General features: G+C 33.9%; 1 protein-coding gene across 1 annotated transcript; it reads left to right on the top strand.

The window, feature by feature from the left end:
• The first annotated feature begins 67370 nt into the window (after positions 1 to 67370).
• LOC144249635 (tripartite motif-containing protein 60-like) lies at positions 67371 to 187201 on the top strand. The gene is made up of 4 exons (XM_077791744.1): positions 67371 to 67381; positions 132051 to 132846; positions 166462 to 166664; positions 187177 to 187201. Exons 1-4 carry the CDS (start codon positions 67371 to 67373, stop codon positions 187199 to 187201), a joined length of 1035 nt encoding a protein of 344 aa, XP_077647870.1.
• The last annotated feature ends 101157 nt before the right edge of the window (positions 187202 to 288358 follow it).

Here is a 288358-nt window from a genome sequence, read left to right as displayed (position 1 = left end):
AGTTTCCAAAACTTCAAGACATCTCTTCCCTGCTAGATGTTGCAGTGGTGAGGGAGTGGGTGGAGGGTTAATCTCAAGGGTACATCCTAATATTTCTAAACATCCTAATCTCCAAGAGTACATCCTAATATTTCTAAACATGTCACAATAGTTTGCTGAGAATCATCCAGGCCTAAATCAATGTAGTGACCTTGATGATGTAGACAAATTCCCAAACCATACGCTTCCTTCTGGACCATTCAAGTACATGTACTGATAAATTCTCTTTATATTTTATCTATTTTGAATTAGTTTTTAATGACAGGAAAGATCCTAACTTGAGATTACAAATTGGGTTTTTTATCTATGATACGATAATATTTCTGTTATTGAGTTCACTTGCTAAAATCAGCCTAATTGATGATTCAATCAATCATTTAACTGAATGAAAAATCAGAATGATTTTTATATTGAGTGTGATGGGCTATATATCAATATTTTATGCCATGGCATATTTGATATCTTCCTAGAGGCAGATCAAATGTTTAGAATAAAAATATCCTTGATATTATTCATATTTAGATATAAAGGTTCCAGAAATTGCTATAGTCCACTTCACCTTAACTATCCTTGCATCTAGAATATGCCTATCCTGCACTTCTACCTGTCAAACATAAAATTATTCCCAAAGGGCCAACTCATTCTTAATTTATCCATGAGACTTTTCCAGTTATAATGTATCTCTTCTCTTGACCTTCAATAGGATTGCACTCAGAACATTGCACTTGTTAGGCAAATGCACTGACACTGAAGTACATTCCCAACTCAATCATAGTTTTATTTTAAAATTTGCTTTTCATATGATTTTGAGTTACTACCACAGGTCATCTTTTATTACGTTGTAGTATCGATATCTATCTGTCTCTCCAATAATGCTTAATTTAATGCTTATTCCATAAAACAGGCTTAATCAAGCAAGTGGGATTCAGCTCATTGGAGCTCATGATTTAAGTGTATCAAGTGAGTTTTTGGCTGCCCATTACACCTAGCCCCTCTGTCACTTTATGGTCAATATATTCCTTTTCAAAAATAAGATATCACAAATAATTGTGGAGACATATTGACATGAATCAGAGATCTTACAAATAATTTACTTACAAGTTATGGTATATACATTTTATGATTTAGATATTAGGTGTCCTCCAAAAGCTCATGTGTGAGACAATGCAATAAATTTTAGATTAAATGGTTGGGTTATAAGAAGTTGAACTTAATCAATGGACTAATCCCCTAATAGATAGACATTAACTTGATGGTAGAGTGTGGCTGTAGGAGGTGGGTTTCTGCAAGTATGCCTTTATGCCTTTGGGGTTTATATTTTGCTACTGTTGAGCCAATTTTCTTTCCCCACCACTCTCTCAACCTCGATCTCTCTTACTTGGTGTGATATCTTGAGCTGCTTTTCCTCTACCATATTTTTCTGCCATGATGTCTTGCCTCACCTAGATTCCCCAGGAATGGAGCTGGCTAAGTACTGAGAACTTTGAAACCATGAGGCCCCAAATAAACTTTTCCTTCTCCAAAATTGTTCTTGTCAAGAACAAAATTGTTCTTGTTTTAGTCACAGCAGAAAAAAAATCTGACTAAAATAAATACTATTGAGGCATACGTGAATCAAGGAGATGTCTGGTACTGCTAATTAATCTCCCCACAGTCCTCTTTATGTGTGGAGAGGGCAGTTTAACATATGATGTCTTTAAGTCCTATCCGTAGCTACAACACTTGTGCAACAGAGAGCCGATTAGTTACAGAACACCTCCATTTCATATTTGGATTGATTGATAGCTTTATATTTTCTAAAGAGCATGCCCATAAGTCATAAGTGATTAGATTATTTACAGTAAATAATAACATACTACTCAATTACATCCTGTTAAAGATATTTTATAGACACAAAATTTCCTGTTAGATTAAAATATTAGCTTGTTTTCCAGAAAGCCTATCATTAATATGTTTAAAATGAGATTCAAACAAACTACCTTCATTATTGTCCTTTTGAGACATTTCCACAACCCTGATTCAGAAAGCATACATTACAGACCTGTTAATATACATTTCCCATCCCACAAAACAAGAATATGATACTTTATTCTCCATAATAACATATTTTCAGGCTGCTTTCTAAACTTTTATCCAGGGCATCAATCCATATTGGTGAAAATATGTGTAAAGGACACTGAACTTATGTTTTAAAATTATATTTTCATGATACTGCTAATTAAATTTTAATATTGATGAAGTATGGACCAATAGTTTTAGATATGCCTGATACCTGAAGCTTTAAAGAAAGTGATAATGAGCTTTTAAAGTGAATATTTAACATTTTGATTACTCAGACTCATGGGGATTCATCATTTAGACTCATGAATAACTGACAATTTGCTAGTTTCATTGTTTCTCCCTTCTTTCAAACTAGATATTTTCTTTCTCAGAATTCAAAACCATAGACTTTTGTTAGAGTTAAATATGCATACAACTAGTCCTTTATGTTTTTTTCAGTCACCTTATTGTTAATACATATTATTTTCTCCCTAAGACAGTTATAAGATAACATCCTTTGTATTTTAAGTCTTTGAGATCCTACTGCTTAACATCATATATGACTTTTGAGAGTTGTTAAAAATGAGAAGGATAAAGAAGTGGATTCAATAAATGTCAACAACAACACTTATCATGACATCCTTCCTTTTATTTGTTTGTTGGGCCTACAATTGAATCAATTCAAATTCCCAAATTCTGTCTCTTGAATCCATGATTATCATATTTTATTTCTTTTATCTGGCTAATGCATGAAAACTTGTCTTTTTATGAAATATGAATGGAAGAGTTAAATCTGAGACTTCAGGATCTTTTTTAAAAAAGTAAAATAAGGGGAACTGAAGAAAGGACAATTGAGTCTCTTAATTAAAAAAATCACCAATTAACATGTGTTGTGCAACTATGAAAGTCTAGAAAGATATATATATATGGAGATATGTAGCAATGTAACAGGGGACTATGGAGCCATTCCAATCTATTTGTTTAAAATGAGTTTATCAACAGTGAATGTGTTGAACCAGACTTTAAAGTTCTGAATTAAATGAAACTAAGAGGGACAACTTGTATGATAGATTGCTAAACCAAGATTTAAAATGAATCTGACAAACTGCAATACCAAAGTGAAATTAACAAGGCAAAATTTACAAAAATAAATGTAAGCATTTTAATTAAAATTCAACTTTAATTACAGTGTCATTGTATGAAGGAACCCAGGATGACTCTGGTGAAAAACATCAATGTTTGGATATTACTTCTAATAGAAAGCATGAATGGAAGGGGCGTATATCTGTGAACCCAAACAGAAGCAGCATTAATAAAAAATATAATTCCTTTATAACAGAAAGTAATTACACTGCATAGTAATCCAAAAATATTTCTAATTAAGTAATTTCCCATTTAAGGATGAAAGTGTTGTTTGTGCAGGTAAGGTTGATCATCATGGTGAAATGATGTAGAAATGTTTAAGTGAATATGAGATGTTGAGATAAATTCATTCATATTTGAAGAACTGCAGTTGTGAACAAGAAGAAAATTTGTTGAGTGCTTCTTCAAAAGGCTTCATAGAACCAGTAGTTGAAACCCATAAGAATTAAATTGCTTTCAAGAGAACATTTTCAAGTAATTATATCCATCATAGGTAGAAATGAGTTATTTCATGAAGAATTACTTTGAAAACTGCTGTTTTTCAGATATTTCCAAACATCCAAGATCCAATGTTCGTGACTCCCTTGATCATTTACATTTCACGAAAGGCAGGACCCTCATCTGCTTTCAAAGCTATGTCTGTTTTATTTGGTATGAACTGTTTTATCTTCAGTCTAATTATATTTTTTCCATCTCTTGTTTTTTACTATTAATTGATTTGTGTTAAATTTCTATGATTGATCCAAGTGGACTTATATTCTTAGCAAAGATTTATTTGTTGTAGATGTGGCAAAATAGTTTTGAAAGTGAAGAAACAAATGAAAAAACTGTACTTGGAGAACTGAGTATATGATATATGAAGATGTTCAGTAGCGCCTACATTTACAAAACTACAAAGCAGACACCAAGGCACAATTACAATGTTCTTTTGAAAGTTTTTTGAAAAGGAATTTTCCACTAGGGAGCCTCCCCAACCACCTACATCACTAAGGCTCCATGATCCAAGGTCACCTAAAGCAGATGCTTTTCCTCCTGACAGATCATCAGGTGGTCCTTACCAGCCTAATGCTGCATCCCAGAGTCTGCTCATTCACCTCCCTTGGCCTTACCATGTAGGCTTTACCTCATTCTGTCACCACAAGAAGGTGAGTATATTATAGTAAAGTATTTTCAGAAAGAGACCATACTCGCATAAGTTTATTAAAGTATGTCGTTAATACTGTTTCACCTTATCATTAATTATTGTTATTATAAATATCTTGCTGTACCTAATTTACAAAGTATATTATAGGTATGTATATGTATGTATAGAAAAACATGATATATATATATATATATATATATATATATATATATATATATATATATATCATTACAATCCAAGGTTTCAGACATCCTCTGGGAGTCTTGAAGCATATGCTTTGTAAATAATCAGAAACTGATATATATGTTCTAATGCAAATTTTTGTGGGATGGGATAAAAATAAAGGAATACATGAATTAACTTTCATATATTTAATTAACTTTTATAACTTTCAAATTTCATACCCAATTTGCTATTTTATCTTTTCAATGTTGTTTTAGTCAGCTTTTTTGCTGCTATGACTAAAGATCTGACCAGCACAACTATAGAGTTAAAAACCTTTATTGGAGGGCTCATGGTTTTAGAGGTCTTAGTCCACAGAAGGTGGGCTCAATTCCTCATAGATTGAGATGAGGCTGAACATCATGGTGGGAGAGTGTGGAAAAGGAAGCTGCTCACAGATAATAGTGATTAGAAAGCGGAGAGAGAGACTCTACTCGCCAAATACAAATATAAACCCAAAGCTAAGGCCTAGCTCCTTCCTCCTCCAGCCACACCCTACCACTTACTTCAGCTACCACTCAATCAATCCTTATCAGAGAATTAAGTCACTGACTGGGTTAAGGCTCTTACAACCTAATCATTTTTTTTTCTGAACCTTCTTGTATAGTCTCACACATGAACTTTTGGGGGACACCTCACATTCCAACCATAACAAATGTAAAGCAGTTCAATCAAATTCCCATATGCCCAAACATATAAAATACTGTTCCTCAGCATGTTTGAGTTCCAGAGAATATTAATACAAACAATATTTCAAAATAATTTACAGCAAAACATTTAGGAAATATGCAAAAAATATTACTTAAATTAATAAAGATATATGCATAGATCTTTTAAAAACAAAATAATTTTAGTGTTTTTGATTCTCAATAAACTATATGAGCAAGTAACAATCCTATGGTGCACATGTGCGCACACACACACACACACACACACACACACATATATATATATAGAGAGAGAGATGTGTGTGCATGTGTGTATGTGTGTGTATAGAGAGAAGGGTATTAGTTACATATATGCATAAAACTTCCTAGTTGTTTCTGTACATCACACTTTCTTTCTGTCCTATTTAATTTATACATTATATCATCTAATCACTCATAGCACTCAAAAGAAAAAAAATTCAGCTACATCAAGGTAAGTGTGTGCTTTTTTAAAAATTTCTTTCTTCTTATATTTTTATTAAACCCAAAACAGTACACAGAAACTAGTGAGTGCTAAATGAATATGTATCAGTTATTGATTTTTCAATTCTAGATGTAGAGTTTTCTAAACTCCAATGACTTGATTTTTTTCCCCTTAGCAAGTAGTTTCCTATAATACACCCTCAGAATGTAGTTTAAAGTAAATTTCTAGGTCACCAGTGAAGACAAAGCAGCCAGTTTAGAAGCAGAAGATCTGTTATTACTATTGAGTTGGATTCTGAAATGTTTTTGTTGAATATCCCAAATTGAATATCCCACACCTGCTAGGATCTCTGTGCCTCGGTATTGTTAGGTCATGGAAGGATTTCATCCTGGTAAACTGCAAATGTCCCATTTGTTTAGATGTCCTGTATTTGGCACATCTGTGTGTATGTGAGACATTATGAGGAGGGAGGCCAAAAGAAAATTGTCATAATGCACCTGTCCATTAGTGAGTCGTCATGCCCTGCAGAAACTTTCTGGCACCATCTGCTTATAATCTTATGCTCTGAAGCATGAGAATTGATGGACCTTTTAATTTTTATCTCAGCTAGTATAATTGCAGATGCTATTCTTATTCAAAATGGACCACATTTTGCCCACGGCCAAAAGCATCCAGCTCCCATTGACTTTAATGTGAGGACAGGCACAAGAAACTGACAAGAGAATTCAGCTTAATACTTCTAATTGCTTTATGAATCTTAATAAGCCTGTTTAACTTAATAATATTCAATTGTGGAGAGTTTTGCAGGTTATTTATTCATTTTCCATAGAAAGAATTTTTTGAACCCTTTCAGAAAAGGCTGTTTTCATTATAAAGCAGATTCTTTGCTTTCTCTAGCCAAAAAGCATGGCATGGCATCATGCATTTTTTGCCAACAAAAGGAGTCTGAAAAAGATTGAAAATATTAGTTCCAACATTCCAGCAGACACAGAAAGTGCATGCCCCAAAAGGATGAAGGCTTAGGAGAATTTATGCAGTGCCTTTTTCACACAAAGACAAGTGCAATTTGTACAGAATATAAAGAATCATAGCTAATGAGACTGGCTTTAATTGGGTTTGTGCTAAATCCAATGCTTTATAGAACCATCAGTGCTGAGGCGGGAAAAGAGAATCAATTTGTAAAATATACAGAGAAATTGACTACAGAGAAGTAAGGGCGATTAAAAAGGCTACTTGCCCAATATCAAATATCAGCATAAAGAAAGAATGAAGCACACATTTCTAAAAGGAGATACAGGGGAAATTTGTTTGCAACATTTAAAGTACCCCACATTCCTGTTTCTACATTTTATTTTTTTTTTATTTTATCTTATTTTTTTTAAATGTCACCACTATTTAATTCCAGAACATTTTCATTATCAAAAAGATATCCCATATCCATTAGCAGCCAGTGCCCCTTCTTATACTCACAAGCCCCTGATAACCTCTAATTTCTTTTTACGATTCTTTGGATTCACCTAAATTCTGGACATTTCATATGAATGGAATGGAATCATAAGATATATAGCCGTTGTATCTAGTTTGTATCATTTAGCATAATGTTCTTGAGTTTATTCACATTGTAACATGTATTAATGCTTCATTCCTTCTTATTACCATGTAATATTCCATTGTATGAGTCTATTACATTTTGTTTATTCATTCATACACTGATGGACATTTGGGTTGTATCTATTTTGTGGCTAATATGAACAATACTGCTGGGAACATTTATGTATAAATCTTTGTGTGGGCATGGTTTTCAAATATCTTGGATATGTATGTAGGAGTGGAATTGCTGAATCATATGATTACCCTACTTAACAGTTTGAGGAACTGACTATTTTCTGAAGTGGTTATACAACTTTACCATTGGCACCAGCAGTGTATGAGAGCTTCAATTCTTCAGCATCTTCAATAGCTATCTTTTTTGTTATAGCCGTCTCAGTGGACATGAGGTAATGTCTCACTGTGGTTTTGATTTGCATTTTACTAATAATTAATGATGATGGACAATTTTTCATGTGCTTTTGGCCACTTGTTTATCTTCTTTAGAGGTCTATATTCAGATCCTTTGACCACTTCTAATTAGCTTGTATTTTTATCATGGCATTGTATGCGTTCTTTTCATATTCTGGTTACTAGATCTTTTTTTTTTTTATTGTTGGTCGTTCAAAACATTACATAGTTCTTAATACATCATATTTCACAATTTGATTCAAGTGGGTTATGAACTCCCAATTTTACCCCGTATACAGATTGCTGTATCACATCAGTTACCCTTCCATTGATTGACAAATTGCCTTTCTAGTGTCTGATGTATTCTGCTGTCTGTCCTATTCTCTACTATCCCCCCTCCCCTCCCCTCCCCTCCCCTTTTCTCTCTCTACCCCTTCTACTGTAAATCATTTCTTCCATTTGTATTGTCTCGTCTTACCCCTCCTTTCCTCTTATATGACATTTTGTATAACCCTGAGGATCGCCTTCCATTTCCATGCGATTTCCCTTCTCACTCCCTTTCCCTCCCACCTCTCATCCCTGTTTAATGTAAATCTTCTTCTCAAGCTCTTCATCCCTACCCTGTCCTTGTTTACTCCCCTTATATCAAAGGGGTCATTTGGTATTTGTTTTTTTAAAGATTGACTAGCTTCACTTAGCATAATCTGCTCTAATGCCATCCATTTCCCTCCAAATTCTATGATTTTGTCATTTTTAATGCAGAGTAATACTCCATTGTGTATAAATGCCACATTTTTTTATCCATTCATCTATTGAAGGGCATCTAGGCTGATTCCACAATCTTGCTATCGTGAATTGTGCTGCTATGAACATCGATGTAGCAGTGTCCCTGTAGCATGCTCTTATTAGGTCGTTAGGGAATAGACCAAAAAGGGGAATAGCTGGGTCAAATGGTGGTTCCATTCCCAGCTTTCCGAGAAATCTCCATACTGCTTTCCAAATTGGCTGCACCAATTTGCAGTCCCACCAGCAATGAACAAGAGTGCCCTTTTCCCCACATCCTCTCCAGCACTTATTGTTGTTTGACTTCCTAATGGCTGCCAATCTTACTGGAGTGAGATGGTATCTTAGGGTGGTTTTGATTTGCATTTCTCTGACTGCTAGAGATGGTGAGCATTTTTTCATGTACTTATTGATTGATTGCATGTCCTCCTCTGAGAAGTGTCTGTTCATGTCCTTGGCCCATTTATTGATTCGGTTATTTGTAATCTTATTGTCTAATTTTTTGAGTTCTTTGTATATTCTGGTTATTAGGGCTCTATCTGAAGTGTGTGGAGTAAAGATTTGTTCCCAGGATGTAGGCTCCCTGTTTATCTCTCTTATTGTTTCTTTTGCTGAGAAAAAACTTTTTAGTTTAAGTAAGTCCCATTTGTTGATTCTAGTTGTTAACTCTTGTGCTGTGGGTGTCCTATTGAGGAATTTGGAGCCCGATCCCACAGTATGTAGATCATAACCAACTTTTTTTTCTATCAGATGCCGTGTCTCTGATTTAATATCAAGCTCCTTGATCCATTTTGAGTTAACTTTTGTGCATGGTGAGAGATAGGGATTCAGTTTCTTTTTGATGCAAATGGATTTCCAGTTTTCCCAACACCATTTGTTGAAGATGCTATCCTTCCTCCATTGCATGCTTTTAGACCCTTTATCAAATATAAGATAGTTGTAGTTTTGTGGATTGGTTACTGTGTCCTCTATTCTGTACCATTGGTCCACCCGCCTGTTTTGGTACCAGTACCATGCTGTTTTTGTAACTATTGCTCTGTAGTATAGTTTGAAGTCTGGTATCGATATACCGCCTGATTCACACTTCCTGCTTAGCATTGTTTTTGCTATTCTGGGTCTTTTATTATTCCATATGAATTTCATGATTCTTTTATCTATTTCTACAAGAAATGCTGTTGTGATTTTGATTGGCATTGCATTGAACTTATAGAGAACTTTTGGTAATATCGCCATTTTGATGATGTTGGTTCTGCCTATCCATGAGCAGGGTATATTTTTCCATCTTCTAAGGTCTTCTTCTATATCTTTCTTTAGTGTTCTGTAATTTTCATTGTATAAATCTTTCACCTCTTTTGTTAGGTTGATTCCCAAGTATTTTATTTTTTGGGGGGATATTGTGAATGGAGTAGTTTTCCTCATTTCCGTTTCAGAGGATTTGTTGCTGATATACAGGAATGCCTTTGATTTATGCGTGTTGATCTTATATCTGGCCACTTTGCTGAATTCATTTATTAGCTCTAATAGCTTCTTTGTAGACCCTTTTGGGTCTGCTAGGTATAGAATCATATCATCTGCAAATAGTGATAATTTAAGTTCTTCTTTTCCTATTTTTATGCCTTTAATTTCTTTCGTCTGTCTAATTGCTCTGGCCAGTGTTTCGAGGACTATGTTGAACAGAAGTGGTGAGAGAGGGCATCCCTGTCTTGTACCAGATCTTAGAGGGAATGCCTTCAATTTTTCTCCATTCAGAATGATGCTGGCCTGTGGCTTATCATAGATTGCTTTTACAATGTTGAGGTATGATCCTGTTATCCCTAATTTTTCTCGAGTTTTGAACATAAAGGGATGCTGTACTTTGTCGAATGCTTTTTCTGCATCTATCGAGATGATCATATGGTTTTTATTTTTAAGTCTATTGATGTGGTGAATAACATTTATTGATTTCCGTATATTGAACCAGCCTTGAATCCCAGGGATGAATCCTACTTGATCATGGTGTATAATTTTTTTGATATGTATTTGAATCCGATTCGCCAGAATTTTATTGAGGATTTTTGCGTCAAGGTTCATTAGAGATATTGGTCTGTAGTTTTCTTTCTTTGAAGTGTCTTTGTCTGGTTTCGGAATCAGGGTGATGTTGGCCTCGTAGAATGAATTTGGAAGTTCTCCCTCTTTTTCTATTTCCTGAAATAGCTTGAAAAGTATTGGTGTTAGTTCCTCTTTAAAGGTTTTGTAAAACTCTGCTGTATACCCATCTGGTCCTGGGCTTTTCTTAGTTGGTAGTCTTTTGATGGTTTCTTCTATTTCCTCTATTGTTATTGGTCTGTTTAGGTTGTCAATATCCTCCTGACTCAATCTGGGCAGATCATAAGACTTAAGGAATTTATCTATGCCTTCACTCTCTTCTATTTTATTGGAGTATAAGGATTCAAAATAATTTCTGATTATCTTCTGTATTTCTGAAGTGTCTGTTGTGATATTGCCTTTTTCATCCCGTATGCTAGTAATTTGGGTTCTCTCTCTTCTTCTCTTCGTTAGCATGGCTAAGGGTCTGTCAACTTTATTTATTTTTTCAAAGAACCAGCTTTTAGTTTTGTCAATTTTTTCAATTGTTTCTTTTGTTTCAATTTCATTAATTTCAGCTCTGATTTTAATTATTTCTTGCCTTCTACTTCTTTTGCTCTTGTTTTGCTCTTCTTTTTCTAGGATTTTGAGATGAAGTATGAGATCATTTATTTGTTGGTTTTTTCTTTTTTTGAGGAATGAACTCCAAGCAATGCATTTTCCTCTTAGAACTGCTTTCAATGTGTCCCATAGATTCCGATATGTTGTGTCTGTGTTTTCATTTAACTCTAGGAAGTTTTTAATTTCCTCCTTAATGTCTTCTAAAACCCATCGATCACTCAGCAACCTATTGTTCATTCTCCAAGTGATGTTTGATTTTTCCTTCCTTCTTTTATCTTTGATTTTCAGTTTCATTCCATTATGATCAGATAAGATGCATGGTATTATCTCTACCCCTTTATATTGTCTAAGAGTTCCCCTGTGACATAGTATATGGTCTATTTTTGAGAAGGTTCCATGTGCTGCTGAGAAAAAAGTGTAACTACTTGATGTTGGGTGGTATAGTCTATATATGTCAATTAAGTCTAGGTTGTTAATTGTGTTATTGAGTTCTATAGTTTCCTTATTTAACTTTTGTTTGGAAGATCTGTCCAGTGGTGAGAGAGGTGTGTTGAAGTCTCCCATGATTATTGTATGGTGGTCTATTAGACTCTTGAACTTGAGAAGAGTTTGCTTGATGAACACAGCTGCACCATTATTTGGGGCATATATATTTATGATTGTTATGTCTTGTTGGTGTATGGTTCCCTTGAGCAGTATGAAGTGTCCTTCTTTGTCCCTTTTGATTAACTTTGGCTTGAAATCTATTTTATTAGATATGAGTATGGACACTCCTCCTTGTTTCTGCAGTCCATATGAGTGGTATGATTTTTCCCAGCCTTTCACCTTCAGTCTATGAATATCTTTTCCTATCAGATGCGTCTCCTGTAGACAGCATATTGTTGGGTCTTGTTTTGTGATCCATTCTACTAGCCTGTGTCTCTTAATTGGTGTGTTTAAGCCATTAACATTTAGGGTTATTATTGAGATATGGTTTGTTCTTCTATCCATATTTGTTTATTGATGTTACTAACCCTGATTTGTTATCCTCTTTGACTACTTTCCCCCCTTTACTGTCCTATCTCCCATTGTTGGTTTTCAATGTTATTTTCCATTTCCTCTTCCTGTAATGTTTTGCCAAGGATTTTTTGAAGAGATGGTTTTCTAGCTGTGAATTCTTTTAACTTTTGTTTATCGTGGAAGGTTTTAATTTCATCTTCTAACCTGAAGCTTAATTTCGCCAGATACACGATTCTTGGTTGGAACCCATTTTCTTTCAGTGTTTGAAATATGTTATTCCAGGATCTTCTAGCTTTCAGAGTCTGTGTTGAGAGATCAGCTGTTATCCTGATTGGTTTACCCCTAAATGTAATCTGCTTTCTTTCTCTTGCAGCTTTTAAAATTCTCTCCTTATTCTGTATGTTGGACATTTTCATTATAATGTGTCTAGGTGTGGATCTCTTATGATTTTGCACATTCGGCGTCCTGTAGGCTTCTAGGATTTGGGATTCTGTCTCATTCTTCAAGTCTGGGAAGTTTTCTCGTATTATTTCACTGAATAGACTTTTTATTCCTTTGGTTTGGAGCTCTGTGCCTTCCTGTATCCCAATGACTCTTAAATTTGGTCTTTTGATATTGTCCCATAATTCTTGGATGTTCTGCTCATGGTTTCTTAGCAGACTTGCTGAGCTGTCTATGTTCTTTTCCAGTTGAAATACTTTGTCTTCATTGTCTGATGTTCTCTCTTCTAAGTGATCTACTCTGCTGGTAGTATTCTCAATTGAGTTTTTAAGTTGGTTTATTGTTTCCTGCATTTCTAGAATTTCTATTTGTTTGTTTTTTATTACCTCTATCTCCCTGTGAAATTGATCTTTTACTTCCTGGATTTGTTTGTCAATGTGATCTTTCATTGTCTGATTTTGCTGTCTCATGTCTTCCTTGAGACTCCAGATCATCTGAAGCATATAAATCCTGAACTCTTTATCTGACATTCCATCTGTTGCAGCTATTACCTCTTCTAAAGTTGAGTTGACCTGCATTGCTTGTGGTCCTTTCTTTCCTTGTCTTTTCATACTGCTCGCGTTTCTTTCTGCTTGGTGCAACTGTTGTGTTTTTGAAATTTACCCCCTATTTATTTATGTTGCTCTTGTATAGTTGGGAAGTCTCCCTTGCAGGGCGGGTATTGGCTGTGCTCCTCCTCTAATTATGGTGGTCTGTCTACCCCGCTGATCGGTTGCAGGTCTGCCCCCGCTGCGGGCATGGGTGGAGGCTTTGCTCTGCCCCCACTCCAGTTTTGGTAATGTAACTACCACGCCCTGGGGTCGTTGGTCCTGATCTGGATGTGGGTGGCGGCTCTGCTGGGCCCCCACTCCAATTGCTGTGACGAGTCTACCGCGCTGGCAGACCTCTAGGCCGGTGGGTCGCAGTTCTGCACAGCCCCCACTCCCAATTGGGGTACCTGACTACCTCTCCAACGGGTCGCTGAGCCCCCTCCAGACCCGGGCGGCGACCCTGCTCCACCCCCACTCCAACCAGTGTGACGCGACTGCCTCGGTGTTACGTGTCCACCACGCTGGCAAGCTACCTGGCCTGTCTTGCCAGTTGGCGGCAGGTCTGCCTGCCCTACTTGCTCAGATGGCAGCTCTGCACAGCCCCTACTCTAAATGAGGTTACTTGGCTACCGCGCCGCAGAATCGCTGGTCCTATTCTAGGCGTGGGCCGCTACTCTCTTCAGCCCCAGCTGCATTTGGGGTGTCATGGTACCACGCCGGCGGGTCACTTGGCCTGCTCTGGGCGCAGGTGAAAGCTCCACTCTGCCCCTACAGCACCCCGCAGGACCCTGATTGAGAAGCAGTCACCGCCGGTTCCCTAGCCTTGGGCCAAAGCAGCTTAGGTAGCCGGAACCCCGCCTCTCCGATCCCGATACACTCTGTGCTGGGAGCTGGCTCCAGCGAGCGACCCCCACGGGTTCCCCAGCCCCAGGCCAAAACTGTTCCGGGAGTCAGAATTTAGTTGCCCCAAGCTCAGCGCACGCTCCACTTGGAGCTGGCCTCCACCGGCAGTCTCCGCAGTTTCCTCAGACCTGGGCCAGGTTAGCCCCGGGAACCAGAATCCAGCTGCTCAGTGCCCAGCGCACGCCTTGCCCGGCACGCGCCTCTAGGAGTATTCTCCACAAGAACCCCAGTCCCAGTCCCGAGCCTGAGCAAGAAATCTGTCTGCTAGAAGCAGGCAAATACCAGCCTGAAATCACCTGTTCCGTAGTTGAATGGGCTGAGATCAGTAGAACACAGGGATGATTACATCATCTCTCTGAAATGGCGGCTGCTGTCCTCCTCTGTGGTCCGACCGGTGTCTGGAACCAAACTGGGCCACTTCTCTCCTCTTTTTCAAAGCCGGAACTCAGCACTAAGGGCTCCAATGTACCACTGGCGGGAGCCCCCCCGGATCCGTATCGCTGTTCCCCCGCTCCGGCACCCTGCCGCTCCCCGGCGCGCGCCACAGACTCCAGCCGCGGGGCGATCGCCTGTCAGGCTCCCTGTTTCTACATTTTAGAATTTAAAATTGTCCATATGTGTGGGGACAAGTGCATGGAGTACTGCATACATGGCATACATTAAGGGCATCTGAGTGGCAAACCACTCTCCCATGCTAGGCGTGTGAGTGGCAAACCGCCTACCCCATAGGCATAGCCCTGGGTGTGAGGCCATGTGTTGCAGTTCCTCTGCTTGCTCCATGGTCCACTCCTCGATTGGTCACTGCAAGGACAGTTAGCAATTATACTGGTGGCTGCTTGCAATATATATACTGCATGAATATATATACATGGTAATTGCACAATAAAATTAGATCTGCTTTCTGCTTGGTCTCCGGAGGTCCTGATAAGCGACTCACCCCACTCTCCTCTACCCTGTTCCGTGGATCTCCTTGCTGGAGGAGAGAGAGCCAACGCACATATGCCTGCAGACATGTCTACTTTCTGACACAAAAATAAAATACCTCCTTCAAGTATAAGATTTATGTCACCTTCACATATATGGGCCACTTCTATTGAGAGTAAAACCATGGCATGATGATAATAATGCTCAGTATTGGTATGAGTGGGTATGGACACCTGCCATATGTCATTCCTTCTGGATAGCAGAAATATGAATGATAAAAGAGAGTTGACATTAAAATGAGAACACACACACACATGCACACAAACATGTATCAGGGCTACCTATATCTAAAGTAATGGCAGACACATTTACCAGGCTTAGTTATCAGAATACATTACTTTTCTCTTTTGTGGGCAAACTGGACTTATCCTCCAGTATATTTTTGAGGCAAAAGATTTTCTTATTTCTTGTTTATACCATTCCTATCTGTGAGGAGCTGGAATTAAGCAGAATGTTACTGCAGATCTCTGCTCTAATTTAACTAATCCCACTTTTGCACTAATAAAGATCCATATCTTGATTGGAAGTTTTTAAAGGCTTTATTTCAAAGAGGAAAAAGAAAAAAGGACTGGACTCAAATTTTAAGTTTAAGTTTTGTTCTCCATTGTTTTAAAGAGTCACAGGGAAGTGTCTTACAATTTTTCAATATTTGAAAAAAAAAAACAGTGCTGTGTTTATCACCCTGTCCGTACAAAAATGTTTATATCCAATTAAATTTCATTTCTCGTGGTTCAAAACTGGTCTCTATTCATCCTAACTTAAAATGCCAGATGATATTTTGAATATTTTACTGAGTCATGTAGGTTAGAAGAAGGGGGGCTTCGGACACAATTATAGTAACGAAGAAAGTCTAGCTTCTAAAATTCATCAAATTATTAAAGACAAACATCAGAGTATCCTGGTTTTGTACATGAAGGAACTGAAGTCACCATACGATAGAAATACGTGTATGCACATATTTATCATGACACTATTCATGAGACAAGTTATGGGATCAGCCTAGATGCCCATCAAAGATGAATAGATGAAAAGTGGTAAGTTTCAATACAAAAATAAGAAATTAATATTTAAAATATTAGAACCACTGTAGTAAATGCTTTATGTATGTTAGTCATGTAATATCATGTAATACGTATGCACACACTATTAGATGCAGAATTTTACATGTGAAGAGAATATTTCTTAAATGAATTACACAGTGTTATATATGCTAATTCTGGAAATGCTAATGGTTGCAGAAAATTTCTGGAAATTTGATGATGAAAATGTCTACCATCTTATATATTGTGACAGTTTAATGAGTTTTTATATGTGCCAAAGTTTATTAAATTAATAGTATGTTAAATCTCTGCATTTCATTATATATCAAGGTTAGATTAATAAAGTTGATCTATGCACTGTTTGCAGACCAATGCCACATTGCTTTATCACAATTATTGCATTTTACTAAATTAGTACATTGATTTGTGGAGAATGATTATCTTTCCTATTCTTAGATTTATAATAAGAATAATATATTGTTGTATTTATTTAGATATTACTTCCCTAATATAGTAAAATTAAAAATTCATATAATACTCATAAACATATTAACATAGATATTCTACTCTATAACCCTTGCAAATATCATGTTAGATTTATCTTTAGCTATTACATGAAGATTATTTTCTGCTATTATAAATGCAATAATTTTGGAGCACAAAATTGATTAATTGATTATTCAGTGTGATAAAGATAAGAATCAGTGATGAAGAAGAAGACTTTTTAAATTAAAAAAGGCCTATCTGAACACAAGATTTCAGTGGACCTTCCTATAAGCTGCAGAAGTTCTCTCCTACTTTCTTATTCAATGCTCATTTTTCTGTTTAGGAACACTAACAACTTCACACCAAAGCCAGATGTACAATGTTATGAAGGGTCTGTGGCATATGCAGTTCTAACAATATATATTAATATTCTATGTGAATATATAATTTATAACTATATCTCCATTTATTTAAAAAGAAAGAAGAAAGAGATTGGTTTCCTTTTTCAAAATGATATTCTTTGGAGAAGTAGAAGAAAACTGTCCACATAAAAAATTGCATTTTGTTTCCCAGGAAATTGAGTGGAACCATGATTTCTCAACTGACTCAGAGTTTCTAAGGTTGAGTTTCTAAGGTTTGAGGACACACACATACTTGTTTCTAGATACAGTTTATAGGAAATTTTCCTCAATACTGACCCACAGAAGCTTCTGGAAAGGTTTCTCAGAGGCAAGAATTTCTAACTGGGGCTTTGTATTGTAGTGGGAACAGTAATGAGAGTCCATTGTCCACTCATGTGTATGTGGGAGGGGATGTGAATGGAGATGAATATTTGATGCTGCTCCAATAGTATTCTATTCGGGAGCCAGTAACTTATAAAAAGGCTATATGGCTTGTATTTGCCTCCAGCTATTTAATAAGAAGGCAAAACTAATCTCCTCTTTACATCCCAGTGTGCACTGTTGTTTGCCAACTTCACAATAAACTATGATTTATCTCAGGAGGTTATGAAATTGGTGTGAAGAGAAAAACTGCCATCTGAGACTTAACTTTGATAATTAGTCATTGAAACTGTCTCCTGGAATCACTTTTTGATTTATTTTCAAACTCTGCTCCATTATGCCTTGTCAATAGTTTTAGCATTAAAAAAAGGGGGAGCTAGTTTTTTTTTTTTTATCAACTCTCAGGCTAATCATTGGTATTCTTCTCCTTTCCACATTTCTTTGCTGCCTGCCTTTTAAGAATTAAGTTATCTCAAAGACTCCTTTTAGTAACTCCTTCTTCACTCCTGATAAAGCACTGTCTGGGAACAGGTAAAGCATTGTCTGTTACTGTTGAAGTGGATTCTCCCCTCTTCCTGAGTTTCAGGGAATCCTAGGAAGGGTGGCATTATAGCACTTCAACCCTCTTTGGAGGGAAAGTGTGAAATTCTACATGCAGTGTACATACAACTTCTTTATATTTATATTTCTTTGAAATATCCCCATGTGATCCTTCCAAACTATTCATTCCTTATCTATTAAAAAACAATCATAACAACACAGTGAAAAAATAAATATACACTAGCATTGTTTTAAGGTACAGATGAGAAAAGATATATTGATTGCCAATAGCAGCCTACAATGTGCTCATTAAATGTGCATTAATTTCTTCTTTGAATTATCCCACAAATCTGCAAATATCTATTGAGTTATTTTTTACTGTGTGGTATTCTGCAAGAAATGGGGAATCTCTATTCCCCATGAGCTTAGCTTCAAGCAGCTTCACTCCCATAGCCAGCCATTCCTGGTTCTCCTGGTCTAACTTGCAAATTGACACCTTTGTTCTTTCTGTCTTCATCTCCAATAGACACTCCATTTTCCACACAACATTGCACATAAGTTGCAGCAAAGCAATTGCACTTTAAAGACATATCTATTTGCTATTTGTAATTCCACTTTATTTTCAAATTAGTGCACATCTTTTTCTCTACAGTGTTTCAACCCTTCTTTACCGAATCAGCAATACCTGCATAAAGCTTTTTAAAATTTGTTACCAAAATGACATAAATTCATTGTTGGAACGTAATACAATGTTCTTTGTGAAAGAGTTGATTTGATTTCTCAGACACAAATGAATAAAAATAAGGCATAGGATTAGTTATTCTTTGAAGATTTTTCCACTTTGACAACATCTATTTTCATCTTTCTTCAATGTAGATGACATAAAAAATTTATCTTCATATACTTTACATTCATTATTGGTTTTACACTGGAAAACTTCCCAGAAAATCAAAAGAATAATAGTCTGGCAATTAATTGAAAAAGAACAAAAGGGATGGGTTTAATTTCATAATGGAATTACTTATTATTTATTTATAGGATGACTCTGAACCTGTAATGATCACTGTCTGTTTTATACAGGGAGAATAACAATGTATTCAAAATAAATATAATAATCAGAAATTGGTGGTACATAATGATATATTGAATTCAGTAAGACACACATTTTTCAGCATCTTTCTATAAGATCATGAGTTCATAACTGAGGGTCTCCTCTCTTTCTTTATCTGCTTTTTCCTAACACTAAAACTGAGGAAAAAAATGTTTGAAAACTCAAGTTTTCCCTAAGTTTTCACATGTTGGAAGAAATCTGTGACTCACTACTATATCTTCAAGACTGGATGATAGCAGTGAGGGTTTCTGGCCCAATTTATGAACTCTAATATTGTCTGTGAAATACTTTTCATTTGTACATTATTATTATCCTGAAACTGTCCCTACACAAATTCAAATTATACACATATGGACAGTAACCCTGTAGGGCAAAATCCAACATGGAAAGTATTATAGAAACTTACGATATAGATTTCTTCAAAAGTTAAATTCACAGGAAAAGAACAAAATAAGCAATGAATATACATCTTTTGATTTAACCAGCAGTGCTTTAGAGAATGGACCTAAAAAAAAAAAAGGAAAGGGAAAAGAATGAAGAAAATTAAAGTAGGAAGGAGCTGTCCCTGAGAAATCATGATCTCAAATGAAGTTGTCACACAGATGTGACCTTCCATATACATAGCCAGTGTTGGACAGCAGATGTGCAAGCTTGAAATGTGTTTCAGGGCATGCAGATGATATCTTCTGAAACATTATTTTACTAGGTCAGGGAGTATCAGTTACTAATGTTTATAGAAGGAAATCCAGTAACGATTTGGTATGAATTTTAGAGGGAGAATTTATTGCCAAACAATTATTTGGAGATAACAATGGCTGATTTGCAAGTAGAGTATTGATTAATGTCATTAAGTTGGAATTAATATTAAAATGCTACTTTTTAAAATGCTTTTTATTTTAACCTTTATCCAATTTTTTGAAACTTGTTCACTCATATTCTCCTAAGCTTAAGCTTACTTCAACTTTTAATAATAATTTATTTAGTTTTGTCTTTTCCCTCCTTGGAGTTTAAATTCAATAAAGGTGATACATTTGTTTATATGTCTTCATTGTACCAGGTTAAGTTCAGGTTAAGTTTAGGTTAAGTTCAGATCATCAGATAAGTATTATGTTTATATTTAAAAACACAATTTCCTCCTGGGTCTTACATACTTGCTCTGGGACTAAATCCAATGCAATGATCCTGTTAGTCTTGTGGAATAACCTCTTGTTACTTTATTAGATCCGTGATCTCTGGTACTATATGCTTGATTCCTAGATTCCTTTCTGATTCATAAATTCATTGAAAATTATTGCTCTTCTCCTACAGGCAATGCTTTATTCCAGGTACTGGGACTATAATTGTAACCAAAGTAAAAACCCCTCCCATGGATCATTAATCGAATGAAATATGACTGGTAATAAAAATGTAAGTACAAAAGCATGATGAATCCACAGAATTTTGAATTTCATGAAGAAAATAAGTAGTGTGGCATGGTGTCGGAGGCAGTGGTACCCTAAAAGGGAAATTCATTTGTGAAGTCCAAAGTACATGTTTAGTATATGTTAGAGAATAAGAACAGAGGCTTTCCTAGTATAATTTCCATAACATATAGTTACCACAATAGGCCAAGAAATATACCTCTCTTATAGGCAATATAAGAAGGAAATGTTTGTAGATTTATATTTATATATATATATGCAGATTAAAATAATATATGTATGTATATATGTATATATATAACCAATATGGAAAATCTCAAAATATATACTGATTCATAAAAATATCAAATATCTAATACTCAATATATCCTTTTTCTTTTCTTTTTTTCTCCATTTTTAATTGATTTTATTATTATTATTTTTAAATACACAACAACAGTGGAATGCATTATAATTCTTATTAAACATATAGATTACAGTTTTTTGTATTTCTGTATATAAAGTATTTTAAAGCCAAATTATGCCATTATACATGTTCTTGTTTTTTGAATTACAATTTTTAATACACAAGTCTTCATACATGTACTTTATATAATGATGACCATCACATTCTACCATTATTGCTTATCCCCTTTCCCTTCCCTTTCCCTCCCACCCTCTTCCCTGTATAGAATTAATCTAGTCCTCCCACGTTCTCCCTATCTACCCCACTGTGAGTCACCCCCCTTATATCAGAGAAAACACTTGTCATTTTTTTTTTGGATTGGCTAACTTCACTTAACTGGAAATCCATATGCAACAAAATGAATTGAACCCTTATCTCTTACCATGCAGAAAACTTAACCCAAAATGGATTAAGGACCTAGGATTAAACCAGAGATTCTGCATCTAATAGAAGAAAAAGTAGGCCCTAATCTTCATCATGTGGGATTAGGCCCCAACTTCTTTAATAACACTCCTATAGCACAAAAATTAAAACCAAGAATTAATAAATGGAATGGATTCAAACTAAAAAGTTTTTTTCTCAGCAAAAGAAACAATCTGTGAGGTGAACAGACAGCCTACATCCTGGGAGCCAAATTTTGCCCCTCACACACAGATACAGCACTAATCTCTAGGGTATATAAAGAACTCACAAAGTTAAACACCAAAAAAAAAAAAAAAAAAAACCCAATCAATAAATGGGCCAAGGACCTGAACAGAGGTTCTCAGAAGAGGATATACAATCACTCAACAAATATATGAAAAAATGCTCATCCTCTCTAGCAATCAGAGAAATGCAAATCAAAACTACTCTAAGATATCATCTCACTCCAGTCAGAATGGCAGATATTATGAAGACAAACAACAAGTGTTGTCGAGGATGTGGGGGAAAAGGTACACTAATACATTGCTGGTGGGACTGCAAATTGGTGGCAGCCAATAGGGAAAGCAGTATGAAAATTCCTCGGAAATCTGGAAATGGAACCACCATTTGACCCAGCTATTCCTCTTCTTGGACTATACCCAAAGGACTTAAAAACAGCATACTACAGGGACACAGCCACATCAATGTTTATAGCAGCATAATTCACAATAGCTAAACTGTGGAGCCAACCTAGATGTCCTTCAGTGGATGAATGGATAAAAAAAATGTGGCATGTATACACAATGGAATTTGACTCAGCAATAAAACAGAATAAAATCAAGGCACTTGCAGGTAAATGGATGGCATTGGAGAAGATAATGCTAAGTGAAGTTAGCCAATCCCTAAAAAATAATATATCCATTTTCTTATGTTAAAAAAGGCTTCAAATCTATTTGAGAACTTTACTGTCTGGCTAGGATCTTTTTGTTTTTGTGGTACCATGATTGAACTAAGGGCTGGAGCATGCTAGGCAAATGCTCTACCACTGAGATATATCCCCAGCCTTAGGAAACAAGACTTAAAAGATGAGAAGCTTGTTACCAATGTGGAGCAGTGAAGGTTCAGACTTATTATGCAGTTGGATGTGAACTAATTATGTGCCTTATTCCTGTAGTCTTTGTAGCCCTGGCATTTTTTAAATTTTTATTCAGTAGTAAATTCAATTTCTTATAATGTCAGGTTTGCTATACTTCAAAGAAATGAGAGTGAAATCCCTACACTTGTGATCCCTGTGATAAAAAGAGAAGGCACTATTATGTCACCTTTCAGTTAGATTATTTTGAGCACTAGGCTTCAATTTCTGAAAGGTATAATAGGCTTAGGATGATACTTCTTTCTTATTAATGTTGTCTTTTAGAAGAGAAGATTGCTAAGTGCATAATGCTTCAGAAATACTGGTTCAATTCTAGAACATCCAGGGCCATTGTTTTTCTTGTCTTCGCATTTTACTGCTAGGGGAGGAAGACAGTCAACTCCAGTCATTTATAGCTCTGATAATCCTTTGATAAAAAGTGAATCATTAATATAAGGGAAATTCATAAATATATACAAATCGTGACTTTAAAGTGATCTTTGAATTTGAAATAAACAGTGTTGTCCTTGTCTCCTGTTATAATGTGAAATGTAGTTGATTCATCTGAATAAAACCTTGATGATCTACCAGGGGAAATGAGGTTATTGTTGATGTAGAACATTGTAGGAAGTCGAAATGTATCAATAAAATATGTTTTTTTCATGTTGGAATGAAAATTTAGATGGCATTCTATGTATGCTGCTTGCCATAATTGTATTTGATATTAAAATGGTAGAAAAAAGCTTGTCTGTAATCCTTAGGTTTCTAATACACTTTCTCAATTCTGTTTGAATAGCGGACACCTATTTGAAAAGCAAATGTAATATGCCTTAAACCAAGCCATTTGCATTTCTAGAGTATGAAAATTGCAGCACGGTGCCAATATTTTTGACAGGAAACTTGAACACAGTAGAGTTAGCAGTGCCATTTATACAAAGACTTTAAAGCACTTTCTGTACTTTTTATGAAATAGATAAAAGAAGGCACTTGGAATAAAAGAAAAAAATAATTGAAGATGAGAAAATGATATTGGTAAGAATAAAATAAGCAGGGAATAAAATAAATGCATACATATTCACACAGATTTTTTTCTAAATTGCAGCAAAAGTAATAGTTGTCAGTGTGTGGGGGCCTTAGACTATCTAGACTTTCAAAAATATAATTAATTCCTCTCAGAAATGGAATAAATCAATGTATCCACCTAATCATTGTAAAATTTTGAGGGTTTAAAATTAGATCCTTCTCCTTAAAGAAAGTGCTGATTGACTCTAGGGCTCAGGAAAGAAATACACCACATGAGTCTGAAGAATTTTAAGGTGACAAAATGTAAAGAGATACAAAAAAAAAAAAAAAAGGCAGAGCATGTCAAAAGGACACACAGGCCCAAAAGAAAAAAGTTCCAATGATTAGAACTTGATAAATTTGAGCAAAACCCAAATAATATCCAAAAATATTGGATTATACCCCAAGACATAAAATAAATATCCATAAGTTACTGTGTGGTGAGCCGTTTCTGTGAACTGTGGCCGCCATTACAAGATGGCGCTGGTTTCCCCTGTAGTCTGTGACAAACAACTCCTTATCAGAATGAGTTGGCACGCTGTGACTTGGCACCCTATGAGAAAAGTCCACGTGGCAGTTGTGCATTGGGGCTTTATCTGCTTTATTAAGGCTGGGGCACACGGGAGTAGTAGTAGTGGCAGTAGTAGTAGTAGTAGGAGTAGTGGCAGTAGGAGTAGCAGTAGAAGTAGTAGTAGGAGTAGCAGTAGAAGCTAAAAGACATGTCAAAACAAAGGCCTGAATAAACAGCTGAAAGAAGAAAAAGTATCAAGGACCTGAATAAACTGCTGAAAGAAGATTCCTGGGTTGCGTCTTCCTTGCGGGCAAGGGGTCGCGACATTACTGAAATTCTCTCTTTATATGGATATGTATATACACCCACATACATACATATATATGTATGTGTCTGTGTGTTGTGTGTGTGTGTGTGTGTATGTGTGTAAAGGAGGACAGAAAACACTTGTGCAGAAATCCAAATAATTATACAAAGACTCTGCCCTCAAGGAAATGGAACAACACTATTGCTCTGTAAGTATGGTTTGCCCATGGAGCTTCATTATAAATATTACAGTACAGAAAGGAGAAGAGTAACTTTATAATACTAAAAATTTACAAGCTCTACTTTGGTCAAGTGACTGAATTTATTGACCATAATATGTCTGATGATAATGGGACCTTACTTCTGTGAGATTCCTTCCAAAATCACATATATACTATATAACCATTATTCATACAGTCACTATGATGTGATTTCCAGAACTGAAACTTGGTCACCTTTGTCCAATACATGCACATTCCAGATCTTTAGCAACCACGTTTCCATTCTCTGGTTCTGAGTTCAGCATCTTTAGATGTCATGCATACATCCTGCAGACATCGTGCAGTATTTTACTTTCTGTGCTTGGTCTATTTCACCTAGTACAATGTCCTACAAATCAGTCCATGTTCCATAGAACAGAAGACACAGAGATACACCTACGTAAATACAGTTATCTCATCCTAGACAAAGGTGCCTTAAATATACATTGGAGAAAAGATAGCCTCTTCAACAAATGGTGCTGGGAAAACTGGAAATCCACATGAAATATAATGAAATTGAACCCCCATACTTAACCTGCACAAAACTCAACTCTAAGTGGATCGAAAACCTAGCCATTAGTCCAGAGACCCTGTGCTTAACTAAAAGAAAAAGTAGGTCCAACTCTCTAACATGTTGACTTGGGAACCAAATTCCTCAACAACACTCCGAAAGCACAAGAAGTAAAATAAAGCATAAATAAATATCTAGCTGAAAAGCTTCTTCACAGCAAAGGAAACAAACAAAAATGTGTACAGAGATCCTACACACTGGGATAAAAATCTGCACCACCAGTACCTCAGATAAAACATTAACTTCCAGGATATACAAAAACCTAAAAAATCAACACTAGAAAAATAAATAACCCAATCAATAAGTGGGCAAAAGAACTGAACAAACACTTCACAGAAAAAGAAACATGAGTGGTCAAAAATATATGAAAAAATTGGGGCTAGGATTGTGGCTTAGTGATAGAATGCTCACCTAGCATGTGTGAGGCACTGTGTTGGATCCTCAGCACCACATAAAAATAAATAAATAAAGGTATTGTGTCCACTTACAACTAAAAAAAGTATATTAAATATATATATATATATATATATATACACATACATATATATGTATATGTATATATATATATATATATGCAACATTACTAAAAATTAGAGAAATGCAAATGAAAACAACACTGAGATTCCAATCCATCTCACTTAAGTCAGAATGGCAGTTATAAAGAACACAAGTAACAATAAATGTTGGCAAGAATGTGGGGAGAAAAGTACATTGTTGATGGGACTGCAAATTGGTAAAAACACTCTGGAAAGCAGAATGGAAATTACTTAGAAAACTTAGAATGGAACCATCTTTCACCCAGCTATTCCATTCCTCAGTCTCTACTCAAAGGACTTTAAAACAGCTTACTACAGTGATGCAGCCACATCCATATTTATATCATCTCAACTTGCAATAGCCAAGCTATGGAATCAACCTAGGTATCCTTCAACAGATGAATGGATAAAGAAAATGTGGTATATGTACACAATGGAATATTGTTCAGCCATAAAGAAGAATTACATATGTCATTTGCTGGTAAATGAATGGACTTGGAAAATATTATGCTAAGTGAAATAAGCCAATCCCCCCAAAAATGCATGTTCTTTCTGATATGTAGATGTTAATCCAAAACAAGGAGGTCAGTGAGGGGAATAATAGAAATAGCCACTAGACAAAGGAAAGCAAAAAGAAGAGAGGGGACAGTAGAATAAGAAAGAGTAGAATTAATTGGTCACAATTTTCCTAGTCTTGTATTTGTATTCATGACCAGGAGGAAAATATATATATATAAAAAATATATATATAAATATATATATATATAAAATGCTTGCATATATATAATTATATTAATTATATATAATATATAACATATGACATATAACATATAATATATAATATATAATAATAATGCTTGCATATATGTATATATATTGTGTATATATATATATATATATATATATATATATATATATTCACACACACACACATATCCTGAATTTTCTTTATCCATTTTGTATCCATGGACTCTTAGTTGATAATATATCTTGGCTCATGTGAAAACTGCTGCAATGAACATGGAAGTACAGATATATGTTTAAAATTCTGATGTCATTTCCTTTGGATATGGACCCAGAAACAGAATGGCTAATTGTGGTGAGCCGTTTCTGTGAACTGTGGCCGCCATTACAAGATGGCGCTGGTTTCCCCTGTAGTCTGTGACAAACAACTCCTTATCAGAATGAGTTGGCACGCTGTGACTTGGCACCCTATGAGAAAAGTCCACGTGGCAGTTGTGCATTGGGGCTTTATCTGCTTTATTAAGGCTGGGGCACACGGGAGTGGGGGTAGTGGCAGTAGCAGTAGAAGTAGTAGTAGGAGTAGCAGTAGAAGCTAAAAGACATGTCAATACAAAGGCCTGAATAAACTGCTGAAAGAAGATTCCTGAGTTGCGTCTTCCTTGCGGGCAAGGGGTCGCGACAAGTGGCGCAGAGACCCGGGAACCAGAACTTTCAGTCAGTCAGGGGTGGTGCACCGGTTAATCCCAGGTAAGTGGGATCTGCTATGAAAGCAGGGATAGTCCCAGTAAGTGGGATCCGCGTCCAAAGCGGGGTCAGCTCCTCTACAAAGAAAGAGAGAGCCTCATATTTATTGCAGCTGCACTGTGTACTTTCACTTTTGTTTTCTGTGTTTCTTTTGTTGTGTCATCTCGTTTTTGTTTTTTGTGGTATCTCTTGTTGTTTTTTGTGTGTCTTTTGTTGTTGTGTCATGGGTGTCGCATCTTCAAGTCCGCTCCTCCTGGCCCTAGATGACCTGTTACGTTCCAAGGGCCTGGAAGTGAAACGTAGTACTTTAGAGAGATTTTTACAGAAGACAGATATTGCTGCACCGTGGTTTGCATTCTCGGGCAGCCTTACTATACCTAGCTGGGATAAATTAGGCAAAGACCTTGACTTTGCTTCTGAGCAGGGCATATTAGAGGGTGGGGTGATACCCCTTTGGAAGATGGTCCGTAGTTGCCTCACAGATGGCAGATGTCAGGAAGCACTTACTAAAGGACAGGAAGTTTTAGAGCAATTACATGAGGAGAAGTCAGAGACGGCAGAAAGTGAGGTATCTCAGGAGGATGGGAGTGTGCGGAGCATGAAACAGGGGAGGAGGCGGCTGTCTCCGGCAAGAAGTGAGATATCTCAGAAGGATGGGAATGTACGAAATGTTAAACAGAGGAGAAGGCTCTATCCAGACTTGACTGAGTTAAAAACTCCCAAGGACACAAGTAGCTCGGACAGTTCTGAGGAATTAGATCCACCCTAGCCGCTCTCAACCCCGCCTTCTCATCTTCCCCCTCCCTATCAGGCCCACAGAAAAGTCTTATTTGACCTTCTCCAGAATATTCACCATGGCATATTTTAGGACTTTCAGCAAAAGAATCTCTACAAAAAGGTTTAATGTAGATAAACTTCCTATTTTCATGTTGCCCTGTTTTATTTGGCTACTGTCTGAAAAAATCAGCACTCCAGGTGCTGGACACTCCCTTACTAGTTTTTCACAAAAATATGTAACAAGGCCTCTGGCCTTGAGCTGGGCTTCACAGTGCTGACTACATTTCTAAGATAAGGGAGTTACTAACTGGGCTCCATGGTAACAGCTGGCAGGAGGAAGAATTGGAAAGGGAGATAGAGGAACTGGAGGGTCGATTGTAAAAGTCAAGATTTAAAGCACCTACAGCCCCGATCGCTGTCACGCTCCCTCCTTATAACCCCGATTGGGACAAGGACAACCCCAGAAGGCTGGGGGGTGTTCAGTGGCAGCCTAAGACGGCCCAAACTTCCCAGTAATTGAAAACTTGGATGCCGATGGACAGCCGGCCAGAGTACATGTTCCTTTAGCCTTTAAGGATATTAAACAACTAAAGGAGGCAGTTACTAATTACGGATCCCATGCCCCCTTTACATTGACTCTCTTCGAGTCTTTCTCTGCCAATCAGCTGACACCTAGTGACTGGCAACAGCTTTGCATGGCTGTGTTGTCCGGAGGGGATTTTTTGTTGTGGAAAAGTGAAAATCAAGAGAGGTGTCGCGAACTAGCCCGAGTCAATCAGGACACCGGCTTCCCACGGCATAACCTTGAAATGTTAACAGGCTTGGGATTATATGCTATCATAAATCAACAAATTAATTATAATCCTGGGGTCTATGCTCAGATAGCTACAGCAGCCATTTAGGCTTGGAAGGCTCTACCTATTTCAAATGCTAAAACAAAAATTTCAAAAATTGCTCAAGGACCCTCTGAGCCTTATTCTGACTTCCTTGCCTGATTGATACAGGTAGCAGAAAAAATATTCCCTAACTTGGAACAAGCCATGCCGGTCATTAAGCAATTGGCTCTTAAATATGCAAATTCCTATTGCCAAAATGCCATTAAATCTACCAGAGCAAAGAGTGTTGATGACATGATTCGAGCTTGTAAGGATATTGATGGAGCTCATATTACAGGACAGGTTCTGGCCGCTGCCCTCAAAACGGAAACAGGGGCCCGACCCGGGCCCCGGAAGCCTAGGTGTATGGGGCAATCCAGGGACGGAATGGTACCCTGGGGAGTGGGCGACTTCGTCACCTCCCACGGACCAACCCCTTTCTATCTGTAGACTCCCTAGGGGAATGCCAGGAAGTACAGGATGTACAACTGCAACCGCAGGTCGCAGAGACAGAACAAGCTGCTACCGCAGTAAGATCTTGGCCAGGCAGGGGAAAATGCAGACAAAATCAAACAAAATACAATCGGCTAAGAAAACTTGGAGAACTTTTGCCCCGAAAATGGGCAGCGGACTCCATGTTGTTTGCATCACCATGGTAACCATGGGGTGCCTGGCCGGAAGAGTAGCTTCCTGGTCCCACCTCCCACACTTTTGCGGGCTTCTGATTGGTTCTTCCACAGTCACTCAGACAGGACTTCTAGTCCCGCTTTCCAGCCACTAACCTGTACTGCTGTGTTTCAGGTTTCTACCGGAGCTGCTCAGAGCCTGTATTTTTTTAAAAAATGCCTACCTGTAAATGCTAACAAAAGATATCTTTTTCAGACGAAATTTAATTCCACAGGTTTCTATGTTACAGTCCTAAATTTAAGCTAATTCTAAGTTAAATAACCTGACTTTTTCTCTATAGTTGTGTTACTAAATAATGTTCTATTGATGAGAGATATCAAATATACTTCTTTATATTTTACTTTTAATTTTGAAGGTTATGAGGATGCATTTGCTCGCCACAGGAACAAGCCGGCAAAGTTCCTGTGATGACCAAAAAATCCTTATTTTCATTGCTAACTATAAAAATAAAAATGTATACTCAAGGATCTTATTTCAGTTACATCAAGTGACGTCACATAGAAGAGTGCACTCCTAGCTAAAAATAAATTTAAATGGATCCAAATATTTTAAGACCACGTGGTTACATAAAGTTAATACAATTATAAGTTATGTTCTTATTCTTTATATATATATTTTAGATATTTAGATAACCTATATTTGTTAATCTATAAATTAATTAGTACATGCCTAATTAATTAGTTAATATATATTTGCCTAATTGTTTTTCTTCAACAGAAAACCCATAATTTATGTTTTATATTTACATTTATCAGATACTCTGCCTTTTCAGTTACAGATATTTGAGATAAATGTGTTTACTATAAATTTGCTTTTCAGTAAAAATACAATCAAGTAATTTCTAAATCTCAAAGCAGAATTAATCAACACATTTTATCTGGGATTTTGGCTGCTAATCAAAGGATAGATCTGCTTCAAGCTCAAGTTGAGGAATTGTCTGACCTAGTACATTTGGGTTGTATTGATCAAGGAGCACATTTATGTATAACCTCTGTCAGATTTTATGATTCCAGAAATGCCTCATGCATCATTGGAGAGTATCTATCCGGAACCTGGTCCATGGAAGCAGAAAACTTGATCCAGTCTCAACTAACTCAGATTGCTGTTTTGAATAGCACCCATGTCGATCCAGTGACCTTGAGTCAATTCACCACTTGGATATTTTGGATATCTTCTGCCTTTTCCTTTTTTAAGGAGTGGGTGGGAGTAGACATTTTTGGTACTATGTGTTGCTTTGGTATGTTTCTCTACTTGTGGTTTCTCTGTCGCCTCAAGGCCCGCAGTGCTCACGATAGGGCTATGATCATACAAGCTCTTGCTGCTTTAGAAACTGGCAACTCGCCACAAGTCTGGCTTGTGCATCTTAAACAGTAAACCTTTGACATGGTCGTTGCACTGGGATCGACATGTCCTTCTTTTGTCACTCTTCTAGTGTTGGAACTTCTACCATATCTTTCCTTTGTGCATACCTCTCCTCCCTGCCTTTCTGCACTAGGATCTTTGCTAGCTAATCTTACAGTCCAACTACACCTGCCATTTGATGGTGATGGTCATGGGTCCTGTTTATGGAGGCGGTTACCATAACAATGTCCTGTTGGCCACAACACGCTGAGCTGATCTTGTAGTACCCAGTGACGGGCAACTTCCACGCTTGCACTGCAACCTAAGACAGGGGAATGGGGCCTCCCCAGAGACGGGTAAGCAGTGCAGGGGCGGTGGACGACCTAAGACAGGGGCTACTTGATTCCCTTTGACATGCAATAAACAAAAGAGGGGAACTTGCTGATAGCAGGCCTTCCCTGGCCCCCGGGGCCCAGCCCCCAATTCCTTGTTCTGCATGTCAAAGTGGCCAGTTCACAAGGCCATGACATATGTGCTCCACGGGAACGTCTTGACCTTTATCTAACAATGGCAGATGTCACAACCAAATTTCTCCCCCTCTCTATTGTCCGTGCCTTTCTCTTAGGGTGTTGCCAACTTAATTTTGTCTGCACTACAAAGACAGCCTCAGCTGTCCCCCTTCGTCCACCATCGTCACGATACAGGATACGAGGCAAGGCACTGCACTTGAGTGATCCTTGAAGTGGACCTCAAGGGGAGCATGTCCTATTGCATGCGGGTTGGACGTCCACGCCCCGCCCCACGAAAAAAGGCGTCGGCTGATATGGCCTCAGGTTTGGGGAAGGGCCCTCCTTAAGGCTGGGCCATACTATGCAGCCACTTCTGCACAGTGGGATAGGACCTCTACTCTCGCCTGTATTGTCGTAATAAAACAAAAAAGGGGGAACTGTGGTGAGCCGTTTCTGTGAACTGTGGCCGCCATTACAAGATGGCGCTGGTTTCCCCTGTAGTCTGTGACAAACAACTCCTTATCAGAATGAGTTGGCACGCTGTGACTTGGCACCCTATGAGAAAAGTCCACGTGGCAGTTGTGCATTGGGGCTTTATCTGCTTTATTAAGGCTGGGGCACACGGGAGTGGGGGTAGTGGCAGTAGCAGTAGAAGTAGTAGTAGGAGTAGCAGTAGAAGCTAAAAGACATGTCAATACAAAGGCCTGAATAAACTGCTGAAAGAAGATTCCTGAGTTGCGTCTTCCTTGCGGGCAAGGGGTCGCGACAGCTAATTCATAATATTGTTCTATTTTTAACACTTGAAGGACCCTCTGCAAGTTATTCAAAATGGCTATTCTAATTCACAATCCCACCCAGAGTGTTCAAGTATACTTTATTTAAATCTTTACACAAACTTGTTAACTGTTTTTCTTTGTGATAATAGTAATTCTAACACTTGTGAAGTGATATTCTTTGATGTCTTTAATTTGCATTCCCTGATTATTAATGATGTTGGGAATTGGCCATCTGTATTTCCTTTTTTTATTTATATATGACAGCAAAATGCATTGCAATTTTTATTACATGTATTAACTGTAACTGACTTTACAGTTCCTTCAACAACTTTGTCAATCAGGATATGTGTTTTTCTTTTATTGAGTTTTCTGAACTCTTTATATAGTTATTTATATTTTCTTCCTTTCTAATTTGGAAGACTTTGATTTCTTTCTTTTCCCTGAGTGTTCTAGCTAGGTTTTCCAGTACTATATGGAATAATTGTGGTAATAGTGAACATCCTCATCTTCTACAGATCTTATAGAAAAACTTTTAAGTTTTCAGCATTGAATATTATGTAGTTGTGACCTTTTCATGTATGGCCTTTACTACACTGAGACACATTCCTTATATACTTTATTCATTAAAAGTTGTTTCTAATCATGAATGCATAAAAATTATTCAAGTGCTTTTATGCATAAAATGAAGTAGTTCTACAGGGTTTTCCCTTTAATCTGTTGTGTCATATTAATTAATTTGCATATTTTGAGACATCCTTGCAACTCAGGGACAAATATCAATCATGTTTGAGATTTTATGTATAATCATTTTAATGTTGTTGCATGTGGTTTTACGGTATTTTGTCAGGAATATTGATCTGCAATTGTTTTTTTTTCTTATAGCATCCTTCTCTGACTTTGATATCAGAATAATGGTAGCTGTATAAAAATAATTTTGAAAGTATCATCCTCTCCTTTTTAATTATTGGGAAGAGTTTGTGAAGGAGTAACATTAATTCTTTCTTAAACATTTGTATAATTCACCAGTGAAGATATCAGTTTCTGATATTTTCTTTGTAAGGAAGTTTTTGATTCAATCTCTTTATCTCTTTCATAGTTTAGATTTATTCTTTCTTTTTCTTTACTTTTCTAGAGCAGTGACACTGATTGGGAGACCAGTATCTGATACTGACGTCCCTGATGACTTCATGGCTGAGGCATTCTTGATGACTGGGAAAGTTTCTATGCAAAGGTGTAGGATGCCTGGTTGCTATGGCAATGCTCTCCATGGGGAGACTCTGTTCTAGAGTCTTATCAGCTTTGACCTTATTCTCAGGCACACAGCTCCTGGGAATGAAGGCACTTTTTTGCTAAGATAACCACAATGTTTCACCAGTTCCACTGCTCCTGAATCTGCCTATGAATTAATAACCTTAAACAATGGACTTTCTTTTTTTTTTTTTTTAAAGAGAGAGTGAGAGAGGAGAGAGAGAGAGAATTTTTTTTAATATTTATTTTTTAGTTCTCAGCGGACACAACATCTTTGTTGGTATATGGTGCTGAGGATCGAACCCGGGCCGCACGCATGCCAGGCGAGCACGCTACCGCTTGAGCCACATCCCCAGCCCCAACAATGGACTTTCTTGAGAGCTGCCCAATGCTCCTAATATTGCACATTGCAATAGTAGAATGTATGAGGAAATAGCTGCATACTGTTGTTAACTCTGTGACATTCATTGATTACAAAGAATAATGCTTGCATAGTCTTTAATCTGATTAATGAGACATATATAATAAAGATTGCTGGTGTGATTCTTTAGACCTTCCTCTCTGTCAGAGAACAGAGGTCCACCAGACCCCAGCTTTATCTTCAAGATCTGCATGTGTGACTATTTTTTCTAATCTCCCATTGCTCTTCACAGGTACCAGCTAGTTTGGTCAGGTAGGGTCTAATTAAGTTGTTGAGGCTAGCCTTGAGCTTGGTATATTCCTGTAAGCAGAAAACACTGGGAATGTAGTTCAGTGGTAAAGCCATGGATTCAATTCCCAATGCAAATAAAAATGAAATAAAATAAAAAGTTCTAAAACATAAGTATCAGTATACTGTATTTCCATTTTTTTTTGTCTCAAAATACGCCTTGGTTTCTCTTTTAAACTCTTAGTTGTTCTGAAGGCTTTTTTAAAAAATTCTAATTTGTTTTAATTAGTTACACATGACAGTACAATGACCTTGACATATCATACATTTGAATCAGATGGGATATAATTTCTCATTTTTCTGGGTGTACAGGTTGCAGAATCACATTGTTCATGCAGTCACATATATACACAGAGAAATAAGCTTTTTTTAAAAAAAAATTTCCACTTATTTGTAATTTTTTGAATTTTTCTCTCATTATTGGTTTCTAGTTTTGTACCATTGTGGTAAAAATTGATACTTGATAAGTTCTAAATTTTCTTAAAATTTTAAAACTTATTTTATAAGCTAACATATGATATTTTCTGAAGAATGTCCTATGTAAAACTGAAGAAGCATGTGCATTATGCTTTTGCATGAATTTTTCTATAAGTCACCTAAGTTCATAAGGTATGTGGAGTTGTTGCTGTCTTCCATTTCCTCATGGATTTTTCAGCTCAGATGACATATCCAATAGTAAAAGTGGAATGTTAGAGTTCCCTTCTATTATTGCATTGCTCCTATTTCTCCTTACATTTCTTTTGGCTTTCTGCATAGATGCCTCCAATTTTGGGTGCACACATATTTATGTGTCAATGAATCACTCCCCTTACATTATATAACGACCTTCCTTGTCTCTTGGAATAGCTTTTGACTTAAGATCTCTTTTGACTACTTTAGGTATAGCCACTCCTGCTTTCATTGCGTTACCATTTGCATAGAATAACTTTTTCTATCCCTTCACTTTCAGGCTATGTGTGTCTTTAAATCTACAATTAACCTCTTATAGATAGCGTACTGCTGGAATTTTTGATTGTTTGTTTGCTTACCCATTTTGCCACTACCTGTTTTTGAGTTAAAAAATTAATCAATTTATATTTAAAGTAATTATTGATAGGAGAGAGATTACTACTGGTATTTTGTTTATTATTTTTTGTTTCATTCTTAATTTCTAGCTATCTTCCTTTTCAGATTTGATGATCTGCCATTGTTGTGCTATGGTTTCATTACTTTATCTTTATTTTTTGTCATATATATATATATATATTCTGTGGTAACAGTAAGGTTTACATAAGATATCTGTAATTATAATTAGGTAATTTCAGCTATTACAAAATATAATTTTGAGCTGTTTATGAAACTCTACATTTTAATTTCTTCTTTCCCAAACTCTACATCACTGATATCATTCACAGTTTATGCATAAGATATTTTGTGTCCATTAATCAATTATTGTATCTATAAGTATTTTAATATGATTAACTGTGTCTAAGTTTTTATATTAGCTAAAAGTTCATTCATGCTTTACTATGGGATTTATATTTTAAATTTGAGTATATTATGAACTTTATAAATGAGTTTTATACTTTTGTATATTATTAGTGTCCTTTCATTTCACCTTAAGAGCTACCTATAGTATTTCTTACAATTCAGATTTAGTGGTGATAAAATGCCATGACTTTGTTTTGTTTTTTTTCCGAGAAAGACTTTATGTGGCCATAATTTCTGAAGGATGTACTTGTCAGGTGTAGTATCGAATAGCATATTTCTTTTTTCTCTCAACACTTTGAATATGCCATCCTACTCAGTGTTGGTCTGAAATGTTGTTGTGGAGAAATCCACTGATATAGTCTTATAGAGATTCCTTTGTTGGTTAAATGTGCTTTCTCTTCATACCTTAAAAATTATTTGTCTTTAGTATTGAACAATCTTATTATGTCTTAGAGAAGATCTCTTTATGTTTATTTTCAATTCTTTGGAATTTCTGGATCAGAATCTTCATTTTCCTCTTCAGCTTTATGAATTTTTGTCATTCTATCTTTATATAGGCTTTCCACCCTTTTCTCTTTGATCCTTCTGGAAAACCTGGGATACCCACTTTCCTTAGCTCAATGATTGCTATGGTTTGAGTGGCTTTTTCAAAAAGCATGTGTTGGAAACAATCTTCCAGGCAACAATTTTAGGAGGTGTTGCCTTTGGGAGGTGTTTAAGTCATGGAAGCACCTCTCATTCATTTTTTATAACCTGATTATGCTATGGTTTCATTACTTTATCTTTATATTATGATATATATATATATATATACACACACACACACACACACACACACACACACACACATATATATATTGAATTGCTGCTCTCTCTCACCCTCTCTTGCCCTTTCATCTTCTGCCATGTAATGAGGCAGTAAGAAAGCTGTGACCAGATGATGACAGCTTGACCATGGACTTCCAATCCTCCAGAACTGTGAGAAAATTAATTTCTATTTATATAAATTATTTGGTTTATGCCAATCTGTTATAGTGTCATAAAATGGAATAAGGAAATGATGTCCCATCAGTGCCATATTTCACTCTTCTTTTGTCCTGTATGACTATGCAATGGCAAAGACAACGTCTTTTAACTCACTGAGTCTTCTGCTTAAGTCTGCTGTGGAGACTATCAAATTTTTCAGTTCAGTCATTATGGTCTTAAACACCAGAACTTAATTTTATTTTATTTTATTTTTTGTTGTTGTTGTTGTTCTTGAATTGTTACTTTGTTCATTTTCCCTCTATTTTATTTAGTTCTCTGTCTTTTCCTTTAGCACTCTGAGATTAAGACTATTATCTGGAGGTCTTTGTCAGTTAAAAAATTGAGATCTATGAACTAGATTTCAATTTTTTAAGATTTTTTACTAAGTTTTAGGGTTTTTTTCCTTTTTATTGTATCCTCTTTACCTGTCTGACTGTGATCTTCATGCTCTTGACTTGGTATCTTCACACATGTAAAAACAGGCCTGGTTCCAATTCTTACCTATTGGCTCAGGCAGGGAAATCCCTTTACTAATATATTGATATTGGTATTCCATCCAAATATCCCTGTGTGAGTCATCTGGTGGGACTGATGGACAATTACTAGTGTTCTGGGGCAAGGTGGCATGCTAACTGTATCAGAAAGTGTCCTGGCCCGACATGTGGTCCACTGGAACAACTCTGGTATTTCAATCTATAGGATCAAGTCTGTAGCTTGGCTCCACAGAGGCTGTCCTGGTAACAAGTTCTACTGAGATGATTCTGTGAGCCTTGTTCTTAGGTCCAAAGGGACCAATATTGCCCTGGGGCAGGCTTTACTTCTCACCTGAAATTATGATAGGCCTAATACTTGAGTCCGTGGGTATCAAACTGGAGCTTAAGTACATAAGAACCAAACTAGTACTGAGTCATACATAAACTTTTAGTCTTATGAGGCCAGATATAGGCCTGCAATACAGGGATGATCATGACCCTGAGTACCTATGACAGCTTGACCATGGACTTCTCGTCCTCCAGAACTGTGAGAAAATTATTCATATAATTTATTTGGTTTATGCCAATCTCAGGTCCACTAGAATGAGTCTGGACCTCAAGTTTATTGGAGTCTAAGTCTCTAGGGGTCATCCCAGAGTTTGAGTTCATGTCTGCTGGTCTGACATGAACCTCTGTGTATACCATGGGAGTTTTGAGAGATGACTTGGAAGCTATTTTCAGGGGGGTGGGCTGGAATTTATAGCACAGGAGCATCCTGGTGTTGTGGTGGGCCGGGCTCTGGCTTTCACTGGAGTGGACCCATTTTTTGGCCCACAGTGAAGGCATATGCTCACATTTCTCTTCTTTTTCTACATGAAGAAGAATGCTACTTCCATACAGTTCTTCCTAGGCTTGAGAGAGATAGCTTGAGTAATGTGAAACTCTTTATCTTCATTAATAATTTTTTTTCTTATTTCTGTGATAAAACTAGGTGTCACAATCTCTCACTCAAGTGAAGATATTTTCATGCACATATAGTTGTTCAAATTAAAACTTTTGTGGGAAAATAGCAACACAAAATGTGAATCTGCCATTTTGTTCCATGAATTCCACGTAGAACTCTGTTAAGCAGTGTTAAAGTCATTTTGGATGTTCTCTTTAATGAAAACATATGTATGTAGGAAATACACTAATAAAATTAAGGAAGTGATAGACCTAATACTAAAAATGAGTAAAACACACATTCCCTCAATAGAGAAGTCACAAGGTATAAGGATCCATATGGCAGAATACAACAGACACGAGTATGGCAATATGTAAATCAATGGAAGTGTAACTGATGTGATTCTGCAATCTGTATACGGGGTAAAAATGGGAGTTCATAACCCACTTGAATCAAAGTGTGAAATATGACATATCAAGAACTATGTAATGTTTTGAACAACCAACAATAAAAAAAATCAACACATGCATTAATAAATGTTTGGAGAAACAAGTGTAGAACAGGTTGGGATTCCCATGGGAGTTATCATCTTGAAAAATTTCTACAAAGTAGTCACCTAAGTAGTCTCTTGAAATCTGGATAGATATTAATCAAATGAAGTAGTAAATAAAATCATGAAACATAAAACCAAAACAGAAACCTTTCCTGGCAAGTAGACTCACATGAGCAAACACCAGGAATAGGACCAAGAAAAGAGAGAGTTTTTTTTCTAACAATCTACACATTGATAGAATGTGTAGATGTGAGAGGCATGTCTCAACTAGTGATGAATATGTTTTGAAAGCAGGTTTAGAGCATGAATATAAAACACCTCAGATGACACAATTAGAACTACAAGTGAAAAAACATGAACTACGTTTTAATTAGTCGAAATGAGTTCTACCCTAAATTCTTTGTAACCATTTTTTCATTCTGTTCTTTTGCTTATGACTACAAACTCTGTATGTATATGCATTCTGATATTGCTTCCTATCTATCTTTATATGAAAACTGGTATTGAAAGTTTAGTCTGGCAGTCAATATATAGCAAATTAACTAATATCATGTGCTGCTTTTAGAATTTCACTCCAGTGTATAAATGTTCATTTATAAATATTTTATAATGATCTTCTTATATCAAACTATCGTTTGCACTTAAAATTATTTTTCTAACACCAATAGGCAATGTTCTTTGATTCTTCTAAATCTGGAAGATATCATGTCTTTTTCGGATTGACTGGGCAAACAGATTTTAGAAATACAATAAGATTATTAATGTTATCATAAATGACTATCAAGCACATCAACCCCATAGAATACCTTATATTACTTAAAATGATATTAACCAGCATGTTAGCTCTTACAGATTTCTATCCTAATTGATATACTTAATGAGAAAAAAATAAAGTTCTTGTTTCTAATTAATTTTTAATTGAAAGAAGGAGAGAGACATAAAGTGAAAGATAAATTTCTGTGTGAATTTTCCAGTAGAGAGATTATGAAATGTTTGAAACCTAGTTAACCTATTCATCCACTCACATGCATTTACATTTTTTAAAGTCTTATTTAAATAAGTACTATCTCCTCTGGGAAATTTATTGAAAAATATGGTATTCAGCTGTTTTCTCTCCAACTCTGAAAAAAACTCGCTTAAGTGATTTTTAGGGGAACTTTACTTTTTCTGTGCTTCAATTCCTGAGTTTTTGGAAGTAAAGATGAGTTCTCTCACATATAACTATCACTACAGGAACTAATAAATGGAGATTTTATTGAACTGTTGCTTTCAAGAGTCCCAAATCTATTTACTTTCTTAGTTTTCTTAACTCTAAATATATTTTTTAGTTATTCTGACTTCCTAACTCCATGATAAATTCTTTAGTGACTTGTGTAAGGAGCATTTCACAAAGATTTTTGTGAAAAATAGAAAATTACATTAATTGATTCATTGTTATTTTTTTATGTTTTGAAAAATTTCCCACAAACTAACCATTTATATCCATGCATGTGCCTTTCTTAATGCTTACATACAGAGATAAAAATACTTATATACAGAGAGATAAAATTATTATTTAATTTATTCAATTTATTGACTCATTGTAAATATGATAAGTGTTATTCATAATACAGGAATTCCTAAGAACAAATATCATTTGTATCAGAATGTGTTAGAATGTGTAGATGTGGGAGGCATGTCTTAACTAATGGTGAATATGTTTTCCCAATTTTATTCCTCTTGCCATTCATTATTTGAGGGTTCATAGCTCCTGGAATAGTGATGTCTTATTAATTCATATTTAGATGAACCAATGGAGCTTTTTATAAACTGAATTTTGCAGCTCTGCCCAAGTGTCTGCTCAATTTAGTTCACTGGCCTATTGTCATTCTTCCCCCTACTAAAATACACAGATAAGGGTAGTAAAATTGAACACACCAAGTGAATTCACCATGTCAATAAAGAAATTACATGGAAATAATAGATTAAAGATCAACTATTTGCTTCAGTCATAGCTGAGCATTTCTATTACACAAGGATTCCCCAATTATTTACATGACTATTCTTCATATCAATATGTTGACCATAAGATTTTAACTTTTCCATTTTTTTAATAAAAAGGGATTAAAAATTAATAACATGGATATTTACACTTTAATGAGCCGTTAGGTTAAAAAATTAATCTATAAATAAATCAGTGGCTAAATAAGTAGAGGTCATCACTCAATTAAGCACAAACATGGAAGACAGTATCATGATTTTCCAGGTTTAAAACTGAGTCCAGATCCATTGTAAAACTAGAAGAAGACTGAGCTAAAGGCATCTAGATGAGAAAATACCCTAGCAATCTCAAGTATGTTGGACATTGTGAACTATCATAAACTGAATTTTTATAATATATAAGTACTCAATGCTTATCTTTTAAAAATAATGTTCTTGTTAAAAGTAAATTTTTCATATATAATTTTTGACTGAGTTATTCTTAACTTCAGTGTCTTGACCAGGCTGTTTTGACTTATGGGTAGCTATCTTCAAAATACATTTAGTCACATCAAGTATCAGTATCTCAGTTATAATCAGTTATACACGTAAGAATCCAACCATTTCAGACAAAGGAATTAAAGACAATTTTATGCATAACATTTAAAAAGTTCTAGATCAGCCTTTAAACTGGGACTCCAGGAATCACTGTTAAGAAAATAAGGGAATTAATTTGCATCTAACAGATTAAATGCTATGATTTGAATGTATATTGGAAATTATTTACAACATCTTATATAAATGACTTTGGGAAGTGAAACCTTTGTAAGGTCATTGAGTCATGATGAACAAACAGATGAATCCATTCATAGATTAAAAGATCCTCCATTGGTTGATTTTATTATGAAAGTGAGTTCTCAAGAAAGCTTGCTCTATCTTGCCATGAGATACCTGCAACACCTTAGGACTCTGCAGAGTCCTGTCCTTCTAGCCCCCAACAGGAACGTTCCCACTAGATGTAGCCTTCTGACTGAGGTACTACTAGTCCTACTATTTATACTCTTTTTTTTTAAAGTTGTTTGACTATATTAGATCAATTGTGTTTAAAAACGAATTTTAAAAATCAGTTGTTCAATTTTCACAATGTAAACCTATTGGGATTTTTATAGGAATTTTATTGCATCTATCTATAAATAGATTTTCTAAATTTGATATAATATATATGGAGCATTTTTATCTTAATAATTTTCTTAAGACTTTAAAAATTTCTTTCAACAGTGCTTTGTAATTTGGAGTGTACAAGACTTTTCCATTTTTTTGTCATATTTCTCCTCACCCATTTCATAATTTTAATGCTAAAATGGATTTGGCTCATGGTTTCATGAGCTCTGGGCCATGGCTCTGGGACAAAGGTAAAGCAGAATATCATGGCATCTGGGTGTAAAAGGAAAAAGCAGCTCAAGACATGGCAATCATGAAGCAGAGAGAGTTCTGCTCACCAGGGACAAAATATAAGTTCAAAAGGCAAACGTCTCATGACCTCTCTCCTACAGACACACCCTACCTGCCTACAGTTACTGCCCTATTAATCTATATGAGTTGATTCATTCACTGATTAGGTTAAGCATCTCATAACCCAAGCATTTCACCTCTGAAGACATTTTGTATTTTCTCAACATGAGCTTTTAGGGGACACCTTATATCTAAACCATAGCATGTATCTTCCACCCTCATAAACTCACTTATTAGTTTTATAATGTTTTATAGATATAAATAGATTTAATACATGTTACTTAAAAATAATAATCTTTCTTTTTACAATTTATATGCTTTTCATTTATCTTTCCTTATTTCACTGACTAGATCCCCCAGAGATAATCAGTCTTTCATACTTAATATAATAAGGGTTGTTATCTTTGTATGCCCTTATTAAGCTGAAATGTTTCTCTTATTCTTTTACCAATATTTTTATTAGAAACATATGGTATATTATATCAAATTTTGGGGGGACATATATACTAAGATGATCTTTTAAAATTTTTTATTTGTTAATATGGTGAATTATCTTGAATGATTTTTGAATATTACATCCATAAACTGGGATAAACCTCACTTGGTTGTAATTTATTGTCATTTTTATATATTTTATTGATTTGATATACTAAAATTTAATTCGTAAAGTTAGCCATGTTTTCTAGAAGTAATTTTTTTGTGTTTAATTTCTTAACATCTTTGGTGGATTTTACATTAGAGTAATCCTGACCTCAAGAGAATGAGTTAAGATATATCCCCTTGACAATTGGAACATGGCCGCCTGCGAAGAGGCAGCACATTCAATGCGTCCGTGGTAAGGGGATCAGAGAGACTCATTAATACACCCACAGGCGTCAGGCTGAGAAACTTCAAGCAAAATTCCACTGAAAGGAGACCTACCGGGAACTATGACTTCTTCCCATCCCTTCTAATACCTTTCCTCCCAAGCATCAAATAAATTTATAGGAGTAAACAGTAACTCAGCAGTCAAACAGAACAAGAAACAATATGAACAGCATGAAAAAGCAAGGAAGAAAAGGAGTGCAAACAATGCAGGGCAGCCTAAATATTCAGGAGGATATAGAGTCACCAGAAAAATGGTCATATAAAGAACTCATGGATCACCTGAGACAGATGGAACGGAACCTTAAAGAGGATACGAGACAGCAAATTCAAGCAGCGAAAGAACACATTGAGAAGGAATTACATAAACAGATAAAAGAAGAAGTTAAGCATCTTTATCAGAAGATAGAGACTATAAAAAAGAATCAAACAATGATCTTAGAAATGAGGGAAATTATAAACCAAATTAAAAACTCAAATGAGAGTATCATTAATAGAGTGGAGCAAATAGAAGCCAGAACGTCAGATAACGAAGACAAAATATATCATCTGGAAAAGAGTCTAGCCAACTCAGATAGGCTGGTTAAAAATCACGAGAGAAACCTACAAGAGATGTGTGATATTATAAAAAAAACAAATTTAAGAGTCATTGGGATAGAGGAAGGGATAGAGATTCAAACCAGGGGAATGAGTAATCTACTAGATGAAATAATTGCAGAAAACTTTCCAGAAATAAAAAAGGAAACAGATATACAAATTGTAGATGCATACAGGACACCGAGCATACAAAATCACAGTAGACCAACGCCAAGACACATTGTTATGAAGATATCCAATATACAGAACAAAGAGAAAATATTAAAAGCTGCAAGAGAAAAGAGAAAGATTACATTCAGGGGTAAACCAATAAGGTTAACAACGGACTTTTCAACTCAGACGCTGAAAGCGAGAAGATCCTGGAACAACGTATTTCAAACACTGAAAGACAACGGATGCCAACCAAGAATTCTGTACCCAGCAAAATTAAGCTTCAGATACGACAACGAAATAAAAATCTTTCACGATAAACAAAAACTAAAAGAATTTGCAGCCAGAAAACCAGCGTTGCAAAGCATCTTGAGCAAAACACTTCACGAGGAAGAAATGGAAAACAATAACCAAAGCCAACAGTGGGAAGTACCTCAGTAAAGACAGATGGAGCGGGGAAAGCTAATCATGGAGAAACAAACGAAATATTAAAAAAAAAAGAGATAAATAATCAAACATGGCTGGAAGTACAAACCATATATCAATAGTAACTCCAAACATTAATGGTTTAAACACTCCAATAAAGCGACATAGGCTGGTAACATGGATTAAAAAAACAAATCCAACAATATGCTGCCTCCAGGAGACACACCTGACTGGAAAAGACATACACAGGCTGAAGGTGAAAGGTTGGGAAAAAATATACCACGAACACGGTCCGCGCAAGCAAGCAGGTGTGGCCATCCTCATATCGAATAAAATCGACTTCAAGACTAAGTTAATCCAAAGGGATAAGGAAGGACATTATATACTGTTAAAAGGAACCATTAAACAACAAGATATAACAATTATCAATATTTATGCACCAAATAACGGTGCTGCGAAATACATAAAACAAATTCTCCTCAAGTTCAAGAATCAAATAGATCACAACACGATAATTATGGGTGACTTCAACACACCTCTCTCACCATTGGACAGAACCTCCAAGCAAAAGTTGAATAAAGAAACTATAGAACTCAATACCACAATCAATAACCTAGACTTAACTGACATATATAGAATATACCAACCATCATCGAATGGATATACTTTTTTCTCAGCAGCACATGGATCCTTCTCAAAAATAGACCATATATTATGCCATAGGGCAACCCTCAATAAATATAAAGGGGTGGTATAATAAATTATACCATGCATTTTATCTGATCATAACGGATTGAAACTGGAAATTAATGATAAAAGAAGGAAGGGAAAATCCAATATCACATGGAAAATGAACAATATGTTACTGAATGATCAAGGGGTTACAGAAGACATAAGGAGGAAATCAAAAAATTCTTAGAGATAAATGAAAATTCAGACACAACATATCGGAATCTATGGGACACAATGAAAGCAGTTTTAAGAGGGAAATTCATCTCCTGGAGGTCATTCCTCAAAAAAAGGAAAAACCAACAAATAAATGAGCTCACACTTCATCTCAAAGCCCTAGAAAAGGAAGAGCAAAACAATAGTAAATGCAGCAGAAAGCAAGAAATAATTAAAATCAGAGCGGAAATCAATGAAATTGAAACAAAAGAAACTATTGAAAAAATTAACAAAAGTAAAAGTTGGTTCTTTGAAAAAATAAACAAGATTGACAGACCCTTAGCCATGCTAACGAAGAGAAGAAGAGAGAGAACTCAAATTACTAACATAAGGGATGAAAAAGGCAATATCACTACAGACGCCACAGAAATACAGAAGATAATTAGAAATTATTTTGAAAACCTATATTCCAATAAAATAGAAGATAGTGAAGACATCGATAAATTTCTTAAGACATATGATTTGCCCAGACTGAGTCAGGAGGACACACACGATTTGAACAGACCAATATCAATGGATGAAATTGAAGAAGTAATCAAAAGACCACCAACCAAGAAAAGCCCAGGACCGGATGGGTATACAGCGGAGTTTTACAAAACCTTTAAAGAAGAATTAATACCAATACTTTTCAAGTTATTTCAGGAAATAGAAAAAGAGGGAGTTCTTCCAAATTCATTCTATGAGGCCAACATCACATTGATTCCGAAACCAGACAAAGACTCTTCAAAGAAAGAAAACTACAGACCAATATCTCTGATGAACCTAGATGCAAAAATCCTCAATAAAATTCTGGCGAATCGGATACAAAGACACATCAAAAAAATTGTGCACTATGATCAAGTAGGATTCATCCCTGGGATGCAGGGATGGTTCAATATACGGAAATCAATAAATGTTATTCACCACATCAATAGACTTAAAGATAAGAACCATATGATCATCTCGATAGACGCAGAAAAAGCATTCGACAAAGTACAGCATCCCTTTATGTTCAAAACATTAGAAAAACTAGGGATAACAGGAACTTACCTTGATATTGTGAAAGCTATCTACGCTAAGCCCCAGGCTAACATCATTCTGAACGGAGAAAAATTGGAGGCATTCCCTCTAAAATCTGGAACAAGACAGGGATGCCCTTTATCACCACTTCTATATAATATAGTTCTCGAAACACTGGCCAGAGCAATTAGACAAACGAAAGAAATTAAAGGCATAAAAATTGGAAAAGATGAACTTAAATTATCACTATTTGCAGATGACATGATTCTATACATAGAAGACCCAAAAGGTTCTACAAAAAAACTACTAGAACTAATAAATGAATTCGGTAAAGGGGCAGGATATAAAATCAACACGCACAAATCAAAGGCATTTCTGTATATCAGTGACAAAACTTCTGAAAGGGAAGTGAGGAAAAACACTCCATTCACTATATCCTCAAAAAAAATAAAATACTTGGGAATCAACCTAACAAAAGAGGTGAAAGATTTATACAATGAAAACTACAGAACCCTAAAAAGAGAAGTAGAAGAAGATCTTAGAAGATGGAAAGATATACCCTGTTCATGGATAGGCAGAACTAACATCATCAAAATGGCGATATTACCAAAAGTCCTCTATAGGTTTAATGCAATGCCAATCAAAATCCCAATGGCATTGCTTGTAGAAATAGATAAAGCAATCATGAAATTCATATGGAGAAATAAAAGACCCAGAATAGCAAAAGCAATTCTGAGCCGGAAGTGTGAATCAGGTGGTATAGCAATACCAGATTTCAAACTATACTACAGAGCAATAGTAGCAAAAACAGCATGGTACTGGTACCAAAACAGGCGGGTGGACCAATGGTACAGAATAGAGGATACAGAGACTAATCCACAAAGTTACAACTATCTTATATTTGATAAAGGGGCTAAAAGCATGCAATGGAGGAAGGATAGCATCTTCAACAAATGGTGGTGGGAAAACTGGAAATCCATATGCAACAAAATGAAACTGAATCCCATCCTCTCACCATGCACAAAAGTGAGCTCAAAATGGATCAAGGACCTAGAAATCAAATCAGAGACTCTGCTTATGATAGAAGAAAAAGTTGGCTACGATCTACATATTGTGGGATCAGGCTCCAAATTCCTTAACAGGACGCCTATAGCACAAGAGTTAACAGCAAGAATCAACAAATGGGACTTACTTAAACTAAAAAGTTTTTTCACAGCAAGAGAAACAATAAGAGAAGTAAATCGGGAGCCTACATCATGGGAACAAATTTTTACTCCTCACACTTCAGATAGAGCCCTAATATCCAGAGTATACAAAGAACTCAAAAAATTAGACAATAAGACAACAAATACCCCAATCAACAAATGGGCCAAGGACCTGAACAGACACTTCTCAGAGGAGGACATACAATCAATCAACAAATACATGAAAAAATGCTCACCATCTCTAGCAGTCAGAGAAATGCAAATCAAAACTACCCTAAGATACCATCTCACTCCAGTAAGATTGGCAGCCATCAGGAAGTCAAACAATATCAAGTGCTGGAGAGGATGTGGGGAAAAGGGTACTCTTGTACATTGCTGGTGGGACTGCAAATTGGTTCAGCCAATTTGGAAAGCAGTATGGAGATTCCTGGGAAAGCTGGGAATGGAACCACCATTTGACCCAGTTATTGCCCTTCTTGGTCTATTCCCTGAAGACCTTAAGAGAGCGTACTACAGGGATACTGCCACATCGATGTTCATAGCAGCACAATTCACAATAGCTAGACTGTGGAACCAACCCAGATGCCCTTCAATGGATGAATGGATTAAAAAAAATGTGGCAGTTATACACCATGGAGTATTACGCAGCTCTAAAAAATGACAAAATCATGGAATTTGCAGGGAAATGGATGGCACTAGAGCAGATTATGCTTAGTGAAGCCAGCCAATCCCTAAAAAACAAATACCAAATGTCTTCTTTGATATAATGAGAGCAACTAAGAATAGAGCAGGGAGAAAGAGCAGGAAGAAAAGATTGATATTAAACAGAGACACGAGATGGGAGGGAAAGAGAGAGAAAAGGGGAATTGCATGGAAATGGAAAGAGACCCTCATTGTTATAAAAAACCACATAAAAGAGGTTGTGAGGGGAATTGGAAGAAAAAACAAGGAGAGTAATTAATTACAGTAGATGGGATAGAGAGAGAAGATGGGAGGGGAGGGGAGGGGGGATAGTAGAGGATAGGAAAGGTAGCAGAATACAACAGTTACTAATAGGGCATTATGTAAAAAGGTGAATGTGTAACTGATGTGATTCTGCAATCTGTATTTGGGGTAAAAATGGGAGTTCATAACTCACTTGAAACTAATGTCTGAAATATGATATGTCAAGAGCCGTGTAAGGTTTTGAACAACCTTTAAAATAAATAAATAAATAAATAAACAAACAAACAAATAAATAAATAAATAAATAAAAAGATATATTCCCTTGTTTTACATTCCTGGGGAAGCTCTTATAGATTTTACATTATTTCTTCCTTTACTGTTAGAATCCACCAATGAAAATGTATGAACTAAAATCTTTGAAAGATGTGCTTCATTACAGATTCAATTCCATTTCTAGTTTTATATTTCTTACTAAGTCAGCTTTAGTTTGTTTTTTTCAAGAAACTTTTCTATTATGTTTAAGTTGTCAAACTCATTGGCATAAAAGTGTTCACAATATTTCCCTACATTTACACTTAATGTGCATAAAATATATTATCATAGTCATTCGTTCTCTTGGTGATTTGTAGTTCCTCTTTTTGTTGATCTTTTCTAAAGGTTTATAAATTTGCATATCACAATTTGTTTTATATTTTATTAATTTTTATTATATTTTTATTTTATTGAGTTCTCATCTTTTCATTATTTTCTTTTTCCTATGGATTTTTGGTTTGATTTACTTTTGAAATTTGTTGTTTCCTTAAGAAGAAGACATTGGAGACTTTTTTATTTGTATTTCTAATACAAGCACTTAGTGTTATGAATTTCCCTTAAGTTTGCATTTGGTTATATTCAATCCTTATATCTTCAAGTTAATTAATTTTTCTTCAACAATATTGAATAAGCAGTTAATCCTACCTAGTTTATTTTTAGCATGGTCTACTGTATAATTAACACTAGAAATTTTATTTAGGTCTTTTTTATATCTCTCATGCTTTCATTTACCTTTTGTATATAGGGCTAGAGAAATACATACCTTAATGCAATTTACTGTTAATTTCAGTATAGGTATAAGTCAATTTCAGTTTACTGGGTTTTTTTCCCTCTCTCTCATGAGAGATTTTATTTTCTTGATTCTTTACATGCCTAGTGATTCTTAATTGGACACCAGGAATAATGAATTTCATATTTTTAGGGATAGGAATATTTTCTTACTCATAGTATAGTTTTGCTATACCTCTGAATACAGTTATGTTGCTTGGAAATACTACAATTTTTTTGGAGCTTACTTCAATTTTTCAGGAAGATTAGAGCAAGGTTTATACTATGCAGACTATTACCTGATATTAACACAATATCCTTTAATTTAGAACAGGAAACTTATCAATATCACTGCCTTTTTCTTTTGCTTCAGCCTACAATATGACTCTGTAGTACTAAAGCTCACCCTAACTTTGTTTATAATGTTGATATTTTGCTTATCATATTTTTATTAATATTTACTTTAAAAAATATTGTATTAAAACATGTTTTTCTAAGTAATTAATTTATTTATTCTAATTAGGTATATATGGCAGCAGAATGCATTTGATTCATTGTACACAATTGCAGCACAATTTTTCTCTTCTCTGATTGTACATGATGTAGCATTGCACCATTTGTCTAGTCATACATACACGTGATGTCCATCTCATTCCACCATCTTTCTTGCCCCCATGCCCACACCCATCCCATCTCCCCACACCCCACCCCAATATGGATTAGCATCCACTTATCAGAGAAAACATTCAGTTTTTGGTTTTGGGGGATTGGATTACTTCACTTAGCATGATATTCTCCAAATCCATCCATTTAGCTGCAAATGCCATAGTTTTATTCTCTTTTAATGCTGAGTAATATTCCATGTGTATATATACTGTAGTTTCTTTATCCACTCATTTATTGAAGGGCATCTAGGTTGCTTCTACAAATTAGCTATTGTGAATTGAGCAGCTATGAACATTGATGAGGATGCATTAGTATGGTATGCTGATTTTAATCCTTTGAGTATAGACTAAGGAGTGGGATAGCTGGGTCAATGGTGGTTCCATTCCATTTTCTAAGGAATCTTTATACTGCTTTCCAGATTGAATGCACCAATTTTCAGTCCTACCAGCAATGTATGAGTGTATCTTTTCCCCCACATCCTCGCCAACATTTATTGTTGTCTGTATTCTTGACAACTGCCATTCTGACTGGCATGAGATTCAAATCTTATAGTAGTTTTGATTTGAGATGTTGAATATTTTTTTTCTTATATTTGTTGATTGAATGTATATTTTTTTCTGAGAAATGTCTGTTCAGCTCCTTTGTCCATTTATTCATTGGGTGGGTTGTTTGTTTTTCTTTTTGATGTTAAGTTTCTTAAGTTTTTTATAGATCCTGAAAATTAGTGCTCTATTTAACATGTGTGTGGCAAAAATTTGCTCCCAGAATGTAGGTTCTCTCTTCATTTCATTGATTGCTTCTTTTGCTGAGAAGAAGTTTTAGTTCGATTCTACCCCATTTGTTGATTTTTTATTTTATTTCTTGCACTTTAGGAGTCTTATTAAGGACATCCCGGGGTCTAATCTGACATGATAAAAATTACCATGGGACATCAGAGAAGGCTGGGAAACAGCTGTTCATTGCAGCACTGCATGCCACACTGTGACATCACCAAATAGGCCACCTGCCATCTCACGGTCCATACTTCCAGATCCATCTCTGAAAGTAGTTGCCTCCATCTTGAGACACCTCCACAGCCATCTTGGGTTATTTCCACTGCCCCCTCTACCCTCTTTAGTTGGGGAAGCTTCCACCTTGGGACACTGATGGGGCCCTGGAAGCCTATAGGCTTGATGCTGCTGTGGCCACCAACAACAGACATGGCCACTTCCATCTAGGGACAACAACCAGGACCTGGAAAACCAAGGTTCCTGTGGGCCTGGTTGCACCAGAGGTGTCTCTACTAGTTGTGCTAACAGACACCATTCTGTTTCAGAGACAACAGGGAGCCTTGCATGGAGTTGGCTCTCTCTCTTTTTTCTCCTACTAACAGCCAACTTCTCTTGGTTATCCTTTCACTATTCCTACAATCTAATACTTCTATATTTTCACATCCTATCTCATAAACATCACAGCCTATACCCCCATCCACCATTAGAAACCATTAACCCTTATGCAAACTTACTGGCTACATGGTAGAAGATAAGAGAGCTCATCATTTCAATTTATAGTGACAAAACTGTAAATGTCAAAATAGAAGCTAATTGACTTATGACTACATATTGTTTGCATTGGGTGCTATAAACATTGATATCCCCTTTAAAGGTGAAGTCCTGGTAATCTGCAGGAATACTGCAAGATTATAGGGTAGAAGCCGCAACACCTCAGATCTACACTGCAAGAGAGGGATACACATAGACAACATGAAAAAATAAGGAAGGAAAGTGCCCCAAACAAACCAAGATACAACAACAATAGAATCTATTGAAAGTGCAGTATATGAAATGTCAGAGAAAGAGTTCAGAATGTATATAATTAAAATGATCTCCAAATTAAAAAATGACGCAAGTGAGCAAATACAGTAAAAAATTGATCACACAAAAAGATGGTTTTTTTGAAAACTAAATAAAATTGACAAACCCTTATCCACCCTAATGAAAATAAGGAGAGAGAAAATTCAATTACTAAAAATTGTGATAAAAAGGAAAATATCACGATAGACATTATTGGAATACAGAAGACAATAAGAAACTATTTTGAAAATTTATACTCCAGTATAAATTCATATGCAAGAAAATGAAACTAAACCTCTATCTCTCACCATGCACAAAACTCAACTCAAACTGGCTCAAGGACAAGAGACCTGCACCTAATAGAGGAAAAGTAAGCCCAAATTTTTATCACGTTAGATTAGGCCCCAACTTCCTTAACGAGACTCCTAAAGCACAAGAAATATAATCAAGAATTAAAAAATGAAATGAATTCAAACTAAAACTTGCTTTGGTTGGTGAGTTTTGGGGGGCCTCTACAATTTTCTTGCCCTAGACAAGCATCTCATCCTGTCTATGCCATTTATGAGGTTTGCTTGACTGGCTCTTGGGATGAGATTCTATTTCTGGCTGTGTGTGTACTTTAGGGACTGTTAACTCTTATATTGTCAGGTATTTATTTCCTGATCTTATATCATTTTATCAGATGCATGTGCTGGTCACTGGTCACCTGTATGTTCCTGCAAGAACCTCCCATATTTCCAGCATTTTCAGTCTATGCACCTTGCTTCTCTGTAGAACTCTGTACTGCAAATGAATTCTAGTTCATCTCTTTGGACTCTCAAACTTATCTCTTTAATTAAGGACACCTCCTTGTTTTCTGCTTCATCATCCTGGTCTCTATAGTCTTTCAAAGTAAAAAGTTGTGTCAATAATGGAATTTACTTTATGATTTTCTCCCCATGAGAAATCATTGTTCTTTATTGTCTGAGGTCTAACATCTTGAAATTGTTCCATTATATATTTTACCAGTGTCTTGGTATTTTCCAGATAGAGGATAAAGCTTCTCCTTTGAAATCTGTATTGGCTATAAACAAATATCTACACACTTCCAAATGACTCTACTCAGTATATGACATCTCTGTGCCTCAGTTGCCTCATTTGTATAATTGAGAATATAAGAACACACAATAGAATCACTTATAAATATTTAATAAACTAATATGTGTAAAGAGCTCACAATTATTTTCTGGCATACAAGGCATTCCATAAAATAATAAATATTATTTTTTTATTCATAAGCCATTAACTGAATTGCAAATCCATGAAGCTGAGAGAATGTGGTAACTACCCTTATAAATTAATCTAAAAAACTGATAGAAGATTATATCCTACAGAGTCAGTCTGAGAAGAATTATAGTTGGAACTTTTTAAAGGATAATAAATACTGGCTAGAATGTGGGTGTTATAACTACATTTTCTGTCTTACAACATTTTGCTTAAGTCTTATCTAAGATTGCATAATAAAATTGTTCTTCCACTAAATTAAAATTGTTTCATAGGATAAAATAATTATTTTGATTTTGCCCTTACTGAGAATTCTAGAACTATAGCTTTTACCATTTTTTAAACTGGAAAGAGTCATTAAGGAAATTTTGCTGCTTTTGTTTTTTAAGTTTGTATAAAATATGATATACTATTGTGTGTTCTCTTAGTTTAAATGCCATTGTATTTATGCAGAATTTCAAGATTTGGTCACATTAAATATTAATCCATTAATGCTGGAAATTAATAATTATTGTTTTCATTTTATGATCATACCATAGAGGTCCTCAAAGATATCTGTTTGCTGTTCTTATGTTCTATGCTCTCTGAATAATCTATCTGGTTTTGGTTTGTTTTGCTTTGTTCAGATAAAATCTTGTTAAATAATCTGGAACTATTACCAGAGCACAAAATTTGATAGTGTGAAGACATCAACTCATAATATGAGTCATCTTATCTACCTAAGTCTATTAGTTTATTTTTTAAAATGAGTAATTGTTCCATCCATGTGTGCCTTAGAGTTCTGAAATTCCAGGGTTCCAAAAGAAACACCAAATTCCAAAAATGCATTCAAAACAATCATTTTAGGGAATTTGAATAAATATGGGCACTTACCTCAGAAGCATAACAATGCATTGGCCTTCTTAATCTATTGTTTATATTTATAAATTTATAGATTTATGTATAAATAATGGGGGACACGGTTTTAATATTTGGGACCTTGGGAACCAACTCTCTTACAGCCTAGGTAATGAGAACTAAAGAACAGGGACAAAAGTCTTGTGTTTAAGCAATAATAATAAGCAGAAAAGATAAATGAAATTATAATATCCATTTTTCTATTTACTACAGACAACAACTGAATTTTAAGCAATGAATAAAACATATTTCACAGTGGAGGTAGATTGTATTTCTGAATTTATAGTAGAAGAGGAGTGAAAAATGGCTGTAGGGAATATTTTAAATGTGAAAGACAGGAAATATCAGAGAGTAGGTAAGACTCATTTTTTTGTTGAAGTTGAAAATAATGAACAAATAAAGTTTAAAATGTTGGATTATTCCAATAACTACTTATATGACCTTTTCTATGCTCTCTTTAAACTTATTAACATTACAAATAAATCTGTCTAAAATATTAACATAAAAATGCTATGTATATAAATCATAGGGTTATATTAAAATGCTAATCTTTAAAATTATGTACTTGGTATATTTTCCTGAACCATATGCATATAGGATACATGCATAGAACAGAATAATGGTGGTCAGAATAATTTGCTGCTAGATAATAAATATAAGACGGAGTATTATCTGAAATCAACAACTAAAGAAAAAAGTTGAAAAGATTGGAAAAACTTAATTACCATAGAGGTCAAAATAATTAATTTTACTTATTTCTTGTCAAAATTGCTCAAATATGGCAGACCCATGAGAAAGTAAGGAAAAGAGGAAAAGTTTTAGTGAAATCGGCACATCCTCCTTTTCATTATAGGAATTTAGATGAAGATGCAAAAAGTAAAACAAGAAAATAGAGTGTAGTAGAGAAAGTTATCATGGTCACATACATCTTTGTTGAGGTAACTTTTATTTATTTATTTATTTATTTATTTATTTATTTATTATTTTGGGGGTACTGGGGATTGAATTCAGGGACACTTGGCCATGGAGCCACATTTCCAGCCCTACTTTGATTTTATTAAAGACAGGGTCTCACTGAATTGCTTAGCACCTCAATTTTGCTGAGGCTGGCTTTGAATTTGAGATTCTCCCACCTCAATCTGGGATAACTGATGTGTACCCCTGTGCTTGGCTGAGTTAACTTTTTGCTTTAATAAAAAAAAAAAATCAAATAATGGAAGCATGTTAACTGCCTTTCTCACCATATAGAATGACAAAATTAATTTTGATGGGAAATATATTATTAATTTCATGTTATTTCTAAATTTATCTCTAAAAAACAACAGATTTTTGAGTCTCCCTCCTTTTTATTACTCCCTTTAATTATTTTCTCCCTTTCACCTCTTTTCCTGTTCTCACCATCTTTCCTTTCTTCTGTTCTTCTCCCTTCCCTTGATTTTTCTTATTCTTCTTTTACTTTAAGAAATTAGATTTCCAAAGTTTAATTGCAAGAATCAAGAAAAAGAATGATTGGCTTAATTCTGCATTTACCTACCATTTTCATATCCATGGCAACTTTATTCTGCTCAGTAAATGATGTTCATATGTTACTTACTCATGCTCATCTGTCTCTTACCCACAAAGCTCTCCTAATAACTGTCTCTTTTTAAGGTTAGCTGATGTATTTTCTTCCTTCATCTTTTTTTTTTTTGGAGGGGGGAGTTGAGGGTAATACTGCAGATTGCAGTCAGGGGCACTCGGCCACTGACAGCCCTATTTTTAATTTTATTTAAAGAAAGAGTCTCACTGAGTTTCTTAGCACCTCACTGTTGATGGGGCTGCCTTTGAATTCTAGATCATCCTGCCTCAGTCTCTGGGATGACACATGTGTACCACCATGCCTGGTTTTCTTCCTTCATCTTTGTCAGATAAACAAATTCAGACATTAGATAAAGAGATGGAAAAAAATTTAATTAAAAAAAAACTTTTTAACTGAACTCAATTTCAATTATTCCAGAGGTGACTGAGCCTTTTCAAGGGGGAATGAAAAAGAGAGGAAGGCAGGAAGAAGTGAAAAATACAAAAACAGAGAGGGCAATTGATACATGTAAAACTTATCCAGTACTTATGGAAGTCAGCCTCCTATCTCCCTGCAGAGAATAGAGGACAGTTGTCTTATTTCAAGGTTATGGATGGAACAAACTTTATTCTTTCAGCAGACTTTTCTCAGGAAGTCACTTGAGATCTGATCTCTAGCCAGTAGGACATAGGCTGTCAATAACATAGCACCCAGTAAGAGAGTACCTATGAACTTCTGGTGTGTCTTCACTGACCTATACCCTGATGGTCATTTCCACCTGTGAATAAAGCCTGAGCTTTGCCTGTTAGAAGGTGGAAAGGTTAGAAATACTGAGGTGCCACAAGAAATAAAAAACTTGCATGAAAGTGAGTGGGCAGGGATTTAGTCCTGTCAAAGGGTGTGCTATTGGAACCTGGATAGCAAGCAGCTTGGGCTTTTATCCCCAATGCAGCCTTTCACCCTTACTGGAGGAACTGGAGGGTACAATTTATGTGATTAGCTAATTTTAAAATTGGAGAAGGCAAAGGAAGGGCTATAAATAAAATGACTATAATTGAATCCAATTATGGCTTAATACTAAATTCTGAATATGGACCACTTGACTTTCCACTTCTCACCAACATATTAACATAATCTACAATACTATCATACAAAACTCTTTGAATCATCTTTTATGATTCTCTAGACTCAGTTATATAAACACTGAAAGCCTAGATTCAATCATGAATAGAAATTCCATTTAAATACATATATAGGGTATATGTATATATTCTTTCTACATAACATTTGTGTGTGTATATATATATATATATATATATATATATATATATAAAACATTTATATAACACATATATTTGTAGCATATATATAACACACATATATGTATAGTGTATATATATATATATACACACACACATAATATATAGTGTTTTAGTTTAACTTTTCATTGCCATGACCAAAAGACCTAACAAGAACTGTTTTAGAAGAGGAAAACTTTATTTGGAAACTCATAGTTTCAGAGGTCTCAGTCCATAGATAACTGGATCCATTCCTTAAGACTTCAGGTGAGGCAGAACATCATGGTGGAATAATATGGCAAGGGTTAAGCAGGTTAGTTCATGACCACCAAGATGTAGGAGTGTGGGGAGCACTCCTCAACAGGACAAAATATATAGCCCAAAGGCATCCTCCCAGGGACACACCAACTCTAGCCATACCCTATTTACCTACAGTTATCACTAAGTTAATATCTGTCAGAGGATTAATGCACTCGTTAGGTTAAACTTCTTGTAACCCAATCATTTCATTTGGAGGGTAACTAATATCTAAACCATGACAAATGGTATCTATATAATACATAAATATAAACGTGTGTGTGTGTGTGTGTGTGTGTGTGTGTGTGTGTGTTTTAACCCCTTCTCAAGTAAGGAAAGGCTGTTATTTCCTCTGATGTTTTCAATTATCACATTTTCTCTGTAGTATTCTGGACTGAAATAATATAGACTAATACAGGGTCATGTATCTCACTATAAAGAAAAATTAATTATAGGGACAAATGATTTTGTCAAAAAATACTCAATGAGTTAAAATAGTGGGAGTTTTTTAAACTATTTTTTGATCAAGGCATATTTCACTGAGTCAGATCATCATATTATTTCAGATCAGACAACCAAGACTATACATGAAAAGCCCTGCTGTAGTGAGGGTGAAGACTAGCTCTTTCCTAGTCAAGAATGCATTACATATCCCTTTCTCTATCATAATTTGCTATTTAATTCTACACGACTAATGTGGAAATCAGCACAGAAATAAATCCAGAGAATTCAGTGTTCTCCTCACCTGAATCTATACTAAAAGCAAGTATAAGTTCACATTTCTTATTTACTCATTATTTATGTGTATAACTTTTTTCTTCAGATATTAATTTTAATTATAATCCCTTACCTTACAATCTCTTGATGACCTTTATTATCTTGCCTCATATTCCTCACCAGTATGCATTCTAAATACATGAATATCTCTAAAGAAAACTTCTTCATACAAAGTAGAAGTGCTTAGAGACAAAAAAGACTTATATTAACAAAAGCCAACCTATGAACAACTAAAGATACCATTTTGTATTATTGAAATAGATTTTAATATAGGCTATAATTCTCTTTTTACATTTAACTGGACACTTCTCAGTCACATAGTGAACTGCTGATGAATTTATTCTGTTAAAAAGGACAAAAAAATATGAAAAATCATATAATTAATATATATGCATTCATAGATGATTCTCCATAAATGATAATGTAATGTCCAGAAAAAAATGAAGTACAGATAATTTCAAATTATCAGTAATATTTTTTTTCTTTTTGATTTTTTTTTCTACTGGTAATTGAACTCAGCAGTGTTCTACCTCTGAATCACTTCATTTTTTATTTTATTTCTTTAAATTTTAGAACAGAGTCTCACTGATTTGTCCAGACTGGCCTCAAGCTTTAAATCCATCTTCCTCAGCCTCTCAGGTAGCTATAATTGCAGGTGTGCACTACCGTACCCAGCTTTTAAATTTCAACATGCCTTCCATAAACACACACACACATACCTGCAAACACACACACATACCTGCAAACACACACACAAACATGCACACATAGAATTTAGTATGAACTTATCTCATTTGGTGAATATTTTAAAATTTATTTTAGTTATATATGGACACAATATCTTTATTTTGTTTTATTTATTTTTATGTTGTGCTGCTTATTAAACCCAATGCCTCACATGTGCAAGGCAGGCGACACTCTAGCACTGAGCCATAATGTCAGCCTCACATTTGGTAAATATTTCAATATTAAAAAAATTAATGATCATTTAACATAGGTAGATGGACTCAGAATTAATAAATAATCAACATATTTAAATTTTTAGGTGATCCTTTGAAAGAATATATGCATTTTCAAGGTAATATATATCAAAACCTCTCAATTTTACTTTAGGATTTAAAGGCAACCATGCATTTCCCACACTTTTTTAACATGTAAAAGATCAATTTGATATTATTTCATAAAAATTGTGTCTGATGGAAGGAAGTATATTATATATTACCTTGTTTTCACTTTAATAATAGGAACCCTTTAATGAGACAGAAACTGAATTTGAATCCCTGTTGTTTGTGTGCCATCTTTCTTGTTGTAAAGTCCATTCAGGAGTGATAGCTAGGTTATACCACACCTATTATTAGCATCAGTAAATTCTAGAATTCTGCTTTTCATGAGCTTTTTTTAAAAAAAAAAATCTACTTTTTTTTTTTTTACTTGTAGATGGACACAGTACCTTTACTTTATTTATTTATTTTTATTTGGTGCTGAGAATGGAATCCAGTGCCTCACATGTGCTAGGCAAGTGCTCTACCACTGATCCAAATCCCAGTCCTCTCCTGAATTTTTGTATATACAAAATCCAGATATACACATAGGACACAAATATCTCATGGTCTGTTGTCACTTCTACATGTGTATGTCTTCAGTCTTCATTTTCTTCTATAGGGGTTAGCTTTTCTGATTCTGAATATTGTTGATTAATAAAACTATTGTTAATCTTGGCTCCAAATTTTGTGGCTAACTAAATTGCTTCCTTTCTCTTAATTCAATATAGTACATCATTGAGCAGATCTGGTAAGCCCACTACATAATGCCTCTGAAACTTGTCACTTCTTTTTCATGTCATTGTGAAGACAACAGTGTCATCATAGTTTTTAACAAACCATAATCATTATATAGTTTCTTGTAGTTTTATGTTACCTTGTATATAAATATGCTTTTTATATGTAAGCTGGAAGCTTACAAATATTAATCATTCACTATTTATTTATTCATTCAATGAACTACAAAAACTAAGATATTTCACCAGATGAAAATAATATTCAAAAATATTTCCATTCTGACTGCCTGCTCACTGATTCATAAATACTTCTTTAATTGCATATGCTATCACTTTTTCACATCTCCTTCTTAGCAAGAGCAACTTCTCCTCTCATTCCTGTAATCTTCACCTTTAAAGATCCACATGAAGTGTTTCTTAAGTTCCTTTGAAAGACCATAGCCCAGTTAGCCCAGTTACCTAAGGCCAAGATATGAAACCAAGATATCAGGCAGGCCATAAACAGGTTCAGGCGCCAGGCATGCTTTCCGGACAACCGGTTGAAGAACAGAGCACCCGCATCCTGAGGCATGAATGAATAAACCGGAACAGATAAGCAGGAACAGAAAGAATAGAATGCAGACCTGTGGTTTTTGGAATGCAGACCTGTACCCCCTAGATGGCCTATATGCTAGATTTAAACAAACCAATAAGAAACCTGTTGCTTCCCGCGCGCGCGAAACCTGTCCCAAACCCTATAAAAATCTCTGTATCCCCAAGCCCGGTGTGCCAGTTCACCAAAGCTCCGGCTGAGGTTCTGCTGGACACCCGCAGGCGCCTGTGTCCCAATAAACCCCCTCGTGCTTTTGCAGCCAGTGTTTCGTGTGATTCTCCTTGGACAGGGAAACGGGGGTCTTTCATAAACGGGGTGTTTTTTCACCTTTGCCCATTTATTGACTGTTTGTATTTCCGTGTGTGTGTGTGTGTGTGTGTGTGTGTGTGTCTTTAAGTTTTTTGAGTTTTATAAATCCTGGAGATTAATGCTCTATCTGAGGTGCAGATGGCATAGATTTTCTGCCATACTGTAGGCTCTTCACATTCTTGATTGTTTCCTTTGCTTTGAAGAAGTTTTTAGTCTGATACCATTCCATTTATAGATTCTTGATTTTATTTCTTGTGCTTTAGGAGTCCTGTTGAGGAATTTGGTTCCTAAACTGACATTTCACAGAAGAAAAAAATAAAAAAGGATTGGTCAACAAATACATGCAAAACTAAAATCAGTAGCAATTAGAGAAATATAAATTAAAACAACACTGAGATTCCATTTCACTCCAGGAAGAATGGCAATAATCAAGAATATAAGTAACAGGCTCACCAATAGAAATTCCTGCCATCCAGATGCACTACAACCCAGCACTGAGGGAGTCATGTGTCATCAGCCTCAAAATCCCAAACTTGTGAAATGGTATGCATGACAAATACAACACCGTGGATTAAAACTGGTTCAGGCCCTTAGACCAGCAAACTACTGCAGGAGGTCAATCCCTGAGGAAATAAATGCACCCACCCCCTGTGCGGGTCCCAGGAGCACAGGTCCAGCCCTCCCCTGGCCAGGAAGACATCCACCAGAGCCTAGCCTCTGGTGCAGGATCACCTCTTCCTACCAGCAGACTACTGTGGGAGCCGAGATCCAACCCAGACTGCCCACGTCAGTCCTTACAGGGCCAAGGCTCTCAGTAGGCCTGTTTCACCCCTCCCCTGGTGGGACAGACACCTGCCAGAGCCTAGCCTTTCACGAAGAACTGCCCCTTCCAACCAGCAGACCACCAAGGGAAGTCAGCCCAGTGGCCCAGATCCACCTATGTCAACTTGCACAGGACTCAGTTCCAGGATGCAGTAGCATTCACTGAGGCACACCAGCAGGGTCTGGAAGCCCAACATCAAGGTGAGGTACAGACAATCTGCACAGGTACTACAAAAATATAGGGAAGAAACTGTAATATCTCAGATCCACACTGCAAGAAAGGAAGACACATAGACAACATGAAAAAACAAGGGAGGAAAGTGCCCCAAACAAATCAGGATACTATAATAACAGAACCACCATTTGACCCAGTTATGTCACTCCTAGGTTTATACCAAAGTACTTAAAATCAGCATATTCCAGTGACACAGACACATAGATGTTCACAGCTGCTCAAGTCACAGTAACTAAGCTATGGAAGCAACTTAGGTGCTCTTTAACAGGTGAATAGATAAAGAAAATGTGGTAGATATACACAATGGGCTATCACTCAGCCATAAAGAACAATGAAATTGTGGTATTTGCAAGTAAATGGATGGAACTGGAGACTATCCAGCTAAGGGAAAGAAGCCAATCCCCAAAAGCTAAATTTCCATTGTTCTCTCTGATATGCAGATGCTGACTCACAATAGGTGGGGTGGGGGTGGGAAGGAGAAGGGGAGGTTTACTGGGTTTGATGGGGAGATGTAGGAGAAAGGGAGAGGGGATAGGAATGAGAAAGACAGTAGAATGGGCTGGATATAATTTGCCATGTTTATATACAAATACATGACCACTGTAACTCTGCATCTTGTACAACCACAAAAATGAGAATTTGTACTTAAGTATATATAGGTCAAAATACATTCTACTGTTATGCATAACTATAAAGAACAAATAAAAAATTTAGAAAAAGGTGTACATGAATCCCAGTTTTTACTGAGAGATTCCCTGGCATCCTCAAGATGAAAATCCTTATAATTCTCACCCTATCATTAGTTGTATGGTTTCAATTTTAAATATTGAATTTTGGGCTGAGGTTGTAGCTCAGTGGTTGAGCAGTTGTCTAGCAAGTGAGAGGCACTGGGTTCTATTCTCAGCACTGGCATAAAAATAATAAATAAATAAAGGTATTGTGTGTATCTACAACAACAACAAAAAAATTTCTTTAAATTTCTTTGACCTGTTATAACCCTTCTACTTGCCATAGTTTTCTTTCACCTTGTGGAAATCATATGAACCTCTCTGTTTCTTTGAAAAGCATTTTATAAACATCTGCTTTAATTTATTCATCATTACTAAAACCAAAAAAAATGGTGTTTAAATATTTTGCTGAAAGGTGTTATGAATTCATAGAGTTTTGATAATCACATGTACATTTATGTATTTATTAAATAATATTCTGTTAATTCACATAAAAATCAGTGAATATCTCTTCTATGTAGAAAAAGTTTATCAGCTTCATTTTATACTTGGAAACATCCCCAAAGGCTTGCTGACAGTTAAGAAAGCTAAACTTGATTTGACAACATTGAAGAATATGTTGTACAACAAAACATGTTTGGGTTATAAATTTCCTATACTGAAAAAAAAAAGAAGACTAAGGAAGCAAAATAATCATTACTACCTCATGCCACTTATACATAATTTTCAATATCACCTACTCATGCTCCAAGATGCAGATTGTAAGGCCACCTGTGAACAATAAGTTGTAGGAAATTTTATTTGCCCACTTTTATGTATTTTCACATTTATGTGTCTTTTTGCATATTTTAAAAGGGGAAAACAAAATGCACAAGGAAGAAAATGAATAGAACACATTTAAAATATTGTCTCATTTGTAGCAAGGAGTCTCTCTTATGTCCATATGATCTTTAAAATAAAAAATTAAAGTTTTACATTAAATGAGCATTCACTTAAAGTCTACAGACTCTCAACTGACAGTTTGTTCAAATGACAATGTCTTAAGTATCTCTTTTCTAAATCCCTATACTGCTGAGTGCCCAAGGATTCATTTTAAAGTGAGAAACAAATAGCACTTTAGAAAATGTTGATTGACTTCCCTACTTCTAAGGTTTGGTTGTGGGTATTTGTTTTCTTTTTACTCCTTTCCTCAATTGATATCACCCTGCCTTCTTTTCATAGACATACAAAACAACCAGAAAACCCTAGATAATTTGAAGCTCTCATGAAACAATCATATTTGAACTAAAATTCTTTCTACTCAAAGTTTGATATATACCACAGAAATAAAGAGGAATTTGTTTTCAAGACATATGCAATAGATAAGAAAACCCTTGAGTAATTGAAATCCCCAAAACATAGCACATATGACTCTTTGTAAAAGTTTTATTTTTTTTTTTTTTTTAAATATATATATTTATTTTTTAGGTGTAGATGGACACAACACAAAGCTTTATTTTTATGTGGTGCTGAGGATCGAACCCAGGTCCCCTGCGTGCTAGGCGAGTGCTCTGCCGCTGAGCCACAGTCCCAGCCCCTGTAAAAGTTTTAGAGTAAAAAATTGACATCTAACCATAAATATTTTCATGAGATATGTGAAATATGCATAGAACCTGGACAGAGGAAACACATAGCTATGTTATATAGATACTTCTTGAACCCACAGCACATGAGATATTATGGGAGAGGAGGATGGGAGAAACCTGGAAAAAGGAAGATTTAATCATTGTGATGAAAGTAAATGGAGAGCACATAAACAGGGAAACCATAAGATCCAACATGGATTCAGTTTATATATAATAGAGTGTAATATTGGTCTGTCAAAATGGATAGTAGCAGATTAGAGAAAATAAAGTACAAAGTATCATAGAAAAACAAAATTCAAAAAGTAAAAAAATAACTTTCCAAAATAATTAATTATTATTAAAAAATCAAGAGGGGGAGGGAAATAAGATCCTCTAGCAAGACTCCCCCACATATAAATCAAAGTTGAGCAGCTACTAACACACTAAACTACTTTTACAAGAATTAAGGAAACCAAGTCACAAACCATAGTGGTCGCTTTTAGTATAACAGAAATAAATTATGCACTCAAGAAGAAAGAAAGGTCAACTACATCACCCCTCCCCCTACTCTAAACAATACATCATAGAGACACCCCTACTTTGGATGTGGGGAGGGAATTAAGTCTAATTCCCACAACATGGTGGAAGGAATTAAGTAGCATTCCAACCATGGTAAAACAATGCTGGTCAGAGTTGGACCCCCAATAACCAAGCCAATACTTGCTGGACTGAGCTGCTGAATTTGTACTAGTTAGATGCCATAAAAACTGCCTCTACCACCACTCCCCCAAATCTGGGCAACAGAGGAGAAGCAAGACTTCACCTTCTGGGGAAGGAACAAGGCACTGAATCCAGCATAATATTTTGTCTTAGAGCTCATTGCCAGGTTCATCAATGTATAGTCCATACCCATTATAAATCAAAGGCCCTACACATAGACTACATGTAAACAGAGCCTTTAGGTCTACCCCATGAATCAGGCAGAAATCAGCCAATTGGACAGACTAAAGTTTCAGCCTGCATTTTAGTCAGCTTTGCATTGCCATGAACAAAAACTTGGCAACAACCTATAGGAGGAAAAGTTTATTGTGTCTCATGGTCTCAGAGGTTCAGTTCATGGTTAGATAACTGCATAGCTCTGGGCACTAGATGAGGTAGAATACCAAAGTAGAAGGGACTGGTAGAGGGAAATAGCTTAGGACATGGCAAACAGGAAACTAAGAGAGAGAGAGCTGCACTTACCAGGGACAAATTATAAACCCCAATATCATGCTCCCAGTGACTTACTTTCTCCAGCTGCAACCTACCTGCCCACAGTTTCCACCTACTTAATCCATCAATGGATCAATCCACTGATGATGTTACCACTCTCATAATCTAATAATTTCACCTCTGAACATTCTTACATTTTTAACCCATGAGACTCTGGGGGACACCTTATATCTAAACCATAACAGTGTACATTGTTTCTAGCCTTTGGGTCATCCTAGGGCACACTCTCCCCTGAAACTGAAGGTCCCTTAGCTGTGTGCAATTCAGCTTAACATCAGCCTTAGTTGTCAAAGGACTATCTCCATCACCCATTCCTAACCTTGAGTATTAGTATTATCACTAAGTCTGTATTCATTGATGGAGCTCTAGACCTGTCTTGGCACCAGGCAGAGACCTGTGCACTGGTAGGGATGATTTGGATTTTGGCTTCATCAATGACAACTATGGTTTGGGTCTTATAGACACCTTTAGACTGTGTAGGTACTTATGATTATGGAATTTACTCACACCTAGTTAATTATCAACCTAAGAAATCAAGAGACCACCTTCACTAACATTACTCAAATCCTGGGCATTACTATAGCATGGAAAAATACCCCATTTGCTGAGAATAGGACAAGGTAGTAACCAAAGGAATTTGTTCCTAAATTTGACACCAGGCTGGTGAAAGCTAACACTGAGTGCAACCTAGTGTCCCCCATCCCTAAACTTTGAGCATCTGAATCTGACTCAGAGTCATGTGGAGACACAAGACCCTAATTTTTTGAAACTGTATTCTAGCCATGATTATTTATGTCTGGTTATAGTGTTTGGGACACAAGTCCATTATAGCAGAAGGCCTTCCATAACAGTGTGTGTCTTGATCCTTCCCCAGGGGTGTGCTGGTTTGGCAGGCTATGGCCAGGGTAAAACACAGTCTGTATGTATCATTGGTGGCCACAAGCATGGAATGGGAATGTGGGTTCTGGTCTATCCCTGGTGATTCTGTCCAGAACTGGACAGAATCCCCCAGTCCTTGACCACAGGCTGATGGATGAGGTATTTGGGCCTAATCTGGACACAGAAATAAGCTGTGGAAATAGTTTACCCTTTCTAGGTACTCCCCTTGTTCATACTGAAGAAAACACTAACTAAAGACTTGAGATAAACCTAGGGTGGAAGACCTAGTTTTGAAACAGTGATAACATCAACAAAAGACTACCGTAACAGCTGGATTTGGATTCCATTCAGTGCTTGAATACTGGAAGTAATCACAGACTCAGTGGAAGCAAGCAGCTTGCTTGGGATTTCAGGAAAGAAAGACAAAAACAAAACCAGATTTTGAAACAGGGAATAAACACTAATCCTTCAATCCCCAGATGATGTTGCACACCAAGAATAATCAACACCTTTGAGGAAACAATGACCTCACTTAATGGTACTCAATATAAGGTACCAGAAACTGATCAGATAGTAATCTCTATGGGACAAATTCTCTCATGGAGAATTTAAAAGATATTTTAAAGGAAACACAATGAGCTTTAGACAAGAAGAGAGTCAATATAGAAAAACATATCAAAAAGATGTAAGCAAATTTTCAAAAAAACAATTATACAATTCTTGAGCTAAAAATATATAAAGTGAAATTAAAATGTACTAGAAGGTACCAATAGCAGTAAATCAAAAGAAGAAAGAAATAGTAGACTTGAAGATAGTCTACTGGAAAGTACACAATTGGAAGAAAAAATGAAAATTCAGAGGTATGAAGAAAGTTTATGGGAAATTTAATACACCATTAAAAAATAAATATTTGTGTTACTGGGGTTCAGTTGGGACTTAATGATGCCAAATATGTAGGAAGTTTATTCAAAAAATAATAACAGAAAATTTTCCAAACCTGAGAAGATTAGAAATATCCAAATACAAGAAAGTAAAATTTATCAGTCAGATTTGACTCAATAAAGTCCACCCTCAGCTTATAATCAAGCTCTCAAAGGCCAATAATGAAAAAAAAAATCCTCAAAGCAGGAAGAGAACAGAAGCAACACAGAAGGGTATCTCAATCCTCCTGACAGAAGACTTCTTAGCAGAACCCTATAGGCCAATAGAGAGTGGAATGAGATTTTCAAAGTAGTGAAGAAAAAGAGAAGAAAAACATAAAAATTGAGAACACTGCAACCAGATAAACTGTCCTTCAGAAATGACGGAAAGGTAAGTAAAAACCAAGATAAAATCTCTGTCATTCCTTTTCTATGAAAAATGTTCAAGGGGGGCTGGGGATGTGGCTCAAGTGGTAGCTCGCTCACCTGGCATGCGTGCAGCCCAGGTTCATTCCTCAGCACCACGTACAAACAAAGATGTTGTGTCCTCCGAGAACTAAAAAATAAATATTAAAAAAAAATTCTCTCTCTCTCTCTCTCTCCTCTATCTTTAAAAAAGAAAAAAAAGAAAAATGTTCAAGGGAGTTCCTCCAGCTGAAAGTGATATTTATGACAAAAAAAAATTGAGAAGGTATAAAACTCATAGCTAAGACTAACAATATAAATTTAAAATTTTCTCATATTGTAAATATGTTGAGTAAATCATTATTTTTAGTAAGAAGACTAAGCAGAATGATTAGGATAATAATAAGTACATTAGTAGGTTAAGAGACAGGCAATACAGGAAGATGCAAAATGAGATATAATGAAAAATTCAGAAGATTGTTAAGAAATAGAGTTTAAGTACAGACTTTTCTTATTAGCATATTTTCCTTTTTCTTTTCTTGTCTTGATGATCACATTAAATTTATCTCATTTCATAATAGCTTGCTGTAATCAAAACATGTTTTTTCTTCAAATCTTTTGATATCCACAAACCAAAAATATGCAATAAACAAGCCAAAAACAATAAGTAAGAAATCAAAATATATTACTAAAATAAATAACTTAATCACATGAGAATGCCATGACAGAGTGTGGGGAGAAAAGTAAGGAATCATAATAAAACTATGAAAGAAGTTACAAAATGACTGCAGCAAGATCTTACATATCAATAACCACACTGGATGTAAATGGATTACATTGTACAATTAAAAAAACATACAGGCCCAGTACTGTAGGGAATGCTTATAATCCCCCAAATCTCAGTAGGCTAAGACAGAAGGATCAGAAGTTCAAAGCCAGCCTCAGCAATTTAGTGAGATCCAAAGCAAAATTAAAAAGTGGGTTTGGGGATATGGTTCAGTGGTTAAGAATCCCTGGGTTCAATCTCAAGTACCAAAAATAAATAAAGATAGATAGATAGATAGATAGTAGATAAAAAGTCATAGAGTAATTAAATGGGAAAAAAAGACCCAACTATATGTTGATTACAAGAAATATTATGTTAGTCCACCTTTAAAGATTCACATCTACTGAAAGTAAAGAGCTAGAATAAGATGTTACATGGGAGTGGAACCCAAAAGAAACATGAAATAGCCACATTTACATCAGATAAAATAGACTTTAAATCAAAAGCCATAAAAAAGAGATGAGGAAGATCATTATATAATGATAAAGGTATCCATTTATCAAGAGATTAAACATATATATGTACTCAATGTTGGAGAACCAAATTTGTAAGTAATAATGAGCCTTCATAACCCACTTCAATCTAATGTATGAAATATGATATGTCAAGAGCTTTGTAATGTTGTGAACAACCAATAAAAAATAAATAAAAAACACACACACACACACACAAAAAAAAAGATAGACTCTAACAAAATAACAGCAGAAGATGACTTTATTTTTTTTTTTAATTTTTATTGGTCGTTCATAACATTACATAGTTCTTAATACATCATATTACACAGTTTGATTCAAGTGGATTATGAACTCCCGCTTTTACCCCGTATACAGATTGCTGTATCACATCAGTTTCCCTTCCATTGATTGACATATTGCCTTTCTAGATTCTGATGTATTCTGCTGTCTGTCCTATTCTCTTCTATCCCCCCTCCCCTCCCCTCCCCTCCCCTTTTCTCTCTCTACCCCTTCTACTGTAAATCATTCCTTCCATTTGTATTAACTTGTCTTACCCCTCCTTTCCTCTTATATGACATTTTGTATAACCCTGAGGATCGCCTTCCATTTCCATGCAATTTCCCTTCTCACTCCCTTTCCCTCCCACCTCTCATCCCTGTTTAATGTAAATCTTCTTCTCAAGCTCTTCGTCCCTACCCTGTCCTTATTTACTCCCCTTATATCAAAGGAGTCATTTGGTATTTGTTTTTTAAAGATTGACTAGCTTCACTTAGCATAATCTGCTCTAATGCCATCCATTTCCCTCCAAATTCTATGATTTTGTCATTTTTAATGCAGAATAATACTCCATAGTATATAAATGCCACATTTTTTTTATCCATTCATCTATTGAAGGGCATCTAGGCTGGTTCCACAGTCTTGCTATCGTGAATTGAGCTGCTATGAACATCGATGTAGCAGTGTCCCTGTAGCATGCTCTTGTTAGGGCTTTAGGGAATAGACCGAGAAGGGGAATAGCTGGGTCAAATGGTGGTTCCATTCCCAGCTTTCCGAGAAATCTCCATACTGCTTTCCAGATTGGCTGCACCAATTTGCAGTCCCACCAGCAATGAACAAGAGTGCCCTTTTCCCCGCATCCTCTCCAGCACTTATTGTTGTTTGACTTCCTAATGGCTGCCAGTCTTACTGGAGTGAGATGGTATCTTAGGGTAGTTTTGATTTGCATTTCTCTGACTGCTAGCGATGGTGAGCATTTTTTCATGTACTTATTGATTGATTGTATGTCCTCCTCTGAGAAGTGTCTGTTCAGGTCCTTGGCCCATTTATTGATTGGGTTATTTGTTGTCTTATTGTCTAATTTTTTGAGTTCTTTGTATATTCTGGTTATTAGGGCTCTATCTGAAGTGTGTGGAGTAAAGATTTGTTCCCAGGATGTAGGCTCCCTGTTTATCTCTCTTATTGTTTCTTTTGCTGAGAAAAAACTTTTTAGTTTGAGTAAGTCCCATTTGTTGATTCTATTTGTTAATTCTAGCGCTATGGGTGTCCTATTGAGGAATTTGGAGCCCGATCCCACAGCGTGTAGATCATAACCAACTTTTCCTTCTATCAGATGCCGTGTCTCTGATTTAATATCAAGCTCCTTGATCCATTTTGAGTTAAATTTTGTGCACGGTGAGAGATATGGATTCAGATTCATTTTGGTGCAAATGGATTTCCAGTTTTCCCAGCACCATTTGTTGAAGATGCTATCCTTCCTCCATTGCATGCTTTTAGCCCCTTTATCAAAAATAAGATAGTTGTAGTTTTGTGGATTGGTTACTGTGTCCTCTATTCTGTACCATTGGTCCACCCTCCTGTTTTGGTACCAGTACCATGCTGTTTTTGTTACTATTGCTCTGTAGTATAGTTTGAAGTCTGGTATCGCTATACCACCTGATTCACACTTCCTGCTTAGTATTGTTTTTGCTATTCTGGGTCTTTTATTATTCCATATGAATTTCATGATTCTTTTATCAATTTCTACAAGATATACTGTTGGGATTTTGATTGGCATTGCATTGAACTTATATATAGGACTTTTGGTAATATCGCCATTTTGATGATGTTAGTTCTGCCTATCCATGAGCAGGGTATATTTTTCCATCTTCTAAGGTCTTCTTCTATGTCTTTCTTTAGGGTTCTGTAATTTTCATTGTATAAGTCTTTCACCTCTTTTGTTAGGTTGATTCCCAAGTATTTTATTTTTTGGGGGGATATTGTGAATGGAGTAGTTGTCCTCATTTCCATTTCAGAGGATTTGTCGCTGATATACAGGAATGCCTTAGATTTATGCGTGTTGATCTTATATCCTGCCACTTTGCTGAATTCATTTATTAGCTCTAATAGCATCTTTGTAGACCCTTTTGGATCTGCTAGGTATAGAATCATATCATCTGCAAATAGTGATAATTTAAGTTCTTCTTTTCCTATTTTTATGCCTTTAATTTCTTTCGTCTGCCTAATTGCTCTGGCCAGTGTTTCAAGGACTATGTTGAACAGAAGTGGTGAGAGAGGGCATCCCTGTCTTGTACCAGATCTTAGAGGGAATGCCTTCAATTTTTCTCCATTCAGAATGATGCTGGCCTGAGGCTTATCATAGATTGCTTTTACAATGTTGAGGTATGATCCCGTTATCCCTAATTTTTCTAGAGTTTTGAACATAAAGGGATGCTGTACTTTGTCGAATGCTTTTTCTGCATCTATCGAGATGATCATATGGTTCTTATTTTTAAGTCTATTGATTTGGTGGATAACATTTATTGATTTCCGTATATTGAACCAACCTTGCATACCAGGGATGAATCCTACTTGATCATGGTATATAATTTTTTTGATATGAATTTGAATCCGATTCGCCAGAATTTTATTGAGGATTTTTGCATCAAGGTTCATTAGAGATATTGGTCTGTAGTTTTCTTTCTTTGAGGTGTCTTTGTCTGGTTTCAGAATCAGGGTGATGTTGGCCTCGTAGAATGAATTTGGAAGTTCTCCCTCTTTTTCTATTTCCTGAAATAGCTTGAAAAGTATTGGTGTTAGTTCCTCTTTAAAGGTTTTGTAAAACTCTGCTGTATACCCGTCCGGTCCTGGGCTTTTCTTAGTTGGTAATCTTTTGATGGTTTCTTCTATTTCCTCTATTGTTATTGGTCTGTTTAGGTTGTCTATATCCTCCTGACTCAATCTGGGCAGTTCATAAGACTTAAGGAATTTATCTATGCCTTCACTATCTTCTATTTTATTGGAGTATAAGGATTCAAAATAATTTCTGATTATCTTCTGTATTTCTGAAGTGTCTGTTGTGATATTGCCTTTTTCATCCCGTATGCTAGTAATTTGGGTACTCTCTCTTCTTCTCTTTGTTAAAATGGCCAAGGGTCTGTCAATTTTATTTATTTTTTCAAAGAACCAACTTTTAGTTTTGTCAATTTTTTCAATTGTTTCTTTTGTTTCAATTTCATTAATTTCAGCTCTGATTTTAATAATTTCTTGCCTTCTACTTCTTTTGCTGTTGTTTTGCTCTTCTTTTTCTAGGATTTTGAGATGAAGTATGAGATCATTTATTTGTTGGTTTTTTCTTTTTTTGAGGAATGAACTCCAAGCAATGAATTTTCCTCTTAGAACTGCTTTCAACGTGTCCCATAGGTTCCGATATGTTGTGTCTGTGTTTTCATTTAACTCTAGGAAGTTTTTAATTTCCTCCTTGATGTCTTCTAAAACCCATTGATCATTCAGCAACCTATTGTTCATTCTCCAAGTGATGCTTGATTTTTCCTTCCTACTTTTGTCATTGAATTTCAGTTTCATTCCATTGTGATCAGATAAGATGCATGGTGTTATCTCTACCCCTTTATATTGTCTAAGAGTTGCCCTGTGACATAATATATGGTCTATTTTTGAGAAGGTTCCATGTGCTGCTGAGAAAAAAGTGTAACTACTTGATGTTGGGTGGTATAGTCTATATATGTCAATTAAGTCTAGATTGTTAATTGTGTTATTGAGTTCTATAGTTTCCTTATTTAACTTTTGTTTGGAAGATCTGTCCAGTGGTGAGAGAGGTGTGTTCAAGTCTCCCATGATTATTGTATGGTGGTCTATTAGACTCTTAAACTTGAGAAGAGTTTGCTTGATGAACACAGGTGCGCCATTATTTGGGGCATATATATTTATGATTGTTATGTCTTGTTGGTGTATGGTTCCCTTGAGCAGTATGACATGTCCTTCTTTATCCCTTTTGATTAACTTTGGTTTGAAATCTATTTTATTAGATATGAGTATGGCCACTCCTGCTTGTTTCCGCATTCCATATGAGTGGTATGATTTTTCCCAACCTTTCACCTTCAGTCTATGAATATCTTTTCCTATCAGATGCGTCTCCTGTAGGCAGCATATTGTTGGGTCTTGTTTTGTGATCCATTCTGCTAGCCTGTGTCTCTTGATTGGTGAGTTTAAGCCATTAACATTTAGGGTTATTATTGAGATATGGTTTGTTCTTCTAGCCATATTTATTTATTGATGTTACTAAACCTGATTTGTTATCCTCTTTGACTACTTTCCCCCCTTTACTGTCCTACCTCCCAATGTTGGTTTTCAATGTTATTTTCCATTTCCTCTTCCTGTAATGTTTTGCCAAGGATTTTTTGAAGAGATGGTTTTCTAGCTGCGAATTCTTTTAACTTTTGTTTATCGTGGAAGGTTTTAATTTCATCTTCTATCCTGAAGCTTAATTTCGCCGGATACACGATTCTTGGTTGGAACCCATTTTCTTTCAGTGTTTGAAATATGTTATTCCAGGATCTTCTAGCTTTCAGAGTCTGTGTCGAGAGATCAGCTGTTATCCTGATTGGTTTACCCCTAAATGTAATCTGCTTTCTTTCTCTTGCAGCTTTTAAAATTCTCTCCTTATTCTGTATGTTGGACATCTTCATTATAATGTGTCTAGGTGTGGATCTCTTATGATTTTGCATATTCGGCGTCCTGTAGGCTTCTAGGATTTGGGATTCTGTCTCATTCTTCAATTCTGGGAAGTTTTCTCGTATTATTTCACTGAATAGACTGTTTATTCCTTTGGTTTGGAGCTCTGTGCCTTCTTGTATCCCAATGACTCTTAAATTTGGTCTTTTGATATTGTCCCATATTTCTTGGATGTTCTGCTCATGGTTTCTTAGCAGACTTGCTGAGCTGTCTATGTTCTTTTCCAGTTGAAATACTTTGTCTTCATTGTCTGATGTTCTCTCTTCTAAGTGCTCTACTCTGCTGGTAGTATTCTCAATTGAGTTTTTAAGTTGGTTTATTGTTTCCTGCATTTCTAGGATTTCTATTTGTTTGTTTTTTATTACCTCTATCTCCCTGTGAAATTGATCTTTTACTTCCTGGATTTGTTTGTCAATGTGATCTTTCATTGTCTGATTTTGCTGTCTCATGTCTTCCTTGAGACTCCAGATAATCTGAAGCATGTATATCCTGAACTCTTTATCTGACATTCCATCAGTTGCAGCTATTACCTCTTCTAATGTTGAGTTGACCTGCATAGCTTGTAGTCCTTTCTTTCCTTGTCTTTTCATACTGCTCGCGTTTCTTTCTGCTTGGTGCAACTGTTGTGTTTTTGAACTTTACCCCCTGGCCTGTCTTTCCAGTGGGCCGCAGGTATCTTTGCTCCCCCCGCTCCGGCACCTTGTAGCTCCCTAGTGCGCGCCACAGACTCCAGCCGCAGGGCGATTGCCTATCAGGCTATGCACCCCTCCGTGCGGAGAAAAGGAGCTCCCGCAGTCTAACTTTGCACGATGGAAATCTGTCTGGAGCCCCTCGATTTCGCTGGAAATTGGCGGTGGCCTACTGCGGGTTCGGGCGGGGCGGCCCAAGCCACTCAGGGTGACCACCGCTTGCAAAAGCGGTTGCTGGCTCCGGGACTTGACTTCTGCACCCGCCGCGGTGCCACCTGTTGAGCCGGTTAGCTGTGGCCGTGTGGTTAGGGACCCGGAGGGAGAAGCAGCTGTTCCCAGAGTGAGCGCTATGCCTTCCGGGGGAGCCCGGATGGCGGAGGCCCACTGCGGGTTCAGAAGATGACTTTAATACACCAATTTCAGCCACGGAATGTCAGTTAAAGAGAAAATCAACAAGCAGCAAAGTTAAATTGCATGCCAGACTGAATGAAACTAACCAACATTTTCAGAACCTTCTATTCAAAGTCTGCTTAATACACATTGTTCTCATCAGTATGTGGAGCATTCACCAGGACAGATCATATGATAATCCATAAAACAAGTCTGAAGAAATTAGGAAAGACTGAAATCAGATCAAGTTCCTCTTTTACACACAATTCAATAACACTACAAATCACAAAAAAGAAAACTTTTTTAAAAATTATACAAATACATGGGAATTCAACAAATTTCTCTTGAATAAATGGGCCAAAGAAAAAATCAAAAGCAAAATTTAAAAAATCAAAACTAACAATAATAGAGATACAACTTATCAACACTCAAAGTTAAAACAAAGGTAGTACTAACAGGAAAATTTATAGCAATCAAGACCTATATCAAAAATGTAGAAAGATCATAACTTAAACATTATGTTTCTCCATGTAAAGGAACTACAAAAACAAGAACTACAAAACAGCCACATTTATTAGCAGGAAATAAATAATGAACAAGAAACAGAAATGAAATAGTGGCTAAAAGACAAAATAGGAAAGATGGGTGAAACAAAAAGCCAGTTCTTCAAACAGATAATGGTAGAAAAAACAAAAAAACAAAAAACACCTCAACTGAACTAAATAAAGGAGAGAAGACTCAAATAAATCATAAAAAAACAGAAAACATTATAACTCACAGAAATGAAAAAAAAAAGTTTATTAGAGATTATTATGAGCAACTATATGTCAACAAATTTGATAACCTAGAAGAAATGGGAAGTTCCTGGACACATTCACCTTATCAAGATTGAATCATGAAGAAATATAAAACATGAACACACTAATAACAAGTAACAAGATTGAATCAGTAATAAAAACTGTCCCATCAAAGGAACTCTCAGAACAAGATAGTTGCACCCTGACTTTTACAGACATTGAAAATATTGATACTAACTCTCAAACACAGAGACCAACAGATCACAAAAGAGAACCTAGAAGTAAAGCCACATATCTACAGACAACTGATTTTTGACAAAGGTGATAAAAATACATCTTGAGAAAATATCACTTTTCAATAAATAGTGCTGGGAAAATTGGATAGCCACACACAGAAGGATGAAACAGAACTCCTATCTTTCAGAAGTTACAAAAATCCTTTAAAAATGAATCAAAACTTAAATATGAGGACTGAAACCATGAATCCACTAGTAATAAAAGTAGAGTAGATATTTTAAAATGTTGGAATTAATATGTACTTTTTAGAAGGACCCCCAATGCACAAGGAAAAAGTAAAAATAGACAAATTGTACTATATCAGAAAAAAGTTTATGAACAGCAAACCATCAACAGAGTGAAGAGTCAACTAAAGAATAGTAGAAAATTCATGCATACTATACATCTGACAATGAGTTACTATCCAGAATGTATAAAGAACTCCAAAAACTCAACAGTATACTAATAAGAATAATCTTATTTTAAAATCATCAGGGAAACATCATTCAAACTCACAATGGGATATTACCTCACCCCATTTTACTTATATGTTATCAATATAAGTAAGATAACAAGTGGAGAGAATGTAGAGAAAATCCAATAATTGCCCACTATTGGGAGGAATACAAATTAGTATAGCCAATATGGAAAACTTTATAGAAAGTCCTTCAAAAATTAAAATAGAACTAGCATATGATCCAGCAATCCCACTACTGGACACATAGCCAAGGTAAATATAAAATCAGTATATTGAAGAGACATGTACACACTTATGTTTATTGCTGTACTATTTACAACAGCCAAGAAATAGAAGCAACTTGTGTGTTCATCAGCTGATGAATAGGTAAAGAAAATGTGATATGTATGTATATATGTGATATGTATGAATATAATAACCAAATGTATATATGTATATATATATATATACATACATATCACATTTTCTTTATCCATTTGTATATACCCATATATATGTGTGTATGTATATGTGTGTGTGTGTGTGTGTATATATATATATATATATATATATATATATATATCACATTTTCTTTACCCATTATTTTTAAGGCTGAATAATACTTTATTATACATATTTTATTTTATATATATATATATATATATATATATATATATATATATATAAAGTAGTCAAAAAGATTGAAGGAAATAATTCTTAATCTAAAATTCTATGCCCAATTTAACATTCATGAGGTATAAAAACAATATGAAGTATTTTCAGATGAAAACTTATAAATAATATGGTAATTCAATACCCAAAGACTACCAGTGAAATTTGGTTCTACATATGAAAAACAACTCATCTAATTCATCACATAAATAGAATCAAGGAGAAAAATTGTATGACTATCTCAATAGACAAAGAAAAGAACATATGATAAAATTCAGCCTCCATTTATTTTAAAATCACTGAAAAAAATTGGAATAGAAGGAGCATACCTCATCATCTCAAAGACTATACATGACAAATCTAAAGTTAACATTATACTGATTTAAGAAAAAGTGAAAGAAGTTTTTCTAAAATCAGGAATAAAACAAGGATGTACGCTCTCACCATTCCCATTCAATCTAGTTCTTAAAACTCTAGACAAAATAATCAGGCAAGAAAAGGAAACGAATCAAATTATCTCTGCTGATGACATGATTCTATACTTAAAAGACTTATAATACTACAAAAAAGACTTCTAGATATGATAAATTCAGGAAAGTAGAAGGATACAAGGACACTGTATAAAAAACAATAGCTTTCCTATATTCCAATAATGAATCTATTGAGAAAACAATCAATAAAAGTATTCCATCCACAATATTCTGCAAATAAAATAAAATGAAATATTTGTGAATAAATTTAAATAAGAATATAAATGGGCTTTTACAGTGAAAATTATAGAATACTGAAAAAGTAATGGCCCTTCAGTGAGCATATGAGGTTATCAAGACTATTCACTTTCAAAAATGACACAATCCAGCAGCCTGGGAGGAAAACAATTACTTTGGAAGCATGTCATTCCCAGGCAAAAGTGGAAGCTGCTGAGTATTATGTTAAATAAGACAAAATAAGGGTAAGAAGAAATCAAGAGATAAAGAGAAAAGAAAAGAAAGAAGAAATTGAATAACTAGAATTTGGAAAGAGCTAAAATGCTCTTGGAAAGGGAGATTTACTATTGTCAAAATGGCCATATTACTAAAAGTGTTATATGGATTCAATGTTATTCCATAAAAATGCCAATGACATTCTTCACAAAACAAAAGAAAAACAGTCCTAAAATTCATTTGGAAGAAAAAAAACTCCCAAAATAAAATTTCCATATAAATTTTGTTTGGAAGAATAAAAAGACTCAGTTCAATCCTGAGCAATAAAAGTGATGCTAGGGGCATCACAAGACTTGCTTTAAAACTATACTATAGAGATACATTATACAAAATACATGTATGAAGATGTGAATTTTGTGTCAACATACCTTATATACAAACAGAGATATGATAAATTGTGGTATAAAGGTGAATCAAGAATTGTAATGCAAAAAAATTAATAAGAAAGGTCATGTATAATGGCATAATTTGGAGTGAACATACTTTATATAGAGAGTTATGAAAAATTATGCTGTGAATGGATAATTATGAATGTAATGCATTCCGCTATTGTCATGTATGTAAGAAATAAAATAGACATTATTTATTGCTGTATGTATATATGTGACTGTATGATCAATGTGATTCTGCAACCTGTACAATCAGAAAAATTAGAAATTATACCCCATTTGATTCAAATGTATGAAATGTTAAGATAATTGTACTGTTATGTGTAACTGATAAAAGAATTACAAACCTAAAAAAAAAAGAAAACACAGAAATGAATCCACACAGATACAGTCATCAGATCCTTGACCTAGGTGTCAAAATATACATTGAAGAAAATATAGCATTTAAAAAAAAAGTGCTGTCACATGGCTCCTAATCACTGAGCCATGCAGCCAGCTCATTAACCCCTGCCAAAAAGTGGCAGTAAAGCAGCATTGGAGGGTGGGTGAGTGGGAGCAAGTGCAGCAAGCTTAGGACACAGCTGCATGGAGTCCACCTTGCTGGCACAGGTGCACAGCCAGCCAGCACTGTGGAGGCTGTTGTGGGCTTGTGTGGATGCCTTCTCCACACAACTCTGCACTTGCAATCCTCCCCTCTAGCATCTGTGATCCCAAAACTTCAACCTCATGCTTTCTGCTTCCTTATGACCTGTGGAAAAATGGAAGTAGAGCAGACTTGAATGGGATTGCAGGGCTAATCAATAGCGCTGGTACTTTTCAAAACCCTGATTAGCATAAATTTGGACCAAGAGTGTTGACCAAAGTGCTACATAGGCCCTCACACTAATACACTTAAGCAGCAATGACTCTTGGGGTCTCCCCTTACCTTGCAGAAATTCTATTCACACTTGAGTAAATCCTGTTCTTACACTCACTCATCCTCATTGGCGGATTTTGTTATTTGAATCCACAAAAAAGTACCTGGAAAGACATTGGCAATGAAAGACTGTAGTCTGTTGCAACACCATTAAGAACTGCAACACATGTCATGAATACAGAGGCCTGCAGTGTACACATAGCCCACCCAGAAGCAGAGAAATTCCTGTTAAACTGAGAAAACAGGATATCAATATGTAGAAAAATAAAAGTAGACCTCTGTCTCTCACCCTGCACAAAAACCTACTCAAAATGAATAAAAGACCTAGGAATCAACTAGAAGCAGGCCAGAATAAAACATAGGATCAACACTTCAACATATTGGCACAAGCACTGACTTCCCTAATAAGACTTCTAAAGCTTAAAGAAATAAAACCAAGAATCAATAAGTGGGAAGTATTCAAATTGAAAAGATTCTGCACAGCAAAGAAATCAATTAAGACCGTGAAGGGATAGCCTGTGTGAGGAAAGTAGATATTTATCACCTACTCTTCTGACAAGAGGTTAATAAACAAAATATCTAAAGAAATAAAAAACTTAACACCAAAAAAAACCCAATAAATAAATAGACAAAAGAACTAGACATACATTTCTCAAAAGAATAAATTCAAATGTCCAAAATGTATAAAAAAAAAAAAAAGCGTTCAACATCCTTAGCAATCAGGGAGATGCAAATCAAAATTACAATGAGATTTCATCTCCAGTAAGAATGGCAATCATGAAAACTACAAAAAATAATAACTTCTAGAGAGGATGTGAGGGAAAAAAGGTACACTTATGCATTGTTGATGGGACTGCAAATTAGCACAACCACTGTGGCAAGTGGTACAGAGAGTTCTCAAAAGAATAGGGATGGACCATCATATGACTCAGCTATCCCACTTTTTGGTGTTTATCCCAAAGTGCTAAAATCAGTTGCTATAGTGATAGTCACTCAATGTCTATAGCAACACAGTTCACAACAGCCAAGTTGTAGAATCATCCCAAATACCTGTCAACAGATGACTAAATAAAGAAAATATGGAATATGTACACAATGGAGTTTTACTCAGCCATAAAGAAGAATGAAGTCATGTCATTTATTTGTAAAATGTAAAAAGTGGATAAATAAGTCCAACACAGAAAGTCAAGCGTTGAATGTTTTCTTTTATATACAGAAGCTATGGAGATATGAAGAATTTTAAGAAATTGGGGAGAACTCATGATAACAGAAGTAAGATCAATGGGCTAGAGAAAGGGAAATGAGTAGGGTGAAGAAGGGATGGAAAAGGGAGGAAGAGCAGAATAAAATTAATGAAACTATGCATATGGTTTATATATGATGTTTCCTGCTGCAGTCCGGCTGCAGCAAAATAACCAGGGGGTGACGAGCAACTTGTGTACATTGATACAGCAGGAGTGGGAGCCGTTTATTGTAGGACCTGAGGGGTATATATACATTACACACAGCTTATCTTAATTAACATAAACTAGATACAGCAGTCAACCAATAAGGAATCTCCACACTTAATGGCTCCTTGGCGTTACTTCACAAACCACTCCCTCTGCAAAATGCCAGGTGCCATCTTGACTTGTTTACAGACTCTAACAGTTCCCCCAAAGGTTATGTGTGAGAAAAATGCAAGACAGCTTAGAGGTGAAATGATTGGTTTATGAGAGTCTTCACCTAATCAGTGCATTAATTCTCTTATAGGGATTACCTGAGGGGTAACTGTAGGCAGGTAGAGTGGCTGGAGGAGATGATGACGGAGGGCCTGTCTTTGAGGTTTATATTTTGTCCTTGGTGAGGGAAACTTAGTCTCTTTCTGTGCTTCCTGGTGCTGTGCTCCCAGCTGCTTTCCTCCACCACATGCTTCCCCCATGATGTTTTGCCTCACGTTGGACCCACAGCAATGAAGTCAGCGGTCTTTGAACAGAGACCTCTAAAACCATGAGTCCCCAAATAAACTTTTCTTCTTCTAATTGTTCTTGTCAGTTTTTTTTGTCACAGCAGCCAAAAAAAAAGTACCTAAAACACTATCTGTACATATACACATATGTGATATGTCTAAAAATATCACAATAAATTCCACTTTTAGGTACAAATATAGTGCAGCCATTTAAACAATTAATAAAACAGGAGGTGAACTCTTATATCACAACAATAATAAAAGCTAACATATTGTGTTTAAAATATTTTGTTTTACATACAATATTCCACTAATTCTAATTTTGACTCATTAAACAGATGTATTTTTTGCCATTGTTATTTTAAAATGACCAAAAGATGCCATGTAAATTTTATACTTTCCAAAGGCAACAAGTAGTTCTGGCATTTGGATTCTAGCAACTTGTCTTCAAAGATCCCAACAACACTAAGTATGTGAAGGGGTAAGAAGAGTTTATGAGATCTCACATTCTTAAGACATTGGAGAAAAAAATGAAGATATTGACTAAAATGTACAAGTTAAAATGTATGAATTATGTGCAATAACAGAAAACTAATATTATTTAAAATTTGAGTAAATAAAATATAGAAGTATCAATCAAATCACTAGCATTCATGAAGAAAAATAGATAGCCTGGATCATATAAATCATAATATATGATTGTATATATAAATCAGAAAATATAGTGGCATGAAAAAGTTAAATAACAGTAATATTTAAGCTGTCATTTAATATGTATTTACTGAGTAACTAATAGGTGTAAGGAACATTTTTAGTGCAAGAAATAAATCAATTATGGAAAGAGATAAATATCTCTTCTTTCACATATCTTTTTGCAATCACAACAAACATCAACCATTTCAATTCTTCGGTTAAATAAAAACTCCAGATATATGCAAAGAACAAATATCAAGTTACATAGCATTTACAAAAGCACCTAACAATGACATAGTAATTAAATCTGAAAAAATACACTAAAAGATGAAGTGTTTCATTTAAAATACCAAAAACTTATTTTATAAGTTTAAAATGGATAAATTATCATAAAGAAGATAAAATAAAATTATAACACCAAAATATGTGAAACCAAAGTGGCCAGAAACATTTTTTTTAAATGATGAAAGCACAAAAATATTGCAAGGTTTTTAATCAGACTTTCTTCAGAAATTATAGGCCCTAAAACTGGAAATGAGGGAGGAAGGAAAGAAACAATCAATGTAGGAATAAACAAGGAGGGGAAGATAATAGACTTACTATAATAATTACAATAAATTAAAATTATTTTGAAGTTGCATTTCAAACACAAAGATGGGAAGACTAGCAAAATCCATATGATAATGGATTAAAGTTGGCAACTTCAATATGAAATCATGCTTAGCTTAATGTAGATTCAAAAGACTACATGTGTGAAAGAAGTTGTATATAACACACAGGTTAGTACACACATACATATTTTCTTGTTCCATCAACTTAAGATACCTGGATACAAAGAAAATAAGCACACCGAGCACTCAAATCATAGTTAATAGTACCATTTACTGTTAAAGAAACCAAAGTTCCTTGGGAAAATGGCTCATCCTAGGACTTGAAGAGAAAATACAGAAGGTGAACCTGAAGCATCTTGCAGTGAAATAAAATTTAGAAATTTTAATAGTAATATTAATGAAAAGGTTCAACAAGAGAGGCATTTCAAAGGGACAAGGAACAGAGTAAAAGAACTCTCAATGACTGAAGATGGAAAATTTGACCAATAAAATAAACATTAGATTATAATACAATGTATAAAATATATATGTTAGTTTGTACTGATATTTAAAAAGAATTAGTAAGATCATACAAATACCCCACCTTTAAGAAGTTGAAACTTAACACTCCACTCTTTATGATCAGATTGTACATCATATCCTTCCAGGATATAGGAACAACTTTATAGTGGAAAAAAAAACCTTACAATCATTTCATCAGCCAGGTAATCAAAGTCAACACCAAAGGTAATATCATATTGATAGTGTATACCCTTGGTGGAATGTGAGGAAGATATAAATTTACATTTACAGTCTTCAACCCAAACCCATACCTCCTATAAAACCATGAGAAAAGCAGCAAAGAAGTTCTGGGTGAAGGATATTCTGCAAAATATATGACATATATTCCTCAAAATTTCAAGATCCTCAAAATCAAGGCAAGTTTGAGAAACTGTCACACTCCAGTTATGAAGATATGATGACTAAACTATAATGTATATTCTGTATGGGATCCTGAAACATAACAAGGTCATTAGATACAAAAATGTAATCTGAATAAAGTATGATCTTTAGTGAATATTATATAAAAGTTTTTCATTAATTTTGACAAATATACAATATTAAGATTATAATTCCACTGCTGTACAGCAAATGGAATACATATTATGTTAGTAGCTTTTCTGTAACTATAAATCTATTCTAGAGTTTCAAAAAATAGTTGAAGGAATAAAAGTATTCTAACTTTTACAGACTAGATAAAAAATATCAAGGCTCATCATAGATGATTTCTAAGGATGCAATTTAAATAGAGTTATTGTATTTTTGCAATTTAAAAAATTAAAAAGGATAAGTTGAAAGTATATTGTTAAACATTATGCCAGGTAAACTTTAATCATGTAAAAGTTTGATTATATTAATATTTGCAAAAGCACATTTTGAGATAAGAAATTGCCTTAGTATGTTTGAACTGCAATAAAAGAAGTATCACAGACTGTGTGGTTTATAAAGAGCAGAAATTTATTTCTCACAGTGTTGGAGGCTAGAGGTCCAAGATTCTGTCATGGACAGATTACAGGTCTGGTAAGGGCCCCATTTTCTAGTGTTGTAGGTGATTTTTTTTTTTTGCTTTGCCCTCACGTGATAGAGGAGTGAAAGTGCTCCCTTGGCTCTCATTAAAGCACTAATATGATTCATTAGGGGCTCAATTCTTGTTACCTAATTTCCTCCCCAAACATTGCACTTCCAAAAAGAAAGCCTTAATTGCTTTTATTTTTAAAATACATGACAGCAGAATGCATCACAATTCTTATTACACACATATACCACAATTTTTTATACCTCTGTTTATATAATAAAGTATGTTCACATCAATTCATGTATTCATAAATGTACTTTGGATAATGATGTCCATCACATTCCACCATCATTGCTAAACCTCTGACTCCTCCCTTCCTCTCTCACCCCTCTGTCCTATCTAGAGTTCATCTATTTCTCCCATGCTCCCTCTCCCTACCCCACTATGAGTCAGTCACCTTATAACAGAGAAAACATTTGCCATTTGTTTTTTTTTTGGGGGGGGGATTGGCTAACTTCACTTAGCATTATCTTCTCCAAAGCCATCATTTATCTGCAAATGCCATGGTTTTATTCTCTTTTATTTCTCAGTAATATTCCATTGTGTATATATGCCACATTTTTTAATCCATTCATCCATTGAAGGACATCTAGGTTGGCTCCACAGTTTAGCTATTGTGAATTGTGCTACTATAAACATTGATGTGGCTGTGTTCCTGAGTTTGCTGTTTTTAAATCTTTGGGTATAGACCAAGAAGAGGAAGAGCTGGGTCAAATGGTAGTTCCATTCCCAGTTTTCCAAGGAATCTCCATACTTCTTTCTATATTGGCTTCACCAATTTATACCCCAGCAATGTAAGAGTGTAACATTTTCCCCACATCCTTGCCAACACTTGTTGCTTGTCTTCATAATAGCTGCCATTCTGACTCAAGTAAGATGAAATCTTAAGAGTATTTTTGATTTGTATTTCTCTAATTGCTATAGATGAAGAATATTTTCAAATATTGATATGATCAAATATCCTCTTCTGAGAAGTATCTGTTCAGGTCCTTGGCCCATTTATTGATTGGGTTATTTGTTTTGTTTTGTTTGGTGTTTTACTTTTTGAGTTATTTATATACCCTAGATATTAGTACTCTATCTGATGTGTGAGGGGTAAAAATTTGCTCCCAAGATGTAGACTCTCTATTCACCTCACAGATTGTTTCTTTTACTGAGAAGAAATTTTTAGTTTGAGTCCATTGCATTTATTGATTCTTGGTTTTAATTCTTGTGCTATAGGAGTAAAATAAAATAAAATAAAATAAAAAAGCAAGCCCTAGGCTGCTAGGATTTCAACTTATAAAATTTGGGAATACAAAAGCATTTCGACCATAGCAGCAATAGTGCCAGAGGAAAAGACATAACACATGATGTTTGAAATACTGGTTTATTATGAAAAAAAGACAATTCTACATAATCTTTATAAATTTGATCTATAATTTTGGGGGTTTTGTGTTCTTAGTGAAAACTTGATACATCTTCATCTGAATAGAATGGGTTTCATTTTGCTACAAATTTGAACTATATATTTACTCTATTTATTCTGTCTATTCCTATTTTATACTATAATGCTATGTGCTTTTTAAGGTTTCTAGAAGGAAACCATTAACAATCTACATGAAAAATAAGTTAAATGTCATGAGAGACTTGGAATATACCCATTTCATATTGTAGCAAGAGAATTTCATCCAAGAATAACTGTTCTGAAACTTGATCTAGAACAGTAACTCAATTGTGCATCTGACTTGGATCCTGTTTACTAGGCTGATAGCTCTTTTTCCCTTCTGAGTGTTTACAAATAAAAATATTTGTGAAAGATTAATGAAACCCAAGGAAAAGAAGACTACTAAACAGGTCACAAGCAAGCAGAAGAAAATGCAAGGTATAATGCGGATAAATGAGAAAGAGAGAAAAAGAGGGAAAATAAGGAAAGGGGGAGGGGAAGAGAGGGAGGGAAAAAGAGAAACACCCTAATCCCACCTACTGCAGGAACATTTTAGAAATGGAAAATGGTGAATATAGGTTGTATATTTTTAGAGCAAGAAAATAACTACTGAAATTTTGTTCTTGTTCAGTCAGAAGTATCTGGGTTATTAAAAAGAGATTGAAAAAGAGGCATTAAGTTTAGTACATGTGTATAGTATTCATTTGTAGGAAATTTTAAAATCGGTAGTCTTTTTCATATTGCCTAATTCTTTAGAATCAATATGTATATAAAATATGCAAGTTCACCCTGGAATTATTGCATTGTTATGAAAATCAACTATACATTACAGTGCAAAACTTAAGAAACCTGTATTATTTCTTAATTCAATGGGACTTAGCCCCAGATCACTTGTCTATATTAAACTAAACTTTTTAAATTTATTTTTATTTTTTTGTTATTTTATTTTTTTGTACTGGGGATTGAACTCAGGGGTACTCAACCACTAAGCCACATCCCCATTCCTATCTTGCATTTTTTAAATTTAGAAAAAAGGTCTCACTGAGTTGCTTAGCAACTCGTAATTGCTGAGGCTGGCTTTCAACTCTTGATACTTTTTTTCTCAGCCTCCTTGGCCTCTGGATTTACAGGCATGTGCCACTGTGCCCAGATTGAGTTAAGCTGTTTTTTATAAATGTATTTTATTTGTTAGTATGGAGTACAACAATAGATCTGCCCTGTTTTACCTCCAAGCATTGATCTGAAATTCTATACTAATGTTGAATATAGAATATACTTCATTAAAAAAGATTACTTTTGATTATCTTCTTTTTTAATTATTTTATTTTAACTAGGTATATATGACAGCAGAATTCATTTTAATTCATTATACACAGTTGCAGCACAACTTTTCATTTCTCTGGTTGTATATGATGTAGCTTCATACCGTATGTGCAGTCACCATGTACCTAGGGTAATGATGTCCATTTCCACCATCTTTTCTTTCCCCATGGTCCCTCCCAATTCTTCCCTCCCCTTAATCCAAAGTTCTTCCATTTTTCCCATGGCCCTCCCGGTATTATGGATCAGCATCCACTTATCAGAAAAAAACATTCGGCCTTATGTTTGGGGGATTGGCTTAATTCACTTAGCATGATATTCTCCAATTCTAACCATTTACCTGCAAATGCTATGATTTTATTCTCTTTTAATGCTGAATAATATTCCATTGTGTATACATACCAGAGTTTCTTTATCCGTTCATCTCTGGAAGGACGTCTAGTTTGTCTCCATCATTTAGCTATTGTGAATTGAACTGCTATAAACATTGATGTGGCTGCAATACTATAGTATACTGATTTTATTTCCTTTGGGTATAGACTGAGGAGTGGGATAGCTGGATCAAATGGCCGTTCATTCCAAGTTTTCTAAGGAGTCTTCATAATACTTTCCAGAATGGTTGCACCAATTTGCAGTCCCACCAGTAATGTATGAGTGTGCCTTTCCCCGACATCCTTGCCAACATTTATTGTGGTCTGTGTTCTTGATAACAGACTGGCATGAGATAAAATCTTAGAGTAGTAGTTTTAATTTGCATTTCTCTAATTGAACATTTTTTCATATATTTGTTGATCAAATGTGTATCTTCGACTGAAAAGTGGCTCTTAAACTCCTTAGCTCATTTATTGATTGGGTTGTTTATTTAGTTATTATATATGTTGGGTATTTTCTTCAGTTTCTAATTGGAATAAGAACCAGGACATTGAAGTCACTATTATCATCGGTCTATTCACAACTTCAGTTCCATAACTGCTTATTTAAATGCTGGTGGATTAAGCTCACTAAGATGCAGTCTTATCTATTAGCACTGTAACTACACATATCAGGAACATATTTATATCAATGTTTCCTTCTCCTCCTGTCCTGACTGGCAGGACACATCAACGTGGGCGGCTAACCTAGGTGGGGAGTAATGAAGGGACAAGAGACATGAGGGATGACCCCAAGACAGGAGTTCTGATCAAGCTGCAAATTTTTATTGTTCACACAGGGGTATTTATATCCTGGGGATGGGGAAGCTCTCTTATTGGCAGTTGCTAGGCGTAGGTTGTGAAACTGCACGCCCTAATCCCAGCAAGATCCACACCCTAAACCTGGAACCACCCTAAACCCGGATCCGCCCTGGTCCTTGAGCAGGGTCACCTTTCTCAAACATTCCCTCTGGCAAAAATGCCATGCGTCTTACTTGGCTATGGCTCTCAGCATCCTCCTGCTCTGCAGACAATAAGAGACTCATGAAACAGTAGGTTGGTGGGAAAACTCTTCTTTCTTAAAACATCCCACAGAGTTTTCATTAAATGACTAATTTTAGAAAGAGTCAAGAAGAGTCTGCAGAAAGACAATTGGTGTTCTGTTCATATAGTACCTGCCTTATACAAAAATTTTAGTGATTTGTTCATAATCTTTAAGTTTTATGCTTATTATAAATATCAGATTTTGGTAAACCAAAGGGTATTCAAGTGGCTGTTGTTTCAGGGTCTCTCCCAAATGTATGTAAGGGGAAATAAGAATTCATTAAAACCCTCAATATGTTGACATAATAGGAAAGTTATCAAAACACACGAACCAGCTAAGCTGCTCCTTCAAATGTTAGCTTTAAATGTTACAGTTTCTTCTACTTTCTTACTTCTAGTATCTTGCATATTGCTAAATATTAAACAAGGTCACTTCATGATCAGCTACCCATCCCTCATTTCTCATAATTTTCCCTTTCCCTATATTTTCCTTTCTGGCTTATAGACTTGTAGTCTATGTCAACCTATGACAACAAACTAAATTGATATTTTTAATTACTTTCTAGATTTCTTTCCAATAGTCATTGTCTCTCCCTTCCATGCTCCCAAACCTATATGTTTTCAGCAGATAATTCTAAGAAACTCTCAGAGAACATATCTTGCCATCATATTTCTGTTTTTGCTAAATAGGACTTTTCTGAAATTACTACCCTGCTAAGCACAGCTGACCACTACAGAAACCCAACTTATACTTTAGGGAGAATTTAGGTGACCAGAAAGAACTACAAGTATAGCCTGTAAACATACAGTTGTACTAAATCACTGTCTAGCTTCCAATCAGAAAGTCAACCAAAATCAGCACCATTTAGAAATCCTGTGATGTAAGAAAGTTATTCCATGCTGACCAGGGAGTATGACCTGTTGGACAAGCCACTTTCTTGAAGGGCATTTGACATGAATCAAGAGAACCTTAAGACATTTGGTTTCTTGGGAACATGCATCAGAAAGTTGTAAAGTATTCTGAAATAGAGAAACGGAGATAGAATATCACGTGGGTTCAGATCCAGGTTCAGATTATTCAAATGGCATCAGAGTTTTGGGCTGAGCCCAGCCACCTGGGAAGGACATAAAACATTTTGAAAGAAGTATGCCTCTTTATGTAGGGAATAGCTCTGCAAGTGGATAAATTCAGGTTCTGGGCTTTTAGGATATATCATAAAAGGTAGTTGACAAGGTAGGGCTTCTGAGGTATAGGGCCCAGGACAGTGATGAGTCAGCTTGCTGATGTGCACAGTGAAAATTTAGATCAATTCTATCATATTCCCTAAAAATTCTTGTTGAATTTTATTCATCCATTATCCATGGTCAATAAATAAATGTGTTTCTATATGTATGTATATATTTATATGTATATAATATAAATTTTAAATACTTATAAGTAGAAATATTTCTATGTTGTATATATCTCAAAAGCACACACATGTGTGTGCACATGCACGCGCGAGCACACACACACACACCTTTAATTATTTAATTATATATTTAATTTATCAACAGGGGTAGAAAGAATTTACAGTAGCCCAGTGCTAATTTCTCCATAATTCTAAAGTGAAATAAGCTTAACATTTAGGCTATTCACCAGTATGCATATATTACAGGAAAATAAAGAATATCTCTGCATTGCCAAGTGGTTAATGCATCACATTTCAATTAGCAAGGATTGTTCTCTATGGTATTGGGATGCTGAATTCGGTACTTAGTGAACATTTAATTTCTTCATTGGCAATTATCACAGAGGTAGGTGGGTTGCAAGAAATACAAAATATCTTAATTGTTGTTTTATAAGCTACTCTATTAAGAAGATCACAATACTGAATGTTTTATTTTTGTTTCTATTATAATCATTTACAAATTAATTTCTTTGTATTGATTCTGCATTTATCTTTTACATTTGTTTTTCTGTACATTTATGCCATTAAACTTAGATTATATTAAGTTAATCCAAAATGCTATATTCTCTAAGTTTAAAATGTAATTGTTATTGACAGGGATAGCATGATATAAAGTGCTCATATTTTACTTTCATATAAACCTACAGCTTATTAAAAGTATAACTCTTAGATTTTTGGTTTAGTGAAATGATCGTATGAGAAAGGCCATTACCTACATGCCTATCTTTTAAATATGATCAAATCTTTCATTTATGAAGTTATCATGGTTCAGAATGCCTCTAATTCTCATTCTTTTACTGAAATTATTGTAATACCTGGGCTCTTTTAAGAAGTAAAGATAAAGAAATGACATTTTTGTGAAATAACTCATCAAAAATACACTAGTTACAGTCAGAATGCATAAGAAATTCCAAAACCTCCATAGTAAAACAAATTAAAAAATGACACCTGATTAAAAATGAAGAATACAAACCCAGAAAGTCAAGAGTCATGTTTTCTTTCATATGTGGAAACTAGAAAGGAAAAGAAAAAAAAAAAAGGTGAGAGAAGATTTCATGAAAATCAAAGGAAGGTTAACACAGGAAGGCGACCAGCAGGAGGCAGAAGGAGAGGGAAGGGGCAAACACTGGGGAATGACATTCACCAAATTTTATTATAGCATATGCATGTCCAAATATGTAGCAAGGAATATTATTATTATGTACAGTTAGTTACACTGCGGTAATTTACAATGGGAAAAAAAAGCAGGCAATAGACGTAAACAGATACTTCCATAAGATGACATAAAAATGGACAAAATGGTATATAAAAATGCTCACTCAGTCTCATTAATCATCAAGTAAATGTAAATCAAAAAAATCACATCACTTCAATAAGAATAACTTATGAAAATGACTAAGGAGAACAAGTGCTGGAAAAGATGTGGACCCAGAGGAACTCCCACACTGTTGGTGTGAATATAAATTAATGTAGCCATTATGAAAAATAGTATGGGGGTACCCGCCAAATTAAAACTAGAACTACCACTTAATCCTGAAACCTCACTACAACGTATACTTCCAGAGGTAATTAGATCAGTAAGTTGAAGAGACATCGTCCATCTCATGTCCACTTCAGGACTATTTACAATAGCTAAAACATGGAGGCAAACTAAATGTTCATCAACTGAAGCAAAGATAAAATGAGGAACATGTACACAGTGGGATACTATTGAACCATAAATTAATTAAATCCCTTCATTCACAACAACGTGAATAGAGCTGGAGATCATTATGTTCAATGAAATAACCAAAAGACACCAAAAGGCAAGTACTGCATGAGTCGCACTCATGTGAACAGTTAATCTCATAGAAATTAAGACTAGAGGGCTGGGGTTGTAATTCAGTGGTCTAGTGCTTGCCTAGCATGTGTCAGGCACTGGATTGATTCTCAGCATTGCATATAAATAAATAAATAAAATGTGTATCAATATCTAATTAAAAAAACAGTTGTAAAATATTATTTAAAAATAAATTAATGAAGACTAAAATGGTTATTATCTGAGGCTGTGAGACTAGGAAGAAGGATAAAATGGAAAATGTTGATCAATGGATACTAATAATGAACTGTATATTTTAAAAACCTATAGATAAATATATTAAACATATTTAATCATAAGAAATGATAAATCATTGTGGCAACACTTAAGTTTAACCTGATTGAAACATTATACAATGTCAGCACGTATCAAAACATCATGTCACCCAATAATATGTATAACTTTAATGTGTTTTTGTGATCATTAAATTTGAATATAAAAATTAAAATGATTAAAAAATTAAAAATATGCTGGTGATTTGCAAAAACAGAGCTACAGTTAAGCTATCTGTGGATTTTTTTTCCTTTCATTTTTAATCTCTCCTTTTGAAAATTGTTTTCATTCTTTGAAAATTATTTTTACTCATCTTATGAATTGATACATTAAGTATGAGAAAATATCAACATCTCATTATTCATACATAAATTTACTAATCAAGAATTTAACTGTATAGTGGCTTGAGCTGCAATGTATTGTCTGTCTTCTATAACCTGTAACTTTGCTTTTGTTTTTGGCTATGTTTTAGGAGCTCATTACTAAGATTTGTAAATGTACTATTATGCTATTAATAATAAATTAACATATGATCAGTGGACTATAATGGTGGTTTTTATTGTGTTGTAATAATTTAGGAAACTATCAGTATGTTGATTACAGATCAATACCATGAGAATAGTATACATGTTAGCCTCAAGTTTACCTGGTAACATTCTAGGATTCTGTTAAAAAGTCACACTTTTATTTTGTGGCAGCTTAGGTTTATTTTCCTGGAACCACATTTAATTAGAATTTTTTTAAAAAACTTCCATTCACTTGTCCATTAAGGTCAGGGCAAGGAGAAAACAACTTAGATCAAAAGTTAAGGACTCTTTTAATTCACTACCATTTCTTTCAACTTTACTTATTTCTGTTTCTTAGTATGGAATATTTCCCTCATCTATGTAATCTAATTTTTATTTTTATGATTTTTTGATACTTTCTCTTGCACAGATCACTCTAACCCTTCTTTTTTCATTTTTTTCTATTGTTTTTCATAAGAATATCATTGAATCTTAAGACTGAAAAAAGTGTTTCTTCTTCACTTAATGATTCTTAAATTCCAAACCTCCTTTCCAGACTGCTCTATTGTTATTCATTTGTTATATTTTCTTCATAAATATGGATATTAATTTTACAATTGGATTGCCATCTTCTTGAGAGAAGACCATGAATGCTACATTATATTGTATGCTCATCTCGTTACATTATATTGCAGACAAAGTGTGATTTTCATTTATTCATAATGTTTATAGAATACTAAGAATGCAGGAGAATTTAAATAAATATTTGACAAAATTTAGCTCTCCTAATGTTTCATTTATGTGATACTCATTATTTAACACTCTTTCGATTTCCAGAATTAAAAAAAAAAAAAAAGAAATCCCCTGGTGAAGAAAATGGCCAATGCTGTCTGTGATGGGTTTGAAATTTTACCGTACATGGAACCTGACAAATTAGCTTGCCACAGCTTCGTGGGTGCTGGTTGATGACACAGATACTATTAAAGATTTAAAGATTAAATAGAAGAAAGAGCATCATAATTGTATTTATTCTTATGTCCCCACCCTACAAGAACATTCAAAGAAAGTCAGGTGATATCTGAACATGTGACAGGTTGTGTTATAGCAGAAGAACCTTGAGGTATATACCTTATCGAGTAATAGGACAAAGACTCATCTTCTCAGGTCTACTTTTCTTGGCTCAATAAAACTGATGTAAACAACTTTCTCATGTAGTAAAAATGAAATGCATGGGGACTATAGATGATGTCTAAAACTAGGCTTTAAAATACAATGATGTCTTCATAATTCATTGTTCAAAATAAAAAGTACAGTTAAAGTATTTTTACTTTCATTAAATTTGAATATAAAAATTAAAATGATGAAAAAACTAAAAATATGTTGGTGATTTGCAAAAACAGAGCTACAGTTAAGCTATATGTGAATTGTTTTCATTCTTTGAAAATTGTTTTTACTCATCTTATGAATTGATACATTAAGTATGAGAAACTATCAATATCTCATTATTCATACATAAATTTACTAATCAAGAATTTAAGAGTATAGTGGCTTGAGCTGCAATGTACTCCTAATTCTTCAGAATTACCTCCTAATTCTGCTGTTTCTAAGCCTTATATTTAAGATATGAAGATAGAAAGACACTACTCTTAAAGATAGAAAACATTGCATTTGTTGAAAGGAGCTTCATTCATCCCAGTCAGGTGCATCTCAGGAAGTAGGTAGTCTACTGAGATCTTAGGTAGGGAGGAAGTTCTTTCTGTTCAGAAGAGCTACCAGTGCTTTCCTTCACATAACTCTCATTACTTTCTTACAGATATTTAAGATACACGTGTGTTTTGATCTAAGGTTGACAGAAGTAGTTGAGGGGCAAATTGTTTTGGTTGAGATTCAATATGAAGGAAAAGAAGTGACAGTTGGATCAACTAAGCAATAAACTTCGTATTTCCTGTCTCTATGAACTTTATTGGTTCTAAACCTCTTATAGTTAGTATTGCTATTATGCTTGAGCTAAAATGTTATTTCTTATCTTTTTCACCATGGAAGAATCATTATATAAACCATTAGAAAAATAAAGTGGGGAACAGGAACATCGTGTAGTAGTAAACTGAGAAGAAATTAAATTTTGATAAATTAAAGCTTATTGAACATATATAACTACAAAATTCTAATTTATATGAAGAAAAAAATGTTATCTAAGCAGCCTTAAGGATTGAGAATAAATTCTATGTTACTTAAAATGTTTTTTTGAAGCACTGCCTTGGTCTGTTATACATCAGAGGCATAAGAAACTAAACCTTGCAGAAGGAAAACTTTCTCAGAGCTAAACCTAAAAGTAAGGATTGAATAATCAATTTAATATTGAACTCCATATGTTACTTTGGGGAGCAGGTATATTTTACCTTCTCAGATACATGCACAATTATTATTAACACTATACATATGTACATGGGAGGAAATCTGGAATAACACTTAATTTGTTTAGAACATCATGTGAGGATCTGGCTTTTGGACAGTAACCACAGCAAATGATATAGGATGGACATTCCCAGGTTATGTTCACTACCCCATCATGATTTTCCATAATGTCATTTTTTATCCTCAAAAGTTTGAAATTTTATGATCACTTCAGATTCTGCAGGCTGGAAAGGAGAAAAGCATTGTTATCTAAGTAAAACAGTCTGGGAAAGAATACTGAAAGTCAATCACACATGAATTAGTCATGGGAGAATTCTAACTTCATTAAGAATTCCAAATAAGTTAGGAAAAACAATTTTTTACTTAAGTCGGTGAGAAAATGGAGGAAAACAAACAAACAAAAATACCAAAAAAACTTGAGCAGGGCAGGTAGGAGTTGGTGTTAACGATTAATTCCAGAGGTACAGGGTTGATACCTGTTATGATATTAATTGATATCTCAATGGAAATTTACATAGAGAAGCCATGTAAATTTAATTGTACATGGAAAGAAAAAATAGCAATAAGTAGCTCTTCTGGCCTTTTTTTTTTTTTTTTAATTATTTGACTTACAAAAAAGATACTGTTTTGGCAGCTTTTATTAAGAACAAGATCTAGGGAGTTCACTTTGGCCACAATTTATGGTAAACAAAAAATTGCATAAGTGCTATAAAAACAATGCAACAAAATAATCAGATTATTAGAATATTTAATTAATTTTAAAAATGTTTGGTTTTGGCTGTTTGTTTTTTCTTGTGGTGCTGGGGATGGAACCCATGTTCTTGTGTGATATTCAAGCATTCAACTGCTGAGCCACAACCCAACCCTGTGATCTCAATTAAACTTTTAACAGATTAGAAATTCAGTTGAAGTCTATAGATGACAATTTTTTTAGAGAGATAGACTTAAAATACAATGTGTTTTTTTCCTTGAGCTTAAAAACAATGACAAAGATAATTTAAGCAATAATATTTGAGAGAAAACGTTGATCAGTTAAAGTCATGTTAGAGATGGAAGCCAAACATTTATTTAATGGTTATTGAAGCTTGTTTCATGTAGGAATCTGGTTGTGGAAATGTACAGGGAAGTGTTCCCTTGGTGAGAAAACTCCCGGAGGTGGGAAGGGGGGTAACAGGCACTCTGTTTCCTACCCTTAGAATGCCCTGTAATCTCTCTTAGGATCTAATAATATAGCTGATATATGTGCAATGTCTAGCTGGTATGGCAATGCCCTAAGATGCCACTGTGTTAGAGCCTCATCAAATCTCAACCTTGATTTCAGGCACATAACTCCTGCAAATAGAAGAACTTGTTTGCTGCATAACTACAATATTTCACCAAGCTCCAGTGCTCTTGGAGCTGCCCTCCTGACAGTAACTCAGACAATGGACTTTCTTGAGAACTGCGCAAAGCTCCTAACATTGCATATTGTAACTATGAAATGTAACTGCAAAATAAGCAACCTTACTGATACTCTAAACAATGATGTGGTTATGTACCAATGACCTAATGTAACCTATTGTTATAAATAAATGTGGTCGCTTGGACAAAGAGCCACTCAGCCACCTTCCCTGCCTCCGCACCTTGTCTCTGTCTCTCTTTATTATTATTACTTACAGTTTCATATAGCACAAGAGAAACAAATTTTAGGATCATTACATGGACATTTTAAATTTCCAAATGTTATTGCTGTTAGTCATATTTTTATCAATGACATATATGCTAATAAATTTTAATAGTTTATGAACAACTACTTAGTCAAATATTGAATATTTAAAAAATAGTTCTAGGTTGAATGAAAGATTGTATCAGATGAGCTTAGCATAGAATTCAATTCAACATATTATGTGATACTTTTGTTTGCTTATTTGCTCATTCAAATTGTGGCTCTGTTGACAGAAGTTTCATTTTACATATGTTTGCATTGATAACAAGCTATTTACTATTTGTGTCTGGGTCAGATAAATGGTTGAAATCTACGTGTATATTCTATAATTTTATTACATCATAGATATAAAAATACAGCAATGTCCAAGCGGCCACATTTATTTATAACAATAGCAATACAAATATCTTTTTTTTTTTTTGAGAGAGAGAGAGAGAGAGAGAGAGAGAGAGAGAGAGAGAGAATTTTTTAATATTTATTTTTTAGTTTTTTCGGTGGACACAACATCTTTATTTTATTTTTATGTGGTGCTTAGGATCGAATCCAGTGCCCCAGGCATGCCAGGCGAGCAGGCTACCACTTGAGCCACATCCACAGCCCTACAAATATCTTTTAATTGGCACTTCTTCATTAAGCACTAATTTATAAGAAATAATATTCTTGTCACAATAAAGAGATTATTATTTTATACTCTCTTCCAATAAATAGCAGAAACTTTCACAGTTTAGAGATTCTCAGTCTGTGTTCATTGTATTTTTCTAATATACTAACATTTTCTCCTTATTCTAGATGATAATAATTTTCTTTAAAAATATCTCAATTCTTAATTTTTAGTCTTTGTAGATACATTTTTTTCATAACATACAAACTCAGTCTTTTAAAGACACCTTTTGTCAGAGAAGTCATTTGGTATGTACATTCAGAGCATGCAGTTTATCTCAGATTCTTCTGTGATTCTAACTGTGCTTGACCATACATACAACATCTATTTCTCTATTTCTCCTTCTCTCTCTCGTTCTCTCCCCAACCCCCATGAACCATGAAGTCAAGGAGTGTTAGCTTGTTTTTCTCTTACCTTGGATATTCCCAATCATTCCATCTCTTCAAAAATATAATTTCCCATTTTTGATAGAACAGCAAAATACCATATATCGTATATCCAATGGATTATGTATCCATGCTTATACTCCATGTTATATTGGGAGTCTCCAAGTCTGTCTGTGTTTTGAAAAAGAGAAGAAACCTAAAGTAAATACCTGCCCTTTCTTAGAGATCACTGCCCTTCTAACATTTGATTATCCCTTTCTCTCTCAAAATCCTTCCCACATAGTACACAGAAAGGGGAAGATAAGTAGTGGTAGTTGAGACTGTGCTGAAAATGTTTCTTTCAACCAAGTTGAAAAATCTGATGGTTTTGGGACTCTGTGGTTCACACCTGTAATCCCAGCAGGTCCAGAGCCTGAAGCAAGAAGGTCACAAGTTAAAGGCCAGTCTCAGCAACTTAACAAAGTCCTTAGCAATTTTTTTTTTGCAAGACCCTGTCTCAAAATAAAAATTATTAGAGGCTGGTGATGTAGTTCAGTGGCTAAGCATCCCTGGTTTCAATAGCCAGTAACCCCTACAAAAAATGTCCAATGGTGAGATTCCTAATGTTCTCAGCTGTTGACCTTACTTAACATTTACACTACTAAATTCCTGAAAATATAATGTTATAAAAACTTTTGAGTATTAAGCTTAAAAATTTAAACTTATGACTAATAAGCAACATCATGATTATAGTTAAATAGCAATAATTCTTCCCTAATAAATGCATGGGATTATTGCAGTTTTTATGATTCTTAATTTTCTGATATATAACTGTATCAAGGTTCCCAATAGAATGACAGGTCACATTAAATTCAATTAATAAGGAAACCTTAATGAAATGATTGTTTTCAAACTGTTGGAAGGGTTTAGAGAAACAAAAAGTCTCAGTGCATTACTCCAAGATCAGCAACAATAGGGAATTGTGTATAATCTATACCTAGAGGAGCAAAGGAAGAAAGCATTATGGGTTAGGTATGAAGTGTCCCCCAGAAACTCGTGCATGAAACAATGCAAGAAAGTTCAGAGGTGAAATGATTGGGTTATGAAAGCCTTAACCTAATCAGTATTTTAATTCTCTGATAAGTGTTAACTGGGTGATAACTGTAGGCAGGAGGTGTGGCATTGGGGTCAGGCCTTTGATTTACATATTTTATTGCTGGAGAGTAGAGCTGTTTCTCTCTGCTTTCTGATTGCCATGTTCTGAGGCACTTCCCTCCACCACCTTCTACCATGACATTCCGCCTCATCTTGGGCCCAAAGCAATGGAATTGTCCCTCTATGGACTGATAGCTTTAAATTTGTGCGCCCCAGATAAATATTTACTCCTCTAAAACTGTTCTTGTCAGGTTTTTTGGTGACAGTGTCAAAATATGTGTGTGTGTGTGTGTGTGTGTGTGTGTGTATACAGAACAATTACCATAAATCAAAGAGGATACCTTGTAAAGGAACAGTTCCCTGGCAGAACCTGTAGTTTTTGGTACACATGCAAGTTAGCAAGGAAATAGCCAGAGAAATAAATGACCAAACCTATCCTCTTCCCAATGCCTGATCCCCTACCACTACCTACAATTGGCCAAATACAATGGGAAGAAGAGAAAGAGATTCTTGGTATAGTCCATACATTGTGCTTAGTAGGATAACATATCAGGACAGAGAAGAGAAAGTTCTCTGGGAGAAAACAGAAAATAAATAGCATTAATATGAATATTCCGCCACCTTATTTTGCCTATTTGTTCATTCAAAATTCCTGAAAAAAAAAATTCATGACTTCCTGGCATTGATACATGTATTTTGGATCATTATGTGGCTTCCCACTGGCTAAAATAGATACTGAATTGAATTCAAAGATACAAATGCATTCATCTCTGCTGGGATTTTTTTTTTACTTGTGGATCTAATTATGCATTTAAATGGAAGCTATTTCTCAATAATACTCTGGGTATTTGGCTTTGGACTTTAAAGCCAGTGTCCAGCATTTTTCTTTATTGTTTATTCTTTCAGAGCAATTTGCCAGAGTGTTCCTCAGGATCCTCAATTTAAATTTTTACTGTCCTATTTAAAAGTTAGTTTTTCATTGACGTGCCAAGATCTAAGTAGGTCAACTGTATCTGTACCTTTTCTTCTTTTACTTTTTCGATTTTTTTTAATCATAGTCTTTAAATGCTTCCTAAACATCTAACATCCTATTTGCCATATGATTGCCTAGGATTACTATTGGTTTACCCTCCCATCCCATGCTCACTCATCATTATTATTCATAAATGTTTCCATTATATTCTTCCAGAGGATAATAAAATTTTTCCCATGGGATCAGTACAAATATGTTTAACAGATTTTAATTGGAAAGACATTTTTGACATAGGAGTAAATTAATCTATAGAAACATCTTTTAATTTCTAATGTTTAATAATAGAATCACAGCCTTCTTTTCTTTATTGATAAAAGGACCCTAGTGTCAATAAATTGAGGCTGATAATTTATTGTGATCCTTACCTATTTTCTTAAAGATATCCTCATACCTCATTGGATTTAGCTTTTTCTACTGTCCTGTTGAATACAGTATAATTTATGGAAAATTTACAGAACAGAGAGCAGCATTTTGAAAAAAGAGAAAACATTTCAGGCTATTCAGTTCGGGAAACCATGTACATTTTAAAGAATAATGCAAATAAATGCTAGCTGACAACAGAGTTTTTTTTTTTTTAATAACCATTGTCATTATTTTTGTATTACTTACTCCTTATAATGATATTCTCATGTGATTTTTCAACAAGATTCAAGTATGGATACATCATTTATCACTGATAAAAATAATCCAAGAATCACTGGACAAGTCAAGGTCCCTGGTCAAGAGTAGGTCATGTGCTTCCTTGTGGGCATCTCCTTGAAGTAGTGTCTGAGGTCATGATAGATGAACTTATCAATCTCTATTGAATACTTCAGTAAAACACATCTGTATTCTCTTTGATATTAAGGAAATCTACAAAACTGATGACAAAGGAAGAAACGAGTATCCAGAAAAGAGTTTGAGTCAAAGTTTGAATGACTTCCCTAGGCAAGCATTTTGTACTTACTGTAGATCACACCAGGACAGAGCTCAGGAAGGCCTCAGGTACAGTTCCCCTATCTTCCTGTGTGCTTTGACCTATCTCACTGGTGACTTTTTTATAGGTCTCTCACTTGGTTTTCATGGTCCCTAGATTTCCCTCAGTCTTTGGGCTGTAACTTCCCAATTGAATTTCCTATTCCCTCTGCTATCTATTAACTACTCTTAAATTAAAAATGTCCCTGTTATAGTATAAATGGATGCTAATTTATTCACAATTAGTTATATCTCCAGAGGTATTTAAATTTTCATGAAGAACTCCTTTGAGGGGGGCAGACATTTGAAAATCATTTAAAATAGCATCTGTTTTCATAAAGATTATATTCAAATTTGAGTAACATCTATAATGAGACATAAGTGTGCTAAATTACTTCATACTAGAAAATATTTGGAGTTTTGATGGACATCGTAGAGTACAGAAATAACAGGGGTAGGGAGAAAAAATATTTTTGTGAGGAAAGATTTTCTGAGAGAATAAAAGATAGTAAGCCTCATGGGCAAGAATGCAAACAACAGATTCACATGAAAACAGTGTTAACTTTTGAAACAGGAAACTTGTATTATAGAAAACAGGAAATATGATTGATAGTTTGGGGTTACCATATGAAAGAGCCTGAATGCCATGGTTAGAAATTCTTTCTTGCTTTGCTTGGAAATAGGGAGTCATCACAGGTTGTTTGTGGAAAGGATGCCATATTGAAGGTTAAAACTCCTCATTAAAGATAGAAGAAACTGGGTTATTGATGCTATTCCAGAAATTAGCAGTAGCTATAGATCATGTGGGGTGTTGAATATGATGTAAGGATGAAATGTAAAATATTCTTACAATTGAATCAATACAATTTGTTATCTCTCTACAGATAGGATTTGAAGAATATGTTTAATTTAACCCTGATATAGAAAAATTTGGAGAACTTTCAAGGGACATAATTATTTTTCTTTATTTATTTCTCTTGTTTTCTTCTTGTGGCATGGAAGAGGAGGAATGATAAATACCTTTGGATAAGATGGTGGATTATAGATATTTACAAAATTTCTACTACCTTATTGTTGTGCTGATAAACAAGTCTATGAAAACGTTTGCAAGAGAATGTAAGTATGTGGTATTATGTAAGAAGACAAGACTAAAGAAACATGAATTAGGAAATTATCCACATAAAATTAATTAGAAATGTTAGATAATACAAAACTCAAAGGAAATCTTCAGAATAGCATACCTATGGCTATTTCTAATTAGTGGGAATTTCTAGGGCAACTCAATAGGTATACAGAAAATAGCCAAATTCAAAATTTTGTATTTTATTTCCAGGTAAAGCTGATCTTAATATTGACTGCATAAAGTGGCTGCAATGAGTTTGTCATTCTCTCTCTCTCTCTCTAAAGAAACTTTGTTTTTAAAAAGGGGTTTTAGATTTACAGGAAAATTGATATGAAAAATTCCAAATATAGAATCATATATTAGTATAATAAATTTGCTCCAATTAATGAGTAAAGCAATAGTGTATTATTATTAGCTTTCATATTTTAATGAGTTTTCCTTAGTGATTAACTAATATTCATTTTCTTTATTAGAAATTAAATATTCTCTCATATCATCAGGATATGACATTACATTTAGTCATCATGTCTCTTTAGGCTCCTTTTGGTTGTGATGATTTCTCATATTTTCCTCTTTTTTTGAGGTTTCTGACATATTTGAGGATACTGGTCAAGTAATTTGTAGAATGGCCATTTATTGGGACTTTTCTGATGATTTTTCTTATGATAGACTGAGGGTTTATGATTTAGGGATAAAACCATGAAGACAAATTTTTATCTCATGATACCAAAGATATATATTATTAATATGAGCTAATTGTTGATGTTAATGCTGGTCACCTGTAATCCACTATAAAGTTATTCTATTTCTCTTCTTGCTCTTTTTTTAAAAAAAAAATGCTTAATTTTTTTTAATTTAAATTTTTAAATGGCTCACAGATAATGCCTATACAATTTTGACTTGAAAAATAACATTCACAATTTCTTTCCTGCTCCATCCCACCCCAAAGTAACATATATTGTATATGGATATTTTAATTAAAAAAATTAAACTTTTAAGTGTTAGCCATATGGGGTGGCATTATAGATGATTAAATGCATACTCACACAAAAACATTTCTACTTTTAAAACATATTTACTTTGGATCCATTTGAGATTTAGGAAAGCTAATATTTTGCAACTTTCTCTGTGTATTAAGTAACCAGAAGAGCATTAAAAACTAATAGAGACTGAATTTCATCACAAGGATTCTTATTTCATTGGTCTGAGGTTTGAACAAAGAATAAGTTTTGGAGGTCATGATGATGGTTTTGGTGTTTAAAGATCATCCCCAGTGATTTCAATATGCAATCAAGTTTGAATTCCACTAGCCTGAAGCCATTAACTGTGGTAATTTTGCATTATTAGTTTTAGCAACAGTCAGCTGTAGCCAGGAGTAACTACAAAATAAATAAATAGATAGATGGAGATAGAGAGAGATAGATAGATAGATAAGTGAGTAGGGAGGGATTATTTTGGTTTGTTATACTATTAACTATACTTTGGCCCAGTCATGACTTGATATGGAAGGCATCCTGAAGTAAAATTTAAAACACTGCTTTATATAATATGAGACAACTAGGGCATTTATAGAAAAGGGTGGAAGCCATTATGTTGAACACCCCAAAATAATTCAACTATATTTAATTATTTTTCAGCTCATGATATTAACATGTCTAATCTCCACTTCTATTACTTCAAATTAATCCATTAAAATATGGTAAAAAGTGAAAAAAATAAAACACTGCTTTATCTACTAAAAAATAGAAAAAAATACACTGTGGAGAATCTGCATTATGGAAAAGTTTTTTTATAACAAAGGATTATACTGCCACTGGAAACATTTTTAAAAAGTAGATTTCCATGTAAAGATTGAAAAAAACATTAATCAGAAATGGCTCAATGATTCCCAGAAATCTATGATTTATGACACACACCCAAGGAAATATATGCAACTATATAAATTGTATAAACTACTTTGCTAGTCTTATTAATGCAAGATAGTGTTACATGAAAAATGTGCAGGAAAACTAATAAAATCTTCTTTTATATGCATTTTAATTATGGTGAGAGTAATATTGGTTTCCTGCAGTAATCTGTAACAAAAAATTCAAACACTTAAAATTATGGAAGATTTTATATATTTACCAGCAAGCTGTCTACCTATTCCAAAGTATATATCAGTAATAATATTAGCAGCATCCTATTGATGGACATCAATCTTCAGAATTAGCTAATTCAGCTCCACAGAATTTGTGAAACTTACATAGATATCATCAGTCAATAGATGTCTTTATTGAAGCAGCAGGTGTTTTTACATACACCAGTTCTGAGGAAGAACATGATATTACAACAATTTCAGTTCTCTACTGTTCTCAAGAATTAATGAATTATTGCTTTCCAAGATTGGTACACATTTTTATGACAATATTTATTGCAAAAAATTTAATTGGGCAAAGAAATTTAAAATTTCAGTATATTTAAAAATATTTTTCTGATTAAATAACTGAAACTTTAGCTGGATGTGGTGGTACATACCTGTAATACCAGAGGCTTGGGAAACTGAAGCATGAATATTGCAAGTTTGAGACCAGCAAAATCTTAGCAAATAAGTGAGATCCTGCCTCAAAAGAAAAAATAAAAAGGACTGGGGAGAGAGCTCAGTGGTAGAGCATCCTTAGGTACAATTCATAGTACCCTCCCTCTCTAACCCCCCAAAAAATCATAAGCTAAAACAAATAAAAAACATAAAATTTGAATTTTCTACAACTATATTACTTGAAACATATAATACAGTTTTCAGTCAAAGACAGTTGACACTGAATACACGCAATGCACATCTTTTAATTTTTTTTGTTAATGAGTAAAATATTATATACATCTTTATCTTAAAATATTTTTAAGTTAATGAGTAAAATATTAATTTCATGAGTTAATAAGAAGAATATCAAAATAAATATCAGAAAATATTTAAAGCAAGAATTTTTTTATTTTTTTAAGAATTTTTAAAAAGGAAGACAATAAAGTAGAATATTTCAAAAGTCAGTGTTGGACTGGAAAAAAAATGGTTCTCAAGAAGAGAACAAAAGTCACCAAAGCAACAATAAGAAAACAGACAATTAGGGAATTATAGGGGAGACATAATCAGCAATATCTAAAAAGCATAAAATATAAATTTAGATATCTTGATTAGCATTTTAATTTTGAGGGAAATATATGGTAAAAAATTACTCAAGTACAGAATCTGAATGGATGATTTGATGAACATCAAAATATTTTAAAGGCTCTTTAGAATCTACATGCAAATAATCAAATATTCTAGCAAACCTTGAAGAGAACATATTGTATGACATAGAAATGTTTAGAAATCATAAATTACTTCTCAAGTCAATCTTTGTGGGTAAGATAAGCCTAACACTCACAATTTAGTATACTGATCTATACTAAATGATAATTTGAATAGTAGATTTTAAAAAGTTAATTAAAGCTGGGAACAGTGGTGTACATATGTAATCCCAGCAACTTGGGAAGCTGAAGCAGGAGAATGCAAGTTCAAGGCCTGCCTCAGCAACTTAATAAAACTCTGTCTCAAAATAAAATAAAAAGGGCTGAAGATATAGCTCAGAGGCAGAGCTCCTTGTTCAATTATCAGTAAAGTAAAAAATAAATTAATTAATTAAAGTACACCTATATGTGTATATGTATGTTTATATATATATGTGTGTGTGTGTGTGTGTGTGTGTGTACATAATTAGTTAAAGTTTTAGCATATAAAGTCTGAAAATAATTAAGCATAATGCATCATAATCAAGTAGCATTTTTCCCAGGAATGCAATGATCGCTAGATGAACTAAAGTATTCTCAAAATAAATTGAATCAAATGAATAATTCTATAATTTCACTACTCAATGTTGGAAAATAATTTTACAAGGTATAACATGGATTATCAACTTTAAAACGAATTAAGTACATAACTTACAGAAAAATTATTAATATACCTAAACAGCAGAAGCATTTCTATTACAGTTAAAAATAAGATCCTAATATTTACTGTCTACTGCACTATAGAAAAATAGTATAGAGATTCTACCTGAAGCCAAAGAAAAGAATAGTAATGGAATAAATACACAAGCCATGTGATTTGCTACCCAAAGCACATGTGAGAAAGCATTCAAACACAAACATTTTTAATGACATTAAAATGTGAAACTACACAATAATATTAACCTGTAAAAATAGGTACTTCTCCTAAACACAAGGAATGATTACAAATATATAATACACTAAAATAATCACTGCTAAAAATAAAATCTCCAAACTCTATATCATGTTCTCAGATATCATGATAAATTTTTCCATTTTTTACTATTCATAAATGATGTATTCAGTTAGATCCTATTCAAGCACTCAAAGTATATTTTACACAATAATACATAAAGTATTACATAAAGTAATACATAATAATAAAGTATATTATTACACAATAATACATTTCAAATGTAATCTAGAAAAGTAATTTTCTTGGAATAAGGTATAATAATTAATAAGGATAAATGAGATGGAGGTGAACATATATTTTCCCTACTAGAAATTAAAACATCAATGGATTATATTTTTAGAGTAATTTGAAAAGAACTGATTAGCAAAGGAGAAATCGTGTTCTACATTTTCTATTATCAACATAGTTTTTATTTCACATATTTAAAAAGTAAAACAAAACCAGAAAATCTCATCTGACAAAGAGAGACAGAGATAGATTCAATGAAAGAGACAGACAGGAAGAGTAACATCTTAAGTGTTAATTCCTTGAAAAACCCTTAGGAACTCATTAGAGGCATTCAAAGCCATGGTCCTCTTTGTACTTTACTTTTCTGACTCCCCTTTATTTCTATGTATAATAGAATAGATCTCTGTTTTTTTCTATGAATGCAAAACAAATCCAAAAAGGGTGGAATGATAAATTTTGGGTCATATTTTTTCCAGAGTGCTAGGCCAGAGGTGCCCTGCCTTTGGGAAAGTTCCAGCAAACCATGCCTAGCCACTTGCCCTGGAAGAAGGAGGAGAAGGAGAAAGGAAGTGTGTGTGGGGGGGTGAGGGCATGGAGAAAAATGGAGGAGGGAGGAGGGGGGAAGAAGAGGAGGAGGAGAAAGAGGAAGGGAAATAGGAGGAGGAAGAGAAGAAGAAGGAGAGGAAAAGGAGGAGGAGGAGGAGGAGGAGGGAGGAGGGGGAGGAGGAGGGGGAGGAGGAGAGAAGGAGGAGGAGGAGGAGGAGGGGGGGAGGAGGAGAGGAGGAGGGGAGGAGGAGGAGGAGGAGGAGGAGGAGAAGGAGAAGAAGAAATAATGTGAAATTACATTAATTGATTTAACATAACCATACTGGGAAGTAGGGGAACCAGTAGAATAATAATCCCTGCTTTCAAGGAGCTAAATAGGGGATCATAGAAAGTAAATAGGGGATCATAGAAAATAAATAGGGGATCATAGAAAAGTATAAGTAGCAGTGAGAGGTGTGTGGTGTGCAAAGTCAAGTAGTTCTGGTCAAACTATAGTTGACATTATTAGTGATAAGAAAGTCTTTGCTGCCTGGTGCTTGTCACAGGATGTTTATCATTTTTTACCTGCTGTTCCTAGAATTGAAGGTGACTGTGGGAGAGAACGATTCATAAAAATTTGGGGATACAGGAAAAGACATGCTGAATCTCTAAAGAAAAATTCCTCTAAGCCATTAGAATGCAGGACACAACTATGAACCTGTGGAAGGCAGAAGGAGCCTCATGAGCAACTCAGTCCATGCCCTTCGTCTGGATCCTTGGCCACAAAAAGTAACATGCTATGAGAACAATGAGCAAGTGCTAGAAAAATTGGCAGGAAGTCCTGTAACCCTTCCATGACTCTACCTAGAGTTCAGCCTCTAGATACTGTTCCTCTGTAATATTACCTTCCCAGATAAAGGGGTTACTGTTTCTCCTTCTTGAGATATTCTGCATTTCTCCTTTGAATCTGCATTCCTTGTTTTACCACAGATGTGCTTCTCACTCTTGACATAGTCCACATTCTCCTTGGAATGATTTTTTTCCCTTTGCTAAAAAAAAAAAAAAAAAAAAAAAAAAAAAAAATCTGATGTCTCCTTAAATTCATTTCTTTCCTGTTGTCACAAACCCCAGTAGTCCTGAGTTGAGTTTTCCTCACTAGAAATTCCTCAGACCTCCTACAGTAACAAGAGGAAGGGCAAATCAGAAAGGCAAGATGAATCTAGGCCTTTGGGTTGACCACAGTAACTAGAGACTTCTAGGCAGCAGTTTGATGGTGTTTGCAATTCTTGAAAAATATCTTAGTTACTCTTCTAATAGGGTCTTCAGCCTTAATGGGGAAGAATCACTTGCTTTAGTCAAACACTTAAATCATTAACATGTCTACCTGCAAAGTTGAGCAGGTATATAACCCCAAATTTAAGGTAGTTCAGACAGAATTACTCTTGGGACATCTAAAACTAAAGAGAAAAGTCAGTGCTTTTAGCAAAAGCAATCTCTAAGTCCCTATGGCAATAGTAAATTATAAAAATGTATCTACAAGATGGTAAGGAAAAATTATGAGGTGTGATAGTCACTAATTTTTTGATGATTAGCAATTGCTACTGGAGTCTTAGGACAAGTGTCTGTCATTGGAGATCCAATATTTCAGGTCTGGCCACTTACCACAAAACCAGAGAAATGGTGCTGATGAAAAGAATAAAATGAACTTCAGTCAGTGTAGGCACACAAAAAAGAAAAGGCAATATTCTTAGCAAAGTCTTTTAGGGAATCACAGTGACTCTGAGGTTTATAGAAAAGGGAATGAGGGAAAGGGTTAGGGGTTGCATAGCTGGAGGCTTTGCACAGCTGCTCAAGTAGATGAACCTTAACAAGCATGGTCTGGTCCATTGGTATTTTAGGGTTGGTCAGGTGGGGATTTTGTCTGAGATAAAAAAAAATTGCTGTTGCCTGGGAAGGTATTTTGACTAAAGACAAAATGTTTATAAATCAAACATATTTTTCCTGGAATTCAAGGTGACTCAGAGCATATGATATGGATGCAAACTAGAGGCAAAGATATCAAGTCTTAAGTCATGAATCCTGCTTTTAGTCACCTATTATATATTTGCAGACAAAAGTAGAGTCTTTCCTTATTATATGATCTATTTAATTTATAACTTCCATGTGATCTTCACTTATGAAAACAAAAAAATTAAAATTTTTATATGGAAGATTTTTTTAAATAATATAGGAGGTAAATGGTACATGCTATACAGCAGAACCCAGAAAGACATGCATGCATAATATGTTTTATCTTCATATATAATAATTATTTTTTGGGGGGATACTGGAGATTGAACTCGGGGGGCATTTGACTACTGAGCCACATCCCCAGTCCTATTTTATATTTTATTTAGAGGCAGGGCCTCACTGAGTTGCTTAGCACCTCACTTTTTCTGAGGCTTTGAACTTTCAATCTTCCTGCCTCAGCCTCCCAAACCACTGGGATTACAAGCCTGCACCACTGATATATATATATATATATATATATATATATATATATATATATATATATATATATCTATCCCCAGTATTGGTGATTGAACCCAGAGTATTACATATGATAGGCAAGTCCTTCATCACTAAATTATATTCCTGGCCAATTTTTCTTTTTATTTTACTTTGAGACAGAGTCTCACTATGTTACCCAGGCTGGCTTTCAACTTCTTATGTTCTTTTATCTTCAGCCTCCAAAATTCCAAAGTAGTAGCTGGGGTTGCAAGCATGTGCTAGCTACCATGTTTGATTCCAAATTACATTTTTACCCAACATTTCATGTCTTATTATTTATGCAAAATTAGTACATTTTAATTTTTGTACAAAATATGTTTGCATGTGTATTAAACCTATGTTTCAATAGTACAATAGTGAAAATTGTAAAAAAAATGACATTTAATAACAAGATAACAGTTATTTTAAAATTGATAGTAGGAATTTTGTCATATACATATTGAAATTTACTATGAAGCCATTAAAATTAGTGAGGCACTTTGATTATGTATAGTATTTTATAATGCTGTTAGTATATAATCAAATGTATGTATATACGTAATTGTAGATTTAGGGAACAGTCCAATACCACCCTTACTGTTGACATCTACTAGAAGTTCAGAATCCTCCAATGTTGCAGGGCAAGGCCATCCAGAGAGCAAAAGTAGTCACAGATATCCTCAGTCACTGGTACTTGCAACCATGCTGGAAAAATTTCAGGTGGGTCACTCAGAGTAGCAGGCGTGACTTTATTAGGAGGCATAGGTAAAGGGAAATGGGTGCACCCAGTTTGTAGAATTATCCTCTTAACTTCATGTTCCCACATGATGCTTGGTTAGACAGAAATTGTTTGCGGCCAAATGTCTGTCCTCAGTCTGCAGACCTCCTAAGGAGACACACCTATTGTAGTCAAACTGATATCATATGAGTTAACCATCCCCCCAAATGACCTCACTGGGTCTCTGGTATGCTACAAGATCCCAAAGTAAACAAAGATACTCTTATCAGGCAGAAAACAATTTTTTTTTTGTTTTGTTTTCAAGCTTGACAATCCAAGTAAGCTTGACAATCTTTATAGTTTTCTAAACATTAAAATGTGACTCTAACGAGAATATAAAATATGTGTATGTCATATTTAATTCATCAATTATGAGTAAACCAAGGAAGTTGAAATTTTGATTCCAAAATTATTTCAGGAACAGGGTTTTATAAGTCTATCAGGAAATGTAAAAGGGAAAAATATTATTATAAGACTGCTTTTAGCTAGAATTGAATCATATTCTCTGGAACAATAAAACCATACTGATCTGGGCTTGTCTTTCTTATCATACACAAATATTTAATATATCTGATCACTAACAAAATAGTAAATGATCAAGATAAGCATTATTCTCTAATAATTAAATAGTTTTGGAATAAAATTGTAAATAATGACCAGTATGTTAAAAAGATAACTTTGATATACTCTCTTGGACTTAACTTCCAAGTTCTTAATTATTTTCTTCGTAACTGCATTTGAGAGTATTTATAGTGTAATTGATATTAATTAATTCCCTCGAGTACTGTATTCCTAAGAAGGATCTTTTACATACAAGACATCAGATGAAACTTTTATTCTGAAGTTTGAAATCAAAAGGTGCATTATTACAACAATGAGAAGAACAGGTTTTAAGGTCTTCATTTGATTATTTTTGTTAGGTCTTTGACCAAGTTTTCCATAAGAGAATTTTTAACATAGTATTATTAATCACCTCTACCAAGAATTCATAAACAATTTGGGAAAAAATAAGGTGAAATTGCTGTGAATATGTTCAACATGGAGGGAGTCAAATGCTTAAAATTATTGCCACTGTTCAGACATCAAACAATCTTTTAAAATGATGAAATTCTTCGTTTTCTTTCTGCAATTTTGGCAAAAATTCAAAATCAAATATGAGAAATGACTCTTTAAAAATCAAATTTATATTTTATTAACAAGTGATGACTTTATTGATTGAATATATTTTTAGGATACTTTTTAAAAAAATATGTGTTCATCTCAATCATTCTGGAATTATTTACTCAGTGTACTTTACAAGAAAGAGTATAGAGGCATAACTTTTAAGATATTTGTAATACAAAAAATGTAATCGGATTTTTCTATACTTATGAAATGAATTTCTTATTACCCTTTATCCTACAAATTTTAATCTTGTTATCCTACAAAACAATAACTGAACAACACAACCCTCTACTAACTGGTAAAGAAAACCTAAAACAATTACGACTGCAGTTAGCTTTCTTCTCTTTGAAAAGATTCCTAGGGTAGGGGGGCTGGGGGTGTGGCTCAAGCGGTAGCGCGCTCGCCTGGCATGCGTGCAGCCCGGGTTCGATCCTCAGCACCACATACCAACAAAGATGTTGTGTCTGCCAACTAAAAAATAAATATTAAAAATTCTCTCTCTCCTCTCTCACTCTCTCTTTAAAAAAAAAAAAAAAAAAGATTCCTAGGGTGCTTATCTCAAAACTTTATCTGTCTTTCCATACCCAAATTTGCAAGCTGTAAGTAGTATTAATGGCTATAATGAGTCTCAGAAAAAAAACAAACAAACCCTCAAGTGTTTATTGCCTGGGCTACTATTCTTTATTTTCCAGACTTGCTGAAGTTACTCTTTGTAGTTTAGAATTTTGCTTTTTTCTTTTCAGAAATGTTATCCTTCTTTGATTATGCTGGGGGGGAAAAGTAGCTTTACAAACGCTTTTATTAGACATCCTCAGTCAATAAAAATGGTCGGAGGAAAACATCAATAGAAGCCATGGTAAATATCTTAGGTGAGAGCATAAGGGCAGAACAAAGAAAGTTACATAATAAATCCATGAAGAGGTTCCATTAGATTCAATATAAATTACATAGAACCAGAGGACCAAATCAAACTCTAGATCATAAATTCATTATATCTTTATCTTAATCCATTTGGACTGCTTTAACAAAATACCATAAAATGGGTGTTTTAAACAACAAAAAGTATTTCTCACAGTTTTGCAGCCAGGTAAGTCCATCCATAATCAAGGCACTTGAAGATTCAGTATCAGGTGAAAGCCAGTTTCCTTAAGATTGTGGCTTCCTGTGTTTTCACCCTGTTAAAAGGGGCAAAGGGATTTTTGTGGAGCCACTTTTATAAGGACATTAATCTTATTCACAAACTTTAGATCCGCAGGACTTAATTATCTGCAAAATATATTGCCTATTAATATTGTTATCTTAGAGCACAAGATTTACATGTGAAAGAAGTTAAAAATATTCACCATAAAGCATATATGTAATAAACATATAAAAGAGTAAGGGAGTGTGTGTTCCAAATAATAACACTGACTCTCAGGATGATAATAATATAGGATACTTCGAGAGAAGGGTATGATTTCTATAATTTTTTGCAATAATTTTTTTGTAATTAAAATATAGTCCAAATAATTTGTCATTAAGAAATTAGAAATCAAAACAATAAAACACCACTGTACACTGATTGTGATGGCCAATTTTGATGATAGATAACAAAAACCAATATATGTGGAAGGAACATGAGGTTAAGGCAATATTTCTTTAAACTGGGCCTACTGTGCTGATCCCCCACCTCATGCTTTAAAAAAAAAAAATATCTGCAGCCCTTCCTGACTTAAGTCAATAGGGTATGTTAACATTCCTCAGCAAGCAACCTGTTATCTGTAGGACAGTGCAGAACCAAAGTCTCCTTCCTGCCAATAAGAGCACAAGCTAGGAATTTGTGACCACATCTAGAACTCAAAGATACCATGATTAGAAGCAAATCCCCCCCCCATAAATTTTGTAAGAATATGTTGCATTAGAACTGATTAGTATGACCCAGAGTTACCTTGAATTTTCTTTGGGGTAAGATCATGCACAATCAGGACTTGAAAGTCTGATGTAATCCTGCTATCTGTCAAAAGTAAAGAGGTGGACTTGGGTGGGACTCTCTGGAAATTACCTGGGACTCCAAAAAGCAAGTAGATGCTGTCTCTCTCCTCTCTCAGAGCATTTCCTTGAAAATTTCCCTTTTTTCTCTTTTTTTATCCGTTGTAATAAACTCATGCCTTCTACTCTCCATGATACGTGTAAAATATTTCCAGTGTGATGTTAAGAACCTGTAATAGAGGACCACTGCAGCTGCCTTGGTTTCATGGCAGGCTTTTGATCTCTAATAATGTATTTGTTTGTTTGTTTGTTTTGCTTTAGAGCAGTTCCAAATGCTGGTAAAGGAAGTTTTGCTTTAGAGCAGTTCCAAATGCTGGTAAAGGAAAAGAAACTCTCAGTCATTGCAGGTGTAGATACACAATGGTTCAGCCACTGTGAAGATAATTTCGGAATTTCTTAATATGCTAAACACAATTTTCCTTTTGATTCTTCAATCAGTTTGTAGGTACTTATCTGATTTGACAATTACATCCACATAAGCCTTGCAAGTGAAGACTTTAGGTAATTTTAATTACAATTGCTAAACATTTGAAACACCCAAATGCCCTGTAATAAGTAAGTAGATAAAATGGTATACTTGCACACCCGTGCATGTGCACACACACACACACACACACACATACACACACAAACACAACACACAAATCATTCAGAAATTTAAAAAATAAATTTATTAGGCATGAGAATGCATTGATGAAACTTAAATGCATATTGCTGATTGAAAGAGAACAGACTGATATAGCTGAAAGAATGAATTAATGCATGATTCCAATTCTATGGCTTTCTGGAAAGAAAAATTTACAGAGACAGTCAAGATTCCAGTGACTTCCACAAACTCAGGTAGAAGAATGAGGTTCTGTATGGAAACACAGATGAATTTTCATTATATATATATATATATATATATATATATATATATATATATATATATATATATTCTATAAGATATTGTAATGGTAGATTCATGAAACTATGCATTTGTTTACAGAACAAAGAATGCAATATACTGTTACAAATGAAAACAAATTATTTAGCAGATAGAGGGCCCTAGGAATTCAATATAAATTACATAGAACCAGAGGACCAAATCAAACTCTAGATCATAAATTCATTATATCTTTATCTTAATCCATTTGGACTGCTTTAACAATACCTAGGGACTCTAACAATACCTAGGAATGGATGCAGAATATCACCAAAGAATCAAACTTCATTGTAAATTTATTCACTGAAAGAAGTAGGGGAAGATATTCTGAACTGAATAACATGATATGAATGAAATTTTTGAAACTGAAGACAAAAGGAACTGTGCTATACTCTATTTAACAAATCATTTCTCATTGTGCTACAGGTTAACAGTTCTAATATTGGTATTAAAATTGAGCAATTTATAAATAGCATATAGTGGAGGAAAAACTTAAGAAAGGGAGCAGGTGATAATCTGTAAGGGTCCGGCGAAACGTCGGAGGGAGAGACCACCCAAGAGACTGACTCCATGCAATTGGCAAAAGGGGATTTATTGGGGATCCATTCCAGTGCGCTGGGGCTCCGTGCTCACTCAAGAAGGGAGAGCAGCCCAGAGCCCAGAGCAGAGGTCAAGGGGAGCTTAAGTACACTTTTTGGAGAGGGTGGGGGGGCATTGCATACATCAGAACAAATCATCATGAGGAGAGGGAAAATTGAACAACATCTCTGAGACCGGATTAGCACATTCATTGGCAGGAACAGTTTGGGCAGGGGTGATTGGTGCTCTTAAATGGGGTACACATTCAAACTGATTGGTTTAGGTCCTGCAATGCCTACGTGCCAAGCAACTCGGAACCCTTAGCTATTAAACAACCAGAAAGTCAGTGGAAATATTTACTGGGCAGTTCCAGTATCGTCCTAACAGCTACAGGGATTACAGGTTTTGGGGGTAGCAGAGGGACTCTAACAATACCTAGTCTTTACTTTTTAACCCAATCCCTTCACTTTGGAAACTTTAGGATGCCTGGTCTTTTACACTTTAACTCAGGCTCTGCGGCTTAGAATCAGCTTAGAAGTTTTACCTTTTCAAATCCATGTGATAGTAGATTAGAGGTATATACATTAGCATGAACTCATCTTCAATATAGATACCTACAGATACAAAATAGTTACATATAGAAAAAGTTGTGTGTGTGTGTGTGTGTGTGTGTGTGTGCGCGTGTGTGTGTGAGTGTGTGTGTGTGTGTATGCACCCACTGGTGTGTTTATTTCTTGGAATGATCTGTGATTAAAAAGATAAAAATTAAAAATATAAAAAGAAAAAGAAAATTACCAATGGAACTTTGCCAAGATGACATAGGAAGTGACTGAAAGAGTTTCCAGTGGGCAAAGGGAGAAAAATTTGAGCATTTAAATTTACCTTTAAAGTCTTAAATCTTAAGTCTTTTTTTTTTAGACTTAAATCTTAAAGTTACACCTTTTTCCTTGAAAAGTTCAATAATTTGTTTTCTATAGAATAAACTGAAAATAGACTGAACACATGAAAATAACATGAAACATTTACTACATGCCTAAGATGTGTGTGTATTAGACTCAAAGAAGGACCAAATAGTTCACGTTTATATACAGCAAAAGGACTGTGGGGTGGTGGGGAGTACAAGGGTGGTGGGTAGAAGAGTTTGTGGGGGCACATGCCTGTAATCTCAGGAGGCTGGCAAAATCAAAGGCAGCCTCAGTAATTTGCTAAGGTCCTAAACAACTTAGTGGTATTTTGTATCAAAATAAAAATTAAAAGGTGTTGGGGGAGGCATAGCTCATGGGTTCAATCTCCAGTATAAACAAACAAGAACTAGGGAAGTAGAAGGGAGATAGTCTAGGAAGGGTAGGAGAGGACTTCAAAGTAAGCAAGGATTGTGTTGTTAATGCAACTGAGCTGCCCCAGGTAAGGATTGCCTGGGGTAATGTCTGTCTGGGCCACCTGTGAGAATTCCAGCTTTTTCTTCCTACTGAAAAATTCTTCCAAGGCATTTGCATTTACTTTAGTAATGTAAATGTATGTGTAGTTCTTTTCATAAAAGTTTGTCAGAGTCATTCCCTTGTCTTCAGTTAGCTTCTCTAAGTAATCCGTGTGGGCTCTCTCTCATCCAGCGAGGAGGTCCACAGAACAGGGAGAGTGGCTGCGGAGTCACTAATCAAGACCTCTGGAGACCAAGCAGGAAGCAAGCAGTTCTGATTTTATTGTGCAGTTACCATGTATATATACTCAGGCAGTAGCTAAGCAAATTACAGGCAGCCACCAATGCAGTTTCTGCTAACTGTCCTTGGAGCAACCAATTGAGGAGTGGACTGTGGAACAAGCACAGGGACTGCAACACATGGCCTCATGCCCAGGGCTGTGCCTACCAGGTAAGTGGCCTGCCGCTCATGGGCCTAGCAAGAGGGGAATGGCCTGACACTCAGATGTCCTTCAAGTGTGCCATGTATGCAGTACTCTCATGCATTTGGCTTGCCACTCAGTTGCCCATAAAGTGTGCCATGTATGCAGTACTCCATGCACTTGTCCCCACAATAACCAACTCAAAAAATTACAAAGAAACATGTGGGGTAGCATATTTTACTCCACCACACTAAAAAACAAAATTGTATTGGATTCTAATATTCAGTATACATTGATATTTTGGAGAAAATTGATATAAATATCAATCAGTCAATAAATAAAGGAAAAGAGACAAATTTTTTCCTGTAAACAAATTTCAAATCATTTATTCAGAATATCCACCTTCTAGGAGATTGTGGCATAAATTATTACTCTAGTGTAACCCACACAGGGTGATTTGTTTTCCAAAAATTTATATTAGAAAGAGGGAGAAAAGGTTAACTTTGCAACAGAGAAATCTTAAGGAAAAACCAAAACAAACAAAAATACCAGAGTCATGTGAACAAGGTTAACATCCATAGCAATAAATCATATCGACAAAATATGATTAAATGCCACTTTATATTTGTGGTCTTCCTTCTTAACACTAGGGTGACTCTAAGTTTTAAAAAAATTCAGGCAAATTCCAACAAGTAGACATTCTACAAATTACTTGAATAGTACTCCTCAAAAATTATGTTGATATCAAAGAGAAGTTCATGGAAAAAATGAGGAAATCTGGAGAAACTATTACAGCCATGAGTGCCTAAGGGGACATTAAAAAATGGGGACTCAGAGCAGAAAAAAAAGCATTAAAAAAAAAAAAAAAAACCCAAAACCTAAGGAAATCTAAATCAACAGTGGGCTTTAGTTAATAATACTGAGTCAATATTTGTCAATATTTGTCATTTCTTACAAGAAATGAACCATGGTAATATAAGATGCAGAAAACTTGGATGAAGAGATATATATGTTACCTTCTGAATTTTTCTATAAAACTGGTTTGAAAAGGACAATATGTTACAATAAACACAATACATTTATCTATATCCATAAACATTTTAAAAATCAACTAAAAGAATATTAACCAAGTTTTTGTGATGAGTGGATGGATGTTGGAAATGGTCATTATTCTTATCTATCTACAGTTAGGATTTTTTTCCTAAACTTATTGTCCGCTTTTCTCCCCAGCCCCTCCAGTTTTCTCTCATTCCTTCTTTTATATATGAGATAGAACCTAGGGCCTTGAACATGTTAGGCAAGTGTTCTATGATTAAGCCACATTTCCAGCCTGGATTTCTCTTACGCAGTAAAGCAAGAACAATAACTGTGTCTATTTTCCAACAATTGATGAAGGGAAACATACAGGGCTTTCGCATGAATATCATTACTACCCATTCATGTAATAAATAACAGTGTAATAACAAGCTTGATGATATTTTAGTAACAAAGGCAGGGAAACTTCTTTTTGTGTATCCATCTGAGAAGGGGAATACCATCTCTCAGAGATACAGGAGAAAATGATCTTGGGAACAACCTTCAAATTCTGGCAAATACGTGAATTTAATTTGGAGGAAAATATCTATGATATTGGTTACAATAATAGTGTTGAGTAAAATATGCTCTATATTGGGCAATATAGAATAAATAAAATTTCAAATACCAGTCCTCTCCAAATAAGTCATGAAATTTTGGGGACCTCTGAGCAGAATCTTCCTAATGATCTCAGCTGGAGTGTGTCTGCTGGGAAAATGAGTGATTTCTTAGCAAAACACAGGCTTGGTTGTTTAGGAGTTTAAAAACAGCTTTCATCATTTTAACTTTTGTGAAATGAAACAGAGAAATCCAATAAATATTATTATTAAATAACAGATTCTGTAGATTCTATTAGAAATATATTCAATGGCAGAAAAGTGAAGTAAGCTTTTAAGTTTACTTGCTTGCTTCTCCTTATGCCATCTTAATAAAACTTTTACATGCACTTCATTAACACATTTAATTCTCAATGCCTATTAGATTGCTATGTGGCAAATGTTATTATTAGTACCACTAGAGATGGTTCAGATCAGTTAAATACATTACCACAAGTCACTTACCGTATGGTAATTTCACTTAGGTAATCTGGTAACAACCCCTCCTATTTGACACTTGCCTCACTAACCCCATGCAGCTGTTCATGTTCAACAGGAACCAAGGCAGAAGATCAAGTAAACAGCCAGACCAACCTGAACCAGAAAAATCCATGCTGACTCCAGGGTGTGTGTGTACAATCATTTACAAAAGGTTGAGTGAAAAAAAAAAAAAAAAAAAAAAGGGGGCTCTAGGTTGGAAGTGAAGGTAAAAATTAGGGAAGTCATCAGTTATCCATAGAGTCTTGACTATTTGAGGTGAACTGCTACACAGTTTGTGGCTTGATTTCCTGGATAGCTTGCTGCAGGAGTTGTGGCTTGGCTTCCTGGTCTGGTGGCTGCTGATTGTGGTCAGAGCTCTATTTTCATATGTGGCATGGCAATTGTGTTTTATAATATCAGAGCTAGATGCAAACCCAATAAATCTTATATTATGTGCAACTAAAAATCTGCCGTATGCTGTATTGCTGCTCTAATCAGAAATGAATACAAATAGGCTTTGATTAAAACAGTGGTCAAAAGAGTCTACCAGAAGGATCTCCTCCCAAGACTTTCAAGGATATGGGCAATGAAATGGCAGAGGAACAGTCTGACTGGCTTTTCAGGCACTCATTCTGTGTTTGTTATGAGCAGACATATTTTTTTTTTCCTACAAACCCCTGAATCTCCAAAGTCCCAAACAATTCTTGCAATGCAGAATCAAGATGAGTACTGGAACAGGCCACAGATTCTGTTATTCCTCCCTCTCCACTCTTCCTTCAGGGCACTCTGTCACTTTGCTTTTCCCCATAAATATTTTAAAAGCTCTCAAATTTTCTGGTTATTGAGCTTGGTTAGCTTTAAAGTTTTTTGTAGATTTGAAAGATAAAATGTTGTTTAAATCTTTTCTGTAATATGGAAAGTAGTGTTGTAGGGACAAACAAGGCAAAGCACCAAAGATAGCAGGAAACAGTTTGATTTGGCTGCAGCCAGGTTCAGAGGGTACAGCCTTTGCTGTAATCATTCAATCCCCTGAACCCCGAGTTCAGGAAGTTTCAGAGTTTTATACCCAGCATGTAAGGGGCGGGGGGCTCAGAAGTTCACAGTCTGCAGAAGTTCACATAAAAGCAGCTTTTTCTTTCACTGTTCTGGGTAAGTTAACTCTTCAAGGACAGCACCTGAGAAGGGGAGAGCTGCTTCTCCCCTTTCTTTCTTCCCCCTGCCAGCTGTTACCATGGGCCCATTTGTAACTTATCTTAAAAACGTAGACATCTCTGTGAAGCCCCAGCTCAAGGCCAGAGGCCTTGTTTGCACATATCTTCAAAGTACTATACTGGATGCATTTGTGATTACTAGTAAGAGAGTGTCCAGCACCTGGAGTACTGGTATCTTCTCGGCCATTGGCCAAGTAAATAGGAAGTTTATCTACATTGGACTCTTTTGCAGAGACACTTTTGCTGACAGTCCTAAAATCAGCCATGGCGAAGAGGGCTTTTCTGTGGAGAAAGGGGTGCCACTTCAGTAGGACATGGAAGGAGCAGGAAATATGTTTCAACCAAAAGCATTTTTCCTTCCCTACTGCTATCCACCTGGCATTTGTTTCATGGAAGCTGAGTATTGAAAACAATCAGTAGAACAAATAAGGTAAGATCTGGATTGGGCAATTTACCATTTTTTTAAAAAAAAAGACTCCAGAATTTTCTTTTAGATCAATTTCAGGCTTAGAAATCACAAGCCTATGCATGCTGGCAGTTGACATATTAAGATTTTACCACCAGAATTATCTTTATTTAATGGAAATATATTCAATGGCAGAAAAGTGAAGTAAGCTTTTAAGTTTACTTGCTTCTCCTATGGAGGAGAAGTTTAAAATTACAGACAGTGAATTTATTCTTTAAAGACTTCAATGAATTATTTCAAGAACAGTGTTGTAGACACCTAGAAAGAGAAGCCAAAGATAGATGAATTTATTGAGCAGAAATATAAAAATGAACGGGCAAATATAGGAAATAACTGTTTTGTTTGTTTCTTATTTTCAGAGGAGGGCAAGGGTCTGCATAGTTTCTTTATACTACACAGAACTCATTTATACCTCGATAACTCACAGCATTTATCAGAACTGTCAGAATCAAATTCAGAATCAGAAAATGAGGAAGGGTATAATCCAGATAATGAGACTATATCAGGAAGAATGAATTTGTCCCTATAGTATCCATGATACTATGTAAGAGAATATAGTGTTAATTTTATAAAAACATTAATAAAACAATTTTTCTCTTATTCTGTGTACATGATGCATCTACTGATAATTTCTTCTACTTTCTCCAAAGTAGGATTTGCCATTGCAACTGACCCACATGCCAAATCCTGTCCGCAGCCTATTAAAAGAAAAAAAAAAAACTCCATATGAGAATTTACTTATATTTTTAAGAATCATAAGGAAAAATACAAAGAATATTTTATGTGACAAAGACCAGATGTGACAAACAGAATCTGAAATATTTAATATCTGATCACTTACCAAAAAAAAAAAAAAAAGATGTGCTAAACCCAGCTTTTTGTCAACTGACCATGTCTTGGGAGACGTTTACTCCTTGAAAAGAGTTAACATATTGTCTAATCTAAAATTTTTGTGTTCAAGTAGTTAACAATTTACTTTTGCTTTATAAGTTTACCTTTACCTTTCTAATTTTCTGATTCTTTTTATTATTAATTTTATACACATATCTTCTGTGTATTAAGATGAATCATTCCCCATGAATTTATTTAAATGTTGTGTTTCTGATTTTTTAGTTGAAGATATAACATGTCCTTAAAGAATTCTCCAAAGTGGAGGGCAAAGTCTTTTGTTCTAAAAAGCTTAATGAAAGATACCCTAAAAAAATAATTTTTGGAGCCCAAAAGTATCTGCAAGGTGAAGATCAGCGTCTGATTCTCCTGTTGGACAAGATCACTAGGACTAAAGCTTTGTTGATCAACCTTTCACCTACTGGTGCTGCATAAAGAAATTTGCAAAACAGTGATCATCAAGGAGCACACCTTCTTGTCAACTGGCAGAGGTATGTGGAAGGCATGGTGTTGATATCATCTTGGCTCCGATGAAGACCTTGGGCCAGGAGTGTGTATATGTGAGAAGAAGGGATCACATTACTATAGAGGAAGCCAAAGAGAAATTCAGGGGTCAGGCTCAGGTTCTTATAACAATTCACTGTCTCAATAATTCACTCCTGAAGACAAGCATTCACTTCTGAAGGCCACACTGATAACAACCTGAGGATCTCTAGGCACAAACTCTTAAACTTTCTATTTCCAAATTTCCACACTGGCGACCAGAACCATTAGGAGATAGAAAACATCAAGCCATAGCAGCACACAAATTAATTAACATTGAACAATACTTAGGTTATCTTTACTATTATTTATTTTATTGGAATGCCTTTTTAATTACTTAAGAACATTTTATTAATATACATATACTCATTGGTTGGTAATGAAACATACCTTATATCTAGTTTTTACTCAATTTATTATTCTATGTATGTTTTAAAGAACATTCATATTGGACACTTCAGGGATTTTGTTTGTGCTTTTCATTTTTTTATTCAGATTTATTTTTACCCATAACTATTTTTTAAAAGATCTTTCAGATAGTAGGTTTGCTTTGGGCTCTATCTTCTTAAAGTTTTTGAAGCATAATGTGTATCCCATATTTGAAGATTAAAGGGCAGCAATGCTGCAAAATTGAACAATAATAAACTTACTCATGTGACACAAATAGAGGCTGACATTTTAACATAATTATCAGATACTAATTCTTCATGGCATAAAACATAATTTTCTCCAAATTGTACTGACTTCTATATTCATTAATTTAACAGTGAATAGCTTGTACCTTGTCTTGGTAAAAACAGAAATCTTCTGACATTTGTGGTAACTCAATTTTGTAGAATAAATATGAGAAGTAATGTACCAGATAACTTTAGGTCTATTGAATAGCCAACTTGTCTCAAAGACCTACGTATTTTTTGTTTGGAGTTAAGGCAAACTCTCAAGCTTTTTTCCCTAAGCCAAAGTATATCCTTTTTTTTCCCTCAAAGTCCACCCTATTACCTATTACTCTGAGCCATTGAAATGTCTTCCTTCATTTCCTGGAGTCAATTCCACTTTTCCTTAAGTAGTGTTTCTTTATGGACAGAGCTGAGTGAACTGTGATGTTCAGAGATTATAATATATCTAGAAGCATTGAATTTCAGTCCAGTCGGCATCATATTGAAAATGAGCATACATTTTTAAGTAATGGAAGGAACCAGAGAAATTATTTACTCTTTGCTTCTATATGCCTTATCTATAAATGGAATGATGTTTATTTATTTGTTAGATTATTATAATTTAAAAAGGCCTCTACTGTCTCTGACACAGAGTGTCCCTATCTTCATACAATTTACAGGGAAACAGGGAAAACAATCATGTGAAAACAGGTAAATAGATACATAGGTAATTAAAAATTGTAAAAACTGAAATTAAATTTAAGAGACACTGTGATAAAGACACATGGATTAGATATTATCGTACCTATTTATTTGGGTTTGTAGGGAATAGAGTAGAATTTAGAGATCTGAAAATAGGAGAGGTAGCCTTCCAGATTGTCATGACCAACTGTAAAGACCTGGCGACAGGGATAAATGCTTGACAATTGAGATATGGTAATTGTAGGAATGTAGACCATTCAACCAAATTCTAAGCATGAAGCAACAATTCAATTAACATTTGTTTCCTCGGGTTTTTCTGGTGAATTTCCCATTAATTTGCCTTTAGATATTTGTTATCTTCCAAATTTGAAATTGAATCTTGGCCACATTATACAATCAGCGTGTGGTTTTATTCCCATAAATTTGAAGTAGTTGAAATAACTAAATTCTGATTTCTTAAGATTTTGTGTCTGAAGAGAGAGATGGTCATGTCAAAATGAAACATGTTTGTAGGGCTATAAAAACTTAGGTTCACAGTCCTGATCCTTGTAACACAGTGAATTATAAGTTATAGATAGTGATAGGAAATGTTTTGCTTGTTTAATATTAGCACCTCCAAGAAAAAAATAATACATAATTGAGACTTTTGCTGCATTAGTGCGGAATGCATGATCATGAGTTCTGTATAAAGAAGCAATGTGTGCATATGTATTGAGGGGAGATGGGCGGTAAGAAACTACAGGACAGGCTAAGTGACTTTCTGATTGCTGCTTCTTCACAAATATAGTTTTTCAGCAAGACTCACGAGTTAATAGATTTCCTCTGCTTTGTGTGATGAGGGTATATTCACTTCTTTCATATTAGTCTCTTGGCTGGATTAACATAATAATTGTGAATGTAAAGTGGGCAATTCCCATAGTCAGAATTCACAGAGATCACTGCAAATTACTAGTAACCAATTGAAAGTTTGGATGAAATGTTTGACCCTGATTATATTTAAATGTGTGTCCACCAGTTAAATTAATGATCAAAAATGCCAGAAGCCATACATGCTTAGTTTTTGGTCTAATATCTCTGGTCTTTGAATATCTAAAGATTTAAATCCTCAGTGATGAAGATATCCAGTAGGAAATAGGTTCAGAGAAAACCTGGCTGATGTTCCTCAGAATCAAACTGATTTGTTTAGAAAGCAAATTGTTCCACTTTCACAAGCTATGGACTGCCAAGATGACTGAGAAGTGATTAGTGCATTATCTTTCTCTGAATAAAAGCCAAGGTATGCCACTAAATTCAGTTCAGAGCTATTTGTATTGAGACTTTAGGAACATCACAAGGAAGAACATATCTTCTTATCATTTTCAATTTATGGGTGTGTGTTTATCTCTTTTTGTAGTATTGGTACAGTTTTACTTATAGCTCATATTTCATCTTTCCCCTCTTCCATTTTGGATATTCCAAAAGCATTTTTTTAAATAGTTTTTATTTCATAAAGTATCCTTAGTAATAATCTCTTTCCCTTTCTTTTACTAAAGATAAAAGCTAACATGGTTAATTTTTCTTAAACATTAACCTATATGGTAGCTTTAGGACTCAGGTCAAACATGATATGTCCATGAAGCCTTCTCTGTACCTCATCAATAAAGCTAGTAACACCTTGGCTTTTAAACATATGATTATAAATATTAGTATTTTTATGAAATTATGTCCTCTATATTGATTTATTGCTTTCCCTTGTCCTGAACAATAAACTTCTGTAGAGCAGTTACAATGCTGCATACAAATCTGTATCTCTGAATATTATCTAAGAACTTGGCTTAAAATAGAATAAGATATAATTGTATTTACACACCTTTCACTTTCTAATAATCTTCAGTAACATACTATATGTGCCCACCTCTAACAGATAGAATTGCAAGATTAGGAGTGTAAGGGTGGAAAGGGATAGGTTTAGGAAGAGCAGGGGTGATACTATTGACAAATATGTTGAAATTTTCAGATACGTATGACTAAAAATACATTTGTGGTCAACAATTATATCTACATAGATGAAAGAACTTATTCTTAATTCATAATTATCTCAGAGACTAATCTATCATTTGTTGCTTTTCTCAGAATTAATTTGAAACAACCATTAGTGAACATAGAAATATTTTAGATATTATCAATTCCCAGAATCACTTTTGAGACAAATCACTATCAAACAAATGACTCAGAGAAGCAAGTATATGTGTATGTGTGGGTAAGACGTAGTATATACATTTATATGTGTTACCATGTGCCTTTTTTTTTTTTCGATATGAGTTTTATATGAAGGAGCTAATGGTAAGAAGTATGGCATCTTAAAGTTATGTACCAGAAGTCAAATTACAAAATGTTTTGTAATGATATTTATCAATAAACAGTCATAGAAACTCCATTAGAAAATTTACAAGTTTAAATATCATGGGTGAAATTGTGTAAAATACCAAATATCAGAGATATTTAAGCATGAACAGATTGAATAAAATAAATTTTTATCCAGGTGTTAAAGGCAATATTGGTATAGATTAAATATTGGTATAGATTTTTTATGTGTTTGTTTCTGATAAGGGCTGGATAGGGGAGTAAAAGAGAAATAGGCAGATAGATCAATAGGTTAATTAATAGTCCTATAAGGCTATTTTGAGAGGAGTTGTTAAAATGCCTTAAAACAGTACAGCTTTTCATATACTAGCCAATGGAAAACATCTATAGGCAAATAGGAAAAAAAAATATTTTCTTTCTGAATAAAGAAAGCATTATCTAGATTATCTTGTAAGAAGGAGTAGTAAGTAGGCATGTAGGCCCACATGCTCGGGCGCGCACACACACACATATTGTTCAACAGCTCAGTAATTTAGTATTCAGAAATTGAACTCAGTTTCACTTTACCACTGAGCCACATCCCAGCCCTTTTTATTTTTTGTATATTGAGACATGGACTCTCTAAGTTGCTCAGGACCTTGCTAAATTGCTGAGGCTGGCCTTGAACTTATGATTCCTTTGTCTCAGCCTCCTGTACCACCATGCCAGCTATGAGGTAGTGTCTCCCTGTGTTTTTCATTTGTCTTTATCTACCTATTTACCAATATGATATTTCACTGCATTACATTGTGGTTGATTATTTTTGTCTTATATGTAACATCATGATTCCAAGCAAATAAATATGATTTGAAACCACAATTTCCAATAATGTACAACATTCACAAATGTTATCAATAATTAGTTTTCAGAGTTAGATATTTGTTTCTTATATTACTTTGGCAACATAAATGATATTACTGTTCAATGTCATTAGTTATAATCTTTTTTTTTTTATTGGTTGTTCACAACATTACAAAGCTCATGACATATCATATTTCATACATTAGATTGAAGTGGGTTATGAACTCCCAATTTTACCCCAAATGCAGATTGCAGAATCACGTCGGTTACACATCCACAATTTTACATAATGCCCAATTAGTAATTGTTGTATTCTGCTACTTTTCCTATCCCCTACTATCCCCCCTCCCCTCCCCTCACATCTTCTCTCTCTACCCCATCTATTGTAATTCATTTCTCTCCTTGTTAATTTTCCCATTCCCCTCACAACCTCTTATATGTAATATTGTATAGCAATGAGGGTCTCCCTTCATTTCCATGCAATTTCCCTTTTCTCTCTCTTTCCCTCCCATCTCATGTCTCTGTTTAATGTTAATCTTTTCTTCCTGCTCTTCCTCCCTGCTCTGTTCATAGTTGCTCTCATTATATCAAAGAAGACATTTGGTATTTGTTTTTTAGGGATTGACTAGCTTCACTAAGCATAATCTGCTCTAGTGCCATCCATTTCCCTGCAAATTCTATGATTTTGTCATTTTTTATTGCTGCATAGTACTCCATTGTGTATAGATGCCACATTTTTTTTATCCATTCATCTATTGAAGGGCATCTGGGTTGGTTCCACAGTCTAGCTATTGTGAATTGTGCTGCTATGAACATCGATGTGGCAGCATCCCTGTAGCATGCTCTTTTAAGGTCTTCAGGGAATAGTCCGAGAAGGGCAATAGCAGGGTCAAATGGTGGTTCCATTCCCAGCTTTCCCAGGAATCTCCAAACTGCTTTCCAAATTGGCCGCACCAATTTGCAGTCCCACCAGCAATGTACAAGAGTACCCTTTTCTCCACATCCTCGCCAGCACTTGTTGTTGTTTGACTTCATAGTGGCTGCCAATCTTACTGGAGTGAGATGGTATCTTAGGGTGGTTTTGATTTGCATTTCTCTGACTGCTAGAGATGGTGAGCATTTTTTCATGTACTTGTTGATTGATTGTATATCCTCCTCTGAGAAGTGTCTGTTCAGGTCCTTGGCCCATTTGTTGATTGGGTTATTTGCTATCTTATTGTCTAATTTTTTGAGTTCTTTGTATACTCTGGATATTAGGGCTCTATCTGAGGTGTGAGGAGTAAAAATTTGTTCCCAAGATGTAGGCTCCCTATTTACCTCTCTTATTGTTTGTCTTGCTGAGAAAAAACTTTTTAGTTTAAGTAAGTCCCATTTGTTGATTCTTGTTATTAACTCTAGTGCTATGGGTGTCCTATTAAGGAATTTGGAGCCCGACCCCACAATATGTAAATCATAGCCAACTTTTTCTTCTATCAGGCAAAGAGTCTCTGATTTGATATCAAGCTCCTTGATCCATTTTGAGTTAACTTTTGTGCATGGCGAGAGAAAGGGATTCAGTTTCATTTTGTTGCATATGGATTTCCAGTTTTCCCAACACCATTTGTTGAAGATGCTATCCTTCCTCCATTGCATGCTTTTAGCCCCTTTATCAAATATAAGATAGTTGTAACTTTGTGGATTAGTCTCTGTGTCCTCTATTCTATACCATTGGTCCACCCGCCTGTTTTGGTACCAGTACCATGCTGTTTTGGTCACTATTGCTCTGTAATATAGTTTGAAATCTGGTATCGCGATGCCGCCTGATTCACACTTCCTGCTTAGAATTGCTTTTGCTATTCTGGGTCTTTTATTTTTCCATATGAATTTCATGATTGCTTTATCTATTTCTTCAAGAAATGCCATTGGGATTTTGATTGGCATTGCATTAAACCTATAGAGAACTTTTGGTAATATCGCCATTTTGACAATGTTAGTTCGGCCTATCCATGAACAGGGTATATTTTTCCATCTTCTAAGGTCTTCTTCTACTTCTCTCTTTAGGGTTCTGTAGTTTTCATTGTATAAATCTTTCACCTCTTTTGTTAGGTTGATTCCCAAGTATTTTATTTTTTTTGAGGATATTGTGAATGGAGTGTTTTTCCTCATTTCCGTTTCAGAAGTTTTGTCGCTGATATACAGAAATGCCTTTGATTTGTGCGTGTTGATTTTATATCCTGCCACTTTGCTGAATTCATTTATTAGTTCTAGTAGTTTCTTTGTAGATCCTTTTGGGTCTTCTAGGTATAGAATCATGTCATCTGCAAATAGTGATAATTTAAGTTCTTCTTTTCCTATTGTTATGCCTTTAATTTCCTTAGTCTGTCTATTTGCTCTGGCCAGTGTTTCGAGAACTATATTGAATAGAAGTGGTGATAGAGGGCATCCCTGTCTTGTTCCAGATTTTAGAGGGAATGCCTTTAACTTTTGTCCATTCAGAATGATGCTAGCCTGAGGCTTAGCATAGATAGCTTTTACAATGTCAAGGTAAGTTCCTGTTATCCCTAGTTTTTCTAATGTTTTGAACATAAAGGGGTGCTGTACTTTGTCGAATGCTTTCTCTGCGTCTATCGAGACGATCATATGGTTCTTATCTTTAAGTCTATTGATGTGGTGAATAATATTTATTGATTTACGTATATTGAACCATCCTTGCATCCCAGGGATGAATCCTACTTGATCATGGTGCACAATTTTTTTGATGTGTTTTTGTATTCGATTTGCCAGAATTTTATTGAGGATTTTTGCATCTAGGTTCATTAGAGATATTGGTCTGTAGTTTTCTTTCTTTGAGGTGTCTTTGTCTGGTTTCGGAATCAGGGTGATGTTGGCCTCATAGAATGAATTTGGAAGACCTCCCTCTTTTTCTATTTCCTGAAATAACTTGAAAAGTATTGGTATTAATTCTTCTTTAAAGGTTTTGTAAAACTCCGCTGTATACCCATCTGGTCCTGGGCTTTTCTTGGTTGGTAGTCTTTTGATGGCTTCTTCAATTTCATCCATTGATATTGGTCTGTTCAAATTGTGTGTATCCTCCTGACTCAGTCTGGGCAAATCATATGACTTAAGAAATTTATCGATGTCTTCACTATCTTCTATTTTATTGGAATATAGGTTTTCAAAATAATTTCTAATTGTCTTCTGTATTTCTGTAGCATCTGTTGTGATATTGCCTTTTTCATCCCGTATGTTAGTAATTTGAGTTTTCTCTCTTCTTCTCTTCGTTAGCATGGCTAAAGGTCTGTCGATCTTATTTATTTTTTTGAAGAACCAACTTTTAGTTTTGTTAATTTTTTCAATAGTTTCTTTTGTTTCAATTTCATTGATTTCCGCTCTGATTTTAATTATTTCTTGCCTTCTGCTACATTTGCTGTTGTTTTGCTCTTCCTTTTCTAGGGCTTTGAGATGAAGTGTGAGCTCATTTATTTGTTGGTTTTTTCTTTTTTTGAGGAATGACCACCAGGCGATGAATTTTCCTCTTAAAACTGCTTTCATTGTGTCCCATAGATTCCGATATGTTGTGTCTGTATTTTCATTTATCTCTAAGAATTTTTTGATTTCCTCCTTTATGTCTTCTGTAACCCATTGATCATTCAGTAACATATTGTTCATTTTCCATGTGATGCAGGATTTTTCCTTCATTCTTTTATCATTGATTTCCAGTTTCATTCCATTATGATCAGATAAAATGCATGGTATTATCTCCACCCCTTTATATTTACTGAGGGTTGCCCTATGGCATAATATATGGTCTATTTTTGAGAAGGATCCATGTGCTGCTGAGAAAAAAGTATATCCATTTGATGATGGTTGATATATTCTATATATGTCAGTTAAGTCTAGGTTATTGATTGTGGTATTGAGTTCTATAGTTTCTTTATTCAACTTTTGTTTGGAGGATCTGTCCAATGGTGAGAGAGGTGTGTTGAAGTCACCCATAATTATTGTGTTTTCGTCTATTTGATTCCTGAACTTGAGGAGAATTTGTTTTATGAATATCGCAGCGCCATTATTTGGTGCATAAATATTGATAATTGTTATGTCTTGTTGGTGAATGGTTCCTTTTAACAGTATATAGTGTCCTTCTTTATCCCTTTTGATTTACTTAGTCTTGAAGTCGATTTTATTCGATATGATGATGGCCACCCCTGCTTGCTTACGAGGACCGTGTGCGTGGTATATTTTTTCCCATCCTTTCACCTTCAGCCTGTGAATGTCTTTTCCAATTAGATGTGTCTCCTGGAGGCAGCATATTGTTGGATTTGTTTTTTTAATCCATGATACCAGCCTATGTCGCTTTATTGGAGAGTTTAAGCCATTAACATTCAGAGTTACTATTGATATATGGTTTGTACTTCCATCCATGTTTGATTATTTATCATTTTTTTAAAAAAATTAGTTTGTTTCTCCATGATTATCTTTCCCCTCACCCTCTGTCTTTACCGAGGCACTTCCGTCTGATGGTTTTGGTTATTGTTTTTCATTTCTTCCTCGTGTAGTGTTTTGCTCAAAATGCTTTGCAATGCTGGTTTTCTGGCTGCAAATTCTTTTAACTTTTGTTTATCATGAAAGATTTTTATTTCGTTGTCATACCTGAAGCTTAATTTTGCTGGATACAGAATTCTTGGATGGCATCCATTGTCTTTCAGTGTTTGAAATACATTGTTCCATGACCTTCTTGCTTTCAGTGTCTGTGATGAAAAATCTGTTGTTAATCTTATTGGTTTACCCCTGAATGTAATCTGTCTCTTTTCTCTTGTAGCTTTTAATATTTTCTCTTTGTTCTGTATATTGGATATCTTCATAACAATGTGTCTTGGCGTTGGTCTATTGTGATTTTGTGTGCTCGGTGTCCTGAATGAATCTTCAATTTGTATATCTGTTTCCTTTTTTATTTCTGGAAAGTTTTCTGTAATTATTTCATTCAGCAGGTTACTCATTCCCTTGGTTTGAATCTCTGTACCTTCTTCTATCCCGATGACTCGTAAATTTGGTTTTTTTATGTTATCCCATAACTCTTGGATGTTTTTCTCGTGATTTTTTACCAGCCTTTCTGAGTTGGCTAGACTCTTTTCAAGATGATATATTTTGTCTTCAGTATCTGACATTCTGGCTTCTACTTGCTCCACTCTGTTAGTGATACTCAATTGAGTTTTTAATTTGGTTTATAGTTTCCTTCATTTCTAGAATTATTGTTTGTTTATTTTTTATAATCTCTATCTCCTGATAAAGATGCTTAACTTCTTCTTTTATCTGTTTATGTAACTCATTCTCAATGTGTTCTTTTGCTGCTTGAATTTGCTGTCTCGTATCCTCTTTAAGGTTCCATTCCATCTGTCTAAGGTGTTCCTTGAGTTCTTTATATGAACATTTTTCCGATGACTCTAGGTCCTCCTGAATATTTAGGCTGTCCTGCATTGTTTGTACTCCTTTTCTTCCTTGCTTTTTGAAGCTGCTCATGTTACTTCTTGTTCTGTTTGACTGCTGAGTTACTGTTTACTCCTATAAATTTATTTGATGCTGTAGCCGCAGGATTCAATGAAGTTATACCATATATGCTATCTGTGAGAAACATAATCAATTTATGACCCTTTTCTGTGTGAAGGATCTGCAGATTTTGTGTACCCAGTGCAGTTTCTCTGCTGAACATCAGAGACACTACATTTGTCCCATTAAGCAAGCTGCCACCTTCCAAAGACGTTTTCTAGAATCTAGCATCCAGCCATTGAAGAATAATGTGGAAAGAGTTGAAAAAGTGCTAATTCTGCAAGGTAGGAAATTTCTTGAGCTGAAAAAGAAGGTAGAATATAGGAGAGAAGAAATAAATACTGAATTTGAGCAAATTAAACTATGTTTACAGAATGAGCAAGAGGCTCTGCTTAAGCAGATACAAGATGAAGAGTTGGATATTTTATCAAAACTTAATGAAAACCTTGTAACTTTTTCAGATCACATGTCCACATTAAAACGCTTAATGAAGGAAATAAAGGGCAAGTGTGTGCAGTCAGACCTGGCATTACTAAAGGATGTTAAGAGCATACGCCAGAGGTATCAAAACCTAAAACACCCTGAACTTTCGTCACTCGGATTAAACAACTATGGCTTCAGTCTTCTTCCACAGTATTCTGGCTTAAAGAGAATCATAAAGCAATTTCATAGAGATGTGAGTTTAGACCCCAACACAGCATATCCCCAGCTTATTGTCTCTGAGGACAGAAAAAGTGTGACGTTCGGAAGAACAAAACAGACTGACTGTTATAACTCAAGGAGATTTTATCTCTGCCCTGCTGTCCTGGGTTCTAAGATGTTTAACTCTGGTAGACATTACTGGGAGGTTGACGTGGGAATCACCATGTGCCTTTTTACGTGCATTTGGGTGGGGGTGGGGTCAAAGAGCATGACTCTTCTGTCATTATTTTGTGATGGAAGAATAAAATAGAAAAGTGTTGAAGTAAGCCTTATCCCTTATCCAAGATCTTCTTCACTTTATTCTCCCCTCTTTCTTGTTACATTGCTTTTGTTTATCCTGTTTTGTATCTTACATTTAGCTTGTCTTTACTAGATGAAAAATAAGCAGGACAGGTTTGGGAACCACAAAGATAAGGGTTCAAAATTTCAGCTCTTATAATACATCTTAAATAGACTTGGAAAATTACTTAAGTATTCTGAAAATCAAGGGTAAAATCAAGACAATGATAGTTCTCCCTTAGATTTAGCACATAGATTTAGCACTGTTAAATAATACATAATAAGATTAAAACAGGACTTCCCACCTGTCAGCATTTTATCACTGTGATAAAAATACCTGACAAGAACAACTTAGGTGAGGAAAGTTAATTTGGGCTCCTGGTTTCAGAGGGTCGGTCCATAGTTAGCTGACTGCATTGCTCTGAGCTGGGGTAAGGCAGAATATCATGAAGGATGGGTATGACAGAGGAAAGCTGCTCAGCCCCTTGCAGGTGGGAAGCAGAGAGGGAGGAGCCAGGGAGCTAGGAACCAGGTATAATCCCCACAGGTACACCCCCAGTAACCTATACTTCCTCTAAGCATGTCCTACCCACCTGCAGTTATCATCCAGTTTATTAATCAATCAAATGGATTAATCCATTAATGAGGTTACAGTTCTCATAATCAAAGCATTCACCTCTTGACATTCTTGCCTTGCCTAACATATGACCTTTTCTGGGATATCTCATAGCTGAAACTTAATAGCACATCATCCATAAATTACCAATCATACACGGCATCATATTGCCAGTTATCAGATTATGCCTTTTATTGCCAGCATTTTTCTCCAGACCTATACTGCTAGTAAGAGTGGCTAATTTCCTTCTATTTGCATTCTCTGCATTGCCACAGTTTTTATTCTGGTTCAGTTCCTCAAGATTTCAAACACACTAATTAAAAGAAGATTTCAAGCACATTAATTAAAAATCCTCTCATCTACCATCAATTTCTCCTTGCAGAATCATAACATACAGTGTTGCCAATTTCACTCTTATAAATCTTTTCTCATGTTATGTGATACCACTAAATATATTCAATAGGCCTCTTCATCTCTATTATATCAAATGAGATCTCTTTACTTGATTTTCAAACCAATCAAACTTGTACTGCGAAAACTGTTGCTTGTTGAGTAACAGAGCCATATGCAGTAGGAGCTTCAAATTTAATATCCTATAAACTTACATCATTTATCCCTGTCTCAAATTTTCCCAGCTCATGTTTTTCCACACTTAGCTAAATGTCTGACCAGCATCTGTAACTATGTAGGCATCCAAAAACAGAAATCTGAAAGCTTTCCTCAAATCCTATTTCCTTCTTTCAAGACCTATTTGAACCAAAAATTTACTTATATTTGAATTTCTAAATATGTATATACCCCACCTTACCTTTATTTTCTTGCTTTATTTCAGAATCTTGTTATCACTTATATAACCCATTTTAAGTTATCTGCTCACGGTTAAAAATTCATCCTGAATATTTCTGCTCCAAATATTTTGTAAGCAAGGAATACTCAAATCTAAGTAATATAACCCTAAGTAATATAATCTTCTTATATTTTACCTAGACACATTTTCCTTTATCAATTTGTTGGGTTGTAAAATCTTTACTCATATTTAGTAGTATAAACCAATGCATTGAGATAAGGAAAAAAATTTAAAAAGCCACAGGAATCAAAATCAAACAGAGAAAAGGTAAAATAAAGCATTATTTTCAAAGAACAGGGTACTGTTTGACACTCAGTCTCCTAAAATTTTATATAAAGTTGCATTAGAGCTAATGAGAATCTGTTCATAAATTTGCTTAGAATTAGGATAAATAGTAAAATCAAGATTTTCTCTAACAATATTTATTTCATTCTCTCCCTTAAAACAATAAGCTACTTGTATATATCCCCCAAATAAAGAAAAAGGGATATAAATCAACTCATATAAAAATATATAAGAAAGTTCAAGTGGGATAGATTTGAATTAGAACAAATAATAAAATGATTTTTTTTCTGCAGTTGTTATCCTGGCCTAAATTTCTAGAATCTTCCTCTACTCTGTGTTCCACACACATCTATAATATTTTCACAAACGCTTCTTGCTTCAAGTATTATAATTTGACCATGTTTTCACATCACAAACCTCTGCCTCCTGAGTGATTCATTAGCCTCCTCTCTGGTCACCTTGTTTCCACTCCAAACTTCAGATAATATAACCCATGCAGCGGCTAACCAAAGTATCCCTTTTCATACTAACTCACATCAGTTTCCTCTATTTTTAGAATTTTGAGATGGTTTTCCACTTAGAGTAAAAAAACAAATTCCTTCAAAGTCCCTAGAACACTGACTTGCCCCCAGTTTTCTCATTTCCCCTTCCATCATTTTTTTCCCTGACATACTTGACTCTGCCCAAACTAATGGCTTAGTTGTTCCTGGAACGGGACAAGCACGCACCAAAAGGAGAGATTTTGGTGAACTGCATAGTTCACTCTTTCCACAGATGTCCAAATGGCTTATGCCTTTTTTTTTTTTTTTAAAGAGAGAGTGATAGAAGGAGAGAGAGTGAGAGAGAGAATTTTAATATTTATTTTTTAGTTTTTGGAGGACACAACAACTTTGTATGTGGTGCTGAGGATCCAACCTGGGCCGCTGCATGCCAGGCGAGCGTGCTACCTCTTGAGCCACATCCTCTGCCCCAATGGCTGATTCCTTACAGCCTTCAAGCACTTTCTTAAATGTCATCTAATCAAGGGAGGTATACGTTCCCTGACTTCCTCATGTAATATAAAAATCTAAACCTTTCCTATTACATTTTAAATTTCTATAGAGACCTATAAATTTTAAAATCTATCTTAACAAGTTTTAGAATTGCAGGCTCCAATAGGGTAAAGAATAGGAATTTTTATTAACTATGTTATTCTGGCATGTAGATTGTGTAATCTACAAGATTCTCAATGTCAAATAAATGAATTTAAAATGATTAGGGAAGTTTGCGACAAATTTCAAGCTATTAACAATAAAAATAATGAGATAAATTTGGATATTCTTATTAAAGAAGATGCTCTTAACATCCAGAAAGATTAGAACTCAGGTTTGGGGGAAAATTTTAAAAGGCAATATTTATTAAGAGAGAGAAAGAAGTTCTGAAAGAGAAATATTATAACTACCTGATGAGGGATTAATTACAATTGTGAGGTGTGTTTTCTTCATTTATATTATCTAAATTTTTGTTCACAAAAACACTTTCTAAGAGAGTTTAGCAAAATAAATAAATAAATAAATAAAATAAAAGAAATTGTGGGTATCCAGTTTTTTACTGTATTAGAGTAGGACAGAATGTTGGAATTTGTAAAAAGTGTAGATTTACTATAATTTGTGCTGAGTACTTTCTTATACCTATTTTCCTTATTTTTCTGAGAAAGTTTGATAAACGACATACAGGTGTTATTGCTGATTGTGGACTCAGCTGGGTAAGTTCTTTTTTTTTTGGATTCAAAGATTTCAGAATAATACTAGTTTATATATCTTAGTATTTTAGGTAAATGTTATCATATGTTGTATGCTGCATAAATCACTACCAATTTTTTATCCCCCTTCCCTTCACATGCCTGAAAAGAGTATAGTTACTATTCCTTTATGAAAAGCCATGTGATAAGGTTTGTGAATGTAACTTCAACAACACTGAAAGTCCAGTGTCCAGAAGAGGCTTGTGCCAGTTTTTTTGAGTTCCATCCTTTGCCATAGGAATATCTTGACCTAGGTAGAAGTTGCACCTTCAGTCTACATAAGAGATCATTTATGGACTCTAAAACATGTAAGTAGCTGGCTATCAAAATATCATCAAGAAGTCTTCATGGTTATTAAGCATATCTGCAAAATCTCTCACCATCTGTCTTAGTTTGTAGAAAGTAGTGAAAATTCTTGTCTTCACTAAGCCTTTGCAACACTCAGGCCCACCTCTCATGATTCCTAATGTGACTGACTGAAACCATCTATGGGGTACAAGGGCCTTCCTCTTTTTCACCTTCAAATCTCCTCTGAGTTCTCCCCATTGGCATCTCACATCTGGTACTATATGAAGAAAAGGATTCTGAGAGATGTAGCCTTTGGTTTCCTCTCTCCAATGAAGAACACAATACATACAGGAACAATGGTGCTCAGGTGAAAATGTACTACCTGCCAGGGAACCACTTTGTAACCTAGTGCAATATGCTTTATAAATATTTAAACATTCAATGAAGTATTTTTAAGAGACTATGGATTCTATTTCACTCTGCCAGGAAATCAACAGATGACTGTATAAATGACTATACTTTTTTGAGAATTATTCATGCATAAATTAAGGCAATTGAAGTATTCATCATTTAACAGTTTTGTAAAACTGATTGTAGGTTTTATCACTCATTCCTTAAGTTTTAAATATATATATTATATATATATATATATATATATATATATATATACACATATCTGTATACACAGTATATAGATATTAAATATATATAGCATATTATTTGTATATTATATATACATATTTATGAGAAGATTTGAAGTATATATGTGTGTATATATATTTATGTATATATTTAAATATATATGTGTATATATAAGTATATATACTATATGCAAAAATAATTTTGTATATCTGGTATTCAATTTGCTTCTAATTTGGAGTTTTAGTAAAAGATCGTTTTTTAATCTGTATTATGCTCTCATGGAACCAAAATATTTGTGTTCTACAAATCTATGAACCTTGTGAGTGTCCCTGATTTTAGATAAAGTTTGATATTCAGTCAAGTTGCTTTCTTCAAATGCATGAAGGATCTCTATACTCTCTAAGAGGAGAGAATTTCCCTTGGTTTCTTTGAGATGGAAAACGGGCATTTCTCAAGATCCTTAAATACATGCACATGTCAAAACTACATGGAGTAGTTATTTAGATGAGATCGGTTCTAAAAATTAATCAGGATATTATTATATACATGATAATTTCTGTGGCCAATAAGTATGAATAATTTTACTCCTAAACTTTTAGGAAAACAATGATTGTAGTGCAAAAACTGAAGGGAAATATCAGAGAAATGTACGACATATATTAAGGCAACTCAGTATCCCTGTTGGCCAAGGAAATTGACATTTTATATTGATTATCCTGATATGATAATTAATAGGATCTTTTTCATACTCAAAATTGTCTCCATTTGTGTAATACTTTGTGAATTTGGAAGATACGGTGCAATCTTTCACTGCTTTAGATGTTCATCATATTATAGAACTCCTGAAAAATCCTTCCTTTGGGGCACTGTCTATCTACATCCTTTAGGTTTGGAAATAGACATGGGTGATGAAGGGATATTCATGTAAAATAAGTGTTGAAGGAGTTGCCTTATCCTTAGTGATATTAGGTAAAACTGGACAATGGGACTTGCATCTGCGATGACCTTCTTTCACAATTTCTTTATTGCTTTCACAGGTATTTAATAATTTGCATGTGTCTAAAGCACTTTGCAAGGTGCTCCCAAAGAAAATTTAAAGTGCATTGTCAAAATTGCAGTAGGAATGTATTTGAATATATGTTAAGTTATAATAGAAACTGGAAGGGTACCTTTCCTGAAATGTGAGGTAAGCAGTGAGCAATCAAAAAACCCAGATGAGTCCACTTATAAGGATTTCAATAAACAATACAAACCCCAAGAATAAACAATAAAGAATACTTCCAAATGCAGGTAGGGGGACAATCTGGTCAACTAGCAATTATATGACAGACTATGGCAAAATCATAAATTCCAACCAGGATTGCTACACAATTTGTGAGACCAGTAGAAATTAAAAATGTGAGCTCCCGTATTCAAATGTTATTAGGCATTTGATAATGGTAATAGCATACCACTAAGTGGGACATGGAACTCTTTTGAACTTTGGGCCCTGTGAAGCATCCAGGCACCTGGCCATATTCAGACCGGAAGAGGGTATCTTCGTATAACATAAAACACTTGTATTGATATCAGCACCTTTTTTCCTTTGTCACAGTTCAGTATATCTGATTTCTTCTTGTTTATGACTTCATAAATACCATCTCAATTTGCACCAGCTCTGTGGGTCCTCGTCCAGGAAGGAAAAAAATGAAGTGACTCTATCAGTATCTCCTTTTTTTTTAAATCAATGGTTCGTATTTTTTCCTGTATAAGTATTTCCCCTTCTTAGTTAAGTTTATCCATAAGGATTTTACTATTTTGTGGGCTCTTGTAAATAGGGTGGATTTTCTAATTTTTCCCAATAGTTCACAAAGCAATTCAATTTAAAAAGTTGAAAACTAACACATGAGAATTTTAAAAGCAATCCATATATATTACAAAACAGAAAATAGAAACAATTATAAAAACATAATTATTATTCACCATGAAACCTACTAATCATACAAAAAATGTGTTGATGTGTCATCTTTTGGGAGTCTTAGATTTCCTTTTGTTATCATTTTCTATATCTCTGAAATATATTGATTGACAAGGCAAGAGATACATAAGCATTATTTAATTAGTGCATAATATTTTGCCTAAATACTGAATAATTTATCTTATATTTCATTTTTGTAAGAGTTTAGGTGATTTCATCATTGCAAATATTATTTTTTGCTTAGCAGAGAATGTTGATGCTATAGCAATAAAAATTCTCTTCTGAATATATTTTTTTCACATACAAATGCTGCTTGGCACCCTTGTTTTATTGTGACTCTGGATTCTTCCTTGCACACTCTTCCAGCCTTCCATTTGATGTGGTACTATCCTCATATTTTCCTTACTTAGATATGTAACACCAAGTTTCACAGTGTCATAATCATACTGTTATTCATAAATAATAACATGATTCCTAAAATTAATATTTTACTTCTGAAACTGTTAGAAATATGTTATGATAGTTGTTGCAGCTCTACAAAATGTAGTGCCATGTTAATTTTACAAATGCTATGATGCATATCTACTAACGTTAAGAATAGGAATGATTATAGGAGTTATCTAGAGCTGTCCTGGCATTGTTTCACAAAGCATTCTTCTTCTGTGGCTGGTTAGTTTTTATGTGCTTTTCATATGGCCCTTGCTAGTTCATTTTCCCCAGTGACAAAATCTAACCCATAAATTTTATTCTCTTTACAGGGTATTGCATTGCACTAAAAGATTGCACTTAAAAAAAAAAAAAAAGATCAAACTATCAGAGATGTCTTTTCAAAGCCAAATTTCTGGGGAAAAGAGGCAACATAACATGTATTTCATAACATATTTATGAAAAATATTAAAGAAATACATATTTATAAGATATCAGATTGGTCTCCATAAAATGCTACCCTGATTTCAGTGATTGTATATTAAGAAAATAAGTAATAATACACTGTAGGAGTAACTCTTGGTTTGCAGCTAGCAGCTTTGAGCAGCTCAGAGTGATTGAAAAACCTAGGCTCCTACAGGCCTGACAGGAACACCTGCTCTGCTCTAGGGAGCCTTCTGAGAAACCACGTCCTCAGTGATTGAGGTCAGCATTGCCAGGGAACCCAGTAACAAGGGCCACAGCGCATGATTCCCCCAACTCATAAGGCCCGCTTTTCATAGGGACAATGATCCTACCAGTCTGCCTTCCACCGTATAGCAATATTTAGAGCTTCCTCATAGTGGGGTTACATTGATCATAAGATGACTGGCTTCTAGATGTTGTATAACTTGCTTTGCTTATGTATGACTGGAGGATGCGCATATATCAATTGTAATCACTTCCGCATTAAATGAGCTTGCTGCTGACTTAGCCACCTGCCAGCTCTCACGAGCTCCCGGTGTCTGTGTTTTGACTCCGCATCCCCCACACCCGCCACAACTGAGGTAGCAGAGTGACCCACAGCAACAATACACCCTGTTAAGAATTATTTCTAGGTGTCAGGCTTTTGCATAACCTTGCAGAGCAGATTGCTTTAGACAGGGGAATTTGACTCAATGAGATTAAAAGTGAAGATGTTTTGTGATTTTGTTATTGTTAGGGAAAGCAGAACGATTCCATCAGAAAGAACTTACTTATGCAAGTACAGAGATGGAAAAATACATGGTGCATTTCAAGGGTACAGTAGCAATTTTTCTAGGACCAAATAAGCCAAGTTAAGTGTCTTTAACATAATTGATTTTAAACCACAATACTGTGTCTTTATTCAAGTAATTTAATATCAAATTGATGAATTTATTTATTTCTTTAATACAATATTTAAAAGATATATGTTATATGAAGAAGTGTTTCATATTAAATTTGAATTTTTGTATAAGACTTATGAATGAATTTTTTGTTATTGTAAGCATTTTAAGATCTGCTTTATCAGGGTATTTTTTACATAAACTGTAGTTCATCGATTTACATTTTGATGAATTAAAAAACTTGAACAGTGTGTAACCGCCACAACCATCATGATAAAGAATGTTCTCATCAACTCTCATAATTTTATCATTATCTCTCTGTGGTATATCTTGTCTCCCAGACTAAGCCCCTTGCAATATCTTGTCTGTTTTCTTTCACTAGAGTTTTATCTTTTAAAAACCTCTTTAAAAGAGTACTTTCTTGTAGTTCAGTCCTTTTTTTATTTATCATAATATTTGGGAAAACTTTTGAAATGTTGTTTCTGCATCAGCATTGTTGCTTTTTTGTTGCCAAGTAGTATTCCATTGTATGGATGCATCTCAATGCATTTACCTGTTCACAAATTGATGGATGTTAGGATATCAAGTGTTCTGGTCATTATGAATAAAATTTATATAACCATTAAAGTACATTTTTTTTTGCATTATTCTCCCCAAAAGTTAACTTGTAGAAGAATGTAGGAGCTACATAAATATATGGGTAAATCTTTTTTAAAAAAAGTGTGTGATAAAGTAGTAATACCAATACCGTTATTATAAAACATGTCTAGAATTTTAATCCATAATCACCATAACTTTTAAGTCCTGAGACAGATAGTAAGTGAATTTAAAGTGTGTGGCAGATGTTCTATTTTCATCAGGAATAAACACTTAAGATTTCTAATAGTTGTTGAAAATTTGAATATTCAATTTGTAGTTCTTACCATTAAAAAAAGATAATAAAGTATAACAAATAAGATAATGGAAGGTTGAATAATAAAACATCAACCCAAAATACAGTAACAAAGGAGAGAAATATGAAAAATATGTCAGAAAGATTTAAAAATAATAGTGATATAGCAGAGAAATATATTTTTATTATTAATAATTAATGTAAAAGTACCCAATGATATAATGAAAACACAAAGTTTCTCTTAAATGACTAATAGAAAAAAGATTTGAAATGATAAATTCTAAAAATAAAGCTTAATATAGTTGTGAAATCAAATGAATTACTGTTTTACAAAAAATTGTTAGGAACAAAAGGTCATTTTATGCTAATAAAAAGACTAAAAGTGTTAACATACAAGAAGTTAGAAAAATTTTCATATTTGTATGTACTTATTAAACTAGCCTTCAAACATACAAATGATGGAAGAAGGAAAAATCACAATGTATAATCACAATGTATAATCAAAGTAGAAAATATTAATGCTTTCCCTCAGTAATTGATTGAACAAACAAAACTGACAGAAAACACATCCATCACTATACTTTCTTTAAGGCACATGCCAGTTAGGAAAGATTGATTATGAATGACCTTGTGACTTATAACCATGCTTGAATGACTTTCAATCTGTTTAAATTATAATGCTTGTGTTTTAGCCCCCCAAAATTAATGTGGTTAACCAGAATATACATGAAATTGAAAAATTATTTTTAAAAAACACTTATAACCACCTATGGGCCAAAGAAAGAAATCACAAGCCAAATCTATTTTGTGTGAAAAGTTATTGCCTTGAATTAGGGTAATAGCTCTAAGTGTCTATTTCAAGACTCTAAAAAAATCAAATCTAATACAAAAATGTAGAAAGACAAAACAACTGAATATATAGTTTATATAGATTTACATGTGTATTTATATGTGTGTGTGTAGTTGTATATACACATATTTTTATATATACATATATGTGAATGGAAATAGATATATAGATGTGTGTATATATTATTAGGTATAGAGATAACTGTATATTAAACAGTATTATTAGATATAGAAATAACTATATATTAAACAGTTATATCTGCATATTTACACAAACCAATAAAGAAAATAAAAATGTGTTCCTTAAAAAAATGAATGGAAGTGATAAATATGGAGTGACAGTGGTTTAAATAGGAGTGGGAGAAGAGATAACATAAAATAATATCTGACATTATGAAAGAAATGGAAGAACTTTTAGAAAAGCCCAACTTACAAAAAGAAAACAAGAAGAAATACAAAATTTCAAATGTATTATACCTACTAATTAAAATCCAAATTTTAAATGTGTTCTAAAAGAAAATGTCAGAAGTAATTGACTCTTTTTTTGTTATTTCTATCAAACATTAAAGGCAGAAATAATGTCACGTTAGACAAGACTGACATCAATTTGTAGAAATAAAATTATAAGCCAATATTATCAATGAGTAGAGAAGCAAAAACCCTAAGTCGATGATGAGCAAAACAATTTTAGTAGTACATAAATAGAAATATGTATAACCTTGAAATTGAGTTTATTGTTGGAATGCCAATCTCTACTTAGTTCCTTTTTGTAATAACATTTCCATATTGATACTGTCCATTTGATGAAATACAGTTCTTGTATTTCCTATCAGCTTTTTAGTTTTCTTTTAACCCTTTAAAATATTTTTAATTACTGATTTGAAATCTTATCCCAATTTGTACAACACTGTGATTCCTCAAGGATAAGTTGTACTGATTGCTTTTATATCTAGTATGGGCCACACTTTATCTTTCTTTTTTGGGGGAGGGTATCAGGGATTGAACTCAGGGGTGCTCAACCACTGATCCACATCCTAACCCTATTTTGTATTCTATTTAGATACAGGGTTCTCACTGAATTAAACTTGCAATCCTTCCATCTCAGCCTCCCTGCCGCTGGAATTACAGGTGTGCACCACTGCACCCGGCTTTTATTCTTTCTTTCTTTCTTTTTTTTTTCTTTTTTGTACTGGGGATTGAACCCAGGAGTGTTTAACCACTGAACCACAGCCCAACTCTTAGGGTCTTGCTAAATTGCTGTGGCTGGCTTTAAACTTGTGATCCTCCTGCTTCAGCATCTCAAGCCACTGGGATTACAGGTGTGCCTGGCTCTCTTTTCATTCTTATATACTATAATCTTCTTGTTGTTTCTGTTGAAAATTGAGCATTTTAAATGTGGCACTGTTCTAACTGGGCAAGTCAGATTCTTTCCCTTTCTGGGGATTATTGTTGTTTTTGTCTCTTTCATGGGTATCATTTCTTTGTTTAGTGACTTATTTAAATTAATTGAGGTATATTTTGTGAATCTGTAATCATTTTAATCTTTTTAAGTTACTTAGTTTTTAGATAATGATTAACGAGGAATTTATTTATATTATTAAAAGCAAAAAATCTCCTACTCTTTGCAAAAGACTGTTTTGACATACCTTTAACACCCAGCCACATGTTAATTTTGGTATCTTCAGGATCCAAACCATAGCATTAGTTAAACACAACACACTTTGCTGCTGAGGTTCAGTTCTTTTTAAAGAATAAACCAACAAATTGCTGCAAGTCTTTGATTAATGTAATATTTGTTGTTAAGGTCTGGTGTCAAATACAAATTTCTGACTAACACACTTCTAGAATGTTAATTGAAAAACAGTGGTCAATAACAACAGACAAGTATTATCGTTAGATTATATATCTATATTGCAATAATAGTTTTTGTAAAACTAAGCCAACAAATAAGTAAATATAGGGCTGGGGTTGTGGCTCAGCTGTAAAAGTGCTCACCTAGCACATGCGAGGCCCTGGGTTTGATCCTTAGCACAACATATAAATAAATAAAATAAAGGTATTGTGTCCAACTACAACTAAAAAAATTAAATAATAAAATAAAGTAAATATGAAGGAATCATTTTTATTAAAATTTTCTCAAGGAATATATTCAAATAATTAAAATTTATAATAATAAAACCACTTAAAATTTATTCATAAAAACATTAAAATCACTTTAATGCCATCATATGGCATGAATAAGGTGAGTCAGGAGAGTCAGGATCCTTAAGCATACTCAAACCTATCAGATTCACTCCATTCCTCTCCTCTTGTCCTAACTCTCCCTCAATTTCAGACTGCACTGAGGTCATGGCAGCAGAGCAGAAATAAACAGCCAGGCAACATCACAAACCAATAAATATCTATTCTACTCATAGTATCTCACCTTCTTTCACTTTTTCCCTATTTGTTTGTTGAATACAGAACTGCCCTCATGTAAGACCCAAGAGTAATCACAATGAGAAAAGTGAAGGTGATATTCAAAAGAGGGACTAGCAAAAATTGGTTTTATTATGGTATAAAATAAAAGCCATTTTGTTGAAATTAAATTCTGTCAGATTTTCAGAAATATGTCTTATATTCTTCTTAAATTAGCATCATGATAATGAAATACATGGACTTGTCTGGGATAAAGTTAAACATAGGTAAAATAATATATATTCCTTTAAACATTTGAATATTGAGTATTGTTAATAAGGTAAACTTCAGTCCATGAAGCTTCATAGGATGAAATTAACATCAAGTAAAAGAAATTAGCAACTTTCAAAAATTAGAACTTTCAGAAAGAACTTAGAAATTCAAACTCAGAAATTAGAACATAGAAAGAAATTCGAACTTAGAAAGAAATTAGAACTCTTCAGAAAGAAAGTTCCCCAGAGTAGATGGAATTCCTTAAATGTGAATTGGATTTTCTAGTTACAGAATATGTTTTAAAATGGATTGGGACATTATTTTTGGAAAGATTCAACTAGCTAATCAATAATTTATTCTCTTATGTAATTGAGGGCCTGACAAGTGCCAGCACTTGGATCAGAGAAGCAGATAAGAAATACTTGATTCTAGCATTTAAGAAGTTTATAATTTAGCAGTTGGTATAGCTATTAGACTTTTTTATTTTTTTATAATATTGGGGGTCAAACTCAGAACTTCACACATGCTAGGCAAGGAATAATCACTGAGTAATATACTCAGTCCAATTAGGCAAAATTTATGTAAATAAGCATATAAATAATGGCGATAAATATTTTGATAGGTGTGTATGATTATGATACTAAACTTGCCTTGGGCCCCAAGAAAGATTTCTCCGAGAAATCCATATCTAAGTTGAAATTTGAAGAAAATTAAGTTAGTTTTGGGCTAAGGAAAAGTGAAATATTTGTAAAATATTTATGTCTTTAAAAAACATCATCTCTTAGTACTTTTTAATTTTCTTTAAGTTGAACAGGAGCAGTCACATACTTGAAGGGAAAGGACAAAGGACAAGTTTGCTTTGTTTGGAGTAAAAGTTAGGGAAGGAAGAAAAGGAATTTTTCTTCTTAGAACAGCCTACGAATAAAAATCATTAACCTAGTTCACAATTACAAAGTCTAGGCAATTGTAATGGAAATTTCCACAGTTCATTGCAACTCTGGGAATTAGTAAACAAAGATTCAAAAATGTAGAATGATGATTAAAAGAGGCAATGCTTTCTCCAAAAATCAGGAAATTACAAGCCACAGCACCTACTGAGCCACCTTCCCAATCACTTATTTCAGCAAAAGATCTGAAGTCCCTCTGAAAGTAATTTATATTATTGAATTTCAAAAAAAAAAAAAATCAGAAAAGCCCAGAAAAAAACATTAATAGATAGTTACTTCTACTTTAAAATATTAGGCTCACTATGCATTTGAGGCCTAGGAAGAGAGTAAGTGCCTATTCCCTGGTGACTTCATACATCAGAGCCTTTTTAGAAGCCATGGTTACCGGTATTTCAACATCAAATCAACCACCGTTTAATTTATTGAAATAATTTAATTATTAGGTAGTAAAGTGGATACGTCAGGCAGTTCTTCATAATTCAAGTCGGCTCCATTCCCAGGACATAAGGATATTAATAAATGGATGGCATCACCTCAAGGATGTCAGGGGCAAAATAAACAAACAATAATATACTATAAAATAATCAAACTCAACATAGATATGTATCATGACCTTTAGGAAGGAATTAGCTGTATCAGATTAAGACATATTTAGAGTAGTCAGATAAGGCTTAAAATAAGAAAGGTAATAGAATTAGAAATTGAGTAACATAATGGGTATCAGGGACAAGAGGTTATTTTCAAGAGAGAAAACAGAATGGCTTAGATAAGATAGATTATATATATATAATCATACTAAGCAATTCTACCTATAACCTTAAAATATTTTATTCAGGAATGAAGAATGATTCTGGGAAATTTATTGCAGCAGCAAACACTGATTATGTTTCTTCATTAATATTTAACTGCATAATATTTTATTTTCTATTACTAAACTCTTTACTGTTTTAAGTTTTTTAACACTTTCTAGTCAGAACCTCCCTATCATTATTATCCTAGTCTAAACTAATACTATATTCTAAAAAAAGTATCAAACAAAGGCATACTTATTCCTAAATAAGTATGCTTATGTTTATTTTTACTCTGTTCTTCATACAGAAACCAAAGCTAAATTCTTCATAAATATAAATTAAATCATGTGTTTCTTCTGCTTATGCTTCTTCAGTGGCTTCTTCTCATACTTTAAATATGCATGATATGGTCTCTCAGGTAAGTTCTCAGATGTCATATCTTAAATTATTTTTTCTATTTTATCATGCAGATCTAACATGGAAAGTTATGATAATTTAGTGACAAATGTTCAGAGTTTGGAGTCTATAAACAAGAACCAGAGTTTAAATCACACCTTCTGTACTTGCTACAATAGGATACAATGTTTAATCTCTTTGTGCCTCAACATTTTCATCTGTAAAATGAGATATTAGGGTCATCTAGATCAAAAGATTATGATGAATTGTGAATTATTTACTTAGAGAATGTAAATCCTTTAAGGAACATCCCTGGTATGTTTACTTATGAAATATTTGTTAGTCTTATATTAGTATCACTGTCCCTTAAATAAAATGGTCAATTTTCTTTTATTCTAGGCAACGTACTTGCCTAGACAATCATTCGTGTGTGTGTGTGTGTGTGTGTCTGTTTCTGTTTTATGTATCCTATCTCTTTTATTTTATGTTCAAAGATAATTAACAAACTAACTGAAAATCAACCTACCTAAAAGGGCATTACTCTTGATTTTCTTAATAGCTGTCATTGACACATTTATTGTCATTACATATTTATTTCAATACTTTGATATTATCTGTCAAATACACAAATATGTAATGCAAGAGGGTAGAGTTTTTGTTGTGTTTCAGTACTGTATCTCCAGTATCTCACATGTAAATTTGCACATATCAGCTATTCTTTAAGTATTTATAATTTTTTCAATTAATCAATGAATGCCTACTGATTATCCTAAAATCTAAGTAGAAAAAATAAAATTAATGTGTAGTTCTTTTAGTAAAATAGATGAAAATTTAAATGCCATCAAATAAATACTAACACAGAACAAAAATAGTAACACTAAAACACAAAAAGAGTTTATTGATACAACATAAAACAAAAAAAAAAATAGTAATACTACAAATATGCAATACAAGAGGGTAGAGTTTTTGTTCTGTTTCAGTACTGTATATCCAGTATCTCACATGTAAATAAATGCTTTGGGCTTATCATTCTGGTATTTAGTGCTCTAGTCTTTGCAAATCCAAGTTCCTCCATCTTGAGAAGGTTTCAGAAAATTCCTTGAAGCAATAATTCTCCCAGCAACAACCCCTGCCACACTTTTAAATTGACTCCAGCCACAGGCTCAGCCAGGTACAACACATAACATATGTAGCAGATATAGTTAAAAATAAATGAAACACAAAAGCATAAATTATCATTATCCCAAACCTGTATCATTCACATACACATCCCTCTCACCCCCACCCCACCTGAGTCAAGGTATCAACTATTGACTGACTTTGTTCAACCACACCTTTTCCTCTCTATATTCTGCCTGTATGTTAGGACCAGAGAAAAGAAAAAAATAAATTTTGCCAGCTGTGTTCCAGATCAATTGTGCCATTCATTAAAGCCACTAGAAACTTAAGATCAGAGGTTTGTCACTGTCTTTGATAGCACCATTACTGGCAGGTAAGGGGAGGTGATTTGGCCTCCTGTGTGGCAGTGGTGGTGGAATCTCTGTTAAGCTTAGTCTTCTTTAGGAGAGCAAAATAGCATGAATTCAGAGGATCACAGTGAACCAGCCTGCTGAAGTTTTCATATAGATGTGTGCTGGAATGGCCAGAAATAGAAGCACAGAAACTGATTATTCTCGATCTCACAATTCTTGATTCCTAAGTGTTAATACAATTTTCCCCAGTTAAAACTGTAACAGTGTTCCCTTCACCTTCTGAATATAGCCCTCATTGCTCTAAGACTTCTTTAAAAAAAAAAAAACACATTTTGTATTTTGTTTTGTTTTGTTTTTGTTTCTCTCTTCTCTCCTCTGCCCCTCCCTAACAAGATTAGGGAGTCAGTGTTATCTTTTCTTCCCATAGTTAATTGCCCTCAAACACACCCACTACAGGAAGGTGATGCCTGCTGAGGATTTGAGAAGCAAATATCTCCCAAATCAACCAGTGAATCCTAACCCCATCAGGGCACCTTGGACACCTATACCAGAGCACACCTGGAATATAATCCTTGAAGAGTTCCTTTATAACCCCCTGTCCCTCCTGATGGCAAGAGTCACAGACTTTGGGACAGGAATCCTCTGTTTCTCCTTTGCTAGTAAAGCAATAAACTTTCTTTTTCCTTTTTCTCAAAACCATGCCCTCATTATTAAATTGGCATTAACTGGCATTGGGAACAGAGACAGAGATTTCAGTTGCAAAAACACTAACACATTATTTTACCAAATTTATATCTAGAGTATTTTTTTAAAAAAATCTTTTACAGGATGTAATCCCCATCAAAATGCCAATGACATCCTTCACAGCACTGAAATTCATTTGGAAGAACAGAAGAACCAGAATAGCCAAAGCAACACTGATCAAGAAGAGTGATGCAGGAGGGATCACAGCACCTAATCACTGAATTATACTACAGAGCTAGAGTGATGAAAACAGCATAGTATGGGCACCAAAACAGACATGAAGATTAATGAAAACTAAAAGAAGACAGAGACAAATCCACATACAGTCATCTGAATCTTGACAATGATATTAAAAATATATGTTGGAGAAAAAAAAAGAGTCTTGTAAACAAATGGTACTGGGAAAATTGGATATGTAGAAGGCAACTATATCCCTATCTCTCATCTTGCACAAAAGTCAATTTAAAAAATGATTCAAAGACCTAGAAATTAGACCTTTTGAATTGCTAGAAGAAAAGATAGGGTTAACACTTCAACATGATGGCACAGGCAACTACTTCCTTAACAATACTCCTAAAGCTTAAGAAACAAAGCCAAAAAAAAAAAAATCAGTGTGACAGCATTAAAATCAAAAGCTTTTGCACCGTAAAGGAAACAATAAAGAACATGAAAAGAGAACCTACAGAATGAGAGAACATTTTTGCCAACTGCTCCTTTGACAGGAGATTCATATCCAGAATACATAAGGAACTCAAAGAGCTTAATACCAAAACCCAAAACCCAAATAACCCAATCAATAAATGGGTAAAAGAATTAAACAGACACTTCTCAAGAGAAAAAATACAAATGAACAAGAGATAGGGAAAAAATGTTCAACATTCCTAGCAGTCAGGGAAATGAAAATCAAAAGGACAGTGAGATTTTATCTCACTCTTGTCAGAATGACAATCATCACGAATACAAACAATAATAAATTTGGGCAAGGATGTGGGAGGAAAGGTACACTTATACATTATTGGTGGGAATGGAAATTATTACAAGCTCTTTGTAAAGCACTACTGAGATTCCATAAAAGATTAGGAATGGAACCATGATATGACCCAGCTATCCATCTCCATCTTATTTATCCCTTAGAACTAAAATTAAATTTATTTTTAACACTAGAGTAAGTTTTAGTTTTGTGTATTTTCCCCAGATTGAAGCTTGATGTTTATAATTTTCTAATAAAAAAAGTTAAAAATAATGAATAAAAACTGTAAGTCATTGAAACTGTTTTGAGAATAATGAATTATATTTAAGTAAATAGTAAGATATAGAACACTCATTGATAAATATCCAGCTTTCAAGGTACCAAGAGAACTTTTAATTTTATTATCGGTTCTCACCTTTATGCAGCAAACCAGATGCATAAGGATGTAACGGTAGACAGCAATGTCTCAGGACATTCTCCTTGGGATTTAAATATTAATAAATATAGCTTGTTTACTTTAGTCAGTTTTTTACAGATTTGAGGAAAATAACCTGACAAGAACAATTAGAGGAAAAGTTCAGGAGCTCAAGGTTTCAGATGCCTCAGTCCATAGCCACAACCACCTCCATTCCTGTGGAATTCAGGACATCAGGGCAGAAGAATATGATAAGGAAAATCAGTTTTAGGCATCACACCAGGAAAGAAAAAGATAGAAGAAATTTGGCTTAACCAGGGGGAAATATAAACCTCAGAGGCATTGCCTCTGGTACCTACCTGTTCCAACCACACAGTACCTACTTACAGTTACCACCCAGATAATCCCTATCAGGGGCTTAATTCACTGATTAGATTAAGGTTCTTAGAAATCAATCATGTTACCTCTAAATTTTCTGGCATTGTTTTATACATGAAATTTTGGGGGACACCTCATATTTAAACCATAACAAACTTCAACACTACTCAGTTCAGAAATGACTGATGGAAATTCAGAAGGCAGGAGGCAATTTGACATCATAATTTTATTTTTGTTACTGTACATGGCATATTGGAGGGCATGACTTCAATCTCATCAAGGTGCTTCTTAAGACTGCCTGCATTGAAATTAAACACCCATACCAAGTTGGGGACTAGCCTAAAAGCCTTAATGTTGGACTGAGTGTTCTGAAAATATATGCTTCCTTTTCATGAGCAGCAGGGTCCAAAAAAGTTGGAGAAATAAAGATGCTAAGCACTAAGGCTCAGTCCCTCCCCTGACTTATCAATCAGATGAGTCTTGTCTCCTACCTTGGGAAAAAGTAGGGGGAAGAAGGATAGCAGGAAGTGTTTAGTGTAAGTCCATTGAACTTAATTATATGGATATATGAATTCTTTCTCTCCTTCTAACCTTTGTTAAATCTTACAAATAATAAGGAACATAATTTATAGATGATGTGGGACACGATTCAATTTCTACTATCCAGTTGCCATTAAATAGCAATTTTAGAATACACTCTACTCAAAAATATTCTTTGAAATTCTTAATAAAATGACTATTGCTAGAAGGAATATCTTTTCATGATTTTCTTCTGAGAGTAGACTTTAAATTTCTCATTATATTTTATTTACTAGTTTACTTGATCTCTCAGCTGTTTATTTTGGCTGATTTATGTTCTTTATTATTATTATTCAATTTCATGTTTTTCTCTTTAGTGTTCATCATGGACTCCATATTAAAAGACTTTCCAACCACCATGGCAAGCCTTCCTGAGTGAACGCAGAATGTTGCATGCTCTCCTGAGACATCTTCATTACTGTAGGGGCAAATGGCTTTTTTTATAAGTGTCATGTAGAATTATTTTGCAGAGATATATGTACATGCAAGTGATATGTATGGAGTTTTTTATTTTCTTTTTTAAACAAAGACTGTCTTCAAAATTGGCTGAAATTTTAAATGCAAGAAATTATCTGACATTCTTTGAAGTTTCTGGATGATTCTTAAATATTACATGATTGTCATAATTAAAATGATGTTTCAGTTATCAGAAAATGAGTAGAAACAATCTAACATTAATAAATTAAAATGAAACTATATGATTACTTAATAGCCAGTGATAGATATACTCAAATTATTTATGTTTGATTAAAATTGAAATAGAAGGAAAAACAAATATATTAAAACTGAATTTCTAAAATTTCTAATGTTATCCTAAATGGCAGAAATCTAAAAACCATTACAATTTGAGTCAGGATATAGAATATAATTTATTCTTTCTATGCTCAAATTGATTTAAGTTGAATTACAGATTTCAGTAAATAAAACAAGAGAAACAAATAACCATAAGTTATTTGAGAAAAGATATAAGATGCTTTCTCTTTTCTGATAACAGAGTTAAGAAACTCAAGAAATTCTAATAGAAAATATAATAAAAGCCACCAATAATTAAAAAAATATATGTTAAACACATAAGAATAATTAGTATTTATCATAGCTAAATGTGTTTTCTTAGGAATATTCTAAATAAAATAGTAATAACTCAAAATGATTAAGAACAATCACTTTGACAAAAATAAGTCACTGGCAAAAACAAGTATTTTTCTTTAGAAATATTAAGGGTTATCAATCCAACATGGCAGCGGGCATAGGGAGTCCTAAACCATCTAAATGTTGTTTGCTCAGGATCACTAAGCATTGCTGAGCTAACGTGTGGATCTGGGGCGAACCGTCTGGGCCTCTCAGAACACACACAGAGCCTGGATGGGCTGAATTCAAGCTCCCATTCGCCTGCGTCTCGCAGACAAACCGCGGTGACTCAGCACTAAACCATCCTGCTGAAACAACTGGTTGGCCCTTCTGAACCTGCGGAGGGTAATACCAACCAAGCCTTCATAGGCAGTGGCCACAGGATTGAGACGGGGCTTGGGAGAGCCAGTCAGGACCCACCTGTTGCATTGGTCACCTGGCAAAGGGAACGAACTGTCCACATTTGTATGGGATACCACCATGGCAGAGAACTGACATCACCAGAATGCTGCGGAGGAGATAACTTCATTGAAACCGGCGGCGACAGGTGTGTAACCCCCTAGCCCTCCCTCTCCACACAGCGGGGAAACCTTAAGGGCCCCTGACAGCTCTCCCATAAGCACGATAGTCAGACCAACGGAAGCAGGAGTGGCGTGGGACCCGCGGCGCAGAACCCCCGGCTACCGCTCCCACCAGTGCTGACAACTGAGGTCTCTTGCACCAGCTACTGGGGGCGTGGCTACCGGAGGGCAAGCAAAATTCCCTGAGGGTTCTCAGCCCCAAGCTCCACAAACTTAGGGTCTGAGGGAATGGCAAATAGGGAGAGTCTGCCCAGTCATTCAAGAAAATAGGGCTCCCGGGAGCAGCAGACATGGAGTGTAGCCAGTATTGTGGTGAGCGTCACTGGTGAGTGGGGCCTGGCTTGAGGAAAAGTGGGGAAGTGACTAGACACAAGAGAATGCCCTAGGCACTCAGGATTGGAGACCCGCCCAGTCTGGGAGGAGGAGCGGCTGCACAGTGATTGGTTCCCACGTATTGAGAGGAGAAGCTTGGCACAGTGGGCACAGATCCACCTACTGGAAGAGAAGTTAATCAAACTCTAAGACTGCATTTATGAAATTTTTTTATTATTATTTGTTTTTTTTCATTTTCTTTTTTTAGTTTTTAAATATTTTTTAATTATTTTTTTAATTTTAATTTTAATTTTTTATTATTTTTAAAAATTTTTTTCTTTTTTCTTTTCTATTTTTTTCTTTTGTCTTTTTATTTCTTTTCAATTTTCTTATTCCCCCTTCCTTGAATTCTACCTGCTTACTCTCATTCTCTTTAGTGACTTCTTCCCTTCCCTTCTAATACCTTTCCTCCCAAGCATCAAATAAATTTATAGGAGTAAACAGTAACTCAGCAGTCAAACAGGACAAGAAGTAACATGAGCAGCATGAAAAAGCAATGAAGAAAAAGAGTACAAACACTGCAGGACAGCCTAAATATTCAGAAGGACCTAGAGACATCAGAAAAATGGTCAAATAAAAAACTCAAGGAATACCTTAGACAGATGAAATGGAACCTTAAAGAGGATATGAGACAGCAAACTTAAACAGTGAAAGAACACATTGAAAATGAATTACATAAACAGATAAAAGAAGCAAATAAGCTAAGCATCTTTATCAGGAGATAGGGATTATAAAAAAAATCAAACAATAATTCTAGAAATGAAGGAAACTATAAACTAAATTAAAAACTCGAATGAGAGTATTACTAACAGAGTGGAGCAAGTAGAAGCCAGAATGTCAGATAATGAAGACAAAATATATCATCTTGAAAAGATTCTAGCCAACTCAGAAAGCTGGTACAAAATCAAGAGAAAAACATCCAAGAGATATGGGATAATATAAAAAAAAATGTAAGAGTCATCGGGATAGAGGAAGGTATAGAGGTTCAAACCAAGGGAATGAGAAACCTGCTGAATGAAATAATTATAGCAAACTTTCCAGAAATAAAACAGGAAATGGATATACAAATTGTAGATGCATACAGGACATCGAACATACAAAATCACAGTAGACCAATGCCAAAACACATTGTTATGACGATATCCAATATACAGAACAAAGAGAAAATATTAAAAGCTACAAGAGAAAGGAGGCAGATTACATTCAGGGGTAAACGAATAAGGTTAACAACGGATTTTTCATCACAGACACTGAAAGCGAGAAGACCCTGGAACAACGTATTTCAAACACTGAAAGACAATGGATGCCAACCAAGAATTTTGTATCCAGCAAAATTAAGCTTCAGGTATGACAACAAAATAAAAATCTTTCATGATAAACAAAAGTTAAAAGAATTTGCAGCCAGAAAACCAGCATTGAAAAGCATCTTGAGCAAAACACTACACGAGGAATAAATAACAAACAATAACCAAAACCAACAGGGGAAGTACCTCAGTAAAGACAGAGGGCAGGGAGAAAGCTAATCATGGAGAAACAAACTAAATTTTTAAAAAAGATAAATACGGCTGAGGGCTAGGCCCGTCCCCTCCCCCAGTGTCTGCAGGTAGGCGGGACTGTGAACACCAGCAGAGCGGGCCCAAAGCCTGCCGAGGGGCGGAACCGGCCCCTCCCCCAGTGCCTGCAAGCTAGGCGAACCTGCAAGCCACGGGCGGGCGGGTCAGGCCCAGCAACCAGCCAAGTGACAGCAGCTACACGCGCCTGCGGGGAACGCGGACTGGACCCACTAGGACAGGTCCGGCGGACGGCTGAGGGCTAGGCTCCTCCCCTCCCCCAGTGACTGCAAGGTAGGCGGGACTGTGAACACCAGCAGAGCGGGCCCAAAGCCTGCTGAGGGGCGGAACCGGCCGCTCCCCCAGTGAATGCAAGCTAGGCGAACCTGCAACCCATCAGGAGGTTAGGCCCAGCAACCTACGGAGTGACACAGGTGCCCCTAGCGCCTGCTGGGTAGGTGGACCTTTGACCAACCAGCAAAGCAGACCTAGGGCCTGCCAGCATGGTAGACGGATCACACTAATTGGAGGAGAATCACAGCCACTACCTGCCCTGCAAGGGTGATTTTTCAACTATACAAGAGCAATATAAATAAATAGAGGGAAAATATCAAAGACACAACAATTTCACCAAGCAGAAAGAAACGCCAGCAGTATGAAACGACAAGGAAAGAAAGGACCACAGGCAATGCAGGTCAACTCAACTTTAGAAGAGGTAATGGCTGCAACAGATGGAATGTCAGATAGAGAGCTCAGGACATACATGCTTCAGATGATCTGGAGTCTCAAGGAAGACATGAGACAGCAAAATCAGACAATGAAAGATCACATTGACAAACAAATCCAGGAAGTAAAAGATCAATTTCACAGGGAGATAGAGGTAATAAAAAACAAACAAATAGAAATACTAGAAATGCAGGAAACAATAAACCAACTTAAAAACTCAATTGAGAATACTACCAGCAGAGTGGATCACTTAGAAGATAGAACATCAGACAATGAAGACAGAGTATTTCAACTTGAAAAGAACATAGATAGCTCAGCAAGTCTACTAAGAAACCATGAGCAGAACATTCAAGAGCTATGGGATAGTATCAAAAGACCAAACTTAAGAGTCATTGGGATACAGGAAGGCACAGAGCTCCAAACCAAAGGATTAAGCAATCTATTCAGTGAAATAATACAAGAAAACTTCCCAGACTTGAAGAATGAGACAGAATCCCAAATCCTAGAAGCCTACAGGACGCCGAATATGCAAAATCATAAGAGATCCACACCTAGACACATTATAATGAAGATGTCCAACATACAGAATAAGGAGAGAATTTTAAAAGCTGCAAGAGAAAGAAAGCAGATTACATTTAGGGGTAAACCAATCAGGATAACAGCTGATCTCTCGACACAGACTCTGAAAGCTAGAAGATCCTGGAATAACATATTTCAAACACTGAAAGAAAATGGGTTCCAACCAAGAATCGTGTATCCGGCGAAATTAAGCTTCAGGATAGAAGATGAAATTAAAACCTTCCACGATAAACAAAAGTTAAAAGAATTCGCAGCTAGAAAACCATCTCTTCAAAAAATCCTTGGCAAAACATTACAGGAAGAGGAAATGGAAAATAACATTGAAAACCAACATTGGGAGGTAGGACAGTAAAGGGGGGAAAGTAGTCAAAGAGGATAACAAATCAGGTTTAGTAACATCAATAAATAAATATGGCTAGAAGAACAAACCATATCTCAATAATAACCCTAAATGTTAATGGCTTAAACTCACCAATCAAGAGACACAGGCTAGCAGAATGGATCACAAAACAAGACCCAACAATATGCTGCCTACAGGAGACGCATCTGATAGGAAAAGATATTCATAGACTGAAGGTGAAAGGTTGGGAAAAATCATACCACTCATATGGAATGCGGAAACAAGCAGGAGTGGCCATACTCATATCTAATAAAATAGATTTCAAACCAAAGTTAATCAAAAGGGATAAAGAAGGACATGTCATACTGCTCAAGGGAACCATACACCAACAAGACATAACAATCATAAATATATATGCCCCAAATAATGGCGCACCTGTGTTCATCAAGCAAACTCTTCTCAAGTTTAAGAGTCTAATAGACCACCATACAATAATCATGGGAGACTTGAACACACCTCTCTCACCACTGGACAGATCTTCCAAACAAAAGTTAAATAAGGAAACTATAGAACTCAATAACACAATTAACAATCTAGACTTAATTGACATATATAGACTATACCACCCAACATCAAGTAGTTACACTTTTTTCTCAGCAGCACATGGAACCTTCTCAAAAATAGACCATATATTATGTCACAGGGCAACTCTTAGACAATATAAAGGGGTAGAGATAACACCATGCATCTTATCTGATCACAATGGAATGAAACTGAAAATCAACGATAAAAGAAGGAAGGAAAAATCATGCATCACTTGGAGAATGAACAATAGGTTACTGAATGATCAATGGGTTTTAGAAGACATCAAGGAGGAAATTAAAAAATTCTTAGAGTTAAATGAAAACACAGACACAACATATTGGAATCTATGGGACACATTGAAAGCAGTTCTAAGAGGAAAATTCATTGCTTGGAGTGCATTACTTAAAAAAAGAAAAAAACAACAAATAAATGATCTCATACTTCATCTCAAAATCCTAGAAAAAGAAGAGCAAAACAATAGCAAAAGAAGTAGAAGGCAAGAAATAGTTAAAATCAGAGCTGAAATTAATGAAATTGAAACAAAAGAAACAATTGAAAAAACTGACAAAACTAAAAGTTGGTTCTTTGAAAAAATAAATAAAATTGACAGACCCTTAGGCATGCTAACGAAGAGAAAAAGAGAGAGAACTCAAATTACCAGCATACGGGATAAAAGAGGCAATATCACAACAGACACTTCAGAAATACAGAAGATAATCAGAAATTATTTTGAATCCTTATACTCCAATAAAATAGAGGATAGTGAAGGCATCGATAAATTTCTTAAGTCATATAATCTGCCCAGATTGAGTCAGGAGGATATAGACAACCTAAACAAACCAATATCAATTGAGGAAATAGAAGAAACTATCAAAAGATTACCATCTAAGAAAAGCCCAGGACCGGATGGGTATACAGCAGAGTTTTACAAAACCTTTAAAGAGGAACTAATACCAATACTTTTCAAGCTATTTCAGGAAATAGAAAAAGAGGGAGAACTTCCAAATTCACTCTACGAGGCTAACATCACCCTGATTCCGAAACCAGACAAAGACACTTCAAAGAAAGAAAACTACAGACCAATATCTCTAATGAACCTAGATGCAAAAATCCTCAATAAAATTCTGGCGAATCGGATACAAAAACATGTCAAAAAAATTGTGCACCTTGATCAAGTAGGATTCATCCCTGGTATGCAAGGTTGGTTCAATATACGGAAATCAATAAATGTTATTCACCACATCAATAGACTTAAAAATAAGAACCATATGATCATCTCAATAGATGCGGAAAAAGCATTCGACAAAGTACAGCATCCCTTTATGTTCAAAACTCTTGAAAAACTAGGGATAACAGGATCATACCTCAACATTGTAAAGGCAATTTATGCTAAGCCTCAGGCTAGCATCATTCTGAATGGAGAAAAATCGAAGGCATTCCCTCTAAGATCTGGAACAAGACAGGGATGCCCTCTTTCACCACTTCTGTTCAACATAGTTCTCGAAACACTGGCCAGAGCAATTAGACAGACGAAAGAAATTAAAGGCATAAAAATAGGAAAAGAAGAACTTAAATTATCACTATTTGCAGATGACATGATTCTATACCTAGCAGACCCAAAAGGGTCTACAAAGAAACTATTAGAGATAATAAATGAATTCAGCAAAGTGGCAGGTTATAAAATCAACACGCATAAATCAAAGGCATTCCTGTATATCAGTGACAAATCCTCTGAAATGGAAACGAGGACAACCACGCCATTCACAATATTCTCAAAAAGAATAAAATACTTGGGAATCAACCTAACAAAAGAGGTGAAAGACTTATACAATGAAAACTACAGAACCCTAAAAAGAGAAATTGAAGAAGACCTTAGAAGATGGAAAAACATACCCTGTTCATGGATAGGCAGAACTAACATCATCAAAATGGCGATATTACCAAAAGTTCTCTATAGGTTTAATGCAATGCCAATCAAAATCCCAACGGCATTTCTTGTAGAAATGGAGAAAGCAATCATGAAATTCATATGGAAGAATAAAAGACCCAGAATAGCAAAAACAATACTAAGCAGGAAGTGTGAATCAGGTGGTATAGCGATTCCAGATCTCAAACTATACTACAGAGCAATAGTAACAAAAACAGCATGGTACTGGTACCAAAACAGGCGGGTGGACCAATGGTACTGAATAGAGGACACAGAAACCAACCCACAAAACTACAACTTCCTTATATTTGATAAAGGGGCTAAAAGCATGCAATGGAGGAAGGATAGCATCTTCAACAAATGGTGCTGGGAAAACTGGAAATCCATATGCAACAAAATGAATCTGAATCCCTTTCTCTCGCCAAGCACAAAAGTTAAGTCAAAATGGATCAAGGAGCTTGATATCAAATCAGAGACATGGCATCTGATAGAAGAAAAAGTTGGCTACGACCTACATGCTGTGGGTTCGGGCTCCAAATTCCTCAATAGGACACCCATAGCACAAGAGTTAACATTTAGAATCAACAAATGGGACTTACTTAAACTAAAAAGTTTTTTCTCAGCAAAAGAAACAATAAGAGAGGTAAATAGGGAGCCTACATCCTGGGAACAAATCTTTACTCCTCACACTTCAGATAGAGCCCTAACATCCAGAATATATAAGGAACTCAGAAAATTAGACAATAAGATAACAAATAACCCAATCAACAAATGGGCCAAGGACTTGAATAGACACTTCTCAGAGGAGGACATACAATCAATCAATAAGTACATGAAAAAATGCTCACCATCTCTAGCAGTCAGAGAAATGCAAATCAAAACCACCCTAAGATACCATCTCACTCCAGTAAGATTGGCAGCCATTAGGAAGTCGAACAACAATAAGTGCTGGCGAGGTTGTGGGGAAAAGGGTACACTTGTACATTGTTGGTGGGACTGCAAATTGGTGCAGCCAATTTGGAAAGCGGTATGGAGATTTCTTGGAAAGCTGGGAATGGAACCACCATTTGACCCAGCCATTCCCCTTCTCGGTCTATTCCCTAAAGACCTAAAAAGAGCATGCTACAGGGACACTGCTACATCGATGTTCATAGCAGCACAATTCACAATAGCAAGACTGTGGAATCAACCTAGATGCCCTTCAATAGACGAATGGATAAAAAAAATGTGGCATTTATACACAATGGTGTATTACTCTGCAGTAAAAAATGACTAAATCATAGAATTTGGTGGGAAATGGATGGCATTAGAGCAGATTATGCTAAGCGAAGCTAGCCAAGCCCTAAAAAACAAATGCCAAATGTCTCCTTTGATATAAGGAGAGTAACTAAGAACAGACTAGGGAAGAAGAGCAGGAGAAGAAGACCAAGATTAAACAAGGATGAGAGGTGGGAGGGAAAGGGAGAGAGAAGGGAAATTGCATGGAAATGGAAGGAGATCCTCAGGGTTATACAAAATTACATACAAGAGGAAGTGAGGGGAAAGGGAAAAACAGTACAAGGGGGAGGAATGAATTACAGTAGTGGGGGTAGAGAGAGAAGAGGGGAGGGGAGGGGAGGGGAGGGGAGGGGGGATAGTAGAGGATAGGAAAGGCAGCAGAATACAACAGACATGAGTTTATCAATATGTAAAGCAATGGAGTGTAACTGATGTGATTCTGCAAGCTGTATACGGGGTAAAATGGGAGTTCATAACCCGCTTGAATCAAAATGTGAAATATGATATATCAAGAACTATGTAATGTTTTGAACAACCAACATTTAAAAAAAAAGATAAATAATCAAACATGGATGGAAGTGCAAACCATATATAAATATTAACTCTAAACGTTAATGGCTTAAACTCTCCAATAAAGCGACATAGGTTGGTAACATTGATTAAAAAAACAAATACAACAATATGCTGCCTCCAGGAGACACATCTGATTGGAAAAGACATACACAGGCTGAAGGTGAAAGGTTGGGAAAAAATATACCATGCACACGGTCCTCGTAAGCAAGCAGGGTTGGCCATCCTCATATTGAATAAAATCGACTTCAAGACTAAGTTAATCAAAAAGGATAAGGAAGGACATTATATACTGTTAAAAGGAACCATTCACCAAGAAGACATAACAATTATCAATATTTATGCATCAAATAATGGTGCTGTGTCATTCATAAAACAAACTCTCCTCAAGTTCAAGAATCAAATAGACCACAACACAATAATTATGGGTGACTTCAACACACCTCTCTCACCATTGGACAGATCCTCCAAACAAAAGTTGAATAAAGAAACTATAGAACTCAATATCACAATCAATAACCTAGACTTAACTGACATATATAGAATATATCAACCATCATCAAGTGGATATACTTTTTTCTCAGCAGCACATGGATCCTTCTCAAAAATAGACCATATATTATGCCATAGGGCAACCCTCAGTAAATATAAAGGGGTGGAGATAATACCATGCATTTTATCTGATCATAATGGAATGAAACTGGAAATCAATGATAAAAGAAGGAAGGAAAAATCCTACATCACATGGAAAATGAACAATATGTTACTGAATGATCAATGGGTTACAGAAGACATAAAGGAAGAAATCAAAAAATCTTTAGAGATAAATGAAAATACAGACACAACATATCGGAATCTATGGGACACAATAAAAGCAGTTTTAAGAGGGAAATTCATCTCCTGGAGGTCATTCCTCAATAAAAGAAAAAAACCAACAAATAAATGAGCTCACACTTCATCTCAAAGCCCTAGAAAAGGAAGAGCAAAACAACAGCAAATGTAGCAGAAGACAAGAAATAATTAAAATCAGAGTGGAAATCAACGAAATTGAAACAAAAGAAACTATTGAAAAAATTGCCGAAACTAAAAGTTGGTTCTTCGAAAAAATAAATAAGATCAACAGACCCTTAGCCATGTTAACGAAGAGAAGAAGAGAGAGAACTCAAATTACTAACATATGGGATGAAAAAGGCAATATCACAACAGATACTACAGAAATACAGAAGATAATTAAGAATTATTTTGAAAAACAATATTCCAATAAAATAGAAGATAGTGAAGATATCGATAAATTTCTTAAGTCATATGATTTGCCCAGACTGAGTCAGGAGGATACACACAATTTGAACAGAACAATATCAATGGATGAAATAGAAGAAGCAATCAAAAGACTACCAACCAAGAAAAGCCCAGGAGTGGATGAGTATACAGTGGAGTTTTACAAAACCTTTATAGAAGAATTAATACCAATACTTTACAAGTTATTCAAGGAAATAGAAAAAGAGGGAGCTCTTCCAAATTTATTCTCTGAGGCCAACATCACCCTGATTCCGAAACCAGACAAAGACACCTCAAAGAAAGAAAACTACAGACCAATATCTCTAATGAAACTAGACGCAAAAATCCTCAATAAAATTCTGGCAAATTGGATACAAAAACATATCAAAAAAATTGTGCACCTTGATCAAGTAGGATTCATCCCTGGGATGCAAGGATGGTTCAATATACAGAAATCAATAAATGTTATTCACCACATCAATAGACTTAAAGATAAGAACCATATGATCATCTGGATAGATGCAGAAAAAGCATTCGACAAAGTACAGCATCCCTTTATGTTCAAAACATTAGAAAACTAGGTATAACAGGAACTTACCTCAACATTGTAAAAGCTATCTATGCTAAGCCTCAGGCTAGCATCATTCTGAATGGAGAAAAATCGAAGGCATTCCCTCTAAAATATGGAACAAGATAGAGGTGCCCTCTATCACCACTTCTATTCAATACAGTTCTCGAAACACTGGCCAGAGCAATTAGACAGACAAAAGAAATTAAAGGCATAAAAATAGGAAAAGAAGAACTGAAATTATCACTATTTTTGGTCTACATGATTCTATACCTAGAAGACCCAAAAGGGTCTACAAAAAAACTACTAGAACTAATAAATGAATTCAGCAAAGTGGCAGGATATAAAATCAACACACATAAATCAAACTCATTTCTGTATATCAGCGACAAAACTTTTGAAACGGAAATGAGGAAAAACACCCCATTCACAATATCCTCGAAAAAATAAAATAATTAGGCATCAACCTAACAAAGAGGTGAAATATTTATACAATGAAAACTACAGAACCCTAAAGAGAGAAATAGAAGAAGATCTAGAAGATGGAAAAATATACCCTGTTCATGGATAGGCAGAACTAACATCATCAAAATGGCTATATTACCAAAAGTTCTCTATAGGTTTAATGCAATGCCAATCAAAATCCCAATGGCATTTCTTGTAGAAATAGATAAAGCAATCATGAAATTCATATGGAAAAATAAAAGACCCAGAATAGCAAAAGCAACTCTAAGCAGGAAGTGTGAATCAGGCGGCATAGCTATACCAGATTTCAAACTATACTATAGAGCAATAGTAACAAAGACAGCATGGTACTGGTACCAAAACGGGCGGGTGGACCAATGGTACAGAATAGAGGACACAGAGACTGATCCACAAAGTTATAACTATCTTATATTTGATAAAGGGGCTAAAAGCATGCAATGGAGGAAGGATAGCATCTTCAACAAATGGTGCTGGGAAAACTGGAAATCCATATGCAATAAAATGAAACTGAATCCCCTCCTCTCGCCATGCACAAAAGTTAACTCAAAATGGATCAAGGAACTTGATATCAAATCAGAGACTCTGTGTCTGATAGAAGAAAAAGTTGGCTCCAATCTATAAATTGTGTCCTTAATAGGACACCCATAGCACAAGATTTAATAACAAGAATCAACAAATGGGACTTACTTAAACTAAAATGTTTTTTCTCAGCAAGAGAAACAATAAGAGAGGTAAATAGGGAGCCTACATCCTGGGAACAAATCTTTACTCCTCACACTTCAGATAGAGCCCTAATATCCAGAGTATACAAAGAACTCAAAAAATTAAACAATAAGATAACAAATAACCCAGTCAACAAATGGGCCAAGGACCTGAACAGACACTTCTCAGAGGAGGACATACAATCAATCAACAAGTACATGAAAAAATGCTCACCATCTCTAGCAGTCAGAGAAATGTAAATCAAAATCACCCTAAGTTACCATCTCACTCCAGTAAGATTGGCAGCCATTATGAAGTCAAACAACAACAAGTGCTGGCGAGGATGTGGGGAAAAGGGTACTCTTGTACATTGCTGGCGGGACTGCAAATTGTTGCAGCCAATTTGGAAAACAGTATGGAGATTCCTGGGAAAGCTGGGAATGGAACCACCATTTGACCCAGCTATTTCCCTTCTCAGACTATTCCCTGAAGACCTTAAAAGAGCGTACTACAGGGACACTGCTACATCCATGTTCATAGCAGAACAATTCACAGTACCTAGACTGTGGAACCAACCCAGATGCTCTTTAATAGATGAATGGATAAAAATAATGTGGCACTTATACACAATGTAATATTAATCTGCAGTAAAAAAATGACAAAATCATGGAATTTCCAGGGAAATGAATGGCATTTGAGCAGATTATGCTAAGTGAAGCTAGCCAATCCCTAAAAAACAAATGCCAAATGTCTTCTTTGATATAATGAGAGAAACTAAGAACAGAGCAGGGAGAAAGAGCAGGAGGAAAAGATTAACATTAAACAGAGATATGAGGTGGGAGGGAAAGGGAGAGAAAAAGGAAATTGCATGGAAATGGAAGGAGACCCTCATTGTTATAAAAAATTACATATAAGAGGTTGTGAGAGGAATGGGAAAAAAACAAGGAGAGAAATGAATTACAGTAGATGGGGTAGAGAGAGAAGATGGGAGGGAAGGGGAGGGGGGATAGTAGAGGATAGGAAAGGTAGCAGAATGCAACAGTTACTAATATGGCATTACGTAAAAATGTGGATGTGTAACCGATGTGATTCTGCAATCTGTATATGGGGTAAAAATGGGAGTTCATAACCCACTTGAATCTAATGTATGAAATATGATGTCAAGAGCTTTGTAATGTTTTGAACAACCAATAAAAAAGAAATACTAAGGGTTTTCAAGTAAAACAGTAATGATAAGGAGAATAGAAGATGATGAACTAGAGGGAGGCAATATTTTTGTAGCTTGGTGACCAGGGATTCATGCAGTGGGAATATCGCTTTTCTGTGAAGTGAATAAAAGAGATTTCACTGAAGCTCAATACTAGATAGCTAGAATGCCTTAAGAGGTATAATTTTGGAGAACATTAAACAAGTAAAAGGGTCAAAGTAAAGCTAAACTGCTTGCAGGAGAAGTGACATTAACACACAAGGATGGAAAATAGTTGAGAAATACAAGAGTCAGCTTTAGTGTGAAAAATCCTGAGATAGGTGGAGCAGCCTGCTAAGGCCGATCAGGAGGCTGTTAAACACATCAAGTTGGTAGACAATGGATGCCCCATGTTTAACAGGAGTCCACAGCAATCTGAGGCAGGTGCCGTCTTGAGCAGAACACACTGCACCCGCTGGCAGATATACAGGAACCTGAGAACTCAGATCCAGAAAAATGGGACTTGCTCTGATAGACAGTACAGGTAGAGACCAGCCATGTGAACTAGTCTGAGCACAGCAAAATCTGGAGAAAAATTAGGCACAGAGAGCATTTAGCTTGAGGGAATACACGTCAGGGAGGCCAAGAAGAATTTGGCTCCTTTTCTGCTTTGAGTTCAGTGCTCACAGGTTCAGCTGCAGCAATGGATCATGAGTCAGAATGGGTGTGTGTATATATGCACTGGGATACCAATCCCCAAATGGCTGAGAATCTGAATGAGCAGGTGTGTCTGTGCTTGGAGATTGACCAACACCTCCCACTCCCCCACCCTTGCCAGCTGAGAAGAAAGCAGGGTCAGCTGCAATGTGTAGGGAATCTGAATAGGTGGTTGTGATTGAGCTCAGTGACAGGCCCCAGGAGGTCGTGAGGGACAGAACTTGTGAGGGAGAGAAGGGATGTGGGACTGGATCTTTTGTCTTATGAGCAGATCCCTGGAGAAGTTCCTGGAATACAATCTCTTAACATAGTTAGGCATCTGATTTATATCTTCACATAAGTAGCTACACCTGGGGTCTCACAAGATCCAAGTCCCACATCTGAGAGCTCTACCTATAGGTGTTCATTTCAGAGAATGAAGCTTTGGCTTCATTTGGAGCAGAATTAACACTATTTCCTATCCCAAACTAACACTATTTCCTATCCCAAATCTTACCAAGGAGAAGGGAAGCAGAGAGTTTTGAACTTCAACTGGCATCTTGGTGGGCAAGACAATTAAAAGAAAGGAGTTGACAACTCACAGCCCCTACTCTTGTGCCCAGCATATACATCAAGAAGAAATAGAAAGTTGATAGTTGGGCACAGATGGTGATCATATATTCTCATGGACTTTTATTTATTTTATTTTATTTTTCTACAACAATGGAAATAACTCCTTAATTGATTATTTGTTTGTTTTCCTATAAACATATTTATACACATTCATGTTTGTTTCTGTTTTTGCAGTTCTAGTATTTTTTTTTAAAGTTAGTGTTTTTTCCTTGCTCTGTCTTTTGCAGGTTAAGGGTTTTGGTTAGTATATTTTATTTTGTTTTGTATTGTATTCTTCACCATGCTATTCCCTTTGTTTCTCTCTCCCTTTCCTCTTCCCAACAGCCAACTTCTATTGTTCTCTTTTTACACTTATTTTAATTTTTTTACTTCAATTATTTTTCTCTTCCCTCTGCATAACTATCACATGCTATGCTGTTTTTGCATTCCCCACTTTCAAATAATGAAATCACAAACAATTTTCTACCCTCCTTTCTCTTCATCTTTTTTCTTAACTCTATTCTTAGTACCCCTTAGCACTAACTGGTATACATAATGGCAGACCACCCACTAATGTTGTAGTAATAATTAATACTACAGAAGTCAAACATAGAACCTACTGTTTGATTTTATGCCATATAAAATGCATGATTACTTAATGTTCTTAATAATGGAAATTGATTACCCTAACAATTTTGTATATTGTACAAATTAACATAGTAGTCATAATATAAACAAAGAACTTAGTTATTGATATATATTGTTTACATGGGTCATTGCTATTATTTGGATCTCCCTAATCTTTGAGGTACTAGAAACCAACAAGGGGACTATAAGTTTGTAGAGTAGAAACTCTGAGGCTTCAGATCCATTTGGATAGATGAGTAGACACATAAAATTAAAAAAGCAAGAAAAAAATTCCAAGCAATCTAAAATGCCTCAATAATAGACTCCATTGAAATCACAGTGAAGGAAATGTCAGAGAAGGAATTTAGAAAAATCATGGTTACACTGATCTATTAGGTAAAATGTGATTTAATGAGTGAAATCAGAGAGCAAATACTAGAAGTGAAAGATCACTTCAATAGGGAGCTAGAGATCCTGAAGAAATCTTTGAAAGAAATGAATTAATAAACTTAAAAATTCAATGGAAAGTATTACCAATAGACTAGTTAATTTGGAAGACAGAGTTTCAGGCAATGAAGACAAAATATATAATCTTAAAAATAAAGTTGACCATGTAGAAAAGATGTTATTAGACCATGAACAGAGCTGGGTGTGGTGTGGTGGCACATGCCTGTAATCCCAGAGGCTTGTGAGGCTAAGACAGGAGTATCATGAATTTGAAGCCAGCCTCAGCAACAGTGAGGTGCTGAGTAACTCAGTGAGACCCTGTTTCTAAATAAAATGCAAAATAAGGCTGGGGATATGGCTCAGTGATTGAATGACCCTGAGTTCAATCCCTGGTACCCCCCCCCCCCAAAAAAAAAAAGAGGCCATGAACAGAAGTTTCAAGAAAAATAGAATAAAATAAAAAGACAAAAAATAAGATTCATAGGAATAGATGAAAACTGTAAAGAACAAACTAAGGGAATGCAGTATTTTCAATTAAATAATATCAGAAAATTTTCTAAATCTTAAGAATGAATTAGAAAATCAAAAACAGGAGGCATACAGGACTCCAAATATACTAAAATACAATATACCCATACAACGGAATATTTATTTTTTTATGAAATGCCTAACATACAGAATAATAACAAAATTTTGAAAGTTGCTAAAGAAAAATGGGTGGTCATATTTGCAGGTAAACAAATCCAGATCACAGCCAAATTTTCAACTTAGACCTTCAGAGCTGGGACTTGAAATAATGTATACCAAGCTCTGAAAGAAAATGGATGCCAATAATAATGTTATATCCAGAAAAATAAGCTTCATGATTAAAAATGCAATAAAAACATTTTATGAAAAACAAAAGAATTCACAACTAGAATGCTTGGACTAGTGTTGGGGATGCAAATCAAGTCAAGATGGAGCCTGGCAGTTTTCCAGGAGGAGTGGTTTGTGAAGCAATGCCAGCAAGCCATTAAGATGATGAGGATTCCTGATTGACTGACTGCTGTATCTAGATGATGTTAATTGAGTCAAGCTGTGTGTAATTAGTTATGTATATAAACCTCTGCTGTCCCGAAGAGAGGCAGTTCTGCTACCTTAGGAGCCTGCTACTTTGAGTTCACTCGAAATAAAGTAGTTCCCGCTTCAACCTTCAAGTTGCTTGTCACCTCCTGGTTATTTGCCCAGCCGGACTGCAGCAGACTAGAAAACATATCTCAATAAAATATTTCATGGGGCTGGGGATGTGGCTCAAGTGGTAGAGAGCTCGCCTGGCATGTGTGCAGCCCGGGTTCAATCCTCAGCACCACATACAAACAGAGATGTTGTGTCCGCCGAAAACTAAAAAAATAAATAAATATTAAAAAAAATTTTAAAAATAAAATATTTCATGAAGAAGAAATGGAGCATAAAAATGAAAATTAGCAGAGAGAGAGAAACTACACTAGAATAGTCAAGCAAAGGAAAATCTAATTCAAATTAAAAACTAGAAATGAATCAAAAATGACAGAAAATAAAAATCACCTTAATAAAAACACTGAATATTAATGGACTAAACTCATCAATCAAAGACATATGCTGGCAAATTGGATAAACAAAAGAAGATTCAGTAATATGCTGTCTCCAAAAGATAACATATAGGCAAAGACATCCACAGACTTAACTTAAAAGGATAAGAAAAAAAAACATATCACCAGCATGTATTTCATAAATAAGTAGGTGTTTCTATTCTCCTATAAGATAAAGTAGACTTCAAGACAAAGTTAATCAGTTGAAAAAAGGAAGGTCAGTTCATACTGCTTAAGGCAATGAAACAACAGGAAGCAAGAATCATAAATATTTATGCTCCAAACAATGGAGCATATACATGAATCACACAAACCCTTCTTAATATCAAGAATCAAGTAGACCATATTTAACACCTCTCTTATTACCAGATATATCTCTGAAACAAAAGCATCATAAAGGAGTTACAGAACTAAAAATACACTTAATAATTTGATTTAACAGACTTTCATAAACTATTTCATTCACTACTGACAATGGAAATTTTTCTAAAACAGATTACACCTTAGGTGGCAAAGCAAATCTTATCATATACAAAATAAATAAACAAATAAATAAAGATAATACTCTGGATTCTATCAGACTGTAATGGAATAAAATTGTAAATCTATGATGAGGTGAAAAGTAGAAACTACTCTAACACCTTCACACTAAATAGTTCACTATTGAATAATAAATGGATAGTAGAAGAAATCAGAGGTGAAATGTTAGAAAATAATCAGAAGCAAATGAGAATAGCAATACAATATATCAAAATCTCTGGGACACTATGAAAGCTCTTCTAAGTGGCAAGTGCATAGCATGAGCTCATTAATTAAGAGAATAGAAAGTCACCAAATAAATAACCAAGCATTACATCTAGAGAAAGTAGAAAACATGAACACAGTCGAGACAGAAAATAATGAAAATCAAACCCAAAGTCAATGAAATTGAGATTAAAGAAATGATTCAAAAAAATCAACAAAACAAAAAATTGTTTTTTTGAAAAAATTCACAAAATTGACAAACTCCCAGTCACGCTAACCTAAAGAGAGAGAAAAGATTCAAATTGTTAAATTTGATATTCCCTGTGAAAAAAAGAAGTATCAACATAGACACTACTGAAATACAGAGGGTAATCAGAAACAATTTTGAAAACCTACACTCCAACAGGCTTCCAAATTTTGAGGACATTGACAAATTCCTAAAGACATATGACCTACCCAAATAGAAGGATATAGAAAAATTAAACAGACGAATTTCAAATAAGGAAATTGAAGAATCTACCAAAAGCCTACCACAAAAAAAAAAAAAAACCCAGGATTGTATGGATTCTCAACAGAGTTTTATCAGAACTTTAATAAAGAACTAGTATCAACACTCATGAAATAAAAAAGCTGGAAACTCTTCCAAACAAATTCTATGAAGTTAGTATCATCCTGATACTAAAACATGACAAAGACACACCAAGGAAAGAAAATTTCAGACCAATATCCTTGGTGAACATAGATGAAAAAATTATTAATAAAATATTGGTCAATCACATACAAAAACATGTTAAAAAATAGTGCACCATGATCAAGTAGGTTTCATCTCAGGGATGCAAGGTTGGTTCAAAATATGGAAACCAATAAATGTAATCTATCACATAACTAGATTTAAAGACAAGAATTACATCATTATCTCAATACATGCAGAGAAAGCATTTGACAAAACAGCATCCATTCCTGTTAAAACACTACAAAAAATAGGGAAAGAAAAAACATACCTGAATATTGTAAAAGCTATATAGGATCAAAAACCAGCCCAACACCATTTTAATCAGAACAAAACTAAAAGCATTCCTGCTAAAAACTGGAACAAGATAAGAATGCCCACTTTCCCCACTTCTATTCAATATAATCCTTGAATCTCTAGCCAGGACAATTAGGCAAAAGAAAGAAATTAAAAGGCTACAAATAGGAAAAGAAGAGCTCAGACTAACTCTGTTTGCTGATGACATGAATCTATGCTTAGAAGACCCAGAAACTCCCAGAAAACTTTTTGAATTCATAAAAGAATTCAGCAAAATAGCAGAATACAAAATTTACACCCATTCCTATGCTGCAACAATGAACCAGCTGAAAGAAAAATTAGAAAAACTATCCCATTCAAAATAGCCTAAAAAAAGAGAGAAATATTTGGGAATCAATCTAACAAAATTGGTGAAGAACCTCTACAATGTAACTTACAGAACAATAAAGAAAGTAATTGAAAAGGACCTTAGAAGATGGAAGACGTCCCATATTCCTGAATAAACACAATTAATATTGTCAAAATGGACCTGTTACCAAAAGTGCTGAAGTGATTCAATGAAATTCCCATAAAAATCCCAATGACCTTCTTCAAAGAAATAGAAAAAGTAGTCATGAAATTTATCTGGAAGAATCAGTGGCTCAGAATAGCCAAAACAATCCTTAAATAAGAAAAACAAAGCAGAAAGCATCACAATTCCAGACCATAAATTATATTGCATAAATATAATAATAAGAGATCTTGTAAGAAAGAGGCAGGAAGGAATAGAGAAGAGATGGATGTAGAGGTTGAGATTTGGAAGAGAGGTACAATCAAGACACGCAAAGCATCTCTAGAAAATGAAAAGATGAGGAAGTGTAGTCTCCTCTGGAACCTTCAAAATCTCAAGACCATGACTTGAGTTTTGTTTTTCTGGCCTCTAGAACAATAAGGTAATAAATTTGTGCTCATTCAAATCATCAAGTTTGTGGAAACTTATTACAGCAGTAATAAGAAATGAATACAAATATAATAAAATTTGATGACCATGGTTTAAACATTTAAACTATAGTTATATATTTGAATATGTCTGTGAAGCTATCTATCTACCTGTTGATTTATTTATCAGTTTCCCCTAGATATTTCCCTTCATCTATCCATCTCTGAATATTTTTTCTTGGTAATTTTTTATTTAAGCTTTGCAACATCCGAGCATCTACCACAACTGATTTCTTATAACAGTAGAGATTTCAGGCCCACAGTTGCTTATTTTCATTCCCAACTACCTGTTGTTATGTCATCATTATTCATTGAAATGTTTTGTTAATATGATTACACAGCACATAAACTATTTTGTTTCTTATTATATTGAATATTTTTCAGTATAGTATTGTAGAAAAAATGTTGTCTGGAATATTTAACTTAGGAAAACAAAGGATTAAGTCTTGTACAGTTGCTTTTCTCTTTAAGACAATCAACAAATTTATTAAATTAGAATAAACATATATTTTGTGTAGACAAAAATTGTCAGTTTCCTGCGATATCACATTTTTGTTGTTTGGACACTAATGATGTTCATATTCTTCCAAACATAATGAATGCAATAATAAGTGAAAATTTAAATTTCATTTTTCTTCCTGTTAAATAAAATAAAAGTAAATTGATATGTTTATTATTATTTTGAATTATACTTAGCTTTTTCTATGTGTTTTGTTAAATTTGATTTTTTTACAGAAACAACTTTTCCTAAAAATCAACAATAAATTATAGTCTATTGGGAATATGAAACTATGATTTATCCAGAAACTCTTTTGATCTGGATTCTGAATTTTCCTTTCAATAAAACATAGAATTATTAATCCTGAAAGGAACAGAGTTTTCTTTTTGTGGGTCATTGTATTTTAGGAATAAACTCCACTACCAGAAATATTCACAAAATTTCATTTTAAGCAGTAGCATAATTGTTGTAACACTTTTTTTTTAATTTTTAAATTTTAATGCAAGTTTTTTTTTACTTTTTAAAAAATTTTAACTGATATACAAAAGCATAAAAATCATACATATTTGCAGCATATTTATGTTGTGACAGTTTTGATAACATGGCTAAAGTATTATTCATTTAAGTATATCAATTCACACTACTTATACATATCAATTTTGTTTTTAATTTTAAAATTATATTGGTACATGTATATTTTCTTCCAGTATATGATTGAGTTAACCATCAGATATTTATAATAATGTAAAAAATTCTGGGGAAATAGAAATCTTATTTTTTGTGATCATGAGTAAAATTTTGCTTTGATTCATGGATTTTCACTCTACCATCTTCTTATTCATTCTTGGGCAGTGGCAGGCACCGGTTCTATGACTTTAGTTTAGGGTCAATTGCATAAGAATGAACTCATCAGTGAGCTCGGAATGTAACTCAGTGTTAGAGTGGCAGAGCTGTTGCTTAGTATGGGCAAGGCCTTGGGTTTAATTCCCAAGGCTATCAAGAGAGGACACACACACACACACACACACACACACACACACACACACACTACACTTCATTTTCATCTTAAAAAAAGATACACTAGGATTTGTTTTTGATTAATTATTAATATAAAAGATCAATGCTGTACAATCAGATCAATATAAACGCATTTTGAAACCATGTGAGCCTATAGATTATAAATATTAATTGCTTATTCCTACCAATAGTGTTAATTATGATTTCTTAATTTCCTAAACGTATATTAGCACTCCAAGTTTTAGTTAATGATTACACAAGATGGCCATAAATTGTTATTAATAGCACTGTTTTTCTTCTACGCATCCAGACTCAATATATCCATCATGTGGATCTCTTTTGCTCATCATATCGGGACAGTGATGAAAGACTTCACTTTACCTTTAAGATTTATCCTTAATTTTGCTTCCTTTTTTATTTCTAGTTGCAAAATTCTAGTTCAAAGTTGTATTTTCTCATATCTAAAATATTGGGAATTATGCTTGTACTTTTCCATACCGTGTGTGTGTGTGTGTGTATGTGTGTGTGTGTGTTGTGTGTGTCTTATATAGATATATATTTTTTAACCTCACAAAATAAGATTGGAATGCCTTTTCTTAGGGTAAAATGACTTGTCTATTGCCAAAATTTAAAATTCAATTTTCATATCTTTTTACTTTTTCTTTCAGTGGTAACTGGAACAATTAATGATTTGTTGCTTCTTGAAATAATGTACTTATTTGGCTTTCAGATAAAGATGCCTTTAGGAATTTACCTATCCTATGCGTTTTTTAAGATGGTAGTTTATAGTTTTACATATTGTTTCATTGCCATCTCTCTAAGCCCTCAATATTTGAGTGTATTGAAGTATCATATTGACTCTTCTCTCTGGGTAATCTTATCTTCTAAAATGGTTTTATATTCTATCCAATGCTGATGACTCTGAATTTTATATGCCCAGTTTCATTCTTCCCTTGGATCTTACAGGTTTTATCCCAATGTCTAATTAGGAGAAAAATTGTATGCAATATGTCCAAATTCCAATCCTCTAAATTCCATAAACCTCCCTGACACCACTTTTTTTTATTTAGTAAATATCAAAATCCTTCGTCCATTTCACCTTGATAAGAGCTATAATGTCATTATTTTCCATGTTTTATATTCCAAATATTACGCATAAACTAATAACCTCAGCTATACAAGATGGATGCTTTGTCTGATATTTTCCCACTATCCCAACACTACCATCATATGTGTCATCATCATATATAGACTTGTTTTTTTACCCAGTTTCCCTGCTTTTATTCTTGCTCCCTGAAAGACCATGGTGTTAAAATATAAGTAAATCATGGCAATTTGAATTCCAAAAACTTTGAAAAGCGTTCTGTTACCTAAAGGAAAAATATATAATTAAATTAAGTTACTCTGTAATCTGTTTTTCATCTACTACCTTTCTGTTATTATCAAGGGTTTCCAGTGAAACAGAAAGATAGGAAGAATGAATGGACGAGTCATGGCAGAAGAGTTGTCTCTGGGGAAGAGTCTGAGGAGTTCCTAGAGAGGAAGGAAAACTCAACTAGAGACCAGTGGAATTCTTGGTATGTATAAATAAATAAATAAACAAACAAACAAATAAATAAATAAATAGAATTCCAACACACACCAGATAAATTTATAGACAAGGGTTTATTTAGGACCCATATTCAAGATAGTATTCTGGCTAACTTGAGAGTGAGAAGCCCCTCCTTGAGTCTGGGGTCCAAATTACATAGAGGAGCTATAGTTAAATGACGAATTAGAACTGGAACTGGAGGTAAAGCCAGGGTGGAGTGTTACAATTTCACATGTGTTTTTTTTTTTTCCCCTGTGCTTGAGTATTTCCCTCATTTCTCAAGGGTTCAGGTTAAGGACATATGACTGAGATTTACAACTGCATTTTCTGCCTCTCAGGGGCTAGTGGATATTTCCTTTGAGACTCATTATCTTTCTTTATCCTAAATTTCTATCTCAGGTGGGCAGATAGATGACTAGGGTTTATCTAGAGGAACTGGCTTATATGATTATTGAGGCTGAGTTTTCCCACATTGTTTTATCTGAAAGATGAAAGTTCAGAGATGCCAATAGAGTGGCTCAATACAAAGACCTGTGAATGGGGGGTTGGGGGAGGCACTAAAATTCCTGGACTCTGCAGGCCAATGATGAGAGAAGATAGGTGCCCCTCTTCAGAAGATACAGAGAGAAAGTTTCCTTTTTTTTCTGCTTTTGTGTTCTAAGACCTTAGCAAATTGGATAGAGCTGCCCACATTGGGGGTGGGCAGATCTCCTTAATTAGTACATTGATTCAAATGCCCTTCTCTTCCAGAAATACCCTCTCAACCACTCACCATCCACTTTACTCATGCTTTTTCTTAAAATTCCCACTCTTGTTCCAAGCCTAAGTTTCTTTTATTAGGGATGTCATGGTATCATAGGGAAGGTACAAGAGAAATGCAGCTATAGAACAAGACAGGAAGATGAGTCATCAAGTCCCATCAGCATGATGATTCCCATCACAGGTTTGATATTCTAAATAACCAATGGGAGTAAAGTGGACAGTATTCTAATCTGGTAACTTAAGGTGACCAATGGGAAAAAAAATGGGGTATGGTTTTTAATTAAGTCCACATGGGGAAGAGAACTCCTCAAAGCCTAGCATATAAGACAAGAAGACATCCAGGCCTTGAGCCTCTTTCTCTTGCTGGTGCACTCTGCTCTACCTTACCAAGTGCTACTTTCACCTTCACCTTCAATGAATGTTCACTTTGCCTGTTACTTCTACATGTCTTGTTCAGTTCTTTGTGTGAGACACCAAGGCCCTAGAACCCAAGGGACACCCCAATGGTAACACGTTTGCTTGTTCTTTCACAAAGATATCCATGTGATTACTCTATAATTTTGAACTAAAGTTTCTTTGTTTCAAAGGAACCTAGTTAAAGGGAATCTTCCATTAAAGAAAATAGCACCCTCTTACTGTCTGTGCCTTAATCCTATTTGGTTTTCTGTTATACATCACTACCTAGTATAACATATGCTCATTTTTATGTTTATTAAGTATAATTCCGTTACTTATTTATTTATTTATTATTTTTTGAGATAGGGTCTCACTATAGTGCACAGGCTGACCTCAAATTTCTGGCCTTGAATTTGGAATCTTGCTGCTTCAATCTTCCAGGCAGCTGGGATCATTACACAAATGACTATAATTCTCTTTGTATTAAAATAAATAGATCAACAACTTTATTTCCTTCTCATATTTTACTAGATTTTAGAAAACTCTCTGCATTTACTAAGTTTTTAAAATGTAGTTTTTCAATAAATGAGTGAGAAAATTTTCTGCTTTGAAGTTTATATTTGACTGCCAGAATAACTTTCTTTTTTAAGACTTATCTTCATGTATTTGCTTTTCAAACATCTTTGAACCTCTGTCATTTATAGATAAGAAATCACAAGCTTTTGGTTGACACTGAAAGCAATCCATAAACTCTTCCTTACTGATTTATATTTTATCACCCACGATTACAAAATTCACACATGTGCCCACATGCATGTGTCCCCCCATGACATATCTTCACAGGTTATACAGAGAATGAAAAAGAACTGAATATGGAAAGTTATTGAACAATGATATTTCTATTTATTTACTTTTCATATATTTGCCAATTGAATACATTTGAAAAAATGAAGCTATTGTAAGCATACAGATACAATGAGTTTTCTGAATTATTGGGCAAGATCAATGGGCCTAGAGAATATCCACTCCTCAAGTAATAATTTAAAGGTTTAATTAAATTTATATGGTGCTTGTGAATTTAACTTTGAATTCCTGCTGATTGCTTTTTTCATGTTGTCTGGCAGTGAATCCTTATTTCATGTAAAGATTGAAGGTTTGATTAAAGACAAATAAGACTGTGGTCAAATTTTAAAAATCCACTTCTTGTGATACCTGAAGTACACATACTTTTGGAATTAATTCTAAATTCTAATGTAAAGGAAAAGACAGCCATTCACTTGTGGACCTCTCTGGTTAATACTATTCCTTAGATTAGCCCCCTTTTTCATAGCTCAAAATATACTTAAGCTTAATTTATCTTGCTAACTCACTTTCCTGAAGTCTCATGCCAGTTTGGTCTCTAGATTGGTATATGTGAATACATATTCCATTGCATACTAATTTTTACTGATGAGTTCCACAGTGTTCTTTACATACAAGATACAGCTAAATTTTAAAAAAAAGTAAAGATAAAGCTTTAATTTCCATGTTTTTTTAAAAAATTGTCTACTTAGATTTTTTTTTCAAGTGTTCTAATAGGTTGGTCATGTATATATGATTTATTTTACTAAATTAAATTATTTACTACATACTTATTACCAAAACAAATTTACTGAAACCTCTGTGGTTCAGGAGGGTTAAAAATAATTAACTTCTAAAATTAGATCTATTATACTGTTGTTTTTCAGAAATTCATATAATAGTGGATACAAATTATTATGACTCTATTAATAAAGATATTGGTAGATTTTTTTACTCAAATATCAAAAGTAAATATTAACTTCTTATTCAGATATATGCTATATTTTCCTTTGTATTGAAGTCCCCTTCTATTTCTATTATTTTCAATATATAATAATTGATATAAGCACGAATTTATAATAACTTATTATGCTGTCATAGGGTGAATATTTTGTTATAGATATTTGCACATTCATATAGTATTTGAATATAGGTGATACAATGAACCATTTATGTCATTGAATTCAGTTACCCAAATTTCTAAATCTTATTTCTCAGAGATTTTAGGTAATTTTTTGATTAATGTTTTTAACTATAAAATTATACAATCAACTCATTCATATAGTTTTAAATGTCTTTCCCACTATATTTAATCACATTATTTCTGTCAAATTTTTCTCCCAAAATAAGTAAGGGAAGAAGTATTAACAGCTGGGGGAAAATGAATGGATAGTAAATCTCTGAACTAATTAGAATTACAAATTCACAGATTCTTTAAATTTTTGAAAAAATTTTGAAACTTTTTTTTTTATTTTGGGGATTACTTTTATTCCCCACCCTCTATAGTTCAAAATTTTTCATTTTATTTGATTCCCTGCTTAGCATATTTTGTCCAAAGAGAGTGTTTTGGGGGACAATACTTCCATAGTTATGAGGCTTTCTGTTCCATAAAAGAAATATGTGAAAAATATGTGCTGAGAAATGCACACATTTAGGCTTGACTCTCATTTGAATGGTGCAGGCAGCCAGAATAAAACTTATTATCTATAAGATTAAATTGTTTTGGATGAAATAACATCAATTGGTTCAAAGTTTTTATTCCTGTATGTTATTATTCTCAGGAAAAGTCAAGCATAGATTTTCTAGCATTCAAAAGAGTAGTAAAATGATTCAATCATAATATAAGAGTTTGCTTGAAAGTATTAACTAATTGTTATACTTTGGATATAAGGTGTCCTCCAAAAGCTTCTGAATTTCATGTAACAATATGCTCCCCAGAGAAATGGACTGAGCCCATGATGGACTGACCTCTAAATTTTTCACTCTTTAAGTTGTATTGTAATATCTTATCAGGTATTTCAGTTGCAGCAGCACAATGGTGACATCAAACCTTCATAAATATACAATATTAATATAGAAAAGCTACAAGAAAAGAGTAGTGGAAATACAAACTCCAAATTCAGACTCATAATTCAACTCTAACTTATTGCACTCTCTTGGATAATTCATTAACTCCCTCTGGAGTAAATATCCCAATCAGGCTTAAACCAAGAATAACTATCATATCAAGCAAATAAAGTCGTTGTGAGAAAAAAATAATTAATGATTCTCAAGAGCATAAATTGGTCCCTGTACATATTTAACCAGTTTAGAAAAAAATTCATAAAATTAATATCACAAGTATAGTGCTCTGAAAATGTACTTTTGTCTAGCTTTGAAAGTTGTGTTTGAGCATACTAAAGGTAACTTTTTGTTATATGTCTCAGATGAAATTAGAGTTTGACATGCTGAGAAGTATTATACTCACAGCCGGAAGTCTGAGATACTTGGAAGTGCACATGGAGTGGAGAGTATTGCAAACTACTTTTGCTAGTACATTCTTCAATATTTATGGTAGTAAACAAATAACCTTCAAAATATACATGGTTGATTCCAGAATATAGATAATTCAGAGTGGCAACTGGCAATGATGAATTGGTGTTGGAAGACTAGATAGAAATAAAAGATACAGTTCTTTTGCTTAAAGAGTTCAGAGTACATTTGAGTAGGCAGCACCCTTTATTTCATAATTATGTACTTTATAATGTGTATGTCAAGGGAAATTTTTAGTTACCAGAAAATAAATTTGGGTTTACAGAAGGAGAAAATTAATTCTAGATCAAGTGATCAACATTCTAGAATTGAATAGCCTTTGAAATGTTGGGAAATTGAGGAATACAATTCAGGTGAAATAGAAATAGAAATGTCATGCAAATTGATAAAAAGGAATATATGTTCCGAAGAACAATTATAACACTTTATTAACTAGATCATGAGTACATGATCTTCCACTGACCTTCTTCCACTGACCCTGTTGGATAAGTAATGGATGGTGGTTTTTGCTCTGCATTTACAAGAGGGATAGAGGAAATAGGAGAAAAATGCTTATGCTTAAATGGAAAGTGGCCTTAACTTCATGGAAGTGAAGATCTGAATCATTCATATATAATCATTATATATTATATTATATATATTCATATATAATATAATCATTCATATATAAGAATTCTGGAGTGGGACTAAGAGAATCATCTATGATCTAAGTTAAAAACCTGCAAGATACCCCAAAAAGAAAGGAAGGAAGGAAGGAAGGAAGGAAGGAAGGAAGGAAGGAAGGAAGGGAGGGAGGGAGGGAGGGAGGGAGGAAGGAAGGAAAGAAAGAAAGAAAGAAAGAAAGAAAGAAAGAAAGAAAGAAAGAAAGAAAGAAAGAAAGAAAGAAAAAACAAGATTTGTAAGTTAGTAAATCCTAAAGTGAAGGGAAAACTTTGTATTTGAGACAGTTAAGTTTGGCAAAATATTTACCCAAATTGTATATCTCTCTGGCCATAGTGATAATTAATGTAACTGGAGGTATTTTATGTTATATTTAGATGCATAAAAAACAATGGCTCAATATAAGTAATTCATTCTCAATAAGTTCTCCATTTAGAATTAAACTAATTTTTATATCTAATAATTGATATATTCTCAACTTGTAGAATTATGTAAAATTTAGGTCAAACTTAACAGTTCATTTATTAAATTGTAACTACTGACTTGAAATGAATCATCTAATCCCATGATGAAAAAATATTACAGAGCAAGGATTGATTTATTTATTTTAAATAAACATGCTACATTTACCCCAAAATATGAAATAAAAAGTTAAAAGTGATTATAATTTTGGTAGTTGTCATTATTATGTTCTAAATAAATAAACTAATGGATGTTCTACATATTTTCTAAAAAATAACTTAGAATTTGAATCCTTCTAAAATTGAGAATAAGCTAACACCTGAGTCAGATGTCACAGATTTCTAGAGGTTTCACCAAAATAGGAAGTTTGGCAGATGATGGTAATGGGCAAGAAATACAACAATTAAAAAAATAATAAAACAGTCTGAGAAGAGTCAACATGTGTGGAGAGGACAGATATCATTAAAACATTTTAAACATACTAACAGAAGAAATACCTGACTATAAATTTTTTCTTAAGCAACTAAAGAAATAAACATAGAGTAAATCACTTCTGGAAAGACCAAAGGTCAAATGGAAGAATGTAGAAAATATGAACAAAAATGAATCTCAACCCTAGCTCCACCCGTTTCTAGTGGTGATCATGAGTCTTCAGATACAGAAGAGAAGAAGGACATTCACCCAAATTAACTACCAGTAGATTAAAGAAGGGTTTTCTGCAAAGTTCCTACTAGACTGTTTGTCAACACATAGCATGGATTCAAATAATAGAGTTTTAGATAGGTGATCTCAGATAAATTATACAATATCTAATTGCCTTTTTATACTATAGAGATAGTGAAAATGCCTACCTCAAAATGTTGTTACTGGAATTAATTTAGATATTTCCTGCTAAGGCATTCAAATAGTGATAAGAACATAATAAGACCTCGGGATACTGTTACTTCTTATTTTTTAGTGAATTTGCATAGTCTCACATTTCTTAGTCTCTTATGTGATGCATCTTCTCTCTACTCAATACTATCCCTCTAGGAAATCTTTGCTGATTGCCCCAAATTGAGTTAGCTATCCGTCTTTTAGTTTTAACAGGCAATCTCTTTTCTTTTGTTTCTCTACCTTATTCTACTTAGTTCATGAATTTCTTCAGACTATAACTATTCCCTTCTTCATATGTTTTAAGCTTCTATTTCTGTCTCATGGAAAGAAGCATAGTTTAAACTATAAATTGGCTGAATACAGGACACATTTCAAAATAGTGTACATTTCATTTAAATCTTCTTATTTCCCTTCTACATTAATCTTTTTTTATTTCTTAAATCTTGAAGTTAAAGATGTTTTTTTTCACTCTGCCATGATAAGATGACATGAAATTTTATGCTTTCCTGGTTAATATAAGAGGCAAGGCTGCCATTTCAAACACATCTGGAAAGAATGCTGTGGAGAGAATTGCTGGTTCATGGGTGGTGACTTAGGTCTTTGCAGTGAGAGTGTGGTTTACAGTTTATTAGAAAGGCCTGAATGCTTCCAGAATTGCTTTTCATTCTTTATGCAGCTTCTTTCCATAAAGCACAACCAAATGACTTAATTGTAGGCCTAGAGCTGTTTTATTGCAGATATGTAGAACCCATATTCACAGCTTCCTAGTCTTTTTAATTACAAATAAAGTTAAGGCTTCTGCATTTAGTTCATTTCGCTTAAATGATTAACGTTGACATTAAGCAGGCATCCTTTAATCAGCACATTTATGATGCTGTCTGTAGTCCATGAGGAATAACTGCAACATTCCTAACTAGGTAAATGCTCAGACCTGTAGCAAAAGAATGAGTCAAATACGCAAGAGAGAGGTACAACTGGTCATTTCCTAATTTCCAGTGGGAGAGAAAGACTGGAGGAAGTAATTTGTTTTTATTAGTGAGCCATGTAGAATCAAATCCCAAATCCTTTGCCCTACATTATTATTTGTTAGTGATCACTTAGGATGGAAATGATGAATGAGATTGGATTCCTCTCTTGTGGAATCTGTGATGTAGAGGAGAAGATAAGAAGGTTGTCAAGTGCCAGGCGCGGCAGCACAAGACTGTATCCCAGTAGCTTGAGAGGCAGGCAGGAGAATCACAAGTTCAAAACAAGCCTCAGCAATTTATTGAGACCTTTCTCAAAATAAAATATAAAAAGGATCAGGGATGTGGCTCAGTGGTTAATAATCCTGGGTTCAATCCCCAGTTAAAAGAAAAAAAAAATGATTGTGGAGCGCCAGGAAGAAAAGAGACACACAAACTGATGACTCATTCACAGACAGCAATTGCTTAGAAAATGAAAAAACTGCATAGAAAAAGATTACATTTCAGCTGCTGCAAGAAGGGTAAGGAATGGCCACTTCATGATTGAGAAGAAGACTCCTTTCCAGATACAGAGGAATGCATTTATCCTCTCAAGATAAAGCAATATTTACAGTAAAATGTTACAGATTAAGTCTTGAGTTTCATTTGAAAATGAGTCACAGGCTAACAGTATTTTCTGTTCTACCAAGTACTGTGCTTTGGAAATCTTCATAATATACCCCTACCTGAAGTGGAAGATCCCACCCATTAAAGATCTCTCAAAACATTGTGCTGGAAAGCAAGGTTTCCAACCTATAATTGTTTGCCCTGATACCATCAGCACAGGGGCTTTCTCACTTTCTCAGAAAACAGCTCTCCTCTTACGTGGTTGTTATCTGACTTTACTCTCATTTTATTCCTTTCAACATTCTATTTTCTATCTGGCCCATTTTCAACTTACATTTACCTCATTTAAAAATTAATTTTCTCTCTTTCAAGTTGCCCACTCTTAAATTCTATCTGATGATCTCCCACACTAAAGAACAAATTCCTACTCATATCTGACATGGCACAGAAATAAGTTGTATTTAAATATTATGTTCTCCAGTTATAACTATTTTATAGAAAAGGACAGATTTAATTCATCTTTGTGGCTGATGATAATTCATTGTGTGTATATGTTGCATATTTTCTTTATGCATTCATCTGCTCATGGGCACCTAGGTTGATTCCTCATCTTACTTATCCTGAATAGCACTGCTATAAACATAGATATTTGTGTATCTCTTTTGTATGCTGACTTCATTTCCTTTGGATTTATACACTGGAGTAGGTAGCTGGATCATATGATAGCTCTATTTTTATTTTTCTTAGAAAATGCCATACTGACTTCACTTTCCCACCAACACTGTATATAGTTTGATTTTCTCCACATCCTTATGAACATTGTTAGTTTGGAAATTTTTGACAGTAGAATTATAACGGGGGTAGGTTGGTGATTTATTGTGATTTTTGACTTACATCTCACTGGTGGATAATGATATTAAGCATTTTTAAAATGTATACCTAATGGCTATTGGTATTTTTGGAGAAGAGTCTGTGCAGATCATGTATCCTTTCACTTTAATGAATTTGTTTATCAATTCTAATAGTACTTTAGTGGTGGAGTTTTTAGGTTTTTCTCTGTATAGAACTATATAATCTACAGAGATAATGTGACTTTTCTCTTTCCTATTTGCATGTCTTTTATTTCTTTCTCTTGTCTAATTGTTATGGCTTAAATTTCTAGAGCTACATTGAATAAGAGCTATGAGTGAATATCCTTATCTTCTGATCTTAGCAGAAATTCTCTGGAATTGTCCCATTTTAGTATAATGTTGACTCTGTGTTTGTCATATGCAGCTTTTATTTATTTATTTTTTCTTGTATATTTATTTATTATTTGTTTTAATTAGTCATATCTGAATTTTGACATATTTTAACAACATTGTACACAAATGGAGCATAACTTCTCATTCCTCTGGCAGTACCTGGTGCAGAGTCGCACCAGTAGCGTAATCATACATGTATATAGGGTAATAATGTCCACTACACCGAAATTTTATCTCACTCCAGTTAGAATGGCAATCCTTAAGAATAAATAATAAATACTAGCAAGGATATGAGGAGAAAAGTACACTCATTCCTTGTTGATGGGACAGCAAATTAGTATAACCACTTTGGGAAGTGGTATAGAAAATTTTCAAAAGACTAAGAATAAAACCACCATATGAATCAGTTATCCCATCCTCTGATATTTATCCAAAAAAATTAAAATCAGCCTACTTTAATGATACAGACATATCAAGTTTATAGCAACAAAATTTACATTGGCCAAGTTATGGATTCATCACAGATGCCTGTCAAAAGATGAGTGAATCAATAAAATGTGGTATACTCAGTGAACTTTTACTCAGTCATAAAGAAGAATAAAATTATGGCATATCTGGTAAATGGATAAAACTGGAAAACATCATGCTAAGTGAGAAATAAATTAGACTCACAAAATTAAATGTGGAATATTTTCTCTCATACATGTAATCTTGACCAAATAAGGGGAAAATGTGTGTTGGTGGTATAAATAAATATCAAGAAAGTAGAAGAGAGATCAGTGGACTAGAGGAAGAAGATTGAAGGGTGAGGAAAAAAAAAAGAATGGCAGAATGAAACTGACCAATGTATCTTATGAACATACACAAATACACCACAGTGAATTTTATCTTGAAGCTTATCTAAAAGAATTAAATCAGCAAGTTGTAATAACATAGGCACAGCATAGTTTATAGCAGCATAGTTCACAATAGCTAAGTTAAGTGTTTATAGCAGCATAGTTCACAATAGCTAAGTTAAAGAATCAGCCCAGGTGCCCATCAACAGATGAACTGATAAAGAAAATGTGGCTTATACACATGATGGAGTTTTACTCAGTCACAAAGATGAAAGAAATCATGCTATTTTTCTGGTAAATGAATGGAACTGGGGAATCATATGCTAAGTAAAATAAGTCAAACTCAGAAAGTCAAGGATTTAGTACTTTTTCTCAAATGCAGGAGGTGGATCAAAGTATAGGGAAAAATAGGGTAGGGGAGATCCCAGGAAAATAGAGGGGGAGATCAGTGGACTACAGAAGGGAATTGAGAAGGAGGAGGATTATGGGAACAGGAACAAGTACAGAATGAAATTGATCAAATTGTACTATGTACACACGCAAATATATTACAATGAATTCCACCTTATGGATATCTATAAAGCACAGAAGACTAGTAGAGTAGAGAAAAATCGAGGGGGGGAGAATAGTGAAGGGAATTGGAAGCACTAGGGACTTAAGAATAGTTGAGGCAACTGATTTTTTTTTTGAGGGGGGTTGGCAGTTATTTTCTTTTGCTACTGGAAATATACCATTCTGTGCCTTTCTAGTCTGTAGGGTTTCTGCTGCGAAATCTGTTTAATCTGATAGGATTGCCATTAAATATGATTTGGCACCTTTATCCTGCAGATTTTTAAATTATTTTTTCCCCTCTACTTTTGAAAGTTTGACTATATTAGGTCATGCTGAGGATCTTTTCAGGACCTATCTACTTGCTATTCTAAAGGCATCCTGTCTGGAGGTCCATTTCTTTCCTAAGCTTAGAGATACTTTCTCCTATTATTTAGCTGAGTTAGTTTTCTATGTCTTTAACCTTTATTTCTTCTCTTTCAGGTATGCTGATGATCTGGATGTTTGATCTTATAATAGTGTCCCAAAGATCTTGTATGTTCTCCTTTTTTTCCCTCTTTTATTTTATATTGGTTCTTTTTAGTTATACATGATAGAAGAATTCATTTTGCAAAAAGAATTCATTTTTGCAAAATCATCTTGATTTAATTCAGTCCCTAGTACTTCTTCTTTCCCTTCCCTTATTTACCCCCATTCCCTTCCCTATATTGATCTTTATGCTATTTACCGAAGTTATTTTTTTAAATTAATTTCCTATGGATGCACACAATGGTGAGATTCACTCTGGTATATTCTTATATGCACACAGGAAAGTTATATCAAATTCATTCTACTGTCTTTCCTTTTCTCATTCCCTTTCTTTCTTTTTGCCTTTATTTCAAAAGATATATCATCAAGCTCTGAAACTACTCTTCTCCTCCTTCTCTTTCTCTTGCTCTTGCTTGACTAGTCTGTGGTTGAGGCAACTTATTTTTTCCTATTCTAAATTATAGAAATATGCATCTTCAAGATTTCTGGTTGATTTTTTAAAATCTCTATCTTTTTTTTTTTAATTTACCATTCATATTCTGAATTCTTTTCCTAATTTAATTTAACACTGTGTTTGGATCTCATTGAACTTGTTAAGAATTATTCTTTTGAATTCTTTAGCATGCATTTCACCCACTTGATTTCTTTGGAATCTGTTACTAGAGAGTTATGAACTTTAGGGCATCTCACATTACCTTGTTTTTCTTCACATTTTTTTGTTGTTCCTATGTTGAGAGTGGCACATCTGTTGAATTGGATATCTCTACTCTTTTTTATGGGATGACCTGCTTAGAAGGCATATTCTCCTAAAGATATGTCTTGGGATGTTGGTTTGTTATGTAATGGGAATTTGTTTCTAGTTTGATCGTATAGTATAATCTTCCCTTAGTTTCTCTTGCTTTAATTAGTGCAGTTACAGCCAGCATGTACCACATCAGAGTTGGAGAGACCCACTTTCTCTGGGGGTCATGCAAGAGTGGGGACCCTCTAGCAATTCATGCAGTCACGTGTAGCTAGCAAAGTGTGTGAATATATCCAATTCCAAAGTGTGTGGAATATATTGTGGCTAATCCTACAATAGGTGGGAATGGGCCTTACTGGGTCATGTGTTTCTTTATGTACTGTTGATATTGGATCTGTTACTTGAATGGGACTTGGTACTGAGTTGTGATGAGCAGACTGAAGTGCTTTTACTCTGATATAGCACTGCAACAGGTCTAGATGTTTCAGGAGGAGTTGAGTGAGCAGTAATCACAGCAACTCCCCCATGACAATTCCACCCAGTCATCTCAGCAATATGTGATCAGAAAAAGTGCAGGGACAACCATGCAGGGGAACTGTATATGAAAGTGGGAAATATTGTGTTATCCTACTCTACCTCCATTGTAGCATGCCTGCCCAGGAGCAAGTTATTAGAATCCCATTGGCTCTTCATGGGTTGGGACATGGGTTGTTGTACATACATCAATTAATCAGGAGTAGGTTGTACCTGGAGCTAGGCAAAATTCCTCTCTGCTGAGGTGCAAACAAGAACAAACACGCACTGCACAGAATTTCTATCTAGCACATCTTGGGCCATGTGCCTTTGGGGGTAGACTAACAGCCAGATCCACATTGTTGCTAAACAGGGCCCCAGCATGCCAGTGTGCATGGGGGAGCAGTAGATCCTTGTGGTTCATGCTCTGTCTTGTTAGCAAGATAATCCCATGCAAAAAATGGAAGAGAGATGGTGGGGCCTGCAGTTCATGAGAGTGGCCAAGTCCCTAATTTCAGAGGAAAGGATCACCATTCCCCTCATTAATGAGAATAGCATCCAATGCACCATAGTGTGAGATAGGAATATTCAGGGGTTTCTGATCTCCAGCACATTCCAAATTTGAACAATTGGTCCCTGCTACAGATGGTTCCTGGAAAAAACATCCTGGGGATTCACACTGAGATGAGGTAAAGAATTTTTCCAAAGCCAGACTAACAGCAGATTTCAGCCCTCTTTATTTACTTAGTATGAAAGCCTGCAAAGGCCAAAAAGCTTTCCAATAGCTATCTGCACTGATAGTCTATTTCTGTGACTCTGTCACCTTTATGTTTAAAGAGGGGAGATGACCCATCCCCTGTCAGTGGAGTCTCAAACAAGATTCTGGGATGTTTTGTTTATCTCCTTAAGCTGCTATTCCAGATTGCTGAACTTTATAATGTTTCCATTTTTGCTACTGTTGAATTTCAGTGTTCTCCAGTATCACTCACCTCAGTATGTAAGTTATACATCTGCTGAGTTGATTCTTTTGGAGAACATGTGAGTGCGGGGTGTCTATATTCCACTATCTGTTTTGCTGACCTCCCTTACAAAAACTTTTTAGTGATAACATTTGATTGTCTCAATAACACTTAGCCTTCTGCACTCACTGCTAAATCTATATAGTGTACAAATTATACCTATTTTTAATACAGTTTTTAATTTTACTTTCATACACAAAGTTGTTTTTATTCTAGATTTCTTTTTAAGATTCAGATATGAGCTGGGTGCAGTGGTGCACACCTGTAATCCAGCCTCAAAACTTTGAGGCACTAAGCAACTCAGTGAGACCCTATATCTAAATAAAATTAAAAATAGAGTTGGGAATGTGGCTCTGTTGTCAAGTGCCCCCAAATTCAATTCCTGGTACCAAAAAAAAAAGATCCAGTTATGTTATATGAATATATGCAATTGCTAGTTAAACATTCCTGCTTTATCACCTATATTTAAAAGATTCAACATTCTCATACTTGAACTTAGTGTTATTCCCTTATTCACCTCCAAAAGTTTTTCACTCCTAGATTTTTTTAATCTCAATGAATGTTACATCATGTTTGCAGAAACAAAGCCCAAAATATGTAAGTTATTCATAAATGTATCTTTCTTTTATTATTTTCACATTGACTTCATTACAAACTTCTGTGAATCATGCCTTTGTCTAACCTCATTTCAGTCATGGTCTTTTATTTAATAATTGTATTTTAACATAAAGTAGAGCAATATATGGTAATGATACCTATCCTATCCTGTCCATTCTCAATTAATAAAACATAAATTTTGCCAAAACTCATTCCCTGAGTGGGATCACCCTCTTGTATGGTGGCTGCAGCTATCAGACTATGATTTATTAGAATTAGTCAATAAAGTGCCCTTAAGCTGCTCAATACTCAGTACCTGAAAAAATAGAAATAAATAGTTTATTATTAGTTTTATTCTCTTTTAATAAATAAATAAATGAGTAATAAATAAAAGGGGCTGTTCACGAGGCCCTTATCCAGTAAAACAAACAAAAAATAAATAAAAACAAAAAATCAAATTAAAAAAATATTCCATTATGTATATATACAACAGTTTCTTTATCCATTCATCAGTTGAAGGGCATCTAGGTTGCTTCCACAGTTTAGCTATTATAAATTGAGCTGTTATAAACATTGATGTGGCTGCATTAGTATAGTACGCTGATTTTAAGTCATTTCGGTATAGACTGAGGAGTGGGATAGCTGGGTCAAATGGTGGTTCCATTCCAAGTTTTCTAAGGAATCTCCATACTACTTTACAGATTGGTTGCACCAATTTGCAGTCCCACTAGCAGTGTATAAGTGTGCCTTTCCCCCATATTCTTGCCAACATTTATTGTTGTATTCTTGATAACTGCCACTCTAACTGGCACGAGATGAAATCTTAGAGTAGATTTGATTTGTATTTCTCTAATTACTAGTGATTTGAATATTTTTTCATATATTTGTCAATTGATTGTATATCTTCTGCTGAGAAGTGTCTGTTCAGCTCCTTAGACCATTTATTGATTGGGTTGTTTGATTTTTTATGGTGTTAAGTTTTTTTGAGTTCTTTATATATCCTGGAGATCAGTGCTCTATCTGACATGTGTGTGGCAAATATTTGCTCCCAAAATGTAGGCTCTCTCTTCATCTTATGGATTGCTTCGGTTTGAGTCTATTCCATGTGTTAATTCTTGATTTTTATTTCTTGTGGTTTAGGAGTCTTATTAAGGAATTAGGGGCCTAATCTGATGTGATGAAGATTTGGGCCTACTTTTTCCTCTATTGGGCACATAATTCTTGATCTTATTTTAAAAAGCCTTTGATTTTTTTTTTGTATCTTTGTATTGAGTTATGTGTAACACCTAAGAGTGCTTGTCTTTTTTTAGAAGAATCAGTCTGAATGTTCCCAACATCTTGAAAAATAATCACTACTAGATCCTTTTTCCTGTTCCCCTCTCCCACTAGCTATGTCTGGAATAAATGGAATAAAGCAATTGAATGCAGTTAATATATGAAGAAAGGCAATGCCAAAGGCAGCATAACATTTAAAGAAAATAGCACAAATGAGTAAATAGTGGTTTTCTATATATATCAGCTAAAAACTGTGGCTGCTTAATATCTGTGAAAGTGAAAACCTGTGTGACAGTTTCAGGAAAATTCATTCTTCGAGAGCATTTTTTATTGTTATTGTTCATAGTTTAGTGCATTAGACTGTTATTTTGCTTAGGGGTCCTAATAAAACTGAAAAACTTTGGCAGGTCTAAAGAGCTAGGAAAAGGTTTCTAGGTAGGCAAGTGCACAATGAGGTCACTGTTGTACAATATAAGCCTGGATTGGTAGAGATGATAAATATGGGTGAGAAGAGGACCAGTTAGAACTCCCTTCTCCTGCAAGATTGCCTACAAGGTTGATTACATAAAGAACATGGCCATCATATTTCTTAAAATAATCAGAAAATTTGTGGTTTTGATTCATTAATTGTTTCTTTAATGCGAGTTACTGCATGTCTCCAACATAGCTAGAGATTTGACATTTGTTTGCTGGTACTGGACATAATTCAGAATCTAGTAAAGGTACATGCTGACCCTTCAGAGCAAGAATTATCATTATAATGTACTGTAAAGAAGGAAATGCTGAACAGTAAAATTCCATTGGATCAAATCCCGGGTAACCTATTTTCACTATTTCTCAGATAGCAAAATTGGGAAGCTGGACTCTTATGAAAAGAGCAAACAAACAGGCATAATGAGATTTTATATTTAAAAAAAAAATTCAGTGCTTTTTTTTCTCACTTCAAATAAAATAGCATGTCTTCTTGTGTCTATTTTATTAAACATTTGGGGCTAGGAGAGGGAGGCAGAAATGTCTCAAGACAAGCATATCTCTTCCCCTCCGGTTGCTTATGAATCCCTTGGAATGATGAAGTATCCATAATATAATTCAGGAACATTTGTACAAGCTGACAGCTCTTGTTGTTGGTGTTTTTTTTTCTTTTATTTCTTTTTCAGTGAAACATCACCTCTGCTTTGCAAAGATAGGATAGAAAAAAATAACTTATTTTTTATAATAATAATTCCTTTCATATGCCCAAATCTAATACTGACTAACCCCTTAGTTTTGTATTCCATAGTTGCAGTTCTATATCAAGAAAATTTCAAAATAAAAAGTGTACTTCAACCAACTTTTAAAAACATAATTTCTTTTTGTGAGCAAATAACCTTCAATCAGGGGATATCTTCTGGAGATATTCTACCAAATTTGATCTTAAGTTTTTATCTAGTGTTCTCATCTCTATTGCACATTAGGACATTTATGTGATATAAATCAATTTTAAGGGTCTTGAAGATGAGGGATAGCTAGAGGAAAGTAAGTAGAAAATCTATTAAAATATCATTAGTCAGATATTAAAGTAATTTTTAGCTTTTTAATACCAGGTTAATGCTCTCTAATACCTGAACAGGATAGAGAAAATTGTGTAGACATGAAGAAATACTATTTTCTTCCTAATTTCCTTTTTGATAGTGACATTATTTTGGAAAATCTTAAATGCTCACATATTTGTCTGTATAAGAATTTATATTTACATTTACATTTCTGAGGGACCAAGAGTCCACTAGTACATATAAGGAAGACAAGTTGAATTTTCAGAAGTGAGAGGCAAGGCTTGGAAACAGAAATTTAAAATATTCAAAATATGTCCTGGATTCTAGCAAATAAGGCATGTAAGCCAATAAAAAGGGCAGAGGGATCCTGAATTCTGCTCCTACTGCAACTGGGAGAGAAGTTTCTATAACTTATATAAAATTAGATCAATACGTATACTTTTGACATGACTTTAAGACGATGCTTGACTTTTTCTTATGCGGTCTCTTAACTCCAAAGTGTGGCAAGATTTGCCAAGTTACAAAGACTGAATTTTTAGCTTTTTCTTATTTTCCTGGATCTCCCAGAAGATAACATCTGATAATGAAAATAAAGTCTGAATCCTGAAATGTTGATTCTATCTGGTAAAAATAAGACTAAAGCTAGAGATATACTGGAAATATTCTACCACTCTTAATTTTTATTTTATTTTATTTTGGGTGCCAGACATTGAATGCAGGGATGCTTTTCAACTGAACCTCATCCCCAACCTTTCTTATATTAAGTAGGGTCTCCCAGTTGCTTAAGTCCTTGCTAAGCTGATGAATATTGTCTTGAACTTGCTATCCTCCTGCCTCAGCCTCTCAAGTTGCTGGGATTACAGGTATGTGCCACCATACCTGACTTTTCAATATTTATTAAAAGCAACATTTGACAATCTTTAAGGATATGTAGAATTTGGTGTATTTCTGGAATTAGCAGATGAGAATTGGGAGTACTCATATTAGTTCAAAATGAAAGTATAGTTTTTATTGTATAGACAATTTCAACTGGGACATGTATTTTCAGTTTCTGGAGTGGGAAATAATTCTCATCAGGATTTTTTTTTTCTGTTTCATAGGTTAAAGTGGTGTATTGAAATGCTGGGACACACATTTCTGTTGTTTGTGGAGAGGACATATAGTTTCCTTGCTCAAAAAGAATATCGAATCATTTGGAGATTTTATAATATACAATTCTCAGCATCTATCCCAAAACATTGTAGAAATATGACAGAAAACAATCATATCAACCAAACTCAAAACTATCCAACCAACACTTGTACAATCAGCAGCTAAGGGCAATCATGTTGGTGATTATCAGAAGTCTTTCTCTTCATCTCTACCAATGTCCCCCCCAAAATGCCTTCTTATTTTTTTGTTTAAATTTTAGCAATGTCTTAATGATTACTATAGGTACAAGATATAAGACATAATAAAATAAATGGAAACAAACAAACCAAGGAGACTTTTAGGGAATTTCCTCACATGCTCAGATGGAGTACAAACTATTGTTGCAAATGGAGAAAAATAGCAATAAAGTTCAGGTGTTCATAGTTGGGAAGATGTCTGTAAGAGTGGAGAAGTGTTTCTTGATTATTTTAAAGTCAAATCAAGGCAAGGAATTTAAGAGAGAGAGAGATTAAGAATCAATCTAGTTCTCATTATGAGAATCTTTGAAATTGCATTGAGATTTTAATTGTTGATTAATCACCGAGTCTCACTTTTGAAACATATAATTGGAGAAAATAATTGAGCAAAGAGAATTACTTACCAAGAACTCAAAACCAAACAACATAAATTAGATCCCGGCTTTGGATAAATTAATACTGGCAAAAAAAAAAAAATTCAAAATGTGTCTAAGAGTCCTGATCAGATGGCAATAATTATCAGGTGGTAGTACTGACCACCTGACAGTATCTGAAGAATGGATGAATGTGGCTATACACATGGTCTCTGTGAATATTTTAAAAAGATAGATGGTATGTAGGTCATGGTTGAAAATAGTTAATCAAGGATATTTTTGACTCATCTGATAATATCCTAGTTACTTCTTTGAGGAAATGGTTAGCAGAAAGAGAAGAATTTGGTCTGGGATTGTGGCTCAGTGGTAGCGCACTTGCCTGGCATGTATGAGGCATTGGGTTCAATTCTCAACACCATGTTTCAATAAATAAAATAAAGGTCTATCAAAACTAAAACAAACAAACAAAAAATAATATTAAAATAAAGAATTGTAGATAAGTGATAAAGAGATAACCAGTTGATATATTAAGTTCTTATATTTGTGGAGGACACACACCTGGGCATTGTTTGAGGGCTTTGGAGTAGAGAGTAAGTAGCACTAAAAGGTCCCTTTTGGGCTTGTACTGAGGACAATTGGTACACCATGAGAATTTGTGGCAGAAGTAGCTCGCCTCAGGCAAATGTCCATTTAAATGGATTATCTCCCAGATTTTTGATGCTATGAAATATGGGACATGTAAAAGGTATCTTCCTAATCTTTCTAGACATTGGAAATGATATACAGCAGCGGTTACAGGGAGCTCTCTCTACCTTCATTCCATAATCTTGGATGATCCCAGTGCTGTTCTACTAGATTTTCATGTAACTATAGCCTTCAAGTCATTGATATCTCCACTGCAATGTCACTCTTCAGTGGAAGTCTTTGCTAACCACCCTTTCTCATATCCAGTCTCTTCTTTTTGCCCAATGTCCTGCTGAATAAAATATTTACCTATTTAAGTTTATTTGACATTTAACATTTATCTGTACAGGGCCTTGTGCATGTGAGTCAAGCACTCTACCTTTTAGAGATTAAATAAAGGCTGAAGCATTTTTTGGAAAGCAAACTCACAGTAAAAACAGATACTATTTATTTTATGTTACTTAATTCTGCCTCTAGAAGGTAAGTGACATGGGAGGAAGGATATTTACTCCATTGTTTAAAAGAATCCCCGGTACAGGAAGTATTTGTTGAATTAATGAAGCTCTTCCTATAGAAAAATTTTGAATCCAGGGAAGTGTTGTAGAATTCAGAACAAAACACTTAAGACTGAAAGATAGTGATTTCTGAATACGATTGGGGTAATTCATAAAGAAGTTAAATAATAACCTTGTGCAGAGAGAGACAGCTATCTAACCACATGGGATGTTTTTGTCACCAGTGTCTGAACCAGAGAGTTCAGAGCTCCAGAATGAATGAGAAACTTCCAATGAATAAAAATGTATAGTAAATTTTTATAATATCCTGATTAAGTCTTTAAACTTAAAAGTTTTTTTTTATGATGAGCACAATGGGGGGCAGTATTTGGTATACTCAATTGTCAAAAAGACAAGAATGAAGAGATAAAGGTGTGCTATTGATAAAGAGAACTTGTGTCATCATTTGAGATATTCACTTTCAAAGGGGTTTTGTGAAAAAAAGGAATCCCTAGGGATATGATAAAATGGGGATTAGAAGTAGGTCTTGAGAAGAGAAAATGTGTATCAGTACCAGTGTTCATAGGGGAAAAAGGGAACAAAATTAACTCCAACCAACCTTCTTTCAATAGAGTCAGTTGAAAATAAGACCCATGCTCCTAAGTGATTTCTTACCATAAGCAAAGTCTCCCTTTTACACATCAAATAAAGGCTGAAACATTGTTTGAATAGCAAACTCACCATATAACTTCAAGAGCATTATAAATTAATAATATCATGGGCTGGGGATGTGGCTCAAGCGGTAGCGCGCTCGCCTGGCATGCGTGCGACCCGGGTTCGATCCTCAGCACCACATACCAACAAAGATGTTGTGTCTGCCGAGAACTAAAAATTAAATATTAAAAAAATTCTCTCTCTCTCTCTCTCTCTCTCTCTCTCTCTCTCTCTCTCCTCTCTCACTCTCTCTTTAAAAAAAAATTAATAATATCTTTCTGAAATATAGATTTAGAATTACACTTGAAACCATCATTCTTATTCCCACCTGGAATCAGAATTGTATACGAACACCAAACAAAATGATTTTTTTTTAATCAAGTTTTATTTCTTTATTTTTTGTGTGTGTCTGTGTGTGATGCTGAGGATTGAACCTAAAGCCTTGTGAATGTGAGCAAGCACTGTACTAACTGAGCTATATCCCCAGGCTGAAGATGAATTTTATATGAAAAAAATGATATTTCTTTTGGACATGTCTAGAAACAGTTTCAAAGATTATCTGTATTATTCTACAATACTTCAATGTGTTAAGTCAGAATTAATGTAAAGATAACTAGATGTATCTCAGTCATAACTATTATAGAACAATTGGATTGCTTATATAAGAGATCATTTGATGGTACTATATAATAAATTAATATTATAATACAACTATTACAGACAAGGAAAATCATATCAACTTATTGAATCTGATAAGAATATCATAGCTATGTGAGATACTGACAGAGGGACATAGGTAATAAAACTTGAAAATATTTTGTGAAGAATATTAGAGAGTCTGATTAGACAAGAATTATGAGAGCTGGTGTACAGTAGAGTAAAAGAGAAAAATATGTATTTCATGTGACCTAGAAAATAGAACTAGAATTAATAAAAATTGCTAATTTGAACATTGTGTTTTCAAAAAAAGTCTCATGTAATAGTCATTAGAGAAAATATTATATTTTCTCTTTGTTCAGGTTTTCAAACAGAGATCAGAAACACTTTAGTCATATAAAATACACTAGTTTATTCCAAATCATATATATTTTTAAAAATCTGAGTCCCTCATTCTCTTTTTTTAAAATTAATTAATTATTTTTTTATTGGTTGTTTACAACATTACAAAGCTCTTGACATATTATATTTCATACATTAGATTCAAGTGGGTTATGAACTCCCAATTTTTACCCCAAATGCAGATTGCAGAATCACGTCGGTTACACATCCACAATTTTACATAATACCCTATTAGTAACTGTTGTATTCTGATACCTTTCCTATCCTCTACTATTAAGTGAGGCCAATTAACCAGTATATGAAGCTGCAAACTCCCTAAATCCTCCTAGCAGTCCTCACCTTTGGGCATAAAGGCCTGAGAATGCAGATCACTGGAAGTTTTTGTATTCTTTGTATTAAACTGTGAGTATAAGAGAAGCCTGGGGATTCTTGTTCATGTGAATGTTCCCATATTCACAAGCTTTGCTCTTTGGCTGTCACTAGGGAGTCATGCGTTTACTTTATACTTCATCACTACCTCCAAAACATCATGGATCCAAGACTGCTCAATTAAATCCAAGAAAGAAAATATGTTGACCAGGAATCCACCTTCAAAAGGCAAGACAAACCAAGTAAATTTGCTCTCCAGAAATTTTCTTTTTCATAAAGGAACATCAACTTGTAGTAGAGATTAATTAATTGATCTAACAAATATTTGTTAAATGAATTCAGTGTTTAGTGTTAATGCTATTAAACAATAAGATTATATTGCTTAGCAATATTTGGTCTTTCTTCTCAAATAATCTTTCATGTTAAATATTTGGACATTTAGAGGAAGATCTTTAAATTTTTAGAAATAATAGAGAAATGTATATGTAAGAGTTATGGGGTCATGGAGTCTTCCACCAGGATTTCAAGGAAGAGCCTGAAAAGTCAGACAGTAAATGACAGTATCAATTCCTGCAAGCACCAACTGACAGGGTGAAGTGTGGAGCTGTGAGAACAAAGCCATATCTACATCCATACCATGAGCTGAATTTGCCTTGTGTTGTTGCCAAATTGTGCTGCCTTATTACGGGTCAAGAAGCAACAGGAAAAACTAACCATGAACTTAAATCTTCAAACCGGTGAGCCAAAATAAATCCTTTCTCTTTTTAAACTGATTATCTCAGATATTTGTTACAGTAACAAGGAATAGGATTAACACCATCTGAGCAGAGCTGTTGAAATGATAGCAAATGTAACTTTTTGATTTCCTCTTGTCATTATTAATTATATTATATTCTAAAGTTACTGTAATATAAAAGAGAAGAATTTTGTCTTCCATTTCTTCTCAGTATACTGTGTTACCTGAAAGCATTTGGGGGAAGACAACAGATGAAGAAGACAGCATCAAACATGGCCTTTCTCTCCTCTCTTCACATTTTACCTACCATTGTGTCCACTTGCTTAACCCATTCTGAGCATCATGCAAAGAATACATGAGTTCAATATGTTAACTCTCAATAAAAGTGAGGTGATAAAAAGCAAATATACCAGGGAGTCATCCTCCTAATCACAGAGGTTCTCTCAAGTGCTTTTGCATAGTATGGAACAATCAAAAACAAAATGCTCAAGGCTGTATGATTCCAACAGATTTCAGAGAAACAAAGCAGAGGCAATAATTGCATTTCACCTTATATTATACAAGTTATTTTTCCTTATTTGTTGTATCTCAGAATGAATGAATGTGCTGCCAACATTCTCTATTAACTATACCTCTCCCTGTTCTTTCAGATTATATTCTAAATGTCCACTAAGCATTAAAGAGAAATATAAAGGATAAATAATACAGTCTGGGACTGGAGACAGGATGTACCTGGAAGTTGAAGGGTTAATATTATTTTTTGATGGCTGTAAATTATCTTCAACTCCTCATGAGAAATCACCTTTACTTTTGTGTTATTGTGTGTGTTTTCCAGGTCTGACTATATCTGTGTCAAAAACTAAAGTGTACAAGATCCATCCTTAAAATTTCCTTGTTCATCTCAATTTCTAGAATACATTAACAGGCAGGGATTTGAGTCCAGAGTGTCTAAAACATGACCAGAGGCGGTAGTCTTACCCAGAGTATACTGTGTACCACACTGTGCAATTCACCATATATTTATATCTGCTTCGGCCTGGGGATATAGTTCAGATATACTCATTTATACTGAGAAATAAATGGGAGACAAAATCTTTCTCTTATACATTACAGTAACTTTAGACTATGATATAATTAATAATGACAAACAAGGGGAAATCAAAGAGATATATTCTAAACTCTCCAGGTTCATTTCCAAACAAAAGCTTTGTGCTTGATTTGCATTTGAGTTTTAGTTGATTTCCTTCATCATATCATTCTTCATAAAACCTGACTTGATATTACAATATGTTACATGCTTCTAAACCCTTAGAAGTCTATTCTGTTACATCTGAAATTATCTTTAAATACAGTAAATGATGTTTATTTATTTATTGAGGATAATATTTAGGAAATATATGTGGTTAACTATATATACACATTTAAAGATCACTGTACTTTTAGTATCTAATATTTGGTTTTCCTGTTTTTCTCACTTGGTTTTCACTGTTGAACATTTGGAGATGCACATATTGTAAGGTGTATTCAATTTTAACATTATTAGCAAATAAATAAAAAGAAAAGAAATTAGAATATTAGTTATACTCTGAGTTTCATTGGTTTATCAATTCTAGAAAATGTAGAACGTCTGGGGGCATTGTTTCCTCTTAGGGTGATTTCAATTATTATTTTTTTTACTTAGATGCAAAATTGAAACAAATCATAAATCATTGGGATGAAAATACAATTTCCCCTACATTGTTAGCAATATTGGCAGGATATAAACTTAATACATTAATTTCAGAAGATGCCATATTCTGAGGGTACAATTAGTGCAATGTCCATTTCCATACACTATATGTCTTTGTAAAGCTAGATTCAGTGTATATGTAGTTTCCATGAATCAGGACACACTTTCTCACTTTCTTTCTTTACACGTACATGCACACGTACACACACAGTATTAATTATAAAATAACATTTGAACATTAGCTTTGTAATTAAAATAACATTCTTTTTGAAAATTAAAAAAAAGTAAAAATGATAGTAGATAATAATTCAGGAAATGTTCCTGTTCTATTAGTTGGTTTGAATTCCTGGTGATTAAGGGCTTAGACATTGTCTGATCCTGACTGCTCTAGAGAGCAGAGCCTAAGTCAAGGATCATTTGCCAACAATTTCTGGGGTTTGACACAAAGTCCAAGTTCCTGAAGGTGAATAAAAAGGGAAAGTAAATAGTTACACATATAATTTGAATGTGGCACCATCCATTGCTGGCCTGGAAAAGGGCTTTCCACTGGGCCCCACCTTTTAAAAGCTCAACCATCTCCCAATAGCATCATTTGGGGAACTAAGTCTTTAACAAATTGATCTTTGGAATTACTTAATATACAAATTATGATATAAAACTTCTATTTTTTCCTCTGGATTTCTACATGCTCTAAAATGAGTCTTCTGTATTTCATTTTATTTGCCAGGGTCCACTCTGAATGCAAACAGCCCTAGCTGATCTCTATAACAGTAAAATAAGATTAGACATAAAGATCAAGTGAAGGGGTGGGAAAGGACACAATGGCCATGCAATCCAATCCTCCTTCAGTTTCTTTTCTGCTCTAAAGTGTGTCCTCATCCTCTCATTCAAAGCTGTTGAAATTACCCACTTTGGAAATCACCAATAAATCACATGGTTAAAGAAGTTGGGAAAAGTTTGGCACCTCTACCAGTATGTTGTTGCAATAAACCAAGCAATCAGATTTGATTTTGGGGGGCTGGGGCTATAGCTCAGTGATATAGTGCTTGCCTCACACAGGCAAAGCCCTGGATTTGATCCTCAGTACCACATAAAAATAAATAAATAAAGATATTATGTCCATCTACAACTAAAAAATAATAAAAATTTTTAAAAAAGATTTGAGTTTTCTACCATGTACTTCGAGCCTTACATTTATTTGAAAAGCATTAAGGAATAATGAAGAAGAAATAAAACAATTAAAAATCAAACAATGCAGGAGAAATTATGGGTCCTGATGGAAAAAAAGGTAACAAAATAGAAAAAAAAGAAAAAAGAAAAAGAAAGGCTAAAAGTGTGAATAAGGTATATGTCAGATAAACAATCATTGATTTCAAATGTGAAGAGGAAAACTAGAATGTCAACAGTTATCAAAATAGAGTATTAGCTCCCTGATGATCTCTCTCTCTCTCTCTCTTTCTCTCTCTCTCTCTCTCTCACACACACACACACACACACACACACACACACACACAATCTCAGGATCCTCTCCTAATTTTATAAGGTTTACTATTGGGATGAGAAAGAAGTGCATGCAATTGCTTCCATTGACTATCTTCTATCTCATATCTACTTTTAGAGAGTATGTAAGCATTTTAAACATCTTTTTATATACAGAGAAGTGAGAATGGTCGCTAAAAATGCAAAGAAATTTCTGAACAAAACCAGCAAGAGCCAGAATATAAACCAAAAATAGCAATAAATAAAATATCTGTATAATTGAATATTTTTAGAAGCATTTTTATAATTAGCTCATCAGTTCATAATATAGTATCGTGAAATGGAATCTACAGAGATAGCGCGAATGCAGATATGCAACACATGATGAAACACAGTTTGCCAGTTGTTCAGTTAATGCTGATACTAAATAAAGACCTCTAAAAGTCCGGGGAGATCTCTGCCTCATCTTCTCCTACTTAGTACGTAGAAACCAGTGAGTCGTTTTCTGAAAACGCTCTCTGAATCCTAATTAAACCTGTCATCTTTCCTAATTTATTTTCTCTCTAGCATTTATCACTATCTTACACATTATTTTATTTATTTTCTTCATTGTTTCTGTATTTCCCCAAACAATATAAACTCCATGGAATCATGTTTTTGGCTATTTATATTTTCATTGCTACATCCCCAATCATATCCTTATAACAGATAAATGCTAAAAATGTAAGTATTTAATTATCACTCAATTCCATTCCTAAAATTCCCATACAATCAAGAATAATATGTTCACTGAAACACACATAGTAAAGTATCTTAACAGTTTCTTTCAGAATAAACCCAATGTAAAAACTAACCACATATGCAATAATAGAAGGATAGATAAAATATATCCAGTATATTACTCACTGGAATTGTAGACATCAGATTTCTCAATCTCATCAAGTCTGATAGTGGTCCATAACCCTATCGATGCATTCTCTAAGCATAAAAGAAGCGAGATATTAGAATACATATTATATGATTCCATGTATCTCGAAAGAGTATGAAAACAAGAGGTGTTGATCTATATTGTTAGGAAGGGGCAATGCCTTAAAGAGAAGATGAGGGTCCTTCTACAGTTATGAAAATTGTATTTACATTTTTATTTGTGTAATGATTACAGAGGCATGTTCAGCTTTAAAATTTTTGAAAGGTATATATTTCCTGCAGTTTTATTTATGTAACTATATTTCAATAGAATGTTAAAAAGCAAATTGTATGAATGAATGAATAAATTCAAGATGTCTCTTGAAACACATTTTGACAAAATGAGCACAATATTTCATTTTTATGTCTGTCACTGCTTAAATTTTAATGAAACACCCCCTGTCTGTGGTGAAGCAAAGAAAATGGTTTAGAAGGTCGGTAATTCTACTGGGCTCTGGAGATTTAGGAACTTTAAGAAATAGGAATTCTTTAGGTCACCAAGGATTTAATCTGTGTGATAGCTTTAATTCAAAAGACACATATTGCTTATCATTTTTTTCCCTTCATGAAAAAAACACAGGATTCCTGAACTAGGTGATGATGTATTCATGCCTGCATATGCATTTATTTTCCAACCTAGCACGTGTGAGGCACTGAGTTTGATCCCTTCTAATTCCCCCACAAAATCAGTATTCCTAAATAAATTAAGGAAATCATTTAGAAAATTCAGATGTTAAATTTGAAAGTTAAGAAATACAGGCTATCTACAGTTTCCCATACAAGATATTAAGCAGCCTAATAGAAAGACATGGATAGTAGGCAAAGATTTATTATTAGATTTAAAATTAATGGAAAATTTCTTGGCAAGAAGATTTTTCCTGAATAGAATTTTCTCTCATGTATTTTGCTAACATTTTACTCAACATGTAAAGATTAATTTTTGCCTTCATGTTATCAACACATTTACATTTTGTCATCATTGATGTATTTTTTAAAACCTTATGAAATATTTCTACACAGTTGTTCTGTTTCAATACAGACAGATTGAGAACAGTTGCAATGACCACAATCGGTGTCAGCTAGACCAGTGACTTGGATCATAGAGATGTGGGAGTCAGATCTGGAAGGCTTTTAGGGATGAAGCTGATTTTGCTGCTGTCAAAATGCCACTCCTAACCAACAAGTACACTCCCACTGAATGGCTCTTACAAATAAAGCCAGGCCACTTGAATATGTGTTTGTTTTATAACAGAACATGCCTTGGAATGTTTCCTTCTCCAGAGTTCTCTAACACTCTTCAGTCTACACCTTTTGATTCAAAATCATCAGCACTATTGAATGCACTTTCATATTCCACATTAATTCTATTAGAAATCAAACAAATACATTAGCTAAAATATCTTATGTGAATAGTGGAGACAATTCTAATTTGAACTACTTCAGAAAAAAAAGATAAAGAAGAAAGAAAATCAAATGTAATAGCTTTGGGAATGTAATGTTGGCATTTTCAGAGACTTCTACACTCTAATTGTTTAACTCAATTCTTATGCATTACCCTAATCTTCAGTTCCTCATGAATTTCATTTCATTTTGTGGGTGCAACTAGAGATAATTGTAGGCTTATCTGATCACAGAGGAAAAAACATGACTCTACCAGATAGCATGTATTTATTGGATGTCAGGTAAGGTCACCTGCTGACTGTACTTATTCTGTTGCTAAGTTAGCAGAAAATTGTCATTTGACCTCACTGGGACCACATGGAGTTGAGGTTTGGGAGAGAAAGTAGTTTCTTGAAGGAAACAAAGCTGGTCCAAAAGACCAACAATTGTCAGTAGTGTTTTTTTTAAATTTTTAAATTATTGCATAGTAATAGAACCTATCAATTTTGATTATTAAAGGAAAGAATTGAGACTTTATGAGGAGAAAATTTATGGTCAGACCTTGTCAGTTCAGTGAAGAGCTACAATTCTTGCTTGACCTCACAAACCAGATGACACTCCCCAAATAGGTCCTCTGACAATGAGAAAAACTTATCAGGTGACACTTTATACTGTTTATGGTTCAACATTTTCATCCATCTCACTCTTTCTTTATAGATTCTTCTCTAGTTTCAGACTTCCAGGGATCTTTCAACTGGCCACAGGAAGTTCAGGTGCCAAGATTAGAGTGGGAAGAAGCAATCTGTAGAGGAGATATATGCATCAGTTATGTGCAAGCAGGCACTGGATTGGAGGTGCAGATGTGTCAGCTCAATTCACTTAGCTCATGATTCTCGCTTCAAACAAACCCTTCAGAGACAAAAGTAAAATGTGCCAAAGTGAAAGTTGCATCAGTTTCTTCAGAGTGGTCCAATGTGGGGCAGTTTCATAGAAGATAGAGGTGAAGAGATGAGGAGGCAAGGTCACAATGCCAACAATTCAGCTTGAATATCAAATATCTAACAAATGCAAATTTTATGTTTTTGGAAGCTCATTTATGATATTCTTTGCCTTTCTGAAATTTAACTTGTAAAGTATGCTAAAAATGTGAAGCTCTTATATGCAGAGTTAGAGACTACCTACAGCAAAAGGGTTTCTTTTTGAAAGTTTCTCAGGTTATTTATGCTTCCTCTTTGAATTATTTGTCAAGTGGGCCTTGGTCTGATGTCTATACAATGTCATATTCTGTCCCAGGAGGTCTTCATGAATGCAGGTTCAGATGAGCTCCACTTACAAATGTGTGTCACAATTTAGTGGCAGGATACTCAGGATGTGGCCTTCTGGCATGTCTAGCACTCCAAGTCTATTCTTTCATTCCATCTCAGTAAAGCAGTTCTGGCTTCTCATCCTTCAACTTCAAGGATAACTTTGACCTAACATTTGGCTCATAATGCTGACAATAAGATGTTAAAAATTTATGTTTCATAGCTTATCTTTTCATAAAATAGATTTTTATATGTATGAAATATAGTGCATATGTATGATCTTGTAATGAAGGAAAAAATTTATTCTCAATTATTGCTTGATGTTTTCTGAGAAAAATTCTTGAACAGAGAGAAATACCTGTAGTGTGTTTATATAATAATTAATAAATATTATTAAAGGGCAGAGCTTTGGTCTGGATATTATAAAATGCTGTTCATTTTAATTCATTTTGAATGAATTCTCTGCTATCTATGCATATAGGTGGACTTAATCTGAATTTAACAATAATTGTCCATGAGGGAATTTACCCAGAAGTTTGAAATATCAATGTCTATTGTGAGTTCTGTCATCTTGGTTTAGAGTTTAAAATTTAATTCAAACTTCTATCTTTTCTTACACATATTTACCTTTCTATGATTTTTTATTTTTTTATTTTCCATGAGGGTAGTTTATTTTTAAAATATTCACTGCTATATGGCCTGGTACTAAGAACATAACAGCATATGAAATGAACTTTATATATATTTGTTACAATAGATTTTGAAAAAGGGAAAGTAATGCATTTTCCAATCACCAAAGTACCGGGAACTAACATTGATAGGTGTGTGTAGCTTTTGTTGAAAATGCTGATTTGAAATTACAAGATTATATCACACAAACTGGGAGAATATAGTCTGAAAAAAAATTATCTGCCTACAAGAAAAAAATGAAGAGGCTAGCTATAAAAGGGCAAAACCATTTCATTTCTAAGAGAACTGATCAAAAGTATTCTCTGAAGAATTTTGATAAAATTCAAATGTTATCAAGCAATATGCAGACTAAGGAAATCTTTAATACAGGACCAAACTAATAACAACTAAGTTCAAATTAATAATAACTTAAGTTCAATGTATTATGGGATTGAAAACCCACTTTGCTTTCTTCCTATTATCGGTGGGAATTCTTTCTCTTTCCATTCCTTCCTTTCTCTCTGTCTCTTTCTTTTCCTCTCTTCACACACACATACACACACACACACACACACACACACACACACTTAAACCCACACACACACTTAAACAAACCCACACTATATATACTATGTGTAAGTGCACATATATGTGTACATGGAATTAGAAATCCATGTAATGTTCTCTCAAAAGTGATTTACTATGTAGAGTGAGTAGTACTTACGTGTATGTATGTGTGTGTACATATATATATATATATATATATACACACATATATATAGTATCATTATATATAATGTATATCTGTATATTTGTACGTCTGTATATATGTATATATTCACTTAGAGTTTGTGAGTGTTGTGAGTAGTGCTTACACACACACGCGTGCACACATATTTATGTATACTTCTTTCAGGAATTCACTTCTGACATGAGATTTGTGGGCATTTAATATACCAGCCAATTTTTCAACACCAGCTGAGTGTACTATAATTCAATTTAGTTCCAACTCTAAGGATTTATTACAGACCCCTCAGGCTAAGGGATCAGTTCTAAAATTGTCCTCCACTTTAGATGCCAATTGCAAGTAGAAGGTTCACAGGTTACCCCCGACTTCTGTCTGACTTAGCTACAAATGGAAAGTTCTCAACACCACATTTTTTTTAGGCTCCCTAATTTTTTGAAGTGGCTTACAGAACTGAGGGAAAGATTTCTATTTGCTGGTTAATTATAAAGGTTATTATTACCATGGATATTAAGGTAAGTCTGTGCTCTGAATATATGTAGGAATAGCAACAGAGTAGCAAAATTTAAGCTGCAGATGGAATAAACAGGTACATCTATTACTGAATTGATATATCTATTAACAAGTTAAATGCTTGTTCCTCAACATATTTTTTGAAGCAATACATTAAATTTGGAGGAAGAATAAGGCAGAATATCACTCTCAATTGCTTGAATTCTGTAGAAAAATCACTCTGAATACATTCTTAACTAAATATTTTAATTGAGAGATAACATGTATACAGAAACTTTTTCTAATCTTAAGTATACTGTTTAATTAATACACCAGTGTAACTACTATATAGATGAAGAGAGAGCAATAATAGCACAATAGATCCATTAACAGTTTGTCTTAATCTTTTACCATCTCTTACATAGTTAACCATCATTTGTACATAGAACATGTATGATTTGTTCATTTTTGATTAATATTAATGAAATAATGATCTATATCTTATTTTCCACATTGTATTGGTATGATTAAACATTGTTGTTGGTTTCATCATTTCCCTATTACACTCTTGTAGAACATTCATACTATTTTCAGTTTTTGATAATTGAAAACACTATTGCTATAAATATTTTGAATATATTTTATGCATGCTTATATAATTCTGTTGGTCATAATTGCTCAATTGTATATGTGTGTGTGTGTGTGTGTGTGTGTGTGTGTGTAACTTCAGTGGAAACTGTCGAACAGACTTGCAAAATGGTTGTAACAGTTTCCAATAAAATTCATAGTATATAAGAATTGTACTTGTTCCAAATTCTCACCAATAGTTTAGTGACAATCACTTAAATTTCCACATTTTTGAAAATAAGCTTGTCAAATTCCATACACATACAAAACTTTGATGGGATTGTAATTAGGATTAGATTGAATCCATACATCAATTTGTAGGGAAAAAATTTTTGCAAAACTAAATTCCAGTTGATTGTTGTATTTCTCCATTTCATTAATTTTCTCAATAATATTATGTATTTCTATAGAACAAGTATGTTTCCCTTGGAATCATATCTAGGTATTTAAAAGTATTTGGTTATATTTAAAATGTTACTATTTCACAGCATTTTCTATAGTATAGAAATAAATTTAATTTTTCTTTATTTTTAAATTTAAAGGTCATCAAATTTACTGTTTTGGATATAGTAATTTGGCTATAGATAAATACAAAGTGATGCTACCTTCAAATAATGATAGTTTATAGTATCTTAAATACAATATTCATATTGTTTCATTATTTATAAAAAGCTTTGACTAGTTCATTTAAGAATAATGTTTGTGGTAAACTTTTTGAAAGATTTTTATTTGACTAAGGACACTTCTTTCCATTGACATTTTTACTCATGAGTTATTATATTTTAATGACTAGGTATAATATTTATAAAATAATTTTGCCACATTTGTTGATATGTATGTTTGTAAAGTTATAAAGTTCCTTCTAAGAATAGTGCTAACTACTACCTTGGAGTTGTACACACCATGTTTTTATTGTTAAAGTATTAATTCATGTTCATGTTATATATTTTTTGACTGATGAGATGTTAATTTCTCAAAAGTTAGTATTATACCAGTTATTATTTAGTCCTAAAATCATTATTTATAAACTGACTACATTGAATTTTACTGTGGTAAGAAAAACTATGTGATTCTATCCTTCCAAATTTGTGTGGCTTGCTATGTTACCTGACCTGTGATCAATCTGGGCCTGTGCAGATACATTTAAAGAGCTGAAATATCCAGAAAATTTTGTGTCAGGTATTTAACATTTGTCAATTCATTCAGCTCTTTATATCGTTACAAATTTTTGGTTTTGTTTTATGTTTTTCTTCTTTTTTATTTATTTATTTATTTATTTATTTATTTTTTGGATGGAGGAAAGCTACTCCATTTATGGTATCCAGGAAGCAGGCAGGGGGTGTCTGGGGGGTGGGGAAGAGATAGCAGGGAAATGCACCCTGTCAGGGCATATCCCCAGACCCACCTCCTCCAGCCATACCCCACTGCTTTCAGTTACCACATAGTGAGTCCATTCAAAATAGGATAGACTGAGTAGGTTACAGCTCTTATAATCTAATTTTTTTTATTGGTTGTTCACAACATTACAAAGCTCTTGACATATCATATTTCATACATTAGGATCAAGTGGGTTTTGTTTTATTTTATGAATTTCCTCAGTGTGATTGTGGGGTTTACTCCTTTTCTTTTAGAATTTGATTACATTTTCCATTACAAATTTTGAGACTGTAGTATTAGGGGTTCAAAGGTTAAAAGTCATATGGGCTGGGTAGAGTCAATCTTTGGTTACAATGAAAAATTTCTTTTTATCTCTTGTAATGTTTTGCTTTAAAATCTATCTTATTCAATAGTAGAAATATTGGCGCTTTCTTTTTGTTTGTGCTGGCAAGGCATATATCATTCTTATGTTTTATTTTCAAATAGCCTGTGCTTCATATCCAATGTCTTTATTAAAGATGGACTAAAGTTTTGCTTTTATGTCATTCGAATTTTCAGTATTTAAATCATTTTTAATAAAATTGTAGGTGGTTTATTTGCCTTGTTATCATCTATTTCTAATTCTCTCATTTGTACATTACAATTTTTCTTTTTCCCTATTTCCTCTCGAATTTTCATTTGAGCTATACTAGTGTTTTAAATTACATAGTTTTATGCATTTTGTACTGTAGAAAAATCATCACCAGGTTATTAGAGTTTGATATAAATTAGTAATTGATCATTTGCTCATCTAGGCTCAGATCTTGGACTATTTTAACTCTCTTTACAAACTTTTTAATCTTTTACTTTTGATGCCATTGCTATTGTGTGTTATAATTTTAAATACACTTCAGACCATGCATGATGATATTATTTTTGCTATTTTATATAATTATTATTCATTATTATTTACCCACTTAAGTGTCTGTTATTTACTTCATGCCTACCGAATTTATCCTATTTCTGTTTAGTGTGACTTTCTTATATCTGAAAAAATCAATTTACATATTTATTTTATTGTAGATATTGTTATGGTGAAATTGCAATGAATCACCATGTCGATCTTAAAGCAGGAGATGGAATCTTTTCACCAGCCAGTGGTCTGGATCTACCAGCTGGCGGGCCAAGAAGCAGTCTGCAAATCTAAACCCTTTGACCTCTCTGGGGGTTTGAATCCACCTTTTATAGTTCAAAACCATTCTCATCATAAGTGGCTGTTGCTATGATTCAAAAAACATAAAAAAAAATCATGAGATCTAAAATCATAAGCTGATGGGGGAGTGGGTCAAAACGTCCCTAGTTGAGTACAAATTACAGAATGGTTACTAATGTTTAGATAATCAATCTCTGATAGTGTATGTTGTCCAAGAAAATTTGAAAGCAAAACGAGAACAATCTTACATTGTATAAGAATTGCCATTTTGCATTGCCAAACGTGCTATGTTAAGCAACTGTTGTTGGGTTCAGAGGCGGGGTGTTCCCATGGGAGAAGCATTTCTTATATGGTGTGGTACCTCAGGATAAAATAGAGCCTGTTTGGTCATTGCCCATATAGCCTGGCCTATAACAATATGTGGTACAAAATTCTAAAATAGATAATTCTGTAGCACTTTCTACCTTGATAAAAGAGTTATTTCTGTTATACATGTGCTTTCTTCTTTATTGGACACCCTGCTTCTTACAGATAGACAAGTCACTTATTTTTTATCCCCTTTAACACTCAGAAGCATTCAGTGTCTTCCATATAGTAGTCATTCAAATATTTACTGAATTAATACCTAAACTGTATCGACTATTTATAAACTGTGCTGCTATTCTTTATTCAACTCAACCATTTCAGGACTGTGCCTCCCAGGTGGGAAACACTAAGTACCAAAACACATTCTGTTACAATATTAGGGTTCTTACAGGAAGCCACTTTTGTCCTGTTCTCAACCACTCTTTCTCTTGCCTTTTTACTGTTCCTTCTCTCTATTCCAATAGGAAGGCACTTGTTCCTTCTATTTTTACTAAGAGCCTCATTATGTTCAAGGCAAAGTGAAAAAATGCATTCGATGCAATTACCAGTCCTCACAAATTTGGGGGCTACTTGTCATTTCAACATCCAGGACTTGAATAAAAGAAAGTCCAAATTCTTTTCACTCTTAAGAACTATTTTCTTTTTTTCTTTCTAGACAAAATGGAAGCACACAGCACAGGAAGCAGTCCTTATTTGGGGTCAGGGTAGTATAATCTGGGAATGTCCATAGCCTATTGCCATTTTTTATAGATATATTCACCCTATAAAAAAAAACTAGTTCTCCTGTTGTGCTTATGATGTTATTAAGTTTTGTTTTTATTTTAAATCTCATTTTCTGTGAGGTCTGCTTTCCTCTCTCTTAAATATTTTGGGTATAAATGCATTTATTACTATCATATACCTTATATTTCATTTCTAGTACTTTGTGAATTATGTGTCCAGTTGTACCATTTTATATTCATCAACTTTATTTCATATTCATTTGTAATTTATTATCTTTCAGTTTAGTAAATTTGTCAGCCATTATATCTTGGATTATGGGTTCTTGTCACTCAGTTTTTCTTCATCTTGGAACCCATTATACTTATGCTAGAATTCCTGATAATAATAAAATTCATTCTTGTGTTCTTAATGTTATATGCTTTTAGTATCCTTTGCTTCAATCAGATCATTTTATAAATACCTGTCTTCTATAATCTTTTGACCAGCAGTATTCAATCTACTATTAAACCTATTTTGTGCACAATGTAATTTCAATTATTATATTTTTCACTTCCATAATTTTTATTTAATTCCTTTTTTTTAGATATATGCTGCTTGTAAACTTCTCCATTTTATTCATCTACTATTTTACATATTAAATATAGTAATGTAAAGGCTGAATCTAATTCCAAAATCTGGTTTTCATGCATTTGTCTATTGTGTTTGTTGGATGTATATTTTTTTCTAGTTTCTAATTTTTTTATGTATTACATATTTTTAAATTAAATTTCAAGTATTTTGTATGAAAATAAAAGTTTTTTTCTTTTATTTTTGTTTTCTCCTTTGTAGGCCATGGGCAACAGATCCACCTCTACACAATCAGAAACTGAGCTTACTTCACATGGTTTGCAGTCTTTGAAAGGCTTATTCCACTGCTGGTTAATGCACATCAGTAGAGTAGAGGTTTCCAGGAATCCCATTTGAGAGTCAAACATTTACAGAAGATTTTCTCCTGTATTGGTCTTGGGAATTCGATTTTTACCTTTCCAGGATTGTTAAAAACCTGCTCTGCTTTTCATGTATATTTGCATAACTTGTATCAGATGTATTGTGCAAAGCAGTCTGCTCAAGGCTGGGCTTACTTCATGAGCCAACTTTCCTTTCACTTCTGACTGTGCAGGGGTGGGGGGACAGTATGTCTACACACATAGCTATTTTTTTTTTATCCAGCTTATTTCATCATTCTTGGCATTGTTGTTGTCAATCTGCTATAAGAAACTCTATTGCAACTATATGCAGAAGTCATAGAGGGAAGTTTAAAAACACTTCAATACAATTGTTCTGACATTTTCATTATTTTTCTCTTAATGAAAAAGTTTGATTTTTTGAACTCTTACAGCCATTAAATCTTAAGACCTATTTAAATATTTTGTTCACTTATAATATAGATTTAACCTGATTTTTTTCCTAGTATAACTCCTAACGCACTCTTCATTCTAATGCCCAAGTTTGTATCCCTGATTTGAATGTCTCATCCTGTTAGAGTGTTTAACACATAAAATCTTCTCTACCAAAAATAACCTCTACCCACCCCCATTTTTATTAGATTAATTCTTCCTAATGATCAAAACTCAGTTAAAGAAAGCATATCTTTTTGTTATGTTTATTCCCAGTCTTCCCTAAGTTAGATCCCCCTTCTCCAGATTCTGATACCATAGTGCATCTCATAGTGCATCTCTCCTTTAGTCAATTGTGATGGAGCCAATTTTGTACTTTCTTGAATACTTGACTATTTTTGGAGGGTATACTTTATTATGTTATTAGCAACATGGTGGTAGGAGCTAGTTCTGTTGTTACTCAAATTTATATTCTCAGTGCATAGCCAATTAACATGCCATAGAATTAGTGCTCAAATATTCACAAAATAGGTGAAATAATTTCTACTATTTCTGGCACTGAGTCAGAAGAAAAGCACCTGTTCATGGGATATTTTATGAAGGACTTCCAGATGGTATCCCTGTTGGAATTACATACCTAAGACTCTTGTCACAAAATACATGTAATATCTCTAGGGATATGTTGGCTGAACATTCATTAGGATTGAACTAGAAGAATAGTCAGAGCCCACTACAGAGTTAAAGTCATTGAGTTTTGCAAATGGTGTATCCTGTCAACAAATTAGTTTTAACTTGAAATGATTTATGTTGTTTACTATTTCAGAAAATATGTTCTTTTATTTAGAAAAATGAAGAAAAGCCTTAAGTTGGAGAGTCTCAGCACAGATAATAAGTGAACTGTGCACAAATTAGCTTGTCAACCTTGTTCCACACATCACTGTTTCTTTTTGAAAAGCCTGCAAAGTATTAACCTTTATTAATAAAAACATTATGAATTGTATCTGGTGCTATAGTATTGTAACTAATAACCTATGAACCAAGGAAGACATGACCACAATTGTTTAAGCATTAGAATATTATTATATATGCATGTAATTTCAACTGTGAATATTGATTTTATTGAATTCAGAACCCTGAAAACACATCATTTAAAATTTTAATATATTTATAAAATTGTTGCAAGAGGAAATGTTATTCTCTACCCACATGCATATATGTGTAGTCATTCCAATACAGTATAGTGAAGGTTTTCCTTTCCTCATTGAATCTCCCTGGCACTGTTCACAAAAGTAATTTTTTCTTAAGTATATTGATCAGTTTATAATATCTATTTTGGGATCCATCAATTAATAATTTTATACTTTTTCAGTATCAGGATCTCTTAATATAGTAAATATTAAGTCTTCAAATCAGGTAGTGTGAGTTCTTCAACTTTGCTTTTCTTTGTTAAAAATTGCTTTGGCTACTTTTGGTTATTTCCATACACATTTAGAGTTAGATTCTTAATTATGAGAAAGTACCACCTGGGTTTTAATACTTAATTGATTTTATAGATAAGCTGGGAAGCATTGATATATTTTTAAAATATTGGATTTCTAATCATAAACTTGGAATAAATTTCTATTAATGCTTAAATTTATGTTAACTGTGTTCTCAGTATGGAAGTATTTTATATCTTCAGGTAAATTTATGCCTCAGTAATTTAAATTTTTGTGTTCATGTAAAAGAAATTTTAAAATTTTATTTTTGACATTGAATGCAATTAACTTTGTCTATTAACCTTTCCTATGACTTTCCTAAATTTATTCATTACGTCCAGTTGTTATTTTGTAAATCCCTGATTATTTCTTATATAAGTATGATATCATCTGAAAGTTTTCCTTGATTTATTATAAAGACTGGGTCTTTCAGTACAACAATAAAGATACTTTGCTTCATTCCCAATATAAAATGAAAATGTTTAAATATTTTAATCTTAACAATGATGTGAAATGTAAGCTTTTAGAAAACCTCATGAGAATTGAGAAATTTTCTTGTATTCCTAACTTACTAAGACATTTCATCATGAATAAGTGTTTAATTTTAAGTGCTTTTTCCTAGATGAAACTGAGATAATCATGTATTTTTTTTTCTTGCCATTTTATTTCCATAACAGAACTAGACTGATACATATTTTAATGATCAACTACCTTGATTTCCTACCACACATTTCACTTGGTCAAGGATATATTTTTTCTTACATGTATTCCTGAATTGGATTTTCTAATATTCTGTTGGTATTTCTGCTTCTATGACTATGAGGTGTGCCTCTCAGAAATTTTCTTTAATAGTGATTTAATGTGAATGCAAAGTTGGTCTCAGAGTCAGAATCAGATTGTGTTCCCTCCTATTTTCTGAAAAAAATAATTAGATAATTGGCATTGCATATAAAGAATAAACACACATATATTATTGCTGCTTTATGCATATATTCTTTGGTTGTCAGTTTTTCTCATGAGCACTCAGTCAGCTTAGAGCTTCACTATTGGAAGCTTGAGTCTAATCTATTATTATCTTCCTCTGACTGATTTGAAGACCTTTTCTTTAATTTGTCTTTACTACTTTATCCTGATGGGCTTAGGGAGAATTTTAATGTTTTTTTTTCCATAATTCTTGATATTTGTAGTGATTTTGAAATCTCTGGTTTGAAATTCCTTTTCTTTACTTTCTAATACAAGTTACATTTTGTAGTTAAAATAATTTACTGGTTGTTAATTTAAATATTTATGTTCAGTAGATTTAAATGTTCTAGTTGATTATTTTTATAAAATTTTCTGCTCAGTGTCTCAATATTATCTTTTTTGAATTTTAACACTTCTAATACTGAAACTTAAAAAAAATAGCTAGTGATTTATTTTCTGAGGACTCCTTGAGTTTATCTTTTATCTTTGGTTTTTACTCATAATTTTTTTCTCTTAATATTCCTATAAATCTTCATGTAAGGCACTGAATAAGAAAAGCTATGTTCAATATTTAAAAATCCTTAATGAATTTATCCTTTTATAGAATATTTAAATTTGCAAACAAACATTTAATAAATTCATTTAAAATATAAAATCACTTTTATCCAAATTTAAAAACTGAGATAATTCAAAGATGTCTTTTAATCTGTATCAGATTCATTTCTCTTAAATTTTGATTCACTTTTTATAATGGAGCTTTTATCTCAATGTAAATTTGTATTTGGTATTTTTTTCACTTGAATGTATATTGTATTAATTTACAAATAAGTAATAACTCATTGTAAACCTAGTATCTTCAAGCAACACTAATTAATTATCATAAGATCCTACAGGTCAGAACTATTGTTGGCCTTAGTAACACTGGGCTAAAATCATGGTTTGAACAGGGTTGCATTCCTTTATATAGGCTTTTCTGGAAAATGTATTTTCTGGACATTACAGAAAAACAAAAAGCCCTGTTTTTTTTCCCTGTTCATCTTTATATCCAGGAAATAGCACAGTACCTCACCCAAACATCTCCATCTCTCTCTTTCATATATTTTGTCAGTGCATGCTTAGTTATTTGCAAACTATAGTATATTTTACAAATTATCTTGCACATGACATTTGATATTTTCCCTGTTAAAATAGTTCAATATTACATCTTAATTTTGCAGTTGTAATTTTACTTTCTTTAAAATATTTTCATATCACCTGCTTCCATTTTACCTGGACGATCATTGACAACTTAAATATTTTTTTCTTTTATTATATCCGGTTTTGTCTGTATACCTTCCATCCAGAGGTTGCATATTTGTTGCCTTCCACTAAGAATATCTAACCATGTGGAAACATGTCTTTTGCCTCCTCTAACTAATCATTCTTCAGAAATAATCTGAAGTATACTCTTTTGGGTCTCTTCCTTTCTTCCTGAAACATGTATACTCTTAGGTGCTCAGAGTTGATTTATTTTTCTGTACTAAACCTCAAATTTTTTAAAACAAAGAGTATATGTATTGGTTATGTTCTGTTTTCTTTTTGAATATAATCATTTTAAAACTTGAAAAAATTACTACTCAGCAAACTTTTCTATTTTATGCTCTCTGTCAGAATTTTATCTGATCTAAAGGTTGATCTGCTGGACTTCTAGAACTTTTGCCAATTTTTTACTCTCATGAATATTTTACTGGCTAGAAAAATTTGAAAAAATCTCCAATTTCAAGAATCTGCTGCAATTAAGATTTTTGTTTCTTGGAGAAAGGTGAACTTTTATATAAGGATGATGAGAAGGTAGATTGGGACAGTCATTATGGAAAACTGAATGGGATTTTTTAAAGATATTAAAAAGAGAAATACCACATGATTCAACAATCTCTCTACTGGGTATATACTCCCAGCCAAAATGAAATCATTATTTTGTAAAGATATTTTGCACTCCCATGTTCATTACTGCCTTATTCTTAATAATTAAGAATTAATTAGGATGTTATGAAAACACCCTTAGTGTCTGTCTATGGATGAATGACTAAAGAAACTGTGATATTTATATATAATGGAATATTATTTAGCTTTAGCATGTGATCTTGCCATTTACCACAACTCAGAAGTCCCCAGAGAACACTGTACTAAGTGAAATAAGCCAGACACAAGAAGAAAAAATATTGCATAATCTCACTTATATTTGGAATCTAAAAACTAAAGCCAAATATCTAGACATAGAAAATAAAACCATGGTTAATAGAGGCTAAGAGTTTGTCATGGGGAAATAAAGTGCAGCCAGGTAGGATGAACAGACTAAAGATCTAACACACAACATGAAAAATACAGGCAATAAAATTGTAGTGTATATGGAATTCAGTGTAAATGAGATGATTTTTAGTTGCTCTTGCCAAGAAAATGAAAAAAAAAAGGCTAACCCTGAAAAATGACAGATATACTAATTTGCATTACTGTAGTAACCTTTGTTATTATCCATAGGTATCCCTTAGCATCATGTCAGTTTTAACACTTATATCTTAAACATATATACAATTTTATTTTTAAAAAGACAAAAATGAAAAATTTATATATGTCCTGGGCTTCTAATCCAGTGCATGGACCACATATAAAACAAAAAGATTTATTATTTTCTTTCATATGATGAAATATATCAAGATGGAAAGTTACTTTGAATTCCTTCCCTTTATTTTATGCTATTTTTAAAGTTTTGCTTTATGAGATTTGCATTAGGGAGAAAGCCTCTTAATTTCTGGCTGTACAATTTCTCATAGTCATAATTTGTAGTATTCGGTGGTGCAGTCTTTTCATATATCCTCATGGATATTTTAATGTGAAGCTGGCTATATTATATTTTATATTTTTCCTTTGAATTGATGTTCAAAGCTAGTCTCTATCAAAAATCTATCATCCCTGTGTCATCCACATTTGCTATGATAATTAGTATGTAAATTTTAATGTACATTCCTTTCTTAAATCTAAAATTGTTTTGAGTACTATAGCGCAGTGTGATATTTGCTCCTTGATTTACAATTGAAGTAGTTTGTACTTATTAATATACTTCCTCTAGGCAAGGACAGAAGAAGTACAGCTATACTTTTTAAACTGTAATAAAAGAGGATGGGGAAATTTGATTAATATCTCATTTTTCATCTTTGAAAATATAAGACTACATAATAATACTTTGGGCTGACATATTTAGATTTTTTTAATTAAATTATCAACATGTTTATCCTTTTATTACAAAATTAGCATTATATCTTAATGTTATGATATAACCTTAACATGTTTAATTAAATACATGTTGTTAAATACATTAAGAAACTGAGTGTACAAAATCATAGGGGGAAATTACATGATATGTGAGGTATTAAATAAAATTAGAAACATTATTAGTAAAAAAAAAAAAAAAAAAAAACAAAACAAAACAAAAAACTCTGATTTTTTATTTCAAAAACCTCAATTCAGGTCAAATAAGACAGAGGAGGAAAAATTCCTTTGTGGATAAATCAGAGGATAGTCACTCATCCCTAGATTTCTCTAATTTCCTTTACCTTCTTCCTGGTAGTTAAGTGAAAAGGAAAATTGTGACTGAGTTACCCCTTCACTTTCTCTGGCTCAGTCAGGAAACACTACAAACGTTATTTGTTCCGTTCCTGCAGAAAAACTGAATTTCAGAAAATAAAAATGTCAGCCTCATTTTATCCTGGTACCGATGGAGGACTCAAGTTCCTATTAAGCACAGTTGTTTTCACACATTTCTGCTGACAGAATTCTCCTATTAGCTGAGGATATCCTTTTCCAGGACTTCCATTCCATCCCCGGACAGAGATGTTACATTTGACTGCAATGAAACTCACATTGAGCCTACATATAGGTCTCTTTTATTTCCCCCTCTTTCCTCCAGAGCTGTGAAGTGAATTCCTGAACTTCTCACTTTGTGTTTTTCTTCCCAGCAACTCATAGGTGGCCTCACTTCATTTTCTGTATTTCCTAGTTCTTTGCGTGTGTGTCTCTCTCACTCTTGCCGATCTTTCTCTTTTTCTTTTTTTGTCATTCTTCATTTTAATCAAGTTTTTATAGAACTACTCCAATGTGCTTAACACCAATCAAGGCACTGGGGAAGCAGGATTGAAGATTCATACAAAGGAGAAAAAAACTCAAGATAACCACTCAGTGAGATCCTCCTGTGAACCTCTCTCAGGCACACAGAATTGAGTTGAATAGATAATCGCACATCAAACTACCTTTGCAAGAATAAAGGAATTCAGATGGGAGAGGAGAGTACATTTAGCATAAAAAAGCAAAAAAAAATTTTTTTAAATCAGGAAGGAAAGAATTGTTTGTGTTACCTCTCTAGCAACTCCAAGGAGCTCAGCTTGGAGAGAGAAGCTACCTATTTGGAGAAGGGAAAAGTAAATAAGCCAATGATAAATGTTTAAGCAGCTAAATATGTTTACCTTGATTTAAACATTATGCAGTGTATATATGTAAGAAATGGTATTCCATTAATATGTACAATTTTTAGGTCTCAGTTAAAAATAAATTTTAAAGACAAAAGATGAAGCCAGCGACCTTTTTTTTGGAAATTTAGTTGTCTTGCACTTGGCAAAAGGAAAATATTACAAGGAAATATTTTTAAATGTTGCTTTATTGAATATTTTGTATATTATGAATCTATATATACACATATTAACCAAACAATTTTAATGAAGAAACTTTTCCATGATGTTTATGCATGTTGTACTATTCATCTTGTATTAGAACTAAAACACAAAACTTGTTGAAACAAACTAACAACCTCAGGCAAAACATCACCCCCAAACATATTTTCTTCTTTTCCCTCTTGATTCTGCTTTTTCTTCACCCTAATATAAATTAGCTCATAACTTTTAAACATAGGTTAAGGTCCAGAATAACCAGGAAATAGTCTGCAAATATATACTACCAAAAGGGACTTGAAGGAAATACCAGTTGTGCCTCAACTCAAATACATCCTGTATAAGGGTCAATGTGCCCATATTTGAGCAAAGTATAAGAATCACTTTGAATATATCCAACTAACATTATTGGAAACACTAAGCCCAATGAAAATTAAATCATATATATTTTAATGTGAACAAGTTTCTGGTATAGTAATGTAAAGGTAAAATTTCTAAGCTGATTCTAAGCTGCAAAAGTCTGAGTTAAAATGTAAAAGACCGGGCATTGTAAAGCTTCTAAATGGCAAGGCCTGGGCTAAAAAGTAAAGACTAGGTATTGTTAAAATTCTTCTGCTCTCCCCGGAACCTGTAATCTCTGTAAAGTTGTTAGGACAATGCTGGAACTGCCCAGTAAATATTTCCACTGACTTTCTCGTTGTTTAATAGCTAAGGGTTCTGAGTTGCTTGGCACGTAGGCATTGCAGGACCTAAACCAATCAGTTTGAATGTGTACCCGGCTTAGGAGCACCAATCACCCCTGTCCAATCTGTTCTAACTCAGGGTTGTTGTTCAATTTTCCCGCGCCTCATGATGATTTGTTCTGATGTATGCAAAGCCCCCCACCCTCTCCAAAAAGTGTACTTAAGCTCTGCTTGAACTCTGCTCTGGGCTCTGGGCTGCTCTCCCTTCTTGAGTGAGCACAGAGTCCCAGCGCGCTGGAATGGATCCTCAATAAATCCCCTTTTGCCAATTGCATGGAGTCAGTCTCTTGGATGGTCTCTCCCTCCGACGTTTCGCCGGACCCCCCTTTACAGTAAAGCAAGTTTTCTGTTTAGGAGACCCAAATACAGACCCAAATACAGACTATGGTTACCAGAGTTTCACAACTTGCTTTGAAAAGCATCAACTACCATCTCTCAAATACTCTTTTCTTTGGAGAGCATGTATTGATCATGTATTTTTTTCACATACTAAGCTGGATGGAAAAAGAAAAAAACAAATTAAACATGTATTATATAGTAGTTCATAATTATACAAAGATTTTGCATTTCAATCTCCAACAGTATTGAATATTTTAATGTCACTTGATGAAGAAACTAGAATCCAGAAACTTTGAATACTCACTAGTTATTATACACACACAAAAATAGTATAACTGATATTGAATATGGGTTTTCTCATTCTAATTTCATTTCCTATTCTCTAGATAGAATTTGAGGATTGTTTTAGTCAGTTTTTTGTTGCTGTGAATAAAAGGGGAAAAAAATCTGACCAGAACAACTGTAGAGGAGAAGAGTGTATTTAGGGGCTCACTGTTTCAGAAGTCTTAATCCATAGACAGCAGGCTGTATTCCTTGGAGCTGAAGGTGAGGCACATTATCATGGGGTAAGACTGTGACAGAGGGAACCAACTCAGAGGATGATCAGGAAGCAGAGAAAGAAGGTTACTCACCAGATTAAAATATGTAGTTCATAGGTATGCTGGTAATGTAGCACTTCCTCCAGTCACAATCCACCTGCCTCGAGTTACCACCCAATTAATCCTATCAGAGATTAATTCATGGAGTAGCTTAAGGCTATAACCCACTCATTTCTCCTGGAAACCTTCTTGCATTGTCTCACATATGAGCTTTTGGGGGACACCTCACATCCAAACTGTAACAGATATACCTCTTTTTTTTTCATTAAAACCTTTAAATACTATATGATTTCTCCAAAACAGTGAGGATCAACTCGAATCAAATGGATAATTCTGACCTTATCTTGTCTTCTATTGAAACATGGATGAGTAGTGTCTTTTTTAATACTTATTTTTTTAATAATAGTAGTTGGACACAATACTTTTATTTTACTTATTTACTCTTATGTGGTTCTGAGGATCGAACCCAGGGCCTTGCCCATGCTAGGGGAGCACTCCATCACTGAGTCACAACCCTAGCCCTCTGAGCAGTGTCTTTTATCAGGAAAGTTTTAATTTTGATAAAGTAAAATTGGTCAATTTTCCTTTGAAAGTTAGTTCTTTTTCTTTTTCCTGCCTTTCCAAGAAAATTTTACTTTCTTCAACTTCTATCTAAGAGTTCTATAGTGAAAGAGTTTATTTCTGTGACCCATTTCAAAATAATTATTGGGTAATGTAGGCTGTAACTAAGGGCTTTTATTCTTTTTCCACAAGGATATCATTTATTCTGATACCATTTGTGGAGATTTTATTTTTTGATAAAGTATTTGGCATAAATAACTGGTTATATAAATAAACATGTATTTTTTTTTTCTTTTTACTTTTTAATTTGTTCCAAGGACAAATTTTGGATGATTAGTGATAATCATTCTGCATTGACTTGTCTACTACACACTTCTAGAAAGTCTAAGAAGTCAGATAACATGACCTATTTATGAAGGTTGTGTTTAACATTCTAGTCCTTTAATTCTCCTTATTAATTTCTTCAAAAATCTTTTTCTAAAGATAAAATTGGTAAGAAACAGTAATAATGTCTTTTTTTAAATGATCTTAGCATATCTCTCTACTTAATAATCTCTTCTGTAATTATTCACCAATGTTTTGTAGCTTCCAACATAGGTATATTTCAAGCGTCTATAAATTTATTCTTAATTATTTTATATATTTTAATCTGTCAAACGATTGCCTGTTTTGTTCCTTGTGAATAATGTTTTAAATTTACTGGATATATTTACACTATTTCTAAGGAAATCACTAGGATTTCCTACATATACAGCTATCTCATCTGTAAAAAAAAAAAAGGGGCAGGATTATGTATTTTCTATTATTTTCTATTTTTTTCTTTTCTTTCATTGTCTCCCACATTGTAATATTTAGGACTTTTGCTATAATATCCAGTAGGAGAGAAAATAAAACCTTGCATTTTATCCAAGGTTAGTGAAGAAACATTCGGTATTTCCCTAATACATAAGGTGTGAGTGAGGGGTTTTTAATAGCTCTTTTCACAGATTGAGAGTGAACCTCCATCATTCTTTTGTTGAGGGTTTTTCCCTGAAATATTAAAAGTTTGTCAAGAGTTTTTCTATCATCTTTTGAGATTTTTTTTCATTATTGTATTATTGTATTGAATATCTTGATCGATATTTAATTTTCATTCCTCAGTTAAATTCATCCTCTCTCAATCTTTGTAGTCAACTATGAAGTAAATATGAAAATCATTATTTATATGTAAATGGATTGCAATATGAAGACATTCACTAACATACCAAATATTAAATTCTTACCGGAAAATAAAAAGAAACTTAATTTTCTAATGAAGAGAATAAAAACTCTCCATTGTGTTAAGAAAATATTGCAAGTGGGTTAAGAAAGAGGAAATTGTAAGAAAGCAAACAAAAGTCTCAGGAGCCTACTACAGGTGATACACTTGGAATAGCCAATTCCAAGAAAGCATGCATAAGCTGAGGAGCCTCCAGTGATAAGTTACATGAATAAGATTTAAATTCAATATGTCTCAATCAGGAAAGCATGGTGGTTTGTTTACTACTTAATGTTTCCTGTACTCTTCTTTCATTTAATTTACAAAACTTTCGTCTGACTCTATGGTAGTTATGTAAACATTTAGACTGTCACAAAGTACTGCTAATAAATTGATTAATACTGTTAATCAATTAGGGGACTTAGTCTCAGGAAATTCAACTGCTCACAGTTCTAATATGTCTACTCTGTTAAATGAGGTGTGCAAACTTTTCAACATTTCCCCTTTGCAGAAAACTCCCTATCAGCTAGAAACAGATGGGCTGATGGAGTATTTTAATCAAACACCCAAACAGATGGTAAGAAAATTCATCACCAGTGAACCACAACATTGGAATAAATTGATACCTTTTGTCTATCTTGCCTATTGGGATGTTAGTCAATCATCAACAGACTTGTCTCCTTTGAATATCACCATGAGAGAATTTCTAATTAGGGCAAACTGGCAAACAAACACCAGCTTAATGGATGAAAAGCATCTTAATGACATTGGTCAAATATAAAGGTAGAACAAAATTGTCAGGCCAATCAACAGAGCCTGAATCTCAATAGAGAAATTGTGGAAACTTCAATTTCTCATATCATATAGAAAACAAAATCCACATTCTGGATGCAGTGTTTTACTCTCCCATTAATTTAAGCCAATCGTTTTATCTTTCTCATGTGCAGTTTTCTATGATTATAAACTTATGAGTGTTTTGTAAGGAAAAACATGTAATGACACCCTATTGAAATAATCTTACTTCATGTAAAACATTATATAAATAAAACATTATTATTGCTGTTGTTATTATTATGGCTATTTTAATGGATGCTATTTGGGGATTTAGAGCTTTTTAATATCATTTTGATTCCAAAAATATGAAGCCCAAGATGATCATATATTAAATGAAAAATTTAACCTTTCTCAAGTGTCAGATGTGAGTATGATAACTAACTTCTTATGGACAGTGACATTTTAACATATATCCTTGCTCAGATCGGCCTTTTGAGTTTGATTTTTTTTCTCTCAATTAGTTTGAATTGGGCCAATTTTGCTAAATTAAGTGGGTTTCCTCCACGGTAATTAGCACAAAATTCAAATTCAAAAACATAAACAAATCTACATTTTTTCTTTTTTCTTATAATTTGATTATATTTATTTGTGAGCTAATGTACAATTAACAAGTATCACTCCCTATTTTTTAGTTTGCTAACTTCATGTAGCTACTCTGTGCATTTTAGCACTTTTTTTTCTTTATTGATAGCCATAGATAACAAAATAAAATGCAGATAAATAATTAATCTGAGTGATAGACATTAAGACTTAAAGCAATAATTGTGATATTTTATACTATATTATGAAAAGTGAATTAAATTACCTGCTGATCACTAGTACTATAACCTGGGGAATAATTTTCTAAATAAATAGTTCTTACTTTCCTAGGAATGATTTCACCACAACATATCATTTTATATTATTTTGCAAGGAACATTCAAAAACCAACTGAAGTGATAAGACTTTACTATTTCAAGGTTGATAGAGGGGCAAGAGAGTATTAAAAGAACAAAAGCACTTGTGAAAAGAAACTATTTGTGGCTGAGGTAATGAGGTTAGGGTTTGAAATCCTGGCACAGAACTGCAGATGGAGATTCAGCTTACAGAGGTAAAAGCTGAAGAAGTGAGAATATAGGTGGATTTGGATAAGGCATTAATGCCTCTCACTATTTCCATCATACTTTTTAACATTGCTTAGGTATTCCTCAAAGTCTTTGATAAAAAGGAAGAAGCTAACGTTAGGAGGTGGTATAAATACAACTGAGATAAAATCCCATGTAAGAAACAGGGACTGTGCTGCAGGCCATTTTAATTTAACCAAAAGAACAATAAAAAGGAAAGAACCACAGAGATTGACCTGTTTATCATCACAGCACAATGTTCATTGCTGATTGCATGTCACTATAACTTTAGGGAAGATGAGACTTTAGTCATGTATACAGGAATACCTATAATATAGGTCTGTGTATGAATTCTAAGGGGAAAAAAACATTCAGACCTGGGCCTGCTAGGACTACTATATGGAGAGTTGATGAATCATCTGTTGCTTAATATATATTTGGCATTTTTTTTTAACTTTTTATGAGAATGGTTGATTATTAAAAATCAGTAGATATTAAAAAATATTTAGTCTAAGAAAGCTTTTCATTAGGCTTCTGCAATCAGTAAAAATGGTCAGAATAAAACACCAAGAAAGCCGGTTGTGGGGTTGTGGTGGCGCTCAGAAGACTAAAGCAGGAGGATCACGAGTTCAAAGCTAGCCTCAGCAAAAGGTAGGTGCTAAGCAACTGAGTGAGGTTCTGTCTCGAAATAAAATATGCAATAGGGCCATTGGTGTGGCTCGGTGGTGGAGTTTTCCTGAGTTTAATCCCTGGTCAAAAAAAAAAAAAAACACTCAAGGAAGGCCTGTAATGTTTTGTGAGAGGAAGACAAGGAATAATGATAATCCCACACACACAAAAAAACCATTGAATAAGTTCTATTGGACTTGAAGCACATGGCACCACACTATAGGAACAAATCAAAGTCTACATCGTAAATTCATTGAATTTATTGTCTTGGTGTTTTTTGGATTTCTTTAACAAATTACCATAGACTGAGTATCTCATTAATAACAACAATTTAGTTCTGGAGAGTGAGAGTCCAAGGTAAACACACCAACAAATTCACTGTCAGTTGAGGGCCCACTTTCTCATAGATACTGTGTTCTCACATGGCAGAAGGGCAGAGAGCTCTCTGGGACTTTTATAAGGGCACTAATCTCATTAATTAGGGATCTTCTATTATTATTTTGGAGAAGTTCCTTATTAGGAGAAGTCCCTTCTCCTAATGCTTCACATTGGTGGGAAGGTTTCAGTGTGTGAATTCTAAGGGAAAACAAACATTCAGACATAATATTTAACATATGTTGAGTGCTAAAGTGCAAATAAGAATACATATATGAGAAGGCTTTCTCCTTTATTGATGATTTCCTTTTTCTCTTTGCCTGGGCCAAGTATCCTGCTCACAAGAACTTGGTTATGATTGTTCCAGAGTTGAGAACTGGGATTAAGAATTTGGCTAAGATAACTGACATGCTTAGTATATTTGGTCCTGCCTAACTGTCTGGTGTGGTTGGCATATTCTGTGTCCAGGGTCAAGGATTTGACTGACACATCTGCTATGTTCAGTATGGCTAAGACCCAGCAGGCAGCCATTTGGACAATATGTTTGGTAGAGTTGAGGTTAAAACAAAGCTCATCTCTCTCTCTCTCTCTCTCTCTCTCTCTCTCTCACACACACACACACACACACACACACACACACACACACAGAGTACATTCTCTAGTTGACTATTACATTGTAGAAGCCATCAGCACACCAAACACCAAGTTTTTTTTTTTTTTTTTTTTTTTTTTTGGCGGTTCTGGGTATTGAACTCATGCGAGGCAGGCACTTATTTTCTAAATACTATCATCCAGTGAAAGCCACTAGGGTTGCTTCCAAGGATCACAACAAGTATAGAATGACCTAAAATATCAGGTTGTGCCAGTAGCAAGAAGGTAAGAATTAGAAATGTCAATAAAAACAAGAGACATGAAAATTCATAAAATATTAAGCATTATAGAATTGCAACATGATGTCACTTATCATTGCCACAAGGAATGAATTATCTTATTATGTTCTTATACAATAAACACTTTTGGAATCAGAGTTGAATATTCTATGCCCCATTTCTGATTCTAAAAATGTAAATGATCCTATAGTGATAAACTCCTGAATTTTGGCATATGATTCTAAGTCCATCCAGTTCTTCCATCTGTCACAAGAAAATAAAGGTCGGTGGGGAAAAAGAAAATAATTCTAGAGAAAACAGATAAAATAAACAAAAGTAAAATGTTTTATTAATGTATTTTAATAAAACATGTTTTACTGCCTTGATAAAATACACATGTAAAGGAGTTGTTGGAAATCATAAAGGTAGTTTTAGAAATTAAGAATTTTAAAATTATACTGTCATCACATAAATCTATATATAAAGTATTTAACCTACAACTCAGGAATCCCTCAAAATACACAGATGCTAGTCAGAAGTAGAAAGTATGAGGGAAAAAATACAGAACAAATATAACAGGGATATAGTGGGTGCTTTTTCTAAAAAGCACTTTCCCTTTACTTGGATTTGCAAATATATTTTGGGTAAGTAAAGGGGGTAAAAGTTTGATATCTTTGTCTTCATTTTGTGTCTCCTTTGCCACCTTAAACTTTAGGTCTGACTCTTGCTCCACTTTATACCTACACATGCTATTCACTTAAGGAATGTCTGTCTAAAAACAAGTAATGTAAAATTGATTTATCCTAAATCTACCTAAACTTTTTTGTTCCCCTTTAAGACTGAAGACACCGAGGTAAAGTATCAAAGGTATTACAAGATTCCAGGAACACTGCTTAAAAGAAATGATTTGCACAATAAATCGTCAAACCCAATGACTTGCATCCTTAGCACATGTAGTTACAAATATTGTAGACATTGGTTTTCCTCTTTTCTTGCTGTTATTAGTACTGTGATGTTTCTATTTGTTATCCATTGTTTCTTTATTTTTGCTAATGCACACATATTCTTTCTCAAATTAGCTGTACACATGGATTTTTTAAAATGAAAAAAGGTCAATTTATTAAATATTTTAATCATAAATCATTGAATTTCTTTTTTAACTAGCATTCTTGGTTCATTTTGCTAAGACATGTTTCTTGAATTAATGTCTGTCTTTACTGTAAAAAAAATAAAAAAAAAACAACAACAGCAAAAACCTATTGAATCTAATATCCATAATTTGTCAGGGAAACAACTTTCAAATTCATTAAACTTCTCTTTCAACACAGAGTAATATATGTTTGCAGATAAATATCCACCTATGTTTTACAGTGATTACTATATATTACAAAGTAAAGGAATTCAGTAAACTAATGCACTGATTCAAAGTAGTCAGACTCAACATTGATGGCATTAACATATTTTTAATATTTATTTTTAGTTGTAGTTGGACACAGTACCTTTATTTTATTTATTTATTTTCATAAGGTGCTGAGGGTCGAACCCAGGGCCTCACATGTGCTAGGCGAGTGCTCTACCATTGAGCCAAAATCCTAGCCCTGATGGCATTAATATTGTATAGATCTTTCCTGGGTGATTGACATATTGACCACATTATTAACCAATCTGAAATAGTCCAAAGATAAGCTTATTTGACATTTGATGCAAGTATTCTTTTTTAAAAAATATTTTAAAAAATATTTCAGTAGCTATTCTCATGTAATAAATAGCTTTTGGACTTTGAAGCTGAAACCATTGTAAATCACTACATAGATACATATATAAGAGATGAACTTAGCTGTAGTACACACAGAGTTTTAAAGCTTCATTATGTCCTATTTATAATTTTCAACATGTGTTCCTAATTTATAACTCAAAATCTTTTGACTCAAAGCCTTCATTTTTTGTGCTATAGTCTTTAGCAAAGTCATTTGTTTGCCTCATTGCTTTATACAAACAGTGGGGGGGATGCATTAGAAACAAAGTGGAAAAAACTGTTTGATAAAGGACTTGGTAGAAAATATTTTAGCCCTATTTGAAAGCTCTTTGCTCTCTGTTGCAATTACCTGTGATGCTATTACTATAAAGGCAATCAGGGCACCATGTAAGTTGAGTGTGCATGGCTTCTTATAAGAGTAGAATTTGGGTTTTAGGCCATAGTTTGCCAACCCTTTCTTAAATCTTTAGCTCAAGGTACCATAGCAGAAAGACTGTAAACCAATTTTAAGTAATCTATGCAACTGAGATGAAATTTATCATTTTAGCTTATTTGTTACATGCAAATGTTATATGAAAGCAAATTGGATTCTTCTGGAAAATTATTATACCTGGAGTTTTCAAATTATTTTTTATTTTGAACATATGTAAATTATATAAATGTTGTTTCTAGTTTTCAAATGCAGTGTATTATTTTAAAATGTTTTACTTGAATATAAAAGTGTGATGACTTTTAAGTTTCTGGTCCCTAAATTAGGAAAATAGCATTATCTGAGGAAATAAAATTCTCCAAAGAAAAGATCAAAGGTTGTAGTCATCCTTGGGAAATGTATCTGTTCCATGAAGTACTCCTAAACTTTGAGAAACAAGGTGATAAATTTCATTTCAGAAATAAATTGCACAGCAAAATTGTGATACATCTAATATTAGAATATAATTTATTATAACAAAAACAAAGTACTATTGAACGATAGTTTTGCTGCTTGCAGGCAAACATAAAAATTAAATAAAACAGTTTTTCCTTTATATAATTCATCTTTCTGCCACATGTGAAAATTAATACCAATGGAAAAACAATGGCTTTTAAAAGTCTATTCTAACATCATGCTGAATGAAATCTTCAACCTAACTTCATTTGTCATTTTAATCTCTACATATTTTCACATTATAATCAAGTAATTTTCCTTGCTTATATAAATTCCACTTTCTCCTCTTCTTCTGAAGAATTTTTTTTCCAACACATTTTTTGTCATCTTAATCACCAACTTCTTTCATCCTTCTTTCATCCTGAATCATTCCATCAGCAAACAGACATGCTCTCTTGTCTCCCACTAAGATAAAAAACCCACAAAACAACCTCCCTTGATTTCATGTCTGCCTCCCAGCTACTCCTATACCTCTCTGCTCCACTTAACAGAAAACTATCCTAGTGGTCACTTCCTCCACTACCTGGACTTCTGTCATTATTCTGGAAAATAACTGGGTTCTACCTTTCCAATTCCACAAAATAGTGCTCACAGAGTCTATCAATGACCTATAATTTCTCTATTCCAAAGACCATTTTCTTCTTATCCTACCTGACAGTGGTAACCCAAGCTCTTTTAGAAATGTTTCTCTCCTGGAGTCATGACATATTTGTTCTTTCTTTTCTTTTTCTTCCTTTTTTTTTCAATCAACTTTCAGATGCTGTCCTCCCTGTCCCCCCCTCTCTTTGGTACCAGGGATTGAACCCAGGGAAATTTTCACATTGAATCACATCCCCAGCCCTGTTTTTAATATTTTTTTAGAGACAGGGTCTCCATGAGATGCTTAGGGCTTCACTAAATTGCTGAGGCTGGTTTTAGCCAGTGATCTTCCAGCCTCAGTCTCCCAAACCACTGGGATTATAGGTGTGTGCACCCTACCCGGCTGTCCATTCTCTTTCACTTTCACTAAAATTATTTTTCCACTTGGTGTCTAAATGCTTCAGTACATTTGGGTTTAGTTTGGGTCTTCTTCCCATGTACATTTATACTTTCCAGGTAAATTAATTAATTTTCCTGGCTTTGAACAGATTCTGTATAGAAATGACTTAAAATATGAAACTTAAGCCTTCTCCCCTGAGCTCTCCATCAGCATTTTTAAAGGCTTTCATAGAATTTCCAATTTAATATCTGATAGCCATACTAGAATTTTTTCTTTGCTGCTCTAATCATCTATTATTATTTTGATTTTCACCCAAAACTCAAAAAAAAAAAAACTCCACACAAAGCACTCACTACAAATGACACATACAGAAACAATCCATTAATAATTTAATTTAATTTTATTTTAAAATATAACAGGTATGGGTATATAGTGCTTAAAGTGTCCTCAAAGCCTTGTAATGCAAAATACTCTACTTCTTATCTATAATATTTTCTTAACCATTCTCTATCATTCACAATTAGAATAAAATCTAAAATTTTTATTTTGGCTCTCAAAGCCCCGTCTACCTTGAAACCTACCTCTTTTTCCATTATTATCTTTTGCTAAAGTATTTGTTATTCTATAAGCTTCATTTAATCTATGCTAATAACCTTCTGTCTATTCATCAACACTGTTTTTTTTGTGGCTTGAGGGTCTTTCCATCTGCTATACTTTCTCCTTGCAAAGCATTGATCACTGAACTTTATTCTATGGGGTTCATCTAGTCCCTCAAGGTCATCTCAGAAATATCTTCTCAGATATCCCTTAATGCAATTCAATTAATACCAAACTCTCTATACTTAATAACTTTGATTTAAATCATTCATAGTATTTAAAACTAAAAGAATTTTTTATCATGGATTTGTTCGTTTTTAAAAAATTATTTGTGATAACATTCAATTGTAAGCCCAAGTGGATCTTATATCTTAATGCTTCATCCAATGTTTTATTTAATATTGCTAGTAAAAATGTTCAGAAAAGAAGAAACATTCAGTATCCATATGTTGAAAGAAGGAATAGAATGATATAATAAACAGAGAAATGGTTCTGCCAATAATTTGTGGAAGATATTTTTCAGCAAAGATAAAAAATGCATAGCAAGAGAACCTGATTCCCCCACTCTGCCCACACAGCCAAGAGAAGTAACTGAGAATGGCATATTTTCCAATTATAGAGTCTGGGATTTTTCTCATGTAATTTTCAACTTGGCTACTATTCAGACAATATTAGCCCTGAATTAGAGCCTGTTGGCTGACCCTGACTAAAAGAGCACAGTTGAATTTGTATATGGTTTTAGGCAAATCTGTCAACTTCATTACATAAATGCCTAATACTAGTTCAACTCAACAGGCATCTACTGAGCACCTTCTCTCATTATCTCATTTTGAGGATTCACAGTGTAATGGGAAAAGAAATCAAAGCCAATGAAGGAATGCAGAGAAGACAGTAACATAATTAAGGTGTGAAAAAATGAATAACACGGCATTTAAAATTAGAAATTAATGGTTAGAAGAAAGGTCAGATTGTGATAAACTTAAAATGTGATACAAAAAATATATTTTGCACACTCATTTTTGAGAAAAAAGGTGTGATTAAAGCTTTGTTTGAAAAATATAACTGGAAATAGAGGGTAAAATTGCACTAATAGTAAGAAGCCACGAGCACACAAACCAGCTTGAATAAATAAGACTTAGACCGAGTTTTAATGGAAAATAAAGGAAAGCACACATTTTAGAAATTTTTGTAGCTACAACCATACATTGAATGTTTACTTTGTTCTGAGTGATTGTAATAGAAAGATATTGAGTAAAAAATATCACTGTAATAGTTGGTGATGTGTGCCAACAAGGAAGAAACAATTTCAAAGAAACAGAGAATTCCCTTCTTATACATGCTAAATTTTAGGAACTGCTAGGTACTGATATACAGTTATTTAACTACAATAAGAAATTCTTGCCTTGGAGTTTCTTTTTTATTAATTTTTTAAAGTAAATGACAGTGGAATGCATTACAATTCTTATTACACATATATAGCACAATTTTTAATATCTCTGGTTGTATATAAAGTATGTTCACACCAATTCATGTCTTCATACGTACTTTGGATAATGCTGTCCATCACATTCAACCATCCTTGCTAACCCCCTGCCCTTCCTTTTCTCTCCCACTCTCCGACCTATCTAGAGTTGGTCTATTCCTCCCATGCTTTCCCTCCCTACCCCACTATAAATCAACCTTCTTAAATCAGACAAAACATTTGGAATTTTTTTTGTGGGGGGGGGTTGGCTAACTTCACTTAGCATTATCTTCTCCAATGCCACCCACTTACCTGCAAATGCCATGATTTTATTTTCTTTTATTGCTGAGTAATATTCCATTGTGTATATATGCCACATTCTTTTTTTATCCATTCATCTATTGAAGGGCATCTAGGTTGGTTCCACAGTTTAGGTATTGTGAATTGTGCTGCTATAAACATTGGTGTGGTTGTTTCCCTATAGTATGCTGATTTTAAGTCTTTTGGGTATAGACAGAAGAGAGGGATAGCTGGGTAAAATGGTGTTTCCATTCCCAGTTTTCCAAGAAATCTCCATATTGCTTTCCATATTGGCTGCACCAATTTGCAGTCCCACCAGCAATGTATGAGTGTACCCTTTCCCCATATCCTTGCCAACACTTATTGTTGTTTGTCTTCATAACAGGAATTAAACCAGAAACTCTGTGTCTAATAAAAGAAAAAGTAGGCCCTAATCTTCATCATGTGGAATTAGGCTCCAACTTCCTTAATAAGACTCCTCTAACACAAGAATTAAAACCAAGAATCAATAAATGGGATGGATTCAAACTAAAATTTTCTCCTCAGCAAAAGAAATAATCTGTGAGGTGAATAGAGAGCCTACATACTGGGAGCAAATTTTTACTCCTCACACATCAGCTAGAGCATTAATCTCTAGGGTATATAAAGAACTCAAAAAGCTAAGCACCAAAATACAAATATCAATAAATGGGCCAAGGAACTGAGCAGACACTTCTCAGAAGAGGATATACAATCAATCAACAAATATATGAAAAAATGTTCATCATTTCTGGCAATTAGAGAAATACAAATCAAGATAGCATGCCTTAGAGTTTCTATGGGTCAAATTTATCCTGTTTCCCTGGGATATAAACCTATTTAAAAATATACACATAATTATTACAGTTTAAAATTCTTAGTTTTTTTTTTTGCTAATTAAGCTAAATCAGAGAAAGATAACTTGGTTTTCTAAAATCTGTAACTTTCATTTTTCACTAAATTACCCTCCAAAACAACAAGAGAAGTTTCTGCCCAAGGAGGCTACACCATGACATGCATTTTTTGCTGCTGTGTCTTCCACGCTATTTCATTTTGTGAAACAATTTCAATCAACAACAGACAACAAGTTCATCAACTCTGCTGAATTTGCCACACAGTGGATCTTAGGATAAAGTCAATTATTCAACCTGAATTAAACATCTGGGTCACAAATGGTGGGTTCCTCCATTTCTAACCATCCCTCACCAAATTACTTCATTTCAAATAAATCCAGAAAGTATGGCCTGGAAACATGTGATCTGGCCCCCTCATGCTACTGAAGGAAAATAGAGTATTTAACCACCAAATGTGTCTCTTTGATATAAGAATTATTTTGAGCTGAACTTCTCTCTAACCTCCCTCCTCCTGAAAATATAAATACTGTTTTACTAAAGAAAGCTCTTACCACCTAAATATGGCACCAGAAAAATCTGAAAAGAAATATTACCCTGGGAATTTTTCATCATATATTTATCTTCTTGTAGTTTTGTACCCTGGAAGCCTATGAGTGTTGCCCTTTGCCTTTTTTTATTGTCCTTAGCTAAAGATTGCTACACAAGCCCACATTTTATCTACTTCTTTGAGTTACTCTTTCTGCTGTTCTCTCATATATGTATGGGATATATATGTTAATAAAATAAACATTAAAATTAACAAAACTATGTATGTTTTTTTCTTGCTAAATGTGTGGAGGTTTAGCTGTTACTGTTTTATTGTTGTTGTTTTTTGATTATGGTGCTCCAGCTGTAAAGTTAGAATGGTTTAAGAAAAAAAAAATTCTAACATAGTCTACCTTTAGATTGATAATAATAAAAAAAAATTAATATTATTGATAATAATATTAGTAGACCACCCTGCACTATATGTTATATTCAAAACCCTTACTCTTATAAGAATATATATATATATAGTATTATTATTCTTATGATATACCATCTTACTGGGAACCCTGATATTTAGATTATATAAGAAAACAAAGGTCAAATAGTAGGAGTTGAGAAGAATTTCAAACTGATTACCTGAATATGGGATCCATTTAATCAGTTGCACAGATTTGTTATTTCCCTTGCTTTACACTTCAGAAGCCGTAACTTGATCTTCTAACATTTTGAAGTTATATCAACATCTGCTTGGGTTTCCTAAACTCTGTGTTGGATTGACAGCATTGGGAAGATTTTCATCTTTAACTCTTCCGTATATACTTTCTGGCACTCCCAATAAGGTCTAATATCAGAACTTAAGCCTTTCTGAGAAAAGTTTTCTCTAATTCAAATCTATCATAGTATTTGAACCTAGAAAAGCCTTGGCCATAAAAATATGCATTCACTAAAAGACACAGTTCATGATTAGATATAGATTCTGCTCAGACATATAAGTTTTCTCCAGAAAACTAAGATTGTCAAATTTCATAAAAAACTAAGATATCACTAATATTTTACCATTCATGTATGTACCGCTCAGAACAAAAAAGACATAATGCATGAGGAAAGTTTTACCTTAGATTCCTTTAATACTATGAGTTCCTAAAATTTCAGCACCTTTTAGGTTTCTCTAGGATCTTGTTGGTGTCAGAGGAGGGATAGCCCAGACTTATTAGTTTGCCCAGATGTGGGGTACAAGGGAAGGAGGAAAGGGTGAGCTTTTAAAACTGTGAATAACATTTTCAAAAATGGAGTTAGACTTCTGAATTTATTTTTATCATTTTTTCCTTTTACTTACTTTTATGAAAATAATAAAGGTCAATATTTTAATTTAATGAGTCAAAATGCTCTCCTTTCAGGATTGACATGAAAGCTAAACTTTTCACATGGATAATGAAACACTAAGTATTTAAATGATGTACAATTTGTTATACTTTCCCAAAATCTTAAATATTCTTCTTTATAGAAGCTTCTCAAAGATTAAAGTCATTCTCAGTCAAAGGATAAATAGTTTACTTGATGTATTTTGGATTTTTTATAATTTTCATTCAGTAGATAATATTATTCTTTGATCTAATGGTATGACCTTAGTAGGATCCAAGATGTGAATGGCTTAATTTTTCTATATGGCCCTTCTTTGGCATGTTGATAGGTAAATGTTTAATTGACCCTTCATTTAAAAAAAAATTAACACATAATTATATAATTTTGAGATATAGTGTGATAATTTGATCACTGCCTACAGTCTGTACTGATAAAATAGGGCAATTAGCATTTTCATCTCCTTCAACATTTATCATTTTTAAATCTATTTTTAAATTTATTAACAAAATATATAACAAATTGTTGTCAAGTGTTGTCACCCTACTTTGTAGAACTCTCGAATGTATTTCTTCTATCTAACACTATTTTGGTACCTATAACCCACCCTGTCTGTATCCTCCCTCTCCAATGTTCTTTGTAGCCTCTAGCAACCACTATCTTATTCTCTCCTTTTGTGAGAGCAACATTTTTAGATCCCACATATTAATGACAGAATGTTTCATTTGTCTGTTCTTGGTTTATTTCATATAGTGGAATGTCCTCTAATTCTATGTCCCATGTTGCTATAAATGACAGATTTCTGTTTTGTGGCTGAATATTATCATAATATTATATTACAAATTCCACATTATATTTAACCATTCATTCATATACACCTCAGTTGATTCTGTATCTTGTCTCTTATGAATAATGCTGCATAATTATGGGAACAGATATTGAAAGATAGAAAATAGAAAGAACATATATTCCAGCTATCACACCACTGGGTTTATATCCTTCACTCAATTTTGCAAATGAAATGCTATTGGGGAAAACATCCAACAATTACCAATTGCCCATAAATTTTACAAAATGATATTATTTTTTAAATATTTTCTACATTTTATTATTAGAGATGCTAGTCTTAAAGTTTAAAGTCTTCAATAAGTTACAAGTCACTTGTAGTGATTGAACTTTTGGCTTCTTCACTAGCCTCAGAGAAGAGGGATAATATTCTTCTAAAAAGGGGTATTATTCATTCTCTTTCTCTCTCTCTCTCTCTCTCTCTCTCTCTCTCTCTCTCTCTCCTGTCTCTCTTTGCTCTTTGTAAGTTTCCCAAGGGCAAAAGGGATAGTGTATAATAATCAAATCTGAGAAATTCTTCAACGGAAAGATTTCAAGACTCAATTTCTTAGCGTAGCAGTATTTACACCAAGAGAGCTTCACTCTATGGAAGCTTTGTGAAATGCTTTTCCCTCAGGGCCTTATGGTGTGGTGCTACCTCCAAAGCTGCTCTTCGTGTGCAGGAGTATCCAGTATTACATCCTTATGTTGGTCAGACTGATCGTTGAAATCTGCACAAGAAATCAACCTGTTGAGGAAAGTATATTACTGTTAAAGCCTGGAGCTTTGCCTTAGGAAGGCCCTGGGGGTTTGTCAGTCATATAATCTCTGTATTATGCCTCCCTCAGGGAAGACTTGGAATCTAATAGCTCATGAAACTCAGAACCCCCACATAGGAATTTTGATGTTAATAAAATTTAGTCACCACTCACCTGGGCTGAATTCATCTTTGAAGTTCAGTATCCTGGCCATTAGCAAACCCCCTGTGTGATTCTGTCCCCACTATTGCATTCCCTGCCAGGTAAGTGATCCACTGGTGTGGCAGTTATAATTTTGTGAAGAGGTGGGTGTTATTTTTGTCAGACTCAAAAGAATTTAAACCTGGAGTATTATCTGACTGTGAACACTTTATGTGACTTTTATATGAGAGAACATCTCTAAAAGATTTAAGAGCTAGCCAATTTCTCACTTGGTTTGCTTGTATTTCTATTTCAGCTAACTTTTTCATAGCTTTTGAAGTAGTTTCAGATGGTCTATGGAAACACAGGTGAATAATACTTATGGTTTCTGGCCTATTTTTCTTGTTTTCTCTGCCATATAACATATAAAATAAAGCAAGCCTATTATATTGGAATCACATCAATTCTTCCCATATTCTGGGCATTACAACTTTTCATGGAAAAGGTGCATTACATTGGATATTGGTTTCTTGAGTTTTTTTGTAGAGTACATTTAAGTCTAACACATTCTAAACTGAGAAGGGAAAAAAAGCAATAGAAAATAACACAAAATAACAATTCATGTGTTATTAAGAAATTAACCCTGCTTTTAAAAATTCCACTTTGCTAAATTAAAAGCCATAACAAAAATCAATGTTGAAAAACTTTTAGGTATTGGAATCAGATCTAAACTGTATTTGTGTATAAATAGTATATATTGTTATGGTGAGCAGAACAAAAATATAAAATAAATTAACAATTCCTTTTCTATTTTGTGCCCAGGAGAGAATCCTGGAAGTCTGCACGTGTGATTTTGGTGGAGAAAGACTAGAAGAAGTGAAGATTCCAAGTAGTAGGTTCATATTTCCTATTCTTGTGTTGTCCCCAGTTCAAAAATCTGTCAGTGAGAGATATTGGTGATATTTTATGGCAGAAAAAGAAGAAAGTGTAGTATATACATATATATATATATACATGTATATACATGTATATATACATGTATATATATTTTTTTCTTTTTCTTTTTTTTTCTTTTTAATCTGGGAACTGAACTAGGGGGCATTCAACAAGTGAGCCACATCCACAGCCCATTTTATTTTGGGAAGGGGTTTCAATAAGTTGCATGGGGCCCTGCTAAGTTGCTGAGGCTGTCCTCAAACTTTCGATCTCGATCTCCCTGTCTCAATTTCCCATACTGCTGGGATCATAGGCGTGAGCCACCACACTCAGCTAGAGTTGTCATTCTTTAGATGCAGGTGGGGAGAACTAAGGAAACTGCAAGATTTCAAGCAGTTTCCAGGTTGGAAGAGCTGCAATCAGAATTGGTAGAAGTTTTCCAGCTTCTTGTAATTTTCAGTAACTTCAGAGGGAAACTGTAGAGAAGCTACAGCAGGAAGAGGTATTTGTTGTTAATCTTGGCAACAGTTTTTGAGAATCTAAGAATCTTCTGAGAAAACTTAGAAATCACACATTCCTATACTGCAGGTTGAGATTTCTAGGGGCCTCTAATCTGATTTTTCACTCTAGCTCTCTCCCAATATCTCAGTCTCTGTTGATTATTAATCCTTCAGAATGTCATCTGATTATGGGCCTTAAATTTAAATTCTAATGACATACATGTAATTAATGCAATGAATATTTATTTATTTTTTAATTATCCAAAAAGTTTACAGTAAGCATCTGAAATGATGCAATCCCAATTAAAAAAAATTAGATATCTCACCAATTACACTTTCACCATTAGTTAATTAGTACAGTTTTTGAAAATCTATTATTATTGGAACAATAAAAAGAAAGTTTACTTTATTAGAATATTGTACTGTAATTAACCTTGAAAATAGGTTTCCTTTTAGATGCAGGGAATTGATAATGAGTTTAAGCTCTTTTGAAATCATTTCTTTTCTACTGAGGACTATATTTTCAATAGAATATTTTAAAAACCATTCATCCTGCATATTGGGTTTCATTTTTATTTGTCTGATGGTGATATAAAGGTGTAAAATGAAGGCATATCTTCTCTAGTGCTTTTCTGTGTTGCTTGTGACCAAGCATGGACATGGGAAACAGTAGGAGTAGAGCTACAGTATTAGTTAAAGTATCAGAGTAAATGAATTCAATTAAAAAGTAAATGTACTGTTGTTTGGTTTGAGGATGAAGAGCTGAGCAAAAAAAGATAGTTTGCAGATAACACTGTGCTAAGTTCTTTTATAGTTGCACTAGGGAGGAATAGAGTTAAGAAACTTAAAGCTATTATAGAGATTTCTGTTTTGGAATTAAAAAAGTTTTGTGCTCATGAATTTTTATTTGGAACTCTATGATTGGATAGTTTATAAGCATAGGATGAAATTGGATAACCTACCATCTGTCAGTGGTAAGGGGATTTTAGTCTGAATAAGGATAAAGCAGCTGGACCACATGCTGATCCCTTGGATAAGAAGCTTTTTGCTTAGGAAACATACAACTTTTGACACGGAACTGCCATTTCAATAATAGTTATGGTATCCCACACCATGTTGATAAAATGATATCTGACTTTTGATGTTATAATCTGTGACCATTTTTGTTTGTACATCAAGTACGACTTTATTTGAGCCTAAACTTTGTAGCTTCTTATATCCACCAAAGGAGAACCCAAGCCTTACCTTCATCTTTTCTCTAATAGAATGGATAGACCCATATTCATGATTTTCCCAGGATGTTGTATTTAAACAGATTCCTCCATCCAGATTCTCCCCAACCTTAAAATCTGTATTCACATTTTCAGTGGGTTAATAGCCCAGTTTAAATAATTTTCCTGTATAGGCACCCTTGTTTCCAGGTCTGAGGATCTTTCATAGCAAAAGTTCTGTATAAAACCACTTCAGTAGGCTTACGCTAAATGTAGAATTAAATGTCCATCATATCCATTCTAAAATAGGTAGTCAAAAAATAATCATCAGTAATATTCCAAATACAACATCTCAAGAATCTCATTTTGGGAAAATACTTCCTAAAGAACAGAAAGCATTATTGTTCACAAGACCCAAAATAAAATTATTGGAGCAGTATTTCATTTTTGACTGAAATAGTCATACTACCAGCTGTCAGGATTGAAGGATATCTTATATTTCTAATGCATATTTTTAAATTTTAGAGTTAGGAAAACAAGACTTCAATGAATGGAATGGCTTTGACAAGATGGTGCAAATCGTTTGGGATAGGAGCCTCCACTCCAGTGGTCTTTAAGCCACCTTGAATGCTGTTCCTCTGAACTCTCTCTTGATGGAAGAGACAAAATAGAGTATTTAAATGATCTATTTTGATATAGTTGGCATGAATATGCAAAAATCCATCTTTTATTCCTGAAAGAATAAATGTTTTGCTAGATAAAACATTCTCTCTTTATGTCTCTCTGTGTTATGTCCTAGAAAACTCTTTTCATCCTAGGACATTAGGTATCAGCTGTTAGTCTCCCTTTATCCAGGAGGGGTCTGAAAGAAGATTTTTAGTTCCTGGAAAATTTATGCTAAAATTTGAGAGGGAAAAGTAAACATCAGACTTTAGCTTATCAGGTTGCCAATAATTCAAAGCATTCTCTTAAAACTGATAAAGAATTATTTCCCCCCTTAGGAGTTGGTGTTGTAAAAGATGTTCTTCTTGACACCTTTATAAAATGTTAGGGTGGGCAAAATGCAAGTGTCTACCTTTTTGCTCTAAGAAAAGAGGGGTAAATTACCTATAATAGAATGACAATTCTCAACAAATTGTTGATACTCATTCACTTGGAAGGGTTGGATATCAAGGACTGGATTGGTTATGTGAATTTTTGACCATAAAATATGGTTAAGCACAATTATTTTTGCCTTCCTTTTAAGAGAGTGAGAAATTCATAAGAGGTAGCCAGATGTCAGTTAACCCTTAGCACCTAAAGTGTCAAGCAATGACTTAAGTGATAGGAAAAAAAGAGAAATATAATCCCTGCACTTTTGATAATTGCATATTAATAAAATAGATTGAATTTTGCAGGCAAACAAACAAAATAATTTCTGCTTAATGTAAGAAAATACATAAGACCAAGATCAAAAGATATCACTATAGAGAGGCAAGAGTCACGCCAGTTTGTTAGTCAGAAACATTTTCCAACATCCTCATTTGGAAAATTAGAAAGATTTTTGAGAAGCAGTTCTCAAGAATCATACTATTATTTTGGGCAATTCAAGCTTTTGTTTAATATTTCTTTAACTTTTTAAGCCTTGCTAAATAGCTTGTAAAAGATACTTTGATAGAGTGACATTAGAAAGAGACCAATAAGAACCTGTCCTAGTGCAAAAATTTTAGTATGGCAGACCTTTCTGTACCTATATTATACTACACTTTATGTTCCTTATGATATATTATACTTAAATATATAGATTTGTACATTTTTAAATTTCAGTATTTTAAAGAAGCTATGTTAATTTTGTAGTATATCCTAGGCAAGTGATAAATAAATGCCTAAATATTACAGTATAGTCATTTAAGACAACAATCATAATGGGAGTTAGACTCTTCTAGAAAATAGCCATTAGCAGAATATTAGTTATCCTCTAGTTATTCTTCAGTTCTCCCACCAGCTCCACAAAAAACAGTGTACATATTTACAGAGCAACCAGCACACAGCTTATGGGAGTTAGCATGAACAAAAAGAACCTTGCACTCCAAAATTTGGATACCTATGGTCAGACTACTAATTACTGCTTCTGATCACACAGGTGCAGACAAATTGGTGGATGGCCATTGTTGTTGTATTTCCACCCATTGTTGCAAATCCTGCTCTGTCTACACAAGTGTCTTCCAGGGCATTTAATGGTCAGCACCATCTTCCTCTTTCATTCTTCTCTCTCTCTCTCTCTCTCTCTCTCTCTCTCTCTCTCTCTTTCTTTTTAAGGGCTAGACACTGAAATAACTAATACATTTGAAAGCACCTGCTTATAATAGGATCATTAGAAAATTTTCAGCATGCTTAAGGAAAGACCCAGCCTCAGAATTGACCTCATAAAATCTTAAGTTTCTAGAACTTAAGTTCATAACTCAGGCTGATCCACGGCATAGAGACAGCAGAGAATGATCAGAAAAGAGAAAAAAGAAAAACACAAAATCTCTGGAGGATAGGAGAATCTAATTGTCAAATTTACCACATGAAGAAAATGAAAAATATAAATAAAGAGGTAGAAAATTTGAAAAAAAAATAAAGAGATAGAAAATCTGAAAAAAAGAGACATCTGGAAATGAAAGTAAAAAATTAAGGGGAATGATTTGAAAGCAGATTGGAACACATGTAAGAAAGAATTAATGAACTTAAAGACAAAATAAAGGAAGTTATTGAATCTTAGGAATAAAAAGAAAAAAAAAATATTGAAGAAATGTGAACAGAATCAGACCTGTAAGACCAACAAATGAACTAACATATGCATTGTGGGAGTTCAAGAAGAGAAACAGAATATTTGAAGAAATAATGACCAAATGTTCCAATTTTTATGAAAGACATCAACACAAATATTCTAGAATTTCATCTGACTCTAAGCAGAGTGAATTCCAAGAGGCATGCATCAACAAAAATTATAATCAAAGTTTTAAAGGACAGAGGAGTCTTGAAAGCAACTCAAAAAATGTTAGTCATCTTATACAAGGGATCATCAGTTAGATTATTAGAAGATTCTTATCAGGAACCTTGCAGGGTAGAATTCAATAGGCCTATTTATTCATTATCTATTCACGTTAATTCATTCCTCTGTTGAAGTGCATCTAATTGTTTTCAAATCTTAACTACTATGAATTGAGCTGCTGTGTGTATTGATGTGGCCATGTTGCTGTAGTATGCTGACTTTAAGTACTTTGGGTACATACTGAGGATTGCAATAACTGGGTCAAATGGTTGTTCCATTCCAAGTTTCCTGAGGAATTTCCATACTGTTTTCCAGAGTAGCTGCACCAATTTGCATTCCCACTAGCAATGTTAGGTGAAATCAACCAATCCCAAATAACCAGAGGCCAAAGGTTCTCTCAGATATGCAATTGCTGACCCCCCAAAAGGGGAAGAGTGGGTGGGTAGAAGTTCATTGGATTAGACAAAGGAAAATGAAATAAAGGGAGGGGAGATGAGAAGAGGAAAGATAGTAGAATGAATCCGAGGATATAACTATCCTATTTTCATATATGAATACATGATCAGTGAAATATCACATCATGTAAAACTGCAATAATGAAATCCTAATTAGAATAAGTTATACTTCATGTATGTATCATATATCAAAACACACTTGATTATCATGTATAACTAATTAGAAGAAATAAAAATGTAAACATAATTAAAATTTTAAGAAGACCATAAAGGTATTAAAACCAAATGATGCTCAAAAAAAGTCTTCTTCAAAAGTGAAGGAGAAATTAAAATTTATCAGATAAACAAAAGCTGAAGGGGATTTGACCTGCTCTAAAAGAAATGATTAGACATGCCCTAAAAGAAATGATAAAATCTATGGGGTTAAAAAAAAAGGTAACTTAAAGCCATATGAAAAAACAGAGATCTTAGTGAAAGTAAGTGAAAGGGTAGTTATAAATTCTAGTATTATTTCAGTTATGACTCATACCTCCACAATTTGTTCTCTATACAACTAAGAGTCTAGTGCATTTTTTAAACTATTAGTTTATGTCTTAGATACACAGTGTATAAAATGTAATTTTTTAACATTTGATGACTCAAAGGAGTAGGAACAGAGATTTAAAGGAATTGGATTTTTTTGCATGTTTTTGAAATTCAGTTGGCATAAATCCAAATTATTTTGTAACTATAGGATATTAAGTAAACCCTCAATAATTACAAAAAATAGACAAAGGAAAGGAGGAATGAATTTGAATATTTCACTACAAAAAACATCAAGGAAATGCAGAAGTCAGTAATGCAGAAAACAAGAAACAAAAAAAGCTATGACATATATAAAAACAATAGAAAAATTATAGAAGTAACTACTTCCTTAATCCCAGCCTAATAGAGGAAAGCATTTCTGATATTTGCGACCACATACATGTACCTTGAAACATTATGCTAAGTGAAATAAACTTATCATAAAGACAAATATGATTCTGTATATATGTAGTACTCTTAAGTACTACAAAAAATCAGAGAAATAAAGCAGAATCATAATTGTGAGGATCTGGGGAAAAGGGTGAATGGAGATTCACTATTAAATGATTGCAGAGTTTTAGTTTGAAAGGTGAAGAGAATTTGGAGAAGGGTGGTGATGGTTGTACATTATAAATATATATAAGGCAATGGAACTGATCTTTAAAAATGGTTATAATGGTAAATTTCTTGTTATGTACATTTTACCATGAGAAATTTTGAGTGGGGCAAAACCAAATAACAACAAGAAAAAAAGAAAGAAAGAAACTATCTTGATAGTGCAGGTCATAATTCAATACTTCAATATTGCAGGACTGTCAATTAAATCAAATAATCAGAATGGAGTAAAATTCCTCTATAAAACTCTTCTTGAAAAGGAAATTTTGTGATTTTCTCTCAATGGGTAGTGACACATAAATTTCTTGAAGAAAGCAGGTATTCTTCTTAAATGATATTCATTATCCACAGCCATTTGGGAAATATTTAGAAGTTAGCATCCCCTCCACTATTGAGATAGATTCTCTCTGTGGAATACAAGAAAGTTCCTGTATACTATTATTTTCTTCATTTGAATCATTTAACTGATTTAAAATAATCCTCTGAGAGACGTGAGCAATTAATATAAGATGATATAAAGATATCAGTCATATTGCAAAGAAATACCAGTTTTCCGGTGGTTGACATTTTGTAAATCAATGATTTCAAAAACCTCATTGCATACAATTGTATTCTTTTCAAATCTGAAATAACCTTCCAATTTTCTTTGCTGTCCTGATTTGGAAAAAAAAATTATCTCCCCCCACCAAATTGATACAACTTTGATATTGAACAGGTTGAATGTTTGGGCAACTGGTTTTATTATTGTTCATATTTGAGAATATTCCTACTGAAGCATTTGCAGGAAATGTTTAAGATTATTCTCTAATCTTATTTACTAACATAGAAGTAATTCTGAGAATATCTGTTCTTTACAATCTCTTAAAATCTTTCTCTTTTCCCTTTGAAAAGAAATGACAAAAGGAAGATGAGAGCTTCCTTGGCCGGATGGAGGTTGTGATTCACCAGAGGATTTTTAACAAAATACTTTATTGGATTAAGTATGGTTTAATATATCCACACTTACAGATGACCTTTAAAACAATCAATTTCCAATTTAGTATTTGAATTGGAGTTTATTTGGCATAGGAATTGAGATATCTAAAGAAGTTAAATATTTGCCTGAGAATGGTAGCCTATAAAATGAATTATTAATAATAAGAATTTGAAATAGACAATTATAGGTTTTTGGAAACATATAATTAGAGGAAAGCATTTCTGATATCTGCGACCACATAGATGTACCTTGAAACATTATGCTAAATGACTTTCTAATATCTCTCAGAAATTATCTGAAATTTCCTTCTACTCTGTAACTCAAAGTATTTTTATTTCACATTCTAACAGATGTTGAAAATTGTGAAATCTGGGCCAGTTTTGGATGAAAGCATTTATGGTATTCTGTATAATGTTTATTCATGCAGAACTTATTTAATATAATTTTGCTTTCAAATAAAAAGAAATTAATTTTACAAAACTAAGATCATCTGTTTGCTTCTCAAAAGCAGATCTAGGTACCAAAATATATATCCTGTATGATAAAAATTGGCTGTTCCTCAGAAGTGGTGCTTGGAGAAGTGCACATTCCCCTTTGCTCTGGTCATCACATTCCCCTCTTCTTTTCATAACAGAAAACTACTCTTAGTTGGCATTTATCCTTGCCCTTGAACTTATGTTTTCTGTTCCAGTTTAACTAATAGTGAAATATCACTTACATTCCAAAAAAAAAGTAATTTAGGAAGGAATACCTTTTTAAGGTTAGAGTACAGTATAATTATTGTTAGAATTAACTATTTTTACACACTTAATGTTTCCAAAGAACTAATTTCCTCATACATTTACATTTCTGCACTGCCCTGTGTAGACATGAGCAATTTGACATCTGCAGTAGAGTCCCCATCTTGCAGAATGCCCTTTTGATTTCTAACAGGTAAGAAATTAGATACTGTATTTTCCTAATTTCAGAGTCAACAACTCAAATCCAGTATGACTTGTTCTCTTGTGAGAGTGAAAAAGAAATTTAAGCAGAACCATATGACAGAAGAACGGTCTCCTTTCCACGTCATTGTTGTTGTTATTATTGTTCTTCTTCCTCTTATTATTATTATATTAGACATCAACAAAAAGTTCTTACTTCAGGTAGGAAGTTCAAGGGCAGTGGTAATGCATGAAAACAGGTAGAACAGGTAAGACTTGGCAAATCTGGAAATGGGCTCCCAGGTAACTCCCTCAGTAGCAGAGCACAGACAGCAGCTGTAGGATTTTGATGAGACATTTATAAAAAACTTATTTTTAAATTGGAACCTATGTGATCTGGGCTCCATAGGAAACTTGCACATATGTTACCTGGGGTCCACTGCCTCTCCAAAGGAAAACAAAATGCCTAAGCAATATTTTGATGGGATGACAGGTGCATGTATGCCTGTGGACACTTAGTGCTCTTATAAGAATGGGCAGGAGCCTGACTTCTTTAAATCTATAGATCCGTATAAACAGCTAGACAATTAGGCATTCAGTGGTGACCCTGTGGGGTCCCCCATGTCCCTGCCAACCATGGAAGCTTTACTTCACTTTGTTTTGATAAATTCTGGTACTTCACTTTTACCTTCTGGTGTCCATACATCTCATTCTTTGAATTCACAAGATGAAGAACTCACTCAGCTTCATGTTCCATGCTATACTAATATGACCATTGGCAACTTTCAGATACAAATTGGGTAGTAAATCAATTTTGCATCATCATAGGGATATCCCCCCACATCCATATCAATAACATGTGATATGTAGACAGGGAGGCAATGGTGGTTTATTAGACTATAACTAAAACTGGAATTTCAGAATATTGTATATATTTTCAATTTCCAATATATTCTGATGTTTGCTATCTCACAATTGTTTTTTTATGTAACTGAGGACTCTCCAGATTAGATAATATTTTGAGATAATAAAGGTCCCAGTCATGAGCATGATTTGATATGCAAACTAACAAAATCAGAGTCAGATCTTCTCTCTCTTATCCATATATTTAATGAGCCACTATTCTTCTGCCTTAATCATACCTGGGTCAGGGAACAGTCAACTAGGAACTACTTTTATAGCTTAGAGGTGCTTGAAATATTTTAAACTGTTAATCCCAAATTATTCCCTTTGCCTGGCCTTCCTATAGGAACCTCTAATATTTGTCCTTTGCTCTTGTTACCAGGTCTCCTGGCTGCCTTGATGTCTTTTCCATATGGTCACATGTTGCCTGTTGTGTTTATTGTCTCTAAGACTAGTGAGTAAAACAAAAAGAAAAAAGAAAAAAATGAAATTTCATCTTTTTGAGACTTCTGTGTCATCTGACCATCATTACACAAGGGATTACAAAAATTCAGTGTGACCAACAATAATTTTCCGTATGACTTTAGGTAAGTAGCTTTAAATTTCTAACTCTAAGTTTATTTCATCTTTAAGAGATGATGATATTCATTCCACAAAGTAACTGTGAGAGTTACAGGAGGAAAATTGGTACAGGATAAATTAGATCCATGGGCTTAGGATACAACTGGTTCAAAAACTCTCTTCACTAATTACTGAGAATTTGACGGCATAACCCAAATTAAATCATTTTTAATTCCTTCACTTCTATCATGAATTATAGCTTTCTTTTAGAACTGAAAAATTGAATCATGTAACACATATCTAGAAATTGGCTGTCACACAATAGGTGTTCAGAAATTCACAATAATGTATATGAAGACTTTCATAAATTCAATGAATATGCTTATAAAATGAGCCCACATTTTTAGACTGTTTGTCCAGAGAAAAATTGCTTTTATATGTACTTAACTACAATTTTTATAATTTTTCTGACAATCATGTTTTCCTTCATTTTCTGGGAAACAATGCTTTTGTAATATATTTCTTTTTCTTTTTGTTTGAAGACTACCTTTACTCTCACATATACTCAAAATATGTCACTGGGAAATGATCCATTATAAGAAGTCATTTTGCAACTCAGTTGATTGGAAAAATATATGTATATAGAAACTTTTTCTTTAGAATATCCATGTTTTAATGCAAGAATTATGTTCTAAACGGATTGGGAGATGCTGGTAACAACTACATTGTGTGGGAGTGGTACAGTGGGTTTGATAGGCAGGCCCTTAACATTTGACTTTGCTGTCTAAAGTTATCTTCCCAAGACTTTCTTAACTTTAGATATTTAAGATATAATGAGCAGATTGTGATCTTCTCTGGTTCTTAGAAGAATAAAAGCTGACATTCTAAGAGTAGTAAGCACATATTTTTGTGCCTATTCTCCAACTAGCTTCCAAAAATAATGTGGCTCAAATACTTTCATACATTATTGAATGCACCTCATAATACGTATGCTGAGAAAGTATACAGAATTTTCTAAGTTCAGTTTTACAGCTAAAAAGGAATTCCTGGAAGCAGCACTCTTGTGTGAGTGTGTATATAAAATTAATTAAAATAATCTTAAATTCAATGGCAATAGAATCTACAAAAATCACCTTCTTGAATTTAGATGTTCATGCATATTTTCATTGTTGGCTGGCTAAATTTTCAACCAAAACATTTATGTAGCTTTCTTATAGAGATTTTGCAGTGACTTTAATCAATGGATGTAGTTTTATGGCCAGACTAGTTTTATGACCTAGACACATAGATAAAGGTATAACTGTAATGTATTCTCCCTAAAGGTTACTTATAATAAGACATCAACTTTTGCAAAAGTCTGATATCCTAAAACTTGAGTTGTTCTGAAATTTTATCCAACTTTAGATTAAAATATGAACATATTTATCTAACTTGAAGCCAAATGATATAATTTATATTAAATATAATACACTTTTAATAATTATCACATATATATTTTTGCTACAGTTAAGTTGTATTATTTGCTTTTACATATTTTTTATTATTCAATTTAGTACTGATGTTGACTTTAAGACACAAATGGTCTAACATATCAATGATTATCTTGTGGAAACTTATTCCTAAACAGGCTAAGATGGAATTGATGATATCATATCATTGATTTTGGAAATATTGTTCTGTCCTTATGCAAAAAAGTAAGAAACTTATAAAAATATTTTTTTAGACTCACGGTGCTCTAATAAGCATAAAAGACAACATCTACATCAAGTCATATATTTGGAGTACATTGTGGTACTTCCCAGTAGGCTATAGCCTGATTTTTTTGATTAATATTCAAGTTCAAATACAAAAATATAAAAAATGATTTGATAGGATCAATAAGCTTATATACCAATATAAGGCCATGCAAATGAACTCTGTTTGTGGGTGGGGTTGGGGGTTTGGGGTTATTCTGACCTTTCTATTTTGATCTGGTGCCAAGGCCTACCTTCATGGATTATCATTATCCTTTGTATCATTTTTATCTAACAAGGATATCAAAAACTGAGGCTAGATGAAATACAGTCCAGATGAGCTCTGTGTAGAAAGTAAGAGAAAACACCAGAAATTTTCCTGAATCCTTGCCTATTTTTATAAAATAATTTGTTATGTTTATCCAATAAGTAATCATTAAGTGAGTCTTATATCCTAATTATAGTGTTCATTTTGGGGACTAAAAATGGTGAAAGTGAAAATTTGGTACATTTAAGAATTTATAATCACATAGAAAACAAACTTAAATAGGCAATTTCAATAATGTGGTAGTGTGAATGTGAAGAGTTCTACTGTTGTGTTGTCAAAAAATACTAATGTTGCACTTAGACATACGAATTTTACTGTTCCAATTTACTTTTTCCCATTCAAATTTTCAGGTCTAATCAGCAATATAGGACTGGTGTGGTTAGTTGCTCCTGAACATTCTTTTCAGCAGCTTAGAATATTTTATACTTTTTGTCTTTCTTTCCAAGATATTGTCTTGTTATGTAGTGAGAGAAACCTATTTGTATTTTCAGATCACTTGGATAAGTAAATTTACTCATGTCTATCTGGTTTTATATGCATTCTAGCGACTATATAAAGTTGTTTGTCCTTCTGCTATTTAGACAGGTAGCTATGGAGCTCCATCAAAGATTTATAAGTCAAAGACTACATAAATAATTGGAGTTTTAACTTTTGTTAAGTTCTGCCAACTCTTATCTAGAATATGCAAAAACTTCTGGATTTTTCTGCAGAAACTTCAAGTTATAAGGTCCAGGGACATTTCTGATTGTCTTTCTAGCTTCCTCCTACCAGAACCTTCATGCCATATCTCATTTGAATGTTAAATAAGGTATAAAGAAATAAGCTTAAGTGCCTGGAATTGTCCCTACATTATCTTTTTCATCTTCTAATGGGAATCATTAGAATCATGATCATTAGAATTAGGCAATTTGATAATTTTCGGGATTCCTCACACTTACTTAAATTCTCCATTCTGGCATTGACCATGAAAGAAGGCTAATCAAGAAAATCTCTGTTCACATTTCTTACTGTTCCTTTTACTCTCTCTTATTTGCAATGCACCTTGGTAGACAAAAAACATTTTTCTTGCACCCATCCTGTCTGTACAGAGCATCTTCTAAGTCCTAATCTTGCTTTGCAATGCAGCATCCTTCATAGTTTTCCCTAGAATCTTAAGGTAGAAATGTTCAGAAAAATTTCAAAAATAAAAGTTCACTGATCAGGAAGTGTAAACCAAAATATTTCAAATACACAATCTATATCTCTGAAAACATCTGCAGGAACTAAGAAAGATTTGCATATAGCAATGGGAAATGCAGGGAAGTCTCTCCACAGGAAGTGTCATCTTTCCTGAAATAATATCTGAAAGATTTTCCAGAGAGCATTGCAAATTCTTCTCAGATGGGAAAGTGAGAAGGAGGTAGTGGTTTCTATGGAAGTAGAGAAACTTAGTAGATGAGTCTACCTGTTTCCCTTCTGTTTCCTGCTCCTACAGCACTGTGTGAATCGGTTTAATCTTTCAATGCTTTGGGTGTGAATTATTTATTTCTAGACAAATATCATCTAAAAATGGTGAAAGTAATCAGAAAAGTACTTGGACCTAGCTGGAGAAGGTAGTAGATCACAGAGCTTATAGCAGTTTGCCTTAGCTGGGGCTATGCCCTACCCCATGACTCTGTGTTCTTTTCTGAGTTGATTACAATCAATGGGCGATGACATTTAGTAAACAATACCATCTGCTGGGGTGAGAATACAGATATATTGTCCAAGGGGAAAGACTACCTTTTGAGAGAGAAAGAAGGGGATGCTTGAGCCTGGGAATGAAGGAGTAAGTTAAAATAGCAGAGGATCTCTGCCTGAGATTATTTTATACCTAAAACAAACATACCAAGCATACCACCACTTAGGTTTTCATCAAGTTACATACAATTTATCATCCTTGAAAACTAAAATTTGAATTGAAATACATCCTTTAAGCATTAAAGAATAAAATACCAACGTATATGAGGAATAAATCAATGTTAAATACAAACTAAAATAAATAGAAAATGCAGAAGTAAAATAATAATATCCTCAAAAGGTACAGAAGTTTGTAACATGAAGCAGCAATAAGAACACTCAAAGAAACAACTGATTATATTGTATTTAAGTATAAAACAATGAAAAATATAAAAAACATGAAAGGAGAAATTCAAAGTTGAGAGATTATGGGAAATTTATCAACATAGATAATGCTTTTCACAAAATAAATTAATACATATGAAAAAGAAAAGACAAAGTAAAATTGACACGATACCTCATGTACAAAGTGCTGATAAAGTATCCAGTAATATAAATTTAAAAAAATTGTATCATATTGGCATTTAAGAATATTAAAGACTAATATTTAAAATGTTTCAAAATTTGTCCTTTGTCTTGCCTATTGTAATAAAGAAGTTTCTTTCATATGGCGACTGGATGTTTTTCTTATAGTTAATATAATTTTCCTGGTTAAGTTATGAAACGATACTATACAAACCCACTGGTGTTGCTTACAAATATTTTATCTTCAAACATTTCTCACTAATGATTGATGACATTCATTATGGTTAGTAATGTGAAAAAAAGGGGGGGGGTAACATATTCAATGAGCCAGATCATGGAGGACATTAAAAGCTATTGAGAGGAGGTAAGAGTTTTCACTGCAATTAGGGAAGATCCACTGGAGAGTTTTAACATTCTGAATACTGTCCTTTAGGAGAATATTAAAGGAATTTTAAAGAATGTGTTCATCTTTGGATTAAAATTACTGAAGGAAAGATAAGAATCCTGAGTTAGGGGGCTGAAGTTGCAGCTCTGTGGTGGAGCGCTCACTTCATGTTGTAAGGCAAGGGTTCAATCCTCAGCACCACAAAAAAATAAATAAATAAAATAAAGATGTTGTGTTCATCTACAACTAAGAAAATATATATGTTTACAAAAACCGTGAGTTAGGAGTCAGTAGCAGATAGCCACTGCATCTAGATTATGCAGAGGAAGTATAATTCAGGAAGTAGATATGCACAATCTCTGGAAGCCCTAGAAGAGGCCAAACTTCTGAGAATCCTCCTGTGATGTGGAAAACTGTTCCCCAAATATACAATGTCTCCCATACTCATGAAAAAAAGAGCAATGGCCAACAAGCTGATTCAGGGGAAAATTTGTGCTTCAGGGCCACATGATCTCAGCTGGGATTGTATGCCATTGATAGATGTTCTGTGGCCAGCTTTTTGACATTCTTAAATTATGGACACTGGCGTATTTGCTACAACTAAAACATTAACACCACCATCCCCCCGACACACACACACACACACACACACACACACACAAGCACACACACGCACACACACAAACACACATATATTCACACATTATACCAGAATTCATAGAACCAGAGGAAATCACAGAAACACCAAGGCAGTCTCATTTGTACTTTAAAAATATCTTGTGACTGTATCTACTTGGCAGCATTCAGGTACATGCAGATTTCAGTATGTAAGTTTACTGATGAAAAGCTATCTTTAACCACCTTGACGACAGCATATTCTAAGAAATACAAGAGGGCATGTGGCATGTAGTTAATAAACCAATCTGCTATCTCTGCCACAACCAGAAGAGAATGAGTATTAATGTAACATTCAAGCTGAATAAAGATTATCTAATATTCGAATAAATCAAGTAAACATTAGACAGAATACATTCATTTGGGAAAAATTCTCTTGGTGACTAACAGAGTCCCTGCTTAATTTCGAGAAAAATCTTTTTTTTTGTTGTTTATTTTCTTTTTTCTTTTCTTCTTTTTCAGAGTCCTCAGATCACACTAGACAGCTGGTCAAATCCACATACTTAAAGATTTTTGGAATTTTGCCTAAAACAAACTTGCTCCTGTTTGGTTCTCATTTCTCCACCATATTGAGCTTAATAAAGAGCAGGTTGAAAATGTATTATTTCCAAAAAGGAACTAAATAATCTCTTTTGTACCACCTTTTATACTATGGCTGCTTCTTAAAATGTGATGTGACCATTCATATACCCTTAATATAATCATGGTTTATATTCTAAATCAAAGAAAAAAACAAGCACAGACAAATTGCCCTCCCCAATCCACTATTAGAAGGCTAAAGACTCCATTCTTTGCAAAAGGTATCACTACTTGGATGAAAGATCAAATATGGAATCTCCAGAAATTAAAAGAACATGCTCACTGCTGTGACATAGTTATAGAAGTACAGAAAAAAAATGCAATCTGAAGTCAAATCTATGTTGCCACTAAGATAAAAAGTATAGCCTCCAAACAGTCATCAGAGCCTTATTTTGAAGTTTTTTGTTTTTCTTTTGTTTTGTTTTGTTTGAAAAACAGCCATTTGTAAATATACTTGTTTACCTAACAAAGCAAGCTAAAATACAGGAAGCAATTGGCTTCTAATCTGTTATGATTTGGATGTGAGTTGTCCCCCCCTAAAATTCATGTGTGAAACAATGCAAAAAGTTTCAGAGAAGAAATGATTTGATTAAGAGAACCTTAAACCAATCTGTGAATCAATCATCTGATGGGATTAAGTCTGTGGTGACTGAAGGCATGTGGGGTGTGGCTCAAGGAGGTGGGGCATTAAGGGCGTGGCTTTGGGGCATATATTTGTAACTGGTAAGTGAAATTTTCTATCTGTCTGCTTTCTGAACATTATATGGGCTGTTTCCCTCTAAGAAATTCCTCCTCCATGATATTCAGCCTGATTTTGAGCCCTGAGTAATGGAGTCTGCTGGATTGAAACCTCTGAAACCATGAGCCTCTAAATACACTTTTCCTCTCCTAAAATTGTTATGGTCAGGTCTTGTAATTGCAACAGCAAAAAAGCTGATTAATACACAGCCCCATTCCCACCCCCCCTCCCCCACAAAAAAATTTACAATGTGATAGATTGCTATGGGGAGTTGAAGTCAGTCTTGCCTGATGGGGGTGGATATAAGTGTTTGCTACCACTGAAGTAACTGAGCTCAGGTAACAGATGCATTGAGCCAGAAAAAGACTATATAAGTGTCCTATTGATGAAAGCTTCACTTCAATTGAATATGATGCTAGTAAGGTTACCCTCATGCCATGCAAGCATTGTGCTTGTGTCAGCACAACAGTCACTGAGCACACATGTAGTAAGTTTAATCAACATGCCCAGCAAAAGAAGTAAAGCAGAGACGTAAGCTCAATTTCATGATAATATAGGGAATGCTGTTGAGAAATCACTTAGGATGTGGACAGCAACTTAACCTGGCCTGCCTGTATTTTTGGAAACTCAATCTTTGGTTCCTTGAATCCATGAATGCAGAGCCAATAAAAATGGAGGGCCCAGGATATTCTTTCTTCCTTGCAGTCACTTTACATTGCCTTAAAAATAATGGAACTTCAAAGAGATTTAGACTGGATACTTTGGAAAAACTTGCCAACAGAGACTGAAAATCTCAAAAGATAATGGAAAACTACTATGTTGGAAATTGAAGAGAATGAAAACCCATGGAGTAAGCCATTTGTGTTGCTTATATCACTTCTTGAAACTCAAGTGATTATTTTAAATATCATGGGAAGTAGACTTCAGTTAAAATAAGCACATTGCAAACTGGATACAGGGTATCAATATGTTTTTAAATGCAATACATAGAAAAGTGAGATGGATACAAAAGTCCTGAAAATAAAAGAACAGGAAAAAAAAACAATTTCATTCAAATACATATCAAAATTAATATGAGAGATCTTCCTTAATATAACAAAGCTGTCTTTAAGACTACAAAATAATACTAGAAAGAAAATGATCACTTCATGGTGATAAAGGCTCAATTTATATTTAAAATATTAGTGTAACTTTAAAGTAGAATGAATATACCTGATAATGACAATAAATATATAACTAATAGTGTAAATTGATAAATGGGGCAGGAAACTGACATAAAAAAATCCAAAATCCATGAATTCCACCACATGAAAAATCCAAACAATAAAATATCAAACACTTAAAAATAACTTCTATATGCTGAACCCAAAGCAAGTTTCAAAATATTGAAAGTCTGAAATACTACAAAATATTGAAAGATAAATCAATAAAACAAATAGAAACATACAAATTACTACAGTTGCTAGTTATTTAAAAGTGCATTTCTAAGTTACCCATAGGTGAAAAATTAATGCATTAAGGGAACTAAAAGATATAGTATTTTTTAAAATCTTGAATATTAAAACTTGCAGAATACTGTTAAACATTTGCTTGCAGGGAAAGAGATTTTAATACAGTCATTAGAAAAAAAGAAAAATGGAACATCAGTAAATGAAGCAGTTTTTGTCTGGCAATAAGAAAAAAATTTTTGCCACTATAGAAACTAGGAAAAAATATAAGAATAAATAATAAAAACAACAAAAGCAAATGAAGGATGCATAATGGAAATTCTCAAGTTCCAAAAAGCAATAACATAGTAGATAGTAGATTTAAAAAACAACAACAACAACAAAAACCCAAAGCCCCCCCCCAAAAAGCTGTCAGTTAGTTTTGGAAAAGGATTCATTATTAGAAAAATGTTATAAAACTAACAAGATAAAAAATATAAACAATCCCTTTGCTACATTATGTAAATGTTTATTAGAAAAGCACAAATTCACAGAAAGAAATTTACTTATCAAAAATTACTAGAAACATTTTTTAAATAATGAAAACAATTTTTTCCTAATTAAGAACATAACCACAAAGTGTCTTTAGCCTCAAATTGTTTTACCAGTGAAGCCAGATCCTTAAAAAAGTCACAGTGTCAAATGTGAACTGAACACACACACACACACACACAATTTACACACTTGGGATTGGACTCAGAGTGCTTTACCATTGAGCTATATCTCCAGTATTTTTAATTTTAATTTTTTTTTGAGACAGAGTCACATTAAATTGCTTGGCCTGGCCTTGCACTTGTAATTCTCCTGCTTCATCCCTCTGAGTCTCTGGGATTACAGGTCTGAGTCACCATAACTAACTAAACTAAATTTTTCTAAGAAAATATAAAGATAAAAAAGAAATCTCTTTGACATTACATGCCAGTATAACACTGTATTCAAAAGAAAATTTTAGACTATCTCATACATAAATGCAGATGCAAAAAATGCCTAAATAAAATATTATCAAGCAGAATCTGTCCATATATAAAAATGAAATTAATGTGAGTTTATCAGAGGATATAGAGGCCCAGAATAGGCAAAGGAAACCCTAGCAAGAAAAGTGAAGCAGGAGGTATAATACCAGACCTTAGTTATACTACAGAACTATAGTAACAAAAATGACATGGTACTGGCACCAAAACAGACATGAAGACCAATGGTACAGAATAGAAGGCACAAAGACCAACCCACAAAAATACAGTTATCTCATAATAGACAAAGCTACCATAAACATATACTGGAGAAAAAATAGTCTCCACAACACATGGTGCTGGGAAAACTGGAAATCCATATGCAGAAAAATGAAATTAGATCCCCCATATCTCACCCTGCACAAAACTCACCTCAAAGTGGATCAAGGACTTAGGTATTAAACCAGAGACCCTATGCCTACTAGAAGAAAATGTAGGTCCAAATCTCCATTATGTTGGCTTAGGAATGGAATTCTTCAACAAGACTCCTAAAGCACAAGAAGTAAAATCAAGAATCACTAAATGGGATGGCATCAAACTAAGAAGCTTCTTCACAGCAAATAAAACAATCAAGAATGTGAATAGAGAGCGTACAGAATTGGAAAATGCCACCTGTACCTCAAATGGAACATTAATCTCCAGAATATATAAAGAGCTCAAGAACAACAACAACAACAAACAAATAGCACAGTCAAAAATGGGCAAAGGAACTCAACTTACACTTCATAGAAGAAGAAATAAGAATGGTCAAGAAATTTATGAAAAAAATGTTCAACATCTCTAGCAATTAGATATATGTAAATTCAAACTGCACTAAGATTTCATCTCACTATGGTCAAAAATGGCAAGAATACAAATAGCAATAAATGTTGTCAATGATATGGGGGGGAAAGGTACACTCATATATTGCTGATGGGACTGCAAGTTAGTGTGACCACTCTGGAAAGCAGTATGGAGATTCCTCAGAAAATTTGGAATGGAATGATCATTTTACCCAGTTATCCCACTCCTTGGCATATACCTCCAAACTTAAAATCAGCATAGTACAGTGATGCAGCCACATCAATGTTTATAGCAACTCAATTCACAATAGCTAAGCTATGCAACCAACCTAGGTGCACTTTCAACAGATGAATGGATAAAGAAAATGTGGTACATAGACACAATGAAATATTACTCAGCCATAGAGAAGAATAAAATTATGGCATTTGATGATAAATGGATGGAATTGGAGATTATCATGCTAAGTGAAATAAACCAGTCCCCTCAAAGGCCAAATGTTCTTTCTGATATGTGGATACTAACTCATAATAAGCGGGAGGGGTTGGGGGAGAATAGAAGTTCACTGCATTAGACAAAGGGGAATGAAGGAAAAAGAAGGAAAAGGGGATGGGAAAGGGAAAGACTGTAGAATGAATCAGACATAACTTTCCCATGTTCTTATGTGAATACATGACTAGTGTAATTCCAATAGGATGTAATGACAAGAATGGGAAGTTATACTCTATGTATGTATTATATGTTAAAATGCATTCTACTGTCATATATAACTAAAAAGAACAAGTAAAAAAGTTAAAAAGAAATTTAGTTAAATATTATAATTCAATAATTTTAACACTTTATATTAAAAAAGTACAAAAGAGAAAAAGAAACCTCACTAATATTAATTAATCAGATAAAGCATACATATTTGTTATTTCATGCTGTATAACAAATTACTCCAAAATCTGGTGTGTTTAAAATAAAAAGAAACACCTTTCAACAGTTTATATGGTGCTAGAATCTGCTGGGATTTACCTGATTTTCTGTGACTCAGTTCCCCTTAGAAACTTATCAAGTGGATGTATAGTCAGCTCCATGTCTGTCCTGGAGAGAATACACTCAGAATTTCTCTCACAGAGTTAAAAGCAAGTCTAGGGTCCTATTTGGTAGTTAGCCAGAAATATCAATTCCCTACTGTATAAAACAATCAAAACATAGCAGCCTACTTCCTACAAAGCAGGGACGGTAAAAGCAAAAAGCAAGAAAAGATAATCTAATGCACCTAGTGGAGGTAACATCTCATCACCTTTGGGCATTCTGTTCTGCAGATCTGAGCATCACGGAATGATGCAGATTACACAGGGACTTCCAGGGATCAGGAATCACTGTGAGCCATTTCAGGGGCTGTTGCTTCAAGAAGGTTCAACATCAAGAGTAACAACCAAGACACAGACTTTCAGTAATCCTGTTCTTACTTTAAAAATGTGGAAAGAGTTTCCTTGAATTTGGAAATTAAAAAAAAAAAAGGTGCACTTATTTCTTAAAAATTTTACAGGTCCCAGTAAATAAAAAGTATCATTTCTAAGAAAAAAAAGAAAATATCAATATTATAAAAAATGCCAAACTTGCCCTTACTCCAAGGAATTCATCAAAATACCACTTGATTTTAGTTGTCATTGTGCTTTACAAAATAATCTGTATTTTTTTTAATTAATGGAACAAAAGAACAACAGCAACAGCAAACACACACACACACACATACACGCTCACACACACACACACACACACACACATACAGAGCAGAATGCTATGCTAAAAATTTCCTGTATTAGTTTACAAGATATATTACATAGTTACACTAATAAAGACAGGATAGCACAGAGTAGACAAAAATATTTATTTGAATATTTGCAGGAGTATAGAAATATTTATCTGAATATATCCAGTATTTTAGAAATATTCAGAAAATTCTTTTAAATATGGCCAGTTCACTTATGATAATCTTTAATTTCATTAAACAAGAAGCCAAAAGAATAAATCATTCTATTTTAAATGAATGAAGAGCTTCTATTTATGAAAGATGAGATAAGATGGAAAAAAACAGACAAACAACTAATTTGACAAGGATAATGACAACATGTCATCCTTTATGGGATGTAAGCTTCATGAGCAAAACATATTAAAAGGATATTTTCTTGTTGTTGTTGCTATATTTAAGGAGTGCTTTGCTACTGAGCTACAACTTCAGCAATTATTATTATTATTATTATTATTATTATTATTATTATTATTTTATTTTTTTAGACAGGGTCTTGTGTTGCCAGGCTGACCTTGATTTTGCAGTCATCCTGACTCAGTCTCCTAAGTCTCTTGGATGATAGGCATGCACAACTGAGCCCAGTTAAAAAAAAATTTAATTCTCCTAAAAATAAGCAAGATTTTATCAAGAGAAAATGAATAAAAGATGTGACCTGACACTTAACAAAAGAAAATATGTAATGGCCAATAACAGTATGAAATCATGCAATTTCATCCATAAGGTCAATAAAAATTAAATAAAATGTGTATTAAGTAACTGTTATTGTTACTGTGCAACATATTGAAATGTATATCTAAAAAGAACAAATTTACAAAAAAGATTAACATGACATTCAATTAACAATTATAAAGCAAAGAGCACCACAATTCGGTTAAATTCAGTAAGTGTTATAAAGGGAGGAGGTAAATTTAACAATTATCATTAATCATGTCAATAATTTTAAATCAATGATTATTTATATAATTTATAGATTTATGACAATTTTCCATTTTATGTTACTGTATTTTACTTTTTAGTGTCAGTCGCTCATTCTTTTCTTTTATGGCTTGTCTTTTCACAGTATTTTATACATACATTGTACTTTGCATTATATGGGATTTCTCATGTTTCACCCTCTCTAAAACAACTTTGTGTGTAGATAATTGACTTAAGTTGCCAAAGGTAGGAAATGAAAGTCACTCCATTCCATTTTAGCTGCCAGTAATTATTTTATTTTTTGAACTCGGGGTATATAACTCATTTATTTCAGTTTCAATTTTATCTTTCATAAAATTTGAGAATCTGTATTGTACCTTTGCTATATTCTGCAATTTAGTGCTTCTGAAAACCATTTTGGACGTTGCAAAACACTGGACAAGTTCTTCTCATGCTGCTGCTGCTGCTGCTGCTGTTTATGCTGAATTTTGTGGAGTTTATCTGAGCCCAAACCTTTCTCTTATTTCTCCAAGAGCATTGTGAGAAATAATGAGTACAGAATAGGTAGGTACTCCAGCCACCAATCTGAAATGGAATTTTGGGCAAAAAGATGGTTAACAGGAAACTGTCACTGTTAGGCCCATTTGTAGCTAAGCAACAAATTAAATTTAACCAGTAATTCTAATGTCCATTTGACCTTGAATTCATTAAGTAAAATCCTTTCAAAATCCACCTTGATTTTCTATCCCCTTTGTTTATAACTTTGTGTTTTCTTTCAAATTGTGTGTGCTCATATCATTAAGAAACCAACATAGTGCTACCTTTTAAAATGTAGGACATTTGACAATATATTGATACCTAATTTATTCAAAAGTCCTGTTTACTTTGGAAGCATTGATTGTATTTGAATTGTTATATAATTCTGTTTCCATGGGAACTTGAATGCTAACCAAGTCAAGCAAGGAACCATGAAGTTTACTTCTGATTTAAGTGGGCTTGCCAACTTCTTTCCTAAGGTGTTTACTAAACATAATCTCTTTAGTTTTGTTGGTGATGAAGCAGTTTGCTCGGCTGTGCAGGTGTGTGTTTATTTTTAAAATTGTTGTTTTTCCTTCTTTATGAGTCTTTTTTTGTTTTATTCTTCCTAAAGAAACAGACAGTTCCCAGAGAAAATTTTATTGGCAAAATAATAGACAAATACTGGTCTTGGAATTTCTGAGCAGCAGATAATTGCAAAGATTTTTAAGCAAGCCTGATATTTATCTCAGTCTATTGAATACATAGTGTAAGATCAATCTTCTATTCCCAACATATGTAAATTCCATCATAAAAAATTTACTTCTCAGACATTAAAACTGAAATAAAGAGTAAGAAAGAAAAACAGAATGGAATAAATTGTTCTTCATGGTGCTACTTAATTACATTATACAATTTCTCATTCACTTTAATACTGGGGGTGAGGACATGTATTTATTTTATTGATAATTTGTACTGCCAGTTCAAGGATATTTTAAGAATATCACTAACCCTGATCAATTAGAAAAATGTCATTAGCACTCATAATAAAAGACTTGAAAGATGTGAATCCTAAATATATTTCAAATCAATATAAAAGACAAATACTTTCAATACATATTGTGTAGTTGACTACAATCTAACCAAATTCTGCTAGATTCAGATGTGAGAGGGAAATCAAAAGAGAAAACATGGGCTGGGGATGTGGCTCAAGCAGGAGCGCACTCGCCTGGCATGTGCAGGGCGCTGGGTTTGATCCTCAGCACCACATAAAAATAAAGTAAAGATGTTGCTAAGAAAAAAAAAGAGAGAGAGAGAGAGAGAAAAAAAAAAAAAAAAAACACAGTTTGCCTACCTTCAAGGAACCAACAGTAAGGTACATTCAGTAACACATAGTCATACCAGCATTATTGATAAGAGATAGTCTATGATAAATAATGGAACTGACTTAAATATAGTATGAATAATGTGATATTTAAGAATATAGTCCTTCTTGGTGTGATGACATACACCTGTAATCCCAGCAGTTTGGGAGGCTGAGGCAGGAGGATCCAGAGTTCAAAGCCAGTCTTAGCAACAGCAAAGTGCTAAGCAACTCAGTGAGACCCTCAGTGAGTCAAGTATCCCTGAGTTCAATACCTGGTACCTCCTCTCCTCAGAAAAGAATGTAGCCCAAAGGAAAGAGACAGAGGAATTAACATCTGTTGTATACATAATGCGTCCTGCTTTAGTCCTTTACGTAATGTGTCACTGTCACGTATGTTGCTTCACACATGTAACTTTGAGACTGTTGTGGAGGTAATATGGAAAAAACAGAAAATGATGTTAATGCCTCGTTTTATTTAATGTGATTTATGATGGAAATCAGGCATTTCACACAAACATTCATTGCAAACATAATATTTGCTCTCTTATAGGCAATAATAACTGTACTTTTGTCAATGACCTGATTTTTAATGTTGTCATTATGGTTAACATTAGCATTTCCATCTGCCATTCTTCTACCCGTCTCCATTTTCTTTCTGTAATTTCTAAGATCTCTTTATTTATTTATTTTTTACCTTACTAATTTCTTGAGTAGTAGCTACTTTTTCTGCTGTGAGAAAGGCCACTGATATGACAAATTATTGTACTGAATTTCTTTCTCTCACCATCATCATCACTACCATTTCCCCCCTTTTTTTTCTCACTAAATAGTCATAACCTTTTAACATTTTTCTGTTTTATTTTAATTTATGTTAAATGGGTATTTTTCCATTTTGTTGTTATCAATATTGTTAGAGATTTTTTAAATTTATCTACTAAAATCTAATAATCATTGATCATCAATTGATTAAACCAATTTCTTGCCATGTGTGTGTATATTTATATATATTACGTGTGTGTAGATTTATATATATTAAGTGTGTTTGTGTGTATGTGTGTGTGTGTGTGTGTGTGTGTGGTGTGTATGCATATTTCTGCTGGTACTCTTTTTCTGATGAAATTCTATGTATTTTTTTTATGTTGGGGGTCAGGGGTTATTTTGATTGAACCTAGGGATGCTTAACCATGAAGTCATATTCCCAGCCCTTTTTATTTATTTTGAAGCAGGGTCTCAATAAGCAGCTTAAGGCCTCATTAAATTGCTGAGGCTGGCCTTGAACCTGCTACCCTCCTGCCTCAGTCACTGAGATTGCAGGCATGTGCCTGGCTATACAGATACTTGTACTGACAGTGCTTGTAGAGGATTTGTGAATGGGTTCTGAGTTTTCTGACAGAAGTTCTCTAATCTATTAAATTTAAAGCCTATTTCTGGTAGAAAATATTACACCGTTCCTATGTGTTATGATGTGGCAAGAATGATAAGTGAAATATTGCCCTTGGACACTCTTAATCAAACATTTTTAAAAGGCAAGGTTCTGGATAACATTGAATCTTATACCTGAGAATATATGAGCAAAACCAGGTAGTTAATAAGATTGTTATTACTTGTATCTATATGGGAGAAGCATGAGTTCAGAGCTTCAAATTCCCAGTTTAAGTAAAAAATAACCTGAAAGTTTTTAGGTCTGCCCTAAAAGAAATCCTTGTCTTAATTACTCTATAAGGACTGAGATTTCTGAAAGTCATACCCAGAGTCTCATACTTAATGTAGACAAATTATAATGTAAATTGAATTCTCAGTTTTGCACTGGATTACTGTTAAAGTGACTGCATTGATTCAGAAGTAATAGGATTCCAAGAAGTAAAATAAGTTTATATGAGAAGATCCCAGTGAAGACAGAAACATAGAACCTGTAAATTCTGTTGAGCTGTCTTTGCCTGTAGAAGCAACTTTCCACATCTGCTTGAGTAAATTCTACCTTGACCAAAGAACTTGCAGGGACTCTCCCCCATGACCTTGATAGATGTTGCTAATTCTTTTCAGGACTTACTCCCACTATACCTTTTTGCTTTTAGACTCATAACTAGACTTTAGTACCAGGAATCCCCAACATTTGAATTAGGAAGTAACACAAGAATGGTAATAACTTTAAAGTTTATATAGATAAAAATCTTTGTAACATGAATAAGAATAGATATTAATGTGAGATAATGGTGAAGAAAACATAAAGGTGGATTGGGCCAAATATATCTATGCAGGCCCACTAAGAAGGATTTTAAATTTAGTGTTTTAGTTTGAGAGTTTAGAAAAGGCTCTAAAAATTGTATGGTTGATTTGCTCTAAAAATTGTATGGTTGATTTTCTAAACATGGAATAAAAAAGAGCCAAAAATAAATAAATAAAATACTAGAACTGCCTTGGTTTATTGAATAACACAGTATGCAAAAAATTAGCGAAATCAGAATACTGGAGTGTAAGAACTCCATTTATCATGTAATAACTGTGCACCCACTTCAAGGGTCCAGAGAATATGCCTATAAACATAAATGTGAGAGACATATTTGTAAAGCATCCTGCAAATCAGAAAGGCCTCTGTTGTCCCTCTTCTCTATTGGTATACAAGGATAATGGGAACTGCTTCCTCTTGAACTGGCATACTCAAATTCAGCAGAGAACATTGGGTCCCACAGCAGCAGAGAATCATTTAACCATGTTGACTGTTGTTACTATTATGGAGAACAAAGTCAAAGCAGTTCTCAGAATAATCTAATTTGCATGGTGTGTATGATGTCAGCTAGTCAATCATGGTGTCCATATAAAATAAATAGGTATTAAAATCATTCTTACTTAATCTAAATGAGTGGAATAATTATAGTTTATTTTTTAATTTTTTTAACATTTTATCTATCTATCTATCTATTTATTTATTTATTTATTTTTGAGAGAGAGAGAATTTCAATATTTATTTTTCAGTTTTCAGCTGACACAACATCTTTGTTTTTTTTTGTATGTGGTGCTGAGGATCGAACCCAGGCCACACGCATGCCAGGCGAGCGCGCTATCGCTTGAGCCACATCCCCAGCCCAAGAATTATAGTTTAAATGTACAGAAGTCTAGCTTGAATCACACAAAACTCTAGTCCCAAACTTTCTATTAAACCTTAGTCTTTAGGAAAGTTCTACAAACAGTAACAAACTTTATATTGTTAATTTTTCTTTGTCTTCCCTAAAAAGGAACTTGGCCATTTACCAGAGTGTTCACTATAAAAAGGGAACATTCAGACTTTGGGGAGATTACTTGACACTGGTTCTTAACTGACACTAATTCTAGGAGATCCAAAACATTGCCACAGTTTACTCATGAGAGACAGAGCTTATGGGAATCAGATGTTCAATGGAGATTTAGTTCAAATCTGTCACTCGGGTCTAGGGAATTCACAAACCAATCCTGTGGTTATTCCCCTAGTCACAAGATGCATAATTGAAATAGACATGCACAGCAACTGTCAGAATCCCTACACTGATTTGCTTGACATGTGGAGCGCACACTACTATTTTAGGAAAGATTAAATGTAAGCAACTTGAACTGCCTCTACCTAGAAAAACAGTAAGCCAAATGTAATGACACATTCCTGGAGGGATTGCAGAGATTAGCATCAGCATTAAGGATTTTAGAAATGCAGGTGTAGTGATCCCCTACCACTTTCCATTCAACTTTTCTATTTGGCCTTTTCAGAAACCAGATAGACTGTGGAGAATGAGAACAGGTTACCATAAACAGAACCAGAACTAACCGAAATTGCAGCTGCTTTTACAGATGTGGATATTTTTCTTGAGCAGATTAACATATATCCCCTGGTACCTGGTTTGCAAATATTGACCTGGAAATTTTTCACCAATTCTGTTAGTGAAGTTCACTAGAAATTTTTTTCCTTAGGTTGGCAGGCTAGCAATATACCATCAGTGTTATATCTTAGTGGTATATAAACTCTCCAAGCCTATACCATAATGTAGCCTACAAGGAACCTCAATGTATTTTTCTTCTTCAAGACATCATACTGATCCATAATTTTGATGATGCTGTGCTGACTGTATCCAGTGGACAAGAAATTAGAACTTCTGTACAACTAGTGTAACTTCTTGTTGATGAAATATTTGGGTGTCAGAAAATGGGAAATAAAATTTAACAAAAAATTAGAGCTCTTCCACATCAGCAAAATTTCTTGAAATTCATTAGGCCATGTTTACAGATTCTATGAAATATAAAAATTATTGTAGCACTGGACCATCTGGCAGCCAAAGAGGAGATACAGTATCTAGAGATCCTTTTTAAATTTTGGAGGTAGGATATTTCCTTTGGGGAATGTTTCCTCATCCCATATACCAAGTAGTCCATAAAGCTACTAGTTTTGAGGTGAAGGAAATGATATGGCTTTGAAAACAGGTCCTCAATGCAGTGCAAGCTTTTTGTTCATAAGTTCTAGAAGATTCTATGACAAGTGAATGCTCAGTGACAGATTCTACTTGAAGTATTTGGTAAGGCTGCTATAGATGAATCACCATACATACTTGGGATTTTGTAGCAAATTCCCATTATTTTCTGTTTATTTTTATTTTGAGAAACAGGTTTTGACTTGCACTGGCCTTGGTAGACACTTACTTCTGAATTACAAGTCACCATGTTACCCTCTACCTGGAGCTGCCCATCTTGAACTGGATATTATTTGGGACCTATAAGTTTCACATGTAAGTGACTTATAAGAGATCAGACATGAGCATATCCTGAGGGCACAAGTGAAATACACGAATAAGTGATTTAAATTGCTCTGAGGTTTACCATTCTTGCAGTATATTCTCTGTTTCAACCCTCAGCTATGAACTCATGGGGAGTTTTGTTTGTTCATTTTTGCTTTCAATGTCTTTTTATTGCATTGACAAATAATTATACATATTTATGGGTTAAAATATGATGTTTTTATACATTTATATGTTGTGTATTCATTAACTCAGGATTTATCTCTAAAACATTTATAATATGAGGAGAAGAGGTAAAATGCTCTCATAGCTACTTTGCTTTGTATTATAGAGTATTTCTAACTATAATAACCCTCTGTATTACACAATATTAACACTCCTCCTATGTTTGAGCTCATTGTTACTTCCATAATTCTGAAATGAACATTGGGATTCACATATCTCAAGATATACAGTCCTATTACATATATGAATATACCCCCAGTGAATTTCATGTACATCCACCAGACACTAATTTAAAAAAAAAAAAAAAAACTATAAGTAACTAGTGGAAAGATCAGGAGAGTTAAGGAAAAGGAAGAGAGCTTGGGACAAAGGGAGGGACAGAGAAAATCCTGGGGACTGAATTGGAACAATTATATTCTATTCTTTTATAATTATTTCATAGCATATTCTATTGTCATGTATGATAGTTTTAAAAACCATAAAAATGAAGAAAGAAAGATTTAATTACTTTGGATACATATATATATATATATATATATATATATATATATATATATACATACATACATACACAGAAGTGGGATGGGTGGATAATATGGTGGTTCAAGTTTTTAATTGTTTGAAGAAATTGTATACTGCTTTCCTTAATTCCTGCAACTTTTATTATTTCTGACAACAATGTAGAAGGGATCCAGTTGCTTCATATGCTGGTTAATACTTGCTATTCTTACTTTCTCCAAATCTCTTTCATTAATTTTTTAATAACAGCTATTATTAAAATTTTTTACTTATTTATCTGAAGAAATACCTCATTATGTTGTTGTTGTTGGGGGCTTAGTGGCTATTGAACTCAGGTACACTGAACCATTGAGCCACATCTCCATACCTATTTTGCAGCAATTAAAGAAAGCCACTAAATTGCTTAGTGGCTTGCTTTTGCTGAGACTGGCTTTGAACTCTTTATCCTCCTGCCTCATTTTCCTGCACTGCTGGAATTACAGGTGTGCACCACTGGGCCTGGCCTCTCATTATGTTTTGATTTGAATTTTTATGACAATGTGTTACCTTATGCACCCTTTTGTATATCCAATGGCCAGTTGGATATCTTCTTTTGAGTCATGTCTATCAAAGTCCTTTGCCTATTTCAGATTGTCTTATTTTTCCTATTGACTTGGAGGAAATTCTTACATATTTCGATTATAATCACTTTACCAGATACATGATTTGTAAATACTTTCTCTCATTCAGTAAGTTGCCTTATTACTCTGTTGATTATTTCCTTTGCTTCTTAATTTTTGGTGCAATCTTTATCAAAATTCCAGTGGAATTTTAATTGATAATAAAAAATAAATAAAAATTATGTAGAAACAAAGATTGCCAACACCCAAATTGATATTGAGAAAGAAGAGCAAAGCTGGAAATGTCACAATTTCTGGTTTCAAAATATGTTTTAAAATCTACAATAAGCAGGGCAGGGTCATGCCTGCCTGTAATCCCAGCGACTCAGGAGGCTGAGGCAGGAGGATTCAGAGTTAAAAGCTAGCCTCAACAATTTAGTGAGGCCCTAGGTAACTCAGCAAGACCCTGTCTCTAGATAAAATATTTAAAAGGCTGGGAATGTGGCACAGTGGTTAAGTGCCCTGGGTTCAATTCCTGGTGCCCTCCCTCCAAAATTGTGCAATAATATTGGCATAAAGACTGACATACAGATCAATAGAACATAATAAGAACCAAAAGTGAATCTTAAGGTTTTCTTTCAACTGATCTGTGATAAACGTGTCATGAAAAGACAGTGGGGAAGGGATAGTCTTTTCAATAAATGGTCCAGGGATTACTGGATAAACATATGCAAAAGAATGAACCTAGACTCTCCTTACACTATACACAAATTAGCATACATGAGATTATGGCCTTCAACATGAGACCTGAAATTGTAAAAGTGCTTGAGGAAAATAGAAGAAAACCTCCTTTACATTGGTCTTAATAGGATTTCTTGCTGGGTCCCCCAAAATATAAGCAACAAGAGCAAAAACAGGAAAACGGACTGCATCAAACTATATTACATTATTTTTATTCTATTTCCCATGATGAATCTATTCACTACTTATCTGCAAGTGATTTCTTAATCTTTTTTTCATGCCTGAGTATATCTAGCCTGAAAACTTTGATTTTATGACTGTTTTTATCATTTTAATATTTATGTAATTGTTTCTTATATTTAATGTGTCGCTTTCTAAACTTTTCTCATTGTGATTATGGAATTAGCATCAATTAAGCCTGATAGCCTTAAGATGTAAGTCATTAAGCCATTTCTCTTTCAATTTTTAATACATAATCTGTGCATAGGACCTGTTGAGTATGTGTGTATTTGCATGTGTGTGACAGCTTATCTATAATGCACATATACATATGTAAATTATATACATATCCTATTTGCACATTGATTACATTATAGGTGAAATATTATTTTGCCTCCTCTTCAGTTTATTTAAAATTTAGAATGATTTTTTTTCATCTTGGAATACTAATGGAAATAGACTCTAAATTGTATTTTTTTTTTTTACTTCTAATGCAGGGCCTACCTGTCCAAATTCAGTACATGATATGTTGATGATACTTTGTAGAAGCTCCCTCTAGGTTAGAAGAGTTATTTTCAAGTAGGAAATTGCCACATTCAAGTTCTTATTTACACTACACAACCCATGACAACAAAAAGGCTAAACCAGTATTCATTAGACCAGCACATGAATCAGAAGCCAGAATCAAATTAACTTTCTTTAGTTAATTAAGTCATCTGCAACATACCATTATGTAATTCCCAATGAGTTTCATATAGTGAGAAGTTATTTGTTTTCAGCACTGTTTTAAAACTCCAATGGAGAATCTGGCTTAGGAAGTGTTTCATGTATGTTAGCTATTATTATTATTATTATTATTATTATTACTTGGTAACATCCTCTCTTATATAAGACTTTAAACTAGATTGTACAAAATTTGCATAAGCATTCGTGTTAAAAAGGATTTTTACCTACATCACATTTTCTTTTTTCTAAAAAGAAACACATAATATATAATATTAGAATTCATTTTGAAATAATTACACAACCATGGAATATAATTGGCTTTATCTTTCCCCAAATTTCCCATTTTCTCCCTCCACTATTCCCTTCTCAGATTCTTCCAGTCTTCCTTCTTTCTTTCTCTCTCTCTCTCTCTCTCTCTCTCTCTCTCTCTATATATATATATATATATATATATATATATATATATATATACATTCCTTTGTATTCCTTCCAAAAGTTTCTTTTTCTGATTTATCTGTATTTTAGTGAGCATTTCATATGCTTCATTTTACATTATTCTTATATATTATAAGAATAATGTAAAATTATTCTTATATATGTATATATAAGAATGATTATATATAATCATTATAATACATAAGTAAACACAAATATATATATATATATATATATATATATATATATATATATATATACACACTTTTTTGTGTGTGGTTCTGGGGATTGAACACAGGGCCTTGATGCATGCTAGGCAAGCACTCTACCAACTGAGCTATATCCCCAACCTGTATATTATATTTTAATTAGTTTATCAGAGATACATATAAAGGAAAATTCACTGTGTTATAGTCATATAGGTACATAGGATATATTGGTCAGCTTCATTCCACTATTATTACCTTTTTCAGTCCCTCTCCCTTCTGCTCCATCACCTTTCTCTACTCCACTGATCTCTCTTTATTTTTATTGGTCATCCACCCCCTCCCTTTTTTTTTCTTTCTAATTTTTGTTTAGCTTCTACATAAGAGAGAAAAGATTCTGTCCTTGGATTTCTCAGTCTGGCTTCTTTTACTTAGTGTAATGTTTTCAGTTTCATCCATTTACCAGCAAATGCCATAATTTCATTTTTCTTTATTACTGAAGAATACTTCATTGCGCATATATACCATATTTTCTTTATCCATTCATCTGGTGGGAGGCACCTGGGTTGATTTTATAACTTGGCTATGGTGAATTGTGCTATTTATACATTAATATGGATGTGGTATGCTGATTTTAACTATTAGGATATATATATCTAGAAGTGAGATAGCTGGGTCATGTGGTGGTTCTCTTCATAAGTTTTTGAGGAATTTCCATACTGCTTTCCAGAGAGTTTGTGCATTCCCACCAACAATGTATGAGTGTACCTTTTTCTGCACCATTGCCAGCATTTATTATTATTTGGATTTTTTAATTGGAGTTAGATGAAATTTCATCATAGTTTTGATTTGTAGTTCCCTGATTGCTAGAGATGTTGAACAATTTTTTCATATATTCATGGGTCATTTGTATTTTTTCTTTTGAGAAGTGTATGCTTAGTTCTTTTACCTGTTTATTGATTGGATTATTTTTGATATGAAGTTTTTGAATACTTTATATATTCTGGATAACAATCCTCTGTCTGAGCCATGGTGATCTGCATTAGTTGGGGTGGAAGAGGATACTTCTGTACTGCAGACCATCCATGAAGATCCTACCTACATCATTCTTAAAAGTTGATGACACCAACCTGTGAGTTATAAATGTCCACTTAAAAAAGAAGCAAAATAGACCAAAGAAAGGGACAGAGCTGAACACATTGGTCACATGTCCTGACACCATGTAGATACTCTGCTCTACATCATTCTAGAGAAATTATTTTATATCAAAAGGAATATAGTTTAAATAATTTATATTTAAAGTTATAACATGTGTTCTAATTCCTCTAGAAGAACAAACCCCTTCCCTAGTATCTGTGTTAGTATCTTCATTCTGTCTTTCTCATATTTGCTTTTGTCTTAGTAAATTAGGCATAAAAATTTTAGAAAAAGATAACATCCTTATGTTGTTTTTACCCATAATTTCTCAGTAAATATAAATCTAGCAGGATATTATTTTTGATAGTTCTAGAAATATAATATGACCATGTGGTAGTTTGAGGAATCCCTGAATGTGCGCAAGTGTTTCATGCAACAATATTGCTGGTAATATCAATGACTGCCTCCTTCCTTCAAATCTCCTTATAAAGAACTGCTGCTTTAATTCCTTAAGGTACAATTTAAATCCTTTCAAATTTCTTTACCATTACATCTCCCTCATTATACATGTTCAGGATTTAATTTCCTCATTGTTGTATCTTACTTCAGAAAATTTCCCTTCAATTTCTCATGGTAACAACTAATAATTTTCTTAAAGTTCATATCTGATCATGTGGTATTGTTCTGCTCAAAAACCTTTAATTCATAGCATTATTGTTTCTCATTTTCAATCTAATTTCAACCATCCTATCCAATTCAGACTCCCACAAGATTCAGGGTGCTCCTCATTGCCCATTTAAAAATAGGAATGAAGCCTTCTCTAAAATTTTCTCATGCTATTTTTTAAATAAATTATTTCTACATTTTCATTGCTCCCAGAATCTAATCTAATTTCTCTCTCTCTCTCTCTCTCTCTCTCTCTCTCTCTCTCTCTCTCTCTCTCTCGTCTCTCTCTTTTGGAAAAGGGCTTCAGACAACAGCCAGAAAGCCCAATAGACAATTTTTTAAATAGCTGAAACATTCCCAGAATCTAAATTCTCCCATACAATACTTTGTCTGACTATTCAAATTATACCTGGCTGATTTCACCATTACACCACTGTAATATTATTATTATTATTATTATTATTATTATTATTATTATTATTTTGTGGTGCTGGGTATTGAACCCAGGGCCTTGTACCCTCTACCAACTGAGCTAATATCCCCAGCCCACCACTGTAATCTTTAGTTTATTTGTATCATAATAAGTTTTGTATACCTTTGCTTATATTTTTCTCATGAATACAAAACTTCATCTTTTATATATCCTTTGAGATACTGTTTCTTATAGAAAATAAATTGGTTAGCATATTAATTGTGGAACATATGAATACATTTCTACCACAATTAGTGAAATAACTTAAAATGTAGAGCACAATATTCATTTATCTAAATTTCTTGGTGTAAGAGTCTGCTTCTTCTGAAGTTAATATATCCATTCCAGTTTTATTTTGATTAATGTTAGTATATCATACCTTTCTCAATTTTTTACTTTTAAACTCTCTTTAATCACTGTATTCAATGTGGATTTCTTGTAGATCATATATCATTGTGTGTTTTAATCTACTCTAACATTCTGTGTATTTTTGTTGATGAATTTGGAACATTTATCTTAATACTGATTATATTTGGATTAATATCAATCTGTTTGTAACTCCTTTTTATTTCTTCCAAAAGTTTCTTTTTCTGATATAGCTGTTTTTTAGTGAGCATCTCATATGCTTCATTTTACATTATTCTTAATATAAGTATTGTGTATCCTAAAAAAACAGTATTCCTTATTTCCAAAACAATAATGTTTACTGTAGAGTTTACAAACACACTTTCAACTAACATAAGTCAACCTTGAAATAACATTAATTTGCATCATGTCTAGAGCAGGTAATGTATAACATTTTTTCCCCAAAATCTTCTCTTGTGTCTATATGATTGTGTAGTGATTACAATTACCTACATGCTACACTCATCTAATACATACTTAATATCACTACTTTCTACTGTTATCATTTAGCTCAACTGAAAATAATATAAAATATAAAATTTTATTTGTCTTTATTTCTTCTCTGATGCTTGTGTGTATATATAAGTTCTTGGCAATGTAATTTCCTTCTACCTAAAGAACAGATTTTATTAATTTTGCAAAAAAAATGTAATTATAAATTCCATCAAGTTATTTGCATAAAAATTATCTTTTCTTCACTTTTGAAGGGAAAAAATACTGGATCTAGAATTCTAGGTTGACAGCTACACATTTCTCTCAATATTTTAAGTATTTAATATCACATTCTTTTTACTCTCATGGTTTTTGAAAAGAAGTTTCTTGCAGTTCTTACCATTGTTCCTCTGTATGTATAAATTTTGTCCACATCTGAATTTCTTCCTGAGTTTATTTTTTATTTGAATGTGATTTTCCTCAGTGTATTTTTTGTTTGTTTGTTTATTCTCCTTGGCATTCTGTGAGAATCTTGGATCTCTGGTGTTGACTGTCATTAATTTTGATGTATTCTTGGCAATCCTACCCAAATATTTCTTGTTTGTTCTTTCTTCTCACTTTATTATAATTTTAACATTTAAAAAAAACTTTCCTACAGTTCTTTAATATACTGTTCTCTACTGTTTTAACTGTTTATCTCTTTTAATTTCAGTTTCAGGGATTTCTATGTACTTACCTTCAAACTCATTTATAATGAATTTTTGTGCAACTTACCAAAAGCATTCTTCATTTCCTTTAGAGTGTTTATTTCCAGCATTTCCTTCTGATGATTTTATATAATCTCAGTGTCTATGGTTGCCTTAAATATTCGGTTTTGCCTACTGTCTATATTTTCCATTAGAGTTCTGAACAGAGTTATTACTATTATTTGAAATTCCCTGACATATAATTTATTATCTCTGTGATATGTCATAGCTAGTAGGTTCTGTTGGTTGTTCTGTCTTTTCAGACTGTGTTTTATTCCCTCTTTTTATTTCAGATTGCGTTTTATTTTTGACTTTGCTGTGATCTGTACATCTTCTGTTGAAAGCCAGACATGTTTTATGGGGTAGTAAGATCTGTTCTTTTGGACAGAACTTTGACATTGCTTGATATTTGTTGTACCTAGTTTTGTCAGAGAATACAGTCTTCTGATGTCCTTGATTTTATCTCTTCTTGGTTTCAGTTCCCTCAAACTTCAGGAAGGGAGTTTGTGTCCTAAAATTTTTTGTAATTCTCTGTTACTATTCTGGAGTATGGTGGTAAGGCATGAGTGAAGAGAAACACTCTATGACGTTTCAACTTAATCCTTAGGCATTTAGTGGGTCTGTGTCCTGTGTCCTTTCCAATTGTTTTTTATCAATCATTTATCTCCTATTCCATTTGATAAAGTGAGAGACTTAGGAGTTCCTGAAATGTAAGAAGTTCCTTGGCCTCATAGCTCCTGGACAAGACACTTGGAAAGTTTTTACCTTATAAATTAGGCCTTTGTGAGAAAGAACACTTTGGGCATATATCAGAATTCTTCTTCTATTTTCTTTTCATTGTCACAGGGGATATTTCTTGGTTTTATACTTATGAGTATCTGGTGAGATTATAGACTTAATGCTGAAAAGTGGATTCGTCCTTAATATGTAGCTTCCAGGAGTTTACAATGCCTACTGTACTCTTCAATCAATCTCTACCATTTCAGCAGAATCACCATTTTCTGTGTTTCTATTAATATAAGGGTCCAGCCAACTTATACTCTATGTAAGCAGAGGTTGGCTCATAACTCTCTAGATTCAACTGTCTATAAGACTGTGGGGTAGCAGTTTCCCTCCAAACCCCAGTTGTATGAAAGATTTGTGAAAGTCATAAAGTTTTAGTTTCTTTGGGCCTTCATTATAGTATGAATATAAATAAGAATTTCTATGTATTTTACATGTTAGAGATAAAAATAGATGTTAAATTCATTTTTAGATAGGTGGTTAGTTTTGACAAAAATACACCTATGTTCCATATTCCATCTTATCAAATGCCCATTTATTATCATTCCTGAGTTACTATAGCTACCGATATGTATGTCTATATGCCATGTTGATAACTTGAGTCTGATCTAATTACTATGCCATAGTAGCACTAAGGGTGGGAAATTTCAAAACTGTATCTTGTAATTGCTATTTACTTTAAGATATTATGTTAAAGAATAGCAACTTGACAGATGGTGTGAATACACTTTGTATACATCCAGAGATATGAAAAATTGTGTTCTATGTGTAATAAGAATTGTAATGCATTCCACTATAATATATAAATAAAAAGATTAATTTTAAAAAGATCTTTTCAACTGTATGTACATCATTATCTTTTTTTTTGACCATCACATTGCTAGACTGGGAGAAGTTTTTATATACAACATATTACCTGGTAATAAAAAAAAATAGGTATGCAGATGAAATATGAAGAAATGAGGGGGAAAATTGAATCCTTGGTGTCCTGAATATGATAATATGTGTGTGTGAACATGCACACACACACACACACACACACACACACACATACACACACACTTATTTCTTTTCTGTTTGACAAAGGTACCTCATTTTATCCTTAATGGATTCAACCTTGTGAAGAAGGTAGGGTATATATTCTTTTCACTTAAGATTTATGTAATAAATCCAAGCTTTTGAAAAATAAATAGCTCTGTTTTAAAGACTCAAGGTAACTAAATATGAGCAGTACAAGAATAGGTTTTTGACAGCTTTGATCATAAACTAATTGAAGGATGATTCTGACTTTCACTGAACCATTTCACACCAGACAAAAAATGTTGGGATAATTTTATTCCAGTTCTTTTGGAAACATGACTTGTTTTTGTTTGTTTGTTTGTTTGTTTTTGTTGCTTATTTGTTTGTTTCCGGTAATCATCATTGTATTTCTTTACTTTGTGCATTATCAAATTTGTATTACTTCCATCACTGTTTTATTTTTAATACTATGCCAACTTGTATTGAAATAGACATTTATAATTCTTCAATAATAGTGCAATAATTAGGGTCATCTTTCTTCAATGTCACAATCTCAAAAATTAGACTTTGGTTTGAAATTTGCATTCTCTACTTATATGACCTTAAGAAAAATATTTAATTTATTTAATCATCAGATTTTCATTCATTATATGAAAAGAACAAGTGCATATGTTTTAAAATTATTTGTGAAGATAAGACTCTCGCACAGGGCCTCCTCATGCAGGGCATTGACACAGCAGCTAGGGATTGCTCTTATATTAGTTATCTTACTAGTTCCTCGGAAAAACTGTAGAATATTCCAAGTGCAGAAAACAGGATGCCTGTTATCCCTCGGAAGTTTGCTCAACAGAGGAATACTATCCTGTAGATTTCCACCACTAGAATTCTTAAAATTTTCATATCACAATGAATCTTACCATCATGTACACCCACAAGAATGGGATCCTAAATAGAATAAAATATTTCATGCTTGTATAATTATGTGAAAATGGAATATACTGTCATATATAGCTAAAAACTAATATTGAACCAATAAAAACTAATATTTTAAGAAATATGCATTTTTAATACATGGATAGACTAAAATGACTCAATTTTCCACTAAGAAAAATTAGGCACTCAACTAATTCAATTTCTACTAAAACTTCACTTTTAGAATAGGTGAGAAATGTAGCTTTGGGGGTTCATCATTTGAGATATACTCCAATATTATTGAGCTTCCTTTCAATGTCCAGTGATCCAGTTTTTAATCCATGTATAATTAAAATATATACAGAAAAATGATATTACACAGTTTCATTTGTATTCTAATTAACATTATGCCTTGTGATGTTATATCTCTTATTACAAATAGATTGTGAAATTAAATGAGGTAGCAAGTTGTTTATAGTTAGCAATATCTAGCTTTCATTTGTACTTTCCTGGTGGAAAAATAAGAACAATAGTCATCACGGCTGATTATTAAAAGAATGGAGCTATATTAAAGAATTCCCCAATAGCTTAACATCCATCTTCCTTAACAAATACATTCTTCTATCATTTTCCTCAATTCTAGAGTCAATGTTTTAAATCTCACTTAAGCTTAAAGCTACTCTTGGCTGGTAGAGTGAGCCTTGAGCTTTTACATTTTATGACTATTAACTGAGAAAATTTAACAACATAATCTTAAATATCCTCAAGCAAATAAGAATGAAACTACATGCACTTTGATATTTTAGTCCACAAAGGTTTATCTATATCATATAAAAAGATCCAGCAATTTCACTATAAAGATTTACTGTGCCAATATTATGAAAAGACCTAGGACAGTGCTTATGATATTGAGTCATCTGAGTGAGTACCATTAGTTTTGTCTCTATTTTTTCACTTTTTAGACCTTATTAATTATTCATATTCATTAATATTTTTGTGTGTTTTTCTGCTAGACTAAATGTCATTATTATAGAAGTAATTAGAAAACAGAGTATGTTTATTGGAAAGGAATTGGGGTATATGTACAGACGAAATAACATTGATAGTATTACATTTATTCAAGTAGTTCAACTAATATGACATTTCAAATAACATAGTCCATGTTAATTTATTGACATTATTAACAAAGTACTATGTATTTAACTTACTTTGGTTCAAATAATGAAAGCTACATTACATTTCAAATCAGAAGACCTTGAATTCACATTTTTTTGCTGGTACTACAGTCAATTCCTTCAATTTAATAATAAAAATTTATATCATGTCTACTAAAATTTACTATGGCATTTGTTGATGATTTTAGTTCCTGTGTAAATAATATTTCTAACTTTAATTCTTACTTCTTCTCCAATGGTTTATTTCACTTTACATGCTCTACAGCAGAGAAACTCTACAATGTGAGGATCCCAGTACAACACTTACAGAACCTCAATTTAAACTTTTTAATTCTGTGTGCATCACTTTCTTCTTTCTCTCCATGATATAAAATTCTAGTATTGCTTAGATTTTAAAATGAACCACATTTGATCAATTCTTTTACATTTCCTCTTCTTACCGTTGTTCTCATATACTCCTCTACACTCAAATTCTTTGTAGTCAATAATCATAGTATTTTGTATTCTCTAGTTGCTTCCTTTCTTTCCTCCAATTTGCTAGATGAAAGTGCATGACAAAAATCTAACTAAATTTAAGTTTCTGCTTATTCTGTGCCTGAATTCATATACTGAATATGACTAGATAAGACAATTCATCCATCTCTCTCTCCTCAAATTCATGCTTAATGTTTATATACAATTAAGAGTTCCATTTCTTAATCTCTATTTCTCTTTTCTTCCAATCTCTAATGTCTTTTCCATATTGTCACTCAGATGCTAAAATTAATTTCTATTTTACTGAGAAAAATTGAATCAATAAAATAAATTTACACCAACTTATTTCACTATATGTGAGCATTTTTAGACAGATAATTTCCCTCATTTCGTCATGTGAATGGTGAGTGTCTAGTCATTCTACTGTAGTTTATACTGTGTCTACCTATAACTTTTCATGTTATAAATCACAATATTAAATGATTATTGTAAGGAGACAGTCAACTCGACCAATTGGTGAACAATATAAATATTTCATCTGCCTTTTCTGTTAACTTCTCCATTCTTACTGTTCAACATCAATTCTATTCTCAGAATTTCCTGGCTTACCAGAGGAATCTATATTAAGAAGCATTATGTTTACATTTGCAATTTTTCAAAGACCTCATTAGGAATGTAGTAATCTAATTTATTTTGAAATATCAGATTTGGTTATATCTAATACACATTATTAATCTGTGTATGGAGATCTGAATTTATAAATATGGTTTCTAGTTCACTCTTTAGTTGTATACTTGGATGGGCAAGGAATCTTACTTAGTTTGACTCAAATGTATGGTACTCTAAGTCCATTGCAGTCGAGTTCTTGCATTTTACCGATAATTTTCTGTTTACTTCTAATGTATTTCATTAACTGCATAAATTCAGAAAATAGAGTATCTCAATGAGTATCAATGCTTTAATAAGATATATTTTAATTATGTGTAGAATCTGGCAAGAAGGATTAGACCCAGACTTGACCAATGAGGCATAAGAAAATATTTTAAATTTATTTAAAGACATGTTAGAGAGTATAAATAAGCCATAAAATTTCAAATTAATAGCACAGCTCTGTAATTCTAAGGTAAATAAGTCAATTATGACCATCACCCATTTCTCTCGGTAAATTCTTCTACTAATGTAGGTTGTACCCAGACATTATGAAGATGTGATTGAGATTAAATAACATTTGTTCCTCAATAATAATGGAGCATAATCTGTGTATTAGGAATGCAGAGGTTATTTCTATTCCCTGCCCCCTTAGAATTTGGGTTATTGTACCTTTCCACCACTCATGAACCCTTTCTCCCCCATTAACTCCAAAAAGAAAAAAAATTCTGTATATGGGAACTTATACTTCCAGAAGAGTATCAATGTTGTATGCAAGTATATCTTAATAAATATGTTTGGCATATTTTGAAGTACTCAACATTATGGAAGCAACACAAGCAACTAACAAAAGAGAGAAAGAATAACCATAATTATGAAATGGGCCCATAGCCTCCCAGTGCTAACTGGACATCTGGAAGAGATCTTTTTAAAGACAAGCATCACAGTATGCAGCTCACCCTATGGGGTGTTTAGCAGTACTTGGCATTCTTTGTTGTTGATATTTTCCAGAATTATTCAAGCTAACATTTCAATTTGGAAGTTATTTGTTGTAATAAGTTCTAACTAAATTGTTTGTTGTAATTATTTGATACTTTTATGGGCCTCATAATAAAAACTTCGTATAAAATGAATCAAATATATTATCTTACACCAGCTATTTTATTCTAATCATAAAAAATAAGAACATCAAATTACCATGAATTAAACATAACATTATTAGTGTCGTGTTTTATTTTGTTTTCCTGTTCTGAAAATAATATTACACTGCTGTTGTAACATTTGACAGCACATGTACTGGAAGTGATACACTATGCAGTTTTCCAAAAGGTATTTATGCTTTATATATCAGCATTTAGGCATTATAGCTATAATAAAAATGGATGCCACCAAAATTTCAGGATCATTGTCATGCTAGCAAATGTTTAGGTATGAAGGAATATACATTTCAAACATTGATATTTTGATTATTTCTCATCTATGATTTCATTTCAATTATATATATATGCTTCCTCCCTCAAACCAAATGATTCTTTTCATCTAGCACCCTAATGTTTTTGTGTCATCATTGTTTTATTATTCATGTTCTTCTCTTGTACTAAGAGGACATCCATCATCTACTTTATGACAAGATTTTTGGCTAATAAGAGACACAGAGACTGAACAGTCTCAAACTGGGGTAGCCAGGCTTGTGACCAAGGCTTTAGCTCCATTTTATCACACCCTTGCTCTTATTGTGAAGCTGACTATCTTATGGCTCTATAACAAGCATAAAGCAATTGGAGCAACTTGGTGCCACATTTGAGAACGGTGGCACAAGAGACAGGTATTTCAACTAATTAAATAATAATATACATTCTTATCATAACTACACATGTCCAAAATCCAGTTCATCTTTCCAAGGCAGTACTCTTAGCTGATTCTCTCAATTTGGGTCTCTAGCATCTTCCTCGGGCCATCCTCGCTAGTGTAGAAGCTTAGATGAATTAATAAATACCTTCACTCAAAATGAGAGATGGGTCTTTCTAGCTCTCTGAGTTCCATGGGCTCTGTGAGGAATGACAAATGAAATTCTGACCTAAATTGTTGCTGTGATAGGTAATATTTTTGCTCCTCTTAATATGTGATGTTAATCTTGCAAAACTTCAGGTCTATTTTTTTTTAAAAAAGCATTCTTATTCTGATCTATATAGCTATGAGATCATACCTATCACTAGGAGTAATTCTACAGTTACATTCATCTGAAATTGACACTTGGTTTAGTGCATTAAAAGAAAAGACAATTTGATCCTCATATTCATTAATCATTAATGAATGATTATTTTTTTCCTATTATTATCTTTAATACATGTATGCAATCTCACAAAAATCAAGTGCAACTTGAGATTGTTATATTTTATGAGAGAGAGAAGGAAAACAATAGAAAAAGAGAGATTTTGATATGCATTTATCCATGTCTAATATTAGGACAAATATTTAAGACAGATGAGGATTTTCACAAATTTTCAAAAGCATATCTTTAGATGTTACTAAAGAAAGGAGGTCTTCTGAGCATGAGGTTTGCTATCCAGACTGATCTAAGCCACATCTTTGGAGGAGAATGCATTTCAAAATTTTAGGTATATTCTCAAATAATATGCATGCAAAATGCATAGTTATTCAAAATTAAGTTTCAAAAGAAACTCATAAGTTTCCAAAGAAAGGCATAAGTTTCCAAAGAAACTCAGATTTCTAAAATCCTTACATAGTGACAATATAATGAGGTTTTGTATTCTGAAAAGTAGAAATTATGTAACATATTTATAATGACAATTTTTATAATCTTCTTTAGAAATTTAAAATTTAAAAATTCAGAAAGACTCCAGATTATTAAAAAATACTGCTCATAAAAAATGGGCTGCCATATTTAGTAAAGATTTTTTGTTGATGTCTATGTCTTTTTTTTAATTGATAGTGGCACTGTATTTTTTTTATTAGTTGTTCAAAACATTACATAGCTCTTGATATATCATATTTAATACATTTGATTCAATAGTTATATGTAGGAAAAACTTATAAATAAAAATTTGGTAGATAATATATTAATAGAAAAATGTGCCACATAGTTAAAACACATCATAAAAAATCATAAACACATAAAAATTTATATCAATCAGTATATAAATTTGTCATTTGGGATAAGGTGGAAGAACATAAGCTACTAATCCTACAGAATGTCACAAAATACTAATACAATGTCAACTGTTCCTAAGTCTATTGTCTTCTCAGATGTCTTATGAGGAATAGATTAATATATTTTGATACCTGATAAACAGTTATTTATTTGCTTGTATGCCTAAAAAGATCACATTTATTACTGTTACAATCTAAACTATCTCTGTATAATCTTACTAAATAGCAGAATATCTAACATATTCATTCAAAAGATTAATTTACACAAATTTTCTGTATTGACCTTCCTTATTTTTACACTAAAGCTACCTGTAATATTCTAAGTTGTAATAATTCTATACTGGACATAAATTAAAAGCCTGTGATTATAATCTTGAGTCTTCCTTTCAGGGATTCATCATTTCTCACCTGAATTGATATACTGTCTCTATATTCAGTGAATCCTCCCTATTCTTCTTTTAACCCAATTGATAGAGTAAAATAATATATAAATGTACACATAATTTTAAAATATTAAATACTAAAATGAACTTAAATTAAGGGTTATACATTAAAGAACAGCCATAAATACAGAGATTAATTTCATAAAAATCCTTAAAACATTTTAAAAAATGATGGTATACTACAATTAGAATGCTGGAATACGTAGAAAATGGGAAGAGGAAAGGAGGGAATATGGACTATGACTTTCTGAACTATATTGATGTTGGAAGAGATGATTCATGTGTCAACATCTTTTTCTCCCAGAATATCATTATCTATTATTATGCATGTCTAGACTTTAAATTAAGAAAAAAATATGTTCTTCACAGTTTATGTTTTGTAAGCAAGTTGCTTTATTTTTTGAATGATTGATAAATTATTTCATAATATGAGCAAAGGCAGTAAAATAAAAAACATGTTTATAATATGGTCCTTTAAAAATCACATTTTTGTTATTGTTTGAATAGATACAATACTTTATTTTATTTATTTATGTGTTGCTGATGAATTGAACCCAGTGCCCCACGAATGTGAGGCAAATGCGCTACCAGTAAACCACAACCCCAGCCCCCAAATCACAGTTTTTAAATATAATACAAAGGGCTTGGAATTTAGCTCAGGTGTAGAGCACTTGCCTATCTGGTGTGATGCATGGGGGGGTTCAATGACCAGTACAAAATTTTTTAAAAACTCAAATACATTGCAAGACAAAGTCAACTATAATATTGTTCAACAAGATATATAATTAAGATGTACTTAATAAGAAAAAAACAAAGATGGGGGAAATGTTTTATGTATATATGATTGTGTGATAAAACAAGTAAAATCTGTATTTTTATAAATAATTTTCAAGATGGGAAGATAAAATCATTTAAAAATTACCAAAAACTCAGAATGTTAAAACTAAATACCAAAAAATATCCAAGGAACCACTGAAAAAATATATTTGAAAATAAAGAAAATGATTCCAGAAGAAAAAATTTAAGATAAATTTTAAAAAAAGAAAAGAAAAATAACTGAGAGTACTCCTAATGCCCAGATCTTAGTTTTTAATAGCATTCTATAGTAGAATGATCCAACATTCTTTAGATAAATTAGTGATTCTAGAAGGGGCATAAATTTATAAAATGGGTCTGGAATAACTTATGTTGACAAAAATTAAGAAAATATTAAATTTATGAATACACCCACACATTAGGACACAGGATAGGTGAAATGATGCATGGGAATCAACTAAAAGAGCTGGCTATAATTAGAATAATTTGAGAATAAAATGCATTAATTACTATTAGATTATAACATAAATTATAAAATAAATATTTATGCGTTTTACTAATCTAAAATCATGATTAAATAATTGTATGAATTGGAAAGAACAGACAGAACATTTTCAAAAGTCCTCAATATAATTTAAGTAGATAGTCCACCTTTACAGATGCAGAACATAATTTCTGAACTCTCATATATGCAGAGATTTTGTAAAAGAGGACAGTATAAAAAGTGGTGTCAGTTAATGTACGTTATAGTGAAAAACTGACAAATTAATTGAGCCAAGTAACTAAGGTCAAAATCAATAGTATTAGTCATCCTGAAAGCATGTATTCTTGATATAAGAGGTGATGAGAAAGTTGAGGGGGAGATACCAGAGATTGAACTCAGGTGCACACAACCACTGAGCCACATCCCCAGCCCTATTTTGTATTTTATGTAGAGACAGGGGTCTCCCTGAATTGCTTAGTGCCTTGCCATTGCTGAGGCTGGCTTTGAACTTGAGATCCTCCTGTCTTAACTTCTATAGCTGCTGGGATTATAGGTGTGCGCCACCACACCTGGAAAGAAATTCATTTTCAAGAAGAATTTCAGAAGGGCAAGGTGTCTTGCCGCAGTCTGGCTGGGCACAAATCACGAGCCACTGCAGCAGGAACAAACTTTATTTTTGAACTCCACCAGCAACTCCTCCCGAACGCCACACGCTCATCCAGGAACCAGCCACAGGAAATATCTCCCCCCAAAATACCTCCTCTTGCACTTCTCCAACCAATGGGAACTCTCGGGGAATCCCTGGGAATCCCCATGAGAACTCCAAAGTAGCATGAGAACTCAACATCTGTTGGCCTCCAAATTTTAGACCATCAATAGTAGAAGGGAGGAGGATGCAAAATGTCACAACACTAAGCCAATTGAGGGCTCCTTTGAAAAATTGTACCACTGGCGACACCATCAGCAACGATACTCCAGCATTACCACAGTTCGCTGCACCAACAGATAGTTCACAATGCATACAAGTGATATATAGTCCAGGCAAGTTCTGCAAGCAGTTCAAAGCAAAGGAATCCATCAATATGTCCATTTCCTCCCAAAGTAAATCGACTTCTTGATTGAACATCACTTGTTGAGTTATTATTCATTGATGCATCAGTTTATACAGTTTGTTGTGATAACTATCGAAGAAGCTGCAGTTTGGTTTTATCTTTGTCTTCACCAGGACTGGGATGAAGATAGGAATTCTGGCAACGATGCTAAAAAAAATTATGTAACATTCCAACAGGCACTAAGAAAACAATTTTTTGAACAATTTACATTATCCTGAACAGAATTATTAAATATAATGAAAAGGAAAGGTGAAAGTAAACAAACAGATCTGTTAATCTCCTTATTTGTTCACATATTAAAACAATCCTCAACAGCTGTTTACCAAATTTAAATTAAACCATTAAAATCACGTGAATAAAAAAAATTCGAATCCATTTTTTCAAGAGCGCTCCTCATATATGATATATGGACATACACACACACAGACATACAACACCCAACACAAGTTTGCACACAAACGTACAACACATAAGACAATAGTAAAGGCCTTGTAGCTTTACACAGGTGAAATATCCATTGCAATGTTTAAAACTCCACAGTCAAAAAATAAAACTGATCAGAAAAACATTAACCTAGGTCTGTATGAGCTCAAAAAATAAAATAGAACTTTATGATGTGGGAAAAGGCAATAATAAAATAGATATTGAAAAAAGCATCCTGGTTAATCACTGAAACAGATGTTAAGAATAGCCAAACTGGAGCTTTGAATATCAGCTGTTATGGAATTGAGTCAAATCATCTTCTTTTTGGTCTGTAGAAATCGCTTTGGTTAGTGTCTCTGGAATCCAAATCGGCTGTTGTTCTTCGTGTGGAAACAAACAAACAGAACCGAGACTCCAGACACTCACTGGGTCAGGACCTTTCCATTGTCCTGTTAGAATATCCTTCCAAAGTACCTTAGACTTACATACATTTTTTGGACACATATGTCTTTCCGCAGCACTAAGCCCTGATGAATCCAAATTTAAAAAGTTTATAGTAAAAAGGGTTATTTTAAGTTTATCTTTGGGGGATATATACCCCTTTCCAATTCCCTCTTTTTGCTTTAATAAGTACATTTTAATAGTTTGATGAGCTCTTTCAACTATGCCTTGTCCTTGAGGATTGTATGGGATTCCTGTTATATGAGTAATGCCAAATGATGAGCAAAATTGCTTAAAAGAGGTAGAAGTATAACCAGGACCATTATCTGTTTTTAACTGTTTTGGAATGCCCACAGTGGCAAAATTTTGTAAGCAATGAGCTATAACATCTTTAGTTTTTTCTCTGGCATGAAGGGAGCCCATCAAAAATCCGGAAGAAGTATCAACTATAACATGCAAATATTTTAATTTTCCAAATTCTGGCAAGTGTGTGATGTCCATCTGCCAAATATGGTTAGGTATCAAATCCTCTAGGATTGATTCCAAGATTAACTTGTGGTAAAAAGGTCACACAATTTTGACATTGTTTTATTATTTGTCTAGCTTTTTCCTTAGTTATTTTAAAACCCTTTTGTAAAGTATTAGCATTGACATGGAACCTTTTATGAAAATTTGTAGCTTCTTCTAGTGTAGAGAAAATATGTATGTCATGTGTAGTTTTATTTGCTAAATCGTTGCCCAAACTAAGGGCTCCAAGCAATCCTGTATGTGCTCTGATATGTCCTATAAAAAATGGATCTTTTCTGTCC

Source organism: Urocitellus parryii, chromosome 12 (genome assembly GCF_045843805.1).
Source record: "Urocitellus parryii isolate mUroPar1 chromosome 12, mUroPar1.hap1, whole genome shotgun sequence".
Taxonomy (NCBI): Eukaryota; Metazoa; Chordata; class Mammalia; order Rodentia; family Sciuridae; genus Urocitellus; species Urocitellus parryii.
The sequence above is the reverse complement of the archived record's forward strand: the minus strand, read 5'-3'. Positions and strand labels throughout refer to the sequence as shown.

What these genes read in the sequence shown, in the direction of transcription:
- LOC144249635 (XM_077791744.1), top strand. An exon ending in GACATTACTGGGAGGTTGAC is followed by an intron (nt 132,847 to 166,461) that starts GTGGGAATCACC and finishes ATCCTGAGATAG; the next exon opens with GTGGAGCAGCCTGCTAAGGC. An exon ending in TGCTCTGATAGACAGTACAG is followed by an intron (nt 166,665 to 187,176) that starts GTAGAGACCAGC and finishes CTTCTCTTTCAG; the next exon opens with GTATGCTGATGATCTGGATG.